Source organism: Enhydra lutris, unplaced genomic scaffold, assembly GCF_002288905.1.
Source record: "Enhydra lutris kenyoni isolate GAN:26980312 unplaced genomic scaffold, ASM228890v2 scaffoldscaffold45, whole genome shotgun sequence".
Lineage (NCBI taxonomy): Eukaryota > Metazoa > Chordata > Mammalia > Carnivora > Mustelidae > Enhydra > Enhydra lutris.
In genome coordinates, this window is record NW_019154129.1 from 11,801,877 (window position 1) to 12,075,747 (window position 273,871).

The 273,871-nt window shown below is 51.3% G+C and overlaps 11 protein-coding genes across 51 annotated transcripts; 6 read left to right on the plus strand and 5 right to left on the minus strand.

Moving 5' to 3' along the window:
• Nucleotides 1–523: 523 nt before the first annotated feature.
• Nucleotides 524–36,965, minus strand: LOC111156185 (SEC14 like lipid binding 5). The gene is made up of 16 exons (XM_022516905.1): nucleotides 36,943–36,965; nucleotides 36,631–36,745; nucleotides 22,737–22,886; nucleotides 22,274–22,405; nucleotides 20,031–20,159; nucleotides 19,191–19,383; nucleotides 15,852–15,964; nucleotides 13,619–13,808; nucleotides 10,925–11,013; nucleotides 10,763–10,833; nucleotides 9,114–9,285; nucleotides 5,505–5,639; nucleotides 4,354–4,488; nucleotides 3,590–3,817; nucleotides 2,514–2,692; nucleotides 524–632 (listed from the first exon to the last, which is right to left on the minus strand). The coding sequence occupies exons 1-16, from the start codon at nucleotides 36,963–36,965 to the stop codon at nucleotides 524–526; spliced, it is 2,163 nt and encodes a 720-aa protein (XP_022372613.1).
• A 17,020-nt stretch (nucleotides 36,966–53,985) lies between these two features.
• On the plus strand, nucleotides 53,986–98,897 carry LOC111156065 (periplakin). The gene is made up of 23 exons (XM_022516652.1): nucleotides 53,986–54,087; nucleotides 75,848–75,947; nucleotides 80,444–80,598; nucleotides 81,338–81,458; nucleotides 81,999–82,124; nucleotides 82,218–82,259; nucleotides 84,001–84,162; nucleotides 84,257–84,364; nucleotides 85,313–85,408; nucleotides 86,624–86,746; nucleotides 86,848–86,994; nucleotides 87,543–87,694; nucleotides 88,604–88,701; nucleotides 88,896–89,053; nucleotides 89,740–89,918; nucleotides 90,001–90,139; nucleotides 90,827–91,020; nucleotides 92,251–92,401; nucleotides 93,215–93,298; nucleotides 93,885–94,001; nucleotides 94,442–94,534; nucleotides 95,369–98,621; nucleotides 98,667–98,897. Exons 1-22 carry the CDS (start codon nucleotides 54,026–54,028, stop codon nucleotides 98,030–98,032), a joined length of 5,271 nt encoding a protein of 1,756 aa, XP_022372360.1. The 5' UTR covers nucleotides 53,986–54,025; the 3' UTR covers nucleotides 98,033–98,621; nucleotides 98,667–98,897.
• Nucleotides 98,898–99,059: 162 nt separating this feature from the next.
• On the minus strand, nucleotides 99,060–138,718 carry LOC111156017 (ubinuclein 1). 8 transcript variants are annotated; one of them, XM_022516552.1, is made up of 18 exons: nucleotides 138,320–138,714; nucleotides 133,251–133,538; nucleotides 129,569–129,655; nucleotides 128,905–129,000; nucleotides 128,409–128,543; nucleotides 127,599–127,702; nucleotides 126,447–126,885; nucleotides 119,998–120,068; nucleotides 118,580–118,709; nucleotides 118,285–118,403; nucleotides 117,921–118,049; nucleotides 117,589–117,735; nucleotides 107,610–107,660; nucleotides 107,472–107,514; nucleotides 104,894–106,210; nucleotides 103,487–103,730; nucleotides 103,107–103,196; nucleotides 99,060–101,276 (listed from the first exon to the last, which is right to left on the minus strand). In XM_022516552.1, the coding sequence occupies exons 2-18, from the start codon at nucleotides 133,497–133,499 to the stop codon at nucleotides 101,227–101,229; spliced, it is 3,501 nt and encodes a 1,166-aa protein (XP_022372260.1). In that variant the 5' UTR covers nucleotides 133,500–133,538; nucleotides 138,320–138,714; the 3' UTR covers nucleotides 99,060–101,226. The 8 variants fall into 8 exon arrangements, with proteins under 8 accessions (XP_022372260.1, XP_022372264.1, XP_022372267.1 ...); XM_022516556.1 differs by having other exon boundaries at nucleotides 104,993–106,210; nucleotides 138,320–138,712; XM_022516559.1 differs by having other exon boundaries at nucleotides 133,251–133,459; nucleotides 138,320–138,352.
• A 500-nt stretch (nucleotides 138,719–139,218) lies between these two features.
• Nucleotides 139,219–174,135, plus strand: LOC111156011 (glyoxylate reductase 1 homolog). Of its 4 annotated transcripts, none has more exons than XR_002641175.1 (17): nucleotides 139,219–139,269; nucleotides 140,297–140,333; nucleotides 141,613–141,692; nucleotides 151,128–151,266; nucleotides 151,811–152,053; nucleotides 152,407–152,439; nucleotides 156,832–156,918; nucleotides 157,971–158,027; nucleotides 158,972–159,022; nucleotides 159,115–159,188; nucleotides 161,526–161,625; nucleotides 165,746–165,856; nucleotides 166,491–166,592; nucleotides 167,223–167,589; nucleotides 167,704–167,883; nucleotides 168,209–168,333; nucleotides 171,924–174,135. XR_002641175.1 is itself a non-coding variant. In XM_022516539.1 (17 exons), exons 1-17 carry the CDS (start codon nucleotides 139,232–139,234, stop codon nucleotides 171,996–171,998), a joined length of 1,695 nt encoding a protein of 564 aa, XP_022372247.1. In that variant the 5' UTR covers nucleotides 139,219–139,231; the 3' UTR covers nucleotides 171,999–172,375. The 4 variants fall into 4 exon arrangements, 3 of the variants coding, with proteins under 3 accessions (XP_022372247.1, XP_022372248.1, XP_022372249.1); XM_022516539.1 differs by having other exon boundaries at nucleotides 167,223–167,385; nucleotides 171,924–172,375; XM_022516540.1 differs by having other exon boundaries at nucleotides 165,764–165,856; nucleotides 167,223–167,385; nucleotides 171,924–172,375.
• A 483-nt stretch (nucleotides 174,136–174,618) lies between these two features.
• LOC111156249 (rogdi homolog) lies at nucleotides 174,619–180,765 on the plus strand. The gene is made up of 11 exons (XM_022517006.1): nucleotides 174,619–174,727; nucleotides 174,844–174,915; nucleotides 175,655–175,743; nucleotides 175,987–176,041; nucleotides 176,735–176,815; nucleotides 177,629–177,724; nucleotides 178,943–179,041; nucleotides 179,390–179,503; nucleotides 179,588–179,637; nucleotides 179,746–179,872; nucleotides 180,187–180,765. Exons 1-11 carry the CDS (start codon nucleotides 174,683–174,685, stop codon nucleotides 180,226–180,228), a joined length of 870 nt encoding a protein of 289 aa, XP_022372714.1. The 5' UTR covers nucleotides 174,619–174,682; the 3' UTR covers nucleotides 180,229–180,765.
• A 66-nt stretch (nucleotides 180,766–180,831) lies between these two features.
• Nucleotides 180,832–186,117, minus strand: LOC111156250 (small integral membrane protein 22). 2 transcript variants are annotated; one of them, XM_022517008.1, is made up of 4 exons: nucleotides 185,926–186,117; nucleotides 181,551–181,709; nucleotides 181,377–181,462; nucleotides 180,832–181,214 (listed from the first exon to the last, which is right to left on the minus strand). In XM_022517008.1, exons 2-4 carry the CDS (start codon nucleotides 181,681–181,683, stop codon nucleotides 181,173–181,175), a joined length of 261 nt encoding a protein of 86 aa, XP_022372716.1. In that variant the 5' UTR covers nucleotides 181,684–181,709; nucleotides 185,926–186,117; the 3' UTR covers nucleotides 180,832–181,172. The 2 variants fall into 2 exon arrangements, with proteins under 2 accessions (XP_022372716.1, XP_022372715.1); XM_022517007.1 differs by having other exon boundaries at nucleotides 181,362–181,462.
• Nucleotides 186,118–188,077: 1,960 nt separating this feature from the next.
• On the plus strand, nucleotides 188,078–197,921 carry LOC111156174 (septin 12). Of its 2 annotated transcripts, XM_022516881.1 has the most exons (9): nucleotides 188,078–188,243; nucleotides 190,883–191,008; nucleotides 191,090–191,171; nucleotides 192,758–192,895; nucleotides 193,041–193,158; nucleotides 193,247–193,342; nucleotides 196,426–196,522; nucleotides 197,412–197,463; nucleotides 197,554–197,921. In XM_022516881.1, the coding sequence occupies exons 1-9, from the start codon at nucleotides 188,081–188,083 to the stop codon at nucleotides 197,759–197,761; spliced, it is 1,080 nt and encodes a 359-aa protein (XP_022372589.1). In that variant the 5' UTR covers nucleotides 188,078–188,080; the 3' UTR covers nucleotides 197,762–197,921. The 2 variants fall into 2 exon arrangements, with proteins under 2 accessions (XP_022372589.1, XP_022372588.1); XM_022516880.1 differs by lacking the exon at nucleotides 192,758–192,895 and having other exon boundaries at nucleotides 188,081–188,243.
• Nucleotides 197,922–208,077: 10,156 nt separating this feature from the next.
• Nucleotides 208,078–218,215, plus strand: LOC111156145 (zinc finger protein 500). Of its 7 annotated transcripts, XM_022516826.1 has the most exons (7): nucleotides 208,078–208,181; nucleotides 209,493–209,622; nucleotides 210,435–210,928; nucleotides 212,538–212,721; nucleotides 212,941–213,008; nucleotides 214,439–214,550; nucleotides 216,310–218,215. In XM_022516826.1, the coding sequence occupies exons 3-7, from the start codon at nucleotides 210,527–210,529 to the stop codon at nucleotides 216,990–216,992; spliced, it is 1,449 nt and encodes a 482-aa protein (XP_022372534.1). In that variant the 5' UTR covers nucleotides 208,078–208,181; nucleotides 209,493–209,622; nucleotides 210,435–210,526; the 3' UTR covers nucleotides 216,993–218,215. The 7 variants fall into 7 exon arrangements, with proteins under 7 accessions (XP_022372534.1, XP_022372535.1, XP_022372538.1 ...); XM_022516827.1 differs by lacking the exon at nucleotides 208,078–208,181 and having other exon boundaries at nucleotides 209,423–209,622; XM_022516830.1 differs by lacking the exons at nucleotides 208,078–208,181; nucleotides 209,493–209,622 and adding an exon at nucleotides 209,624–209,674.
• A 1,585-nt stretch (nucleotides 218,216–219,800) lies between these two features.
• On the minus strand, nucleotides 219,801–229,404 carry LOC111156144 (chromosome unknown C16orf71 homolog). Its single transcript, XM_022516823.1, has 8 exons — nucleotides 229,104–229,404; nucleotides 228,583–228,711; nucleotides 226,207–226,704; nucleotides 224,150–224,264; nucleotides 222,714–222,837; nucleotides 221,511–221,639; nucleotides 221,090–221,197; nucleotides 219,801–220,331 (listed from the first exon to the last, which is right to left on the minus strand). Exons 1-8 carry the CDS (start codon nucleotides 229,224–229,226, stop codon nucleotides 220,049–220,051), a joined length of 1,509 nt encoding a protein of 502 aa, XP_022372531.1. The 5' UTR covers nucleotides 229,227–229,404; the 3' UTR covers nucleotides 219,801–220,048.
• A 2,466-nt stretch (nucleotides 229,405–231,870) lies between these two features.
• LOC111156138 (ankyrin repeat and sterile alpha motif domain containing 3) lies at nucleotides 231,871–269,005 on the plus strand. Of its 16 annotated transcripts, none has more exons than XM_022516809.1 (16): nucleotides 231,871–232,089; nucleotides 235,077–235,326; nucleotides 237,651–237,849; nucleotides 238,052–238,173; nucleotides 239,356–239,437; nucleotides 256,249–256,384; nucleotides 260,798–260,956; nucleotides 262,729–262,866; nucleotides 263,162–263,271; nucleotides 263,540–263,716; nucleotides 265,892–266,016; nucleotides 266,522–266,663; nucleotides 267,103–267,275; nucleotides 267,632–267,720; nucleotides 268,191–268,274; nucleotides 268,483–269,005. In XM_022516809.1, the coding sequence occupies exons 2-16, from the start codon at nucleotides 235,157–235,159 to the stop codon at nucleotides 268,560–268,562; spliced, it is 1,986 nt and encodes a 661-aa protein (XP_022372517.1). In that variant the 5' UTR covers nucleotides 231,871–232,089; nucleotides 235,077–235,156; the 3' UTR covers nucleotides 268,563–269,005. The 16 variants fall into 16 exon arrangements, with proteins under 16 accessions (XP_022372517.1, XP_022372516.1, XP_022372511.1 ...); XM_022516807.1 differs by lacking the exon at nucleotides 231,871–232,089 and adding an exon at nucleotides 232,101–232,316; XM_022516803.1 differs by lacking the exons at nucleotides 268,191–268,274; nucleotides 268,483–269,005 and adding an exon at nucleotides 232,192–232,316 and having other exon boundaries at nucleotides 232,024–232,089; nucleotides 267,632–267,937.
• On the minus strand, nucleotides 263,855–271,904 carry LOC111156161 (nudix hydrolase 16 like 1). 8 transcript variants are annotated; one of them, XR_002641185.1, is made up of 6 exons: nucleotides 271,722–271,893; nucleotides 271,381–271,641; nucleotides 270,445–270,667; nucleotides 269,412–269,586; nucleotides 265,934–265,996; nucleotides 263,855–264,132 (listed from the first exon to the last, which is right to left on the minus strand). XR_002641185.1 is itself a non-coding variant. In XM_022516857.1 (4 exons), exons 1-3 carry the CDS (start codon nucleotides 271,869–271,871, stop codon nucleotides 270,446–270,448), a joined length of 633 nt encoding a protein of 210 aa, XP_022372565.1. In that variant the 5' UTR covers nucleotides 271,872–271,893; the 3' UTR covers nucleotides 269,293–269,581; nucleotide 270,445. The 8 variants fall into 8 exon arrangements, 4 of the variants coding, with proteins under 4 accessions (XP_022372565.1, XP_022372564.1, XP_022372566.1 ...); XR_002641183.1 differs by lacking the exon at nucleotides 263,855–264,132 and adding an exon at nucleotides 264,169–264,359; XR_002641182.1 differs by lacking the exon at nucleotides 263,855–264,132 and adding an exon at nucleotides 264,169–264,728.
• Nucleotides 271,905–273,871: the final 1,967 nt, after the last annotated feature.

A 273,871-nucleotide genomic window follows, 5' to 3' on the forward strand; every position in this document is an offset into this window, starting at 1 on the left:
GACCCTGTCGGCCAATCAGTGTTCTCTGGTACCCTGGCAACTGTGATTGGTTCAGGGACCAGTGTGGGACCCAGGCAGGCTGATTAGACTCCATTCTGGGAGCTTGGATGGAACTTTGGGAGACAGAGGTTCTCATCTGCAGCTGAGCTGGGGGAAGGGAGGGACCCTAGTGGTAGTGGGATCCCCTGCATGGGGAGGGCACCTGAGAAGGCAGCTGCCCCCAGGGAAAGCAGAGCCAGGGATGGAAAGGGGATGCTGAGCCCGATGATATCCCTGAGCTCCCGGACCAGGCAGACCCAAAGGTGGCCCAGCCACTCCCTGGCTTTTCCTGACGTGAAGCCCAAAGAAGATCATTCCGTCCTTGCATCCTTGAGAATGCGTGAGCTGGATCATTGCCATTGGCTCCAGATGCCCCAGCTTAGTCAGTGTCCAGACCCAGGGCTGCAGCCCACATGGTCCCAGACCCCATGGACACTTACAGACCTGGGAGGCAAGCAGGCTGCCCCACAGGGCTCAGTCCCAACTATCTGGAGACCAGGGGGCTGCTGTGGGACTGGCCAGATGAGGAGGAAGTGGTGGCGCTGAGCTGGGAGAAACCGCTGGTGCAGGATTCCAGGCTGGACATGGAGCCCCTGGGGAGGAAGGGCATCGCACACACATTACCTTCTGGTGGAGACACAGGCTTGGGGGCCCCGCACAGCAGTGGAAAAGCTGGTGATGCTGCAAATGAGGCCCCAGGGCCCTTTCCACGAGGCTGGTAACCACCCCAGGCACAGAGGGCAAGTGCGGAGGGAAAAGCAAGTGAAGCTGTGATGAGAAACAAGGCTCCGCCCATTTTCCTGCCCCACCCCCAAAGATCCCCACCTGCCGCACACCATTCAGGAGCTTCCATGAGCTGGGGATCTAGCATGGCCCAGAAGGTGCCCCACGGCCTGGGCAGTCCCCAGCCCTATCTCTAGCCTAGGCCAGGCCCCTCATCCCATGCTCTCACAAAACGCTGTGCTGAGACCTCCGGCACCTCCCAGCTGTGTGACCTTGGACAAGGACCCAGGCTGGAACATCGGCATGGCATCCACTGCTGGTTCATAGTTACATGCAGGTGTGATCGTGTGGCCTCCTGCTCCATGACGGCAGCCTCTGTGTGTCTGGTCCCCCAGGGCCCAGCCCAACGCCTGCCTACTGAGGACGGCCAGGAGCTAGCCCTTGACCTGGTTCTCTGTGAGCTGTTGAAGGTCAGGGCTGCAAGCGTCCCCAACACGGACCAGACCAGGCAGGCTGGCAAGCAGCATCTGGCCCGCCCTTTAGCTGCCACCTGCCCTCCTGGAGGCGGCAGCCCCTGGATGCTCGTGTCTACGGGGTCTGTCCCCTGCACTGGCTGGTGCCCAGTGCCCAAAACAAGCTGCTTCCCAAAGAGGAAATCACCAGCCCTGCCATGCTGTGGGGCTCTCTGTGGAGTGAAGACACTGGCCCAGTATCTCTCACACTGGGCTGCACGTGTCCTTAGGGCACTTGGACCTGCACCTGGCATGTAGATACAGATGCACACCCTCCTGGAGCCTCGATTTGACCCCACGGTAAAGAATGTAAAGCATTAATTTTAGAAGGAAACTAACAGAGGGACTCGGTGGTTCAGTCAGTGGATCTGACTCTGGATCTCAGCTCAGGTCTGGATCTCAGGGTCATGAGTTTGAGTCTCTTGTTGGCCTCCACGCTGGGTGTGGAGCCTACTTTTAAAAAAAAGAAAAAAAAAGTAGGAAACTAACAGAGCTATGTCATGAAGCAGGAAGCAAAATGACATTTGTTTTTAAAAGATAAACTGTAAAGCCGTGAAGAAACTGCCAGCTCCATCTCGTCACCCTCTGCTTCATTTCTGCCATCAAGTGCTTTCTGTATGCCTCAGGGAAGGGCAGGCTTCCACCAACCACTTCTTCCTGATGACAACTCCGGATGCGGGGGGTTTCAGCGGCCCCCGTTTAACTGGTGGGGAGGCTGAGGCTCAGACAGCTTAAGTGACTTGCTTGAGGTCACACAGCAACCAGGAAGCGCTGGAGGTCTTAGCCACCACTCTCTCGGAAAGCAACACTTGGGGAGAGGTGTCTGTGAGACACTATTCTAGAATGTTCTAGAACAATCCAGACCCTGTGTTATGGGTTTCTAGGAGTGAGAGGAGGTCCAAAGAGGAGGGCTTTGAGCTCCCCTCCCCCCTGCCATCGATCTGGTATATTGGGGTTCTGTCCAGAGTTTCATTGGAAGGGGACGTTCTGCAGCTGGAGCAGGATTTAGACATAGCGTTGGACCCAACTGCTCACACAGGTGCTGAACCACTGGCGAATTTTAACAATACCCATGCTGAGGCCCCGCCCCTGGATAAGCTCAAAGGCACGTGGGAGAAATGAATCCAATGTCACCCAGCCCAGAAGGAAGGAGCCTCAGAAGCGCTATGGGCCTGGCCTGGAGGAGAGCGGGGTGGGGGGGGGGCTTCCTGCCCAGGATCCCCGTCCAGCCCCTCCTACCTGAAGTCCTCAGACGCCAGCACCTCGTAGTAGTAGAGAAGTTTGCACTTGGGGCCGGGGCTGTGCAGGGCCGTCAGGACATCCTCCACCCCCGGGAGGCTGCAAGCCGCATTCCCAGGGGGGCTGTGCATTTGCCACTGGAGCAAATAGATACCAGGCCACCGGGTCACATGGGAGCCCTGAAACACAGCAGCCCTCCCTGAGGCTCTGGTCCACGTGGGGGCGGACGGGAGCCCCTTGCCGAACCAATCCAGGGCCTCCTGACGTATCCTTGACTCCTCCGCCGTTACCCCCCTATCTGTGGGGGCTGAGAGCCTCCCTCTTATCGGGTGGGAGTGGAGGCCGGCGGGGGTGGAGCTGCGGTTGTAGGAGAACAGGTGCAGGTGGTTAAACACCTGGATTTTGTTGGGCTTTTGTTCTGCTGCCCCAGGAGGGATCTGGGCAGGGAGCTGGCAGGTTGGTTAAGGTTAGTGGAGGGCCCGGATGGCGAGAATGGAGGTGTTAGTTGTTGTAACTTCAGGGGTTATAGAGGGGCTATATAGGGTGCTAGGGGTGCTGGTGTGTGAGGTGCAGGACAGCCTGCTGCACAGGGACCCTGTGTGAGACCTGCCGTGCTCACTGGAGCCTGTTTGTGCAAGGTGGGTGGAGCGGGGCTGGTGGTCGAAGACTTGCCAACACTGGCCTCCAGCAGCATGTGAGTAGCGGCGGGGCGGGGTGGTTCATGTTCCAAGACACATCTGAGTTCTGTTGCCAGTGTTAGGGCATCTCTAATGCTCTAGGTTCTGAAACTAACACATCAGAAATCACTGGGAGAGGGTAGGGGATGCCGAGTCCGGGCCTCATGCCCAGAGGTTCTGAGTTAGGCCCCTGACATGGGGCCTGGTGGTCTGAGGTTTTGACAAGAGTCCCGGGGGATTCTGAGAATGGGGCCCTGGGGTCCCCAAAGTCCTCAATCTGCCCAGTTCTTTCTCCCTCACTGTCCTACAGGGTCGCTGAGGTCGAGGGCCAGAACCCCAGCACACAGTGAACACTCAATCCTGTACGATGAATGAATAAATGAACAAAGGAGCTCAAACCTGGATGCTCTCCCCTTCCCGGCAGACAAGAGGGGCTTCGACACGGCTGTAATCCACACCTAGGACCCAGCCTTTGTCCATCAGCTGCCCGCCGACCCTGGCCCCCGGCTCCTGGCGGCCAGGCTGGGGCATCTGCTTGCTGTGGTACAGGCTGAAGACCACGTCCCCTCTCAGGATGTCAAAGTCCCAGGTGATGACTGATTCCCCCTCCAGAATCTCCACCGCGACCTGCATGGAGGGTAGGGGCAGAGTCTGGAGTCCCGTCTGGAATCCCACCAGGAGTGGGGAGCTGGGATGGGGAGGTCAGCTGTAGGAAGTGCTGTGGGCTGCCCACCTGGGTCTCCAGTCCCCACTGTGACTGTGAGGAGGATGGGCTGCTGAAGCCCCCAGCTTCCACTGTCTAAGAACTGCTCTGGGGAGATGCACCTGTCTCTGTCTTGAAACGGCTAGGAGGTCCCACCCTGTTGCGGGGTGGGTAATCCACAGCCGAGTCTGACAGAGTACAAAAGGCCTGTCCATCTGTCGTGCTCTGCACAGCCCAGTGTTCCCCTCGGGTCAGGCTGGGCGAGACTCGGCGCACCACCCCTGTGCTTACATCCGTCCCCACGCCCACCCTGCCCCACCTCTCCTTACAGGTTTCTGCTGAGAACTCATCCTGAACACATCGCTGGCACAAGAACCCTGGCCTCAGGCTCTGCTTCAGGGGACCCTGGCCTAAGACAACACCCCAGCCCAGCGTGTCCTCCCAGGCCAGGTCCCAGCACCTCATGGGGGGCCCCTCGGAGCACGCTGGCCGACTGGTAGGTCTCTCTCCACTGCCGCAGCTGGTCCGTGTGCTCCTGCTCCTCCTCCGTCAGATAGAGGGACTTGGGGACCAGCCCTCCTTCAGGGACATTACACTGGGGGACAAAGACAAAGGTGGCAGTCCTGGCTGACTCAAAGAAGGGTGCTCTGTGACCCCTGAAATTGCACTTGTCACAGTGACCCTTTAGTGAATAGGGAACCGGGCTTCCATGACCTCATTGACTCTCCAGGAACCACAATGCAGTAGGAGCTATTATTCTTCCCATTCACAGAGGAGGAAAATGGAAGCTCAGAGAGGGCAGGCCACTTGCCCAAGATCACACAGCAGAATGTGGCTGAGCCTGGGCACAAACCCATGTTTATCAATCCCCCCGCTGGGCTCATGTCTCTTATTACCATGCTGGACTTACAGGCCCATTTGCTAAACATAAGTCATGCATACGTATCTCAACAAGTGGAAAAAATGGGCAAGCTTGGCAGAATTCCTAGGAAATGCCTTTTTTAAACTCAAAAATCAGGTAAACTTGGAGTCTGGTATTCTGTTAGAGAAGGAAGAGGGGCTTGCCTTCCCATAGCCAGATGAGATAAGACTGTCCTGACCCAGGGTCACCCCTTTCTGTGACACCTCACCCCCAGGGGGAGGCAGTAGAAGGGGTCTGTGGCTGCCTCCCCTTCAAGCAGTTGGCCGATCTTCCCACTCCGTGGAGCTGTGGGTTGGGAATAAATCCCTTTGGGTACACCAGCTCCGGGGTCCAGACCACTGGGCTGGGAGTCCCCTGTCCCGGCAGCAGAGGGCGCAAAGTCAGCAGGTAAACTGGGCTGCGTAGCAACATACTGAATGGGGAATACCAAGATAAACCCTTGATGGCCTGGTCTCTGCACTTCCAGAAACTTCCATCTGGATCACTATGTTGATCCACAAGGTAAGGTCCCTCCTTGGGAGAAGACTCACCTCTCTTGGGGGCAGCTTTGGAAAACAAGGCCTGCCACCACGAAGAGAAAGTGTGACCTCTCCAGGTGTCAGCACCCACACACACAAGGGCGGGGCCCCACTGCAGCCTCTGCGCGGACCTCTGCAGCCCCACCCCAGGGCCTGCGGCCACACACTCACCACACATTCTCCCCCGAGGAAGTCGGGGATCACTTCTTTATCCAGGTAGTCCACAAGGCCTCCGGGGCCCTGGTAATTGCTGCCGCTGTAGATGAGAAACTTCTGCCTGGTGTTTTCATTGATGAAGGGGCTGATCTGAAGTGGGGGAGAGGAGACAAGATGGAACGGGGTGTTTGTTTGTTATGTGGAGATGTAACACATCACAAAGAATTAACCACTTTATTTTACTGGTTTTTTAAGTTTTAATTTATTTAAGCAATACACCCAGTGTCGGACTTGAACTCGTGACCCTGAGATCAAGCATCACATGCTCTTCGGTTCTTTTTTTTTTTTTAAGATGTTATTTATTTATTTGAGACAGAGAGAGCAAGAGTACACGTGCACGATCCAGGGGCAGGGCAGAGGGAGAAGGAGAAGCAGACTCCCCAGTGAGCACGGAGTCCGACACCCGGCTCGATCTCAGGACCCCGAGATCATGACCCAGGCCAAAGTCAGACGCTCAACAACTAAGCCACCCAGGAGCTCCAACGTCACACGCTCTTCTGTCTGAGCCAGCCAGGTACCCCAGAATTAACCATTTTAAAGCGAACAGTTCAATTGCTTTTAGTTTGTTCACTATGTTGTAGAACTACCACTTTCCTGCAATTCCAAGACTTCTCATCAACCCAAAAGGAAACCCCATTCCTTTTACACATTCAGACACATCAGCAGTCCCTCGCCATGCCCCTTGCCCAGCCCCTGGCAACCACTGATCTGCTTTCTCTCTCTATGGATTTGCATGTTCTGGACCCTTCGTAGAAATGGAAGCACACGACACGTGGCTTTTCGTGTCTGGCTTCTCTCACTCAGCGTCATGGTTCCCTAGTTCATCCACATTGGAGCCCAGGTCCCTCCTCATTTCTTTTTATGGCTGAGTAATACCGCACTATATAGATGATGCTGTTTCGTTGACCCCAGATGGAAAGAATTTCAATACTGAACTCAGTCGGTTGTTTCTCAAAGCACCCCCCACCCAGTGCTGGTGTGGTACGTGACGAGATCTGTAGTTGAGGCAGGAAGGAAGGACTTGATACTGTCGGGGCACAGGCCAATTCAGCAAGGAATGCCACAGGTGGAAGATGGACAGGGAACTGGGAATGCCACCTGTGTGCTCACTGTCCTTCAGCCTCCATCCTGGGAAGCGGTCCCCTGCGGGCCTCGACAACTTGGCTCCATGCCATTGACTTTCCGTCTTTTGTGGCCATTGGGCGGGGGTGGGGGGCAGTGGCAGAAGATGGGGATTGGGAACAGAGAAAGAGGCCAGGGTACTTCTTCCCCCACTCCCGCCCACCTCAGTGCCCCGGACACCCCCACCCCCACTCCATTCCAGCTCTCATGGGGTTCAGTAACATTGTCATCCCCTCTGCTTGTCCCTCCGTCCCCAGGGGTGGTCAGGGCTCACTGCAGGGGCTAGCTCATGGGGCCTCTCCATCCTGCCCATACCTCTGCCAGGAGTTCTTTCATGTTACGTCCCCACTAAGCCATTGGGGTGAATCCCACTTCTGGCCAGCACCCTAAATGGCTCCCACCATCACCCAGTATCCAAACAGCAAGGGAACATCATTTTCACAAAGATCAGTATATTTCAAGATAAAAAGCTTTACGAGCAGGTCCTGCCCGTCCCTCCCACAGCTCCTGCTCCCTGGCCCAGCCCCAGTAGAGCCTTGAAGTAGCCACAGGAGCCAGAGAATGTTCTGCCCCAGAAGTCTGCTCACATCCCCTCCTGTTGACAATCCTCCATGGCTCCCTAGTGCCCCAGGACAAAGCCCACCTTCACCACAGCCTGGACTTGGCAGGCACTGGTCTCTGAGCATTTCCCCAGCCTCTGCCAGGGCCACCAGCCCTTTTTCTTTTTGCTCCAACCACTCCAGACTGGGTTTTCAGGTTCTCAAAAGCATCAAACACAATCCTGCCTCCAGGCCTTGGCCCATGCTATGTGGGTTGCCTGGCCTGTCCTTCCTCCCCACCCTTCCCTGCATGACTCTTGCTCCTTCTGAGGGTCTCAGCCACAAGTCACCTCCTCTGAGGGACCTTCCTCAGTTCTCCAATCTAAATTACTTCTCTGCATCACCCACTGCCTGACTTAGCCTCTCCAAGAACCCTGCCATCCTCACGCACAGGGTTCTTGGAGAGGCTAAGTCCCAGGTTCCCTGTGACAAGTCCCTTGTCACAGGGAACCATGAAGCGTTGGCTTGTGCGGGGTTATCTGCTTTATCTCTCCCCACCCAGTGACAGTGGTGGGGAGACACAGAGGCTGGCTTGTTTATTCCAAATCCCCAAGGCCTGGAAGGTGTCTGGCACATAGTAGGTGCTTAGTGAAGCACTGAATCCACTTAACTCTCAAATGTCTGTCTGATTGAACCTCAATTTGTAGTAGAGGTTCTCTGGTTTTCTGGGACGCTGAATCCTTGGAGGGGGCCTGTGGACCAGCAGCAAGACCCCAGTGGTTTCCAAGTGCCAGTGACAACCTGCTCATGGTGGTGAGATGGAATCAGGGCATTGTGTCTAGCCAATTTTTAATGGAATGGAATAGAAGAGTGAAGAGGGTAAAACCATCACTTGCAGATCTGTTTCGTGTGTGTGTGTGTGTTGGGCTATAACATAATGTATATTTCTTATTGTGGGTCTTGGATAAAATGTTTTAAAATCCCTACAGCAGGGGCGCCTGGGTGGCTCACTGGGTTAAGCCTCTGCCTTTGGCTCAGGTCATGATCTCAGGGTCCTGGGATCGAGCCCCGCATCGGGCTCTCTGCTCAAGCGGGGAGCCTGCTTCCTCCTCTCTCTCTCTCTCTCTGCCTGCCTCTCTGCCTACTTGTGATCCCTGTCAAATAAATAAATAAAGTCTTAAAAAAAAAAATCCCTACAGCAATAAATAAATAAAATATTTTTTAAATAAAATAAAATACGGACAGCACAGAATCCCAACACTCCTTGGAGCCGACTCACAGGAACCCCAGGGATGCTGTACTGTCGAGTGCGACTCCAGTGTTCACAAGCAGGACAACAGATACATAAATCCTGGTCCACCCATACGGCAGAGTCGTATTCAGACATAAAAAGGACTGAAGGACTGATCCGAGCTACAGCACGCATGAATGGGGGATCAGCACGCTCAGTGAGACGCTCAGTGAGACGCTCAGTGAGACGCTCAGTGAGACGCTCAGTGAGAGTAATCAGATGCAAAAGACCTCGTATTGTATGATCCCACTTACGGGACAGACCGCGAACAGGCAAATCCATGGAGACAGAAAGCAGCCTGACAGCTGCTGGGAGCTGGGGAGTGGGGAGCGGTGGGGCTGCTGATGGCTACAGGGCTTCCTTCTGGTGTGCTGATAATGTTCTGGTGGGATGGTTGCACAACTCTGTGAATCTACTAAAAACCACCGAATTCAGCACTTGGAAAGGGTGAACCTTATGGTTCATGAGTTCTACCTCAATAAAGCACAGGGCATCATGTCTTTGAGCCCAAACTTAGGAGAAATGACACGGAACAAGCAGGCAAAGGGAACCCCCCCCCCCATCTCGGCCATCTCTGCCTGGCAGGGGCCTGGCCCGGGCGCCTGCTCTCACCAGCGTCCAGAGCACCGGGAAGACGCGAGGGGCTCGCACGATGAGCAGCCGGCCCAGGGTCTCAGGGTAATTGTCCTCCACCACCTCAATCATCCGCAGCAGGGCCTTGACCCCCGGCCGCCACAGGTGACGCATGTTGAGACCCTCCAGGTCCACCAGGCAGGTCCAGGAGCTGCGACAGAGACGGGCCACTCACTCCAGCTTGCTCTGCCACCTCCCAGGGCTCTGACACCCTCAGGGAGTCTCGGGGGCTGGCAGACAGGAAGGGATGGAGAGACTCAGGAAGGCAGGGCTGGGAGTGGAGGGGCAGGACAGTCTCATGGAGGCTACCACCCCCGACCCTCAGCTGGGGAGGCCATGGGATGAGTTCAGTGCCTGGCCTCTGAGGCTAGACACCTGAATTCCAGTGTCCCCTCCGCCCCCGAGAGCTGTGTGACACGGGCAACTTCCTCATCAAGACAGTGGCAGTGACACTAAGGGTCCCCATCTGGAGCAGTTGTTAGGATTAAGTGAGATAGTATGTGTAAAGCGCTCTGCAGGGACGGGCCATAGCAGCACTTGATAAAAGCCAGTTACTGCTATCAATTGTTGAAAAGGTGCTGACTGCTAAGAACACACACTCCAGAGCCAGATGGCCTGGATTCAGATGCCAGCTCTGCCACCTGCTGTGTGGCCTTGGCCAGGTTCCTTGACCTCTCTGTGCCTCCATTTCACTGGTACTAATTCATTAGGGAAATGACTGTTTTACCACAGCAGCTAGTCCCCAGGAGCCTCTCCATCCTGCCTTTGTTCCCTTCATCCAGCCCACACCACTGCAAGGAGTCCCTCATGACATCCTGTCATCTGAGCCATCTCAGATGAATTCCACTTCTGAGCAGGACCCTGATTGACCGATTTCTCACCCCAACCAATGTATGTCTCCTTAGGAAATCTCCAGACAACAAAGGAACTTAATTTTCCCAAAGATCGGGCTACGTTAGGATAAAAAGCCGCAACAGCAAGAGCAGCCTGCCGCTCCCCACGCCCCGGGCTGTAAGAAGGACAAGGTGAATCAAGTACTATGGAGAACACATGCTGAAGAGCCAGTGTTACCCCTCGACAGTCATTGTTTTTAATGATACGTAAAGAAACCCTGGGACTCGTGATATGACTCCCACATTACAGATGCGCAAGCTATTGTTCAGAAAGGTTCAGTGCCACTGTAAGTACTCAGTTGGGGGAAGTCAGAGAGGGACGGTGGTTCCTGGATGTGCCGTGACACCTGCAAGTCCCCCTGCCTGGGAGACAGAGTCAAGGTGGCACTTGGTGGGGGAGCAGAGCTGGCCTCACAAAGCAAGATCGAGGGGGTGATGGGGCACAGGGCATCATGTCTTTGAGCCCAAAGCAGACGGGAACAGGTTCCAATCTCGGCTCTGCCACTTACCCATTTCGCAACAACCTTGGATGAGCATCGCCCCTCTGAGTCTCAGTTTCCCCCTCCACAAAGAGCAGGGACAGTAACAGTCCCTGCCTCACAGGATCGTTGTGAGAATGAAGAGAGGACATTTCTGTGAAGTACCCAGCATGCTTCCTGGCCCAGCGTCTACGCCCCATGAACCTTGGCTGTTTTTACTATTTCGGGGGAACTGGCTCCTGGCTGGGGTTCTTGCCTGATGGGACGGCCAAACTGCTTTGTGTTCCCTTCACATCTCTTCTGTCCCTCCTCATTGACAGAAAGAACCTGGAAAGTAGAGAACGGGCTGGCAAACGTTCTGGTGGCTGTTCCGCCCGCGGGCAGCCCTGGGATCCGGAAAGTGGGGACCCCGACTCACGTGTTTCAGCAGCGTCTCCTCCCCCACAGCCTTCATCAAGCCTTTGGTGTCCATGTGGCCCAGGCGCAGGATGTAGAGGGGGCGGCCATCTTTGTAGGCGAGGGAGGCCGAGCAAAGAGAAGGGACATTATTTCAGGGCTGGTAGGGAGAGGGCAAGACCCAAACTTCTCCTTGGAGGAGGCGATGCCAGGCTGTGGCTCAGCCTGGCCCCTCCTGTCCCTTTATTCGCGGATGTTCTGCCTGCTCCCAAGAGGGGCTGACACCAGTTATGGCCAGAGAGGCAAAGTGTCCAAGGGTCAAAGAGATTTGCATCACACAGGAAACCGGGTGAGGGGCACGGGATACCTTTCTGTACGACCTCAGCAACTTTTCTGCAAACCTCTCCTAAAATTAACCGTTTACTTTACAGCTTTTTAAAAAAGAAGAGATGAACCGTGTTAGGAAGGAATATGGAGAGAGGGGATAGTGTTGGCTCTCAGCTTTCTGTCAACCAAAGCGAATAGGAAAAATAAGGAAGTGTGTACGAATACAGTCGATTCTTGTTGTTCATGGTAGTGATGTTTCTTTCCTAAAGTCACCTTGAACACTGAGTTAGGGAACAATGAAGCATCGCTTTGAGGAATAATATGGGGTAAGGTCCCTGCGAGCCTTGAGACATTACATTTTTGTTAACTGATCGATACATAACCTTGTCCTGAATTTATTGAATTCAGGAGCTCTAGCCTCAGAGGCCATGCTCATTAAGGACACCTTATTGGGTATAAATTGTTGATTCATCCACATTGTGAGCTCATGGCCAGAGGCACAACACTCAAGCCTTAAGAAGCTTTTCTAGGGGCACCTGGGTGGCTCAGTGGGTTAAAGCCTCTGCCTACAGCTCAGGTCATGATCCCAGAGTCCTGGGATCGAGCCCCGCCTCGGGCTCTCTGCTCAGCAGGGAGCCTGCTTCCCTTCCTCTCTATCTGCCTGCCTCTCTGCCTACTTGTGATCTCTCGCTCTCTGTCAAATAAATAAATAAAATCTTCAGGAAAAAAAAAAGAAGAAGAAGCTTACCTAACACACACATTTTCTCTGTGAGGCATATCACAGCCTTCTTGTGCTCGGGAACACTGGCCAGCACTTTCGCACTTTGCCTTTAAACAGCAAAAATCACACACACACACACAAGGCACAAAATTGCCAAAAGAAAAATAAAGCTAGTACGAAGTGGACTTTAAAAAGGACTCTTGTTAACAGTATGAGAGCTGAAACAAAAAGGCAGAAGGACATCCTGGGGACACTTAGGTCAGACAGCTGATTTTTTGCCACTCTGAGCATGGTCCTAATTGACCACAGAAGCACCCGAGTATTGATTTGGGGGTTACAAATAAATTTGCGTGAGTAGGCAAATTCGCCAATATGGAATCCATGAATAATAAGGAACGACTGTGTATTAAAATAAAGTGCTCCAACCGGTTCTCCAGGAGAATCAAGCACTCACCCTAATCAATATATGTGAATTTTTACTTAAAAGGCATTGAAAAGAATAATGGGCACAGGCATCAAGGGCAGCTTGGTGAGAAACTGAGGGAGGTTATTTGTAGTGGTTGAACAGTGTCCCCCCAAAATTCACGGGCACCCAGAACCTCTGAATGCGACCTTATTTGGAAATAGACTGCGGATGAAATTAGAGAAGGACCTCCAGAGGAAATCCTGCTAGATCAGTGTGGCCCCTAAATCCAGTGACCTGGGGTCTTTCTAAGAGGAGGAGAGGAGGGGCACCTGGGTGGCTCAGTGGGTTAAAGCCTCTGCCTTTAATCCCAGGGTCCTGGGATTGAGCCCCGCATCAGGCTTTCTGCTTGGCAAGGAGCCTGCTTCCCCTTCTCTCTCTGCCTGCCTCTCTGCCTACTTGTGATCTCTGTCTGTCAAATAAATAAATAAATAAATCTTTAAAAAAAAAAAAAAAAGAGGAGGCGAGGACACAGAGAGACAGCCAGAGGGCAGCCATGTGAAGACAGGCAGAGACTGGGGTGACATGACCACAAGCCAAGGAACGCTGGGAGCCCCCAGGAGCGGGAGGAGGCAGGGAGACACTCTCCCCTACAGACACTGCAGGGAGCATGGCCCTGCTCACACCTTGAGTTTGGGCTTCTGCCTCCAGAACTATGAGAACATACATCTCTATGGCCTTAAGCCACCCGGCGTGGGGTAATTTGCTTCGGCAGCCCCGGCACTCATGCAAACTCATGCAGTCATCACGTGTGGGGTCCCAAAGATCAAAAGCAAGGGGCGGGGCACCTGGGTGGCTCGGTGGGTTAAAGCCTCTGCCTTCGGCTCAGGTCATGATCCCAGGGTCCAGGAATCGAGCCCCACATTGGGCTCTCCGTTCAGCGGGGAGCCTGCTTCCTCCTCTCTCTCTGCCTGCCTCTCTGCCTACATGTGATCTCTGTCTGTCAAATAAATAAATCTTAAAAAAAAAAAAAAAAAAAGCAAGTGTGGGTTAAGGCTGCCCCTGAGTGAGAAATAGTGCTTTGAGCCCAAAATGCCCGGCCCTACTTTCCCCATGGCTGGGTGAACCCCAAGGTGAATCTCCAGATACCCAGAAGAGTCAAAAGGAAAAATAATAAGAGGCCAACCTGAAACGCGACCTTCAAAGCACCTTTGGCAGTGACCAAAGTGTACGACGCTCTGCATTATGGAGGTAAAGGGACTCACCTATGTCCTGGTAGTGCCAGCCCCCTGCGTAGAATTCCTCCAGGAGGGCAGGCGGTTGCCACGTCTGGAGGAGGAGATCCACCTGGTGCTGCTTTCTCCAGCTCAAGGACTGGCAAAGCATCTCCCGGGCCTTGTCCAGGTGGAAGTCACGGGCCCGCAGGAACCGGAGGATATGCTCATCTTTGGGAATCTGAGAGAAGGAGAAAGGGCGTAGAACGGTATTCCCTAACCCACGGACAAAATTATGGAGAGCACGTCTCCTGTCTCCTCTGCAAAATACGTAGCTGGGAAGAGGATGATACACTTAACCATGACGCAGTCTAGGGGTGAGCTGTAGGGGAAAATCTGCGAGTTTCGGCTGCCTGACTTTCTTCCCTCCCCACATACCTCTTTTCTTTTGGGGAGCTGCTTTACTTCCCCACTCCCCAGCACCAATCCTGGTTTTAGCTGGTGTTGCCAATCAGCACGCCACTCCCAGGGCCTCAGGGGTGGCACAGCCCGATCACGGCACGTAGACAACTTAAATCAGAAGAATGGGTCGTGAACCCCTTTCTCTGCAGTGGCAAAAGGTGAGTCTACAAGCCACGGGCAGCCACAGCTCCAAGCTCAACGGGGAAGGAAGTCCAACGGGGATGAAACAGAAGCAAACAGATACAAGATAACAAGATACAGATACAAGATACAAGAGCTCAGCGGTCCCAACGGCATGTGAGCCCTGGTTCAGGACATCCCTGAGACAGGTTGCATGGCCCCCTGGGCGAGGCTGAGTGATGTCCCTTCAAAATTCATATCCACCCAAAACCTCAGAATGGGACGTTATTTGGGAACGAGTCTATACTGATATAATTAGCTAAAATGAGGTCGCACTGGCATAGGTAGGCCCCACTCCAGGAAGGGAGTTGGGACACAGACACAGGACACACAGGGGTAAGAAGTCCACAGGACGATGATGGAGGCAGAGATGGCAGCGGCGCGTCTAAAAGCTGAGGACCAGCAGCAGCCACCAGAAGCCAGGAGGGAGGAGGCATGGCCCAGATCCTCCCGCGGAGCCTTCAGAAGGAACCAACCCTGCCCACGCCTGGGTTTCAGACTTCTGGCCTCCAGAACTGTGAAAATACGTTTCTGTTGTTTCGAGCCCCTCAGTTTGTGGCATTTTCTTTCAGCAGCCCTAGAAAATTAATACAGCCTGCTCAACAGTTCTATGGGCCAATAAACACTCCTCTCCTTATTGTTTGCCTTGAATCAAGGTGCATTCCTATCACACAGAACCCAGAGTCTAACTGAGAGTCTAACTGAGAGGCCGAGGGGACAAGTGAAGACCCTGCCAGCTCTCCTTCCTTTCCTTGGGCAAATATCAACAGGCAAGAGAAAGCCAGCCCCAGGGAAATCTCCCCTTGCCTAAGTGTTCATCCCGAGCCAGATACAACTCTGGGCACTTAACATGCCTTGTCCCTCGTAGTTCAGTCCAGATGGCAACTGCCAGCATTATCCTGCTTTACAGATGAGAAAACGGGCAGATAGGTTAAAGCACAGCCCAACATGAAAGTAAACTCCCCTGTCTGCCCCTCTGTCTCCCTTGTCTGCCCTGCCCAGCCTGGGGAGGGGATAGGAAGGAAGGGCAAGCTGGATGTTCTTACTCAGCAGAGCTGAAGGTCAAGTCCGTGCTTGGGACCTACAAGCATGATGGACATTCATGGGATAGGGCTTAGAGTCTGGGGTCGCAGCTGGGGGAGAAGAAGTTATCTTCCAGTGAGGCCAGCACCCCGCAATGTATAAGACCTCCCCCCCCACCCCATAGAGAACTGTCCAGCCTCAAATGTCAACAGTGCAGAGGATGAGAAAGCCTGTGATCAGCGGTGCACACAGCATATGCGTTATAGATGAGACAATATGTGTTATATGCGTTATAGATGAGACAATACATAATAAAAAGGAGGCAAATAGGGGAGGTGGGTGGGGGGACGGGATAACTGGGGATGGGCATTTAAGGAGGGGGCCTGAAATAATGAGCCCTGGGTGTCGTAAGCAACTGATGAATCACTGAATTCTACCTCTGAAGCTAATAATAAAGTATACGTTAATTAAGTTGAATTTAAATTAGAAAAAAAGGAAGGTAAAATAGAAGTTCCCAGGATTGCTAATGACATCAGCCTGTTTACCCCACCCTTCTGCCACCAGGGCCTGAAGTAGCTACCATTGAACGGGCTCTGGTAGTCCCCAGCTCTGCACCCACCTTGCCTTTGTGGGTCTCCTGCAACCAGTGCCGAAGCTGGATCAGGCAGCTCTCCTGCACGGGTGTGAGATGGCCCAGGTACCTTTGAATATAGTCTGCATCCAGCTTGTCCCCTGCGGGAGAAGATGGGGGAGTTCAGGACCAGAGGGCAATCTTCTCCACATTGTCTACTCTTTCTGGAACCCTCATCTCACTGGCCACCTCAGATCAGAAGCGTCGGGTACAGTGGCCCTTTCACCAAAGAACAGCCACGGGGGTTCCACACCCTCTGGTCTTGCCGACCCATTTCCAAGATGGTTATGAAAACTCATGGTGGGGCCGGCCTGGATCTCACTGTGGCAGGTGATGTGTCCTTTGACCCTTGGAAATCCAGGTAATTCCCACACACACCCCCCCCCCGGAGCTGTTCTGCTCTCTGAAGATTATTAACAACATGTGCTCATTGTTTCCAGACATGCGTCATCTCAGGGAGCTCTCCCAGCACCCCTGTGAGGCAGGGGCACTACTGTCCCCACTTCATGGAAGACAAAACTGAGGTCAGGAGAGGTTAAGTAGCAACAAAAGCATGCAGTGCCCCATCATAAAAGAGATGGTCCGTAGGTACAGTTCCTTTTGCCTTCCCACCTCCCGGCCCCCTTGTGGGTTTGAGGCTTTTCATAGACAGAGCCCTGACCCCGAAATACAGCCCAGGAGTTGCACAGATCATTCCCAGTGTTCAGTCCTGTCCAGTTGCGTGATTGGGCTGTTTGGGGTCAGCATGTTCAGGCATTTAGAGGCTGGGCTCCAACCTGAGGTCCCGGTACCCACTCCTAACTGCCGGGGCGGCAGATGCCGGCACGGACATTAGCATGCGAGCATCTCAGCAGCAGGTAGGCGGTCCACAAGATCAGCCCCCACGGGCACAGCCCGTTCTCTGTATGCGCAAGAAGAAAATAAGTGGGATGTGTGCACAAGCAGCAGTAGGACCCAATGGTTCCCTCTAACATAAAAACAGTCCAGGCTGGAGGTCAAAAGGCATCTGGGTAAACAGAAGCAGGAGAGATGCTGGTGGTGTAGGGGTGGGGGAGCCTCAGAGAGGCTGGAGATGAGAAAGGGGCTTGGAGAGGATGAGGGAGAAAGCACAAGGGAGGCAGGAGATACCAGCATCCTTCCGGCCTCTGGGCAGCTGTGAAGGCCCCTTTCTCCTGAGCACAAAGGCCCAGTGATTCAGGGCCGGGCGGAAGGGGCTTGACTCTGCCTCTCGCCAGCCATCCCAAACACCAGCCCTGCTGCTGGACAGCACAGACGGACAAGGGAGGAAAAGCCTGGTGCAAAATGAGGAGGGCACAGGGCATGACCACCAGACAATGTGCACAAGAAGGGGCAGAAGTTTTAATTTTTTAAATATTTTAGAAGTGCACGTACCCCAGTAGCCAGCTAGTACATATACAATTGGTACAGAGTAAATGTTTGTTGAGTGAATGAATTTTGTTCTCCCTAAACACTGCCCCAGATGTATTATTGGTTACATGGCACATGTCAAAGGAAGCCAAGCCCTACACTTCAGTGGCCCCCAAGGAAAGACCGAATCTTCGTAAGCACAAATGCGTATGGTTAAAACTGAATTCATGGAGTATATGTAGTTTTGAGTCCTAGGGATTTTTTTTTTTAATTTTAACATTATATTGTGAACATTTCCCATGTCAACAAAAGTTTTAAAATATGACAAAGGGCTAATAGCCTTCAGTACAAAGAGCTCTTACAAAGCAGTAAGAAATCAATGGGAAATAGGAATCAAGGAATCAATAGGAAAATAAAAAAGTACAAGAACAGAGATTCACAAAAAAACAATATGGAGTCACTAAAAACAAGAAAATAATATTTGGCCCCACTCGTCTACCATTGGTCACTGTTTGCTTTCAGTTCATATTTTTTAAAGATTGTATTTATTTATTAGAGAGAGAGTACACGAGCGGGGAGGGGTGGAGACTCAGAGGGAAAAACAGAAGGAGAGGCAGAGGGAGAAGCAGAGGGAGAGGAAAAAGCAGACTCCCTCACTGAGCAGGGAGCCCAACTTAGGTCTCGAACCCAGGACCCCGATCATGACCCGAGTGGAAGGCAGACGCTTAACCAACAGAGCCACCCAGGCACAGTCTCGTGGGGAACTGGAGTGAGGTCAGGAATAGACACAGCTATGCCCTTTTGGGGAGAACATTGATTAGTACAATGTCTTTGTAAGCCTAATTGGTAAATCAGCCAAAATTTTGTCTGCATATAACCTTTGACCCAACAATTCAACTTAAAAAAAATTTTATGCTATGGGATGCCTGGGGGGCTCAGTCGTTAAGCATCTGCCTTCGGCTCAGGTCATGATGCCAGGATCCTGGGATGGGGTCCCACATTGGGTTCCCTACTCAGCAGGGAGCCTACTTCTCCCTCTGTCTGCTGCTCCCCCTGCTTGTACTCTCATTCTCTCTCTCTCTCTCTCTCTCTCTGGAAATTAAAAAAAAAAAAAGTATGCTACCTATATGCTTACATAAATATAAAAACAACCTTAAGTAGAAAGATATATTATTTATATTTTTAAGTGGAAAAAAATTAAAAACCAGAAAACTAAATATCCATTAATAGAAGATAAGCTAAATTAACTAAAAATAATCAATAATCAATACGTGTTTATTAATAAGTTAAGTTATGGTAGGGCCCAAATACACCGTAAAATACTGCAAGGTGCTGAGACAGAAACAATGATCCAGAAAACTGTTCAAGCAACATCAGGAATTGAAAATAAGCAAAACATCCAGTAGAATGTATAACATGCTCTCACTCATTCAACATATAAGTTATACACGTCTGCTTGCCTGTGTATGCATGTGTGTGTACGTATTATGTACGTATAAATGCCTAGATAGTTTCAGGAATTATAAGCACAAAACTATTATGGCCTCGAGGGAGAAGAAAGGAGTCTTACTTCCTAATTTACATCTTCCAAGAAATTTGAGGTTTTTTCCCTACCATCATCATGCCTTACTCATATAATTAAAAATAGTAAAAGACAACAACAACAACAACAAAAGGAGAAAAGGGCAGCCCTGAGGCACCAGATCAGGTCAATTCCTGATTTAGAAATAAACCAGTTCTGGCTCTTGGGCCGGAAGGGAGAGAGGGTGAAGCTTCGGGAAAGGGAGGAAGCTGACTCATTCCAGGTCCCAGACCCGTTCCCAAGGGGACGCGCAGCAGTTCTCCTCCCACGGAGTGAGCAAACCCTAAGCAGGTTTCCGGGGACCGGGTGGCTGGCAGGGGGGAAGGGGTGGCCAAAGGCAGAGACCTGGCCAGCTGGCATCCGCCGCAGGGACCTACCCTCGGTAAGAACCGTCTCAGGAGCAGGGCCTGGGGTGCTGCTGGGCCTGTCAGCCTGCAGGGAGCCAGCATCCCTCGGGCCAGCCTGAGAGCGGGCGTCCTCCTCTCTGACGGGGGCAGGCGTCCAGCGGGGAATGTGAGAGGTGCCCTGGGAGATGAGCTCGTTCAGGTAATGCTCAATCACCTCCTTCCCCTGGAAGCCAGAGAGATCAGAGGCACATGAGCACCAGGGCAGGTGAGCCCGTCAGCCTGTCACGCCCACCTGGCTGCCGTCCCGACCCTGACGTGTGGCTATCGAGCAGTTGCAATGTGGCCAGTCCGAACAGAGACGTGCCACGAGTGTCAAATACAAACTGGAAATCCAAGAGTTAGTGTGGTACAAAAAAACATAAGAGAGTTCATTAATAAGTTTTCTCTGGATAATACGTTGGATAAAATATACTGTTAAAATGAATTTCATCTGTTTCATTACCCGTCTCCTCAGGGACGGGTCTGAGATCTTTACGCAGCAATCAACTGGGGCAAAGCACCAGAGAAAGCCCTTCCTCTGTCCCGAGTTCACTGCACAAGCCCCAAACATCACGGAGCTTCAGGATAATGATTATGGTGTCTCCATTCCCGGCCGGGTGGTTTCCACTCATTATCTTGTGTGTTATGGGCATTATTAGGATACCCATTCTATGGATGAGAAGACTGAAGCCAAGGAAAGTTAAGGATCCATCTTGCCCGATGTCACTTGGGTTGTCACTTGGGTGGCAGAGCGGGTTTTGAACCAGGATGGCTGGCTCTGAGGTCTGTGTACCTTCCTCCTTGTGACTGACCCAGGAGCCCGCCTCTTACCCTCTTGACGTTGGCTGTGTATTGCTTCATGGCGATCTTCTCCAGGGCACTTTCGAAGCCAAAGAAGGACCGGATATCAAGCGAGGCAGACTGCTCAAAGCAAGTCCACTCTTCATTCTCAGGGTGGACCTGAAAGCCAGGCAGGGGTGATGATAAGGTCCCAGAGTGGGGATACCACGCCCCCCCACACTCTTGGTGTTGTGGGCCCAGCCAGAGCATATAGCGACAGCACCTGGGGGGGTGGAGCTCCTAGGGCAGGGGGAGGGGCAGCAGCCTCGCTCAGAGAACAATGCAAAGTGGTAAAGAACAAAGAGCCTTCTCATGAGGGGACAGGAGAAAGTGGGTCTGGTATGTGCGTGCCTCTCCCTTAAAAATTGTTACAGAATGATATCTTTAAATGAGTAATATATTTAATATTTAAATATATATAAGCAAGTTAAACATAATTAGTATATATTTTAGGTATATATTTTAAAGTATGTGTTATATATATATGTATTATTTAAAAAATATATATATATATATATGCAAACTTTGTTGACACAGCGACTGTGCAGGCCCAGGCTTAGTACTTCTCAGACTTCCGTGGGCAGAAACACGAGCGGGGAGTCTGCTAAACATGCAGCTGTCTGGGCTGAATGGGTCCAGGGCATGGCCTGGAAACCTGCATTTCCCAAGCAGCCTCGGTGATGCTGATTCAGCTGTGGGCCGAACTCACTCTGAGAAAGAGTGCACTAAAAACGATTCATTAAAAACTGCCACCCGCACTTTCCTATAGGTAAGCATCTGAACATCCTGGGCCCAGTTTCCAGGGGGTCCCAAGAGGATTTGAAAATATGGAAGGAAAAAGCAATGGGCATTTCCTGGATACCTGCTGTCTACAAGGCACCAACGCCAAGTGCTGGGGACCAGACTGATGAACAAGGCAGTGCCCTGCTACGGAGGAGGCTCCCCCTGAAACACCTCTAATGCACTATAGTTACGATGTCGGACTTATCATCATGAAAACCACCATTTGGAATCTAGCAGAGGCTAAGGGGGCTTCACCTACAAAATCTCATTTGTTCCTGCCAGCACCAGATGAGGTAGGTTCCCCTGGCAGAAACCTCCGAGGCAGCCTAGGGAGGGGAACCAACTTGCCCAACATCACTCAGCAAGAAAGTGGCAGAGCTGGGCTGCATCCCAGCAAATGCCTCCAGACTCCTCCCTCCCTCCACCCTCTGGAGGTCCCTATCCCCAGACTTTACTCATCCACTCCAGGCTCTTCGCATATGCTGTTCCTGCCCCAGAACTCTGTTCCCAGTCCTCTCATCTGTCAGCTCTCAGCTTCCTCCTCAGAGAGGCCTAAGGGACACTGGTACGTAAGAGAGTACCTGTCCCCTTCCCTTCCCTCATCCTGCCTGCTGGATCCCTTCTTAGCACTTGTGACAACGTTGTAAGTATATGTTGACTTTTTTCCCTTATCTGTCTCCCACTGGAATGGGAGTTTTCGTGAGCCCAGCAGTCAAGCGGACTAGTCCACCACCAGGTGCCCTGGCGCATAGTAGGCACCCAGTCAGTGTGTACTGAAGAATAATACGAACGACCCTTAATTATATTACAAGATAACACACCTACGGGGCTTGGTATGTGCCAGGCACTCTTCCAAGGGGTTTGGATAATTCACTTCCTTTAATCCTCAATACAACCCATGCGGTAGGTGCATTAACCCCACTTAAAAACAGATGGAGAAACTGTAAATGAGGGTGCATTTCTTGGAGGGAGGAAAGGAGAGAGAGAAGAGGAAGGGGGGTTGGCACCTGGGTGCCTCAGTGGATTAAAGCCTCTGCCTTGGCTGGGGTCAAGATCTCGTGGGTCCTGGGCTCTCTGCTCAGCGGGGAGCCTGCTTCCCACCTCTCTCTCTCTGCCTGCCTCTCTGCCTACTTGTGATCTCTCTCTCTGTCAACTAAATAAATAAAATCTTTAAAAAAAAAAAAAAAAAGAGGAAGGGGGAGGCAGGTTGCCAGGTTTCGCCAGCAAAATACAGGATGCCACATTTGAATTTCAGATAAACAATGAATAATATTTTGTTGAGTGTCCCAAGCAATACTTGCCACTACTTAAACAAACAACAAAGTATCAGCTGTGCATCTGAATTGCAGATGGAAACCTGGTGTCCTACGACTTGTAAAGGACAAGGCCCCTGCGCAGAGGAGGGGGCGTGCTGAGCTGGTGCAAGGGGGAGGGGCGGGACACAGGCTCACTGTGTAGCTGCAGTTCTCATTGACCACGACGCGGCTGGCGAAGGTTTCGTTGTGGGCTTCGATGAGCAGGGTCCTCTCCCTCCAGTTCAACACGTTTCTCTGCACGAAGACCACGTGCTCAACGCCAGCAATCTGCAAGGGAAGGGCAATGGTGGCGCCTGCAGGACATGGAGATTTGCGGAGACCTGGCCTCGCCCCACCAGCTGGCCCTCCACCCCCAGACCCTGAGACCCCGGGTGCCTACCCACCCTAGTTCCCAGCCCATCAATCAGCCCCTAGGCCTTGGTCCTTCCCAGACTAGACCTCAACCCAGACCCTCCTGCCCCCAATCCCAGGACTCCCCATACTGGCACCTACACTCCCACAAACTCTGTCCACCACCTGAACCCGCCCCCAGGTCCCCCACCCCAGAACTCTCCTCTGCGCCCCTCCCTCAGCCCCTGGGACCCTCCTCCCCACTCACCTTCCGCAGCAGCCGTGGGGCCTCCACGCGCAGCCGGCAGCTCCGCTCCACCACGTGGACCGCCCCATCCGGGCTGCGGGACTCGCGCAGGACCTCGCTGCCCAGGAAGACGGGGATCTGCGGGCAGGTGGGGAAGCGCTTCTCATAGGCCTGGAGGCAGAGCGGGAGTGAGGGCCAAGGGGGCTGGTGGCCCCAGAGGGGCCCACAGCACGGCTGCTGAGGCCTGGAGCTCAACCCTCCTCCCTCAGGCTGGGCTGATGTCTCATTTACTGGAGCAGAAACGCCGGACGCCTGGGGGGGTTCAGTCCTTAAGCAGCGTCTGCCTTTCCTTTCAGCTCAGGTCATGATCCCAGAGTCCTGGGATAGGCCCCATATGGGGCTCCCTGCTCAGCGAGAAGCCTGCTTCTCCCTCTCCCACTCCCCCTGCTTGTGTTCTCTCTTTGTCGCTGTCTCTCTCTGTCGCATAAATAAAATCTTAAAAAAAAAAAAAAAAAAAAAAGATAACACGGGCGCCTGGGTGGCTCAGTGGGTTAAAGCCTTTGCCTTCGGCTCAGGTCATGATCCCAGGGTTCTGGAATCGAGCCCCGGCTTCCGATGCTCTGCTAGGCAGGGAGCCTGCTTCCACCTCTCTCTCTGCCTGCCTCTCTGCCTACTTGTGATCTCTGTCAAATAGATAAATAAAATCTTAAAAAAAAAAAAAAAAAAACCTGCTTACCTGGCAAATGAGCTTATTTTTTAAAAATAAATAAATAACAATTTTAAAAAGAAAAAAAAAAACCCAGAAACTTGAATTCCTGGCCTAAGAGCAGTGACCCCTGCTGTTTGACCAACAAGACATCATTTTAATACCTGTTTCAGAGACTAACACACAAGTGCACAAACAATGATTTAACAAATCACTCCTTGGCTCTGCATTTGAGATTTCATCCTCAGAAGGAAGCGTGGGTTGCCTGGGGCGTTTTAAAAGAAGGCATCTTTCAGGAAAAAAAAAAAAAAAAAAAAAAACACTTGATAGAATCCAACACCTCTTCACGACAAAAGCACTGAACAAACGAAGACTAGCAGGGAAATTCCCCAACCTGATAAATCATACCCATTGCTAAAAGACGGAATACGTCCCCCTCTGAGATGAGGAGCAAGACAAGGATGTCCCCTCTGGCAAAGTCTGCTCAACATTGTCCTGGAGGTTCCAGCCCTGGCAGTTTGGGAAGTAAAAGAAATAAAAGGCATCCAGACTGGAGGACGGGAGTCTGTGCCCAGTTCCGGAAATGCCAGGGCAAGAGCCACAGTGGGGTAAGCCAGCATCCATGGCTGACTGTATCCAAGTGGGGTCGGCTCCAGGCGCCTGTCACAGCCCACTTGCCAGGCAATCGGGATCAAAGCAGCTCCAAAAATAGTGCTGGCATCTGAGGACAGCACCTCCTCCCCCATCCCTCAGGGCTCCTCCCAGCTCCGAAGTGCAGAGCGGGGGAGGGGCAAGAAGAAATGGAACGGTGCCCGGTGCCCTTGATGTCACCCCAGGCCCCACAAGGCCAGCCCAGTGTGTCTTCCTGCCATATGTTGAGCCTGGTTGCCTTGTACAGACAGAACAGACACGGCAGGGTTGGAATAAGGAGCCCTTGTTCCCCAGCGGAGAGTGCACCGCGAGCTGGCATTTGCCCACTGAGGACAGAACTGCACCACAGAGTGGGCCGATCCCGTGGTGGTGGCCAGCCAAGGGGGTGTGAGGCCCAGCTCCACCTCCTCCCAACAGAGGCAAGTGCTTTCCTCCTCTAAGCCTCTTTCACCATCTAGAAAATGGGTACATACCAAGTTTGCCTCCCAGAGTATGAAACCAGGTTGGCTACTTAATGCAGAGCCTGGCTCATTTAAAGCAACCAGAATTTTCATTCTCCAGGCAACAAGGCTCAAACGACAACAGAACACGGGTTTGCAAGAACCGCAGACAGTTCCCTACCAGCCATATCTGAGTAATCCCTTCTCACTAAATGCTGGAGGGAGCCAGAGGGGCCGGCTTGGGCTCACCTCCGTGATAGGAGGAGGGATGCTGACATTTTCTGAAAGTATGTGGAGGGAAAGGGATGCATGTTTCAGAATCAACAGGCTCAGTTCATGTCTCTGCTACTTTCTCAATGAGTGGCCTTGTGAGTCTCTGTTTCCTCATCTGTGAAATGGGGTGGCATCCCCATTTGACAAATGAAAGAATTGAAATGCAGAGAGGCTAAGTAACTTACCCAAGGTCACACAGTGAAAACTGTAAACCTGGATTTGAATCCCAGCGTGGCACAGTCCCCATTCCCTCAGGAAGGCTTTGTTCTTCTGGGTAGCTGGGAAACAGCCAGGCATTAAACCCAGGGCCAAGCAGTGACGATTTCCCCCTTCTCTACCCTCAGTCCTTCAGCCTCTACTCACCCATGGCCACACTGCCCCCGAGTTTCTGCACTCCCTCGAATTATTCTACAGTCTCTCCTGCTTCCCAGATGAAATGACATACTCAGAGCAGGCCTAGATGCCCAGAACATGTCCCACACTCCACACTGTGGCCCACCAGGCCCCAGGCAATCTCTGCCACCAGCCACCTTCACTCTGCTCCAGCCACGCCAGCCTTGCTGTTTCTAGAACACATTTTTATGGGTTTAGTTGTGTGCCAATCCCTGTCTCCCCCAACACCAACAGAATTCATGTGTCAAACCTAGTTTCTCTGAATGTGACCTTATCTGGAAATAGATCCTTGTAAATGAAATTAGTTAAGAAGAGGTCATACTGGGGTGCCTGGGTGGCTCAGTGGGTTAAAGCCTCTGCGTTCGGCTCAGGTCATGATCCCAGGGTCCTGGGATCAAGCCCCGAATCCAGGCTCTCTGCTCAGCAGGGAGCCTGCTTCCTCCTCTCTCTGCCTGCCTCCCTGCCTGCTTATGATCTCTGTCAAATAAATAAATAAAATCTTAAAAAAAAAAAAAAAAAAGAAGAGGTCATACTTGGGAAGGGTGAGGCTGGGAAGACCCCTAATCCAATACAGCTGTTGTGTCCTTATATAAAGGGGAAATTTGGTCACAGTCATACAGGAAAAACACTATGTGATGATGAAGGCACAGGTCTGGGTGATTCCTCTACAAGCCAAGAAATGGCAAAGATCACCAGCAACACCAGAAGCTAGTAGAAAGGCATGGAATAGATTCTCCCTCAAGCCCTCAGAAGGGACTGATCCTGCCAAAACCTTGATTTCAGCCTTCTAGGCTTGAGACTGTGAGGTACAAATTTCTGTTTAAGCCACCCAGTTTGTTGTACTTTTAAATGTCAGCCCCAGGACACTAATGCACGTATCATCTGTTCCCACCACAGGACTTTTGCACGAGCTGTTCTCTTTCCCTGGGTCACTAATCAGTTTACTTGACAGTGAAGGAGGAAGGAGGAAGGAGGCCTGAGTAACTGGGGCTTCAAGAGGGTTAACAGACTTGTGTCAGGGGCTAAGGAGATGCTCTGGCTTCAGGAATTCATCTGTGCTGGTCCCTCTCCTGTGACATCTTCCCCCCACCTTCTCCCCTATAAGGCTGCCTCTTTCCCTATTCTGTCCTTTTAGCCTATTCATTTCCTTGATACCATTTATCACACCCTTTAGCCATATCCTAGCTCGCATGTGGTGTGCCAGAGGCCTGGGCTACGTGCTTTTCCACAGCCCTAACCTCATGCATGTCTGTCTCAGTTCTTGGCACACAGTAGGACTAATAAATGTCCACAAGCAAAGAAAAAAATAATTTAAACTTGTCGATGACCCAAAAAGCCCCAAGAAAGGTGTCCCAGGAGGGCAATGACAGGCCATGGAGCCTGAGAATCCAACCGGGACTGACTTCCTGTTGTAACAAACCCCTAATTAGAAGAGCTCCATCTGGAGCCTCCAGATAACTGTGGAGGGTGGAGGGTGGAGGGCTGCTCAGCAGCAGAGGCTGCTTGGGCCCAGCTTTCCCTGACCCTGAAAGCGAAGGTGCTACCTTTCTCAAGTAGCAATGATGGGGCAAGGCCAGGCATTAGGGCGGGGAGCAGTCAGAGCTAGGTCCCAGCTGGAAGGCAGAGGTCCCTAAATAAAGAGTCCCTCCCAGTGCTGTACCTCCTGCTGGAGAGTCCCCAAGTTGTGAGGCCCAGGGTCAGGCACTGTTGCTACTGACATTTATGGGATGCCAACTGCATCGTTTCTTTGGACAGTGCTCCAAGAGGGAAACTAGTATTTCCCCATTTTACAGATAAGCAAGTTGAGGCTCTGGAAGGCATCACACAGTCAGTAAGTTGTGGGGCTGGAGCACAGGCCCTTCTGACCCAGACCCCAGCCCTGAACCACCCTGTCCCACCTGTGAGCGGACTTTGGCTATATCCCAAGCGTCAAGAGTTTGGAAATGCTGAGTCCTGCTGGCCTAAAACCTGTGAGTCAGGGGCATCTTTGCCTTTGGCAAATCGCAGGGTCTTACAGGACGGAGCAGTCCACAGGATCCTCCCCATGGGCTCCTGTCCCCACAAATCACGCCTGAGCTTCCCTGTGCTGAACAAGCTCATGGTCTGCTCCCCCCCAACCACCCCCGCCCCCAAGGAACACAAGGTAGCAGAAGGATTCGGTTACAGCCCTTCTGCCAGGTGGCTAGAGAGGGACACCCAAGCCTCCTCACTCAGAAAGGAAGCTGGTCCCAGGCCCAGATCCCGCCCATGCAGGGCTGCAGCTGGGGTAGGCAGAGACCAGTGGAAACTTCCGTTGACTGCCTCCCATGGGCCTCCATCCTGTAAAAATCCACAGTGACACACTTAGCATGTGGAGATGGGCAGCTGGACACCTAGCCAGACCGGCCTACCCTCAGCTGGGTAACCTTGAACACAGGCATGTCCCCTAGTCTCCCTTCATCTGTAAAGTGGAGTGATTCACTCCCAGTGAGCACCTGGTTGTACCCTTTTCCTTCATCTGTGCGTCACAGCTGCTGACAAGAAGTCATCGGCCCCTGGCAGTGAGTTTATCCCCCTCCCACCAAATCTCTGGGGCTTGTCAAAACGGCACAGCCAACACTCAGTGGGCATTTACGTGGTGAATGAGTGAACGACAGCATTCCATACCCATTAAGGGCACGGACTCTGGGGCTTGGGTCCAAATCTCTGCTCTGCTTTTTACCAGCTGTGTGGCCTTGAACGAGTCATGGAACTCTCCGTTCCTTAATGTACTCATTGTTAAAAGGAGAATAAGGAAAGTGGCTACCTTGCTGAGTTGTGGGATGTGTGCGGGGGTGGAATCAAGGAGTCCGTTTTTGTAAAGTGCTGAGAACAGTGCCTGGCACATGGTTCGTGCTACATAAGCATTTGTTAAATAAATTTAAATTTTAAAAAAGAGTGAGATTCTATAAAGTACAGAAAAGCTATTTCTGCTAATCACTTGACAGCTGCCACCTCCTCCCCCCATCCCTCCTTCCTTCCTGCCCTTCCTCATGCAAATTCAAAAAAAGCTGGAAGCTTCTTACCCCAAACCTTCCACCAAAAGTGTGGAAAGAAGATCCAAACTGCACTGACTCTGGCCCAGTACTTTGCCTTCCCTTTCCACGCTGCAGGCTGGATTCGGGGCACTGAGCACTGTGTGACATCACACAAGGCACACACCTCCCATCACACTCCTCAGGAGCCTTCTTCAATGACCCCCACCTGCCTCCTGCAAGCCTGGGAGGGCCCAGGACGGACGAGGATCAATCCTCTCAGCTCCCCCAACTTTTTGTAAAACCAAGATAGAATTCTCATACCATAAAATGCACCCTTTTTTTTTTTTTTTTTATTTTATTTATTTATTTGAGAGAGAGACAGTGAGAGAGAGCATGAGCGAGAAGGTCAGAGGGAGAAGCAGACTCCCCATGGAGCTGGGAGCCCGATGCGGGACTCGATCCCGGGACTCCGGGATCATGACCTGAGCCGAAGGCAGTCGTCCAACCAACTGAACCACCCAGGCATCCCAAAATGCACCCTTTTTAAAAAGATTTTATTTATTTATGCGAGTGAGAGAGCGAGAGGGCACAAGCAGGGGGAGCAGCAGAGGGAGAAGCAGGCTTCCCTGCTAAACAGGGAGCCTGATGCGGACTTGATCCCAGGGTTGTGGAATCATAATCTGAGCCAAAGGCATATGCCTAACCGATTGAGCCACCCAGGTGCCCCTAAAATGCACCGTTTTAAAGTGTTCAATTCAGTGGGTTTTAGTACAAAGTTGTGCATCCATCAACACCACCTAATTGCAGAACATGTCAACACCTTGAAAAGAAATTCCCTACCCATTACAGTCAACCCCTAGTGCCCCCACCCCAGCCCCAGGCAACCACTAACCCACTGTCAATCTCTGCATATTTGCCTTTTCTGGACATTCTACGGGAGTGGAATAATCATAGTATGTGGCCGTTTGCGTCTGGTTTCTTTCGGCATCATGTTTTTCAAGGTTCATCCACATCGTGGCAGGTGTCAGTGCCTCATTCCTTTTCGTGGTTGAAGCATATTCTACTGTCTGGACCCCCCCACCCCAACTTTGGACAAGTTGCATAGCTAGAGCTTGGGGGATGAGACATCAGTCAGTGACGACTGGTGACGGCAGCAGTGTCACCCCAGCTGATGAAGGGTAGGAGGCCTGGTAGAACCAGGCCAACACACCACTGGAGCCTCTTGACTGCTGTATACAATCTATAAGAACAGGTATGCCCAAAGGGTCCTGTAGCTGGACAACCTGCTGCTATTTTGGTCAAAGCCAGCTCAGAAGACACAAAAGATGGGGACAAAGGGGCAGAAGGATCCCGCAGCCAGGGCACCGGGACATGGCGAAGGGGCAAGGTTTGGGTGTGGGGGGCTGGGCAGAAGCAAAGCACGGGGTTTAGACGCTGCCTCTGCCATTTGCCAGCGGGGTGACCTTGACTTAACCTCTCTGAGACACAGTTCCCTCAAAAAAAAAAAAAAAGAGAGAGAGAGACACACACACACACACAGACACAGAGAAGATAATGAGAATGATAGTGATACCTCCTTCATAAGGACTACAGTAAAGATTAAACGCAGATAATACGGTTAAGGTCCCGAGCACAGTGCCAGACATGATGCTGTAGACTTTTTTAAATGGACGACAGGAAACCGACAGGGACTTGAACAGATATTTGTACAGAATCAGGCACAGTAACCAAACGGTAGAAACAACCCAAGTGTCCTCGGACAGATGCATGGATAAACGAAAGGTGGCCCATCCATATGGTGGAATATGACTCAGCCATATAAAGGAAGGCAGCACGGACACCTGCTAGAACATAGCTGAGCCTCAAAAACGTCACCCTCAGTGAAAGAACCCCGATGCGAAAGGACACATACTCCACGGTTCCACTTGTATGAGGTCCCTGGAATAGTCAGATTCGCTGGCAGAGAGTAGAAGGGTGGACGCCAGGGGCTGGGAGGAGCAGGAGGGATGGGGAGCTGGTGTTTCATGGGGGCAGAATGTCAGTTTGGGAAGACGAAAGAGTTCTGGGGATGGATGGTGGTAAGGGCTGCACCGCACTGAGAATGTGCCTCATGCTGAATGGAACTGTATGCCTAAAAATGGTTAAAATGGGAAGTTTCGCATTATGAATATTTTACCATAATTTTTAGGGGGGAGAAGAGTAAGCCATCTCCTGGGCGGTTTATAGCCCTGCCGGGAATGTTGACTGTTATTTGGAGTAGAATACCATGTCTGTGTGTTTGTTTTCAGTCAACATCTCTGTCTCTATGTCTGTTTCCTTCACCACTGGATTCCCCAGTGCCCTGGTACAACACCTGGGATGCTCCAGACGCCCGGCCAATATTTGCTGCAGGAAGAAAGGAAGGAAGGAAGGAAGGAAGGAAGGAAGGAAGGAAGGAAGGAAGGAAAGGAGGCTGGGAGGGAAGGAGGAGCAGGTGTTGGGGAAAGAAAGCAGGAAGTTGGAACCATTGACATAGATCTACCTGAAGGACAGGTAGAGCAGTAGAGGACCCCCATCTCCCCGTGGGCGGGATCTGTCTGCACCTGCCAGGGCGCTGGGGCAGGCCCAGTGGGTAAACTGTGCCCGTGTGTGGCTGTTTACCCTCCGCCTGCACGGAGCTGAATCTTTGCAGGTGCCCACCGCACAGGTGAATAAATGCCTGAGTAGCTCCCGTCTGCGGTCATGAAAGCCATGCAACCGCCGCTCTTGGCCAGTAAATCAGCCCCAGACGAGGTGCCAGGGAACACTTCTGCCTGCTTTTCAATTTCCTGGGGTGGAGGCTGGAGCATGGGGGGCTGTTAGTGGAGCATAGGTATTATTTGTTCCTATTCTATCCCTTCTTTGCACGAATCGGATTTGGATGTCCCTCTGCCCCGGCCACCAGGACTGTGTCTCTGCCTCCAGAGGTGACACCATCAGAATGCCTGGCCTCTCCAGCACTGGGCGGGGGAGGCGGGGACACACACAGCCGGGCACCCCACCCGGCAACTGCACAAAAAATCTGCTGTGGATTCTCACCCACGCATGGGGAGCAGGGTGGAGGAAACTTTCCTCCTCTGAATACACTCTGTGCCCACAAACTTCCAGGATCAGCTGGTGCCCTTGATAGTTCAGGGAAGGGCCTGAGAGGCAGAGAGGCCGGCCCAGAGCGTCTTGACATTTAGCGGTGGTATGTCAGGATCTCGATGGGAGGGAAACACTATTTTAGATTTTTCAAGTGTGTCAGGAATGTGCCCAGCCTCTGTCACCTCTGCTTGGTTCTCCTGGCCGCTGGGATGGAAAACCCCCTCCAATCCACTTAAACCCTAAATCTGATCATGTCACTCATGCTTAAAGCCTTCCAAAGCTCCCAAGGTCCTTGAACAGACAAACTGACCCTGGCGATCACTTTCTAACTCACACTGGGACCCAAAGGAGCCACATTTATTTCTTCAGAGAGAACGTCTCCTTCTCTGCACACCGTGGACCCTCCTGCTCTTGGCAAGGCTCAGCCTGAAGGACCTAAAAGACCTTTAGCTGGTGATTAATGGGCCCTTCCCCATGTTCCTATAACACTCGATGTATTCCCTATTAGGAATCATTCTACATAGCATTGCCTGGTTCCTCTCTCTGTCTCTCTCCCTTTCTCTTTCAGAAACACACACACACACACACAGAGACCCCACTGCAAGCTCCATGAGGGCAGGAAGGGATGGTGTCAGAGAACCAGAACAAGATAGACAAAGTCCCCACCTTCCTGAAGCTTACTTTAATGAGAAAGGCCCCTATAAACAAGCAAGGAAGCAAATGAACAGAATCATGATGCGTTTCATAACGTGCTAGGAATCTGCTCTGTTGTAGCCCTTATACCTAGCATGCTGCAGCACACAGTGAAACGCAATAAATATTTGTAGGATGCACATACGAGCACGTGTGTGAATTAATATCTGCATAAACTAATGAGTGAGGACCTAAAATTTGCTGAAGAAATCGTGAGATCACTTTGCTGGGCACTGGATCGCTTCTGTTCTCCCAGACCAAAGCAGAACGTGTCAGGTCCCTGTAAGCAATCCAGGGCGGAACATGTCGCTTCCCTTAATCTGTTAGCAACAGGATCAGATGATGGGCTCCAGGGAACTAATTTAAACTCATTTAAATAAGGTCCCTACTGCTTTATTAAAACTAGGTCCGTAACAACGGGTCCAACTGCAACTGCCCTGGCCTGAGCTGCCAGGATTTACCTCTCGATGTTGCTCCTGATTAATAATCCATTTGCCAAATTACAAGCTGTTTATCAAGACAAAAGGCCAGGTTTTTAAATATTTTAACACTTCATTGCTGACGAAAGCTCTCACCTCCGTAACCCTTCCTCTGTGTGAAAAGCCTATTGCTAAGGAAATTCTACTCCAAGCCATCTTCCTTCTTTAGATTTGCAGAATCTGAGATGAGCTGAAGTCACGGGGCCTTGGAGCCCTACTGGGATCCCGGGGCAGTGCCGGGACAAGAGGCAGCCCGGTTATTCCTGGAGCTGCTGTGACCGCTGGCACACAGGTGTTTACGGAACATCAGCACCAGCATCTGGAATGTGTGGCTGTAGCACAGGCTTTGTCTTGGACCTCAGGCCTCTAGATATCTGTTGTCCTAAGCCACCCATGAACGTTCCCACCTCTGAGCGGGCCTCAAGAGCTGGCCACAGAGAGGGTTTGGTAGGTAACCACTGCCAGGTTGTCAGCATCAGCTGCCCCCTCCAGCAGGCCAGGATCTGTGGGTTCCTGGTGTGCTCCCCTTTGTGGGGTCCTGATAGGGAAGCAGTCCTGGTGGTAACGATCCTTGCCAGACCACTCACTGGGTCAGATGATACCCCAGTGAGTTGAGATCCTCAGCTCTGAGAAATGGCAGAGTTCAAGATTGAGAATACAAATTTGGGGGGCATATGAGTGGCTCAGTTGTTAAGCATCTGCCTTCACCTCAGGTCATCTCAGGCTCCTGGGATGAGCCCCACATTGGGCTCTCTGCTCAGCAAGGAGCCTGCTTCCCACTCCCCACCCCCCCCCCCCCCGCCTCTCTGCCTACTTGTGATCTCTGTCTGTCAAATAAATGAATAAAATCTTAAAAAAAAAAAAAACACCTAAATAATATTTCACCAGCATGAACAATATGCCTGGCCGTGTCTGGGCACCCTGGTCCCTTCATTTAAGCCTCACTTTCACTCTTGATGGAGCAGGAGGCTTTATAATCCTCCATTTTCCAGCTGAGAAACTGGATCAGGGACCCAGCTGATAGATCAGGGCTTTTCACCACCATCCATCTGGGAGGAGAGCCCGGATAACCCGGAATCCATTCACAGCAGGCTGTAGGCTGACCAGAGAGAGGCCTTCGATGCTCAAGGGACCACCGTCTGAAGTCCGAAACATGGCCTTTGTGTTCTATGCACAAAGATCCCCCCCCCACCTTCTGGGACCCTACAAACAAAGGAGCCAAAGACCCTCTCCAACCTTGGATTCACAGCTACCTCCATTGTCTTGATGATTTTCCTCTGTTTACCAAGATAATAGGAGTTCATTGTTTTGAACCAAATAACACAGAATACAATCAGGAAAGAAGAAAGTAAAGGTCCTTGGAATCCCACCCTTCAAAAACAGAATTCACATCAAGGAATTTAGCCCAAGGAGAGAGACACCCATTCCCTGGATTCAATTTTTGAAATTTAAAGAGGAAAAAAAATTGCTTTCTTGTCATTTTTTAAGCTCTGTCTAGAACGGTTAGCTCAGTGCTATTTCATAACCAATTCCTTGAGCCCAGTTTTAGTCGTTTGTGTTTGTTGCTGGTGGACTTCTGAAGCAAGGAATGCTTCAGTTCTCAAGTCAGTTTTGTTAAACAGGAAAACTAGAGGCCAGCTCATCTGGTCACTCGGATACACTGAGAAGAGCTGAGTCCATCTGACGCTTCCCTGGCATCTGACCCAAACTGAGGCCAAGTGTTTAGCTGAGAAACAAAGACGGACATTAAGTGCAGAAAAACCCTTTTGTGCCCACACAGCATGCAAGTTATGTTGAGTTATGCAGCTATCTTGGGGACAATGATGTTTTGTAAACATTCGGCAAAGCGGCTTTACAGAGGTTTGGGGCCCTTTCACCAACTAGGATTGTATGGAAGATGAGGAAACGTGGGCAAGTTGAGAAAGACAAATAAATTAATGCAGATACAGATAACAAGTATCTGAAAACCTTTCTTTCCTACTGTCCCCACAAGCCTCTGTGCACAAACACCCAGAAACTGTTAACAGCTAGGGGAGTAAAGGGAGTCCTGCCTTGTTTATGAAACAGGAAGCTTACAAAATATGCTTAAGCTACTCCAGTAAAATCAAAGTGAATACTGTACTAGTCTTATTAATACCTACTTACGTGAGACTTTAGCCAGCACATTTTATTTTAAAGTGCAATAATTGTAAATATTTTGAGAATCCTAAATATGCTGAATTAAATTTAGATTTGTTAAGCTCTGGCAATAATAAAACAGTATTAGTTCTCCATGTGGTAGTTATGTTCTCAGTTTCATGGTAGAGAACCACAGGTCCCTGGACTGTTCCAGAAGGGTGGGGACAGCGGCTCTCTTATTTTAATGAATGAATGAATGAGTCCTAGGGCCTTAGAATATGTGAGCTGCCTGGAGCCTTAGACGGAGGACAAGTACTTATATTCAGCTGCCATCTACTGTCTGTTTGGTATGGACCAAGCTCCATGTGGGGCACCTGCCTCCCACCCCCCATTTCCCCTATGTTATAATATATAACATACATATTTATAACCTATATATTATAAAACTTTGAGTCCTCATGATAATCCTGTGAACTGCATATAATCATCCCCATTTCACAAACGAAGAAACCAAGGCTCAGAGAAATTCAGTGCCTTTTTAACAGCACACAGCCAGAGCACAGCAGACCTGTAGCAAGGACCCAGTGCTGCTGACTCTTGATCATCCCCTGGTGTCCCACCCTCATCACCAATGAGGGAAAGTCACACAGCCACACGCAGCAGCAACCGTAACAGTAACAGCATTTGGTCTGTGCCAGACCTTGCATCGGGAGCTTTACATATATCGACTAATTTAATCCACGGCACAAAGCCCGGATTTGGAAACCACACACTCCTCATCTAGAGATGGGGAATGGAGGCTCAGAGAAGTTAAGTAACTTGCCTACGGTCACCCAGCTGGTCAACACCAGCCCTGCCCCAGCCTCTTGCGCTGGAATCCTTTGCACATAACAGCACAACATCTATGAATGACTCCAGATGCTCTAAACTCCATTATGTGATTATAAACACATATAGAGGTAGATCTGGCAGGACACATGCCCACAGAGGTACCAATTGATATGAAAGCCCTTGAATCAAATGTTGAAGTTAAGGCAGCCAGGCTGGGATGGGGAGGACGCAGATGGATGCCAGTATATCTTGCACTTTCAATACAATCATTTATAACACCGTGTGGTGCACTAGCTGGGACACCCACGTTTAATGAGTGCCAACTGTGTGCCAGGCAGTGGGCCAGAGGCATCACACATTTCTCATTCATTCCTGACACAATCCCATAGCATTGCCCCCTTTTCACCAAGGAGTGGGACTTCTGAGAGGCAGAGGGAGGGTCCCAAGAAGGAAAGCTACATCGGCCTGTTTACAGCACCTGCACCGGCCAAGAGCCTGGGAGCCAATGCCAGTCCCTCCACTGACTGGCTGCCTGACTTACATAGATTCAGTCTGAAGCCACCCTGAAAATGACGGTCCTTGCTACACACTCGCACCCTCTCAGATTCCTTGAGGGAAAGGAAAAGAGGTGTGCTAGCAGAAGGAGGACTCTGGTGGGGGTGTTGTGGTAAAAGTCATGACTCTGGAGTACTCCCTGCTTGGGTCTGAGCCCTGGCTTTACTTCTTCTCAGCCACAGAAGTTGGGGCCCCCTTCGCCAGTCCAAACCTTCAGTTTAGTGAAGGTAAAATGGAACTAATGAGATAATGGACGTAAAGACTTGGCTCTGTAAACCCTCAGTGAATGGCTGCTACCATTGTCATCATTCGTATATTTACTATTACTATTATTATTATTAGCATTACACAAAATGACAGCAGTGGCTCGTGCCACAATATCCTTGTTTTCCATCAGAGGACCTTGAGATGAGAGAATAGGTCTGCTTCATTGAGGAGAAAAAGGAAGATCTTGTGATTTGGTCAGTGGCCAAGGATTCCAGGGGCTGTGGTGAAAGCCGGGATGGCCAGATAGAGGGGTCACTAGTGAGAAGCTCTACCCACAAGGGCAGAGGAGCAGCTCAATAATTCCTTCTCATTTGGGGGCTTGAGGGGCTGCCTCTCATTCCTGCATAACTGACCTCCTGTGTCCCTCTAACCATCACACAAGGGGCTGGAGAATCAAGGGTCACTCACCGCCATGACCAGCTCAAATGGGTACTTGTAGATGCGGACAGGAGACTGGTACTTCTGCACCATGTTCTTGCAGGAGCGCCAACAGAAGCCACCCAGGTAGGAGTGAGCACAGGGCCTGGGTGACAGGTGACTGGTAAGGTAGCAGCTCCCTCCACCTGAAGCAAGAACCCCGCCCACCGCTTCCCCAAGCAAGGGGCAAGCCCAGGCCCCTCAGGCTCTCCCCACACATTTCTCCAGCCCTCAAAGTGAGGAGGTTGATGTGATCACCAGATTACCCTGATCCAGGCCCCAGACCCCTGCCCTGTCCATTACCCACTGCTCCAGATCACACTCATCCCTCGAAGACGAATCAGTACCCAAACTTTCCTCCATCCCCACCCCTTCGCACTGAGGCTTTCAGCAGCACCCCTCACTGCCACACACATGGAAACACACGTTTGCAACTCTTATATTCCCACAATTCATCACCCACCCACGCACCCCACAGCTCGCCACAGACGTCCCGACCCTATAGATCTCCAAGTATCATTGGATATGCCCTCCCATTTTCCTCCAAGATACCCTGACATACCCACAGTCTTCACTAAATTTCACATGCACCGTCTCTGTCTCACACGCACGGGCATACACATGCACGACCCACCTCCCACACGGGACTGTTCTTGCACACACATTCAACTTCACACGCACACTCAGCTCCCTGGACCTCACACCTACTGAATACTCCACGCATGCACAAAATTCCCCTGGTGCACAGAAACGTCCACACACTCTCACATACACCGGTATGCACATGCACGCACACACGTATGCACTCGCGGGCCCCCACAGCCCCGCTCACCCTCGCTCTCGGAGTCTCCAGGGACGTAGCCCAGGAGGCAGTAAGGAGCTGAGTCCGCCGGGGCTCCCAGCAGACGCCTGGCCCGGAGCGCAGCGTCTGGGGCGAGGCTTGACCGCGACCGCCCAGCCTGGAGCGTTCTGCCTTGCGCTTCCTGGGGCCCGGCCAGCCAGGGAGGGGCCTGTACGCGGGAGTGAGACCTGCCTGGAGGGAGTGCTCCAGGACCTGGGACAGCGGAGAATCCGGCCTGGCCCCGCCCCTGGTCTGGCCCCACCCCCCTAGTCACGCCCCAGTCTTAGCCCCGCCCTTCCCTTGTTTTTCCTCTGTTTGACCACGCCCCAGCCCGGCCCTTTCTCCAGATTGGCCACACCTCCAGCAGGCCCCACCCCTATACTGGTCCCTCCCCTAAGACTCCCAGCCTCAAAAACGGCCCAGCCCCGGGAAGACCTCGCCCAAGGCTCCACCCCGAGTCTAGCTCTGCCCCCACGCGGACCTTTGCCCCGCCCAGCCCCTCCCCTCTCCGTAAGGTTTACTTTCCTGCGCTGATTACCAGGGTCGCCTAGTCTCTGAGCCCCGCCCCTCCCATGGGCTACTACTTGAGCTCTACAGGCTCTGCCCCAAGCCGCGCCCAAGCATCTTTCATCACTCCGCGTAGGTTTACAGAGCACCTATTAACGTCAAGTCCTTCCAGGTGCTAGAGAGTCATTAAGTGAACAAAAAACAATGATCCGGAGTGCCTGGGTGGCTCAGTGGGTTGGACCTCTACCTTTGGCTTAGGTTATGATCCCAGCATCCTGGAATCGAGCCCCGCATCGGGAGCAGGGAGCCTGCTTCCTCCTCTCTCTCTCTCTGCCTGCCTCTCTGCCTACTTGTGATCTCTCTCTTTGTGTCAAATAAGTAAATAAAATCTAAAACACACACACACAAATCCTTGCCCTCCTGAAGCTTACATTCCCGGAGGACCAGACATTAAATAAATAAGGCATATATATAGTATGTGAGAGGATGAAATGTACCAAGGAGAAAAAAGTAAGCAGGGAAAGCGTTCAAAAAGTGAACGAAGTGAAGGTACAATTTAAAACAAAGCGCCCCCCCCCCCCCCCCCCCCCCCATCTATTCGGCCTGGAAGAGCCAACAGGCTGGCTCTGGGCAACATTGTCATCCTGAAATGTATTCATTCAATGGACATTTACTGAGCACCTACCATGTGCCAGCACTGGGTGACTTCACCCATTCACAAAGGGGAATCAGACAGACGCGCATGCCCTCGCGTGGCGCACAGTCCTGGACAGGGAAAGCAATACATAGCCTTACAAATACATAGGCCTTTGCATCCTACGATAACCAGCCCTTGTTCGTTTCCTTTCTAGCATGTTTTACGCTCTGTAATCATTCATTCCTTCATTTTATTTATTTGTACGTTATTGACTGTCCCAGGAGACTGTGAGCTCCCTGAAGCAGAGACCATATCTGCCTTATTCATTTGCCCCCAGGTCCCCAGGACCTTACTGGGTACGGGGCACACAGTAGGTGCTCAGCGCATTCTTTCAATTACAGTTACCAAGAACAGAAATGGAGCGCAAGGTCGCCATCTCTGCCACAAGGTGGCAGCAAACGACAGTCCACGACTCCAGGGTCCGCGCACCAAGGGAAATTGTTGCGGGAGATGGTCCAGGGATGTTTCCTCTGGACCCGGGGGCTCAGCAAGGAAACTGGCCTGCTTAACCCTAGGTGTCACTGCGGCAGCGTTGTGAGCACTAACACTTAGCTGCTGTTCCAGCACGGAGGGGGTTCAATAGGCATTAAGTAACCACAGAGCAGAATGTTTACCCGTAGAAAGATGGGGAGGAACAGTCTGTCCCAAACTCTCCAGCTCCTGACTCCTTTTAGCAGAGTGCATGCTAAAATGCAGATTCCCGGGCACCGCTCAGAGGAGGCTAGGAATCTGGCTGTTTAACAACTTCCCCAAGTGATTCTTCTAAGTGGACAGGTCTGGTGGTGCGGGCTGGCAGATCGAGGGGGTCCTTCCAAGCGCTTGAGGATCCTGGAGTGCTCGGACTAAACATCGGTCCTGAGGGGGAGGCGGTGCGCTCATAAGCGGGGGAGGTCTGCTCGCCAGAGCCCCTTCCCGATGTGGGCGTGCTTCCACTTCAACTCACTTCCTTCGGTTCTGGCAGAATCTTGGCTACCCACCCACACACGTGTCTCCTTTGCCACGGAAGGTGACAGCTTGGGGGAGCAGGAGCGGGCGTGGGAGATGCAGGGAGCGGGCCAGGAAGAGTCCCAGGAGCAGAGGAGAGACCCTGAGACTGCGGGGGAGGTCTCGGGTTTCCTCGCTACCCTCAGCGCCTCCCCCCGCCCCCAACCGGTGAGGATGGGACTCTGGGCGGGGGGGCGGGGAGTATGGGGGAGGGGGCGACAGCCAGGCGGGTTCGGAAAGCTCAAAGTGGAAAATACGGCTTAAAGTGAAGTAAGAACCTAACTCCCTCCTCCTCCAGCTCGAGGGAAACGAATTAATAATAGCACTGCGTAGCACGTGTTACCTATTATGAGCCCCGTTCTGTTACTAATTATTCTACCATCTATCGAGCGTTTATTTGGCCGATGCTGTTCCAGGCACCGTTCTAGGGCATTACAAACATTTAATCCTCCAAAACAACCTCTGCAGTGGTGAGAATGTTTCGGAACTCCCTAGAGGTGGTGGTTGTCCAACATCGTGAATGCATTCAATGCCGCTGAATTGTACACATCAAAATGGTTAATGTTAGAACGGCTGGTGGTTCTCTTACATGATTATCATTTAAAGATTTTTTAGAAAGAACTTTTTAAGATCAAACTATTTTGATCTTCATTTTTTAAAAAAAAATTAAAGATTTTATTTATTTGGGGCATCTGGGTGGCTCAGTGGGTTAAGCCTCTGCCTTCGGCTCAGGTCAGTATCTCGGGGTCCTGGGATGGAGCCGCATTGGGCTCTCTGCTCAGCGGGGAGCCTGCTTCCCTCTCTCTCTGCCTGCTTCTCTGCCTTCTTGTGATCTCTGTCAAATAAATAAATAAAATCTTTTTTTTTTAGATTTTATTTATTTATGACAGAGATAGATCACAAGTAGGCAGAGAGGCTGGCAGAGAGAGAGGAGGAAGCAGGCTCCCCGCTGAGCAGAGAGCCTCCTGCTGGGCTCAATCCTAGGACCCTGAGATCATGACTGGAGCTGAAGGCAGAGGCTTAACCCACTGAGCCACCCAGGCCCCCCTTGATCTTCATTTTAAAGATAAGGAAACTATGGCACAGATAGATTGAGTAACTTGCCCAAGGCCACACAGCTACTAAGGAACTCAAACTGAGGACTCTAGTTCTCCAGTGCCTTCTTCTGCCTGGGACTGTAGCTGAATGATCCAGATGATATGATTTTCCAGCCTGGACTATAAAGCATCTTGTTCTGGGCTAAGGAGGTTCTAGAAGGATGGGCTGATTCCATGGGATCTCTTGGGGGGTGAAAGGTCAGTCCCAGGGTAGGACCTTCTGCCTCTATCTGCTGCTTCTTACTTGCCCTGCGGGAATGACCAAGCCAAAGTTGCCTTGTGGTGAGGTCATTTTTGAAGACTCCAGGAACCACCCCGCATCTCTGACTATCTCCTCCACCGAAGGGACCCTGCTGTAGGAAATAGAACAATTAAGAATCCATTTATTTGAGGGACGCCTGGGTGGCTCAGTTGGTTAAGCAGCTGCCTTCGGCTCAGGTCATGATCCCAGTGTCCTGGGATCGAGTCCCACATCGGGCTCCTTGCTTGGCGGGGAGCCTACTTCTCCCTCTGCCTCTGCCTGCCATTCTGTCTGCCTGTGCTTGCTCTCTCTCCCTCTCTCTCTGACAAATAAATAAAAAATCTTTAAAAAAAAAAAAAAAAAAAAAAAAGAATCCATTTATTTGAGTAAAAATACTGGGCCCAAATGCAGATATCCTCAGAATGAGCTGTCCTGCAAGAAAATGTCCTCAGTTGGATAGCTCAGTGTGACACCAAAAACGGATGGGGTGAGGAGGGGCACCCTTGGGGGGACACAAGTGGCCCTTGATGTGGGCCCTGGAATACATGAGCGCCCCAAGACAGTACTGAAGCTGGAGAGGATTGGACGTTTTTTTAAATTGTGGTTAATATACTTAAAGGTTATGCTCCTAACCATTTTTAAGTGTACAGTTCAATGGTTTTTAGTACATTCACAAAGTTATGCAACTATCCGTCACTATCTAGTCCCAGAACATTTTTTTTTTTAGGATTTTATTTATTTATCAGAGAGAGAGAGAGTGCACAGGCAGCCGGAGCAGGAGACAGAGGGAGAAGGCGTCTGATGTAGGACTCGATCCCAGGACCCTGGGATCATGACCTGAGCTGAAGGCAGACACTTAACTGACTGAGCCACCCAGGCGTCCCAGTCCCAGAACATTTTCATCACCGGGAAAGGAAACCTGCATCCATCAGGCGGTCCCTCGTCCTTTCTTCCTCCCCGGCCCCTAACAACCCCCAATCTGCTTTCAACACCATATCTCATCTGTCCCAGGGCTGCCTCTAAGTACCTATCCCTTCTCAGAGTGGAGCTTAGAAACCTCCTGGAGTTGGGAATCTCGAGGGGCATAAGGGTCCTTGGCAGGGTGGCTGTGTACAGGTGTGTAGGTTGTAACATGCACAACTCTATGCAGGGGTCCCTGTCCCTAGACGGCTTTGGTGGAACAGGAAGCTGAGCCTGGAGGGACCCGATCCAAGAGGCTGCACAGCCGGTACTGCACGCCCAGACCCCCCGTCCACCCCCAGTTCTAGTTAATTCCACATAAGCTTTGGGACTCCAGCAGGAGCTGCAGGTGGGGTCAAGGTCCAAAGGTGAGTAAAAGGCTGTCCAAGTCCCAGGAGGTCTCAGTGAGGAGGGAAGAGAGAGGGAGCAAAGGTAGGGTGCACCCGGAGTCAGTATGGCGCCTGGGAGGGGGCTGGGTGGCAGCGAGGTGAGGCGTGGGTGCTGGAGTCAGGTCAGCCTGGGCATGAATTCTGGCCCTGCCACCTTGTAGTGTCCCTGCAGTGTATATGGCCACAGTGTTCCCTCCTTTAAAGTGGGGATAACGTGGACATTGCCCGGCCTTTAAAAAGAAGAGGATTCTGCCGCATGCGGCAACATGGATGAATTTTTTTTTTTTAAGATTTTATTTATTTATTTATTTGTCAGGGAGAGAGAGAGAGCATGCACACACAAGTAGGCAGAGTGGCAGAGAGAGAAGCAGGTTCCTTTCTGAGCAAGGAGCCCAATGCAGGACTCGATCCCAGGACCCTAGGATCATGACCTGACCCAAAGACAGTGGCTTAACCGACTGAGCCACCCAGGCGTCCCATCACGGATGAATCTTGAAGACATTGTGCTCAGTGAAAGAAGCCAGTCACAAAAGGACAAATGGTGTTTGATTCCCATTATATGAAGGACCTAGAGTGGTCAAATTCAGAGAGACAGAAAGTGGAAGGGTGGGTGAGGGGGTAGGGGAAAATGGGGAGTTAATGTTTAATGGGGACAGAGTTTCAGTTTTGCAAAATAAGAAAGAAGGTTGAGGGGACTGGATGGTGGTGATGATTGCCCAACATCGTGAATGGGCTTGATTCTACTGAACTGTGCGCTTAAAAATAGTTAAAGTGGCAAGTCTTTTTTTTTTTTTTAAAGATTTTATTTATTTATTTGACAGATAGAGATCACAAGTAGATGGAGAGGCAGGCAGAGAGAGAGAGGAGGAAGCAGGCTCCCTGCTGATCAGAGAGGCCGATGTGGGGGACACTGGGAACATGACCTGAGCTGAAGGCAGAGGCTTTAACCCACTGAGCCACCCAGGCGCCCCTAAAGTGGCAAGTCTTTTTTCCACGTTTTTATTTTAATTCCAGTTAGTAAAGTGGAAGTCTCGTATTAAGTATATCTGACCATAATAATTCAAGAAATCAGGTTGGGAAAAATTTTTAATGATGTAGTGGTAAATAGTGTCAGCTAGGAGAGAAGGACCATTTTCCAGGGGACTTCTGGAACAGGGTGGCATTTGAGATGGTGCAGTGGAGGAAAGTGATAACTCTCCCTTATTAAGACATAATTCTCGCATTATACAGTACACCCACATATAGCGTACGAGCCAGTGTATTCTCAAAATGGTGCAACCACTGCCACCAATTTTTTTTTTAAGATTTTATTTATTTATTTTAGAGAGAGAGAGACAGTGAGAGAGAGCATGAGCAAGGAGAAGGTCAGAGGGAGAAGCAGACTCCCCATGGAGCTGGGAGCCGGATGAGGGACTCGATCCCTAGACTCTGGGATCATGACCTGAGCCGAAGACAGTCGTCCAACCAACTGAGCCACCCAGGCGTCCCCACCAATTTTTTTAAATATTTTATTTATTTATTTGAAAGACAGAGATCACAAGCAGGCAGAGGGAGAGGAAGGGAAGCAGGCTCCCCGCCGAGCAGAGAGCCCGATATGCGGCTCGGATCACAGGACCCTGGGATCATGACCTGAGCCGAAGGCAGAGGCTTTAACCCACTGAGCCACCCAGGCGCCCCGACTGCTACCAATTTTTAGGACCTTTTCATCACCCCAAAAAGAAGCCCCATAACCTTAACAGCCCCTCCCCTCCCTGTGTATCCCCCCAACCCCTGGCAACCACTGATTTGCTTTCTGTCTCTATGGATTTTCCTATTCTGGACATTTCTTGTCGATGAAATTATGTGCAACATGACCTTTCGTGACTGGCTTCTCTTACTGAGCATCGTGTCTCCGAGGTTCTTCCATGTTCCCCCAGCCCCTACTCCCCTGCTTTTACCCATGACCTTCCTCAGGCCCCAAGTTACCTTGACGGCACACAGAGCCCCCCGTTGAGGCAGGGAAGAAGGAACCTTGCGTATTAATTTCCCACTGCAACTCTAGTGTCATAAAAAAAAAAAAACCTCACAAATTAATTATCTGACAATTCTGGAGATCAGAAATGTGAAATCAGTCTCATTGGGCTAAAGTCAGAATGTCAGCAGGGTTTACTGCTTCTGGAACCTCTGAAGGGAGAATCCATTTCCGTGCCTTTTCCAGCTCCTAGAAGCTGCTGCATTCCTTGGCTCGTGACCCTTGCCTGCATCGTCAGATCTCATCTCTTCATCTCTAGCTGTGCTGGTCACTGCGAGGCCTTCTTTTCTCAATGTGTGTCCATGTTGCAAATCGCCTTCTGCCTTTCTCTTATAAGGACACCTGTCACTGGATACAGGGCCCACCCTAAGTCCAGGACAATATCGTCTTGAGATTCTTAACTTAATTGCATCTGCAAAGAATCTTTTTCCAAATCAGGTCACATTCCTAGATTGCTGGGGGGTTAGGACTTGGACTTATCTTTTCTGGGAGGGCCACCATTAGCCCACTGCAGGGCCCACCTGTGGTTGTACCTTGGGTTGGTTTGCCTCCTGCTGGAGCATTTTCCCTCTTGCTCCTGCTTCTCTGGCCTGAGATCCCTGTAAAAGCAAAGTCCCTGCACCCGAGCTCTTGGGGGGACAAGGACCAGGACAGCTATGGCCTCTGACTCCTCTGGGTTGGAAGGAGGATGCTATTGCCTTTCAGCAAATCAGTTGTGACCCCACCCCCCATCCTAGGCTCCTCTAGAACAGTGCTGGTGGGAGCATGGATGGGCAGAGGGAAAGGTAGGGTCTGAGAGAGGTTAGACCATGGTGCTGGAGCTGGGCACTACAGTGTTAAGGGGTCAGCCTAGGTCATGATTCTGCTCGCCACGCTGGAGTCAGACCAAGATGCTAGGCAGGTAGGAGATTGGCCACAGGCATCAAAACCTACGCTTGGCCTCATTAACTGGGCAGACCCCAAGGGAACCCCCGAACACACCCAGTTCAATCTCTGAGGCCCCAGCTGCCCCTGCCTGGGGGATGGGCCAGGGTCCTGGGCTGTCTACTTCTCCTCTGTGCCTGGGGCCAGTCCAAGTCTCTGGAGCCACTAGAAGTGATAATCCCCAACCACATGCAGCTGTTTCAATTTAAATTAATCACATGGATATGAATATATATTTATATAAATAATAATAAATATGACCAATAAAATTTAAAATTCACTTGCACTAGCCTCATTTCAAGTGCTCAACACATCTCAGGAAGTGCCATTGGACAGGGCTTCTCCAGAGCTGCCCCTAGACCAGCAGAAGCTGGGCCCTTTCCGGAGAACAGGAAGGGCGGACTGAACGGGGGCGAAAGAGGGGGTGTTTGTCCAGAGCCAACTGCTGTTGACTCATCATTTCCGGGGCCTGGGCCCAGGCGAGGGATTAAGCCTGAGCCAGTGACCAGAGAATGGCCTGGGAGGGCAGCGTATGGGGGCTTGGCCATCCAGGTCCCTGGCAGGAATGTTTGACCTCAGCAGAGAGAGTGGGCAAAAGGCCCAGGCAGACTCAGACCTAGGCAAACAGGAGGGAGACAGGGGGCGGGGAGCAGTTCTAATTTACACCACAAATGGCAAAAATGCAGTGACCCGTGCAGTGCGGGGTCACTTCTTTTTTTCACTTAATACGGAGCGCTGTCTTCCTTGTGAGGCCTACACGCCCACCCCCTATGTGTCCATGGCCGTGGCCGTGGCCCATATCGGTCTCAGCACTCATCAGCTACGTCTCCCTGCCCCCCCTTGCTGGGAATTAGGTTATTTTATCTCTTTAAAACGTGTTGTCGGGGCTCCTGGGTGGCTCAGTGGGTTAAGCCTCTACCTTCGGCTCAGGTCATGATCCCAGGGTCCTGGGATCGAGCCCCTCATCGGGCTGCCTGCTTCCCCCTCTCTCTGCCTGTTGCTCTGCCTACTTGTGGTCTCTCTCTCTGTCAAATAAATAAATAAAATATTTTTTAAAAAGTAATAAAACATGTTGTCTGTCTGCTTTTCTGTCTCTCGCTTCTCAGGCTGTGAATACATGGGTCGTATGTTGTTAGCTGCTGTATACCCAGGGCTGGGCATACAGTAGGTGCCCAATAAATAGATGGGTGGATGTGTGGGAGGCCCTGGGGAGGCAAGAAGATCCTCCCCTGAGGGGGTAGGGGGGAGTTGATTCCTGTGGGAATATCAGTGATGCTTGGGAGGATGATGAGGGAACTAGGGTCGTTCCCTTGCCTTTCTCCCCTCCCTTGCCAGGGCACCAACCACCCTCAGAACCTCGGGTCTGACTGCTTTCCTCACAGTGTCTCTGGGCCCCTGCTCCACGACTTTGTCTGCCTGGGGTGCTCCATCGCTGGGGACCCAGGACAGGTGCCATCATCTACCCACAGATGGCATTAAGCTCACCGTCCCTGACCCCCACCCCTCCCAGCAAGCTACATGAAAGCAGGGACCCGTGTCTGTCGTGCTCAACCTTGTATCCCGAGAGCCTAAAACAGGCCTTGTCACATAGTAGGTTGTCAATAAATATTTGATGAATGAATGAACAAACACCTTCTCTTCACCATGGTTCCAACTCAGGACCTACTGATCTTTGGTCAGTCCTCCTCTGTGACCTTCCCTGAGACCGCTACCTTGCATTGACCCTCCTGTTCATTCATTCAGCAGTGACACTGAGCACCTACTTTGTGCCAGGCAGCCTGCTGAATGGGGACAGACACATGGGGGGACAAGGATGCTAGCCCAGACTGTTGTTGGGTTTTTAAAATTTTTTTATTTTAAAAATTTATTGATTTATTTTAGAGAGTGAGAGAGTGCAAGTGGGGGTAGGGGCGGAGGGAGAAAGAGGGGGGAAGCAGATTCCCTGCTGAGTGGAGAGCCCGATGCTGGGCTTGATCCCAGGACCCTGAGATCATGACCTGAGCTGGGATCAAGAGTCAGATGCTGAACCATCAGAGCCACCCAGGTGCCCCAAATTGCAGGGTTTATTTATTATTATTATTTTTAAAGATTTTATTTATTTAACAGAGAGAGACCGGGAGAGAGCGGGAACACAGCAGGGGGAGTGGGAGAGGGAGAAGCAGGTTTCCCGCTGAGCAGAGCGGAGAGCCCGATGTGGGGCTCGATCCCAGGACCCCAGGATCATGACCTGAGCCACAGGCAGATACTTAACGAATGAGCCACCCAGGCACCCCAAATTGCAGGGTTTGAATCCTGAGTCCTCTCCTGACCACCTTGAGCAGACACTTCCTGTCTTGGGGCCTTGGTTTCCACATCTGAAAAGTGGGGAGAGGAGGAGGGCTAGTTCATCTCCTTTGTTGCAGTCCTGGTTTCACTGTTGAGTGCTGATGTCAAAACTCATTGGATGGTACACTTTTTTTTTCCCCAAGATTTTATTTGTTTGAGAAAGAGAGACAGAGATAGAGAGAGCACAAGTCGGGAGGAGAGGGGGAAGCAGGCCTCCCGATGCAGGGCTCGATCCCAGGACCCTGGGATCATGACCTGGGCTGAAGGCAGACGCTTAATGACTGATTGAGCCACCCAGGCGCCCCTGGATGGTACACTTGAAATATGCATCCTTTGTGGTATGCCTGTCACACCTCAATCAAGCTGGAATCCATAGGCCAAGCACTTAGCACAGGGCCTAGCACATAGTAAATGCTCAGCAGGGTTGTGACTGCTAGTCTTCACTACATGTCTTACTTCACCGAATCCTTTCAAGCCCCTGGAGCACAGGTGTTAGAGTTTTCCCATTCTGCAGGTGGAGAAGCTGAGGTTCAGAGAAGGAAAGACCTTTCTCCAGGGTCACACAGCTAGGAAACAGAGGAGCTAGGATTTGATATCTTTTTTTTTTTTTTAAAGATTTTATTTATTTATTTGACAGAGAGAGATCACAAATAGGCAGAGAGGCAGGTAGAGAGAGAGGGGGAAGCAGGCTCCCTGCTGAGCAGAGAGCCCGATGCGGGACTCGATCCCCGGACCCTGAGATCATGACCTGAGCCGAAGGCAGCGGCTTAACCCACAGAGCCACCCAGGCGCCCCCAGTATTTGATATCTTAACTCATTGGCTCTTCCCCAGTTTTTAGATGGGGAAACTGAGGTTCAGAGGGTTTAAGCCCCTTGCCTGTCACACAGCTGGGTACACAGCAGAATCAGGATTCAAACCCAGATTGACTTCAAGCTAAAACCTAATTTGATTCTGCCCCTTGTTGCCTAGCTTGCCCATCACGTAGGCCTCCAGGCTCTGGAGGGAATGGGGTTTTGACCTTCTGACCTGGGCCATCCCCAGGGGCTGCCACACCCTGGACAGTGGCCCCAGAAATGCAGCCTTACCGGTCTGGCCAGTGTGAGCCCTGGCAGGGCCCCACAAGGCGGGGTGGGAGGAAGAAAGGTTGGGCGTTTAGGGGAGGGTAGGAGTTTTGGGGTAGGGATGGGCAGCCTGTCCTGTGGGGATCCCAAGCCTGGCAGAGCCTGTCTGGTCCCACCCAGCTCTGCTCTCTGCCTGACAGCATGACCTCCTCACTGGGAGGCCCTTCTGGCCTGGCTGAGAGGCCCAGACAAGGGCTTAAAATGAGGTGTCCAGAGAGAGGGAGCAGGTTGTACTGGAAAGCAATCCAGGGTTCATGATGAGGCCTGGATCAGCCAGATGGACTGATGGGCTAGTAGGGCTGGGTCAGAGTGGGAGAGGCAGGGTCTGAGAGTCCCAGTGCAGAGCTGAGGGTTAACCCCTCCGTCCGGGGTAAGGGCCAGGGCTGCGGGGGGTGGGGGGCACCAGGGCTTCAGAGTCGCTGCTATTCTATTCAACCACTGTCAGGAGCTGTTTCAGTATTTTGACAACACACAGCCATTCTAGATTCACACCTGCATCCAGAGGGAGCTGGCAAGAGGGTCCTCTGAGCAGCAGCTCTCTGGGAGGGCAGCAGGATGGGGCAGCCCGCCCGGTGTGGGGGGGGCCCTGTGGGTAGGGCCCCGAGGCACATTCTCAGGGGATGATTCAGCGGCTGAGTAGGGTGACTCACCATGGACCCTTTCCTCCCTCTGCTGCCAGGGTCCAGCCTCCCCTCTGGCCCCAGGGGTGTTGTGGGGAGCTCACCAGGCCCCCAGCCCAGGACCGAGTGTGAGTCAGCCCAGCTGGGCTGGAGAGCCAACATGATTTTTCCATCCCTTGCATTGTTCTGCAAGAAAAGTAAATACATGTTACAAAATGCAGGGTGAAGCTGGGCCAGTCCCCTCCTGTCCCCTTGAAGAGTGGGGGGGGAGGGCTTTCCGTGCCAGGTGCTTGGGGCACCCCATGCCACACTGACTCTTCCCCATTTTACAGATGGGGAAACCAAGACCCCAGTGGGTGAAGCCACCCCACTCCTGCAAGGGTACACAGGTTGGGGGCGTGGCTGAGCCAGGATTCAAACCCAGGTGGGCTTGAAAGGGGGCTCTTTCCAGGTGGGAGCAGGTACTGCATCTGTCTGTTCGCAGCTGTGTTTTTCCGGGGGGCCCAGAATGTGCTTCTTAGGACGGCTTCAGCGACCAGAGTGTAGGTGTTTGTTAACATGCAGATTCCTAGGCCCTTCTAGACCCATCCAACCAGGGGACTCTAGAATCTGCATTTTTAAATGCTCCTCAGGTGGGGTGTGGGGTCACACAGTTGGAGACAGGAGATGGCTGTCCACAGGACGATGGGAGGAGAAGGCGGTGTGGTTAGGGACGGGCTGCTGGTCCCACACACCCCTGTCTCTGGGGCTGGGAGAATGCTGCCCTTCTTGTTTGAAACTGGTTCACAGGAACACCCCAAGCCAGTAAGGGAGTGAGCACCTATCCAACCTTTCCAACCGCTGGGGAAACGACAGCAAACAACGAGGGTGTGCGTGACCCTTCGGAAGGCGGTGGCCTCCTGGGAGTCAGCAGCCAGGCCCCGCTGCAGAGAGGGGCCAGGGTTCAGGGACTGAGGATGGTCTGGTTGCCAGGGAACTGGAGGCCCCTGCAGGTGCCACCTCCTGGGTTTAACCATCAGGCAAACCCCAGGAAAGCAAACACCCTCCCCCGAGCCCCCACCCCCAGCCGACCGGGGAATGAGTCACTTGGCATAAGAGGGCTCCGCGGAACCAAACAAATCCCATCTGCCCAGAGGAGGATGCACGGGGCCAGAACACAGCTCCCACCCCATCCGGCCTGCCCACAGACGAGTGTCATGCACACGTGTGTATACACACAGAGCCTCACCGGCTCCGAGTCCAGATTTCAGAGAACAGAGCAGGGAGGGATGGCGAAGCACGGCCCAGATTCCTCCCTGAATCTGCTAATTCTCCCCAGCTGAGTCAGCGGGAGGCTTGGAGGGTGGAGGTGGGTGGGGGTCCGAGCTCCGTGCTGGAGCAAGCTGACCCAGGAACCAGCTCCGCTGGGCACCAGGCCTCTCAGGGCCTCAGTGCCCTTCCCTGGAACATGAGATGAGAGTGCTTGGCCCCATGTGGGGAGAGCTGGCTGCTTCACCCAGCGGGGGTCCTTGGAGAGAACCAATCAGCTGAGGCAGGTTGGGCACATGCCATGTTGCCTGGCACGGAGGCGTCCTCCATAAACGAGAAATGACGTAAATCTCGTCAGTGTCATGACTTGTTACCGGCAGCTGAGCTTCAAGCAGGCTAACCGGGAGGTCCCTAGCCCGGTTTCCTTCCAAAGCCAACATCACCTTCCTTTTTTTTTTTTTTTTTTTTCCTTTTAATTTATCTGTTTCAGAGAGAGAGCAGGGAGAGGGGCAGAGGGACAGGGAAAGAGAATTCCAAGCAGACTCTGTACTGAACTTGGAGCCTGGCATGGGGCTCTACCCCAAGACCCATGAGATCACAACCAGAACCCTCAACTGACTGAGCCGCCCAGACACCCCTGACCATCACCTTTCTAAGAGGTGTGGGGAAAGAAGATTTGGAAATTGGGACAAGTCCGGAGTTTTGACACGGTTTGGAGCTCCTGTGACTGCTTGTACCCCTCAGCCCTACAAGCACCCAGCCCCCAGCTGCACATGTAACCCCCTCCCATTTGTGGAGCCATCACTAAATGCAGGGGGCGTGCCACACACATGGGGGGCTCGCCCTCTGTGGTCGATGCTATTGTTGTGTGCCTATTTCACAGATGAGGACAACTGAGGCTGAGAGTGGCAAGATGACTTGCCCACGTCCACACCGAGGAAAGGGCCCAAGCGAGGACTCCACCCCAGGTCTCCCAGGCTGCTCCTTCCCATCTTTGGAGCCCTGATGAGGCTCTTCCCAGACTCATCCAGCATAACTCAAAGAGCTATATCTTTGTCTCAGTTCTTAGACTATCAGCAGCTTGAGAGGAGAGCAGTTTCCTGCTTCAGCACAGGTTCTTCTAGTCCCCAAGTTTTATGTGTTTCATAATCTTTACCTACCAATACTTCCCAGTTCGGTAAGAAAGTCCAACGAGGAAGACGGTTATCACCATCAAGTGTGATGGGTGCAGATAGAGGGGCATGCAGCCAGAATGGGGCAGGGAGGCACTGGGAAGAGGGAATGCCCCACTTGGGTCATTTTTTTAAAGATTTTTATTTATTTATTTGACAGGCAGAGATCACAAGTAGGCAGAGCAGCAGGCAGAGAGAGAGGGGGAAGCAGGCTCCCTGATGAGCAGAGAGCCCAATGCGGGCTCAATCCAAGGACCCTGGGATCATGACCTGAGCTGAAGACAAAGGCTTTAACCCACCTAGCCACCCAGGGCCCCTCCCTTTTCTTATCATTGTAGCGGAACCAGGCAGCCAAAGCTGGGAGAGTGTTAGTATCTGCAGGATGAGTGAATGAAGGAACCCCCTGAAAGCAATAGGCCTTCCCCAAGAAAAATGCACATATGAACACACATTTTGAAAGAAGCTATAAGGATTCACAGACCCCCCCCCCCCCAAAGCCCACCCTCAGATGCCTCATTAAGAATAAGATTTTCCTGGAGTCTCTATAACACTTTGAAACTGAAGTCCTTTGGTGGCAGGGGCAAGAGATGGTCTAAATGTTCCCGTGTGTCTCAGATGCTCCGGGGTCCAAGGGTAGTAAAAGCCTTTGGGAATCAACTTCCACAGCAATGTCCTTATTTTATTTTATTTAATTTAAAGATTTTATTTATTTATTTGAGAAAGAGAGACAGAGAGAGAGGGAACACAAGCAGGGAGAGTGGGAGAGGAAGAAGCAGGCTTCACGCTGAGCAGGGAGTCTGATGCTGGGCTCATCCCAGGACCCCAGGATCCCAGGACCCCAGGATCCCAGGATCATGACCAGAGCTGAAAGCAGAGGCTTAACAACTGAGCCACCCAGGTGCCCCAGCAATGTCCTTATTTTATAAATAAGAACATGTGGGGAAGGGACTGGCCTGAGGACTAGGGATGCGGGGGAGGGTTGGGGGATTCCTGCCTCCCTCCCCTGCAGACCTCATTGTTCCTCCTTTCCTGCTGGGCCCAGCCCTCACCCCCACCCCCCTCTAAAATGGCCCTGAACCTTCCCAGCTGTCTGGGCCCCATTTGGGCTCACTGCCAGACTCGGTTTACTGTCCGTTCAGCTCAGTCCTCTTGACTGGAACACACTTAAAGCGGGTGGACAGTGGGCCACAGTCTAACCCAGGCACCCCGCGGCACACGATGTAACCTGAGCACATGCTGGCTATTTTGAACCAGAATCCAGCGGCTTTTATGACCAGCCATGAAGTATTTCTGTCATGCCAGGGCCCGGAGTCATTAGTTTCAAAGGATTTTTTGTCTACCCTAGATGGCCATGCTTTCTGTACATTTGGGCCAGACGCTGTGCTAAGTACTTCGTGTGGATTCTCAACAGTAGATCTTCAAAAGGACTCTCCTCCTAACCCTTGGGGCTATGGGAAGTTGTTATCGCTGTTTGACAAATAAGGAAACTGAGGCTGGGAGCAGGAAGACGTCTTGTCGGGTGTCAGCTGACAATTCGTGGTTGAGGTCGGGGATCTGAATCAGTCAGGTGCGCTCCACAACCTCTTTTCTCAATTGCCATCGGCACTACAACCACCTGAGTGTAACTGACCAGCTAGCCAAGGCACAGAGACCCATCTAGTCTCTGCCACACCTGTATGGGGGGAACCACCTGGGTGTGAGCCACGGGGACGCGAGCGTTGCGCGCGAGGGGCCGCGGAGAGCCAGGTGAGGGCCCTCAGCCAGGGGGCGCGCCAGGCCCGGGGGAGGGGTGGTGAATGTGAGGCTGGGTGTGCCCGGGAAAGTGGCCTGTGGGCGCCCGCCCACCTGCCAGTTACTAAAGAGCAGGGGCCGGGGAGGGTGGCGGTGTCCCGACAGGTCCCCGTGTCCCACCCCCAGGCCAGGCTGGACGCTCCACTAGGTCGGACCAGGCCGAGGGCGCGCGCCCAAGGGGCCTGGAAGCCCCGCCCGCCCGGTGGCCCCTCCTCCGGGAAGGTAAGCACCACCTTCTCCCGGAGCGGCTGGGAGAGCCGGAGGCCGACGGTCGCCCCGCCCCCCGTGAGTAGTGACCGCTCGCCGCCGTCGCCGCGCCGCACTAGGGGTTTCTGCGCCGCCGCTCGCTCACCTGCGTCCCCTGCCCGCCCCTCGGTGCGCGCCGGGCCCGCCCGCCTCCCAGTGCCAGCCCGGCGCCGCGACCCGCCGCCCCCGCCCGCGCACCCCGAGCGCCACTATGAACTCGCTCTTCAGGAAGAGAAACAAAGGCAAATACAGCCCCACGGTGCAGACTCGGAGGTGAGTAGACGCCGCACGCCGCGCCCGGGACGGCGGCGGGAAACCCGCGCGCTGAGGGGTGTCCTAGGCGGGGAAGCACAGCCCCGAGCGTGGGGGGAGCGACCTGGCCGGGAGAGCGGCAGAGCGCCCCCGAAAGCGTGGCCCAGGGGGCGGGGAGCTGAGCCGGGAGTGCGCGCCAGGCGGGAACGCGCCTCCGAGGGACACCCTTGAGCTGGCGAGCGCTGCCAGGGTGGGAATGGGGTGCGCGCTGGGGGCGACCGAGGGGAAACATGATGCTTGGCACCGGAGATTGTAGGAGCCCAGGGAGCATTAACTTGGTCACCTAGAGGGTGGAGAGCTGAGCTGGAAGTACAGGGGACTTCAGTGTCCCAGGGTCGCCCTTGCGCTGGGGGTTCTCCTGAGACGGGACGCACCGCAGGGGTGGACGGTGGTGTGTCGGGAGGACGCTAAAGCCAAGGCGGGGGCGCCGCAGGGGACTCAGGAAGTTTCGTGTAGCTCACGGGGGAAGGGAAATTGAGCTGGGCTGGGGAGGGGGGCGCTCGCCAGCGCTTCTTGGAGAGCGCGCAGGTGCTCCTGGCTTGGTGGGGTTAGAGGTGGGGGTGGTGTGCGGCGGGAAGGTGGTCTGTGTGCCGCCTGCGGCAGCTGTTCCCGGTACCTGCCACCCTGCCCTCCAGAGCGTCACCTAGAAAAACCCGTGGGTGTGTATGGGGTCGGTGGGTTGTGGGGGAACGGGCTGAGGCGTCCCTTTACCTATGCCGGGGTTTGCGTGGCGGCTGGGCGTCATCCGAGCCTCCTTTTCGCTGCCTGACTTCCCAGGGGTGTGCCCCACCCCCCAGCCCAGAAACTGGCGGCGTCTCTGAGCCTCAGGTTCCCAGGGCGGCCTGGGAAGGGAATGACATGTCTTGATGTGTTTGCGTTGAGACGGCAGCCCACGTCCGTTTTGATAAGCCTAATGTATTCATTTAATAACCGGTTTAGGGAAGCCTCTTGGAGATGCTGAGATTGATGGAAGGGGTGGGACTTCGACGCTTGCAAATATGAGTTGGGGGGCTCCTGGCTAGGACGGTGCACTTTACCAAGCTCTATTCAGGTGGGAGACTCCGCGAATTGCACTGCTCACCAGCCTGGCAGTGTCCACCCTATCATGCCCTCACGCCACCACGATCCTCACTCCCGTCCAGGCCAGGCCAGGCCCAGAAGGTGGGAAGGCTCCGGCCAGGGCTCCCACGGTACTCTTGCTGTCCAGCCCAGGCAGACCCTTCAGGCAGGTGCAGGCAGGCCTGGGCACTCCATTTCTGTGAGTTCCAGGTTTTTCAGGAACTGCACCCCCTGTGATTTCAGGGCCCCCCCTTCTCTGCTTTGGACTCTTTCAAGCTCAGAGGTATTTATTTTCCCCTCCAAAGCCTCCCCCCTCTCCAGCCTCCCCAGGCTTTCACAACCCCAGAGGTTGGGCAGGGCCCTCTATGCTGTTCCTCTGTGGCTGAGTCCAGCTGGCTCTCAGACCTAGCTGGGGTCCCGTCCAGTCCCTGGGCTGTTCCCTGGAGCATTGCACAATCGCATACTCTGTGCCAGCCATGGGGGACTGCTCTGTTCTCTCCCCACCAAGGCTCGGGCTCCTCCAGCCCTTCACACATGCACACACCCACACACCGGGAGATGGGCCAGGCCTCACCCTGCCCTCTGCCTTCCCCATCCCTCCAGACCCTAATCCCTTCAGCTGTCTGTCTGGTCCCCCAATAGAAGGTTGGACCTAACAAGGTTATGATGAAATTGTACAAGCTGGAAGGGTCTTGGCTTTCTCAACAGAGGATAGGAAGGAAGGAATTCCCATCCTTTATAGCTTCATGGACTGCAAGGGCCTGGGGCAGCAAGGACTCAGGGTCCTACCCCTCTGTTGTCCCCTCTTTCCTCCCTGTATACTTCTGGCCCAAGGCAGCCATCCTCTGCCCTTGGCTGACAGCCCTGGATCTCAGATCTCAGATTTGAGGTTCTTTCTCCAGGAAGCCTTCCTGATTCTCTCCCTGAGGATGGGATGAGAGACTCTTCCTTTGGGCTCTGTGGCCTGGCACAGACAGCCCTGAGTAGGGACCGGGAGCTTCCCTCCCTGATCTCACCAGACCAGTGCATCCCTCTGTCCCTTCCCCTCAGTGGGGACAAGTTCATGGACTGGGTTGTGGGCTGGGGAACAGCCTTTTGCTCTGTTCTCTCAACAAGAATCTTCTGAGTGTCACTTGGTGCCTAGCACTGTCTTGGAGCTCCAAGATGTGGTCACTTGTGACGGGGTCCCTGACCCTCAATCTTTCACCCTGGGGGGGTCTCCTTTATGTGAGGGAGGGTGGGGTTGACAGCAAGATCCAGCATGGCGAGGTGGGTGGGAGCTCCGACCCCGAGAGCAGAAGGCCTCCCTTCTGATCCCGGCTTTGCCACAGGTGCTACAGACAAGTCGGGAAACCGCCCTGAGCCTCACCTTCCTCACCCACAAAGCTGGGATGGTGCGAATACGTGTCTCCAGCATGAGGTCCTGGGAGGGGGGCAAATGTGACGACACACAAAATGCCCCTAGCACACAGGAAGTACCCAGACAGAGGGTCAGTATCACCCCCTTCAGTGCAGGGGACCCAGGATCCGGAAGCAAGGGAACCACAGAAGAGCCCTCTTGGAGAAAACTGCCTCTCCCTGTTTGTCCGCCTTCTAGCATCTGAAACTGGGGAGGGCTGGGACAGTGAACCCCGCTGCTCCTGTCACCCTGGTTCCTAATAACAGGTGTGGGAGCTGATGTTCACACCTAAGCTAATGACAGGGTCAGGCCTGATAGTGCAGGTCACCGAGGATGAGCACAGCCATCCAGCCCAGCAGGGAAGGTCTGGAGGGGACCTAACCCTGAAAAGCAGCTGAGAGTGCAGCCACTAGCAGCTGCCCCTTCCTGGTTAGGCAACCCAGGGCGAGCTGCTTGGCCTTTGAGCCGGCGTTTCCTCCCCTGTAGAATGGGTATAAGCATAGTTGTGGGATGATATTGATGGCATGAAGATTAAATGAAATAACACAGGGAAAGAGATGAGAGTTCTAGGAGGCCTCAATCTATGGCAGCTGTGATGATTATAACTACTGAACAAATGCAGATAAGACACCTACTACGTGCCTGGGGTTGAACTGGATGCTGATGGATAGGCTGTGCACTGCACAACTCCAGGGCTGCCGTTCGGGGAGGGGGGGCGGTGGAGGAGACATTGACAATCTCCTTATACTTGATGGAGTTATGCTTAATTACTAGTGTGGTTACAGGACTATGTCTTTGTGGTGGGACTTAGAGCTGGATAGATGAGGTCTCTAGCGCATCGACTCTGGTGTGCCTGACTGGTCTGAAGTCAGAGCTGTCAGGGCGGAGACCTAGGAGATCAGGCAGGATTTCCTGGGGAGGTGTCCAACCTGTCATGGGGAGGAGTGGACTGGTTAAAATCCAGCTTGGGAGTTAGACTGAATTCTGCCTCCATTTGATTTTGGCAAAGAAATTTGGCCTCACAGAGCCTCAGCTTCCTGATCTGTAAAATGGGACTCATTTTGCCCCTCTGCCTAGACATGGGTCCCAGTAAGCCCCCAGCAGCCTGGCCTCACCTCTCAAACTAACCTGAGTTGCATCCTGCAAGAATTAACCTGTCTTAACAGGGAGCACCCTGTGTGGGAGGGGGGGCCCAAGGCTTTAAGGGCTGGTGAAAGGGGTGCCTACCCTCCTGGAAGCTGGCTGGGGTACCCTGAGCCTCTTGGTGTTTGAGAGTACAAAGTCTGATGTCAGTCAGGTGTGAGTTCAAGTCCTCCCTTTGCCCCTCCTGACTGTGTGACCTTGGGCAGGTCACTTAACATCTCTGAGTCTTAGATTCTTCATCTGCAAAATGGGAGTGATGATAGCACGCCCCCGCTGGTAAGGTTGCTAGGGGCCCAGCCCCAGACCCGGCTCACAGTGAGTGCGCAGTCAACTCCAGCACCAGTCAGCACACACTCTAAGGGTAAGGCTAGTGTTAAGCCCAGAGCTGACCAGGCAGTTGTCTTTTTTTCCCAGGTGGGGCAGGAGATCCGCTGACTCTCATCCATTCACCTCACCATTCATGGTGCCCCCCACCTCCAGTAGATCCATGGAGACACACCTGTACACCCTGATTAGTGACAGCTGGAAAGCCTGAACGATTTGGGGAGGGTTCTGTCAGCAAAGCCCACCTCCAGCCACTGGGGTGGTTTGTACTGGAGGATCCCACCATTTCTCAAGCACCTTCTGTGCACCCAGCACAGCTGTGGGTGTTACAGCGTTTCATTCTGACACCGTGCCAGCCAGTCTGGTGCTGGTGTCTCATTTCACACTGAGGCCAAGAGTAAAGGCACTCACCTCCCTGCTCGTAGCTCACAGGTGGCCGATGCTGGGGGCCCAGGAGCCTCTGGGAAGGGAAACTAGGTCTTCCCACCCACACCTGGGTCTGGTGGCAGCTCTCTCCAGGGACTGCCCCAGGGCAGATGGTGGAGTCACTGGCTTTTGTATTCCCTGACTCCGCCCCAGCAACCCTGTCTGCTTCCCCTCTCTCTGGCTTTGCCCTCACTTGCCCAGTGCTCCTGTTGGCAGAGGGAAGGAGACCTGATCAATTAGATTCAGAACAGAACGGCACTGAACCTTTGGAATGGCTGCTACTGGTGGCATTTTGAGCATTGTCAGCGGCAATCATCTGGGGTTGGGAAGTTTTGCGGGGAGAGGCTTAGCTCAATTTACACCATTCAGGCAATACCCCAAGGAGGGTGAGGGGCACCCAAAGGGCCTGGGCACTAGGGAGAAGCTGCCTTTAAGAGCATTTCCAAGGCTCCTTGTTAAGGGAGGAGGCCCTGGGCTTCCCGGCTCCCTCCTACTCCAGGCAGGGACGCCTGCCCCTCTCCCAGCCTGCCCCAGCCTGTCTCTGGAGAGGGAAGGGGGAAATGGCCTCTGGTCTTTGTTCTCTGTGCTCTTGGTGGCCCTTCTGTGTTTCAGCCTCCTGAGCCTGGGCAGGGAGGCCCCTGGTCCCCCAGGCAGGAGGTCGCTCTCTGCAGGGGCCAGCCCTGCATTGTCCTCAGTTCTGCCTTGCTTATCCTCGCCTAGCCAGCAGCGCAGGCCCTCTTGCCGGCATACGTCCAGTAGCCTCTTTACAGTTCCTGCTTCTACCCCGACACCTTAGTCCCTTCTCCCCATGGCTTCCGGGGAGCTCTTTGCAAGATGCAGATCTGATCCTGTCCCCTGCTGCTTAACCCTTGCCCCTGGATTCCCTTTGCTCTCAGGCCCTGGTTGCGGTAGCCCTGCACACACGAATCCGTGCCCCTCACCCTGTCCTTTCCACACCACATCCAACCACATGGCCTTTGCCCACACCTTTCCTCTTGCCTGGAATGCCCTTCCCATCCCTCTTAGCCCATTTCTCTTCCTCTTTCTTGGTTGGTTTCTGTTCCTTAAGCCCTCCCTAACCTCTTGTCTTGCCCATCTCCTTGATCCTTATCTCAGCAGCCATTTAACTCTGGTCCTTTGGCCAGAGGGAGGTGGATATCTCCCCTCCCCACCCAAGAGACTGGCTGGTGGAGCACGTGTGCTGAATGAATGAATGAATGAATGAACGAATGAACGAGGGTGAGCCATGAAGGACTGCTAAGATGCTCTCCCTCCTTGAACCCCTCACAGGGCACACACTGGTGCGTGCACACACACGCACGCACACACACACACACACATACGCGCGCACACACGCACACTGACCAGGAAGGTGGGGGTGGGACAGAATGTGAGGGCCTGAACAGAGAGTGCCGTTGACCCCTGTCCTCATCCAGCCACCTTCTGTGTGCTCAGTAAGCAGGCGGCAACAATGCAGGGTGGTAAATGCTGGGACAGTGGAGGCAGAGAGGCCCCGAGCCAGCCCAAGGGCTTCTGGGGGACGAGCAGGAGGTGGGTGGATGGAGAGAGCCTGGAGCGGGATGAGGCGGGGTAGGAATCTCCAGGTGTATCAGCCTGAAAAGTCATCAGTGAACAAAGCTAACGAAGGAGACAGAGTACATTTATGTACGTTTGAAAAAACATTCATACAAAGCAATTTGATGGTTTTTTGTTTTTTTTTGTTTTTTTTTTTTTTGCAATATGATGTTTCTGGATGCAGACAGAGGTACGTAGTGGAAAGCATGAAACGGGCTTAGGAGGAAACCAGTAGCTCCAAAATCACCCTCCCCAAGAGGAGGCGGCCGAAGGGGTAATACACGATAACATCGTATTTCTTTGTAAACAAAATCCAAAGCAAGTACGGCAGCGTGGGAACATCAGATGAGTCTTGGTGGTAGGGTTCTTTTCTGTGCTTTTGTGTGTGTTTTAGCTAGATTATCAGTTTTCAGGTCTTTAAAGTGAGGAGTGGGATGGGCAAGGAGAGCTGGCAGCAGGAACAGCATGGGCTGGAGCCTGGAAGGGAGCCTGGAGTCCTGTGTCTCAGAGTCTGGTCATTAGTGGGAGAAGGGGTCATGGGGAGAAGGGGAGGTAAGCCCAGGGGGCAGGTCCTGAGGCCAGAGGAGCAAGACTGGAAGGCAAGCAGGATGGTTCTGGATCGGGAGACACAGATGGAAAGTGTCAGGAAGGCGGCAGGGGGTACTGGGAAAGCTATGAACATACAGGAGGCTCAGGGTTGAGTCCTGGCTTGGAGTGGCTGCCCTAAATGATGATATGTGGTGTTTCTCGTCCCCGATGGCTCTGTTTCAGGTGAGGCTCAGAGTTTAGTAGCCTGCCCAGCGACCCTGAGCTGCTCTAACACAGGCATTCTGAGCTGGGAGCAGGCAAGCTGGCCACCAGAGTGTCCCAGCTGGCTGCCTGGGCGAAGGGTTTGTCAGGCCTTGTAAGGTAGCTGCCCGCCCAGCCACTCCCTGACTGGCAGCTCCGTCTGTGGCCCGCTGACCCCGGAACGCTGCAAGGAAACGACTGCGTGCGGAACTCCTCGCTGCCCCAGTGGCCTGGGCTCGGGTCTCAGACTCCTAGCTTTTCTGGTTTTCATTTCTCCGTCCTGGGTGTGGTGACGTTGTGGATCCAACTGAAGGTTGAGGAAGGATTCTAAGTCTGTGCCAAGAACTGAGAGGTCTCGGTCCTGCTGCCACACACGATTAAGGAGCTTCACTCTTACCAAGTATAAAATGGGCAGCCAAGCTCCACTGTTCCTGAGGGGGAGGCCGGGGCCCATGGGCAGGGACAGAGGGCATGGTGGGTGGAGTAGAAGGAACCTGAGTTTGGGAGTTGCAGACCCGCCCTTCAGGCCCTGCTGTGCTGCTGGCCACATTCCTACCCCTCTCTGGGCTTGACGAAGGTCGGGACTTCGAATGCTGTGCAGTCACTCCCATACCCCCCAAGAATGGTGCCAACCACACGTAGCACTCAGTAGACAGTGGCAGAAGGTCTCTCTTGACTCTGTGGGTTGGAGGAGCGTAAGCTTGTGGAGAACACTGGAGACAGTGGGCGTACAACATCAGGGATATAGTAGGTGCTTAATAAATGGAGCCTGGTACTCCTGGTCTTGAACCTGGAATGACGTCCTAACTTGCAAGGGCACTGAGATTGGCTTGAGCCCCGTTTAAACCTTGCAGAAATCTTCAAGATTAGCCCTGATGTTACCCAAGGCAAACCTCTGCATGTGGGTAACAGGAGCCCAAGAGCACACGCCTGACACGGGCCTAGGGGTTGGGTGGCTTCGCTGGGAGGAAACAGATTAGGCCGGGAAACGGATCTGCAGTTACTACACCAGCAATCTTCTCTGTTTAGGACGTACTTCCCCAGGATTAATAGCTGGGTGTGGAGGATTTTACTGTCTAATTACCATGGAAGTTTCTAGTAAGGAGAGTATCAGTCAATTGACCAATCAATCTGGTATTTACTGCATGTTTCCGGTGTACTGCTTTCTTACAAGACTTCCTTCCTGTAGAGATCTTGGGATTCTTCCTCAGTCCACTCCCCCTAAACCTGTGACACATTACTCTGGTTCATTTCTGGGTTCTCAGCCTTGGTGGTAAGTTAGACTCATATGGGGAGTTTAAAAGCATCGTCCAGGCCCTTTCATAGGCCGAGTAAGCCAGAAAATCTCTGGGGTGGGGCCCACACCTCCATCTTTGGATGTGTAGCCAGGGGTGCGAACCCCACATTTACACTGATAACTTTGATCCGTCTCGTCTGTGAGGTACACACACCTACCTTGCTTTCCCATTGCTGTGGCAGCTGCCCCATCCGTTGTGCTGTATTCCTTTATTCTCAGCTGTCCTGTATCATTCTGTTTCAGGTATGTGTCTTGTAAAATGGCACAGAGCTGGCTTTTGTTTCGTTTTTGTATTCTCACCTGAGAGTCTTATCTTTTTTTTTTTTTTAAGATTTTATTTATTTATTCGACAGAGATCACAAGTAGACAGAGGCAGGCACAGAGAGAGGAGGAAGCAGGCTCCCCGCTGAGCAGAGAGTCCAATGTGGGGCTCGATCCCAGGACCCTGAGATCATGACCTGAGCTGAAGGCAGAGGCTTTAACCAACTGAGCCACGCAGGCGCCCCAAGAGTCTTATCTTTTAACAGGAGAGTTTGACTCATTCACGTTTATTGTAATAACTGATGTGTTTGCATCTACCTCTGACATGTTAGTTTGTATTTCTTATTTATCATGCTTTCTCTTCTGTTTCCTTTTGGCTCTTTTCCTTCATTTAATTGGGTCAAGCTGTATTTTTCACAATTAAGTTAGGATATAAAGCCTGAATGAGACAGAGTGGATGAAAATACCCTGACCCAGGCATTCTGAATCTTTGCAATTATAGTCACTGGGGTGTTTTTCTTCATCCTACTTATTAGGTTATAAACCTTTGGACTGTGTGCCTGGTTGGATGTCTGCCTTTGGTTGAGGACATGATCCTGGGGTCCTGGGATCAAGTCCTGTGTTGGGCCCCCTGCTCAGTGGGGAGTCTGCTTCTCCCTCTCTCTGCCTGCTGCTCCGTCTGCTTGTGCTTGAGCCACCCACCCTCTGTCAAATAAATAAATGAATCTTTTTTTTTTTTTAAGATTTTAATTATTTATTTGACAGAATAAGAGAGCACAAGCAGGGGGAACAGCAGAGGGAGCAGCAGAGGGAGAGGGAGAAGCAGACTCCCCACTGATCAAGGAGCCTGTTGTGGGGCCCGATGCCAGGACCCTGAGATCCTGCTTAGCATCAGCCTAACTGACTGAGCCACCCAAGAGCCCAATAAATATAATCTTAAAATAATGAACCTTTGGATTTACCTATCTTTGGGCGGGCAGTTTGGTGCCCTTAATTCCAGGTCTTGCTTAGGTTTGAAGGTCAATAAATAAGTGTTGAATTGAGCGGACGTCTGATAGCATGTTAACAACTCCTGTCTTGGGTTGGTAATGGAGAAGGGCCTGTTCCCAGGGCCTGTAAGGGGGATGGAGAGATGATGAGTTGGGGGGTGGGGCTGAAAGGTTATTCAGGAGTGATTGACTACCTAGAAGACGGCTGGGGTGACAGCAGTCATCCATCTGGATGCTTACTAGTCCAGTGGCTACCTGACTTCAGAACATTCCAGGGCTCCCAACTGCACCCAGCAGAGCATGGTACCTGTGTGTAGAAGGCCAGAGCCCTTAAACCACAGCCCCACGCCCTTTCCCAGGCCCCCACAGCTGCCCCAGCCAAGGGGCCCCTCCTCCCGAGTCCCAGTCTGTTCCCTGGGAGCAATCATAGTGCCAACCTGGAGGGGTTGTTGTGAGGATCCAAGTGGAAACATGTGTCAGGCCCTGGAGCAGGGGACAGCCTGGAGAGGTGTTCCCTCCGTGCTGATTCCTTCTCCCAGAAGGCCTGCTCAGAGGGACAGATTGGGAGCCCCTCACGGTGGCATCTTAGGAGGATGTCTGAGTCAGTTGCCACCACTATTACTCAACCGCTGGGATTAATTGTACCGAGGCAGATGCCAACAAGATGTAAATCACTAGGCCTCCCCTGAGTGGGAAACGCCTTGCTGCTTCATCCTGTCTCCCCAGTGTCTCCCTGTCATTTTGTGGATGAGTATTGATGTCACCCGTGTTCTGAGAAGGTGTTTCTGGAGCCTGTTCTAATCCTGGCACCACCACTTCCCAGCTGTGTGACCTTGGGTGGGGGGTGTTCTCATCCCCTCTAAGCCACAGTTGTCTTCATCTGGAAAATGGGGGTTAGGAATTGTGGCCATGCTTTCAGAAGTCTGCTCAGTTCAGTACCTATTTATTGAGCCCCAAAGCTGTGCAAGGCCTGGAATTAAGGGCCACAAAGGGCCCTCTAAAGGATGAGTGGGTCCTGGGGTGCCTGGGTGACTCAGTTGGTTGAGTATTGCATTCTTGGTTTTAGCTCAGGTCATGATCTCGTGGTCCCGAGATCAGTGAGATCACGCCCAGCTCTGGGCTCTGTGTTCAACGCAGAGTCTGCTTTCAGATTCTTTCTCCCTCTCCCTCTCCCTCTCCCACTTGGGCTCTCTCCATCTCTAGAATAAATAGGTAAATCTTTAAAAGAGAAAAAGGTAGGGGGTGCCTGGGTGGCTCAGTGGGTTAAAGCCTCTGCCTTCGGCTCAGGTCATGATCCCAGGGTCCTGGGATCAAGCCCCACATCAGGCTCTTTGCTCTGCAGGGAGCCTGCTTCCCCCTCTCTCTCTCTGTCTGCCTCTCTGCCTACTTGTGATCTCTGTCTGTCAAATAAATAAATAATAAAATCTTTTAAAAAAAGGAAAAAGAAAAAGGTGACTACATCCTTATTGTCCGAAAGTGTATAGTCTAATAAAGGCAGGATTAAGAAAAGTGCCCAATGGGGGCACCTGGCTGGCTCAGTTGGTGTCGTGTGATCTTGATCTCGGGGTTGTGAGTTCGAGCCCCACATTGGGTGCAGAGATTACTTAAGATTAAAATCTTTAGAAAGAGAGAAGTGTCCAATGACTGTAAGAGTGGCTTTCTCCCCGGACTGTAAGATTTCAGTGGATCTGGTTGTGAAGGAGCTGAGGAGGGAGATAGGTACCTTGCAGGTGCCCTCAGTGTTTAGCACTCATTTCCTGAGTGCCTACCGTGTGTGCCTTTGTGTCAGGGATGGACAGATGTCTGGGAGGGACAAAAGGAAATGGGGGCCGAGGGATACCCAGCACCAGAGGTATACCTCCCAGCAGGTCTGGATGTCCCCAGAGAGCGCTCCTGCCCTGGCTGGCCCTGGAGGCAGGACCCAGAAGAGGATGACCCTGGCCAGCAGGCAGCCAGGTCCCTGCTCTGGGCTCTGGGAAGGGTGAGGCTGGTTCTGGGGAAAGGTGCGACTCTTATGCATTCCAGACATTCCAAAACTGATGGCTCCTGACCACCCTTCCCCTGCTCCGGTGCACACCCACTGAAACAGAATTAACCCTCAAAGGGAAGGATGGATAGACGTGATCAAGGGGAACACGGGGACTGACTCAGGCCTGGAAGCCTAGGTGGTCCTGGCCAAGGAGGAAGAGCATTTCCCGCTAGACAGATGCCTTGTGCCACCAATTTCTGTCTCCATACACAGAGAAAGTTGAGTTGTGATTGATGGGGGACAGAGCCGTTCTAGGCAGGCAGGGACAGCTAGGGACAGGGTCGTATGGCAGGGCTGCAGCACCCCTTGGGGGGTGTGATTTCATCCCCAGAGTGGCAGGTCCTGAAAGAGGCCAGGGCAGGAGAGAAGCTGTTCCCCCAGCCTGAAGGGCGAGATGGCAGGGAATGAGCCAAATGCCGGTGGGTCTGCCCTGGGGCCTGTGGGCAAGGATGTTGTAGCTCTGGGGGCCTGGGAAAGGGCGTGGGGTTGTGGTTTAGGGGCTCTGGCCCTCTACACGCAGGTACCATGCTCTGCTGGGTGTGCAGCTGGGAGCCCTGGAATGTTTTGAAGTCAGGTAGCCGGGAATCTGTAGACCAGACCTGGCCTTGGGGCAGGTGTCCCAGCAGCCTGTGTAGATCTGGTGAGAGAGTGGCAGAGAGCAAAAGGGATGACCATTTACTGAGTGTCCCTAGGTGCCGGGCTCTGAGCAGGACCACTAGATCCTCTGAGAGCACCCATCACCTTGACTATGGCAGAACCAATGGGCTTGTAGCAAAGTAGCCAGAAGCCACAGAATCACCTGAACTCTGCCCTCCTGCTTGGGAACCACCAGCCACATGAGGTGTGTTTAGAATAAGGCCAGATGTGCTGCAATTTAAAACTGCATGGCATGGGGCGTCTGGGTGGCTCCGTGGGTTAAAGCCTCTGCTTTTGGCTCGGATCGTGATCTCAGGGTCCTGGGATTGAGCCCCTGCATCGGGCTCTCTGCTCAGCAGGGAGCCTGCTTCCCTTCCTCTCTCTCTGCCTGCCTCTCTGCCTACTTGTGATCTCTGTCACATAAATAAATAAATAAAATCTTAAAAAAAAACAAACAAACTGCGTGGCAGCCTTCAGAAGATGTAATATGAAAATGGTATGTAAAATAACGCATTAATAATGTTTCATCGACTACCTGTCAAAGTAATTTCTTAGATACATTAACTAAATAACATATCATATAAAAATTAAGTTCACCTGTTTCTTTTGACTTTTTTTCATGTGGCTGCTGGAGAAATTTAAACCACAAATGTGGCTTGCAGCCTGTTTCTACGGGACAGCAGTGGCCTTGAATGCAAAGCCACATAGTACAAACCCCCACTTGGGGATGCTCCCGACCTATGAAATGTGTCTTTCCGTTCGCTGCTCCACAAGTAGACACCATAACCCTATAAACGGATGAGGAGATTCAGGTAGGTGGGAGCACTAGCACATCTGCTTACGCCGGTCACCTGTGCGGCTCATTGCACTGTTGCTGGGGTGAGCGATGTGTTGGGCGCAATCCTGAGCCTCCGCCATGGGACTGCCACATGCAGAGTGCTTTGCAAGGATTATCTCCTTGAATTGTCTCAATTCTCTGGGGTTGGACAGATTCTTATCACCATTACACAGACAAGAAAATAGGCGGAGAGAGGCTAAGGCTAAGCCTGCCCGGGTCAGAGCAACACCAGACCCTACGTTCTTTTGCTGCGCCAGGATGACTCAGTTTCCCTCCCTGCAGGCAGGATAGAGAGGAAAAATGGGCCAACTGGTTTAGCATGACTTGGGCACGGAGAGCTGAAGGCAGCAAGGGTGGCTCTCGCTGCTAGCTGGAGGGTTGGCCATTCGTGGTGTCCTTGGAGAGCCTGGGTCTCTCCTGGAGGTAGGAGGCTGGGAAGCAGGTCCTTCCGGTGGCTGCTGAGCTTGGGAAGGAGTTAGACTGAGTGGGTCAGTTGGGCATGCAGTCAATAAACCAAGTCTTAGCCAGGGTGGTCCTGGAGGTGATCTACAGAGACCCCCATTACCAAAGTCCCAGCTGGTGCAAAGGCCCTGAGGCAGAAAAGGCTGGGTACAGGGGTTAGGTCTGGGCGTCCTCTGGGCCTTGGGGAGGAGTTTGAACTCTATTCTCAGAGCATTTGAGATGCCTGATGCCCTGGCAAGTTGGAGTCCAGACGGTGGTAAGATCAGGCTGCGTTGTGGGCAAGTTGGAGTCCAGACGGTGGTAAGATCAGGCTGCGTTGTGGACATGTGCTGAAGCTGGCTGGAGGCGGTAAGAGACTGGGTACAGGGAGGCAGTTGGGGGTGGCTCTTGCACTGGTCGAGGTGAGAAGTAGCAACCTTGATCAGGTTGAGACCACAGGGCAAAGGGAGGATGGAGGCACAAGAGATCTGTTCCTGGGTGGAACTGAGGAAGGGAAAGGGAGGGATCTGGGATGGTTCTGGGTTTCTGCTTGAACAACCAGGTAGACGGGCCCTCCCTGCTCTCCCATTCTGCGGTTTCCCTCCTACAGATGGGGGAGATTCTTAGAACAGCAGAAACGCTGCTGTGGAAACACACCATACCTTTCAAATCCCAAACCTCTTTCTAAGCCCAAACCCAAGACCAGGTCTGGGATCCGAATCCTCCCAGCAGCCTTACTACCCATGTATGTACACCAGCCTCTCCCTGCAGGGATTGGAGGAGATATTTCCAAATATTGATGTTACTTGCAAATTTCCCATGCCTGGGCGAGGCGACATCACAGGGACGAGCCAGAGCATGTCTTGGCTTGTGTGAGAATCAGTGTGAATGGTGTGCTGGCCCCGGGTCTTTTTTTTTTTTTTTAAGCTCCCTGGTGCCAGTGGGTTCTGCCTTCAGGCTTTTCTTTAAAAGGAGCCCAGATCCCTGGACAGTGACCCCAAGTGGAGGCAGAGAGCCTGGGCTCACCCATACAGCAACTCTCTCTCTCATGTAAACCCCTGGCCGAGCACTGCGGCAGGCATACTGCCATGAGCCCCACTAACATATGGGGAAACTGAGGCTCAGAGAGGCTAAGTAATTCACAGCTTTGTAAGGACTGAGTCAGGATTCAAATGCAGGCCAGCTGCCATGTGTCCGGGTGCTTAACCATCAGGCCATACTGCCCCTCCAGCCAGGGAAAAGGGCAGGGAGCACCTTCCCGAAATTAAAGCAAGAAGAGGTAGGCAGCAGGATGGGGGTGGTTAGGGTCCCCTGAGATGCCTGTGTTCTTTTCCTGCTCATATACTCCGTCCCTGGCGTCTAGATGACCTGGTCACTAGATGACCAGGACGGTACCCCTGCTGGCCCGCACACCACCTCCCCAGGCTGCTGCTGACCTCCTGGGCTTGGGTGGCCTCCTGCAGAGCAGGTTGGACTGTGGTTATTGAGTTTCTAACTCCCGGTGACAGAACGGGGGTACCTGACGCCGTTTCAAGCTGTCAGGCTCTCTCCCCGCTGTTCCAGGGCTCTGAGTGGAGCCTGGGACACAAAGAGACACCTGTTCTAGGCTGGCACCTGCAGGCTCAGACCCAAAAGGCCCTTGTTTGTCCCTCAGTGTGTCCTCAAGCCCAGCCCAGGGCTCTGGGGAGATGCCAGGCAGCCCCCTGGCCGGCTTGCCCCCCGTGTTTCCCTCCTTGTGCCAGGAGTCTCACGTACAGACCAGGCCATGTACATGGGGCTCCTTGGCATACCTTGGACAGGACCCTGGCCCTGCTGGGCCCATTCCAGACCCCAGACTCCTCAGCCCAGGAGGAGAAAATGAGGGCTGATTCTCTGGAGAAACGGGCCCAAGTCTGCCTAGGACCCCCCAACCTGGCTTGTGCTCCCCACACAGCAGCTCCTGGGCAGGGCCGGGCCAGGCTGGGCTGGACTGAGGGGACTGTCGTGGGGACAGCTGAATCCTGAGTCCTACCAGCTTCTACCAGGTGGTGTCTTGGGTCATAGCCCCATCTCCTCCCTGCCTGCCAACAGGTGGGTGTCCTAGACGTCATTCCCATCACCAAGATGTCCTGTAGGGGTTTGCTGGAAAACCCAGAAATCTGGAAGGAAACTTTAAAAACTGAACTATAAACTTGTTTCTAACTCCCTGGTTTTCCCCTCTTGTCCTTTTTCTGGTCCAGGACACCACGTCACAGTCAGCGGTCCTATCTTCTTAGGCTCCTCCAGGCTGATGGTTTCTCAGTCTTGTCTTTCGTGACCTTGACACTTTTGAGGGGAGCTGGTCAGGTGTGCTATAGACTGTCCCTCGGTTTGGGCTTGTCTGCTGGCCTCTAGCCGTGAGGTGGAGTCATACACTGAGAAGGGTTCCTTGGAAGCAGCCTCGTGTCCTCCTTGGTCCCCGGGGTCAGGTGTTCTGCTGTGCTGATATGCCTTCCCCTGGGGAAGTGAGCTTTCTGTCTTCTCCACTGTGAGTTCACTGATTTTCAGAAGAAACCTCTTCTACAGGACTAGGCGTGACTGGCAAGAAGGGGTCCCCAGGCAGAGCCCAGTCCATGGCTCAGGGAGCCACATATGGGCTCAGGTACATGGCGAATGGCACCACCTGCGGGGGAGTACAAGGGCAGTGGGAACGTGTTGTATGAATGAGCCGCCATCCTCACCGTTTGTGAGGCCTCTCCGGTGTGCTGGGTAGTTCGAGGTCCTTCACCGAACAGTACGTGTTGAACGTCTCCTACGTGCCCCGCACTGGTTCAGCCCCAGTTGAAACCAGGGAGATTCCACTTGTGAAGCTACATGATCTCTAATCTGCTTTTGGGCCTCCTGAGGCTGCCCTGAACCTCCAGCTCTGTCCTTGAACCTCAGAGTGGTCTTTGAAACCCATTCAGGTGTTTCCAGTAGTGCTCCTGACCTGTCCCCCACCCACCTCACTTGACTAGGTGGGATGGACTATCCCCACTTTACTGATGGTAAAACAGAGGTTCAGAAGCATAAAGTAGCTCCTCCAAGCTTCCCCCAATGGCTGGTGTAGTCAGGATTTGAACCCTGTCTGACTCCAGGCACCAGCGGCCTCCTGTATGATCTCAGGTTGGTGCCTTTGCTTCTGAGGGCCTCGATTTGCTCATCTATGTAATGAGCAGGTGGGGCTGGATGACTTCCAAACCACCTTCTAGTACCAAAGGCCACTTGCCCTGAGAACCTGTGTTCGTGTTAAACTTCTGAGTAAGTAGAAGGAGGCCGGGTGTGTCCCTCTCCCAGCATGTCACTCAGACGTGCCTCCCCTCTCTGGGGTGCGGGCACCTCGGTTTTCCTGGCTCTGCCGGTGATTGTCATTTCCGTGGGTGGGACAGGACTGGACGGGGGTGGTGGTGAAGGGCTGTATCTTGGTCTTCATCAGTCGGGCTGATGCCCTGTCTGGCTGTCCCCGTGGGTCTTATTAGTGAGATGAAAAGCTGGACTGGCCAGGCAAGTTCCCAGTCCTTTTGGGATCTCCGTCCCCTCCCTGCACGTTCCTGACCTGCCCACGTTCCTGCATTCCTACACTCCTGGCCAGAGCGCAGGACCCTGTGGGGCCTCTCGTTCCTGATGCCAAACCCAAAAGGCAAAATTACTAAGACTGTGCCTCAGAGGCCTGGATTAGATCCCCAGCTCTCCTTGTCTCCTGGTAGTGGGACTCGGCCCAAGTTCTTCTATCAATGCCTTAGTTTCCCCATCTGCAAAATTGGAGAACAGTGCAGCTTCAGCAGTGGTGGGATCGAAGGAGCTCATCTGTGTGTGACTTGCTCAGCACTGGTGGGCACAGAGTCAACTTTCTGTGTGTTAACTGGCGTCTTCTAGGCAGCTGGCCATAGCCTGGAGCTGGTCTAGCCTCCATGGAAAACAGGAGAGAAGGCAGGAAGAAGGCTAAAAGGGGTGAGGGAAGAAGAAACGAGCCCCTATCACTTGCCAAACAATGGCACTTGCCAATTTTTTTAGTATCAGATTTAATGAGATGTAAGTCACAGAGCATACCATTCACTCATTTAAAGTATACAATTAGGGGCACCTGGGTGGCTCAGTGGGTTAAAGTATACAATTAAATGGTTTTTAGTATATTTATGGAATTACCCAACTAACACAATCAATTTTTTAAAGATGATTTATTTATTTATTTGACAGACAGAGATCACAAGTAGGCAGAGGGGCAGGCACAGAGAGAGAGATGAGGAAGCAGGCTTCCTGCTGAGCAGAGAGCCCGATGCTGGCTTGATCCCAGGACCCTGGGACCATGACCCGAGCCAAAGGCAGAGGCTTAACCCACGGAGCTACCAGGGCACCCCTATCACAATCAATTTTAGAACATTTTCATCGCCCCCCCCCAAAAGACCCCATACCCTTCAGTGCTCACTTACCAGCCCCACACCCGGCCCCGGCCATGACTAATCTGCTTTCTGCTTCAATGGACTGGCCTGGTCTAGATAGTTGATGTAAATGGAATCCTACCGTGGGTGACCCGTTGCGTCTGGTTGCTTTCACTTGGTGTAATGGTTTTGCGGTTCACCCATGCTCTAGCAGATATCTGTGCTTTGTTCCTTTCTTCGCTGAGTGGTATTCTGTTGTACAGATATTCCACATTTATCCATTCATTGGTTGATAACCACTTGTGTTGTTTCCACTTTCTGGCTATTGTAAATAGGGCTGTTATGAACATTCGTGTTTTGTTCAAGTTTTTGTGTGGGCCTATGTTTTCATTTCTCATGGGTAGGTACTTAGGAGTGGAAGTACTGGGTCATGTGGCAACTTTATGTTTAACTTTTTTTATTTTTTTAAGGAAAGGCTTTTTGTTTTGTTTTGTTTTTAAAGATTTTATTTATTAGGGGCGCCTGGGTGGCTCAGTGGGTTAAAGCCTCTGCCTTCGGTTCAGGTCATGATCTCAGGGTCCTGGGATCGAGCCCCGCATTGGGCTCTCTGCTCACTGGGGAGCCTGATTCCCCCTTTCTGCCTGCCTCTCTGCCTACTTGCGATTCCTCTCTCTCTCAAATAAATAAATCTTAAAAAAGATTTTATTTACTTGACAGAGATCACAAGTAGGCAGAGAGGCAGGCAGAGAGAGAGAGAGAGGAGGAAGCCGCTCCCTGCCGAGCAGAGAGCCCGATGCGGGGCTTGATCCCAGGACTCTGGGATCATGACCTGAGCCAAAGGCAGAGGCTTTAACCCACTGAGCCACCCAGGCACCCCATTTATGTTTAACTTTTGAGAAACTTCCAGACTGCTTTCCAAAGCAGCTGCACCGTTTTACAGTTCCCACCCTCTAGTGAATGAGGATTCTGATTTCTCCAAATCCTTGTCACCAAATCGTTGTGATATGTCTTTCTGATCATCACCATCCTGGTGGGTGAGAAGTGGTATCCCATTGTGTTCTAGGGTACTTGGCAGTCCATGCCTCGGATGTCCTGGGAGCCCTGCAGGATTGTCACAGGAGGTTGTTAATAGCATGGACTTGGGGGCCTACCTGGGTTGGAATTCTGGCTCGAACACTTAATTATTGTGTAACTTTAGGAAAGTTACTGAAACTCTCTGGTCCTCCATTTGCACATCTGTAAAGTGGGGAACAATAATATCATGACCCCCTGGGCCAACACCTACCTCACAGGATTGTAATGAAGATTAAGAAGTGAGTGGAGAGCCTGGCATGTGGAAAGTAAATACAAGCTCATACTATTCTGGTGATGGTGGTGGTTGCCGTATGTGTGCTTGTGATTTTCCCAGCACTCCTGTGAGTAGCTGTGAGCCCCGTAATTGATAAAATGGCCTCTGGAACAAGACTGCCTGAGCAGAGTTCAGGGTGTATATTGCTGGACAAGCACCTTGACATCTCTGAGCCTTGGTTTCCTATAAAGTCCCTGTAAAGGGGCACACAGCCCTCCCCTGGGGCTTAGGGTGAGGATGTTCTTGGGGAAGTGCCTGTGAACATGTCTGATGTCTGGCGAAGCATGCGTGGAAAGTATCAAATTATCACGATCCCTTGGTGGGCATCCCCTGTAGACGAACGGAGAAATGGAGGTACCTCGAAGGTAAGGTGCTTGCCTGAGATGGTCCAAGCAGCACATGACCCCCCTGGATTGGAGCCCATGCCTGTCTGGCCAGACGCTCCCACGGAGCCCTCCTTTATCCTCTGCCAGGAACACCATGTTCCTGAGCCTGCTTATTCCACTCCCCCTCCTTTGTCCCCTTTCTGGTGCTAGGATTTGGCTGGAATAATGGGCCAGCCCAGGTTGGGGTCCAGAAGGCACTTTGCTCACATTTCGCAGCCAGGGAAGGGGCTGGTTTGGGAGCTGGTCCCATGTCCTGAGGTGGGGCTGCACGGAGCCAGCGACCCCCACCGAATCCACACGGGGGGTTCCTGATGATGCTTGAGCAGTTGTGGGTTAAATATTTGGTTTAAGATGCGCCACATCTGAGTGCCGCAGGCCAGGCTGAGGGTCGGTGGTTTGGTGGAGGGGAGGGGCCTGGAAGGACTCGTGTTCCCCATGTGGTCTGACCAGCCGGGGGGTGGGGGGTGAGGGCTGTGGGCTCAGTCCATGCCCTGGCAGCCCAGCCTTTACCCTTCCTTGCTCTGATCCCCCACACAGAGTCCCTTCTGAGCCCTTCCTTCCTCTCCACTGAATACCAGCTTTCGGTACTGCTGGACTGCTCAGAGCCTTTCCAGGCTCATGGACTTCTCAAGGGTCCAGGTTTTCCTAGCTGCCTTGACTCACAAAGCCTGCGTTCTGGGAGTGACTTACAGGATTGGGGTTCCTGGGACCCACTTTGGGAAGGGTTGCCTCCCTGATTGACTTGGCAGAGGGTGCCACCTGGGTCTCGTTTCTCCCTCCCTCCCACCCCTGGGCCCTGGCTCCTCTGCACCCAGGCCTGGCACAGAGCGGGCTCTCAGTCAGGGTTTGAGGCACGGTGGACAGACTCATAGGTTCTGTTGGCTGTGCCCGATTCTGCCCCCAAGACACCCCCCTCTCCCCACTTACCAGCAGTACCAGCAAGTGTTGGACCTCAAACTCCACAGGGGATCAGGGTCCCCTGGAGAACCCATAATAACCAGAGCAGTAATAATACAGCTTCCCAGGCCCAGCTCTGGAGATCCAGATCCAGAGGGCCCAGGTTGGTTCCCGGGAATCTGAATGTTTCGTGCCCCAGGACGTGGGTCCCAAGTCTCGATCTGAAGAATTCCACTGTGAAAAGGTGGTGGCCGCCCTCTGCCTGAGGGTCCAGAGCCCTGCCCTGCCCCCCACAATGGACATGCCCAGGACCCTCCTTTTTTGTGGCCTCTTCTCATTGAAGCCTTCAAACTCTTCCCCATTCTTCAGAACCTAGCCGCCCCCCACCTCCTCCAGGAAATGTTCAGTGACCAGTCCCGTCCCCACCTGGCCAGCCAGGAGGCTCCTCTGGGCATCCCGAGCTCCCTCATGCCTATCTCAGTCGTGTGACTATTTCTGTAAATGCTGATTTCCTCCCATCTGGGGGGTGACCTGTCAGAGGTTGAGGCTTTCTCTGTGCACGGTGCTGGGCCTGGCCTATAGTGGGTGCTTCATGAGTGCAGGTAGAATGAAATCTCTGGGTGCTTGGCTGCTTGGGCTCTACTGTGGAGTCAGTGCTTAAAGGTTTTCAGTGGAGATTGGGGAATTAGGTGCTAATTTTTTTTTTTTTTTTTTTAAGATTTTATAGGGGCACCTGGGTGGCTCAGTGGGTTAAGCCTCTGCCTTCAGCTCAGGTCGTAGTCTCAGGATCCTGGAATCGAGCCCCGTATTGGGCTCTCTGCTCAGCAGGGAGCCTGCTTCCCTTCCCCTCTCTCTGCCTGCCTCTCTGCCTACTTGTGATCCGTGTCTGTCAAATAAATAAATAAAATCTTAAAAAAAAAAAAAGATTTTATATATTTACCTGAAAGAGAGAGAGAGCACAGAAGGGGAGCGTAGAGAGTGGCAGAGGGAGAAGCAGACGTCCTGCTGAGCAAGGAGCCTGATGTGGGGGTCGATTCTGGGACCACAGGATCATGACCTGAGCCGAAGGCAGTCAATTGACTGAGCCCCCCAGGCGCCCCTTAGGTGCTAATCTTGACCATTACTGGCTGGCTGGGTGACGCTGGCCAAGTTCCATTCCCCCTCTGGTGTTGAAAGCAACAACAGAAGCAGGGTCCGACACCCACCAGTATAACCTTGTGCATCTATTAACACCCACTGAATGAATTACAGGCTTTAAGGGGGTGAATTTCATAGCATGTGAATTATATCTCAATAAAAAATATGGGGAAAAAAAAAACATAGGAAAGGTGTTTTGCCATGTAAAAATAGAAACTCGCCCCAAGCTGCCTTGTTTCTGTGGCTTTGGTGATGTCGGCCTGGAATTGGGGGGGCAGGAGACGGGGTGGGCAGCCAGGCTCCCGCTGAGGCTGGTGGGGACACGGCCCCCCCCTGCTGGCCCCAGCCCACCTCCTGTCTTCCATCCCCAGCATCTCTAACAAGGAGCTGTCAGAGCTGATCGAGCAGCTACAGAAGAATGCCGACCAGGTGGAGAAGAACATCGTGGACACGGAGGCCAAGATGCAGAGCGTGAGTGGCACCCCCCGCCCCCGCCGTGCTGTCAGCCCCGTTTGGGACCAGGGTCTTGCCCGACCCAATGGTTCTTACTGGGGAGGGGGTGCATTCTGCCCCACCCCGGGAACCTGTGGCCACATTTGGAGTTATTTTTAGCTGTCACAGCTGGGGTAGTGGGGTGGACGGGCGTCTAGTGGGTGGAGGCCAGGGATGCTCATAAACACCGTTGAGGGCATAGGATGACCCCCTCCCCCGAGTGATCCAGCCTCAAAGGTCAGTAGTGCTGAGATGGAGAAACCTCATTATTGCTGTGAGTATCAGCCCCCCACTCAGGGGGCTAAGTTCCTGCAGCTTGTGGACCTTGTCTGGAGGGGAGCTATGGTCTCAGGAACCAAGTCCTGCTAGCATCCCAGCTTTGCCCCTTACTGTGTGACCTGAGGCAAGTCGCCGTACCTCTCTGTGTGTGTGTGATTGCCTCCGACAGGGTAAAAGCGATCATCCCCTTCCCCTCTGCTGCTGTAAAGATTCAGTGAGGTTATGCAGGTGTATCACGGGGCTCAGTATGATCATCGATACCTTCATTCTTCTTGTATGTCCCCTGCCCTTCCTCAGAAGCATGCGATCCTCCTTTCACGGAGAAGAGGGAGAAAGTAGCGAGGCAGATTGTTTTCCCTCTCTGTGTCTCTCTTTCCTCTTCTGTGACGTGGGTAACAGCCACTAGGAGCCACGAGCTCTCCTGAGCAATCTGTAGCAGGCGGGATGCCTGGGAGCTTCCAGGACGACCATCCCTTTGAACCCTCCACCAGCCCAGTGCAGTTGAGCTTATAACTATTTTGTAGATGGGGACACTGAGGTTCAGAGACAACGAGGTGACTCATCTGTGACAGAGCTAGCCCCAGAGGTATCCCAGAGGTGGGGTTGCCAGATTTAGCAAATAAAAATACAGGATGTACTTTAAATTTGACTTTCGGAACACAGGTGATTTTTTTTCATAGACGTATATCCCATGTAATGTTTGGGATATACTTATACTATAAAGTTATCCATTGTTTATCTGAAATGTGGATGATCTGTATTTCATCCGCCTTCTTACCCAGGAGGTGACCAAGAGGCAGGTCCAGAGGCATGGGGGACAGAAGGTGAACAGGTCATGAGCGAGCTCAAGGCCTGGCCCAGCTGTGGCTGCAGCCACCCCCCGCCCCCCGCCACCATGCTCAGGTCTGCTGGTCCAGGACCAGTCCACAGGCAGCCACATGGATGGAATAGGCCGGGGATGGCAGAGTCAGGAGCGAGGAATGGCAATGTGGGAACGAGCAGGAAAGGTGAGGAGCGTGCTCTCTGCTCCCTGCCAGGGGCCCTCCCCTGGCTCCTTTCCTGCCCTTCTGCCAGCTTCTACCTGCCTCAGAGCCTCGCCAGCCCCGCAGCTCGCCCCTCAGGCCGCAGCCTTGTCCCAGCTCCTTTGCTGAATTTCCACTCCCCTCCTCTTGTGGCGCCTGCTATTTTCTTTCCTAAATGAAAACAGCTTTTTGGGTGTGTCCATTTTCGTCCTAATAGAAGTAATATGGGTTTGTTACAAATCTTTCAGGACTGATAAACAAAATATAAAAAGCAAATTGAAATCCTGTATAATTCCAGCACCAGAGAGATGCAGCCGCTGTTAACCTTTATTAACCTTTTGGTGTATCTGTTTGACCTTTTCCTGTGTGCATGTGTGTGTGAGAGAGAGAGAGAGGGAGAGTGAGAGAGCGAATAGGGTCTCAAGCTCTCATTTTTATTTGCTCAGAGTAATGACTCACGGTAACAAGGCTGTTCTTGGGGGATAATTTTGAACTGTTTTTTAACTTCAGATGAGCAAACCTGAAAATAGAAGCCGTGCTTGGACGACCATATGGACCAATCTTTTGCTTTCTTTTTTTTTCCTTCTATCGTTTCACTTCTCAGAAGATGTCACTATTCATTTTATTACCCCAAAGTTCTTCTCAATGTTCCTGTTTTCTTAAATTGAAGTGAGATTCACAGAACGTAGGATGAACCACTTAAAGGGTGCAAGTCAGGGGCCTGTAGGCCGTTCACAGGGCTGGGCACCCACCACCTCCTCCTAGTTCCAAGACATTTCCCTTCCCCCAAAGGGAACCCGTACCCAGCAGCAGCCCCTCCCCATCCCCCTTCCCCGCAGCCCCCAGAAACCCTCATCTGCTTCTTTCCGTGCTTATGAATTTGCTTGTGCACATTCATACTCGGTTTCATATAAACCGAATTGTACCATATATGGCCGTTTGTCTATTCAAAAATTTCTTTTAAAGATTTTTAAATTTATTTATTGACACAGAGAGAGAGAGATCACTAGTAGGCAGCGAGGCAGGCAGAGAGAGGAAGGAAAGCAGGCTCCCTGCTGAGCAGAGAGCCCGACGTGGGGCTCGATCCCAGGACCCTGAGATCATGACCTGAGCCGAAGGCAGAGGCTTAACCCACTGAGCCACCCAGGCGCCCCCTCTTCAAATTTTTAAACATGCAGAAAAGTTGCAAGAACTGCACAGAAATCATCCGCATCCCTCCCCCCCAGACTCTGCCGGTCCCCGCTGCTGGATTTGCTTTATTACTCATCTGCCCCCTCAGCATGCCTGTGATTTATAAGCTCCGTCAGTCCCTATGATTTTTTTAACTCGTAAAAACCTTTTACTGGAGGTGTGCATTCCATAAGGTCTATAGAAAGCGTCCACGTTTTAAGGGCCTCTGCGTCCACAGGGACCCAGGTAACCATGCTCAGGTCAGGATAGAGAACACTTCCCGGAAAGCTGCTCGTGACCTTGCCAATCCGTATCCCCCAGAGGTAACCACGACGCTGACCCCTCTGTCCATCGATCCGTTTTGCCTGACTGTGACCCCTTGAACACGGCATCTCTCAGCTCGATGTTCTCTCTCTCTCCTCTCGGCTAGCACGTTTCAAGCGGGCTTGCATTCCCACACAGCTCTAGCATGAATGAGGTAATGATTAATTTACTTCCCCGTTTGCAGAATTAATCTTTGACACTGTAAGTGCCCAGGAGAGCTGCCGGTCAGCTGGAAGGGATGGAGGGGAGACTGTCCCACTCGAGCCAAGAACCACGATGTTTCTCTCCGCACGAGGCCGGAGAGATGGTCCAGGCCCCGCTGGGCGTCACCTCCGAGCCCCCTGACGCGTGGGGCCCCACTTGCCCCTCAGCCTTCCTGGGGTTGGGAGGCTTTTTCTTCTTCCTTTTCTTCTTCTCAGGAGACGTCTGCTCTTTCCTCTGGGCCAGGAAGCACACCCCTTCGTTCACTTCTTTTGGCTTTTGTAACAGGTTTATTGAGGTGTGTTTTACGTATCAGGAGAAGCTCCCACTTCAAGTGTATAATGCAGTGATTTTTAGTAACTTCACCGAGTGGCACAGCCGTTTCCATAAATGGGTTTGTGAACATTTTCATCCCCTAGTAAGAATCCTTGTGCTCACTTACTGTTCCTAGTCCCGCCCCCCCCCCCCCCCCCCCAGCCGCTGGCAACCACGCATCTACTTCCTGTCTCCACAGATTTGGGCAAAGTGGAACCCTACACTTGGGGTCACTTGGACGCCTCTTCCTTATTCCCATGGCAGAGGTGGGCATGTTGAGACCCTACAGGGGAGGACACTGGCTCCTCAAGGCCCCCTGTGTTATCACCATGGTCTGTGTTCAGCCCAATCACCAGCCTATCCTCGCCTCCCCCGTGGGCCTGGGGTCTCCAGGGCCCCGCACGGCGTGTGGCTGGGCTGCAGGAATGCTGACCAAGTGAGCTAACAGGCTGTGTTTAGACACCTGCTATCCTGACTGCCAGGTCCTTGTTCTTCCCTAAACAAGCAGAGACCCTGGACTCATCAGCGACACCTCCCAAAAATCCGCCTGCTCTGTTGACTCACACCATTTCTGCAGATGCCGCCCCAGATCCGCTGTGGTCAGCTCCCACCCAGCCCCGGCGCGACGGCTGACTGCCTTCCCAGCTATTATCTCGTCCTCTCAGAGCCCTGAGGCATTGCCCTTAAGGACGGATGGGGTCTTGTTGCCTTGCACCTCTTACATTTCCTTCCACAGCCTGCCTTCCTGCCTCAGGGCCTTTGCACAGGCTGTTCCCTCTGCCTAGAACACTCTTTTCTTTCATCCTTAGTTCTTAGCTCGTGTCACTGCCTCCAAAGGGGCTCACTGACCACGGGATCTAAAGCAGTTCCCTGCTGTTCCACCTCTGGTGTGTTTCCTTGGTAAACACCAACTTGTATGAACTTGGAATCACCTTTGTGAGGTTTATCTGTTTATCTGACTGGACTGGGCAGGGTCAGGCCTCTTCATTGGAAGCTGTGTCCCAGAGCCTCCACACTAAGTGCTTGGGCTGCTTGTCAAGAGGCAGAAGAGAGGCTAGGTGGGACCGGGAACCCCTTGCTGGCCCTCTCCTCCCACCCCTCCCACCCCCACAGTGCTCACTGAGTCCCCATCTGCAGCCCCCTTTTCTGTCTTGACTCTCACAGGACCTGGCCCGGCTGCAGGAGGGCCGACAGCCTGAGCACCGGGACGTGACCCTGCAGAAGGTGTCAGACTCAGAGAAGCTTCTGTATGTGCTGGAGGCGGACGCGGCCATCGCCAAGCACATGAAGCATCCGCAGGGAGACATGATTGCCGAGGAGTAAGTCCCCTCTGCTCCAGGATCCTGGGACAGGGCAGGAGGGCTGTAGACCGCTCAGCATTCCGGAGCCCAACTCAAGGTTTACTGAGGGCTAGCTAGATGGTAGGCACATGCCAAATGCTTTTTGTTATCTTCATGATGACCCATTTTGTAGTCTGGGAAACTGAGGCTTAGCCCTGACATCCCCTGTTCTGGTCACTGTGTGACCATAGGTCCCTGACCGTCATGCTGTCTGACCTCCAAGCCCTTGAGCACGCTCTCCCACTCCCTGATGTCCAGCCAGTTTCCTGTGCTCATGGCTCTGCCTTCAGCTCAGATGTGGATAAATCAGCCCCCCAAAACCAGACCAGCCTGGTTCTCGCTCCCCACCCTGGCAGGGGCAAGGGTCTCAAGGTGTCTCATGACTCCTTGCGTCGTTCCTGTCATGGCCCACTACCCCTGTGGTTCCTGCTCCATGGTGGGCTCTGGAGAGCAGTGGACCTGGCCTCTTTCTTCCAGAACCTTTTATGGTTCTGGACACAGAGTAGGCCCCGGGGAAACATTGATAGGGGAAGGAAGGGTGAGGGAGGATGATAGTGATGGTCTGGAATCCAAGGCCCTGGTCCCTGTCCTTCCAGGCACCTGAGCAGAAAGCCCCAGGCCAGTGTTTGGGGTGGGAGGCCCCTCCTGGGGGAAGGGGCGTGGGTAGTGGGCCTGCCAACCGACCCCACTAAGCAGGTTGGCCACTCTCCCCGCCCAGCATCCGTCAGCTGAAGGAGCGCGTGACCAGCCTCCGTGGGAAACACAAGCAGATCTACAACCTGGTGGTGAAGGAGGTCGACCCGCAGGTCAACTGGGCGGCACTGGTGGATGAGAAGCTGGTACGGCCCCGGCTTCAGCCGTGTGCAGGGAGGACCCCGCCATTTCATGGGTACCACGGTCCTGCCTCGTGGAGGGTCATGTCCCTGACGTTTCTCAGTGGCTGCGTCAGTAAGGACGGCGAGGCTCAGAGAGGTGTAGCACCCAGCCCAGTGTCACCCAGCAGACGTGGTGGAGACTGGGACCCTCCTGGGATTGCTCTCCAAGACTGGCTGTTGGGGTCCCGGGCAGGTTAGGAAGAGCAGCCGGATTTCTGGCCAGCTGCTGGAGCCAGCAGTCGTCTCTTAGTAATGTGACCTGGGCAAGTGACTCCCCTGACCAGGGGCTTCCATTTCTCCATCTGTGAAATGGAAATGACAACTGTTGGGGGCTCTGAGGTTACAATGAGATGACATATGTAGGTGCGGCGGTAAAGGTGACCGGCACTCCCCACATCTCTCACAGGGCCCCTGGGCTCCCTCCTTGGCCGTTGGGGTGGGTGGGCTGCATGTCCCAGGGCCTCACCTACTGTTTGCGGGCCGCCTCCTCGCCCACCCTCACAGGACAAACTGAGCAGCCAGAGCTTTGGGACGGACCTGCCGCTGGTGGACCACCAGGTGGAACAGCACAATATCTTCCACAATGAGGTCAAGGCCATCGGGCCCCATCTGGCCAAGGATGGGGGCAAGGTACGTGTGGTTGTGTTGGGGGCCTGGCCCCGGGAGGAGAGGGGCTCACACCTGCAGCCCCGCCTTGACCCCTGCCCCTGGCTCTGTCCACAGGAGCAGAACAGCGAACTCCAGGCCAAGTACCAGAAACTGCTGGTGAGAAGCCCCGCTGGGGAATGGGACAGGAGGGGGTGGGAAGCCAGGGGTGGGGGCATGGGAAGTGTGTGCGGTGAACGTTTCAACGAGAATGAAAGTGGTTGAGTGGGAAGATTGTACCCCGGGCCCCCACTCAAGAGGTGTCCTAGTTTGCTCTTTGCTTGTGGAAAGCCCTAATAGGTCCCCCGGATACAGCCTGTCCTGCGGTCCGCTTCTTGCTTCTATACTAAGCACCGTGTGTGTGCCAGGTACAATGCCATGTGTTTTATAAGCAAACGTATTCTAGTTGCCTTTTCAAAGCCTTTAAGGAATGCGTTCTTGTTTTTTTTTTTTAAAGATTTTATTTATTTATTTGACAGACAGAGATCACAAGTAGGCAGAGAGGCAGGCAGAGAGAGAAGAGGAAGCAGGCTCCCCGCCGAGCAGAGAGCCCGATGCGGGGCTCGATCCCAGGACCCTGAGATCATGACCTGAGCTGAAGGCAGAGGCTTTAACCCACTGAGCCACCCAGGCGCCCCGAGAACGCGTTCTTTTTACAAGTGCGCAGTGATGCCTAAATGCTTCATTACCGCAGCTGGTTAACACTGCTAGGGTGAGAGGACACCCAGGCTCGGGGCCAGATGCCTCCATCGCTTGCTGCTGTGGAGAGCTTGAGTGAGCTCCGGAGCCTCTCAGACCCTCAGTTTCCTGATCTGTATGACAGACTTCCTTCGAGTCCTTGTCTGCTAGGATCGCTGACGCAGCAGATGTGCCCACAGCACAGTCCCGGCAGGGGACACATGCAGGAGGTCCCCCCTACTCATGAGCTCCTGTTCCTGTTTGCAGAGCAGAGGCGGACATCCGTGCTCCCTCCTGCTCCTCCCTGCCCCGCGCCCAGCACCTCTCCTGGGTAACTAATGCGGTAGCACTTTGCTTCTGTGCTCCTAGCTTCTGTATGGGCATCAGGATAAAGACAAAAGGGGAAGCTGTGGCTGCCCACATTTATTGAGCACCAGCTGTTTGACAGTCTTTTTTTTTTTTTTAAGGATTTTTTAAAAAAGATTTTATTTATTTGACATAGATCACAAGTAGGCAGAGAGGCAGGCAGAGAGAGAGAAGGGGGGAAGCAGGCTCCCTGCTGAGCAAAGAGCCCAATTCAGGACTCGATCCCAGGACCCTGGGATCATGACCTGAGCCAAAGGCAGAGGCTTAACCCACTGAGCCACCCAGGCACCTTTTTTAAAGGATTTTATTTATTTATCTGACACAGAGAGACAGAGTACAATCAGAGGGAGAAGCAGGCTCCCCACTGTGTAGGGAGTCCGATATGGGGCTCTGTGGGGCTTGATCCCAGCACCCGGGATCATGACCTGAACCAAAGGCAGACACTCAGCCCACTGAGCCACCCAGGTGCCCCTGTTTGACAGTCTTTGTACCCTGTGAGATCAGTGCTGTTGTCATCCCCATTGTGCGCGTGAGGAAACGCGAGTCTCCCCAGGAGAGTCTGTTCCCTGCCGGTTTGGTCCTTCTGGCTCACTGCTCCGTGCCCAGAGTCTGGAGCGGAGCCCGGCACTTAGTACCTATGCCATAGACGGTTGCTGAGCGAGTGAATGCGCTTCGGAGGGTCAGGTGACTTGACCAAGGTGGTCCATCAGGGACGTGTGGAGCTGGGCTTGTCCACACACCGGCCAGAGACAGCCTGAGGGGAAGGGTTGAGGGAGGCTTCAGCCCTGTCCTTGCCCTCCCTGCCGGCCCCCTGCAGGCGGCATCGCAGGCTCGCCAGCAGCACCTGAGCACGCTGCAGGATTACATGCAGCGCTGCACCAACGAGCTGTACTGGCTGGACCAGCAGGCCAAGGGCCGCATGCAGTATGACTGGAGTGACCGCAACCTCGACTACCCCAGCCGCCGGCGCCAGTATGAGGTGGGCCTTGGGGCCTGGGGTGTCGGGGCGGGGCTGGCGGGGAGCACAGGGCCATCAGCTGGGCGCTGAGCCCCCTCCCCTGTCCCCGCTGCAGAATTTCATCAACCGGAACCTGGAGGCCAAAGAGGAGAGAATTAACAAGCTGCACGGCGAGGGTGACCAGCTGCTGGCCGCTGAGCACCCCGGGAGGAACTCCATTGAGGTGCGTGTGCCCTGGGCGGGGGGGATGCCTCCTCCGGGGTGGCCTCAGGCCAGCCTCTGCTGTGAGCCACCTGGACCCAGGCAGCCCCCAAGATGGGGGTCCTGCATCCTTGTCTATCTGTCTCTCCATTTCACTGTCTTTCCTTCCTCTGTCTGATCCTATCTCCTCTCATTATCTCATCCCTTGGCCCCTGGACTTCTGAAAGCCATACGGTACCTGTAATAGTTTCCTAGGGCTGCCGTGACCAGTGACTGCAAACTCGGTGGCTTTAAACACCAGAAACTAACTCTCAGTCTGAAGGCCAGAGGTTTGAAATCAAGATGTTGACAGGCTTGTTTCCTCTGTATGTTCTAGGACAGAATCCTTCCTTGCCTCCTGGCTTCTAGAGGTCGCCCACAGTCTGTGGCATTCCTTGGCCTGGCGCTGCATCACTTGTATCTCTGCCTCTGTCTTCAGATAACCTTCTCCCCTATGCGTCTCTGTATGTCATCTCCTTTTCTTATAAGGGTATCAGTCATTGGACCTTAGGGCCCACGCTAAATCTAGTATGATTTCCTCTTGAGATCCTTAATTATATCTGCAAGGATCCTGTTTCCAAATAAAGTCACATTCTGAGTTCTGGGTGGACATGAATTTGGGGAAGGGAGGGATGCCTTTGTGTGAATTTTTAAAAAACACCCCTTTGGGGAGATGGAGCCCCTGCTTGTCCCTTGTGCAGTGCACAACCCAAATACCTGTACACGGCAATCCTGCTTGGCTCCTCAACATGTCCCTTTTCTCCTTCCCATGCCTGGAAAGAGGCTGGCTGCCTCTGAGGGGGCCACTTTCAGGAAGATGCCAGGTGCCCCCTCCCCCATCATTCTCTGCTCCAGAATCTTGCCATTCCTCCTTGGGCATCCCACACACCTGCCAAGCAGTGACCTGTTCCCTGCCCCCTTCTCTTGGCAGGCACACATGGAGGCCGTGCACGCAGACTGGAAGGAGTATCTGAACCTGCTCATCTGTGAGGAGAGTCACCTGAAGTACATGGAAGACTACCACCAGGTACCCGTCAACCCGAGAATCACTGACGGAAACCCCTCAGGGCCTCCTCCAAGGGCCTCACAGGGCTGCCGTCCCAAGCCTCCCCGTGCCCATGCTTTTGATGGCATACATGGCTGTGCCCCTGAGCTTGCCAGGCCCTTGTCTGTCTTCCTTGGAGGCCAGGGTTGGAGAATCTGATTTCACGGGTCAGTGTGGGGCCCAGGAAGGAGTGTGGGGTTTTCATTTTGGTAAAACATATAGAATAGGATATTTACCATTTTAGCCATTTTTATGAGCATGATGCACTGTCATTCATTACATTCACAGTGTTGTGCAGTCTTAACCTTGGGAAGGTTTACAGAACTTTTCCATCATCCCGAACAAGAACTCTGTACGCATGAAACAATTACTCCCTACTCTCTCCCTCCTCCTACCCCCAACCCCTGGTAACCTCTAACCTATCTTTCTGTCTCTATGAATTTTCCTACTCTACATTTTATGAAGGGGGACTCACAGGTTATGTGGCTTTTGGTGTCTGGCTGCTTTCACTTGACCCTGATGTTTTCGAGGCATGGCATGAATCATTCCCTTTTGTGGCCGAATCCTAGTCCATTGTATAGACAGACCACATTGTGTTTATCCATTCTTCATTGGTGGATACTAGCTGGTTTCCACAGGAATGTGTATTTTTAACAAGGGCTGGTCACCTGATCTTTAGGACTGGGGACTCGAACTCAGGTGACACTCGTGTAACTGCTGGTTCAGTGTCTGACCCCGCTGGTCTATGAGCTTCCCAGGGGCCTCAGGGTCCCATTCACTGTTACAGCCCAGGAGAGAGCTGAGGGATTCCAGAGTTGATGGACTAAAGAACGGCCAAGAGAACTTTCGAGAATGAAATGGGAGGCTGTGTTCTGTGTATCAAGACTTTGAAAAGTGTGGCATGAAGTCAGGGTGTCCCTAGCTCAAAGAGGGGAATGAAATAGGAAAGAAAGCTTTAACAGTACATATGTATGAACACTTAAAATGTCCTAAAGGTTGCCTCTTGTGGATTGGCGGGAAGGCACCTGGCCTAAGAGGCCCCCAGAAGCCAGCCAGGGGGGGTTGGGGTGTGAGCCTGTGGATTCAGAGTGACTGGGGTTGCCCAGCCCTGGCCGGGGGTGGGCTTGAAGCCGGAGCCAGGATCGGCCGTGTCCTAGTGGTTTCCTGTCCGTGATAGGACCATCTGGTCTCCCCTAGTTCCACAAAGACGTGAAGGATGCCCAGGACCTGTTGCACAAGGTGGACTCGGACCTGAACCAGAAGTACAACCCCGACTTCAAGGACCAGTACCAGATTGAGTTGCTGCTGCGGGAGCTGGATGTGAGTGATGGGCCCAGCCAGGGCCTCTCCGCACCCCTCCCTGCAGCTCCCACCTGGGGAAGTGGGTGGTCTCACCTGGGCCCTCCCCCTGCTGCATTCAGGACCAGGAGAAGGCTCTGGACAAGTACGAGCATGTGGTGCGGGGCCTGCAGAAGCGAGGCCAGCAGGTTGTGCCCCTCAAGTACCGCCGGGAGACCCCGCTCAAGCCCATCCCCGTGGAGGCGCTCTGTGACTTTGAGGGTGACCAGGTGAGTTGCCACCCAGGTGCCCTGAGTGCCACAGACAGGCTGGGCCCAGATCTGCCCCTTTCAGGACATTGAAGAGTCTTAGGAGTGACAAAGCTGGATGTAGGGCCTCACACAATGTTTTTAGGGAACCTCTGTCCATCCCTGCATTGGGGGTCACTCTCTGCTGCCCCCCCACCGCAGTGTCCCACCAGCTGCCGTGACCTTCTGTTCTACCAGCTGAGTCCTGTGTCCTGCCTAAACCAGTCACTGTGGCTCCAGATGCCATTCGCATTGGCCAGGCCTGAGTCACATGCTCACCCTGAGCAGTCAGGGGCTGGTGAGGGCCGGGGTAGCCCCTCAAAGGGAAATCCAAGTGGGTGTTGAGACATCAGATCCCACACGTCTGCTAGCAGCTGGACCCTCCCTACACTCTATAGCGAAATGTCTTGGGGAGGGTCAGCGAGAGGGGCTAATAAGGCTTGGGAGGCTGGGGTGTGATGGCGATTGGGCTCCTGGTCACTGGCCAGGGCAGGTCTCTCCGTGCCCTCTGACCAGCCTGCCCCTGCCAGGGCCTGATCTCACGGGGCTACAGCTACACCCTGCAGAGCAACAATGGGGAGAGCTGGGACCTCACGGACAGCGCAGGGAATAAGCTGACTGCCCCCGCCGTCTGCTTCGTGATCCCCCCGACTGACCCCGAGGCCCTGGCTCTGGCGGACAGGTACGGGGCGAAGGACGGAGCCGGCAAGGGCTGGCCCCACCCACTGGGCCCCTTGGGCCCTATTCACAGCCCTGGGCATCCTGACCCAGCTTCAGGAGGCAACTGACACCCCATACCTGCACCCCCTTGGGGGCTCAAGTGGGACAGGACCAGACCCCACTGGCAGGATGACTTGCCAAATGTCAGTATCAGGCTGCAGGCACAGTCAGCACTTGTTCTTCAAGTGCTTCTGGGTCTTTGCATAGGCTCTTCCCTCTGCTTGGACACCTACCTCTGGGCCTTTGCATATGCCGTTCCCTCTGGATGCTTACTCCAGGCCTGGTTGGCTCAGGCCTCTTGAATTAAGGTAGCTCCATGGTCACCTCTCCTGTGACGCCTCCCCTGACTGTCCACTCACCCTCCACCCTGGCTCAAGCACCTTCTCCCGCTGCATGTAACTGCTGCTTATTAGAATGCTGTGCGTGTCAGTCACATGGCCAGGAGGGGCTCCTTTGAGATGTACTGTCTCCAGGGCCTTGTTGATTCAGTACCTGGTGCAAAGTAAGTACCCAGCAACTCCTTTGTTCAGTGAGTGATTCAAGGAATGCCGTCATGTATTCATTCAGCAAGTGTTTATTGAGCACCTGCTGTGTACTGCTACCTCAGGAGTAACATCTTGGTGGGAAAGACAAAGGAACAAAGAATTTTAGGTAGTAAAACTGGTTATGAAGAAGAGAAGGGCGCCCGGGCCTACCTGAACCCAGAAGTAAAGAAAGAATCCAGTATAGCAAACTTTCCACGTGTACCAGGTTTTAACTTCTCAAAGCATTTTGATGAGCCTGGTGACACCCCCTGGGCCATTTGGCCAGCTGCGGTCTGGGGCCCCATGGGTGCGCCGACCTGGACCCCAGCCAGTTTTTGCGCTCACAGCTTGGACAGCCAGTACCGGAGCGTGCGGCAGAAGGCAGCCAGGAGCAGGAGCGCACTCCAGCAGCGGCATGAGGTGCTCAAGGCAGAGAATCCTGGAGGTGGGTGCTGGGGCCACGGTCCAGGGCTCTGGGTGGACAGGGAGGAGGAAATGGACACCAGGTCTGTGCTGCAGATGGGATGGCAGGAGACAGGCAGGACAGGGGTGGGGGAGGCTGGGCTAGGTCCTCTCCCTGTGCCTCATGGCCCCCCTCTGGCTCCCCACTGCCACCTGACTCTGATTTCCTTCTGGCAGATGCCTCTGATCTTCAGGGGCGGCATCTGCTGGCTGGCTTGGACAAGGTGGCCAGAGAGCTAGACCGGCAGGAGAAGGCTATCACAGCAATCCTCCGGCCGCCGCTGGAGCAGGGCCGGGCTGTGCAGGACAGCGCCGAACGGGCCAAGGACCTTAAGGTACCACCAGGCTGGTCTCCTCATGGGGGTCTTGGTGCTGGACAGGGACCACCTGTCCCGTGTAACTAGAAGTCCTGAGTGATGGCAGTGAGGGGTGCTGTTCTAGGCTGATGACCGAGGAGGTGCCTGAGCCCCAGAACCCCTAAGACAGCCCCAGGAGAAAGGGCAAGCGAGGCTCTTGCTGCCTCCACATGGCTTGTCACCTGCCGGCTCATGGCAGTACGGATGACCCCAGTAACCCGCCAAGTGGGAGGCTACCATGCATGGTGACCGCAGCTTCAAAATGAGAGCTGCTCTTCCAGCCCGGGCCTCAGTGTGTTTAGAAGCATTCAAGGCCAGAGGAGGACAAGCACAGGGGCAGGTCGTGGCCAAGCCCTGTCACATCCCTTCCTGAGCTAGTAGGAGTTACAGTCACCTGTGAATGGGGAGAGGAAAGGTACCCACCTCATGGGGTGGCCCCCAAAGACGGAGCTCATTCACATCATGTCCACGGAAGAGCAGTTGCTCGATAATTACCTGTTAATTTCCATCACTCCACCGTGCCAGAATTCCGGGGGACGCTCATTGGGGGCTGGCTCCCCAGGGAGGGCCCAGGCTTCCCCAGCAGCTTCCTCTGTCCCGTGAAGCCCCTAGAGGGTAGGAGGCTGCCGGACCGTGGCCAACTCCAGGGGCTTTGGTCCCCACAGAACATCACCAACGAGCTTCGGCGGATCGAGCCCGAGAAGGCGCGCAGCATAGCCGAGTGCGAGGAATTCGTGCAGGCCCTCCCGGGCAGCGGCACCGCCCCTTTGCTGAAGACCCGGGTGGAGGACACCAACCGCAAATATGAGCGCCTAGTGCAGCTGCTGGACTTGGCCCAGGAGAAGTGGGTGGCAGACGGGCAGTGGGAGGTCAGGTGGGGTTATGGGGCCAGGCGGGCACCCCTCACTCCTGACCCGTGTCCCCAGAGTGGATGTGGCCAACCGCCTGGAGAAGAGCCTGCAGCAGGGCTGGGAGGTGCTGGCCACCTACGAGAAGCAGCTGACCCAGGACGACACAGTACCTGAGAGTGGCCGCGCCCTGGACAGCAAGAGGCAGGAGCTGGCGGTAAGTCTGGGGACCCGGGGTCTCGCGAGCCTTTCTCCCCACATGCTCCCAGATCCCCTGCCTCCAAACAGATGGGGACGGAGGCCCTGAGTACGGGGACAGCGAGTCTGCAGGTTCTGAAAGGCTACAGGGTGCCAGGTCCGAAGTTGCAAATGGAGGCCCATGGCATGCGTCCCAGCTGCTCGTGGGGCTTGTGGAAATCAGGAGCCTGGATTTAAAAGTATCCACGTCAACCGCCCAGATTTCCAGTGTCCCCGGACGAGCAGATCTGGCCCCTGGGCTGCTCGGCGTGTCTGTCTGCCTGTCGCCCGTGGGCACTCCAGCCCTCGGGAGGCCCCTTGTTCACACACCCGTTCTCCTGCGGGGATCCTCTCCTCAGGCCCGAGGCCTCGCAACTGGAGGGAGAGCAGCCGGTCATGCGGGTCCCGCTGCGACGTCGCAGGGCACACACAGCCGGATGCAGGGTTTTTAGAGGTCAGGTTTTCCGGATTGTGTTGTGACGAAACCCAGCATTACACAAACCACCACCAAGTTTAAGGAGAAATGCAGAGGCAAAGCCCCAGTCCCTTCCCACACCCAGACTTACCTATCTGCCAAGGCAGACGGCCCCCAGCAGTCGGGGCAGCACTGCCCTGGCCCTGGGAGCTCCGGCCACAGCACCCGCCATCTGCCTCTCTGCCCCGGCAGACCCTGGCCTCCGAGCTGCAGGCCCAGAAGGCCCTCCTCGCTGAGGTGGAGCGGAACCTGCAGGCGGCCAAGCAGTGCTCCAGCTCCCTGGTCAGCCGCTTCCAGGAGCACTGCCCGGACCTGGAGCGTCAGGAGGCAGAGGTGCACAAGCTGGGCCAGCGATCAGACAACCTCCGCCAGCAAGCTGAGCTCAGGTGAGGAGCCGTGGGCAGGCCGCGGCCCCCACTTAGCTGGTCTGCACCAAGGCTGCTGAAGGCTGCTTGTTTTCTAGAGTTTCTTTTTGAGAAAATCAATAATACATGTACAAACTAAAAAACTCAAGGCGATTACAACAACCAGCCCCTGTTCAAGGGAAGCATGGCTACCACTTTGTGTCCCCTTCCAAGACCGCTGAGGAGCTGGGGCAGGTCTGGAACACGGATGACAACACACACCGCGTCCTGCTTTTTCCTCTCTGCTTTGTTGGGGTCAGGCGCCAGTAAGCGGGGTCTCCTCCTCTCCTCTCCCGAAGAGCTAGTACAGAACTGATCCTGCTTACTTAAATGCTTGGTAGAATTCACCAGTGGAGCCATGCAGGCCTGTGAGTCATTTGTTAGCAGTGTGTGAGATTTTTCACAAATTCAGCCTTGTTACTAGGTAACAAGGGGTCATCTCATCCTTGGAGCAGGTCCGAGAGCTTGTGTCTTTCAAGGAATCTGTCCATCTCCTCAATTGGGTGAATCGACGAACATAAAATTGTCCCTAATAACATTATTCTTTCATTGCTTCCAGGACCTGAGGGGATGTCCCCTCCCTCATTCCCGATGTTTTACCTTTTCTCTTTTATTTACGTATTCTTTTTCCTTCCTGACCTTCCTGACCATGGGGAGGCTCATCAATTCACTGACCATTTTAAGGAACTAGCTTTGGTTTCAGTCCTTTTCTCTCCTGTTTGGTCTCCTCTTCCAGTGGCATCTGTTCTTAACCATTTCCTGCTGGTATTAGCTTTAATTTATTTTTTCTCCATTGTTGAGCGCTTCCTCCTTTTCCAATAAAAGCACTGAAAATTGCGTATTTCCCTATAAGCATGGCTTTTGCTGCGTCCCACAAATGTTAATGTTTTTATTTATAGTAAGTTCAGGTTTCCTAGTGTCTCCTGGGGTTTCTCCTTAGACTTGTGGGTTACTGAGGTCCTATAATACCCCATGGGCGTCTCTGCTGGTCAGTAAGCCTGGACCTACCTGTCCTTGACAGAGGCCGCAGTGTATTCCAAGTTAACGTTCCGTAATTTCATTAACCACCCTCTTTTTGGGGAGTGTCTAGGTTTTGTTGGATTATACTTGATCCCTCCTGCTTGTAAACAATGAGTGGAGAGAACTTCTTTGAGAAAGTATAGGCAGCACCCGCTGACGGTGGCAGAGGCCTGACGGGCTTTGTCTCAATAGGGCCCAGAGCCTGCAGAGCGCCAAGGCCGCGTATGAGGACTACCGCAGCAGCTGCGACCACGTGCTCCAGTTCTTGTCCCACATCCCCAGCTATGAGCCCCAGGAGACCGACAGCCTCAGCCAGATGGAGACCAAGCTGAAGAATCAGAAGGTAGGGCAGCTGCCTCTGTGTTCATAGGCCTGTGGTGGCACGGGGTGCTCGGAAGGGACCCAGGCAGTGGCTGCCGCCTGCCCCAATAGGAGGAGGGCAAAGGCCTGGCAGAGCTGTGTCTTCAAGGGACCTTGGCCCTGCCTGGCCCCAGAACCTAACTATGAGAATGAGAGCAGTCTCACTCCTTCCTCGGTGCCCAGCACGGGGCCTGGCCCGGCGTGGACCGTCCGAGCAGGGTGGCTGAGCAAACGGTCATAGTTCCGTAAGGGGAGCACTTGTGGTGAAAGGTCCCGTCCGTGTCCAGAGTTCAGAGTGCTGGTTCCTTGGAAGGCAGCAATCTTGGACTCAGGGACAAGGGACATGGGACCCCAACAGCCTAGATTCAAAGCCACGTTCTACTCCTAAGAGCTGTGTCCCCATGGGCAAGTCACTGAACCTCCCTGTGCCTTGGTGTCCTCCTCCACTGGAGAGGGTGATGGTGCTTCCCTCACAGGGTGGCTGGAAGATTAAATGAGATAATCCAAGCAAGGTAGGAGAACAGTGCCTGACGTTTCCAAGCACTCAATAAACACTGGTTTCCGGGCAAACACCATTCTCCTCCTGGCCCTTCTTCATAGGGCTGGAGAACTGCCTTCTGTGACAAACAGCTGTCCACAAGGAAGCCATTCATTACACTTTGTGCTACAGAGGAAGAGTGTCAGATTTAAGGAATCCAGCTCCTCTGTCAAGCTGGGTTGTTTTTTTTTTTTTGGTTTTTTTTTGTTTGTTTGTTTGTTTTCCAATTTAATGTTTAAAGTCTCTGTTGTTTTACAGAACCTGCTAGATGAGATAGCAAGAAGGGAGGAGGAAGTCCACACAGTCTGTGCGCACTCCCAGCAGTACCAGCAAGCTGTCAAGGTGAGCCTCTTCCCACCATGTGCACTGCACAGGGACGCCCCGGGCCGGGCCCGGCGGGCCTCCTGTCAACTGGCACGACCTTGGGTATCAGACACCACCAGAAAAGGGATTTCTACTACTCAGAGCAGTACACAGGGAGAATTTATCCTCAAGGGAAAAATTACCAAACAACAACAATGGAAGATCAACAAAATCACTCTAACGGCATTATTTACAAAAGCAAAAGAGAAACTAGAAATCCCCAAAATGGCGGACAGCAGAGAAGCAGCCAGGTACGTTCTCCTTCCCCCACTTGCTGGATTAGAGTCATCACACTGACAGGGGAGGAGGATCAGGAGGTGCTGCAGCAGAGCACCGCGCGCGGGACGGAGGGACTGCTGGGGGGGTCGCGAGGGGCAAGTGCGGGCACTTTTGGTTGTGTCCTAGGTTGTTCAGGGACACAGCTTGGTGCTGCTGGTGGATCGATGGTTCTCACGACCTCCGGGCCAGTGGTGCAGCTGTGCAGCCCTCTGCCGGCCGCTGCAAGGGGCACAACGGTTCGGACTCCGCTGCCCTTGCCCCCCTGCCCCATCTCTCTCTCACCCAGGACTACGAGTTAGAAGCAGAGAAGCTAAGGTCCCTTCTTGATCTGGAGAATGGAAGAAGCAGCCATGTGAGCAAGAGAGCCAGGCTCCAGTCCCCTGCTGCCAAAGTGAGGGAAGAGGTGAGCTCTGCGGGCTGCCGGCGCCTCGGAGACGGACACCCAATAGGGAGACGGGCCTGAGAAGCCCTCCTGGGAGCTAACGTGCTCAGTAAGAAAAGATAATGAGCTTGTTCTCGGGCTGGAACGCTGATCTACCTGGAAAGGCTGCTGGAGGCATCTGGGCCAGAGCCGTGCATTTGGGAGGCTCCCACTTTACCCCTCCTAAGTACACACGGACAGAGGGCTGATACTCCTTCTACACACGAGAACATTAGGGCACAGAGGCGGGGACTTAGGCTTCTCCCTCTAAATCCAGTTTTTCTACCAGCTCAGACTACAGTCCAGCTCCAGGTAGCAAGAGGCCAGAAGCCACCCACTGTCCCCAAATTTCAGACTTTGCAAACACTGTTCAGCTCACTCTGGCTTAGTCTGTTGACTCCTGTTTGCTGACTCTCCTGTAGGAAGCGGCTCTTGCTGCCAAGTTCACAGAAGTTAATGCCATCAACAGACAGAGGCTGCAGAATCTGGAGTTTGCTCTGAGTCTCCTGAGACAGGTAATGGATCTTCTTAGATGTTTTTTTCTTTTAAGATTTCATTTTAGGGCAAGAAAGAGAAAGGAGAAGGGCAGAGGAGAGGGGGAGAGAGAATCCCAAGCAGACTCCTCACACAGCTCGAAGCCCAATCCCACAACCCCGAGAACACCACCTACGCCGAAATTAAAAGTCGGCTGTTCATCCCACTAAGCCACCTAGGCGCCCCTCTTAGTAAGACATTTTGCTCAACACTATGCCAGCAGGTGAGAAGGCTCATTCTGTTTCCAAGAAACCGTCTGTGAGCTGGTGGCAGTGTCCCTTGCTAACATGGCTGGATAGCACGAGGCCAAGTACTGGCCCCGGCCAATGCTTCTGCTGACATGAATGCGACAAGCGTGCCATCCACCAAACATGTGCTGAGTGCCCAGGAGCAGGTCGCTTATTTTCAGAAGCCCGCGTCTGTCCGGCCACACAGTGGAAAATGAAGTAGCACCACTGTGGAATTCGCTGTCCCTACTAAGTGCAGAACAGGCGACAGCCATCGGTGTGGGACAGATGTACGTCTCCAAGACGCCCCACAGCCTCTGGGAACACAAGTGGAGGCAGGTAGCAGGCTGTAGTTTCACTTCATGCTCTTTGGCTGAAAAATACTTTATCACTTTAAAAAAACCACTTGTTTTTACCATTTTCAAAAGTAACCCTAGAACTCCAGTGACCTCAGCACCGAGGGAGCCTTGGGGGTCACGGGACCACCAGTCTGACCTGTACATCATAGGTGACCGAGGTGCGCTCTAACCAGGCCGGAACGGGCCGGGCAGAGTGTCCGGCTGTAACCACGCACTGTCTTCTCCTCAGCAGCCGGAGGTGGGTGCGAGCCATGAGAGCCTGCAAGGGAGCGCACCGGGCTCCACAGCGGACGAGACGTGGAAGGTTCAAAAGGAGCTGGATGAGGAGATCGAGCGGCGGCAGCAGCTGGAGAAGGAGGTCAAGAGTGCTCAGGAAGAAATCCAGACTCTGAAGCAGCGGAGCCCCCAGGAAGCGGTGGTGAAGAAGGAAGTGCTGAAGAAGGTGCCAGACCCTGCCCTGGAGGAGAGCCTTCAGCAGATGCAGCGGAGCCTGGGCGAGGAGCAGCACAAGAACCAGCAGCTGCAGGAGGAGCTGGAGGCGCTGCGGCGGCGGCTGCGCGCGCTGGAGCAGGAGACGGGGGACGGGGGGCAGGAGTACGTGGTCAAGGAGGTGCTGCGCATCGAGCCAGACAGAGCCCAGGCGGACGAGGTCCTGAAGCTGAGGGAGGAGCTGGAGGAGCTGCGGCGGCAGAAAGGCACCCGGGAAGCAGAGGTGGCCCTCCTGCAGCAGCGCGTCGCGGCCCTGGCGGAGGAGAAGAACCGGGCACAGGAGAAGGTCACCGAGAAGGAGGTGGTGAAGCTGCAGAGTGACCCCCAGCTGGAGGCGGAGTACCAGCAGCTGCGGGAGGCCCAGCGGCGGGAGGGCAAGCTCCGGGAGGAGCGCGAGGAGGAACTGGCCTTCCTCCAGGACAAGCTCAAGAGGCTGGAGAAGGAGCGGGCCATGGCGGAGGGCAAGATCACCGTGAAGGAGGTGCTCAAGGTGGAAAAGGATGTGGCAACCGAGAGGGAGGTCAGCGACCTCAAACGCCAGTATGAGGATGAGGAGGCCAAGGCTCGCGCCAACCAGAGGGAGAAGACAGAGCTGCTCCGCAAGATTTGGGCCTTGGAGGAGGAAAACGCCCGAGTGCTGGTGCAGGAGAAGGTGCGGGAAATCGTCCGGCCAGACCCCGAGGCAGAGCGGGAAGTGGCCGACCTCCGCCTGGAGCTCGTGGAGCAGGAGCGCAAGTACCGGGCGGCCGAGGAACAGCTGAAGAGCTACCAGAGCGAGCTGGAGGCGCTCCGGAGGCGGGGCCCCCAGGTAGAGGTCAAGGAGGTGACGAAGGAAGTCATCAAGTACAAGACCGACCCTGAGATGGAGAAGGAGCTTCAGAGGCTCCGGGAGGAGATTGTGGACAAGACCAGACTCATTGAAAGGTGTGATTTGGAAATCTACCAGCTGAAGCAAGAGATCCAGTCCCTGAAGGACACCAAACCCCAGGTGCAGACCAAGGAGGTGGTCCAGGAGATCCTCCAGTTCCAGGAAGACCCCCAGACCAAAGAGGAAGTGCAGTCCTTGCGTGCCAGGCTCTCAGAGGAACAGAAGAAACAGGTGGATCTGGAAAGGGAGAGGGCCTCCCAGGAGGAGAAGGTCAGGCAGAAGCAGGAGGAGCTGTCCCAGGTGAGGGAGAAGGTGGTCCAGCAGGAGGTGGTCAGGTACGAGGAGGAGCCCAGCCTGCGCGCGGAGGTGAACGCCTTCACCGAGAGCATCGACGTGGAGCTGCGCCAGATCGACAACCTCCGCGGGGAGCTGCGGCGGCTGCAGCGCAGGCGCGCGGAGCTCGAACGGCAGCTGGAGGAGCTGGAACGCGAGAGGCAGGCGCGCAGGGAGGCCGAGCTGGAGGTGCAGCGCCTGAAGCAGCGGCTGGCCGACCTGGAGAAGGAGGAGGGGGAGGCCCGGGAGAAGGTGACCCTCAAGCAGAAGGTGGTGCTGCAGCAGGACCCCCAGCAGGCCAGAGAACACTCTCTGCTCCAGGTCCAGCTGGAGGAAGAGCGGCACCGGCGGCAGGTCCTGGAGAGTGAGCTGGAGACCCTGAAGAAGAAGCTAGTGAACCTGGAGCAGATGGAGGTCAAGGAGAAGGTGGTCTTCTCCGAAAGCATCCAGGTGGACAAGGGCGACACGGAGCAAGAGATCCGGAAGCTCAAGAGCAGCCTGGAGGAGGAGAGCCGGAGCAAGAGGGACCTGGACGCGGAGGTGAGCCGGCTGGAAGCCAAGCTGTCGGAGCTGGAGTTCTACAACTCCAAGTCCTCCAAGGAGCTGGACTTCCTGAGGGAAGAGAACCACAGGCTGCAGCTGGAGCGGCAAAGCCTGCAGCTTGAGACCCGGCGGCTCCAGTCAGAAATTGAAATGGCGTCAACAGAAACACGAGACCTGAGAAACATGACGACGGCGGACTCTGGGACGAACCTGGACTCCAGACTGTGGTCCCTGGAGAGAGAACTGGACGACCTCAAGAGGCTCTCCAAAGACAAAGACCTCGAGATCGATGAGCTGCAGAAGCGCCTGGGCTCCGTGGCCGTCAAGAGGGAGCAGAGGGAGAACCACCTGCGGCGCTCCATTGTGGTCATCGACCCCGACACAGGCCGGGAGCTGTCCCCGGAGGAAGCCCACCGGGCCGGTCTCATTGACTGGAACATGTTTGTCAAACTCCGGAGCCAGGAGTGTGACTGGGAGGAAATATCAGTGAAGGGTCCTACCGGAGAGTCCTCCGTGATCCACGACAGGAAGTCTGGCAGGAAGTTCTCCATCGAAGAGGCCCTGCAGAAAGGAAGGCTGACCCCAGCTCAGTACGACCGCTACGTCAACAAGGATATGTCCATCCAGGAGCTGGCTGTCCTGGTGTCTGGGCAGAAGTAGGCACAGCCTGGCCCTTCGTCTTCTCAGAAGCCTACCCTATGCCACCGCGTCTTCTCCCTGGCCCTGTGCAGGCTGCTGACCTGTGCAGAGCTGAGCATGTCCCTCAAGCCCTCGCTGTCACTCAACCTGGGGGAGGGACCACTTCATCCTCTGATGATCAGACAACCACAATGCCCCTCTTCTGTCCCTTTTCCTACACACTTCCATCAGTAGTCTCCTCGTGTGACATCTGGAAGCAATCCGAAAAACTACTAAAGCACATGACACATGACGACTGCGACAGACAAGCCCACTCCCGAGGACCGGCTTTCACACCCCAGGTAGGGGGACTCTCGGGCAAAAAGGCCTCCCTCCCTGACACCTTTCCCTACATCAAAGGACTGGGCCCCTCTGGGGGGCTGACCTGCATTCGAATGCCCACTCTGGGTTCTGGCTGACAGCAGACTTTCTGTCAGAGGCCTCCTGGTGAGAGATCCAGGTTCTAAGCCAGAAAAGCTGCAAAGCAGCCAGAACAGCGCCTGGCCTTCAGCACTCGAGTGAAGGTAAACTGTCAGCCAGACTGTCCGAGGAAAATGTACCATCAGATAAGGTGTTGTGGTTCTGAAATTAAAGTATTTTCATAAAGAACTGCAAGGTGTTGTGGTTCTGAAATTAAAGTATTTTCATAAAGAACTGCGTTGCTGTTAGCCTTAGTTTCAGTGCCTTACAAGTCTTCTTACTAGCTCACTGGTATTTAGGTATACTAACTATACACTTGATTTTTCACCAAAAGAATTTTAGGTTCTCTGTTATCTCATGTATTATGTAAGAAAATGGGACTAAGGAACTCTATTTATAGTGCAAAAATAAAAACCTGGTGGCTTCATTCTAACTCCATAGTGTGTCTTCTTCTTTTGCACGTGAGGCTTATTATTTCCCTTGCTCACTCTTGGCTTTTGGCCAAAATGGATATTCCACATCTACCAGCTCCTAGGGGAAGGAGAATTAGTTGCAAAAAAGGTAAAGAGAATGAGAAACAATGTTCTGGAAACCTTGAAACAATTTATTGAGTTGCTTTATACAAGATTAACAATTTCCACACCAACCCCCACACCAACAAAGTCGCGCCGCACAAAAGCCACAGCCCCTCTCACACCTCAGGAGCAGCTGGCCGCACCGAGGGCAGCCCCGCAGCCCCCGGCCCCGGAGCCCGCTCTGCCTGCCGGTCTGCCCGGCCATGGCTGTGAAAGTCATTCACTCTTTCATTACCACAAATAAAGCATAAACAAGAAAAAGAAATCTCATAAACTCCCCATCAAAGAAACGTTTCCCTGAGGCAAGAGGCATCACTAGATTCCTAAAAATGAGGGTACTCTGCTCCAGCTGCACACTCAATGGTACACGGGGAGAAGGGAGTGCTGCAGGGAAGGGACCTCGGGTGTTCCGGGTGGAGAAGCCTGGAGAGTTCCCACTGCTCAGTGTTCACGGGCGGCCTCTGCGCGGCTGAGCTCAGCAATACAAATCTCTTCTTTGGCTCTTTTGCTACTACCTAAGACTATTCTGTAAACAAACTGGAAACCCAAGTTGCAAAAAATAGATATAATGAAGGGAAGGAATCCACTCTAGCCCGATGTAAAACACATGTTGGTTCTTACGTTATTTAAAAAAAAAAGGGGGGGGGGAGGAAAAAAAAAAAACAAACAGCAGAGGCCTAGCCGGACAGCTGACAGAGGTGTTGCTCCGCTGGCAACCAGGCAAACCTCTGCATGAACTGGGAGTTACTGAGCACTGTACCCTGGAAGGCAGGAACCAAGAGAGCAGCCTGTGTCTCCACACAGGTGCACATTCTGAGGAGGCGGAGAACTCTCCATATCTGCGATCACTTAGCCGAAGCAGTCAGTTCAGACACCCTTGTGGCACATACTTCACAGGACAGGCAAGTGCCCTCACCATCCTTGTGAAGCAGCCACGGGCTGAGTGCGCTCCGGGGTCGCGGTCCTAGTCTGTCTCTGACGCACTCGCCAAGCTCATGGGCGCGCCACCCTTAGGTCAACACACAGCCCTGCTGCCGGAAGCGCTCTGGGACGGCGAGGCCTGTTTCTACATGGCAGATGCTTCACAAAGGTCTGTTCCTGCAGCTCTGCCTGAGAACGGTTTCTAAATAAAACAAACTGGAATGTCTTGAGACTTGGAACCCCTCATATCCTTGGCCCTCCAAGAGCTAAAGGGCTTTGGGGCTCTGCAGTCCACCTGTATGAACTTTGAAAAAACAAAATGGGGGCCCTGGCTGTATTGGGACCTGGGATTTGGGGGCCCAGATGACCTTCAAGTCAGGACGGCACAGATTATGATGTGCAACTGTAAAAAACTCAAACTGGCTATGTCTTAAATACAGACATATCTTTTAAAAAAGTCTTCATCTGAGATCCACTCAGAGGGCTGAATGGACGTGTGTCTAATTCTGCTCCACCAAAAAGGCACTGGAATTATGTCTTACTATAATACGACATGCGAAAAGCAGTCCCATTCTATCCAATGCGTTAATGGTAATGACGAAATCTGGACCAAAATAAGTGTCTTTAAAAATCCTGTCACAACTGTTGAATCTACAAAGGTCTTTTCTCTGAAAGAGCTTCATTGTCATGTTCAGCAGAGAAGCTGGCCCCCACCATGATGAGCACACGTTAGATGTTCTGAGTATTTTTCTAAAAAAACAAGGTAAGTCTCCCAGCTGCGTATCAGCCTGGGTTTTTGTCCTGTTGAGCACACAGCCTGAGGATGGGATGGACACCATGACCATTCAGGGATCCTGCTGTAGCCAGGAGTCCCGGACCCCTAGGGCACCAGGAGCTACTCTGACCAAATGCCAGGGGTCAGGCGGATTTAAAGCGTGTGTGCCAACTGCTCCGCCCTGACACCAGAGCATCGTACATGACCCAGCGCGCACCCTAGCCCAGAGCTGCCCCTCCAACGATTGTCCACGACAGAGCCACAGAGCCCACAGCACCAGGCCAGTCAGTGCCTCCGGAGAAGCCCAGGGCTGCTCCCCTAACAGAAGGCACATCACGGTGCCAAGAGACGCTCCACTTAGCACTCACACCTTCTCCAGAAGAAAACCAATCGGCAGAACGAGCATAGTGATTATCCAGTTTCTGAGACCTACTTGTTCAGCTTCCGCCCAGACATAAGTGAGCTGGGCCTCTCCTCTGAAGAGGTCATAATTTCCGTGGTACACCGGGCCCCTTTCCATGAAGCTGAGAAGCGTCTGGAAAAGAGTAAGCAAAAAACACAAGTCTTTCAGGATCTCTGATTCCCTTAAAAGGGCGGAAAGAACAAAACCTCAAGGAGCTCACTCAAATAGCAAAAGCCCCCGAATGCTGTTGTGTTCTAAGGCTCCAATGAGCCCAAAATCCCGCGGCAGAGATGGAGGGCACAGCCACTTGCAGCGGCTCGCGGTGTGCACGGCACCCTGAGCTCTGTGACAGAGCCGCTTGCATTCCCCGCCGCCGCCGCCACCCCCTGGCGCGCGGGACTCCGCCCAAGCAGCAGGGAGCGCTCTCAGCAGCAAAGCCCTCGGGCCCTACAAAGACAAGTTCCAAGGCGCTAGCATTCTGAGTCTGCGGGAAAGAAAGCAAAGCACACAGCTGAAATAAGCCGGCAGCTTTTCATTTGCAACCACTCGGTAGAATCCTCCAACATGAAGAAGGGCTAAAGGAGACAGAGATAGTCTAAGTGCTTTCCTTTGACTGTTGAAAATACCACAGGCCAACAGTCATGTTTCCAATGGCTCTTCGATTATTTTGTTTGTTTGGAAGTGTGACATGCCTGAAATCAAGCAGAGGCAGTGCCATCTTTCAAACCACACACTCTCACCCAGGTGGCTCTGTGGACCCCCCCCCCCCCCACGTTATCCTCTTAGCTACTACTACAGCAGCCACCAGTTTGCAGAGTTAAGTTCACTGAGCTACAGCTTCTCTGGAGGAAAATGGAGTCACTGTTCATACAGGCTTAGCACCTTGGTTCCTTCCTCTAAAGCAGCAAAATTTTCATCTTGACAATTGTCAATCCATTCTTATGCCCAGACAGCCTCTGGCGCTCGCCAGGAATGCATCAGCCTCGGGACCCAGGGGCCAGAGACCCACAGCAAATCTGGAGACAGACACAGACTTGGGAGGTGTCGGCCACAGGCATGTCTAGCCAGGCAAGCCCCCTGTCTCACTCCCAGCCCGGCACCTGTGCACCAGGGCTACGCAGACTCAGCTTCCTGAAGAATGGGTGTGCCGTGACTGACGCGGCCTCCCTGGTCCTCTCTGGAACAGGTCTAGAGTAGTAAGAAGAGCAGTAGGCCAGAACCAAGATCCCGGGAGGCTTCCCACCAGCATCCCATTAGGTGTCTTTAAGAATCATGCTCCAGCACAGGGCAAGGCCCATCACTTACTGTGAAGGTGCCAGCCGGGCATCTGTGCTGCCGCCTTGCGGCAATACCTACCCCTTTCTGAAATCTGCCCGTCTACAGAGATGAGAAGCAGGAGAAGAAAAAGAATGCTGTCCCGGGTCCTGCTGTGTTCCCTAACGTCTACCTTCACACTGAACTTAACTGGAAGATCCTCCTCTCTGGCACATATGGTAGCATCACAGGTTAGGGTTCCTCCTAAGACCGAGCCCCTGTCGCCTTGCTGCTGTTGGGCCTCCCTTTCACTTAAAGCTTAGCTGACAGCACACGAAAGGTGCAGCAGTTTAAATGTAAAGGCCTTTCTGTGCCCCAATTAGCCCCTGGATATTAGCACTGATGTGAGTACCAACTTTAGCTAAGGGAATTCCCCTGCATCGAACACAGGACATTACAACCTCCCCTGTGATCACAGCGGGTAAGGGGGACCCAGTAGCAGTTTGAAGTGCAGAACGAGAGGAAATCTCAAAGTGGAAGCCTAAGTCAGTGAGTACCCAAAGAGCCACAGCCTTGAAGGACAAACCAGGACAACACAGTAACAACAAGCTGAAGACACTGAACTCCCTGGCAGCGGACAAGGCATCTAATGGGTGGGGAGCACAATGGCGTATGGGGTGCATGGCACTCTGATCACCTGGCAATTACCTGGCAGACTCTGCGGGATGTGGGTAGACACGGCAGCGTGTGGGAGAGGCGCTGCACGGGGTGGGCTGGAGTGCAAGCCAGCCAGGAGACCTGAGAGAAAACGGGAGGGGAGAAAAGAACAAAACACACACATTGAAGACAGGAACAGAAAAGCTGCTTCGGTGGTTGAGAGCCCAGACAACCTAACTGGACCAGTTCTGGGTGAGAACACCAAGGGGAGGGGGTGCTCAGCATGTTTCCCAGGAACGCTGCCCGTGGTCGCACACCAGACAAACACAGGAACCCAGCACATGACAACAGAACTCGTCAGTTCTTCATGGCACAGGCACTGGGGAACCTTCTGTCCCTCCAGCGTGAGGAGAGAGGAAAGCAGCACTTACTATGGTTGAGGCCGTGGTGGAATGTCCCAGGGGCAGGACCCGTGACGATGGCATCCTTGGAAACCCCTGCTTTGGCAGAGGACTCGGCGCTGAAGGAGAGCACATGGAGGGGAAACTGGGAGATGATCCCCAGGGAGCTGGAGTTCACGGCTCCGGGCAGTTTCGGGCTGCCAGGCTTGTAGGATGCAGACAGCAGATTTAAGGGCGAGGAGCCGGCCAGCAGCACAGCCCCACTCGTTCCTTTCTGGGGAGGAAACACGGCATGGTCAGAATAGCGGCTCTATCCACAGCTCACGCACAGACCAAGGCTGGTAACGGACATGCAGGGCGGGGACCCACTCATAGACCACCCCTTATGAAGGTGCCTTGTGCTCTGCCGCCCCAGAGGAAAGGAAGAAGACAGTCTCTGAACTGGTGTGGAATGGCTCCTAGGACAGCGTTCACTTGAAAAGCTGGTATGAAATATGCCTCCTTTGTGCAAGGAAGAAAGGGTATCTTCTGTAGACATCAACAGACGTAAGCATATACAAACACCGGTGTGTCCACACTTATATACATAAAACATACACATATATTGGGGCGCCTGGGTGGCTCAGTGGGTTAAAGCCTCTGCCTTCGGCTCAGGTCATGATCCCAGGGTCCTGGGATTGAGTCCCACTTCGGGCTCTCTGCTCAGGAGGGAGCCTGCTTCCCCCCCACCCCGCCCGCCCCTCTCTCTGCCTGCCTCTCTGCCTACTTGTGATCTCTGTCAAATAAATAAAATCTTTAAAAAAACAAAAAACGAAAAACCCCATACACATATATATTTTTATGTATTGATCTTTGTTTTTAGAAAGAAACAGAAAAAACACGGACCTAAGAAATATAGTCACCTTGCAGGGGAGGTAGGACAAGACAGAGGCAGTTAACAACTTGCCTCAAACCTATGGTTTTGTTTTTAAACCACATAACCTTTTTATATATTGGAAAAATGAAAATGTTCTCTCCCATGTCCCCACCCTGCATCCAAACTTCTTGTAATTACCCACAGGCAACCCTCATTAACCACTGCACTCTGTCAAATTGCCTTTGTCTGACCTGCAGAGTCCTTTAAAATCCAACCAAAAGAATCACTTTTCCTGGGGCTTGAACATCTCCACAAAGCTGATGATCTGAGAGGTGACAGCATTTTCATTTAGTTGTTTGGAGAGATGGACAAGTAGGAGGCCATGAAAAATGAAAGGAATTATATGGCTTGTTCTATACTACCCACGATCATAGCATCCCTGCAAACCAGTCCTTTCCCTCTGCTCATCCTCAGGAGAAGTTTCAGGCTCTCCTGGGATTCCTACACCAGAAAAAGAAAAGGAAAGACCTGAAAACAGGAAGCCCAGTCCTCCTTCCAATCTTCGGGCTCACTGTTCCTACCTGACCTTCAGTGTCAGATCTCACTCTCCGAGCAGGGCAAGGCAAGCGGCCCTGTCCACAAGACCCACGAGGGGCGGGCTGCTGTGCCAGGACACTCACTGGCAAGGAGGTAGACGATGTCACGCTGCTAACCGCGCTGGATTTTAGGGAAGAAGTCAGTAGCTTTGCCACTCCCTGGGTCCCACCACTGGAGTCTCCATTTGGACCACCTGGAGGGGCCACCAGGGTCAGCTTCTGGGAAACAGGTGGTTTTTTCACTGCAGAGCCTGGGACAGGTCTGCTGGCAGACTGTCCTGTAGAGGGAGGCTGTACACCGGGTAGCAGGTTCCCGGAAGTAGAACTCTGGACTGGTGTTCCTCCAGAGGAAGAGCTGCCGGAAGAAACCCCATGTTTAGAGACAGAGCTGGCAAAGGGACTATTCTTGTAAGATGGCCCTGAAGAGCCGGCTGAGTGCTGTTTTGCTGGATGGCTCAGGGCGGTAGAGGACGAGGCTGGGGTCTTATGAGAGTTGCTGCTGGAGGCTGGTGTGCCTCCTGAAGAGGATGGCGTGGAGGGATGGAAGTTCTGGCCTTTGGTTGCTGTCTTCACAAGCTGGAGGAGGGAACGATGGCACTGCGGGGATGAAGGCTTTGGGCCCTGAAGCTTAGTGACGAAAGGAGCTGGAGGGGTGAAGCTCTTCTGCTGTTGAGTGCCTGCATGAAAAACTTTGACCTGGGGGCCAGGCACAGGAGGTGCCGCTTGGGGTGCGTGAGACGTCCGCGGCAAGCCGTGGTGCTTTGCTTTGGACTGGTGCACTTCTGACAGGCCCTTGCTGAGCGTGGCCTGACAGGACAGCTCTTTGTAGCCAGAGCTCTCTGTTTTTTTCTCCTGAGAGGACTGCCCCAGTGCCAAAGCCTGTTCAGCCAGAAAATTGAGGGGAGACTGCAGAGAACTAGAGGCTGGAGGGGCCGCAGGGCCGGGCTTCGGAAAGTTCCTCTTCTCTTCTGAACACATAACGCCCAGCATCTTCTCTGCGGGTGCTTTTGAGGACGCCGGCAGCGGGAACTCAGAGCTCCCACCTGCTCTGCTGCTCAGCCCGGCCAGTTCCTTAGACACCACCTCCAAGGAGGAGGCCGAATTACGGACCAAGTCTCCATCCAATGAGTCCTCCAGGTTGATAGGAGCGGGATTAGCAAGACTGCCGGACGCCTGGGCTGGGTGCTCCCTGTTTGCAGCCCCACTGCTCAGGCCTCCCGCATGTTCTGAAGGCAAAGCCAAGGGGCCGCCCATCTGGCCTGGTGGGATGGAAACCTTTTTATCAGGCTTGGTAGATGATTCCTAAAGGAAAGGAGAAATCCTGATGTTTAGAAATGTCCAAAGGTGCCAACACTGGTCCTGTGGTGAGAACACAAATGTGAGATCACCACAAGGCCAAAAGAACCAGACTTTCCTGTACAATCACAAAACAAGACAGGAAGAGAACGGCTGCCATGCCTGCTTGGACTTAAAAGAGCTTATCTCCTTCACCCCCTCTGGCTTCTGGCTGGCGGGCTGGGGCCGGGCTTACCCAGCATGCCTTCTTGCTAGGTACCCATCCACCCACAGAGAAACTCTTCTCTGTTTCTGAAAAAGTGTAAGACTCGAGCAAGGAGATGTTCCCCTACTGGCCTCACAGTGTCTCAGGGTACTCCCAGCTGCCATCAGAAAATGATGCATGGCACGAGAACTGCCTTAGCTTTCTTTTCCTCCTTGGTCTTCTCCAGCATGTCTCCTCAGCTGGGTGCAAAGGAAAAGTCCCGTCATGGGAGTGGGAACAGGGTCTATCTCATCACTCCCACACCCCAGGTGCTTCCAATTTTAGTTTATGTGCTGCTGAAGCGAGCACTCACATCCCAGGTGCTTAATGCAGTTCGTCTGAGACCCTGTAGGACCTCAACAGATACTGTAGAATACAGAATTTACACAGCTCATTCTCATGGACTATTTACGTACGGTTAAGGGCACTGTAAAGCCTCATGAGCTGTTAAAATTTTTGGTAAAACAGCAATTTTTACTACATTGAAAGGCTTCTGTGATGCCCAAGATAGTTTTCAGTTCCATCTCCTGTCAGGCAAACACAACAAAGCACCTGTCCCTTCCGGTGCAGCTCCAGGTGAACCCGCACCTGGCGAGCCAACCCGCACCTGGCGAGCCAACCCGCACCTGGCGAGCAGTGTTCTTCCACGGAAAGAGTATCACCACACTGTCAGACCTTCACATCAGCAGGGACTCTTCACTCCTCAGAGGGCTGATCGGCAGACCTCATTTAAATCTGACCACCGCCACCGCCGCCACCACCACCCCAGGAACGGATCAGGTGAGTACTGTGTCCTAGAACTAAGGCTGGAAGGTACTAAGTGGCCCAGCTCAGGTCTGTGCCCTGCCAACCTCAGGCCCCCGCAGTGGGCCAGGATGCCTCTTAGACCGTCTCAAGAGTGCCATCCAGAAGGACTGTCCCCCAGTCCAGCAAAGTGCAATCAGCTGCTCTAGTCACCTCAGAGGTTTCATACGCATGGCTGGAGAGGAAGGAGACCAGCACGTGATCTGAGTGCCGACTCACCTTCATCTTGATTTTAGAAGAGGCCATTACTTTCTTCTTGGCCCTGTTCAAAGGAATGAACACAGAAAAGGTTTAGAAATCCACAGAGGAGGTCAAAGTAACAATCACCCTGAGAAGAGAAAATACTGAGACACTCACAGGATTGATGTCAAGTGCCCGTGGCCTCGTCTGCTCTCCTTAAACAGAGTCCTGAAACAGAGAACACTAGGCAGTCTGTGCAAACCTCCTGAAGGCAAGCACTCTGCTTCTAGAGCTTTCCTGCCATCCCTGGTACTCAATGGCTGTTAGACCTTAAATGTCAGTGACCTGGTGAGTCTAATTCCTAGTGAGAGAATCTAAACTGGCTGCACTGGCCACTCAGAAGCAAAGAGTCTAGGAGTGACCCCCAAAAGCTATGGCTCTGCCCCAAAATTTCTCATAGTGATTTTGCCCCCAAAGGCGGGAGTGTTTTCCTTATTGCTAATTCTCATCCCTTCCAAGAGTTAAATGTGGTGTAACCATAGCATGTCTTTTTCCACAGAAACAACAGAATTTTGTGTCCCTCTCTGCACAGTTTCAGATGTTCAATCTAAAGAAAAGAGCAAATACACCTAAAGAAGGAGCAGAGACGAAGAAAGGCTCCATGATTTGGATTCTGGGAAGATGGTGGAGTAGGAAGCAGCAGGAATTGTCTACCCATCTGGACAAGTGCACTAAAAGAATCTAAAACAACTATTTTGGGGGTGTCTGGTGGCTCAGTTGGTTGAGTGTCCCACTCTTGATTTTGGTTCAGACTCAAAGCAGAGTCTGCTTGAGATTCTCTCTCCCCCTCTCCCCCTCACACGCTTGAGCTTTCTCTTTCTCTCTCTAATAAAAAAGTAAATCGTGGGACGCCTGGGTGGCTCAGTTGGTTGAGCAGCTGCCTTCGGCTCAGGTCATGATCCCAGCGTCCTGGGATTGAGTCCCACATTGGGCTCCTTGCTCATCAGGGAGCCTGCTTCTTCCTCTGCCTCTGCCTGCCATTCTGTCTGCCTGTGCTTGCTCTCTCTCCCTCTCTCTCTCTAATAAATAAATAAAAATCTTTAAAAAAAAAAAAAAAAAAGTAAATCGTAAAACTGAATAACTACTTTGGAATTCTAGACTGTGCTGAAGGCTTACAACTTACAGGGGAAGGCCTGGAGGGTAAACTGCCATCAGTTTCAGCTCTTAGCACAGTTGCTGCCTTCTGTCCCCAGCCCCATGGCTGAGAGCCATACATGTGTCCCCAAAGCAGCTTACAAGAAGTCGGGTGGGCAAAAATGCACTGTGCTCCAAGTAGCAGGAATCTCTGCTCTGACTGTTGCTTTTCATCACAGAGATGCAGACAAAGAGGTGGGCAGCCACTGCTGTCCACCCTCCTACCTTCCACACCACCCCCTGTGGCAAATCCCTGCCCCTCTGGATGAGGTGACTTCCAGGGGATTTGAAAAACTGGTGCCCTTTCCCCCTCCTTCATTGTTCACTTTCCCACTTTCACAAGACGGATATTAAAAAACACAACATTCAAAACAACTGCATATATGGGGAAAAATGAGAAAGCGACTACACAAGCTCAAGGAAATGGCTGAGACAAGACCTGGGAAGAAAACATAAAGTAAATATAAAGTTTACACTGCAAGCTGCTCCCAGGACCAGAGACAGCCCAAAAACAAAAACAATACATAGAATGGGGGTCATAATTAATCATACTGTATTGGGTGTTTGAAAGTTTTTGAGTTAGTCTTCATTTTTCTTTTAAGATTTATTTGAGGGGTGCCTGGGTGGCTCAGTGGGTTAAAGCCTCCGCCTTCGGCTGAAGTCATGATCCCAGGATCCTGGGATCGAGCCCCACATCGGGCTCTCTGCTTAGCAGGGAGCCTGCTTCCCCCGCTCTCTCTGCCTGCCCCTCTGCCTACTTGTGATCTCTGTCAAATACATAAATAAAAATAAAATCGTAAAAAAAAAAAAAAAGATTTTACTTATTTGAGAGACAGAGAGAAATCATGAGCATCAGGGGGAGAAAGAGAAGCAGACTCCCTGTTAAGCAAGGAGCCTGATGCAGGACTCGATCCCAGGACCTTGGGATCATGACCAGAACTGAAGGCAGACACTTAACCAACTGAGCCACCCAGGTGTCCTTTTTCATAAAGTAGGCTCCAACATGGGGCTTGAACTCATGACCCTGAGATCAAGACCTGAACTGAGATCTAGAGTCAGACACTTAACCAACTGAGACACCAAGGCACCCCTAAGAGAGTTAATCTTAAAAGTTCTCGTCAGGGCACATGGGTGGCCTGTGCCACCCAAAACAGGAAAGAATTGACCCTTCAAGGGGGAAAAATAAAACAACCCAGAAACTCTCCCTGAAAAAGACCTAATGGCCAATACACTAGACAAAGACTTTAAAACAATGATCTTGGGGTGCCTGGGTGGCTCAGTGGGTTAAGCCGCTGCCTTCGGCTCAGGTCATAATCTCAGGGTCCTGGGATCGAGTCCCGCGTCGGGCTCTCTGCTCAGCAGGGAGCCTGCTTCCCTCTCTCTCTCTCTCTCTCTCTGCCTGCCTCTCCATCTACTTGTGATCTCTCTCTGTCAAATAAATAAATAAAATCTTTAAAAAAAAATAAAAAAATAAAACAATGATCTTACAGATGCTCAAAGAACTACAGGAAGATGTGGAGAAAGTAAAAAAAGAGTATGTGAACAAAACGGAACTAGCAATAAAGAGACGGAAAACCTATAAAGAAATTAAGAAGAAATTCTAGAGCTCTAAACTACAATAACTGAAATGAAAACTTCCCTGGAGATGTTCAAACACAGATGTGAACAAACAGAGAATAGTGGAAATCAGCAAGTCTAAGGAACAGAGAGAAAAAAGACTGAAGAAAAGCGAATACAGTGGAGGAACGTGTGGGACCCCACCTGCTGTAGGAGTCCCAGAAGGAGAAGAGAGGGGAGAAAGGGCAGGGACAACAGTGGAAGAAGCACCAGCTAAAACCCCCCCAATGCAAAAGATGAATATAAACATCCGAAATGCTCAATGAACTCCAAGATGTACCTCACACAGACAAACACTCTGATCAGACTTTTAAAACACAAAGACAGAATCTTGGAAAGCCCCAAGAGAGAAGTAAACCATCACATAAAATTATCAACAGATTTCTCATTAGAAATGTTGGAGGCCAAAAGATAGTGGGCTAATATGTTCAAAGTGCTAAAAGAAAAGGTCCAACAAGAATCCTATATCCAGCAAAACCTTCCTTCAAAAGTGGGAGATACATGAAGATATTCCCAGATGGACAAGGGCTGAAGGACATCACGACCACTGGACTGCCCTGCAGAAAATGCTCAAGGGCACCCTGTGGGGTCACATAAAAGGATACCAGACAGTATTTCAAAGCCATGTGAAGAAATAAGGATCGCAAAAAGTAAATACGAGGGCAATTATGAAAGCCAGTTCTCCCAGGGTGCCTGGGTAGCTCAGTTGGTTAAGTGACTGACTTGGTTTCAGCTCAGGTTGTGATCTCAGGGTCATGAGATCAAACCCAGCATCAGGCTCCACACTCAGTGCAGAATCTCCTTGAGATTCTCTCTCGCCCTCTCTCTCCCTCTGCCCCTCCCCTTGCACAGGTGCATGCTTGTTCTCTCTCTCAAATAAAAAATTTGAGCTCTCGGGAGCCTGGGTGGCTCTGTGGGTTAAGCCTCTGCCTTCAGCTCAGGTCGTGATCTCAGGGTCCTGGGATCGAGCCCCACATCGGGCTCTCTGCTCAGCGGGGAGCCTGCTTCTCCCCCATTTCTCTCTGCCTGCCTCTCTGCCTACTTGGGATCTCTGTCAAATAAATAAAATCTAAAAAAAAAAAATTTGAGCTCTCAAATCTTTAAAAAAAAAAAAAAAAGCTAGTGTTCTAACAATGGTCTGTAACTGAACTTTTCATTTTCTACATGATTTAAGAGACTAAAGAAAAAAATAGCAATTAGTATTAAAGACTTTAGTTTGTAACTCCAAATCTTGTTTTCTACAATAATTTAAGACACCAATGCATTTTAAAAAATATTTAGCTTGGGGTGCCTGGGTGGCTCAGTGGGTTAATGCCTCTGCCTTTAGCTCAGGTCATGGTCTCAGGGTCCTGGGATCGAGCCCTGCATCGGGCTCTCTGCTCAGCAGGGAGCCTCCTTCCCTTCCCCTCTCTCTCTGACTACTTGTGATCTGTCTGTTAAATAAATAAATAAAATCTTAAAAAAATAATTAGCTTAGGTTTTGGGGCACACAATGTCTAAGAATGTAATTTTGTGACATCAGCAACTAAAGTGGCGACAGAACTGTAAGGGAGCAGCACTTTTATACGTCACTGAACTTACAGAAGCAAGCGCTTCCTTATCAGTAATAACTTCAAATATGAATGAATTAAACTTTCCAATCAAAACAAACACTGGCAGAATGGATTACATGATCCAACTCAATGTGGTCTATAAGGAGCTCACTTGAGACCCAAAGACAAACAGGTTGAAGGCAAAAGGACAGAAGATATTCCACACAAATAATAACCACAGAGAGCAGGGGAGGCTATGCTGATATCAGACAAAACAGACATTGAATCAAGAAAGATTACAAAACAAAGAAGGACATTATGTATTAATAAAAAACTTCAAAACAGCAAGAAGATATAATAATTATAACCATTCCTGCACCGGAAGCAAAAACTGACAGAAGTGAAGAGAGAAATGGACAATTCCACAATAGGGGATGGAGACTTCAGTACCCCACTCTCAATAGTGGATAGATCACCAGAGAGAAGACAAGTAAGACAGCAGAAAACTTAACACAGTAAACCAACTAGATCTAACAAGAGTGCACAGAACAGTCTACCCAGCAACAGAACTGCTTCCTTCTGAAGTACATATAGGACATTTCCCAGGACATACTCTATGTTAGGTCACATATGAAGTCTCTAGAGATTTAAAAAGAGAGAGGCGCCTGGGTGGCTCAGTTGGTTAAGCGTCTGCATCTGGCTCAGGTCATGGTCCTGGAGTCCTGGGATCCTGTCCTCCATCAGGTTCCCTGCTCAGCAGGGAGTCTACTTGTCCCTCTCCCTCTACAACCCTCTTCACTGCTCGTGTGCTCTCTCTCAAATAAACAAATAAATTCTTAACAAAAGAGAAAATTTTACAAAGATAAGTATCATACAAAGTATCTTCTCTGACCACAAGAGGATATAGTTAAAAATCGGTAACATGATGAAAACTGAAAAATTCACCAAACTGTGGAAATTAACCAATATATTTTTTAAACAATCATGGATTAAAGAAAAAAAATTACAAAGGAAACTAGAAAATACTTAAAGATGAATGAAAAGAAAAACACAATATACCAACACTTATGGTGCAAAGGATGCTGAGACCCCAGGGTACTTAAAGTTATAAACATTTACATTTAAAAATAAATCTCACATCAACAACCTAACTCTACAATTTAAGGAACAAGAAAAGATTAAATTAAACCTAAAACAAGCAGAAAGAAGAAAATACAGACGAGAGTATAGGTAAGTAAAACAGAAAATCAATAGAGAAAAATCAGTAAGAGCAAAAGCTGGTTCTTTGAAAACATCAACACAATTGGCAAACCCTTCCTTAGCTAGACCCACTAAGAAATGTTTAAGAGGATGGGCGCCTGGGTGGCTCAGTGGATTAAGCCTCCACCTTCGGCTCAGGTCATGATCTCAGGTTCCTGGGATCAAGCCCCACATCGGGCTCTCTGCTCAGCAGGGAGCCTGCTTTCCTTCCTCTCTCTGCCTGCCTCTCTGCCTACTTGTGATCTTTTTCCCTGTCAAATAAATAAATAAATCTTAAAAAAAAAAAAAAAAAAAAAAAGCAATGTTCAAGAGGATATCAAATTACCAAAATCAGGAAAGAAAGCGGGGATATCACTACTGACTCTACAATAAAAATGTATTCTCATAGAGTACGACAAACAACAGCACACCAACAAAGTGGATTACTTAGTTGAAACGGATAAATTCTTTTTTTTTTTTTAATGTTTTAAAGATTTTATTTACTTATTTGACAGAGAGAGACCCAGCGAACAAGAGGGAACACAAGCAGGGAGAGCGAGAGAGGGAGAAGCAGGCTTCCCACTGAGCAGGGAGCCCGATGAGAGGCTCAATCCCAGGACCCTGGGATCATGACCTGAGCCAAAGGCAGACGCCCAACAGCAGAGCCACCCAGAGGCCCTGAAATGGTAGGTTTTGTGTCTGTAGAAATTTGTCCAAGACTTCTTGTATTTCTCAAAGGAATACAGAACCTGACTAGACTTATCACTAGTGAGGGGACCCATCCAGTTATCAAAAATCTCCTGACAGGGATGCCTGGGTGGCTCAGTGGGTTAAGCTTCTGCCTCCGGTTCAGGTCATGATCTCAGGGTCCTGGGATCGAGTCCCGCACCGGGCTCTCCGCTCGGCAGGGAGCCTGCTTCCCTCTCTCTCTCTGCATCCAGCTCTTGGCTCAGCAGGGAGCCTGCTTCCCCCCCCCTCTCTCTGCCTGCCTCTCTGCCTACTTGTGATCCCTCTCTCTTTGTCAAATAAATAAATAAAATCTTAAAAAAAATCTCCTGACAAAGGCCTGGACCTGATACCTTCATGGGTGGATTAAACCAAGTATGTAAAGAACTACTACCAATACTTCTCAAACTTTTCCAAAAAACTGAAGAGGAAATACTTTCAAATTCATTCTATAAAGCTGCCATTACCCTGATACCAAAGCCAGGCAAAGACACACAAGAAAATTACAGACCAATATCCTGTATTAACACCAATGCAAAACTCCCAACAAACTACTAGCAAACAGGGTTCAGAAGCATATTAAAAACATTATACGTGTACTCGCTTCGGCAGCACATATACTAAAAACATTACACATCACAACCAAGTGAGTTTTTTTTTTTTTTTTTTTTTTAATTTTGTTTACTTGAGAGAGAGAGAGAGAGAAAGAGAGAGAGAAATCAAGAGCAGGGGGGAGAGGTAGAGTGAGAAGCGGACTCCTTGCTGAGCAAGGAGCCCAATGGAGGATCCCAGGACCCTGGGATCATGACCTGAGCCAAAGGCAGAAGCTTAACTGACTGAGCCACATGGGCACCCAAGACCAAGTGAAATTTATGCCTGGAATACAAGGGTGATTCAACATATGAAAACTGACCAATGCAATATGCCACACCAACGGAATGAAGGAAAAAAACCTCACACAATCATTTCAGTTGATGTAGAAAAGGCAAAGGACAAAATTCCACACCCTCTCATGATAAAAAACTCAATAAGCTAGGAACAGGAATACCTCCACAGAGTTAAAGCCAAATGTGAAACCCCCCATAATGGTGAAAGGCTAAAAGCATTTCCTCTAAGATCAGGAACAAGGTAAGAATGCTGGCTTTCACCACTTCTATTCAACATAGTACTATGAGTTCTAACCATAGCAGTTAGACAAGAAAGAGAAACAAAAGGCATCCAAATTGGAAAGGAGAAGTAAGGTGAGCCCTGTTTGCAGATAGGATTTCTTTTTTTTTTTCAGATAGGATTTTTTATTTAGAAGACTCTAAAGATTCCAAAAAATTTTAGAATGAATTCTGCAAAGTAGCAAGATACAAAAGCAACACACAAAAATCAGTTGTATTTCTGTACATTAAAAAAATGAACAATCTAAAAGGAAATTACAGAAATAATTCTATTCACAACAGCATCAAAAGAAAAAAACAAAACAGAAAAACTTAGGAATTAACCTCACCAAAGGATGTAAGAGACTTGTACAGAGAAAATGACAAAATATTACTGAAAGAAGTTAAAGATATAAATGGAAACACATCCCATCGTGGACTAGACAACTTATTATTATTGAATTGTAATCTCAGGACTACCCAAGCCGTCTACAGATGCAATGCAATCCCTAGCAAAATCCTAATGCGTTATTCGCAGAAATAGAAAAACGCATCCCAAAATTCAATATGGATTTTCAAGGGACCCTGAATAGCCAAAATAATCTTAAAAAAGAATAAAGCTGGGGTGCCTGGGTAGCTTGGTTGGTTAAGCGCCTGCCTTCAACTCAGGTCATGATCCCAGGGTCCCGGGATGGAGTCCCACATCGGGCTCCCGGCTCCGCAGGGAGTCTGCTGCTCCCTCTGAAGTTCTACCCTCTCAGGCTCTCTCTTACTTGCTCTCTCAAATAAACAAACAAAATCTTAAAAAAAAAGAAGAAGAAGAAGAAGAAGAAGAAGAATAAAGCTGGAGAATCACACTTCCTGATTTAAACATACTACCAAGCCACAGTAATCCAAACAGTGCGTTACTGGTATAAAGGCAGACACAAATACCATTGGAAAAGGACAGAGAGCCCAGAAATAAAACCCTCACGTATGTGGTCAAATGATTTTTGACAAAGATGCGAAGACCAATGAAGGAAGGACAGTCTTATCAACAGATGGTGCTGGGAAAACTGGATGCAACATCCAAAAAAAATGAAGTTGGACCCTTAACACCATATACAAAAATTAGCTCAGCTTCATGACATTGGATCTGACGATTAGAACTTAGATAGGACACCAAAGGTACAGACAACAAAAAGTAGACAAATTGGACTTCATTAAATTTAGAAATTTTGTGCACCAAAAGATATTATCCACTGAGTAAAAAGGCAACTCACAAAATGGGAGAAAACATTTGGAAATCACATCTGTCAAGGGTGTCAGAGATTAATATCCAGAATACAGTAAGAACTCCTCCGAAACTCAACAATACAACAAATAACCCAATTAAAAAATGGGTGTAAGACTGTTTTTTTTTTTTTGGTGTAGGACTTTATATAAATTCATTAGTACATGAAAAGTTGCTCAACAACACTGATCACTAGGAAAATTCAAATCAAATCTATAGGGAGATACCACCTCAGGTATCAGTGGCTACCGTCAAAAACCCAGAAAACGGCGAGTATTGGCGAGGATGTGGACAAAATGGAACCCTTGTGCAGTGTTGGTAGAAATGCGAAATGACAGAGCCACATGGAAAACACTGATGGTTCCTCAAGAAATTAAACACACAATTATCATACGATCCAGCAATCCCACTTCCAGGCATACACACAAAACTGAAAGCAGGGTGTCGAAGAGGTATTTGCATAGCCACGTCCATAACAGCATGATTCACAACAGCTAAAACATGGAAGCAACCAAAGTATCAACAAATGCACAGATAAGTAAAATGTGGTCTATACATATGATGGAGTATTATTCTGACTTCAAAAGGAAGCAATTCTGTAATGTGTAATACAAACAAATCCTTGAGGATACTATCCTAAGTGAAAAAAGCCAGTTACACAAAGACAAATTCTATATGATTCCACAGCTGTGATGTACTCCAAGGAGTCAAAATCATAGACAGAAAGTAGAACAGTGGTCACAGAATCGGGCAGGGGTGGGGAGATGTGAAGTTATTGTTTAATGGGTATAGAGTTTCAGTTTTATAAGATGACAAGAGTTATGGAAATGGATGGTGATAGCTGCACAACAATGTAAATGTATTTAATCCACTGAACCATGCACCTGAAAATGGTTAGGACAGTAAATTTTATGTAAGGTGTATTTTCCCACAGTGGGCGGAGCACTAGCTCCAGCCACCTTTCCTGCCCGCGGATGGCAACTGTGGTCCATTCACCTGAGAAGCTACATAACTCCAATAAGCAGTCAGCCCTGCTACTCACAAATGAGACTTCTGTTCAGAACGGGACGAGGTTTCCAATTTGAATCTACCTCTCAACTTCTACGAGGAGCCATTACCTCAAAACACGTAATTGCAGACTGAGGTGAGAAGAGCACGCCCCATCTCAGAGCTGAAGCGGGACAAAGAACGACAAAGACAAAACCCCACAGGTAACTTCCCTCTTCAAGGGAAGAGTAAGAGTCACGCACAGCAACCCGCACACCCTCCGGCTACTCAAGCGAGATGGGGATTGAGTCAGCCAGAGGGTGATTCCCCGAGGGCAGGGACCATGTTGGCCTGGCACGACAGAAGCACTCCAGTATCTCTTTACTGCAAGAACGCTCCACCGCATCACCACACTGACCGCGCTGGCTGCTCGTGGCCCTCACCTGGCCTGCATCCAGCCTTTGGGCCACAAAGGTTTGACCTCAGCATCCAGAAAGGCCTTCACATAGTCCTCCCAAGACTGGGTCTTGTTGTTCCTCTCCAGATCGTAGCTCTCCAGTTTTATCTTCACCACGTGACAGAGCAGCTCCCTGAGAGGTAGACAGAAGTCAAAAACTTCAAACTACCCCAAATGCTTCTTTCAAGGTTTCAATCATGTGCTTTCAGCAGCCCTGATTAAAGTAAATGATTCTAACCTTCATTAGAAACACAGGAACATGCTCAGACACTGGCCCCACAAACCCTCCAATGAGGCAAGGTCCCAGTTTGGGCACACCTGATTTCATCATTCCACTGGAACTTCTTCCGGGGTCCCATTATCCTCCTGCCCCCCTTTTCCTCATCTTCTTCCTCATCAGAGCACATCCGCTCCCTCTGCTCCTTGTCCTTCTCCTCTTCCAGCATCCTATAGTGTAAATAGGACCAATGGGACCCTAAGGTCACTGCCATGGAAGAACTACTTCCTCCCAGTCCCACCACCTCCCTCCTGCCCACACCCTGCCCCAGGCTTCCAAGAGAAGGTGAAAATGCTGCGGAAGAGCCAAGCGTCTCATTCACAAATGTAATCATGGGGGAGAAAAGAAAGAAAGAAAGAGAGGAGGCAAGAGGATGATGTCATGTGAGTGCCATGAGACACTTACTTAGCGACCTTGGCTTGTGTGTGTGCCTGGCATTCATCCTGGTACTTGGCCATCTGCTCTGGCATTGCCCTTCCAATGGCTTCCTTAAGCTTCTGGAGAGGCTCCTTCAGACGCCCTCCCTGAAGAGAGGAGGACACTTTGTAAGACTGGTTTACACATCACTTCTTATACTGAGGATACACTACTGGAATAATTGCACGAAGGCAGGACAACAGCAGATGTGGCATCTGTGAAGACTCAGTCACCCTCTCTGCTGGGCCCTGAAGCCAAGGGACTCCACTCCACAGTTACCCACCTGTTCATAGAGGTGAAGTTTCCGAGCACGTTTGACCAGGGTGTCCTTGCTGCAGGGCAGGAATGAAGCAAGGTAGGCATACACCCCAGAACGGATTTGGCTACTCAGCTCCCGAGTTTGCACCTCTATGCTGAAGAACAGAACAGAGTCATCAAGAGCCCACAGCTCACTGGAGCTCCTTGCATCATGAGGTCACCCTACTGCAGAGAGGGGGAGCCAACAACAGATCAAACCTTATGCTCTCGGTCACAAAATATAACTGAGTGACCAGTGCAACAGATCCCCAGGAGTCACCAAATCAGAAGTCCCACACCTGATGAACTTGGCTAGGTACAGAGGGCCAAGGCCCTCAGGTCAAAGACAAGACCAACTCAAAGGTAGTCAGGAAAACAGAACCCGAGAGAACAAGCTCTGAAGTACTAAATTTCACAAACAAAAAGAACACAAGAGCTTTCAAAATGAAAGTGATTGGGTTACTTGCTGTAGACAGGAAATACTTTCCAACAGTGTTTCCTTTTTTCCCCAGTTTTATCCCTAATAAGGAGGTCAGGAAAATCCTCACCCCTCCAGTGTCCCCATCTAAATAAGCAGAAAAAATATCTGTCTTCAATCCCTTGAGCTCTTTGTACTGGGCGCACCCCAGCAGGCTACTGTTGACATAGACCGCTCATGTGTGCTGACCCTCAGGTGCTCCCTATCGTCCAGGCATCCTGACCCAGGAGGCCAATCCCCATCCTGGTCATTTGCTAGAACATTCCCAAGCCTTAACAACTGTTCTTACATGTGCAAAATCCTCAGTTGTTGAGCAACAAGCTTCCTCTGCTAAATGATGCAGCGCAGAGAGAGAAGCCAGCAGAGCTGGAAGGCCGGATACCAAGAACTCGGTTTGGATTTCTATGTGCAGGGTTTTTTGTTTTTTTTTTTTTTTGCTTTTTAATATAATTCATACATGCGCAACATCTCAGGGGCTCAGGTACCTGGGAGAAGTGCCGAGGGATGATATTTACATAACCAGGCCTTGGGAGAAAAGAGAGCGAGAGGAGAATGATCCTAGGAGAGCAGGCTCCTGTGGCTACACCAAGTTATCTCTTATTTTTCTGGATTCTCAAAGACAGGCAAAGCAACACTTCTTCTCTCTCTCACCTCATACTTGCCAGGAAATCCTCTTGCAACTAGCCATGAATATTAAACAAGTGTTCTAATAATACCTGTTGCCTAAGGTCAGTAGGGTCTATCATTTCTTGGAGATAAATATTTGGTGCACCCAACCCCCTTTTAAAAAAAGAATAAACAATAAAAACCATTTTTTCCCTCTCATAAGTGGTCATCGTTCATGTAGTTCGATCAGTGCTCACCTCCCCTAGCCTGCTCAAGCCAGGCATGGTAAGAGCAGGTGCCCGGAAACAAAAGATACTCACTCTAAGAGGGTGCCGTTAACATCTTGGGTGAAGAACTTCTGTCTGCTCTCTCCTTCAGCAGCTCTGGCAGCCTGGTTCACAGCAGACAGTAACATCCATTAGTGCACTTTCGCCACACGACCACACATGCCCGCAGGCACAAGACCAGTCAGTCCCTACAGAACACCTATCAGTTTGATAAAATCCTCACTACTCAGTCCTAATCCCACCTTAAGTTCACCTATGACGGCTATATGCTCCACAATTGGTATATCCAGCTTTTTCAAATCCTTTTCTCAAAAGCATCTATGCAAAAGCATCTATGGATTGTCCATTCTTCCCAGGACTTGAAAAGACAGCCACATAAAAGAACATCTACAGAGCCAAAGCAATCATGATGCACTGGATTCAACCAGCCAGTTAAGTCCTGTGACTGGCAGTATGTCACCTCAACTGTGAGCTGCTATTTCCATACGTCTACAGTATAAAAACAATTAAGAACCTCCACAAAACCGCCAAATCCAAAGACCTTTATTCCCCTCACCCCTAAATAATAATAAAGTGCTACTTTAGCATTTGAGGACATTGTAATTCTTGGTAAATTCACAATCTAGTTACAGTGTATCACAAACTCTATTACCCAGGCCATCTGAACTACTAACACCCCTTCCTACCTACTGACACAAGTAGCAGAGCGGGCTACTATACAGTCTTTTGCTTCCCATGAGAACACAGTTAGCACCCTGGATGGCAGCCAGGACAGGCAGTCAGGGCACTGAGGGCAGAAGTCAGGAAAGCAATCCCGGCAGAAGTCCGAGCCACAGGTTCTCATACTCAGCTGCATATTGGAATTACCTGGTGGCTCTCCCCACCCTGGACCAACCACATCAGAATCTCTGGGGATGAGGCCCAGGCATCTGCTTCTTTAGAAGGAGCCCCGTAACTCTAATATGCAGAGGGGATTGAGAACTGCTGATCTAACCCAAGAGTTGCTGGTCCAAAGGCTTTAGGCAAAAATAAGGTATCTAAAATCAGGATTGATATAGAATAATGATCACAAACAAGGGCAATAAGAGGATTGTCTAAAACAATCCTGATCAACCCCTCCAGGCACTGAGAACCAACCTCCACCTTCCCATCACCCCATTTGCCTTCCCTCACAGTATCCTCTGTGTCTCCTTCCTACCTCTGCTCCCTCTCTGTCTTCTCCGCTAAAACTCCTTAAATAGAGATGGAGCCCAAAGGTCTACCTAGAACTACCTTCTCCTAATATCTTCTTCTCCTTCACAGCTTTGAAGTAACACAATGCATGCAGATCTCTCAAATCTAAATCTCTAGCCCGACGCCCTTTCTTCTAAGCTCTGGATTAGAATTTCCAATGACTTCTGGGAATCAATGATCCTCTGGTATGGACACTCCCCCAAAACCAAACCCACTAGCTTCTGCTCCTCCTTCTGTGTTTCCCACTTCTAATAACGACACTGCATCCTCCTGAAATCCTTCCACTCCCCTCTTTAAAACCCTCAGGTAGCTCTCTCCAAACCCAGCATCAAATCCAAACTCCTTTATGTGGCATTTATGACTTTCCAGGACCTGGCCCCAGCCAGCCACTCCAGCGGGTTCCCATTCCATCCAACTTAACAACTCCTTGTCCATCCTCAGCTCTATGCCCTGGCTCCCTATAAGACCATCTCACCACTGGCCCTGGCCAAGCCTGTTGCCTCCAGTCCGATTCGTATGTATCTTAAGGTGCTTCTGTCTTACCTCCTCAAAGCTGGCTGTTCACCTGACCATCTGCTTGGCCACCCAAACATCACAGAGCTTACCTCATTCTGCTCTGTCCTACAGCCAGGTGTTCACACGTCTACTGGTCCACTTACAGAACAAGCTCATGGAGAACATGAATGAATCTTACTTGTCAATATATTTCCCACAGCTGCCTATCACATAACAGAGTTTAGTAAATGTTGCCTGAGTGAATGTATGAAGGAAAAACAGGGATTATTGAAAGAATGCAACCAGAGGAATGCAACCAGAGGAACCAGAGGAACCAGAGGAGACGCAAAACTCAAGCTTCTGCAGACCCTGGAGGGAGGGAGGGAAGTACAAAGGCCCAGAATGAAGGGGGGTGAAATGGCTGGATGGAAATGAAATAAAGGGTGTGACTTTTAATCCATTCATTCACCTGCCAATTTCTTAGAGTCTCAGAAGGATTCAGAATTCTCGGCACTTCTAATACACTGAGAGTATGATTTTAGTTTGAGAGAAAATAAAACTGGGTCATTCTCTTACTTAAGCTTACACAATGCTAGCTACAAGATCCAGAAGCACTTCCATATTAACTCAATCTAATTACTCTAACATGTATTTCAAATGCCCCACTGTGTGTAAGACCTATCAGCAAGCCTGGGTTTCCATTCGAATTTTATTTTTAGATATCAGCCAGTTCCTCCAATGTGTCAGAGGCTTTCTGGCGATATACTTCTTAAGAAGATTTTTTTCTGATGCCTTTTGAATTGTGTAGACAATGATCTCTGAGGGTCTGGTTTTATCCAGAGATAATTAGTCACGTGCTATATTTTTATTTTTTTAAAGTATTTTGAGAGACAGAGAAGGAAAGAGACAGAGAGCACGTGAGTAGGGAGGGAGAAGGGCAGATGCAGAGGAAAAGAAGCAGACTCCCAGCTGAGCGTGGAGCCTGATGCGGGGCTCAATCTCACAACCCTGAGATCATGACCTGAGCCAAAACCAAGAGTCGGACACGACCGACTAGCCACGCAGGTGCCCCTCAAGTGTTCTATTTTTAAATAAATCTAATTAAAAGAACAGATTTTTATCTGACACTCTTCCGGAAATAAGTGAGGCTCCTCAACCCTAAGAAGAGACACCCTTGCTTATGGAGTTGTACATGTTGATCAATCCTCAATTAGGAAATGAAGTTAAACCAAACAGCCCAATCATGCTGATTTATAATAATTCCAATAGCCCTTTAATGAGCTGTTTTAATTAGAAGAAAAGCCACTTGCAGCCTCTTAGCACCTAAATCAGAACCTTATATACTGTACCTGTTTTTGCTGGTATGATTTTCTTTTTAGAAAAGATCAAACAGGTTAGTCGTTTTGTTTTGTTTTTTCTACCTTTTTCTCCTTGGATCCAGGTCTCCCTGGATTTGTGATGTAGGAGTTCTAAGTCTATAGGAGGGTAAGCTGTGAGCAGGTAGATTAGAGGGGTAGGCGACATGGAGTTTCTGTTTCTTTTCTTTCCTCAGTGTTGTTCCCATTTTATGCTTGAGTCAACAGACCTGGGTCATCTGTATGGACCAGGCTGACTAGCCACCAAACTACATCAAGACAAGTACCCTGGGGGGGGAGTGGGAGGGGGAGGGGGACACAACACACCCGACCTTTCCAACAACCAAGACAAAAGGCACAATCAAAGCATATTAAGTGCAGACAGGGTAAGGCCATCAAATCAAATCACTGGATTTCTTGGGGCCCATAAAAATGTACAATACAAGGGAACAGGAAATGAAAAACAGGCTAACATAAGAAAACAGTGACCACTGCTTGGACATCCACCAGGGCAGCCTTCTTAGGGTTCCTCTTTAACATATTTAAGTTTTCAAATAGATTTTGTTCAACGTTTTAGGCATCATGTCTAGTTAGAAGGTAAATCTAATTCTCGCTTCCCACAGCAAAGAGTAATTCCTAAGGAACGGATACGTACCAGATTAGAATCGGTTTATGAGACTGTGATAGATGGCAAAGAGGACCGCAGAACCCTTCCCTCCCAGTACATGCATTCTGCCGCAGGGAGGTGGCCTCTAATTTCCCAACCCTCCAACCTGGTTTGCTCCTGCGACTTGCTTTACCAACAGAGTGGGAGAAGGGATGCAAACACACAACTTCTATGGCTAGATCTTACAGGCCTTGCAGCTTCCACCTTCATTCTCTTGAAATGTTGCCCTGAAACTGCCACACCCTGGAGAAACCCAGGATGAAAGATCAGAGGAGGGAAAGGCCAGATGCTCTGGTCATCTTGGCCATCCCAGCCGTCCCAGCACCTGGCCGACTTGCCAGCTGAATGTAGCCACAAGAGTAAGCCAGGCAGGGCCAGAAGACGAACTGCCTGGTCACCCAGAGTCAGGAGAAACGAACTATTCTTTGAAGCCCTAAGATCTGGGCAGTTTTCTAGACAACAGTAGAAACTGATGTATTTATTACCCAGGGCAAAAATTTTAAATGTAAACAATCTTATAAAAATAAAAGAGTATAAAAGATAGTAAGGGGAGTGAAAAATAAAGTGAGAAACACATAACACTACTAATGTTACAGTTATGTACATCAAGTTTAATTTAAATTTTAAAAACGCAATGTCCAGTTCAAGATTGAGGACAGGGCTCCTTATTAAGGATCCAAATATCCATGGGTGGCTTGTGGACTTGTATGCAGTTTTTGTGTACATAGGCTTTTTTCTACTGGGAAGAAAACTTTTCCCAGCTCAGTGAGATCTGGGTTTAGAGCACTTGTGCACACATGCAGGAGGCTCCAAGTACCCAAGCAAAGGCCCTGGTGGGAACGGAGCACCTGAGCATCTTTGGAATGGCATTAAGTAACTTTCTAAAAATAAGCCTTCTTTTCCATGCAACCATCAGAAGTGATGAGGGCTTTACAATAATATTTATTAAGTGAAGAAAGCAGGAAACAATTATTCACAACTATAAGTACAACTGCATAAAAACATACACAGAAGCTAGAAAGGAATAAGCAAATTGAAAATAGTTTTCAGATTGGCAGAATGATGGATAATCCCCACTTTCTACCCCATTTCCCGAAGTTTCTTAACACTGTTATAGTAGAAGGGCCAGGTGATGACTAAAGTATCAATTTCACATATGAACACTGTATTTTCATTTCAGTATGTCAGTTTGTCCTGGTCACCACCTTCCCACCAAAACCCAAGCCTACCTTATCTACGGGATCCAGAACCCTGTTCTCCATTGTCCCAAGAGATAACCTGGCAATCGCTGAGGAAGGACAGCTTGCTCAGGGTCCATCCAGTGGACTCCAGAAAGCGAGGCTTTCTTGAATCACAACCCAATGCTGTTGCATGTTAAGCCATTCTGTTTCCATTGCACTGGTCCATCTTTCCCAAGAAATTGAAATAATGAGTCTAAGTTATCAGACTAGAACACTACCTACGGTGGGGGTAGGGACAAATCCAAGAATGGTTTTGACTTTTCTCTCAAGAAATGACTGGCTACTGCCACATGTATCTCACTCAACTTGCTTAACAAGACTTTCAGAAGCTACAAAACAATTTGATTACAAACTGGAGGATTGAGAAGAACATTTTTAAACAAATTCTGAGAGCAAACACAGAACAGTATGCTCAAACATGCCAAGTTCAGATTCAACTACTTCCAACTTAATGTCCTATTAAGATATACTCTGAATCCCTGACATGGCACAATTCATTTAAGTCATCACATTCAAACAGAATACTGCACATAGGCTAACGAGGAAGAACAAGAAATCCAAGTAAGACATTTGCTTTACTTTGTATGTTGTGCTTAAGTATTTTTTTGGAAACAAGAAAATCATTTGTAGCACTGGTTAACATTTACCCTTCCCTAAAACACAAGAGAGATTACGTATGACAGTGATTCTGAAATCCTGTGAGAATCACTGGCTTAAGACTTAAGCTACAGACTATGAATGCCGCAGGAGTTGCATTATGAGTCATGATGCCCAAGGTCAAACGTTTTTTTAATTAAAAGTCATCGTAACTAATGACCTATGCTTGGTTTACGGTTAGTAATACATTACCGAATTGACAATTCTTAGCACTCTAGAAATCCATTCCCAATTGCCATTGGCTGCTATAGCCCAAAGACTATCACTGTTTTCAGTGGTTCACGGACATTACTAAGGTTCAGCTCCTTTTCATCTATCACGTGAACCTTAGGCATTCCTGTAATCACTACCTAATGGTGATGACAGGCAAGCTCAAGGAGCAACTGAAACCCAGTGGCAACTAAGCACATACTCTCTGTGGGTAACATTCATCTGCAAGCTTTTGTGAATTTTGAAAACATTCATGAGATTACTAAAATGACCGATCTGTGCCTCAGCCGCCTGCTGCCAGCATCAGTGTCAGTCTATGCACCAAAGGAAAGATATTTGCAGGGAAGGAACTGATAGGCAGGAAATGGAAAGACAGAAATTCCCCCCAGAAGAAAGTAGATTTTCCAGCTCTGGAAGAACCACAAAAGGCCTAAAAGTGATGTCTGACAGGCAGAGCTTTCGTGGTTTCCTCACTTGGGAGGAGAAGAGAGCTTGGAAAAGCTTACACCAAAACTGCTAATTCACTAAGGGTTGCTCTGGGCAGGGAGCTTCATGTGGTGCAGAACCAGCGTCAATCTGCCCAAACCGCTTCCAGGAAAGCCCGGCCACTCTGTGTCACCATACCTGAGCCAGCTCCTTAACGCGCTTCTCCAGGGGTGCAGGCAGGCCTTCAGGGAGGGAAGAGGGCTGCCTGAATTCCTGGTCCAGTCCCACCCCAAGGGAATCGCTCTCATCATCCATATCACGGAAAGGGCTTCCTTCTGGAGACTCACTGAGCAGCTGCTCCAAGTCCAAATCAGTCAGCGAGTCCATGGCAGTGGCTGCCTGGAGCAAGTCGTTGTCAGAAGTGGAGCCAAAGAGCGAGAGCAAGGGGTCGGAGGCGCCCTCCAATTCCCGTAGGCCCTGAGCTTCCGCCGACGAGACCGCTACGGGCTTATGGTCTTCGTCCCTCTTTCTCTGAGCCTCTTTCTCCTTCTGAAATTTCTTTAGCATCTCTTTAACACTCAAAGCCCCAGAATATTTCTTTTTCTTCTTCTCCTTACTGGCATTGAGGGCTGTGAAGCTGCAAGCACGGAGGAAACTGGTTACGAGAGCTGCAGTACACCTCTAAAGGGAAATGCATGAGAGACCGCCCCTGCTCCCAGCACAACGGTCTCCAGGAACCTCAGTCACAAGGCCACCCTGTTACTCCTCCTCCCTCCTCTTGGCATATGAAGCTCCTTCTTGCTGGGACCAAAGCTTGAGATTTAATACAGGTTAGCAAAACAGTGTCACAGAATGCTAAATATCCGATGTGTTTTTAAAAACCACTGCCAGGCTGAAATAAAAGGTTGCGGAAAAGGGGTGTGGGGCAAGAAAAGTATTTAGCGGGAAAAAGCAGGAGCAGCAGAGAGCAGCAGCAACTTGAAGGGCAGCTGGGGTGAGACCAAGTGAGGCGAAGAAAGCAGGACCACAGAAGACAAAGGAAATGGCAGAGACGGAAGGAGAACTGGGGCAGAGGAGGGGAGCCCAAGAGAACAAGAAACATCAGCAGTCACACAGTGACAGACATAGCCGCCAACACTGACAGAGGGACAGAGAGAGCTCCAGTGTCTGACACACAGAGATGTGAGAGCACCAGCTGCCCAGAAGGGCACTGCGGGAGGCGTGAGAGGGAAAGGAAGGCCAGGCCCTGCTGCCTCTTCTGAAGCTGTGAGGAGGAGGGCGCGTCAGCTCCCAGGTGTCCTGCCCTAACAGGTCAGATTTTATCCTAGCAAAGAAGCTGCTGCCTCTCACCCGGCTTTGGAAAACTTGGACTTTTTCGATTTCTTCTCCTTGTCATAAGTGTCATCTTTTTTCTTCTTCTTTATCTTCTCACCACCTTCCTTCAACTTCCGCTTCTGAGAATTAAAGACAAGGCACAGTTACACGGCTCCCTAACTCAGGGAGCAAGTGCACTACACAGCACTGGCCTTGCTCCGCCCAGGGCACATCCTGAGAGCTGTCTTATTGCCATCTTGAGCAACAGCTTTCAGATCGGTCCCTGGACCACAGACCTGCAACAGGTCAACACAGCGTTCCCACTGACAGTGTCTCCTGGAAGCACCCAGGGCCGAGGCAAGAGGCCATTCTGTAGCCCGAAACTTTTCTAGTTCAAGTTAGCTGTATATGGGCCCTCTTATTTGAAACACACAGGCAGTGGTGGGCAGATTTCAAAATAAACTTATCTTAAGGCTAACTTATTTTTGGTGGGGTGACAGCCCTGGGAACTGAAGTCCTCTACATGTCCACAGAAGAGACACAGCAAGGCTGGTGCAAACTCCCCTCACTCCACACCCTTCACTGCCTTAAGTCCCCGCCCTGAGACCACCTCGAGAAACAAATCCCTGCTGAGCCTACTCGGACACAGGCATGGACACCTCCAGGTTCACAGCACCTTGCCACAGTACAGGTGTGAGAAGTGACCTGTCAGTCTCGGCACAGCTCATGCCTTTCCACCAAGCTCCTGAGCCATCCTACACCAGCATTTTGGCAAGTCACCTACTGATCTTATGAAGTCATACAAGGAAAGCACTTCTGAAATCCAAAAGCAAGTATCATTCTAACCTTTGGAGATTTCTTCTTCTTTTCTTTAATGAAGTCATCCTCAGACTCGGATGCTTGTCTAAACTGCAGGGTTCCCGAGTTAATGTAAAATCCTCCATACTTTGTAGTCAAAGAAGCCGGAACAAGCTCATCATACTGAAGGGGGGAAACAAACAGTCAGCTCCAAGTTTTGGTACTCTAGTCCAAACGTACAGAGTGGGACTTGGTAGAGCAGATATGACTGTGTTCTTCGGTGACTTTTCAGACAAGACCTGCTTCTGGTCAACCACGGATGTCCAAGCTCAAAGGTGTTTGGACAAATCTGGTCAACATTTTCAGTGAGGGAAACATGGCCTGATCAAGCGTGTCACTTCCTCGCTCTCTCTCTCTCTCTCACCAGGGCGGTCTTTTCTTCACCCTGAGAGCATGCCCAGACCAACCCAACCTCCACCTCCAGGCCATCATCAGCAGAAGCCAGGGTGTGGTGACTCCAGGGGCATTTTCAGTAAGGACTTACCGCCTCAGAATTATCAATGAAGGAGTCAGATTCGTCGTAACCATATCCCATGTCAATCAGGTCCTGTATCCTATCTTTTCTACGTTTCTTTCCACCCTAAAATTTAAAATAGGTTATGTGTTTTATCCACGTGTAACTGTAGTAAAAACACATAGCATGAGGCCCACCCTCTTAACAAGAAATGTTTACGTCTAAGGCCACACACTTTCTCTGATATGCAGAATTAACAGTTGCCCTGAATTCCATCAACTAGTGACTAAGGTTGTAAAATCAGTGAAGCAGTCACACACACACACACACCCCTACACCCACTCCAAACCCCATTCCCTTGAAGATCTTCTAAAAAAACAGATTTGTATCTGCATAAAATGACCTAAAACAGAAGAAGGAACTAAATGGCTTTTATGCTTTGTATCAAAACATTTATTCTAAGCATAAACTCTAGGAATAAAAGGCCCTTCTTGCTCATTCATCCATTTAGCTTCACACACCAGTGCCTGCCACATGCATTTTCTGTACCTTAATGCATTTATCTAATAATTGCATTTTGTTCTCTCCAACCTCTGTACTTGTTTAGATGATAATCCACTAAAGGAACATAAAAATGTCTGGAAACCTCTCCCACTCAACGAGGTTGTTTTGTTGCCCAAGAGAGGAATCTTACATATTTTTCTTCAAATTTCCGGGCAAGGGCCTCCACTTTATGCCTTTCCTTTTCTTCATCATTGAAAGGATCTGAGAGATCTTTCTTCTGTAAAGAGACCATTCCACAAAAATAAGAGTCACAAAAAAATTCCCACAATCCTATTCATAATACCTGCACTGACTACTCGATACCCATGAACTGCATAATGAAAACAGCTTTTTCAAAAAAGACAAGATAAAACACATGCTACTCTCCCAACAGTGTTTACCTTAGTTACTAAAGGAAATAAAGTTTCCATTCACATAATTCAACAAAACTTAACTAAATGCCTACAACTGCCCACCAAAGCCCTATGTCCTAGAGGGCTCCAAATATGGCAAAGGGCATTTAGTTAGGGATGCTCAACCTGTATAGAACTGTTTCAATAGAGTTGGTTTCCTTTGTTTTTGGGTGTTTTTTTTTTTTTTTTGAAGATTGTATTTATTTATATGAGAGAATGAGAGAGAAAGAGAGAGAGCATGAGAGGGGAGAAGATCAGAGGGAGAAGTAGACTCCCTGCTGAGCAGGGAGCCCAATGTGGGACTCGATCTTGGGACTCCAGGATCATGACCTCACCCGAAGGCAGTTGCTTAATGAACTGAGCCACCCAGGCGCCCCCAGTTGGTTTCCTTTGTAACCCTAAAAACTATTCCACGCATTTAAAAACTCTAAGAAGGTCCATAGGCTTCACTGACTTCCAAAGCAGTCAATGGCTCAAAAAGGTTAAGAACCCACTGAAAGTAGTACAAGTCCTGGAGAGCTATTCTGCTGTATTTCTTAGTAGAGTGGTATGAACCTGCACTTCCCTCACTGCTATCAATAGTCAAAACAAAACAAAAAATAGTCATAACCAGGTTCATAGCATTCCTTTTGCCTAGAAGCTTATCTTGATGGATCAATAATCTTATCTTTCCTCCCAATGTCAGTACCCACTCCCAATATTTTCATATGGTTTTCCAGTTTTATTTCTACTCCATGAACGTAGTTTTCCATTTTTCTCATCAAGTAAATTTTCCAGAGTTGGACTTTAAGTTTCTTTGGCAAGGAACCTTAATTTTAATAAAAGACTCCTAAATGGAATTTAAGTAGACAAAAATCACTAAAGACTGGATGCCCGTCTTAAGACCCTCCCATCCCTGCCCACTGGAATCCCATCCACTCATGAGGACCAGTTAAATGAGATATTGTGGAACGTACATATAAGTGCCACAAGTGAGTGTTCTTTAAAACATACACTCATCTGTACCTTATGTTTTCTATAATGATCACACATAACTCAAGCACTTTAAGTAATTTAAAGAACTTCCACCAATCTATAGAAATACTGGATACAATGCATACTCTCTCATGTCTTGCAACCAGTAGTTGTCCAAAAAGGACTACTTTTGCGCGCATGAAGGTCCACCTCTGTCCACGCACAGCATCCAGAATGTAAGCTCTCTGCTGTCCAAGCCCTGCAGGGTTTGTTTTTACATGAGACTTAGCAACCGCCACATTGTAACTCCCGTTACCTGTGTTGGCTTAATTCTAAAGTACCTACAAGACTGAAAGCTCCTTTGAGGCTGGGATAGTGGCTTCTCCACCTTTATATAGTCCTCAGCATCTTGCCCAGTGCCTTTATAAGAAATATATGCTGGGGCACCTGGGTGGCTCAGTTGTTGAGTGTCTGCGTTCAGCTCAGGTCATGATCCCAGGGTTCTGGGACTGAGCCCTGCATCGGCCTCCCTGCTCGGTGGGAAGCCTGTTTCCTCCCTCTCCCACTCCCCCTGCTTGTGTTCCTTCTCTTGCTGGGTCTCTCTCTGTCAAATAAATAAAATCTTTTAAAAAATAAATAAATAAATAAATATATATGTGCGTGGGTGGTTCATTGGGTTAAGGCCTCTGCCTTCAGCTTGGGTCATGATCCCAGGGTCCTGGGATTGAGCCCCGCATCGGGCTCTCTCCTCAGCGGGGAGAGTGCTTCCTCCTCTCTGCCTGCCTCTCCGTCTACTAGTGATCTCTGTCAAATAAATAAATAAAATCTTAAAAAAAAAATATATATATATACACACACACACACACACATACACACACACACTAACTGAATTAATACATGAATCCATCAGATTACATAATACTTTGAAAACCACAGAGTAGACACAAAGATTCAGGAGTTCTGAATCTGAGGGCCAGGAATGAATCCCCTTAAACTGAATCCAAAGCTCTCTGTGTATGCTCCATACATTTTTCTGCTATGGAGAACGTCTGGATCCCTCAAAAAGGTGGAATCAGAGTACTAGAGTTCTAATTTCAGTTAAACTCATAAATAAAGACCTCAACCAATCCCTGCTACTGTCTCTTCCTCTCAAGGAAGATGATCCCATTCCGACCTTGGAAAAAAAAATCATGAATGGATTTGAAATTATTTTTTTCTCATTCTGCCCAAAAGCCCTCAAATAACAGGTTGACCCTTCACAGAAACTTATTGGCTTCCATTCAGTTAATCAGATCTTAATCAGGGAAACACATTTTAACCTGAGCAAAGAAAACAGATAATCCTCCTAACCAAAGGCACTCACCCCCAACAACACAACAGTGAATTAAAAATGAAGGAGCACGGGCCACTGAGTTATGCTGCCAAAAATTGTACCTACATGATCTCATTCTACCCTCAAGCACCCTGTACCAGGCTGATCCTCATTTTACTAAGAGCCACTCTAGCAACCAAAATACTCCAAATCAGAGCAGTGGGCCTGTGTAGTATTTTGGAAGAGCAGGAAGAGGATTTCTGGTGTCTTGGAAAATATTGTATTTTATAATCCAGGCACAGGATACATGGGTGTATTGAGCTTGTGAAAATGCATCAACCTGTTAATTTATCATATATGCATTTTTCTTATGTATTTAATTCAGCAAATGGTATTCTTTAAAATTTTATAATGTTAATTATCAAAACATCAGTAATAGCTGAAGGTGGTGATGGGTACATGCGGGCTTTTACACTACTCTCTTCCTCTGAGCATGTTTGAGAAGTTCCATACTGAACAAAACAAATCTGCCGGGAAAATAAATAGGTCATTAAAAAAAAATTTAAGAAATCAAACTGATTCTCAAAAGACCTAAAGGCTACGACCCAATTCTGACAAACAAAATATATTAAAAAAAAAAAAAAAAAAAACACAAAAACAGGTCTCCATCCATCCAGGCAAAGAAACTATCCAGAATCTCACTGTTCAGAAGAGATGAGCAGTCAGGGTCTTTTCTCGTCTGCCCCTTACACTAACCAGAGTGAGATTCCATTGGAAAAGAAAAATGTCCAGCACCAAATTCCAGGGCTGGAACAGCCAGGGACTGCTCACGTTTACACATAACACGTATAACCTTGGCGTGAAAAGCTTCATTGTTTATTATTAGCCATAATTCATATTAGCCTTGGATGCACAGTGTTCTCTCTAGCATACATCAGGAGAATGGTTCTAGAAAGAATTCTATCCTTTCCTGCCCGTGGCAAAACCAGCACACCTTGTGACTGCTTTGGACTAACTACCATGATCTTGGGATAGCCAGAGCCTTTCTAGTCTTGCTTCCACCCTTCAGAAGCCCCTTTTGCACAGGATGTGCCATGCACTGTATCCGCAGACAGAGTCTGAAAGTCTCAGAGTCTGAGGCTGCTCGGGTGTACCTTGTCTGCAGGTTGAAGGCCTTTCACCTTCCCTCGTATGTTCTTCACCAGCTCCGGGTAGAAGAACTCTGGACAGCGCTTGTGGTCCGGCTCGAAGAGGGTGAGTGTAATCCGAACAGCTGCCGCAGCCGGCTCAGAGTCCTGATGCTGTTCTGTTCCCCCAGCCTCCTCTTTCCGGGATTTCTTCAAAAATGCAGGATTCAGAGAACCTGGGAGAGAGGTGAACTGGACCCTGTGGGGCTCCGACATGGCTACCAACAAGTCTTAGCGGGTGTCACTGCATGGCTTCTGTTAACATTAAAAGAAGGGCCAGGTCAAACCAAGATGATAAAAATGGTGATTTTTCCTGTTCAACTACTCAGATTCAAGCTTAAAAGAATTTCTTTGTCAAGAAGAATCCTTTGTTAAGTTGATCTTTATTACCACTCACTGCTTCTTTGTTCTTCAATACTATTCATCTTAAATATACCATTTTTAAATGTAAATGTAAATCACCCCAAATCCTATCATTGAGAGATAGTGTTCAGCATACTTCTTTCTAGTCTTTTTTTCTATGCCTAGTCAATAGTTCTTTGATGTTAGAGAATCCATTCTGATAGGGCCTTAAAGAATCCTCAAAACTGCAAACACCACTAGAGAGTAGTATTTTTCGTTCAATTTATCCGACACTTTTTTTTTCTGGTTGAGAATAATCTCTTTCTTAAGATCTCTATATTTTCATCACCAGCACTGCACTTACATTTAGGGCCTATCTTTACAATGAGAAAGTTTTCAGCAGATCACAGAAGGTACGGCCTCTTCTGGGTAAGTAAAAAACCAGTGTCGGGGCGCCTGGGTGGCTCAGTGGGCTAAAGCCTCTGCCTTTGGCTCGGGTCATGATCCCAGAGTCCTGGGATCGAGCCCCACGTAGAGGGCTCTCTGCTCAGCGGGGAGCCTGCTTCCTCCTCTCTCTCTCTCTCTGCCTGCCTCTCTGCCTACTTGTGATCTCTGTCAAATAAATAAACAAAAATCTTTAAAAAAAAAAAAAAAAAAAAAAACAGTGTCTCAAGAGGACTGGGGCTCGGCTCATTTCCTAACACACCTGCCTCTCCACCCAAAACTTGGCCTCAGCAAAATGAAAAATTATCACATGCCAAAGACCTTCAAAGTTGCTTGGAAATGGTCAAAATAGATAGTAAAGCTCAGAATACCAAGGGTTTACGGAATATAAATATCCAAACACACACACACACACCCACACACACACAATTTTTGTGTGGTGCTTCAGGTATCATCTATACTATATACGTCCTGCTTTTTTTTTTTTTTTATACGTCCTGCTTTTTAAAACACACTCGAGTGTGAACTTTCTACAATGCCACTAAATAAAAATATTTACTGCAGCCCTGTTTATACAAGAAAAATGATTTTAAAAAACCACCTCAATATCCAGCATTAAGGAAATGGTTGAAAAAAAAAATCACAGCTTTTTATGAAACAAGATGGGACTGGGAGGGAGACAAATCATAAGAGGCTCTCAATCTCACAAAGCAAACTGAGGGTTGCCAGAAGGGCGTGGGGGCAGGGAGAGGGTGGCTAAGTGATGGACATTGGGGAGGGTATGTGCTATGGTGAGTGCTGTGAAATGTGTAAGCCTGATAAATCACAGACCTGTACCCCTAGGGCAAATAATACATTATATGTTAATAAAAATAATTTTTAAAAATCATAGCTTTTTACAATTCTTATAAATCTATAAATTTTGATATATACAATGCCTGTCATACCACTTACAACTACATTTTTCTGCTTTGTTACTGTTTAATTTAGATTAAAGTGAGGTATAAAGGAAATTTTAACTTAGTTTTCACATTGTACTCTAACTTGGCTTCTTCCCAGCCTCAATCCCTAACCTTTCTTTTCCCTGCTGATTTGGCTTTTGTTATATAGTAATGCATTAGACATCTTAAGATCTGTTACTAAAATGTAACCTGTTAATCTAGTATATGTAGACATTGTTTAACCAAACTATACTGTTTCGAAAAATTTCTATGGTGTATTTTAATACCTTTAATCAAAAATTCATCCTTATTATTCTTTTAAAAATAGTTATTCCAGCCTATTTATTATTTCAGGTCAACTTTAGAATTATTTTGACAAATTCCAAAAAAAAGCTCACTGTATTTTGACAGTAATGAATGATTAGTAGAAACTAATCCAAGAAGATTTACACGTCACATATATCCCCATGTAAGAATGTTTACTATATACGTAATGTTCATTTTTTCTACTATGACCAAAAATTCTGATTGCTAAGATCAGGGAGTAAAATATCTAAAAATGAAGAGTTAGAATAATCCTAAGTAGGTAGCAAAGTAATTAGCAGCAAAATAGATTAGTAGTGCAAAAAACCATCACGCGCTAAAATGTTGGGGAAAAATTCCCCTAAAAAAACCTTTCAGGGGCCCCAGGACATTCATGATGCCCTGAGTTGTGAAAATAAATCACAGCTGAAAGCTGATGCTTAAAGGTCCCCCACTGACACAAGCAGGCAAGGTCTCACTATAAGAAGGGAACATGCAAGTTAACAGATGCAATATAGGACGTTCACCCTGGAAGGGGCAACCAGGTTCCTGTCCTTGTCCAGACAGTAATTTTTTTTTTTTTAGATTTCATTTATTTATGACAGAGAACAAGCACAGGGGAGCTGGAGAGGGAGAAGCAGGCTCCCCGTTGAGCAGGGAGCCCAATATGGGGAAATGGGGCTCAATCCCAGGATGCTGGGATCATGACCTGAGCCCAAGGCAGACACTTTAACAACTGAGCCACCCAGATGCCCGTAAGCAGTACTTTTTAAAAAGTACCCTTAGCATGGTCCTAATGTTAGACATTGCATGTTTTACCTGGATGGTAAAACTGCTTCTCTCAGTTGTATGACTTTACAAATAAGACCAGAGAATAAAGTAAATCAAACCTATAACATATTAACACTTAGTAATTAGATTTTGGATTAAATTTTATAATCACCATAAGTGCTTGCTACGTGTTACGAAGTTATTTGAAACATTTAAGAAAATCACACATAATAATGATTGACTTATTAGACTTACAATTTTAATTTGAAATGGTTAATGCAAGTATCAAAGTGTTCATTTAAACCTAATTCTACATCTGTCGGAAGAGAAGACATTACAAGAGTTATGTCTTTGGAAAGATTTTACCATTAGGCTTATAAATTCACCATTTCAGAAGTCTGAAGCATTTCAAAGAAGCAGCATATAAAACTTTAAACGTAGGGGTGCCTGAGTGGCTTGGTTGGTTAAGCATTGGGCTTTTATCTTAGCTCAGGTCTTGATCTCAGAGCCATGAGTTCAAGTCTGGCTTTGGGTTCCACGCTGAGGCATGGACCTGCTAAAAAAACAAAAACTTTAAATGCAGTTTAAAACTTTTAAGGGTAGTTAACATTTGCAAAAAAAATTCATTGTTTAGTGGAAAGTAATCTTTTGAACTGGTACCTTAATTGAAGCTTTGTCAGGAGTCAAATATTTTTATTTTTATATAACTACTCTTAGATTTATAAGTAAAGTAAGATGGGGGGGGCACCTGGGTGGCTCAGCTGGTTCAGTGTCCAACACTTGGTTTGGGCTCAGGTCATGATCTCGGGTTGTGAGATCAAGCCCCATATCCCGCTCAGCATGGAGTCTGCTTGGGATTCTTTCCCCTTTTTTCTCCCTCCACCTCTCCCCATTCCCTTTTCCTCCCTCTCAAAATAAATAAAAATCTTTAAAAGAAAAAAGATTTGGGAGTGAAACTTAAAAGGCTTAAGAAAAACTAAATATTTAAATACTCAATTTTAACAAATTGAACATCACTCTAAACAAAAGCACAGTACTGTACACACAAAAACATCACTCCCAAAAAACCTCATCCAAGAAACACTAGCCTTCTTCTGCATCTTGGTTTATTCCCAGGAATCACACTTTTTTTTCATCATACATCCTCTTTTTTTTTTTTTTTTGACAGGGGCAGGGAGAGAGGGAACACAAGCCAGGGGAATGGGAGAGGGAGAAGCAGGCTTCCTAAGAAGCGGCGAGTGGGACTCTGGGCTTGATCCCAGGAACCTGGGACCAGGTCCTGAGCCAAAGGCAGACGCTTAATGACTGAGCCATACAGGTGCCCCAAATGTTGTATTTTCAAACTGATTATCAGTGAAACAGAAAAACCTAATTTTGTATGATGACTTTGTAATTAGTCTCCTTACTTATTTAATGGCTTTCCCTTCCCCCCTCCACAATAGGCTGCCCTGTCATTTCTGGAAATGAGAATTTTTTCTTCTTTCTGAAATGTCTCTATTTTTGTTTCATGTCTTATTGCATTGGCTAGAACTTCCAAAATAGCATTAAACATATATTCTTTGCCATGTTCTGACTCTCATGGGAATGCCTCTAGGCCCAATGTGATGTTGATTTAAAATTCGTATATTTTAATCAAACCATTAAAATATCCTTCAATTGCTCGAAAACTAAAGAGTTTTAAAATTAAGAACGTGTTGAATTTTATGAAATCATTTCCTGGAAATCTTAAATGTGTTTTCAATAACTGGTTTGCCCTTAAGACAATATGAAACAGTAAATGACAGCTCCTGAAACTAACTGCCGGTACTTAAGGGAAACTGAACTCCAAGAAAAACGAAGCTTCCGACAAGCCAACTCACTAAACAAACAAACAAAACACTCTTACAACCAAAGTCTCTCTATAACAGAAACACCTACTGGAGATGCGTGAGGATCCACCACCTTTTTCCAAGCAAGAGGGCGACTCAAGAAAAACTCTAAGTCGACACGTAAACTATGTGGGGTCTCCAAGAGGGATTGGGACCTTTTCAAAAACTGTTATTCTCCACCCGGGTGCTTGGGCCCTGTGCTGAACTGCTGGTGAACAGTTCCCCATTCAACGCCTTGGTTTTCACGTACTGAAACTACGCGAGCATCTGCCTTCCTGTGGTGACAACAGCCAGCTCCCAACTTCTCTAAAAGTGTCAAACTACAACGAGAGGTACGTGAGAGCCCGGTCCCGACAAAGACACGCACCTTTGTCCCCGGCGCGACGCAGGCTACGGCCCCTAGGGCCGCACTCGTCCCCCCGCGGCCGTCCTCATGCCGGCCCGGGCGCCCGGGCTGCGGCGCTGCTAGCGGCCGGCCCCCGAGCCATGCTTCCCGGCGGGCGGCCAACCCGCGCCGCGGCCCATGGCCGGGTCCCCACGCGCCCGGGGGAGCCTCGCCGGCCGTGCCGCCGCCCCGGCCCCGGAGGAAGCGGAGAGACGCCGGCTCCACGTCGGTCGAGCAGCTCGAGACCTCGGGCGGGCTGCAACTGGCGCCCCGGGAGAACTTGAGGCGGCGAACGCGGGCTCCGAGCCGCTCCCCGGACGCCGGCCGTTAGAAAGCGCGCACCGAAAGACCCGTCCGCCCCCCGGGCGAGGCCACGCAGAGCCCGCCGGGCGCGGGCGCCGGGCGCGGGCCCCGGGCGCGGGCGGAGACAGGCTTCCAGGCCGCGCCGAGGTCCGTCAGGGCAGCTCCCGGTGTGGCGACACGGCCGGCCCCCGCGCGGGACTAACGGCCGTAACGGAAGCGCCGACCGGAGGGGGCTGGAGGCCAGAGCCCAGGGGCGGGGCGGGCCGCTAGGGCTGGCTCCGTCGCGAACTCGAACGGCCGCACCGTCGCCGCCACCTCCGCCGCCTCAGACCGCGGGCGCTCCGTTGTCACGAGCCGGAGGGAGGGGGAAGGAGCCGGGAGACTCCGGACTCCGGCGCGCCGAGACCGCGGCGCCCGGGTCACGTGCAGCTCCGCTGGCCAATGAACCCCTGAGGGCGCGGTGACGTCAGGGCAGCGGCGTGGCCGATGACAGCCGGCCCTCGTCACGTGGCCGGGCGCACTCCAATGGGCGGCGCCGGGGCGACCTGATGTTCCCGGCGGCCCGTGCGTCGGCGGTGGTTGGGTGGTAAGATGGCGGCTGTGAGTCTGCGGCTCGGCGATTTGGTGTGGTGAGTCCGGGCGGCCAGGGCTAAGCGAGGTGCGCCGGGGAGCTCCCCCACTGTGCGCGGGGTTTGCGGACAGCCCCGGAGCTTCCTTTCTATGCGCTCCAGGCTGCGGAGAGAGGGCGAGATGAGGGGCCAGCGCTGGGAGCTACGCCGGGCGGAAGGGGCAGCCCGGCCCCGGGGGACTGAGGCCGAGAGTGGCCGCGGCGGGCTGGGCTCTGAACCCCAGGGCCGCCTAGGGGAGGGCTTCGCTCCGCACCTGCACGCCGGCGGCCACCGTGAAGGGAGTCTCTGGCGCCGCACAGCTCCCGCGGACGCCGGGTCCTTGGGGTCTTGCTGAGGCTCCTCAGACAGCGGGAAAGTCGGGGAGCCGGCGGGACCATCTCGCCTGGGCAAGCCCGTCAAAACTCGCGTTGAAATGGAAACGACCTGTGCGGGCTACTTGGCTGGGGGTGTCGAAACCGGACTGCTGGCGCTGCCCCGTGAAGAAATGGAAGGGGGACTTCTCCTTTACAGCTGAAGGCTTGGCAGTAAGCAGTGCCTTCTTGGGTGCCTCTTGTGGTCTGCTTCTGTGTCCCAGACAACCGCCCGAACCAAGACTGACTGTCGCCGCTTCCCTGGAGCGACGTAGCTCACTTTTCGACCCAGAGGAAGGTTTCCATTAGCATTTGTCAAAGCCGGGCTCGCGAATTAAACCAGACTTTGTAAGGGGAAGTCTGTGTTTCCAGAGCAAACTACCCTCCAACCCCCGTCACGGGGAGGCTCTATACAAGTGACTCTTGGTTTCGTTGTTCTGTCTTCCCTGTCACCCAAAGAATGCACATACTTTATGCACTTCTGTATTTCATTTCTGAAGAGTTTGGGCCTCTTGGGCCCAGCTGTGGAAGCCAAATTAAGACCTCCTGTTTGCCAGTTTTTGTTCTGGCACTTGAGGGTGCAGGTGGAGAGTTAGGAAACTAAATTTGACGTTGAGTGGGTTGAAGGAGATGGACTGGCTTTTCCAGGGCAAATGCTGACTGTGTGTTTTCTCTAGGGGGAAACTCGGCCGGTATCCTCCTTGGCCAGGAAAGGTGAGTGTCTTGCTACTATTGGAAGATATGTGAAGTGGGTTTGAGGAGCTGGAGACTGTAAGATTCATTCCCCTCAGTTTCTGGCATTTAGTGAAACTGGACCTATTTAAATAACACTCAGAGGGGTGCCTGGATGGCCCAGTTGTTAGGCATCCGCCTTCAGCTCGGGTCATGATCCCTGGATCCTGGGATTGAGCCCCGCATCAGGCTCCCTGCTCCCCGGAAAGCCTGCTTCTCCCTCTGCCACTGCCCCTGCTTGTGTTCCCTCTCTCGCTGTCTCTCTTTCTGTCAAATAAATGAATAAAACCTTCCAAAAAATAAATAACTCAAAAGAGTTTTTCTCTCTCTACTGTTGGTTTAGAAAAGGCAATATAATATAAACAAGATCTTGTAATCTGCAGTAAATGCTTATCTCTTGAATCAGAGGTGGTTTTGGTGAAGTTTTTTAATCCTGGAAATCAATTCTAATTTGAATTTAGCTTTACACTTAAATGTAACAAAAGGAGAAGAAAATAAATTCCCCAGGAAGAGAGGAGTCTAAATGTAGGTTAGTGAAAAGTCAAAGTATTTTTGTCCCAACTAAGTTTAAATCTTCTTTCCATGTTACCATATGTGCTGCTCCAGTGCATCTTTGCAGAAGTTGGCATTCCAGATTTTGCATGAGGCGATCCGTCATAGCTTTCCAAATGTTCTCTTTTTATATTCTTGCAAGGAGCCCAGGAAATGTCTTTAGACTGTTTCTTTGCAATATGGCATTTTCATTGCCTCAGTTGTTCTCATTGTCATTATTACCTGCCTCAACTCTCCTTGCACAGTGGTTTTTTTTTTTACTTGAAGCATAATTAACAAAACATAATAGTCGTTTTGGGGTGGACAACATATTGATTCAGTAATTCTATACATTATCCACTGCTTACAGTGATAAACATAGACACCACCTAACATTTTTACTTTACTGATGTATTTTTAGAACTGTTCTTTACATTTCTTCAGTGATGACAGGGTCACGTGGTTGGGGGGGTTGATGTTGATCTTAGTTTTAACTGCTTTTAAAACAGTGCCAATTCCAGCAGAAGGGATATTCTACCTACTGAACAGTGCTACATGGTAGATGTAGGGAACGTAAAGAATATTTGCACATTTCTACACATCTCAGTAGAAAAGTGCCAGACTTAGATATGTACTACCTGGGTTCTCTTTAAACATATTCCTTTTGTTTCCTTTTTTTTAACCAACTTAGAAGTATGGAAAAACCTTTTCTCCCCCTTTTACTCCCCAGATTGTTAATCCACCCAAAGACTTGAAGAAACCACGTGGAAAGAAATGCTTCTTTGTGAAGTTTTTTGGAACAGAAGATCAGTGAGTAGTGTTCATCAAGAGTTTCGCTTTCCCTTTCTTTGGGCGTTGTCCTGTATCTGAGCTGCTTGTGAGAATATTCTAGGGACCCTAGGTCATTTTTACTGTAGTCTGTCAGAATGGCGTATTGTTTTGTCTTTATACGTAAATAAAAGGTGCTGTTCTTAGCTCCTAGAAATTGTCTTGGGGCCTATAACAATTTCAGTCGAGTGAAAAATAGAATTCACTATCTTCTGAGTATGATAATCACAATAAAATTATCTCTGACATCTCTTTATCGACTCCCATAGGTAGTTCTTCTTATAAGGGCTATGTTTGTTTCTCTTTTAATGGCTGTTTATCATTGTGCTTCATGAGTGAGGTTTACAGTGAAATCAGGACCATTCATTTGAGATTCTTTGATAGGTCATTTGGTCACAGTGAAGAAGAGAATGTGTATTTACCTGAGTTTCAGGTGATTTGTTCAGCTTTCTTGTTATTACTTGGATTTGATTACCTGGGTGTAGCTAGATGGTTTAAGTAGTTGCATTTCTACTTACCACTTTTAGAGAAAAATGTGGTTTTGGGTTTGAAAATGTGAGTTTTCTGAGGAGTCTAATAGCCGTGGTTAAAATATATGTTATGATATTCTATAGCAAGATCTCTTATAAAGTGTTCTTCACTCATTCAGGAGTGTACATACCGGAGTGCTCAGCCGGGGTTAGAGGGTTTTCTGTTTTGTTTTGTTCTTTAAAGATTTTATTTATTGTTTTTTTTGCAGAGAGCCTGCACAAGAGAGCATAAGCAGGGGAGAGGCAGAGGGAGAGGGAGAAACAGGCTCCCCGCTAAGCAGGGAGCCTGACGTGGGGCTCCATCCCAGAACCCTGAGATCATGACCTGAGCTGAACGAGATGCTTAATGGACTGAGCTACTCAGGCACCCCTTGGGTTAGAGTTTATTTTGTTTTATTTTATTTTTAAAAGATTTTATTTATTTGACAGAGAAAGATCACAAATAGGCAGAGAGGCAGGCGGGGGTAGGGTGGGAAGTAGGATCCCTGCTGAGCAGAGAACCCGACTCGGGGCTTGATCCCAGGACCCTGAGATCGTGACCTGAGCCGAAGGCAGAGGCTTAACCCACTGAGCCACCCAGGCGCCCCTGCGTTAGAGTTTGAATGGAGTGTTTATCTTCACCGTGTAGATACACCAGTATACCCAGTTCTCTGTCACAGAACAATTTACCACCTTTTGATGACAGTATTCAAGGGAGTCACTGGCCCAGAGCTTTGAGAGCCAGAGACACTCTGGAAGCCAGAAGGTTCTGGTAACGCCATTGACTTTATAAGAAACATTGCCCCAGTGTATAAAACAAGTGCTAATTGTACAGCCACACCAAATTGTTGACACCAAAAGGAACTTGTAGAGAAAAGCAAATGTTGTGGGCCTTGCCTTTTAGGAATTCAGGTGACAAGACATAAACATTACAGATGGGAGTAAGTGCAGAGTGAATGATACAGGTGACTATTAAAGGGTTCTAGAACAAGGAGAGATCATGGAGAAGAGGCAGATCAAAGAAGGGTGATGGAAGAGATGGAGTTAGAATTCACCTCTGGAGGACAGATAGAATTCCAGCAGGCAGGACGAAGAAGGGCAGTGCAGGCAGTGTGAATGCTGTGAGCACCTGGGCGTTAAGTTGGATGCATGGTTAGAAAGAGGCTCCCCGCCCCCCGGGTTAAAGAACTGTGCTCAAGAATAACAGGCAATGTGGTTGACCCAGCTTGGTTAGCTAAGTGGAGATGTACATGTCTAAGACAAAGGTGGAAACTCATGGGAAATGGGGGCTTGGTCAGATTACAGGAAGCCTGAAAGCCATTGTGATCTTATAATGTAAAAAGCTGCAGGTCAGAAGAGAGAACGGATACCTGTGTGTTAAAAAAAAAAAAATACTATAGGTGAGACGGAAAAATGGAGTTGAGTGCATTTTAGCACTTCACGAGGCACACGAGTGAAGCCAAGGAAAGGGACGCACTTAACTCAGAAATAACCTAGTGGGGGCGCCTGGGTGGCTCAGTGGTTTAATCTGCTTCCTTCAGCTCAGGTCATGATCTCAGGGTCCTGGGATCGAGTCCCACATCGGGCTCTCTGCTCAGCAGGGAGCCTGCTTCTCTCCCTCTCTCTGCCTGCCTCTCTGTCTACTTGTGATCTCTCTCTGTCAAATAAATAAATAAAATCTTTAAAAAAAAAAAGAAAGAAAAAAATAACCTAGTGATGTTAGAAGTGGTGGTGCTGATGTGACTTCTAACTAAAGTTCTTTGAGGGGATTCATAAGCAGGTGGATTTAGGGCAGCTGTTAGGTATAATATCTTTAAGCTTGTTAAGCTCGCTTGGTAGAATTCCACATAAAAAGTTATTAAAAAGTAAGTTGTCACAGGACCAATACATTTTTTGGTGGCTAGGCAGTTGACAATGAAAGGAAACAAGGGGTGAGGATCTCCAGGCACGTCTCTGAAGGAAGAAGGGTCCTTCGTGATGAGTGATCAGCAGACATTATTTACTATCTTTAAATGATCTGAAGGTGAAGTGTCCAGGGGGTTACTTTGAGGAAAGAGCTCTGGATTTGATGCTGGCGTCCTGTGCATTCAGATGCCATCGCACCTGCCCTACAATTTGGGCAAGTTATTTTTACCTTTCTAACCCTTGTGTCCTTGCCCACAATGTGGGACGATGCTCTCTACCTTGTAGTTATGCAGAAGTAGTGCCATTTGTTTGTAGTGTGTTGTGGTATACGACGGGTTCAGTAAACTTCAGGTTAACATATAAATACAGTACGAGAGAGAGTAAGTTGGTAAGAAGCAAGTGGCTTTAAGGGAAACTTGAGAGGTAGAGAAAGGATTTGTGTTTGAAAAGAAAGACATTTGAGAGTTGGAAGTTCCTAAGGACTTCAGCGAGGTCTGGTTTGTGGGGGTTGTTTTTGTTTTTGTTTTAAGACTTTGTTTATTTGAGGGGCACCTGGGTGGCTCAGTGGGTTAAGCCACTGCCTTCTGCTCAGGTCATGATCTCAGGGTCTTGGGATCAAGCCCCGCATCGGGCTCTCTGCTCAGCGGGGAGCCTGCTTCCCCCTCTCTCTCTGCCTGCCTCTCTGCCTACTTGTGATCATTCTCTCTCTCTGTCAAATAGATAAAAATCTTAAAAAAAAAAAAAAAGATTTTATTTATCTGAGAGAGAGAGAAATAGGGACAGAAAGCCCAAGCGGAGAGAAGAGGGAGAAGCAGGCTCCCCACTGAGTGGGAAGCTGGACTCGGGGCTCAATCCCAGGATGCTGGGATCATGACGTGAGCCAAAGGCAGAGGCTTAACTGACTGAGCCACCCAGGCGCCCCCACATCTCTTGTGACTGAAAAGGCTTCAAACACCAAACAGTAAATTGTTCTACCTTTTTTTTTTTTTAATTGTTACATCTTTATGTAAAAACTGTGCTGTGCCTTGCCAGGAGTGCTATGTGCAGTTGAGTCCATACTCCCAAAGGGATCTGATGGTACTAGATAATATCAGAAAAGGGAACCAAGTCAGATCAAAGAGTAGGATTCTTTAATGTGAAAAAGAGCACAATCAGAATTGATGAAATGATGAATGACCCCAAGGAGGTAAACATTGACCTGCTCATAAATCATCAGACGCTTCGATAGCAGCACTGTGAGCAGAACAAATGCTGTGGTGACTATGTTTAGGGCGTGCATAAGAAGCACTGTAGGAAACGGACATTTGAGAAGTGCTTTAGACGGGAAGTACAAGTGGGTTTTTAGAGATAGAGAACTCCTTTGTGAAGGGCAGGGCCATAGGTGGTTCCAGAAGAAACGGGGCTCTACCTCCCTTTGAAGTTTGATGTCAGGGAGAGGAATATGATGCTTCCCGCACTGGATAGGGCCTGACCCCATGGGGCTGCTCCTGAATTCCTGAGCAATATAGGATTCAGTCAGACATGTATCTTTTCAAAACTCTACACTCTGTATGGGGGAAAATATTTATAGATATGATTTTTTTAATATTAGCAAGGATCTTTATTAAAGAGTGTAAAGAGTAGCTCCTTAAGATAACAATTTTAGTGGCTCAGTTGGTTAAGGCCAGGTCATGACCCCAGGTTTCTGGGCTCGAGCTCCATGGCGGGCTCCCTGCTTGGCACAGAGCCTGCTCCCTGCTTTCCCCGGCTTGTACTGTGTGTGTGTGTGTGTGTGTGTGTGTCTGTCTCTAGTAAGTAAATAAAATCTTGTTTTTTAAAAAAAGATAAATATTTCAATCTTCTAGAAAACTAGTTTTTCTCTCCCCCTTCCTCTGTCAAAACTTCTGACAAATTGCGTTGATGTCCTATTAGGAAGAGAGAGGACCAGACCTTCCTAACCAGCGACCCCTGGAAGGGGAAGGACTTAGTAAGATGGCTGGATTCAGCTCTCCGAGCCTGGATGGCCAGTAGAGGGGTTACTCATGGTCGTTTTCTATTTCACAGAGATACAGAGGGAAAAATAACTTTAGCATAACTTTGACAACAACTCTACCAGGTGACCACACCCGCAGATGAAGTCTCAGGCACGTGAGAGCCCATCTCGGACAGGGATTTGCCCATCAGAATAGAAACAGCCTGGAGTTTAAAATTTTCAGTAGTGGCCATGGAATGGCAGAATGGGGGAAGCTCATATAGTCTGTGGGTGTTCAAAAATGCCCAGAAACAAACAGTTCAAGAGAAGGCTACTGGCAAAAGAGGATAGATCCCAAATGACCACCGGAGAGTTTGTGTAGCGCCTTCACACCTGACCCTACAACAGTCCTTTAGGGAAATAGATAGCATATTTGTTCTGGTTCTCACTTTTTAACAGATTAGTACACTGAGAGGCAGGAGATTTGTGGAGTTCAGTGATGGAATTTCCAGGATCCCAATCTAAGAAACTTTTTCCATCAAGGCAAATAGAAGGTACGACTCTTGGAGAAGAACCTACTGCTTGTAATTACAAGCAGATTGGAGTCATCTGAGCACCCCTCTTTCTTTTCGCCTGGGAGCTGACGGCCCCGCTTTGCCTACATGCGACACTGTGCAATAGTTGGAGAATGGAGCCAAATGGATGGCAAGTGCGCTGCTGTTTGTACTGAGCCAGCAGTGTCCTCTGCCAGGACTGGACGGTGCCTGTCCTAGAGAGCACGGAGTAGGTTCTCCTGTCCCAGCACCAGCATCGGTCCTACAGGTGACTCCTCTCATGGCTGAGACAGTGGACTCCAGGAACAGGTGTCATGCACCAGCATTAAAGAATCCGGCACAAAGGAAGTGGCTGGCCATATTGGCATAGACAGCACAGCTGGGAAGCGCCTTATCCAGCATTCAAGAATGTTTTCAAGTTTTGAAAACAGAATCTTCTTAATCTATCTTATCTGCAAGTCTTTGTTGATGTCTGTATGATCATCAGTGCTTGAAACTAATTGGCAAACTCTTATTTTCTTTGTGACTTTTTGTTGTGTTTTGTTTTGTATTTTGATTTGTGAGTTTTGGGGTGTCTTGATTTCTGAATAGCTTAGACTTGGACCTGTAACAACTTAGTAATCCTCAGTCTCCTTAAGTGGTTTTGAAGCTGGGCAAGCATACAAATCATTTGCTTAGTACTACTCATAAAATCTAGATGGAGAAGCAGCCCATGTCTTCTGTCCCCATCTTTGTTCTCACCTTTGGACTATGCTGACACGTGTGTGTTCTCCCTCCCACCCCCACCCAGGTCTTTCTGTCATGCAAAGTCTGAGTCACATACCTGAGAGTTTTGGAGATAATTCGTAGACCCACGTTTAATTTGTAGACCACATGTTTAATACGATGTGTACATGATATGATTTTAACTTAAGGGAAAAGCAGGTCGGAACTATGGAAGTTTTTGAAAACATGAGGTGTTTGAATTCATTTTGAGCAGAGCGTGTAATGTGAGAGGGCTTATAGTAGAAATGAGAAGAATTTATAGGAGGTGTATCAGAATACCAGGGTAAGTTTGCTGCTCCTGGCTGTGTTACAGGCGCAGTTACTGCAACCAGCCAGTAGCTACCCACCTGAAGAAGTCCTGGGGGCAGCCCCCTGGGCAGAGCAGCCCATGTTCTACAGCAGAGGCCTTTATTGTTGATTTGATGTTTCTTAAAGATAATACATGTTTATGCCCCCCACCCCCCGCCTGCCTGCCCAAATCCAGCTATAAACTGTGAAACTTCCATTCATCCCTGACCCTCAGCCACCCAGTTACCAGCCCTTGGGCATCCAGTTATACTGGATTCTTATGGCATGTCCCACCAAAGACACTACGCAAAATCAAGAAGTTACATCCTCCTTTTTCCTTGTTTTTACACGAGTAATAGCATACTGTACACACGGTTCTGCATTTTGATTTCTTCCACTTAAGCAGACATCTTAAGGGACCTTCCTTAAGGGTTCTTTGTGATGACCTCACTGATTGCTACTACAGTGGGATTTACTTCCTTGTGCATAAAAGCAAAGGTTCGTACTTTACACACCACTTGACTAAGCTTGATTTTTCTGACTCCCAGCCCCACAGCAAATTACGCAGAAAAGGTCCAGCACCATCTAGGCATCAGGAGGATGATAAGAAGGAAATCATAAGTCACAGCTCATATCACATAAAGAAACAGAAGTCACCTAAAAAAAAATAAACAAACAGGGGCACCCGGGTGGCTCAGTTAAGCATCCCAACTCTTGATCGCGGCTCAGGTCTCAATCTCAGGGTCATAATAAAACAGAAACAGAAATGTACAGACAACAGCAACATACAGAAAAGGCCAGCAAAGCCTTATAACATTCCAGCGTTCCAGCCCTCTGAACTTGCCTGGAAGGCATCATTTACTCAGTGATTATTTATTGAGCACCAGTTGCATGCCAGGCCCAGGTGACGGACATCAGTGTACTAGAGAATGGTGCATTATTGAAACTCTGGCTGAAAAGCATACTCTTTGAGGAGACAGAGTTCTGCAATACAGACTTCAGAGAAAAAACTCTATTTCAATTTGGCTTGCTTTCAAGAGGTAATCCTCCTAGAGCCCTGCTGGGCTGGCCTTTTCCTTACAGTTTTTCTGATGGGGCACATTGCTTCAACAATCTTAACCAGATTAATATTTCTTGCATTTATCCTCTTGATATGTACACTGTCCCTTCTTTTAGCAAACCATCTTCACTTTTCAAAAAATGGTCAGAGAGGAAAATTTCATTTGAGAATTCAAATGCCAGTCTGGGGATGAATGGAATTTTGACTGTACCATTCTTGGGGCAGAAATCAGTAATCCACTTAAAATGCTTCAGTGGAAACACACGCATGGATTATTGGTGCTTCCTCTATGGATGTCCCTACCTCTCCACTTCCCCTGAATCAGAGGTTCATGTGGGGAGAGGGAGGCAGGGATTAGAATGCCTGGAGTGTATTGTCCCATCTCGGGTGGCTCTATAAACCGCCCCCCCCCATTGATCTTACACCAAAACTTGTGTGGGTCCCAGCTTCTAACCTGCTGCTCAGAGAACAAAGAGGCAAGTCCAGAGCACGTGGCTCTGTAAGCTTCATCGCTAGTACTTTTGTCGTCTTGGTAGGACAGCTTAACCTGCTTTTCAGGGTGTGTCTGGCTTTGCATCTGCTCTGGTGGTCTGTCCTTAGAAACACTAAGTGGGAAGAGAAGCAGGATGGTCCCAGTCAGTGGTGTACCTGCCAGGCCAGGTAAGGTCAAGATAGAATTCCATTTTTCCTCCCGGTAGAATAGATCAATTGAATCTATCATGTCAAGTTTCAGGCTTTTAGATGAGTTAGTTACTGGAAGGTACCTGCTCACCTCACCTGGTTGGAGCTTTATGCAGTGAGGCCGCATCTCATCGTTCTGTTCTCTGTGGTTTTGTTTCGCCGTAGGGAACCTGCTTAGTCCTGGTGTTCTGTCACATTTGCAGGCTGATAGTCCCACGGCTATTATGTTTGTACAAATCCATCGTCACAATTATTCATATAACATGCAAAGCATAGGTGGCCATTGGTGGCTTGGTCGCACTATTTTTATGTAAAGATTAGCACTTTTTTTTTTTTTTTTTTTTTAAATAGGCTCCATGCCCAGTGTGGAGCCCAGTGTGTGGGGCTTGAACTCACCGCCTTGAAATCAAGACCTGAGTTGAGATCAAGAGTTGGACGCTTAACTGACTGAGTAACCCAGGCGCCCCACATTTTTACTATTAATGGTGAATATTCTCCAGCTTTGTCTAAAGGAGAGGACCTTAAGTTAGTTAGGTCCCTAACCTGACCCCTTTTTTCAGAAGGTTATGCTCTGAAACCTGAGTATTGCGTAGTAAAAATGTACATAAGTTAACTGTTACCTCACCAAGCCTATAAAATCCTCTCCTTTGTACTGGGATACTAAATGTCATTTAGGAAAATCACAGGAAGTCAGCAGGGGCAGATTTGTTCAGGTTAGTATGGTAAGCCAGATATTTCAGAAGTGATAACTGGGGCGCCTGGGTGGCTCTGGGTTAAAGCCTCTGCCTTTGGCTCAGGTCATGGTCTCAGGGTCCTGGGATCAAGCCCTGCATCAGGCTCTCTGCTCAGCAGGGAGCCTGCTTCCTCCTCTCTCTCTGCCTGCCTCTCTGCCTACTTGTGATCTCTCTCTGTCAAATAAATAAATAAAATCTTAAAAAAAAAAAAGTGACAACTGATGGCGTGTCTACTTGTGTGTGTGTAGGAATTAAAATTTAAAACATCATAAGGTATGTTCTACTTTTAATCACAAGCAGAATCTTGTTTCTAAAGACCTCCTGTTACGACTGCTGCCCTAATTCCAAATCGTGTCACGTTTTGTGTGGTTTAGTAGCCATGGACAGGATCATTTATGAACAAATATCTGTAAGGGCAGCGGATTTCAGATGCTGCATTTCTTGAGCCATGGGCGCATCCCTGATTCCCAGTTGATTGACAGGTTGTCATTCAGGTTTGGGCATTGTCTGGGCAGTGATGTTGCTGTGATTGATTGATAAGGTTGATATCAATCAATTGATATCAATCAATTGATATTGATAAGGTTGATAATGCTTCCTGATGCCCTGGGTCCATGAGGGGCTCCCATGATGAGAATGGAAGAACATCTCCAGGCTTCCCCTGCCCTGCACAAGTGGCAAGTGATGTGTGGTTTAGTGTGGAAGGCTGGTGGACGGGAGTGGACAGAAAGAGCATGCAGCTTGAGAAGGGTATTCTGGTTTTGGTGGTGGTGGTGATTGTGCTGGACTTGTGTAAGGAAAACACCCCAAGAGTTTGGGGAGGTTGGTAACATGTTTTGAAAACACAGCAGGCATGTTTCGAAGTCCAGTGAAACCAAACATACATCTGCATTCTGTTGCGATGAGGTGTTTAATAATTTCGGGCCTGGGCAGTGTGGATCATACCCTTTCTATGTGTGTTTTCTGCTAGTGCCTGGATCAAAGTGGAACAGCTAAAGCCATACCATGCACACAAGGAGGAAATGATAAAGATTAACAAGGGGAAACGATTCCAGCAGGCTGTGGATGCTGTCGAAGAGTTCCTCCGGAGAGCCAAAGGGAAAGACCAGGTGAGAGACTGATCCTTGCTTTATTCCAACATCTGACTGGTTATTTTGGTGTAGTAACTAACAGATTAAATACGGCCCAAACCCAAACCCTATTCTTACGAAATGCCATTGGAAAGAATACTACTTCCAATCTAGGGTATCCGCGTTTTGCCTATCAGCTTGAAACTCCATGAATGCAGCAAACTTCTCTGAAATGGATTGCTGTTCTTAGGCAAGTCTCTTGGACTCAGGAGAAGTATCTCAGCTTTTGAGTACCACACAGGCATTTCTCCCTTTTACATCCTAGAGATTAGGAGTATAGCTTCTTGGGTATATCCACTGCCTGGGTGTAAATCCCACTTCTTAGCTTTGGGACTATAGGCAAGTGATTTGACTTTATCTGCTTCCCCAAACATCAGTGGGAGTGATAGCAGAACCTATTTCGTAGGGTTGTTGTGTGGATAGCACATGTAAAACGCTTCTCCTAGGGTGTGGCTTGTGTAAATGGCGGTGATGGCAGCAGTGGCTGCTGTGGTGGCTATCATTGTTATTATTAAACTTTCAGACGTCGTCCCACAATTCTGCTGATGACAAGAATCGGCGTAATTCCAGTGAGGAGAGAAGTAGGCCAAACTCAGGTGATGAGAAGCGGAAGCTTAGCCTGTCTGAAGGGAAGGTGAAGAAGAACATGGGAGAAGGAAAGAAGAGGGTGTCTTCAGGCTCATCAGAGAGAGGCTCCAAGTCCCCTCTGAAAAGAGCCCAAGAGCAGAGTCCCCGGAAACGGGGTCGGCCCCCAAAGGATGAGAAGGTTTGTTTTACCTCTGCAGCTTCTGGGATTAGTGACTTCCTTTTGTATATGAAAGAGCTGAGCCCTACAGTGTGCCTCAGCTCACTGAGTGGACATAGAAACCTGTGCTAAGCACTGCCCTAAAGAATCCTGCAGACCAGGGGAGGGACACAGCCTGGGTGCACAGGCGTGAAATAGGCTGTAAAGGATCTTGCATTCAGCTAGATGGTCATGGCCGGAGAAGAGTCCACCTGAGCCAGCATGTGAGGGCTGGCACTGGAAGGGGCTTAAGAAGAAAGAGGGGGAAAGCATTCCAGAGACAGAGGGCCCAGCCTGCGTGGGGCTTGATGTTGGCATGGATGTTCTCATTATAGGTGGAGGACGAGGAGGAGAGCAGAGAGCTAAAAGTGAGTAGTCACTGGGTTGTAGAGGGCCTCGAGGTCTACTACTAAAGCAGTATTTACGGTCACAGAGTCAATAGGGGGCCACGAGTGTGTTGAAGCTGGGTGGCAGGGTGGTGGTGTGCTCGAAGCCGTGTGTTAGCATTGGTGGAGGGCAGAGAAGACAGGCTAGAGCCAGTCCGAAAGCTAAACCTAGGTTACGCTTACATGAGGAGCTATCCTGATAGCAAATACTAAAAGGAACTGCCTGAGAGGCACTTCAGAGGAAGGGTTCATAAGATTTAGCAACTGGTTCCAGGGGAAAGGGGGAGGGAGATGATTTCAGGTTTTTGTTTGGGAAATGGTAACACCATTCTTAAGAGCAAGAGTCTGGAGTAGAGTTGGCATACGGAGCAGAAGGACTGGTACTATTTTGACTGTGATGAATTTGAGGTGATGCCAGTGCCTAATGCCAGACTATTAGGGAGCCTTGAACTAATGTCAGGATGGAATGTAGATGTGGGAGGCAGATAGGTAGAAAGTATGTTGGAGACATACAAAGTATATCTGAGGCCCAGTGGCCCTCTACTTTCAGAGAAAGTAAGGAGGGAGCAGTCAAAGGCGGGAGTCTGCTTTGCAGGGGAAACACCCATAGATCAGAGTTGGAAGGGTTTGGAAGAGCCATCACCGTGAAATAAAGGGGAAATAACGTACCTTTCACCTTCCTGAAAAGATACGGGCCAAGTCTTAAAAGCCAAAGGAAGAGAATTTGAGATGGAGGGGATAGTCTGTCAAAACACAGGGAAGGATTGTTAGAGCACAATCAAGGGGACGGGAGCCTGATGGCTGGCAGAAACAGTTGGGTGATAAGGCCGTGATGAAACGCTAGACCGCATCAGATCGTGGCCTGCAAATTCAGACACCAGCGAGACCAGACAGGAAGCAGCAAGACCGGACTCTGCAGCAGGCGGAGAGGCTTGCTGGGGGCCCGCAGCCCTCACCTGCCTCCACGCTGAGAGCAGTAGGGGTGACAGCAGCTGGCGCTCTGGGGAGATCATGCTCTGTCCATGGGGTTCCAGCCAACTTGTGCCAGGTTGTCTGGTTTTTCCTCAAGAGAAGCTGAAAATACAGAGTTTTATGTGAAACACTCCAGTTTTAAATGTTACATGCTAATTCAAAATTTTAAAGTACTTTTAGGTCCAAGGAACATCTCTGGGCCCGATTGAGCCTGTGGGCTGCCACTGAGTGACCACTGTGTTAGAGAAGATCCTTCTCACTGTCAGATGACCCGAGACTGAGAGTAGACAGAGTGACTAGCGGTCGGGACAGCCCTGGCTGACACTGAGCACAGGGAACTGCAGCCAGAGGTGGAGAAGATGGAGAAAACGCCTAGCCGCGGTGCAGAAAGAACTCCTCAGGGGGTGTGATCAGATTTGGTCCAGTTGAACTGATTTCCTGGGGATCCAGAGGCATCTGAGCTGTCAGGTTTTATACTGTTCTCCAAATTCCTATTTTCTACCTTCTGAAGCCATGGATCTCACCAACTCCGTGCTGGCCCAGCAGAGAAACGACATCTTTTTGGAAAAAGGGAGGTGTCCAGGAGAGGTGAGGAGGAGGTCTGAGTCCGAACTGTGACTCCATAACTTTGTGCAACTGTGTGACCTTGGCCGGCTACCTTTGCCTTGGTTTCGTTTCCTCGTCTGATCACTGGAAATAGTAGTGATACCTGTCTCTCTTGTTTGTTGTGATAATTAAACGAGTAACGAGCAGAGCACCAAGAACAGTGAGCCACGAACTATGCGTCTGATGAATGGCTTTACATGTGTCAGTGTCTGGCGGTAGCCCGTTGTGCAGCGAGAGCGTAGTGGTTTTAGTGTAACCCGAGGCCACCACTGGACTCTCTGCAGGGACTCTTCTCACGGGCTCCCAGAGAAAAGCAGTTTGCCCTTGAGTCTGAATTATTAATTAGGGGGTAGTAACATTTCTGCTGCTGTTCTTGGAGCGAGGTCCTCAGCCGAGACGTCTACTTGCTATTTACCCTCAGCACAGCCCTTTGTGCAGTCTCCTTGCTTGGCCCGGCCTCTAGTGAAGGATTTGTTAGCTGGAAAGGAAGGAGCGTAGCTAGTGGTGCAGGGCAGGCACAGCCATTTCGGTTCAGACAGTTGGTTTTAATTAAGCACCTTCAGACATGTAGGGAATCTGGGCTTGGAATTTTGGTGCATCTTCTGCTCTCTGTGCTCTAAAAAGAGTGTGTGTTGCTACGGTAATTGTCAATTGGCTGTCAGGCTTCTTTCTGAAACAGCAGTAGCCTAGGCTGATACCTGGGCAAAGCCCCAGATGATCGCCATTTGGAGCCGTAATCCCCTGTCCCTTGAGGATCAGTGGGAAAGGCTGACCTTTTGACGGAGAAGTGTCAGTTCCATGCAAACAGGGAAAGGCTGGGTTCGTGCGACTCCAGTGTGAGAGGTGTGCTTTCATCCTCTCTCAGGGGCTCTCGTCTCCAAGTCCTGCGCAGGAAAGAAGAACTGCAGCTCTAGTCGGCACGCCGCACCCTGGCAGCCCGCAGCCGCCAGGGCTCTGTCTCTCCCCAGGTCCCGGAGTGCTGCAGAGGCTGATGGTTTGGGAGCTGAAGCCTTCTGCTGCTGCCAGATGGAAAGCCAGTGCTCTCCACCCCACTCTCCTTCTGTCCTGAGACCTGAAGCAGGTCACTAGAGCTGTGCTGCCCCTAGCCACAGGGGACAGATACAGAATATGTCCATCGTGGCAGGACGTTCTTTGGGGCAGTACTGCATTAGGCCCCCTTTTCCCCCAGAGATCTTTATTCAGCACCTGTGGATGGAGCCACTCCACCAGAAGCCAGATGTCTAGTGATTCAGCCGCATGATACTTTGACAAGGCCCCTCCCATGTTCACTTCTTCAGTAAATAATGAAACATCTCGTCAGTGCCAGGCATGGCTCCCACCATGGGATACAGAGTGAACAAAATTGGCAAAGGTCTTGCTTTCATAGAACTCACTGATAATAACATCAGTATCATGTTCTAATGGGGGAAGATACAGAGGGGTCAGGGAAAGCACCCCGATAAGGTGACATATTTGTGGAGACCTCAAGTGAGCATGTGAGCCAAGTAGATCACTGTTGGAAGAGCGTTCCCAGTAGTGCGAAGGCACTGAGGCAGGCGTATGCCTGGTGTGTTTGGGGAATGGCTGGAGGGCCAAGGGTTAGTGCTAGTGAGTTGGAGAGTGGTGAGGGGGAAGAAAATATAATAGGACATGAATTCGGAGAGTAGGATGGAGTGAAGGTTGTAGAACTTGTAGTGCCCCATAGGCCATGATATTCTAGCCTTTAGCCTGACTATGAGACAGGAAGCCAGTTGTAGGCAGAGAAGTGGTAGCTGCTGTGTACAGTCTAGACTGCAGTGTTCCAGAACAGAAGCGGGGGGATCCCTTTTGCTACAGCCCAAGTGACAGGTGATGGCAGCCTAGCTTGAATGTTAGCAGTGGGGTGGCAAAAGGGGTTCCCAGATCAGCAGTCGTAAAACCATAATCATTGCCAGCAGGAAAGAGGAGGGTGGAATCAAGATGAACCGCAAAGATCTCAGCCTGGTCGAATGCAGCTACTTTTCTAAGACTGCGAAGACAATGGAAGAAGCCATTTGGGCAGGGAAATCCAGGGTTCAGAGTGGGGCATGTCAAGATTCCCATGAGATACCAAGTAGAAATGTCAGAAGGGACACTGTGGCTGGAAGATCCCACTTGCGGAAAGGGGGTGTGAGGTAAACTTGGTGGAGGGGACAAGAGCACAGCAGGTGTAAGGCTGAAGCAGCTCGCTGTTCAGGATGGGTATGGGCCAGGCCCTTGGTGAGGAGGTGCGCCCCGTTCTACTGGGTCCTGCCCTGGCATCAGCCTGGAGAGCAAGTGGGGCTCTTGGTTCCCAGCTGCTCTGAGTTGGAAGTCTAGCTTTGTCACTTAGTAGCTAAAACACTGGGCACATTTCTTCATTGGCACCATGTGGCTTTCTTAGTGTTTTTTGAGGTCTTCTCTGAAGAGGGTACTGTTCTCTTAATGTTCGTTATTGGCCATAAGGACACTTCACTGTGATTTGCTGACAACACTGCACACCACAGTTGGGCTTTCCAGAGATACCTGTCCTTGTGAAACTTGGGCACAAGAAGACAATTTGTTATTTCAAGAACAGAGAAGAAACCCTTGTTCCCTGTTAATGAAAACTTGCCTGGTTTCCCCCCGATGGGCAGTCAGAACCATGCCTGGGGACTGAGACTGGAGTTGGGGTTCTTTTAATGTGGAATGTGACTGAAGGAAGCGGAGCAGTAAAGAGGTGCTCCCCGATTTGGCGCAGGAAGACCTCTCCTACTGAGGTGGCCTCAGTGTCTTGACCATCTGCCTTTCCTTCTGTAGGATCTCACCATCCCTGAGTCTAGTACCGTGAAGGGGGTGATGGCTGGACCGATGGCCGCGTTTAAATGGCAGCCGACTGTGAGCGAGGTAACAAGCTCTCCCGCAGGCCAGGATAAGCCCAGCCTCCAAGCTGGTTTCCTGGCCTGTGTGAGGCGCTTTTCCTTTCCCCATTTTTTAAATTGCAAAACAGTACTGAGGTGTACGAGGGGGAAAATTGCACGTCTCCACCCTCAGGGGTGCTCAAGTTCAATGTAACTTCTTCTAGACCTTTTGGTAGACGCCCCACTCACCCATCATTTATAGGATTATATACCCACATGGGGTTTCTACTCTTGGGAATAGGGTTGGTTTTCACAAATGTGGGATTGGCCCACACATTTTTTTCACTTAATGCTTTATACACACCTTTCACTATTCACATATACAACTCTGCTGTTCAGTAGCCCCTTGTAGTGGATGCCCCAGTCCCCTGTTAAGCCTAACTGTGAAAGCCTTCATTGTCCTCCATTTCTGTTTATATTCGTCCTCCATGAGACGAGACATTCAAGGGTCTGACACCAGATACAGTAGGTAAAACCCTAAGATCAGGAGTCATGAGAATTGATTTGGCCTCCCCTGCTCAATTATCCAGGACTGGTAAATGCTGCATTTTAAAAACACCAATATTCAGGACCCCTGGGTGGCTCAGTTGGTTAAGCATCTGCCTTCCGCTCAGGTCATGATCTGGAGTCCCGGTATCGAGTCCCACATCAGGCTTCCAGCTCCATGGGGAGTCTGCTTCTCCCTCTGACCTTCTCCCTCTCATGCTCTCTCTCACTCACTCTCTCTCAAATAAATGAATAAAATCTTTAAAAAAATACCGGTATTCCTCTTAACTATTTTCCTACACTGTTACTGGAATAATTTTTAGGCCAACCTGACAGAATTCTGTCTTCTCTTCCACTTGTAGCCAGTTTCCCTGTAGGTAGAGCAGGGATCAATCATAAAAGGCTTAGACCAACAACGGGAAAGCGCTTCCAGGCAGAGTCAAGACTGGCTGCCAGGGGTGTTTAGCCAGAGGAGAGTCAGTTACCAGGCAGCAGGCAAGGTGACCTCTGGTGGAAGTTAAGTTGTTTTATTCAATCATTTTCTGGTTTCAGCCTGTGAAAGATGCAGACCCTCATTTCCATCATTTCCTGCTCAGCCAAACTGAGAAGGTGAGTTGGTCTTTGACATTCTTGATCCTTGGTCAGGGGCTGGCCTGAGGGGAGAAGGTGGCTCCATGGACCTCACCCCACTGGTCTGTAAAGTGAGGCTCTGCTTCTACCGCTGCGCGGAGCAGCAAAATAAGAAGTCACATGGAGGCCCACTTGTGAATCAGGTGTTGTTACGTTTTAAAGTAACCCCCCCCCCCAAAGAAGCATTTAAGACTCAGCAGCTGTGGGTGCGTCTGCCTTTGGCTTGGGTCATGATCCCAGGGTCCTGGGATAGAGTCCTACATGGGGCTCCTGCTCCTCGGGGAGCCTGCTTCTCCCTCTCGCACTCCCCTTGCTTGTGTTTCCTCTCTCGCTGTGTCTCTCTCTGTCAAAAAAAATAAAATCTTAAAAAAATAAAAGAAAAAAAGACTCAGCAGCTGTGTGATTGAGACATTTGTGGTTGCCTTTGGAGTCTGGGGCAGAAGCCAGACCCTGTGAGCTTCAGCACTCATGAGGTAGCCCGTGCTGTTTGGTGGATGCAGTCTCGGGCTTGCTGTGCAGGCAGCCTCTCTGAACCGTCAGCTTGTGGAGGCAAGGCTTCTCAGTATCTGCAAGGCCGTGAGTTAGGCTGAACCTTGATATAGGACCTGATAGGCTATGGCTTTGGAGTTGGACAGATCTGGGTTGCGAGCCCAGTTGCACTGACTACCTTTGTAATTTTGAGTGTATGACTTTCTGATCCTTAATGTCATCATCGGCAAAAGAAACTTGCAGAGTTGCCTAGATATTTGAGTGAGATAGTGTGTATTCCATTTCTGATGTGTCCTTTGGAGTTCAGTAAAGTTGAACAGCAAATAGGTTTTCAGTGTTAACACCACACTTTAGGCCTAATCTCTTAGGGAAATTATAATGAAGACCAGTTAAGTGTTCAGTTTAATACATGGTCTTTTTTCCTCCTTTATTAGCCAGCTGTCTGTTACCAGGCAATCACAAAGAAGTTGAAAATATGTGAAGAGGTACGTAGGTTCCACGCCTCCCTATTTTTCTCTTCCACTGGGGCCTTTGCCGTGGGCAGACTGACCTGATGAGTTGTGCTTCCTTTCCCTAGGAAACTGGGTCCACCTCCATCCAGGCAGCAGACAGCACGGCCGTGAATGGCAGCATCACACCCACAGACAAAAAGTAGGACCTTTGATGAAAAGGCTTCTTGTGGTTCTAGTTCTATTAGGGAATAGGGGATAACCCCAAGGGGCTTCCTTAAGGGTTGTATCCCAGCCATTGCTGGGATTGAATGGAGAGAGAGAGGGAAAGGCGTAATTTTTAATGAGTTGCCTGGGAGTAATTTGACCTGCAGGCGACCAAGGTCCTATAAGTACATGGTGGGGTTGCCTTCATAGCACACTGGTGAGTCTTGGAGCTGGAGGAACACTCAGTTTGGTGGTTCTCAGACTTTCCCCTAACTCAGAATCAGCTGGAAGGCCACATGTCAAGCATCCACTGCTTGGCCCTATCCCACCCCACCCCCAGGGTTTCTCAGTCAGTAGTTCTAGGGTAGATGCGGAGGGTTGGTATCTTGGACACCTTCCAGGGTGTGCTGCTGCTGCCAGTCAAAAGACCACATTTTGAGAACCACTGGCTTAGTAGAACAGTGATGAAGACCCTGAAACTGGCTGTGGTGGGGGCGGGTGGCTGGTGAGAGGTGAATCACCATCATCTCGCCTTCCCCAGCTCTCCCTGCTGTTGCCACTGGGTCCTTCCGCATACCTGCCAGCAGCTCTCTGGGGTGAGCCTGGACTGTGGTCCGCACGTCCCTGCCTTTCCTCTGGCGGTATTTGCAGTCGTGTGTATAAAAGTGCTAAGATGGGGCACCCTCCTGAGTGCCAGGTCTGAATTCTCCATGCGTATCTCCTGTACAGTTCTTTCTCAGAGTGAAAACAGTACACCTTTTACTTTATTCGTAATTTTTTGTGCTGATGAAATCCCTGATTCTACCGGTTATTTTGGGTGAACAGCCCTGGGTAGAGTGGAAAAAGCAAAGGCATGCTCTATGCTAATGAAAGGGGAGATGGATGTCACCTACTGACTTAAGGAGGACTGTATAGTCTTAAAAAGAAAAAAAAAAAAAGTGAGGCTGAGGCCAGAGTCCAGTGCTTTCACCTAAGACCTTTGTTGCCCCATTAGTCAAACCATTTTTGGACGTGAATGTGAAGCTTACTAAAAAGCGAAGCAACTGTGTGGTGTACTAGGCGTACTGGAACACCAGGAAAAGAGAATTAGTCTGCCATGACGTCGAGTCATAGGGCAAGCTTCCCCTACCCAGACAAATGTGCGCGACAGAAGATCTCCGGGACTTGAGCCTTGGCTGCAGACTCAGTGGGCAAGGGTGCCATGTGGTGAGGAAGGTGGTGGGCTCTCTCCATCCTTGGAGTCAGGCTAGGACAGAGAGCACGTGGGAGTTCATATTCCACCGGGGATGGGGGGAGACCGTTTCAGTACAAGAGCCAGTTTGCAGGGGTAGCGGCGAACGTGAGCCCCGGAGACCAAGAATACTAAAAGGGCAACTCAGGAGAAGGCGGACAGGCTGCAGAGAGGGTCTGGAGCTGAGAGAAACCCAACTGAAACCACAGCACCACGTAATAAGGAATGAAGGAAGAGGCATTGGTTAGCTCTATCCCATGCAAGGAGTGAAGCGCAGGAGCGAGAAAGAGACCTCTGGGCAACATAAAATCCGTAAGCGCGCATAGAAATAGCAGTGGTAGCTAACAGCCCCTAAGTACTCAGCGTTGCGGGAGGAAGCAGGCTGCAGGAAGCGAAGTTTAAGCAGAACTTGCCGTCCGCCTGCGCTCAGTCCCCCAGGACGAGCATGGGCTGCATTAGAGGGGCCGGGTGGGGAGCCGCGGACGGGCCAGCGCAGAGCAGTCCCAGACAGGTTCGGGAGAAGGCAGGCATAGGGAGAATGCACGTTCTGGAGAAGATTGGCTCCAGGCTTTGAAAAGGGTCAGTGCCCGTCTCTGCTAACAGCAGGAACACCACAAAGGTAGTGTCGGGTGTCGAGCTGGGGAGGGAGGTGAAGACTGCGATCCCGATCCCTGCAGTTGAGAAGTTGGCTGGCTCTGATCACGTTGCTTCAGTTCCTTGTCACAGATTCTGATGTGCTTTAAAATGACATCCGAAAGCCTGGCGTTCAGGGCGGCTGACCAGGAAGCCGCTGCAAGAGTTGAAGGCAAATGCCTGCTTTCTCGCTGTGCGGGAATCATGGGCTCAGACGCTCTAGCAGAGCAGTAAGGGAACAAGTTGGAAGACTTGCCCTAAACCATATGAGGCACACTTCTTTCTGTGGCAGGCAAGGATTTAGAGAAGCCCGTCTAGATTGAGGGACACTCTGAAACAACGGCATGAGGAGAAAAGACCCAACGTGCACACATTGCTGCTGGCTCTGCAGAGGCGCTGTGGGCCGCTGAGTGAGCTTTCTGGTGCGTGAGGCCCCACCCTGAGCCCGTCCGTGTCTCTCTCTTTCAGGATAGGATTTTTGGGCCTTGGCCTCATGGGAAGTGGCATCGTCTCCAACTTGCTAAAGATGGGTCACACAGTGACTGTCTGGAACCGGACTGCAGAAAAAGTAAGTATTCATGGGGGTGCTTGTCAGGCGGGGTAGGATAACACCTTGACCCTTGGAGTTGGAGTGGCTTAAGGATAGGGATCTTCCTGTTGTCTCCGCTCAGCGTTCTGCACAGGTGGAGTGGGAGAAACCAAGCTCTTAGTTCAGGCAGATAAAGCTGTAGGTATATGAGCTTAAGAGGTTTGTTTTTTTTGTGTTTTGTTGTTTTTGTTTTTTTGTTTTTAGTTTCAAATTTTTATTTAAATTATTGCTAGTTGGGGCTCCTGGGTGGCTCAGTGGGTTAAGCCTCTGCCTCCGGTTCAGGTCATGATCTCAGGGTCCTGGGATTGAGCTCCACATTGGGCTCTCGGCTCAGCAGGGAGCCTGCTTCCCCCTCTCTCTCTGCCTGCCTCTCTGCCTACTTGTGATGTCTGTCAAATAAATAAATAAAATCTTAAAATAAAATAAATTCTTGTTGATTAACATGCGTGGTAGAAATTGGTTTCAGGCATAGAATTTAGTGATTCGTCACTTGGAACATCATCCAGTGTTACATACTGTGTATATGTCCTCACAGGTGTCCTCCTTGATAACCCATCACCCATTTAGCCCATCCCCTACCCACTGCCTTCCATCAGCTCTTTGTTTGTTCTCTATAGTTAAGAATCTTTAAGCTTTGGGGCCCCTGGGTGGCTCAGATGGTTAAGTGTCTGCCTGCAGCTCAGGTCATGATCCCAGGATCCTGGGATTGAGCCCCACCTTGGGCTCCCTGCTCACCAGAGTCTGCTTTCCCCTCTGCCTCTCTCCCCTGCTTATGCTCTCTCTCTCAAATGAATAAATAAAATCTTTAAAAAAAAAAAAAAGGAATCTTTAAGCTTTGGATGTTATTATAAAAAGTAAACATTTAAAAACCCTCGGATATAAAATGAAGTGAAAATTCTCCCTTTCCTGCCATTACCTGAGGTAGCTCAGGTCAGATGTTTGTATCCTTTTTTGCACATGAAAATATACACGCGTGTGTGTATTGGTAGCTCACTGATAGTGAGTGCATAGAGATAGATCTGCTTCTTCCTTTTTAATGGCTGCACTGTGTTCTCTTACTGGGATTGTATTAACAGCACCGTACAGTCGAACATTCTGCAGTGCTGGAAACGTCCATGCCTGTACTGTACAGCATGATAGCCACTAGCCACTGTGGCTCATCAGCACTTGAAACATGGCTAGTATGGTGGAAGAATTGAATTTTTAATTTATTTCACTTAAACGTAAATAGCCCTCCATGGCAAGTGCCCACCAAAGTGGACAGGACAGGTTTAGAAGTTCTTAACCTAAAGTGGTGGTCCACCACTTCAAGGGTCTGTGCATTCCCTGAAATGGAATTCCAAGTGCAAATGTGCACCTTTTGTAAGGGAGAGGGGCCATGGCTCCTCCCATCACGTTCCTATCCGAGAAAAGGTGAAGAACGGTAGTCGGAGTACCGAGAAACTAAAGCCCTGTAGTGACCAGGAGCACACGAAGAGAGAGCGAGGAAGGACCAGCCTGTTGGGGGGCAGGTGTGGCTGAGTATGTGTTTACATAGTGACTGAGCAAGCGCCCTCGTGGAGCTAGATGCAGCTGAAAGGTTGGTTGCTGAAGGAGGTGTCAGAGCTGATGGGTTTGAATGAAGAGAAATGTCTTGGCAAGGTAAAAAAAAATAATAATAATTCACTCTAATCAAACAAAGGCCTTTTCAAAAATAACAGGGAACTGGTTGGAGAGTCAAGAGGGTTGGGGAAAAGGCACTGAAAGCTGTGCTAAAAGGTTTGGGCTTCCCCTGCTGGGCATTGGGTACCTAAGGCAGAAGTCAGAGGGTTTCCCTTGTAAGTACATTCACTTTTGATAGAGGTGCCTCAGGTCACCCTGTATCTGGATTGAAAAACCTAAATATTATATAAACATGGCCGTTCTGTCTGAATTAATTTATGGGAAAGCAGGAGAGCAAAGCAGTTACGAACCTTGGTTTGGAATCAGACCTAAATCCAAGTCACAGCTGTCTCGCTCACCCTCCCCAGCAAGATTGGTTATCTTCCTAAGCCTCAGTCCTCATCTGTAAAATGATGGCTGCAAAAGATTAGGGGTGCCTGGGTGGGCATTCGGTTAAGCATCTGACTCTTGGTTTCAGCTCAGGTCATAATCTCAGGGTCCTGGGATTGACCCCCACGTTGAGCTCCATGCTCAGCATGGAGTCTGCATTTTGGCTCAGGTCATGAACTCAGGGTCATGAGATCGAGCCCCACGTCAGGCTCTCCACTTGGCATGGAGTTTGCTCAAGATTCTCTCTCCCCCTCTCCCTCTGCAGACCCCCGCCACTCACATTCACTCTCGCACTCTCTCTCTGAAGGGAAAAAAAAAAAGCCATGTAAATCTTCGACAATCCCTGTGTAATTTTTCTTTTAAAGGATCTTGATTAAAAATTGTTCCCTGGCATAGTAAATGGGAAACATATTTTCACTTTTTCAGAAAAGAGTAATGCGATTTCTCCTAAGCAAAGTTTAAAATGTAAAGCTGTATAGTAAAGGCTAAGATGCATGCGTAGCGTAATAAAGACACACACCCGTCAGCTAGACCGGACAGCTAGGACTTTGTCTGATAGAGGCAGCTCACTGCGATCAGTGAGATAGAAGAAAGGCCAGTCAGTAAGCTCTATTCAGAACAACCGGTTAGAAAGTTGAGGAAGTAATGATCTCACTTCATACCCACTACTAAAGTAAATTCCACGTAGATTGAGAGGGACAACTCAAAGTGCTTATAGCAAAGATGATAGAGAAAAGGTAATATATTGATTTTATTAAATATATTGATAACTTCAAAATAAAAACTACCTCACAAAAGAAACAGCAAACAAAGGTATTAAATTTAGAAGGTTCAGTAATGAATAGTGATCAAAATATATCAAAAAGTTGCTGTTGTGGGCTGGTTAAATCATCAAGTAGGACAAAATTTTTGTGTATTTGTGGATGCTTGTTTGTTGTTTTTATTTTTTTTTAATTTTTTAAAAAGATTTTATTTATTTATTTGGCAGAGACACACCAAAAGAGGGAACACGAGCAAGGGGAGTGGGAGAGGGAGAAGCAGGCTTCCCGCAAGTGGGGAGCCCAGTGCAGGACCCGATCCCAGAACCCCAACATCATGACCTGAGCTGAAGGCAGATGCTTAATGACTGAATCACCCAAGCACCCCTTGTTTGTTGTTTCTAAAGTTTGTACTGATAGTGGTTTGAGACCTTGCTGATGATCTTTATAAATTCACAGCTCCAACGGAAAGCCATTTGTCTACATTTATTAAGAACTTTAAAGCTGTTTGGAGCCTGTTCTATTCTGCTTTCCGAAACCTAAATTCAAAACATACAGGAAAGGTATTGTACGTGAAGATATTTGTTGGGGTCATTTATAATTAAAAGCAGGCTACATAACTAACTGCAGGAGAGCTATTAGGTACACTCAGGTCTATCTCAGTGGAATATTCTGCAGCCATCTATTATAAAAGACTACAGTATGTATAAATACATAGCACACACAGTATTGAGAGTTGGATACAAAATAGTAGGTTCACTTTATTCTAATTACCTTTTTAAATGCCTTAGAAAAGGAAATAACACTGAAATATTAATGATGTTTTGCTATGAGATATTCTGGGTAATTTTAATTCTCAAGGAAGAAAAGTTCATGCTTTTAGACTCCCAGAAACATCTTGGTAAGAGCAGCAGCTTCCCAGCCCCAGCCCTGCTTCCCCAGCACAATGTGGATAGCCTGGGACACTGCGCACGTTTTGCCACAGCCAAGATAGCCACAGAGGGCTGCAAACAGGTGGTGTTTGCATCCTGTTCTTCAAACAGGAAACCTTCAGCAGACACTTGTTTTATGCTTACTGTGAAGTAGAACATCATTCTAAGCACCAGGTATGCAAACACAAGACAGTCCTTAAGGAGCCCCATCCACTTCTCTTAGAAAGGCAGACCACCGCCTCTGGTGTCCCTGGCTCCTAGCCTCAGCCTTCTGCCTTGGGAGGCCAGCTCGGAGGACTGCGCAGCGTGTCTCTGGCCTAGCTGGTGTGTTTGTTGTGCACTGCCTGCAGCTCACATTAGGATCTGTGACTTTTGCAGTGTGATTTGTTCATCCAGGAGGGGGCCCGCCTAGGAAGAACCCCCGCTGAAGTCGTTTCAACTTGTGACATCACCTTTGCCTGCGTGTCCGATCCAAAGGCAGCCAAGGACGTAAGGATCCCCTCCCTCCCCTCAGTGTCTCAGGTGGTGGCCAGGAAAGCTGGCTGGCCTCCCTGCCTTCTCCCCTGCCCATGAGTGAGTGTCTGTAGCATGTGGGAGGGTTGTATTTCCCATCTGGGGCCATCCCCCATCGTGAAAGTTACCTGCATAAATTCAATACAGACATCCTTTAATTCAGAACAAAGAAAGAAAATAACTAGGGTCTCTGTGATCTATGCCGGCTGTCCTCATGTAGTCTTATTTTGTGTACCTGGCAAGATCCTATGTTTAGCTGTGACTGTATCTGCATGTTTTATAAGTTCAAGTACAGTAATCATCTTGTTAAATTGGTAACTAGTTTAATCCAAGTAAATCCAAAGAAGCCCAAAAAAATACTGAGGTTATTATTTAAATGGGAGATTTTTAGTGAGAAGGAACATGCGTGTATTGTTTTGAAGATAAACGGGAATAAAGTAGAGGTATTTTTCTCCCTCAGGCTTATTTACTTGCTACCCCCTTGCAGCCTTAATACCTCCTAATTAGGAAGTGAGCCAAAAAAGTAACAAGATTCTGACTTTAGGTCTGAGGGGCTCCTGGGCGTCTGGCTGGGAGCCTGGGCTATTGCTTTTCCTTTGTGTCCCCACAGCTGGTGCTGGGCCCCAGTGGTGTGCTGCAGGGGATCCGCCCCGGGAAGTGCTACGTGGACATGTCAACAGTGGATGCTGACACAGTCACCGAGCTGGCCCAGGTAGCGGCCTCGTTCATGCTGGCCCTCCAGCATCCTTGGCAGTTGGAGCCCAAGACTCAGGCTGATTGATTATGCCTGAGTGAGCAACTTGGTTACTCTAGAAACCAAGCCAGGAGAGGAGGAGAGGCTTGTAGCCTTGGAACTAGCCTGTCTTCACTTTCTGCTTTCCAAGCCACAGCTAATCCGAACAGCCGTGAGAGGAGAGGTGCTGCTGGGATGGGCATTAGGTCGTGTAGCCGCCAGCCCCACAATGGGAAGCAGTGCAGGCTTCCGGCAGGGCCTTTTTGGTTTAAGCGGTCGTCTACAGTTGTCCCCAACAGTATTCTCCCCGCCTGAGCTCCTGGGCCGAGTGAGAGGGCGGTGACTTCTGGCCCCTGTATGTTCTGAGAGGGGCTGAAGCAGGGAAGGGCAGTGTCTGGAGGAGGTGTGCTCAGCCAAGCCATCGGCATGGTCACGCTTGGTCATTGCAGGAAATTCGGAGTCAGTGGGAGTCTCTGGGGAGACCCCTCTTCTCTGTGTCTGCATGAAATTCAGACACCTGTTTGGGGGCTCAGTGTGGAGGGCCAGGTGTTTCCACTTGAAATACCAGTGAGAGGCAAGGCCTTCAGAAGCTGTGACTTTCCTTTCTAGGTGATTGTGTCCAGGGGGGGCCGCTTTCTGGAAGCCCCAGTCTCAGGGAATCAGCAGCTGTCTAATGATGGGATGTTGGTGATCTTAGCAGCCGGAGACAGGGGCTTGTATGAGGACTGCAGCAGCTGCTTCCAGGCAATGGGAAAGACCTCCTTCTTTCTAGGTAACACGCCTGCCCACCTGTCGGGCCACTGCAGGCCCGGAGGCTGGGTGGGCCACATCCCCTCTAGACTGCACTGATGACTGCGTCAATCCCGCACGGCCTCTCTGCCTGGGGCCCCCGTGGGAAGGTTTCCTTTGACTTGCACAGTCAGTGCCTGGAAGGAGGAAGAGCCCGAAGGGTCAGAGCCAGTTCTGTCAGGGGCAGGTGAATGGGGCCTCCCCTGGGTGTAGAGGTGGGTCCGAGCAGGGATGAGGGTGGGCAGAAAGTCCCTTCCCTCGGAATTCTTGGAAAGTGACCGTGATTCTCTGCCCTGGCCAGGTGAGGTTGGAAATGCTGCCAAGATGATGCTGATTGTGAACATGGTACAGGGAAGCTTCATGGCCACCATCGCTGAGGGGTTAACCCTGGCCCAAGTGACAGGCCAGTCCCAGCAGACACTCTTGGACATCCTCAATCAGGGACAGTTGGCCAGCATCTTCCTGGACCAGAAGTGCCAAAGTGAGTTGCCTTTGGCCTCTCTTCCTGCATTTTAGTTGTGATTGGAGTTGAGAAACTGAGTCAGGTTGCTGTCACAGAGCATTTTCTTCTTCAAGGGCTGACCAGTGTGAAAGAGGCACCCTCTCTGGTCAGTCCATGCCCTCCATGCCCTCTGTCAGAGGGATCCAGAGACATGGCAGATGGGATTTGGGGGTACTGGCTGGGGACTGGTTTCTTCATTGTCCAAGAGGGAAGAAATGCTAGATGTTGAGCCCTGGTGGTCCAGCAGATAGTTTCTTAATTTGGGTCCATTTAATTCTTCTGTTATGTGGCTTTCCCTCCTCAGATATCCTGCAAGGGAACTTTAAGCCCGATTTCTACCTGAAGTACATTCAGAAGGATCTCCGCTTAGCCATTGCCCTGGGGGATGCCGTCAACCATCCTACTCCTATGGCAGCTGCGGCCAATGAGGTAACTGCAAGAGGCCCGATCTGACAGCCTTCCCTTTGCTTTTAGGCTTCCTCCCCTCTCTTTGCTTTGTGTCTCTTTGTGTCTCACCTCTTGAATGGAAGCTCAGGTCACTGATTCTAGACAGGAGCATTTAAAAGCATACATTCCCTTCTGAGCCCTGCTTACTTGTAACCCTTGTGATTTCATTGACCCGCGGATTCCTTAAAAGTGCATCAGTCAGATAATTGGAGTTGTCCTGCGAATCTAACAGTTATTGATTACTGATGTATCTCTATTGTGGTTAAAAAACAGATCCTGTGTGATTTTTAACTCTAAATTTATTGAGACTTGTTTTGCGGCCCAGCAGATGGTCTGTCTTGGTGGGCGTACCAGAACAAGACTGTTCTCTACTTGTTGGGTGCTGTGTTCTGCCGATAATCAGTTAGGTCGAGGTTAGTTAGTGGTTTTTCAGATCATCTTTATTGGCCTTTTTCTCTGGTTCTTTTGGTTGCTGAAAGAGAGATATTAAAATCTCCATCTATGATTGTAGCATTGTCTATTTTTCCCTTTAATTCTGTTATCTTTGAAACTATTGTGTTTGGGTTTTTAGCCATTTGTGATGGTCGTGTCTTCTGATGAATTTGGCCTTTAATTATTATGGAATGTCCCTCCTGACCTTTGTCTTGAGGCCTATTGCCTGGTTTTACCATAGCTGCTGCTGTGTACATGCTATATCTTTTTTTCATTCATTGACTTTCAACTTGTGTCTTTATATTTAAATGGTATCCTCAGTGTAGAGCCTGTCCGTGGGGTCTGCATGTGTATGCATTCTGACAGTATCTGCCTGCTAACTGGAGTGGTTTGGTCATTAACATTTGTTTGAGTGACAACACAGCACCTACATATGCACTTCCTGAAAACAGTTGGGTTGGGGAGGGGGTTATTTATTTGTTTAAATAAGTTTAAGTAATCTGTATACCTGATGTGGGGCTCGAACTCATGACCCTGAGATCAGGAGTTGGGTGCTGTACCACCTGAGCCAGCCAGGGGCCCCAGAAAGAGTTGTTGAGAAGGTTGTCTTCCTCAGCCTGACAGAAGGGACGCCTTAAAAAAGCTGAGCAGTATTTCATTACTGTAGAGTTACAATCAAAACCGTATTTTGTATAAAACACAAAACACATAAATTGATTTATTTTAGAGGCTGTATCTTCTAGGAACTTTAAGAGGATACACATTCGATTCAAGTTAAATAGAAGTCTCAAGTGGCTTGTTCCAGTGGAGAAGTAAAGAAACACAGTTGTGCTTTTTGCAGACGTGGCCTTTCATAATGTGTAATCAGTCTCCTGTCCCTTCCTTGTCTGCCTGAGCATTTCAGGGAACTCACTTCACCTTTTTAGGTTGCAGTACAGTTTCAGGTTCCTCCTGTTTGTTTTGCCTTGGATTCTCTCTTAGCAGTGGACTTCTCTGTGTATTTTATAGAATTTTTTCGGTCGATTGTCTTTAACTAAAGTTACTTCGGAAGGGATCTGCGTGTGGCTTGTGTTGGCAGTGTGCTCCGTGATTTCTGACCTGCCTCTGCCGGGGCTCTACAGGACTCATTGGCTTGAAAACAGACATTTTGGTTAATTTCTCAGGGGAGCGTGGTGCTTTCTGGAGGGTGTGAATTTAGGTTCCTCACTGGAGCCCAGCGTTCAGGATCTTAAGGTTCACCCGTCCATTCACATGTAGTCTTTGTCTTAAAGTCTGTTGATGTGTGGTTGGATTTAGAGCTACCATTTGATTGCTCTTTGTCCTTTCTGACTTTTGTCTATCCCTCCTTTTTTATCGCCTTTTGGATTATATGACTGTTTTTAAAATTCCATTTTCTCTGTTGGCTCTTTAATAATGCCTTGTTTCTCTTTTATCTTTGGCCTAGAGATTGCAGTGTGCAAGGATGCGCAACACCCTTAACTTCATGGCCCACTTAGAGTTAATATTATACCTGTTCACATAAAATGTAGATCCATTTCCCTCACCTGCCCTCCCTCCTCCTTTAAGGCAAGGTTTCTTCACCTGGGCACTGTCGCCGTTTGGTTGTGGGAGCGGCCCTGTGCGTTTCAGGATATTCAGCAGCATCCCTGTCCTCTAAGCACTAGAAGCCCGTGGTGCCCTCTCAGTTGGGAAGAGGTCTGTAGGCACTACCATGTGTCCCGTGGGGCAAAATAACCCCAGGTTGAGATGCCCTGCTTTATTATTTTTTTAAGGTTTTATTTATTCATTTTGCGAGAGAGTGGGAGCAGGCACACACACGTGCATGAGTTGGGAGGGGCAAAGGGAAAGGGACAAGCAGACTTGACACCGAGTGTGGACCCTGACGTGGGGGCCTGATCCCACACCCCAGTGATCATGACCTGAGCTAAAATCAAGAGTCGGCCGCTCTGAGACACTAACTCAGGCACCCAGGCGCCCCAAGAGAACCCCTGCTTTGGGGAATAGATGTCCTGTGTGTTACATCTGCCTTTGTTCTAAACCTACCAGACAATGTTGGAATGTTTTAAGTGGTCGTATGTATTTTTTTTAATTAAAAGAAAAAATAATTTTATATTTCTCTAATTTACCATTTCCAGTGCTCTCCATTCTTTTCTGAAGATTTGAATTTCTCTCTGGTATTGTTCCCTTTCAACTGGAAGAACTTGCTTCAGCATTCCCTGTAATGCAGGTCTGCTGGCAACGATTTGTTTTCTTTTCTCTGAAACGGTCTTTATTTAGCCTTCATTTTGAGCTAACAGCTATACCTGAGCTATAATGGACACTCAATTATCGTGGCTTCAACTGGACTATGTTTTAAAAAAAAGACAAAGATGCAGCTATATGGGAGGAACCTTGTGGCCAACTGCATTTCCTCAGTGTGCCTGGACGCCACACTGCCCTGCTTGAATGGCTTTTTAATTCTCTTCATGCTCGTTCGTAGTACTCACCTAGTGGCTCTGGAGTGGCTGTCAGCGGCCAAGCACTGTTCTAGGCTCTGGGGACATGGTGAGGGGCCGCCCGTTCCCTTCCTTGTGGAGCTTAACGTTTTAATGGAAGGAGGCACAAGATAAGCAGACAGGTATTTAAACAAGAATTCTCTGAAGGTCAGAAGTACGAATAAAATAGTAAGATAAGGTGACAGGATAAAGTGGTACAGCCGCTGCTGTATATGCTATATAGACTGGTCAGGGAAGGCCTTGGAGCTGACTGGGAAGGAGCCAGCTTTGCCTAGGGAAAGCCATCCCATGCAGAGGGAAGGGCAAGGATAGCAGACCAGAGAATAACACAGGGAGACCCTAAAGGCAGGAAGAGACATGACTATAATTACTAACGATGCTCTGAGCACTTTACCTCCCTCGCTCCATTTAGTCCTCATGATAACCTTGTTATCTTCTCCGTGACATCAAGGAGTAGTAACGAAGACAGAGAGAAACTGAGGCACTTCGCTCAAGATCAGTGGAGGGTGGCCAGGAGTTGCACCCAGACAGCCTGGACTCCAGAGCCTGCCTGCCTGACCGCATCTAGAACTACCTCCACAAAGCAGATTGTGTCTTTAAGTCAGCTCTGTGGCCAGAGACTGAGCCCATCTCCTTTTTTTCCAGGTGTACAAAAGAGCCAAGGCCCTGGACCAGTCTGACAACGACATGTCTGCCGTGTACCGAGCCTACATACACTAAGCCCTCGATACCCCACCCCTGCTCCCCAGTCTTCCCTCTGACCCCTCCTCCTCACATGGGGTTGGGGTCCTGGGACTTAACTCTGGACCAGTCCACCTGTCTCCATCTCCTTTTATACAGACTTTGAGACTTGCCATCAGCACAGCACACAGCGTCACTCCTCCCCTGGAGGTCCTGGGGAGGGGAGGAGTGTCAGCAGGATTGGCCTTTGGGAAAGCTCTTGAGCTGGGCACTGGCCCCGGACTAGGTGGCTGTGTGTTCATACACACACACACACACACACACACACACAGAGAGAGAAATACACAATACAAACAACCCCTACATACCACACACTGGCTCTCGCCCCAGGATAGAACCTGCCCAGAAAGTGCTGCCTGGCTTTTTTTTTTTTTTTTTTTTTTTTTTTTCCTTCCTTCTGAGCTTGTCTTATCTCAGACCCTTTCCATTCAAGGAACTAGAATCAGCAGTAAGAACTGGAAGCCTTTCCACTGCTTCCTTCCCTCAGAGCAAAGAGGCTGTGGTTACATCCACATCCCCCTACCGGATCCTGCGTGTGAAAAAGAGGCTCTGGGGCAAGATGAGCCACACCGACTCCAAACAGGGTCCTCATGGGCCCTCCAACCTCAGGTGACCAGCTGATGAGGATTGTCATGTTTAAGCTACCAATGTGCAACCAACTCTCCATAAATGCCTTTGTGAACTGAAAAGAGATTGGCGAAGTTGAGCAGACGCAGGGCTCTGGCTCCCTGGGGAGAGCAGCAGATCGCCAGCACATTAGGTGAGCCTCACGGAAGCCTGCTCTCCTCGCCGCTCTTGAGCTCCTGTCCCAGAAGTCACCGTCACTGCAGAGCCCTGGGCTGGGATCAGACTTCCTTGCTTTGGTGTAGGGGGAGCTCACTCCTCACCAGGCTCTCTTAGTATTTGGATTTGCATTCCAGCCCTTGGGAAGGGGATCCTGAGGGCCACCAGGGAGGAGTGAAGAGGGAGGAGAGGGGTTCCTTCCTGTTTTCCGTTATGCTGCAGACTCCCACCTGGTTCTCAAGAGTCACTCTGACTGGGTCCCCTCACAGCAGTCTCACCCACTCCGGCCTACTCCTGTACATGTTCCCCACCTGCCCGCCTCTTCATTCTCTCTTCTTCATTTTCTTCCTGTGGAGACAGTGTTTTCTGTCCCTTCTTTGGCCCAGACCCAGCCTGACCAACGACAGCCATTTCTTAGGCTCAGCTCTTGAAACAGGAACGAGTGTCTTCACTTCAGCCAGAAGCATGGTCTTCGATGCTTCCAGGGCCCCAGGGTCTCTCGGGAGGGAAGAGAACTGGGTCTGACCCAATCTGAACTATCTGACCCTCAGAGGTGGACCTGAGACATCCTCAAGACCCTAACATTTCTCCTTGGATAGGGGACCAGAGGGGCTTGGAATGTGGCATAAAAACAAGGAGAAGTCACCTAAAGGATGTCAATGTTCTCTTCCTCTGCTTGGGTTGCATTTTCCAAAGTCACACTTTGCAGGTCAGCATTTCTAGTGAGTATACAGAATGAGACCACACGAGTGTGGACCCCTCCCCCTCAACCTTGGCCCTTTTCCGCTGATCAGAAACCAGGCAAGGGATCTCAGAAGACATAGGGGGAGGGCAGGGAAGATGCTGCGTGTTTTTGGCATAACTCCACTGGGATTTGGAATTCTTTTCTGTCTGAACACAAAGCCTGTTCTAGTCCTAGCCGGACACTTCGGGGAGGGTGGGGGTGGGGGTGGGGAGAATACTGTAATGAAACTGGTTAGTCAATGTTGTCTTAATATTGTTGACAATTCTGTAAAGTTTCTTTTTATGAGTATTTCGTTTAAGCTATTTCACCTTTGTTTTGAAGTCCTTCCCTTTTAGGAGAAAATGTGACACTTGTGAAAAAGCTTGTAAGAAAGCCCCTCTTCCATGACCCTTTTTTTTTCCTTTAAACCTCCTTTAAATGACAAATCTAGGTAATTAAGGTTGTGAATTTTTATTTTTGCTTTGTTTTTAATGAACATTTGTCTTTCAGAATAGGATTGTGTGATAATGTTTAAATGGCAAAAACATGATTTTGTGCAATTAACAAAAAGCTACTGCAAGCAAAATAAAACCTTTATTGGTAACACAACTGTGACTGATTACCTCAGCAGTGGCCACTACCTGCACCCAGACCCTCCCCGCCCAGCGGTGGAGGGGGGAGGGTCGGGAGCGCCGGGACAGCTCAGCTGGCGGGTTCTTCCCGGCCGGAGATGTTAGCGCGCGGAGGGCACGGCCGAGCAGGAACAGGCCGCCCTGCCTGCCAATCGCCGGACGCGGCGAGAACAAGCCGCCCGTTGGCCAATCAGTGAGCGCAAGCGGAACAGGGCGTCCTATCACTGCCGGGAGGGGAAGAGATAAGCGTCCGCCGCGCTCCAGGAGGAGCGGCGCCCAAGCGCGCTGCGCCCGCGGTAGGTGACCGCGGCGGCTTGGGAGAGCCGGCGCAGGCGGGTTCGCGCAGTCGCCAGTCTCGATTCGCAGCTCCCGCTCCGCCGGTCGGAGGCGGAGGCGGGGAGGGGGCCCGGGGAGCGGGGCGGACGCGCGCGCAGCCAATCGGCGGCGGGGGTGGACCAGCGCGCCGCGGGCGCACGGACGGCGGTTGGACCGAGCCTCGGGCGGACCGCGGACGGGTGGCGGCGATGGCGACCGCGATGGCAGCGACGGCGGCGGAGCGAGCGGTGCTGGTGAGGCGCGCGGACGGGGTGGGGTGGGGTGGGGTGGGGTGGGGTGGGGTGGGGTGGGGCGGGGCGGGGCGGGGGCCCGCGGGCCCGGGCGACTGACCGCCGGCCTGTCTCGGCAGGAGGAGGAGTTCCGCTGGCTGCTGCACGACGAGGTCCACGCCGTGCTCAGGCAGCTGCAGGACATCCTCAAGGTAAGGCTTCTGGCGGGCCGGCCCGGCTGCGGCTCCTTCCCGGGGCGCCGCGTCTGCCTCCCGAGCTCCTGCTGTGGACGCGACGCGCGTTGTGCAGACCAGGCCCTGCCCCAGTGGACTTGGCGTCCGGTGGAGGCATCATTATGTGATTGCCCACTTAATCACAAGCAGCCGTGTGAGCGTGGTGGGTGGCCCTGGAATGAGCCCCTCCGGCTAGGAGGGAGTCTAGGCGGTCAGGCTTGTGTTCAAGGAAGGCTTCCTTTGAAGCTGTGATCTCAAGGTCTCCAGCATCTTACTCAACCTCATGGGGCCTCCTTTTCGCAAGAACGAGATTGCAGTACTGGCGTCACAGGGCTGTTGTGAAGACAAGTCAACTCACAAAAATGTCCAGGCATTGCCTGCTATCGCCAGAATTTCGAGTTACCATGAGTACCGTCATTCCCTGACTCTGCTCCCCCACACTCGAGCATCTTAACCCAGCCTGGAGGTCATCTCTGTTCTATATCCCTGAGTTGGGCAGTCAGTAGGCGTCCAGGGAATGTGAAAGGAACAGCTATCCAGTCTGGTAGGACCTGAAACTCAGGTGGTGGGGGAAGGGCCAGAGAAATGGGAAGGTGCCCTGGAGGTTGGAAAACTAGCCTACTTTGTCCCTCCCCTAGCCAACCCAGGAATGGGGCTTCTGGAAGGAGAGGTGAGCTGGACTGCGTCAACTTTACTCCACTCTCCTTTACCTCTCCAGGAGGCCTCACTCCGCTTCACTCTGCCGTGCTCTGGTGCAGGCACCGAGGGGCCTGCCAAGCAAGAGAACTTCATTCTCGGCAGCTGTAGGTGAGCCAGGGCTGAGCAGAAACAGGAGGGACGGACTGCTTGTGTGGGGGACACCTGGGATACTCTCTAGGGGAGGCTGTACTGCCAAGGCCCTGCCATGCAGACTGATTTCAGCCCCAACATGCAGAGGGTGTGCTGTGGGGCAGCCTGGGCCATCCTGTGACAGCAGGGGCAACCTGCTGGGAGGGCGAGGTGGTGGGAAAGGGCAGCCGCAGGCACTGCTCTGACCCCCACATGTTGCAGCACAGACCAGGTGAAGGGCGTGCTGACTCTGCAAGGGGACGCGCTGAGCCAGGCGGTGAGTCCCCCAGCCCCTCTTCCCTTTCCCTGCTGCTGGAGGATCCAGTAGGGAAGAGTGTGGGGGCCTCTTGCTGAGCTTTGCCTTTACCCGTTGGCTTTGTGACCCTGGGTAGGATCCTTGACCTCTCTGGGCCTCAGTTTCTTCATTTGTAAAATAACAACCCACCCCACTAAACCTCCTCTGGAATTGGTGTGTGGCTTCAGTGAGAGGTGCAGGAAGGGGGATGCTTTGCACACGGCCTGGCCCTGAGTCTGGGCCCAGTGAAGCGTGGGCATTGGAGGGATTAGGCTGGCCCCAGTTCAAATCAGCCAACATCTGAGCTCAGCCTGTGCCAGGCACCAAGATGTGGGGGAAGGTTCCTCTCCTCCAGTAGTGGGTGTTCAGTCCATTGGCCTGTACCCATACTCCCTTTCTGCCCACAGTCACACCACCTCCTCCCAGCTAAGGCCACCTTCCCCTTTCTGTCTCTGTTCCCTTTCATTTCTTTGTGGTTCCTTTTCGGCTTGAGTTCCTGTCTCCTGACCTCCCTGTTCACACCCCAAATGCCAGGGAGGATGGGAGACTTTCTACCCTGTAGATTGGCTGGGGCCTGAGCTACCACACTCATGCCGTGTCTGCCCCCTGCTCAAGGGCTCAGAGTGGCCATAAGCAGGAGAGGGGTCCTCCTGCTTATACACTCTTGCCTGTCAGGACGTGAACCTGAAGATTCCCCGGAACAACCAGCTGCTGCACTTTGCCTTCCGAGAGGACAAGCAGTGGAAGCTGCAACAGGTAATCGGTCCCTTTTCCTGCCAGGGCTCAAGCCACAAGGGCAGGCAGGGGCAGGCCTGAGCGGCACTGAGGCCTCCTGGGGTAGCCGTGGGGGATTTAAGGCTGCGGCAAGCCTGGAAAGTTGTTTCCTAGCAGCAAAGCTGGGGCAGGCAGTGCCTGGGACTCCAGAGTCTAGCCTGGAGGGAGGTGGGAACCTGCTCTGTCTGTAGGCCTCTGGGCCCCAGTGGGAAACACAGGGAACTACTCTTCACAGAGCCTCCAGGAGCTTCCAATGGCTCCTGGGGACAAAGTCCACACTCCTCTGTGATTGGACCCTGCGCCTCCACCTCAGGGCCTTTGCCCATGCTCATCGCTCTGCCTGGAGCCCTCTCACTGCTTTATTCTTCACTGGGTGATGCTCAAGAGGCACTTCCCTGGGGCCTCCGTTGAAGTCCATCTAAAGAGGCTCCTCCTCCCCCCACCTGCAGAGTCACCCTTTTGTCCTTATGCAAGTCACTCAGTGTGTTGTCCTCTTGTGCCTTCGCTCTGCTATTATCTGTCCTCCTTTAGAAGGTGAGCTATATGATGGCAGGCCTCCCAGTCTGTGCCATATGCCCAACACCCAGGCAGGGCCTGGCTTTCAGTGGGCACAGAGGGGACAGCTGGCGGAGAGGGGTCAAGCAGCTGAGACCCACCCCAGCCCTCCCAGGAGGAGTCCCTCAGAGTGAGGCCCTGTCATCGGGGGCCCTGGACACTGTGGCTACTCTGAAGTTGGCATCTCTTCCTCCTGAGGCCCAGCCCACTGACCTTGCAGTGGGCTTTTTTTTTTTTCAGATCCAGGATGCCAGGAACCATGTAAGCCAGGCCATTTACCTCCTCGCCAACCGGGATGAAAGCTACCAGTTCAGGACAGGAGCAGAGGTCCTCAAGGTGAGCTGCCTGCAGGAGCAGGAGAAGCAGGATCCCTACTCCTGGTCCTGACCAGGCCGCCGGAGAGCTCTGCCCCCAGCAGCCGCAGGTGCAGCCAATGGTCGCTCCATCACCTCTTGATAGACATGTCCATGCAGTCAGTCAGATGACTCACAGCCTGGGCTCCAGGCAGACCTGGGCTCTGATCCCAGGGCTCCACTGAGCTGTGCAGCCCCGGGTCACTCTCTTAGCCATTCTGTGCCTCAACAGCCTCACCTACAAAAGGGTGCCGTGGTGTCATGACTGGCCGTTGTGATGATGCAGGCGAAGCAGCCCGTGGCGAATGCTCAGGAAGTAGTAGTCCTCCTAGACGGAGAGACACCCTTGTAATTCGCAAAGTGAATTCACATGGTGTGGACGGGTGGGCTGCACTGACACGCCTCAGATTCATGCTTTAGCTCTGTCCCTGACTTGGGTGATTCACTTACCCTCTTTGGACCTCTGGGTCCTTTAGGAAAACTTACAACTAGATGGACTGAGGTCCCTCCCAGAACTGTGACCACCCTGGGTGTAGGCGGTGCGGCCCCCAGGCCGCCACCCAAAATTTCCCTTTCCTAGAAGCCAGGTCACCCCCAGTCCCATTCCCATGACAATATCTGGAAGCAGTGGAAATTGGGGCTCTGAGGAGTTCTGGCCAGAGTTTTGGTCCTTGTCAAAGGAAAAGGATGAGTTCCAGATGGTTCCACCATTGACTAGCTATGTGACCTTACCACTTTGGAGCTTTACTTTTGAAAACGGGGCTGGTGCCCACCTTAAGACCTCAACTTACCCATCCTATCACCTCCTCCAGGAAGCCTCCCCTGGCTCCTTGCACCCAGCCTGGATTAAGGCCCCTTCCTCTAAGCTCCTTCACTACCTGCACCCCCATCCACAAAGACCTCATGACCCTGGGAGTAACTCCAGGGAGCTTCCGTCTTCCATTCCCCATTGGACCAGCACCCGGGACCCCATGCGGTAGAACCTCCTGCACAGATGGTCAGCAGTGCAGACGTCCCATCCCCCACCCGCAGCTGGAGCCCAAACATCCGCCCCTTGAACAAGCCCCACATTATGGGGGTTCAGGCCGTGAGAGTGGGACCACACAGGCAGGAGCTGGGCGCTACCATGACTTGGTCCTTCCCTGATGTGAGAGGGTGGGGGCTGCCCCCGCAGCAGCTGTGACCGGCCACCTCCCCGCAGCTGATGGACGCTGTGATGCTGCAGCTGACGAGAGCTCGCAACCGGCTCACCACGCCAGCCACCCTTACTCTGCCTGAGATCGCTGCCAGTGGCCTCACGGTCAGTGCCTTAGGCCAGCCCCTGCTCCGGGAGAGGGAATCCCCACCAAGGAGCCCAGCTTGCCCCTGGGAGGGACACAGGGGTGTGACGGGGTCCTGGAAACCCCAAACTGTTGTCAGTCGAAGGTCTAGGTCTGTGCAGTTTTCTGGGCCTCCGTCTTGCATCCCCCAAATACCCCGGGTCTGGGTCAGTGGTTCCCAAGCCTGGTGCAGGAAGCTCCCCGGGGCACCTGGGAAGAGTTTGGAAGCCCCAGTCCATGGGCTGGGGCATGGGGTCCCCCAGGCGGTCCTGGGGAAGCTGTGCCTGCCTGGCCCTCATGCCACCTGCTTGCCTGGTCCCTGTCCCCAGCGGATGTTTGCCCCAGCGCTGCCCTCCGACCTGCTCGTCAATGTCTACATCAACCTCAATAAGCTCTGCCTCACCGTGTACCAGCTGCACGCCCTGCAGCCCAATTCCACCAAGGTGAGGGGGACCCCACTCGCCCCCCCACCCCCAAGTGCCTTGCAGCCTCTCGGGCCTGACTGGGTCTGATGCTCTTCTGCTTAGAACTTCCGCCCCGCGGGAGGCGCCGTGCTCCACAGCCCCGGGGCCATGTTGTAAGTACGGTGCCCTGCAGCTCCCTGCCCGCCCCAACCTTCCACACCTTGGGGGCTGGGGGGCCGAGCTAATCAGGCCAGCCCCAGGGACCCTCCTTCTCCCCACAGCGAGTGGGGCTCCCAGCGCCTGGAGGTGAGCCACGTGCATAAGGTGGAGTGTGTGATCCCGTGGCTCAACGACGCCCTGGTCTTCTTCACTGTGTCCCTGCAGCTCTGCCAGCAGCTCAAGGATAAGGTGGGCTGTGGGGACTGTGGGGGCGGGGCGGCCCTTTCAGACAGATGGGGCCAGCAGATACTAGGCTACTAAGTCATTTCATTTTGGAGGGATTCCAGGGGCTCTTGTCACACCTCCAAAGCACCCCCAAATCTTCAGGTCCTCTGTACCTTCTGCACACACGAGCAGATGGGCCACGGTGTGGCTGAGCAGCAATACCCTCTTCCTGACACATTGCCCCCGAATGACCTTGAACCTGGGTCACAGGCTACAGTAGGGGCCAAGCCCCCTAACACCTCCACTCACCATGTCCCCCCACCTCTCTCCCTCCCTAGATCTCCGTGTTCTCCAGCTACTGGAGCTACAGGCCTTTCTGAGCAGAGCACCCAAGAGCCTGACCCCCAGGGGAATGGCCCCTGTCCCCCCTCACCCATCCCCCCCAGGAACGTTGGCCAGAGCCAGAACCAGGCGGCATGGGCTATTATTTATTTCTCTCTTTGCCCCATCCTGCCCATCACATTTGCACAGATGGAAATGAGCACTGGAAGCACGGAGAGACAGGGATGCTGGCTTGCTTTTTCTTTTACTGGGGGTGGTCAGGAAGGCAGAGCCCAGAGGTGGCCCACATTCCAAACCCTGCCCTCCCTTCACAGCGGGAACCTTTGGACTTGGGGTGGCGCCAGGCCCAGGGCTCTCCTCCTCCCTCCTCTTTCTGCCTTCTGACCTGCCCCAGGATGGTGACGGGCAGCCGTACTCTCCCCTCTGTTGGAGGGTGAGGAGTGGGCAAGGGCCCTAAGCTGGGAGTCAGGAGGGCAGACAGAACCATCCACCGCCTCGCTGTGGTGTCCTTGAATGTGTTTGCTCCGCATCCCTGACAAGGCCTCCAGGAAATAAAGATCATCTGACTACCTGGAGCGTCTTGTCTGTTTGTCTGTCTGAGTGAGGACCAAGCTGGGGATCCCTGATCATCAGCACCTGGGTGGAGTACCCAACGACGGAGCCCCTGGCCTCCTGTCCCACCTTTGAGGGGGTCCTCCAGGCTGCCAAGGGACTGAGTGGGCTGGGGACAAGTTTTCGGCCTCACGGTTCGGGCCACTGAGTTGGAGCCCAGCTTCCCCTGCTGTCAGCAGTTGCTGTGGGACCTGGAGTGACAGTCCAGCCCGCTGAAAGCCGTGGGGGAGCAGGTGGGCATCCGGAGAAAGCAGCGAGTGCCCACACTGCCCACCCCTTGAAGGGAAGCTCAGAACACACTCCGGACAACCAAGGCATCGGCACTGTGCCAGCAGGACACACGGGCAGGGGGGCTGGGGGGCTCGCTGCGTTAAGGTTCCAGGGCCAAGTTATCCACTCCCCTGCGGTGTTCCTGCAAGAGAGGCACGGGGGCTGGCCGGGCTTCCCTCATGTGTGCCGGCCGGCCCCTCTCCACAGGAGCCCCAGCACCCCCCTCTCCCCAGTGCAGTTCCAGGCTGCTGCCTCCGCTGGCGGGCCTCACCTGCCCGGTGGGCCTCACCTGCTCGGGGCTCACCTTCCGGGGTCTGGAGGCGCGGCGGCTGCAGCAGCTGTGGCAGCAGCAGTGGAGACAGACCAGCAGCAGCAGGAGCAACATGGTGCCTGGGGGCGGAACGGGTGTCCAGATACGGCCCTCGGCCAGGCCTAGGACAGGAGGCCAAGGGGGTCCAGAGGACAGGGCCGCACTCACCGAGGAAGATGAGGAAGATGATGAAGGCAGCAGTGTCCCAGTTAGACTGGAACAGCTCACCGCTCCTGAGTTTCCCCAGCACTTCCTGGGCTGTGGTCTCCAGCTCTTTCTCCAGGTCTTCTGCCAAGTCCATCTCCACTCGAGGCCTCTGGGTGCCACCTGCCCCGGCCCCCAAGGGCTGCCTCAGAACCCTGTTGTCTGGGACTGGGTGGCATCCAGGCCTCCCGCAGTCCAGCCCCTGCCCTGTGCCTGCCCCGTCCCACACCACCCCTCCACCCCTGCCCTGTCCCTTCCCACTCCCACCCGCCCCGGCAAACCCCCCCCCAGACCCCCACCAGCCTCGGAGCTCCCCCAGCCAGGCAGGTCCCAGGTCCTGAGAACACCAACTATTTCCTGCTTCCGGATCCTAGGTGCCTCCTGAGGCCCTGGCACCTTGGCAACCGGTCCCACCCTTCCCAGGGGGCGGCCAGACTCCAGAGGGCGGGGCCTGTGCCCTAGCAGCTGTGCTCACTGCCTCCCCACAGCAGCAGGTGCTGCAGGACCCACGGAGGGAGCCACGGGCCCCGAAACCCTCTTCCTTCTGGGATTTTTCATGTTTTCTCAGTAGACCAGACAAGCAGCCTGGAACACAGTGCGCCCTGGGCCGCTGTGGACTTCATGAGTAAAGACAGAGGGAGGGAAACGTGGTTTCCATTCCACATCCCTTTCCTGGGCAGGTGGCATTTGCCAGCATCGTACTAGGAGTCTTCTGTGTCCTTGTTTGCTGTATCCTCATCTTCAGGTCAATCCTTACGAGAAGATGCTTGTCCTCTCAAACAAGCTCTTTCCCCGGGACTTGGGGACCTGGGGGCCTGATGCTGACCACAAAGGCAGCTCTCACTCTCCTTCCTTCAGCACACATGGATCCAGGCCCACCAAGGGGCCAGGACTGCTCAGCACTTGAGGTCGGCCATGCCCCAGGTGGACACAGTTTCTGGGGCTTGTGGTCTAGCAGGGGACAACATCTCAGCTAGTGTCAGGCTCCGGACCAACCAGACCACCGGACACCCACTACCAGATGTGTCCTTGCAGCAATCCTGAACGGGCTATTCCCATTCTCCCCACACACAGGTAGGAAAGGCGCCACCTTGAGAAGTCTAGCAACCAGCTCAAGTCACACACCTGATGTACCCATTTCCTGTTGCCACTAGAACATATCACCCCTGCACTTAGGGGCTTCAAACAATCCAAATTTATTGCCTCACGGTTCTGGAGGTCAGAGTCTGAAACAACAGCGGGGCTGTGTTCCTTCTGAAGGCTCTAGAAGACAATCTGTTCCTTGCTTTTGCTAGCTCCTAGCGGGTAGTCTCTGCTTCCATCCTCATTTTCTCTGGCCCTGACCCTTCTGGCCTCCCTGTGACGAGGACCCCTGTGATGACATCGGCCCACAGGATGACCTCACGATCAGAATGACGTCTGCAAAGTCCCTTTTGCCGGGTAAGTTAACATATTTGCTCCGAGGTTCCAAGGATTAGGATGAAAACCTCTTTTGGGGGGGGGGGGGGGCATGATCCTGCCGGCCGTACCCAGAGTGAGCAGAGAAGCCAGACCTGGGACCCAGGCACTCAGACCCCAGAGCCCTTGACCGCCATATTCTAGGGTCTCCTGCCCTGGGTCCCTACAATCCCTCCATCCCATTCCGACGTCTCTGAGCCCTGTTGCAAGAGGCAGGGTCATTTTGAAGCAAGCAGAGTGTTATTGCCAAAGGAGAGGCAGGGCTGCGGCCACTGTGGAAAGCAGTCAGGTAGTGCCTCAAAAGGTCACGCGCTGGTGATAGCAAACGCCCAGCTATTCCGCTCCCAAGTATAGACCCAAGACAACTGCAAACAGGTTCTCAAAGACTTGGGCACAAATGTTCACAGCGGCACTCATCCCGAGAGCCAAAAGGTGGGAACAGCCCATGTGATCTGTCCATACTGGGCCCTTCCTCAGCCACACAGAAAAATGAAGTCCTAACACCTGCCACAAAATGGATGCCCCTCAAAGACATGCCACACAGTGAGAGAGGCCAGACTCAAAGGGCCACACAGAGTGGGGTTCTGTTTCCGGGAGACGTCCAGAACGGGCACATCCAAGGACTAGCGCTAGCCAGGGTCTGGGGAACTCGGGGGTGGGGTGGGGAAGGGAGGGAGTGTTTAGTGCTGATGGCATGTCCTTTAGGGTGATGAACATGTCCAGGAACAGGACAGGGGTGGTGGCATTATGACATTGTGAATGCACTCAATTCTGGTCTGCCACTTATCTGCTCGAAAGAAAGAACGGATAATGGTGGGGGAGGGGGGTGCCTGAGTGGCTCAGTCGGTCGAGCGTCTGACTTCTTGGTTTTGGTTCAAGGCATGATCTTGGGGTCCTGGGATTGAGCCCCAAGTTGGGCTCTGTGCTCAGCATGGAATCTCCTTGAAGATTCTCTCCCTGTGATCCTCCCCCACCCCACTGTCTCTCTCTAATACTTAAATAAATCTTTTTTTTTATTATTTTATTTATTTGACAGAGAGAGAGACAACGAGAGAGGGAAACAGGCAAGGGGAGTGGGAGAGGGAGAAGCAGGCTTCCCGCAGAGCAGGGAGCCCGATGCAGGGCTCAATCCCAGGACCCCAGGACCATGATCTGAGCCCAAGACAGACGTTTAAGGACTGAGACACCCAGGTACTCTGTAAATAAATCTTTTTAAAAAAGAACAGATAGGGGCGCCTGGGTGGCTCAGTGGGTTAAGCCTCTGCCTTTGGCTCAGGTCATGATCTCAGGGTCCTGGGATTGAGCCCCACATCAGGCTCTCTGCTCAGCAGGGATCCTCCCCCACTCCACCTGCTGCTCTGCCTACTTGTGATCTCTCCTCTCTCTGTCAATAAATAAATAAAATATTTTTTTAAAAAAGAACAGATAATGTTTAATTTTGTGTGAATTTTACCTATTTACTTATTTTTTTAAAAACGATTTTATTTATTTATTAACAGAGAGAGATCACAAGTAAGCAGAGAGAGAGAGGGAAGCAAGTCTCCCTGCCGAGCAGAGAGCCCAACTCGGGGCACAATCCCAGGACTCTGAATCATGACCTGAGCCAAAGGCAGAGGCTTAACCCACTGAGCCACCCAGATGCCCATACTTACTTATTTTTAAGTAGGCTCTACACCCAACATGGGGTTGAACTCACAGCCCGAGCCCAAGAGTTGCACACTTTATTGACTGAGCCAGCCAAGAGCCCCTTTACCTCAAATTTTTTTTTTAAGATTTTATTTATTTATTTAACAGAGAGGGAGACAGGGAGAGAAGGAACACAAGCAGGGAGAGTGGGAGAGGGAGACGCAGGCTTCCCGCTGAGTGCAGAGCCCGACGCAGGGCTCGATCCCAGGACCCCCGGATCATGACCTGAGCCAAAGGCAGATGCTTAACCGACCGAGCCACTGTTTACCTCCATTTTTTTTTAAGATTTTATTTATTTATTTGACAGACAGAGATCACAAGTAGGCAGAGAGGCAGGCAGAAAGAGGAGGAAGCAGGCTCCCCGCCGAGCAGAGAGAGCCGATGTGGGGCTCGATCCCAGGACCCTGGGATCATGACCTGAGCTGAAGGCAGAGGCTTTAACCCACTGAGGCATCCAGGCGCCCTACCTCAATTTTTAAAAAGAGGGAAGCACTGGGGCTTTTGGGTGGCTCATTTGGTTGATCATCTGACTCTTGATTTCAACTCAGGTCATAATCTCAGGGTTGTGAGATTGAGCCCCAAAGTGAGCTCCATGCCCTGCCTCGGGCTCTGTGCTTAGTATAGAATCTGCTTCAGATTCTCTCCCTCTGCCCCTGCTCCCTGGGGTCCGCAGCTGTGGCCCCTGTCCCCCCACCATTTGGCCGGGCTGGGTGGGCAAGAGGCCTTCTGTCCGCTCCTCTCCCCACTGACCCTTAGACTTCCCATCCAGACCCTTGTTTCTTGTTTTTCATTCCTATTATGAAAGTAAGACCTCCCCATGGTGGGGGTGGGGAGGTAAGACCTTTTCATTAAAGAAAATCTGGGACATTCTAAGCTGTTAAAAAGCAAAAAACCCCATGAGAGCCCCCAGACCCAAGCAGAGCAATGACAGGGGGGGGGTCATGTGGCAGGACATATTTCACATGGGTTAGACCCCCCAGACTTGGATCCTGCTCCCAGCCCTTACTGCCCACCGGTGTGTGACCTTGGGGCACAATCCCTGATCTTCTTTGCCTCAGTATCCTTTTCTGTAAAATGGGTGTATACTTAGCATCCCCCTTCTCGTCTTAAGATTGAACAGAATAATCTGCATTAACACTTCTTAGCCCACTGAGACGCTCTAGAAACACACACTAGATGGCCGTGTGGTACTCACCCAAATAGTGGGTGTGATTCCCCCCGAGTCTTCTGTTCTTCGTATACCTCTGGGCTCAGCGGCCAGGCTCACACTGCTCAGATCACTTTACCCTGGGCTTTTCGCAATCCGCATAGCCAAGGACACCTTGCAGGTGACTGCTGCTTTCCGCAAACCTGATCATCTCGCTTGCAGTGAGAGTGGCCACCCACTGAGCCTTGCTTCCCCAACACAAATTGTTCAGAACCCTGCTGCCACTCATGTGATTTTTTGGCAGGGGGAGGGGTGTTCTCTCCAGAGTGGCTTACTTCCTTAAGGGACATTTCCAGAGGCCAGATCTCCTCCTGCTCAGGGCCAGTCCAGCAGTCCCCAGTACTGTTCAGTTGTCCACACATAACATTCTCATTTGCTTTGAGGAGGAGGCCAGACTCCTGTATCCCTCCAGAGCTGGGGACTGATGGCTTGAGAGATTTCTCTGCTCCAGGCCAGGCTCTGCCCAGTCCTCCCACCACAGGCCCTGCCCAGCCTCAAGTTGTGAAGGTGAAGTTTGAGCCTCTGCCTTATAGATGTGTAGAAGGTGGGGGAGCAGAAGGGTCTGGGTACAGAGGGACAGAAGCTAGCTGGGGCTCAGGACAGTGAAGGTGAGTTGGACTGGGGCAGACTTGGTGAGTTCCCGTAGGCAGAGCAGGGTCAGCAGGCCGCTTCCTGCTTTTGTAAATACTTTTAAGGCCACACAGCCACACCCTTTGCCTGTCCGTGGCTGCTTTCCCGCTCAGACAACGGGGCTGAAGGGTACATGCCATAGAGATGTTATGACGCACAGGCTTTCAGAGAAGATGTTTGCCAGCACCACCGAGGACTGCTTACACGCCAGGAAACAGGTGGGAAAGAACTGAGCCAGGTGGATTTGGTATAAGAAGCATCTTATCAGGGACACTTTAGGGAGGGGTGAGGACTACGGCAAACTGAAGAGTTCATGGCCCAGCTACAGAGGGCAGCTCATCAGCTGTGGGCTGGGCCAGAATCACCAGGGCTTTCATTCTCGAAGACACACCGGAATTCTAGATGTTCCTGTGAACAAGAAAAGAGGCGTTAGAAGGTGAGAACATGGACTCAGATCCCACCCACCCTACCACTTCCTCACTAGGTGACCTTGAACACCTGGTTCAGACCCTCTCTGTAAACTGGAGGGAGTAACAGTGCCGGCTCCGGAGGGCCCCCAGAGCAACATATGCACAGACTAGGTTTGGGGCGACTGTTTCCTACATCAGTCTTTGGATTTTCAGTGCTAGCACCAGCAGTGGACAGACCGAAGAGGACACACAGATGTTCTGCTTTCTGGCTATGGATCACAGGTTGGCTTCTCCCAGCAGAGGGGTTAAGGGATATGAATTTGGAAGTCAGAGGGACCAGCTGAAGCCCGCTTAGCCCAGTTAGGTGACCTTGGGTGAGGGAACTGCCCAGAGGCCCTGGGCTCTGTCTATGTAACAGGAGGGGGGGGTCGCCGTAAGGATTTAGGGTAGTTTTCAGAAAGGACCTTGGAGGATCTTACCTGTCCCTGCCTTCAGCTCCCTGCTGTAGAGGAGCTCCCCACCCCCCACTCCCTTGAGGGGAAAGGGGTGGAGCTCAGATTCTTCAGTTAACTGTCACCCTGTCTCGTCTCCCTCACCACACTCACCAGGGTCTGCCAGGACAGAACAGCCCCCTGAAGCTCCCTCAGAGTCCCAAGGTCATCAGGTGCCACACAAAAGCTGCTTCTCCCTTTCTCTCTGTCCCCACGGGTCCAGACCCTGGGCTTTGTCAGGCTGGTCACATTCTGCAGGAGGTGGTGGGGAGTAGCCGAGCACGTATCCTGCCTGGACCATGGGTGGGGGCGGGAAGAAGCTGGGGGAGGGGGTTGGTGGGAGAGGAACAGATTCGTGGGCTTGTGCATCTCAGGAAAGGGTTCAGCCTCCCCTGAAAGGCAGCTCCTCCAGGAACCTCACCCCAAGGCCCTTGAGCCAGGCAGATGTGGAGGATGGGTAGATTACGGGGGTATCATGTGTGGGGGGTGCCTGGCAACAGAGCTCAGGAGCCAGAGTCCAGAAATGAGAATTCAGGGGTCCCCCTCTGGGGCCCCAGTGACCCCCTTCTTCCCACCCACCTGGATGACAGGCATTGCTGTGTCCTTGGCCCCATGGAACCCATGAGGCAGTCCCCCTCCCCCTGCTCATCGAGACCCTCCAGCCCCAGGACCCTACCCTGCGAGACGCTTGGCTACGTGGGCATTGATGCCGTGCTGGACCAACTGAAGATCAAGGCCATGAAGATGGGGTTTGAGTTCAACATCATGGTAGTGGGTGAGTGAGGGGCGGGGACTCACAGGACAGACCAATGAGTGCAACCTTATGGGCCCTGGGCACATCACTTCACCTCTCTGAGCATCAGTCTCCCTATCCGTAAAGGGCCTGATGATGGTCCCTCTTACCAGGTGTCATAGTTGAAGATCTAGAAACCCTGAGGCATTAAAAGACAAGAATTACGCAGAAAGCCCCAGTCAAACCCAAACCGAGCAATGAAAGAGGAGGCTGTGGCAGGAAGTGGTGAACACCTAGACCCAGATCCTGGTCCCAGCCCTTAACACCTACCAGTGGGTGACCTTGTGCACCATCCCTGACCCCTCTCTGCCCCCTTTCCTCATCCGGCTTAGCACAGGGCCTGGCGTTCAGGAGGTTCTCCGGAACTGCCTTTTTATATATGCAAAATTGATTTTGTAGGCCAAAACTACAATTTTAACAAAACAAACAAGCTACAACAGAACATAAAAGGTTGGAGCATGTAGCACCCATGAAGAGTACTATTCTAAAGCACTGCAGTCCAATAGAACTATAACATGAGCTATGTACCATCATTTTTTAAATTTCCAGTAGCTACCTTTAAAGAAGTGAACAGAAACAGGAGAAATCAATTATAACCACTTATTTTATGTAACCCAGACTATTCCAAAACGCTATCGTGACCTGACATGTAATTCACATAATAAATGATCCATGAGACATTTTGCATTCTTTTTGGCAAACCCAGGGCTGCAAAATCTGGTTTGTATTTGCTGCGGATCACACAGCTCAACTCTGTTTTGCCGTATTGCTGGCGGCAGAAGCCAAGTGTGACTCCCAGATAGGATAGCTCATCCCTAAGGACCACGTCCATTAGCTACACAAAGGTGTGTCCTTGTGAAGCAAGGTGCTCCCTCCTGCAAGGTGTGGTCCGCAGAGTTTGAGAAGCCCCCAGAGCAGGGAGAATGGACTGTCTACAACAACAGACAGTCTGGGTGTATCTCACCAAATAGCATCAAGCGAAAGGAGCCAGGCAGGAGAGCACACGCTAAGACAAGGGGAAGCAGAACCGCGCCCAGCTGTCGAAAGTCAGGGCAGTAAGCAGTTGTCCCTAGGGTCTTGGGGCTTATAGCTACTGAGATGGGGCGTGAGTGGGCTTGTGGGGAGCTGTGTGCTCCATCTCTACTTCCATGAGCTGTTCAATTTGTGAAATGTGTTAAACTACCCATCAGCTTGAATGGATAAACACAATGTGGTCTGTTCCTGTGATGGAACATTATTCAGCCATGGAAAGAACAAAGGCCCAACAGCTGGTATGACATGGATGAACCCTGAAAATGGGATATTTAGGGGAAGAAGCCAAACACAAAAGGACAAATAGTGCATGATTCCATTTGTAGGAAATGACCAGAATAGGTAAATTCACAGAGACAGCAGATTCGTGGTTGCCAAGGGTGACCATGGGGGAGAACAGGGAGGGACTGCTAATGACTGTGGGGTTTCTTGGGGAGCAATGCAAATGATTTGTTTTAGGGTTTTTTTGCAGATTTTTTTTGCAAGTGTTTGTTTATGTTAAAAAACAAACAAACAAAATTCAGGGATGCCTGGGTGGCATGGTTGGTCATGTGTCCAACTCTTGATCTCAGCTCAGGTCTTGATCTCAAGGTCATGAGTTCAAGCCCCACATTGGACTCCATGCTGGGCATGGAGCCTACTTCAACCTACTTCAAATATTTCTTTTTTTTTTTTTTTAAGATTTTATTTATTTATTTGACAGAGATCACAAGTAGGCAGAGAGGCAGGCAGAGAGAGCGAGAAAGAGGAGGAAGCAGGCTCCCTGCCAAGCAGAGAGCCTGATGCAGGGCTTGATCCCAGGACCCTGGGATCATGACCTGAGCCAAAGGCAGAGGCTTAACCCACTGAGCCACCCAGGCGCCCCAGAGCCTACTTCAAATAAAGAAAAATGTTTAAATTCAACCTAGTCAGTTGGAAGGTCTAACTGGCTTTATTACATGGTTCATGAGTAGGGCAGCATCCCATCCAACAAGTAGAGGGGAGCTCCACGGGGCTGTGCTGTAAGGCTTTGGGGCTGTTGTTGTGTCATTGTTGTTTTGGAAGGTTTTTATAAGAAATGCAGAGGGGGGCGGTGCAAGGAAAATTAGCAAAAGGAAAGGATTGTTCCAGGCAAGGCTGCTTTCCCTTAGGGGACAAGCCGGGGTCCCAGGTGGTTTACCTCCCTTTCCTTTGGGGGATGGAGAGCCCCATGTGACCAAACCTCATTGATGTTGGCCAGGAAATTCCTGACCTACGAGTTAACACCACATTTCCGGGGGGCGACTGGGTGGCTCAGTCGGTTAATCCCCACGACGCAGGTTATTTTTCACAGGAGCTAGACAGAGGTGATGGGTGCACAACACTGGGAATGTACTAAATACCACTGAATTATTCACTTTAAGTGACTAATGGTTCTTTTTTTTTTTTTTTATCGTATGAATTTTGCCTCAATAAGAAGGGGGGGTTAACATTGAGGGGGACCCTGACGATACTACCCACTCCTCTGTATGTTATGCTTACAAAACAGTTCGCTTTCTATAACCATTTAAGAGCCTGAGAAGCACTGCCTAAAACGTCCACCACCATTGCTGTCCCCCGGTTACCCCCAGGGCAGAGCGGGCTGGGCAAGTCCACAATGGTGAACACCCTCTTCAAGTCCAAGATATGGAAGTCCACCGCGCTGGACCTGGAGACGCCTATACCCCAGACGCTGAAGCTGCAGGCGGTGACACACAGTGAGTGGCCCCCCACCCTCCTCCCCACCCTGCTCCACTCTACCCCCGCCAGTCTTGCTCCACTCTGTTCTTCCCACACAGTCATCGAGGAGAAGGGCGTGAAGCTCAAGCTGACCGTGACCGACACTCCCGGCTTCGGGGACCAGATCAACAATGACAAGTGGTGAGTCCTCGGGAGTGGGGGCCAAGCCCTGGTGGTCTCTGCCCCTGCCCCTCTGGCCTCTGGGAAACAGCCCAGCCCTGAAGCAACCTAACCTGGCTGTGGCATTGTTGAGTCTCAGTTTGTTTGTCTGTATAATGGGTGTGTGCAACCATCCCTCCAAGACTGAAGGGAGTTAAGTACGGAAATGTCAGAGCTTGCTGGCTAGCATACAAAATAGTTGCTCAATCAGGGTTATGGTATAGCAGTGGTTAGAAGCCCACACCACCAGAACCGCCAGGTTAGACCACTTTCCAGCCATGTAACCTGGAACTGCTCGTGGAAGCTCTCCATGCCTCAGTTTCCTTCTTTGTCACTTGGGGATGTTGACACCCACCTTGCAGAGTGCTTCTAAGCTCTCGATGAGACCCCAACCCCGTGATAGTGGTTGGTCTCACACACACACACACACACACACACACACACACACACACACACTCAGTACTGGCTACATAATCTGGGGGACCCAGTGAGATGAAAATGTGGGGCTCCTTGTTCAAAAAAGTATGAAGAATCATAAAACCACCACTATACAACATTCATCCAAGTGCAGGCCCTCTGAAGCAGAGATGGTGAGACTGCTCCTTCTGTGCTCCCGAGAAGCCAGGCCTGCACAGGGTGCCTCGGAGAGCACATCCTGTGTGCCAGGTCTGTTCTAGACTCAGGGACACAGCAACGAACAAAAGAGATGAACATCTTCTTCAACCTGAAATTTACATTGTCGTGGAGCAGTGGCGCAGTGAGCACAGTAAATCAGTTATACATGGGGTGAGCCTCAGCTCTGTCATCCAGGCAGGACAGCTCTGAAAGTGGAAAGGGTCAGGAGCAGTCAGAGAATTGCAGTTTTAAGCAGAATGATCAAGCAAGGCCTCCCGGATAATGAAACACTTGGGTAGGCTGCCAGGAGATGCGAGAACGAGCCGTGTGCTAACGCGGGGGAGAGTGTTCAAGGTACAGTGGCACGTGCACAGGCCCTGTGGTGGGTTTGTTGCCAGAAGGCTGGTGTGGCTGGCGGTTTGTGAGAGGCAGGGAGAGGAGGAGGAGAGGGCAGGCAGGAAACTGCAGTGGGATGGCGTGGGGCTGCTAGTGCAACGTAAGGCGTTTGGCTTTCCTTGAGCCACTGCAGGGTGGACAGAAAAGGGATATGCTCCCACTCCTGTTCGTAAAAGGATCTTTTGGGGTTCTGTGTTGACAATAGCCCAACCAGGGCAGAAGGGACAAAGGGAGAGGACACAAGGAGATCCTTGTGGCAATGAACTGGGCTGTGACAATTTAGCTCTTTCAGTACCACACCCCTGCAAAGTGTAAGTGCTCGTATTGTCCCCATTTCAGGAGCAGAGAAGCTGAGGCCCCAGCTTGAGCATGGCAGGGGGCCTCTCTGATGATTCCAGGGAGTAGGAGGAGGGTACCTGGGTAACCAAGGGCCTTGGGTTGTACAGGACTGAAAGTCCTGCGACCTGGGCTGACCAGGGCCATTGGGCTTCCTAGCAGGGGAATGGGGTGGGGCTCCCAGGGGCGGGGCTCTGAGATTAGTCTGTCTGCGGTTCCAGCTGGGACCCCATCCTCGGCTACATCAACCAACAGTATGAGCAGTATCTGCAGGAGGAGATCCTCATCACCCGCCAGCGTCATATCCCCGACACCCGGGTGCACTGCTGCGTGTACTTCGTGCCACCCACGGGGCACTGGTGAGGTCGTTGGGCCTGCTGGGGGAGGGCCCCTGCCCAGGACGGAGAGGAGGAGGAGGAGGTGGAGGAAAAAGAGTCCCTGGCGTGGGCTGGGGGCTGCCACCCCCACTCATACTCATCACTGCCATCACCCCCACCGGAGCAGCCTGCGGCCCCTGGACATTGAGTTCCTACAGCGGCTGTCCCAGACTGTGAACGTGGTGCCCGTGATTGCCCGGGCTGACAGCCTGACCATTGAGGAGCGAGAGAGCTTCAGGCGCAGGGTGATCTGGGCATCCAGGGTGATGGGGTCGGTGGGGGCAAGGAGGAGGCAGAGTACACAGGATGAGATGAGGTTACCTGCGTCCCCAGATCCAGCACAACCTGAGGACCCACTGCATCGAGGTGTACCCGCAGAAATGCTTCGATGAGGACATCAACGACAGGATCCTCAACAGCAAGATCAGGGTAGGAGGCCCTGACAGGGTGGGCAGGCTGGCATGACCAAGACTGGGTGATTTTCTTTCCACTCATCCTTCCCATGTGCAGATTCATCTCTCTCTACAGCTTAGGGCTGGGCGGGGAGGCACATACTCCTAGCAGGTCTGAACGTCCATATATCCACAGACTCAAAAGGTGACCAAGAAATGGGTTATAGCAACCACCCACAGAACAGGAGAAAATGCTTGCAAATGATGTATGTGATAGGGACTTGTAAAGAACTCTTACAAATCAACAGTATAAGATAAATACCCACTTTAGAAATGGGCAAAAGTTTTTTGTTTTTTGTTTTTTTATGTAGGCTCCACACCCAGTGTGGAGCCCGATGCAGGGCTTGAACTCACAACCCTGAGATCAAGACCTGAGCTGAGATCAAGAGTTGGTTGCTTCACCGACTGAGCCACCCGGGCACCCCTAGGCAAAGGTTTTGAACGGACATTCCCCCAAAGAATTTGAACAGATGGCCGAGAGGCACACGAAGAGATGTCGGTTCGGTAACACCTGTCATAAGGGAAACGCAAATCAAAACCACAAGATACCACTTCACACCCACTAAGACGTCCGCGATCAAAAACGACAGGCAATCCCGAGTGCTGGTGAGGATGTGGACAAGTTGAACTTGCACATGCCGCTGGCGCTGGCGGGAAGGCCAAACGGAACATAATGTGGCAGTCCCTCCAAAGGTTAAACTCTAAGTTAGCAGAGTACTCAGCGGCAGTCCCACTCTGGAGAGAAAATGAAAACCTATGTTCACATAAAAACGTGTACACGGATGTTCCTGACGGAAACACTTGCCACAGGCCAAGAGTGGACATAATGCACGTGTCTTACTTATGAACGGAGAAGCACATGTGGTGTGTTCACACAATGGAATATTCTTCAGACTTAAAAGAAAACCTCGCACAACATGGATAGACCTGGAAAGCATGAAACTAACTGGAAGGAGCAAGACCACAAAAGGATAAACATGACGGGACTCCATTCCAAAATGTCCCAAACAGAGAAATCCCACAAAGACAGAAAGTAGGTTAGTGGTTGTTGCCAGGGGCTGGGGGTTGGGAGGGGAATGGGGAGTGACTGCTAATGGGAGTGGGGTTTCATTTCAGCGCGGTGCAAGTGCTCTGGAATTAGATGGTAGGGATGGGAGCACAGTCTTGTGAACTGTACCTGTAAAGACGCTGAAACTTTAAGAGGGTGAATTTTATGGTACAGGAATTCTATCTCAGTAAAGCTGTTCCAAAAAAGGAGCGGGGGGAGGGGGAGAGTAGCTAATATCTTCTTTTTCCCCAAATCAAGTGAATTAAGACTCCAAACCCCCACCTTGCTGTCCTTGCGGTGCATCTAATGTCTGTCTGTCTGGATCATTCAAAGGACCCTGGTAAGGCCTGGGATTCATCATCCATCATCCATCACCCTAGACTTGACTCCCTCCCCAGGGGACCCTATCTAGCCTGCAGGGCAGCGGCCCTACACAGTCTCAAGGCCAGTTGCCTTTGTACAGTAAACAACCCGCACATCTGCACATGGAGGCCCTCCTTCCCAGCTGGTACCCAGTGTCCCCATACATTCCAATGAACAGGAGTTCCTCTGAAACACTAAGAGAGCCTCGACCTCCACCACAATCTGGTTTCTGCCCCAAGGCCAGTGAAGGCAGCAGCCTGGCCACAGCTGGAATGGAACCGGAAGTACAAGGAGAACAAACCTGACATCTCAGTAAATCATCCAGACACCAAACATTCATTGAGGGTTTGCCACAGGTTGGCGCCTAATAAGTGTGCAACAGATAGCTTGCTGCTGTTAGCGTCCATATTGTTCCTCATTACAAATTAACTCTCGGAGAAATAAAAAAACAAAGCCCTGGACAGCACTTTGCAGTTTACGGATGCGAGTCTTCTCCACTTCCGACCACGAGCAAGTGAACAACTAGAATTTTCAGCAGGGCTCGGGAAACTTTTTTTTTTTTTTTTTTTTTAAGATTTTATTTATTTATTTGACAGAGATCACAAGTAGCAGAGAGGCAGGCAGAGCAAGAGCGGGAAGCAGGGTTCCTGCCGAGCAGAGAGCCCAATGTGGGGCTCCATCCCAGGACCCTGAGATCATGACCTGAGCCGAAGGCAGAGGCTTAACCCACTGAGCCACCCAGGCACCCCCAAACGTCTTTTTTTGTGTGTGTGAGGGGCCCAAGATCATGATAAAGGTATTAGACTCTGCGGGCCATGCCGTCCCTGCACAGCCCCCACCGTCTGCTATGGCAGCAGGAAAGTAGCCTGGACTGGAGTAGATGCCTGGATGGGCCGCGTGCCAACAGACTTTCCACGTGGAAAAACAGGTGTGGCTGAATCTGGGTCGCTCACTGTAGGTTGCCAAACCCTGGGTTACAAACCTGTGTCTTTTAACCCTCATGGTAACTGATGAAGATGGTCACAGCTCCTGTTTCCCGGGTAAGAGATGGGCCATCCACAAGATTATGTTATTACTGTGGCCTTGGGTAAACTTCCCAAACATTCACAAAGCCTGTGTATGTGCTGTTCCGACTCCCCCTTGACAGATGAGGAAACCGAGCCATTGATGAGATTTTGTACCTGGTGACTTTTTTTTTTTAAGATCTTATTTTTAAGTTATTTGTTCACCCAATGTGGGCCTTGAACTCCCCCAACCCCAAGATCCAGAGTCACAGACTCCACCGAGCCAGCCAGATGCCCCGTGTCTTTTTTTTTTTTTTTTTAAGATTTTATTTATTTCACAGAGAGAGGACAAGTAGGCAGAGAGGCAGGCAGAGAGTGAGAGAGATAGAGGAGGAAGCAGGCTCTCTGCTGAGCAGAGAGCCCGATGCGGGACTCGATCCCAGGACCCTGAGATCATGACCTGAGCCGAAGGCAGAGGCTTAACCCACTGAGCCACCCAGGCGCCCTGCCCCGTGTCTTTTGCCTGTAGATCTCTATGCTTCTTCTACCACTTTCTCTCTCTACAGAGGACAGTGTGCCTTTCCCACAGTGACTTCTCTCCCCACCTCCCAGGCAAGGCCAACCCTTCTGTTTAATCTCCTGCAGGACCGGATCCCCTTTGCTGTGGTCGGGGCTGACCGAGAGCACCTGGTGAATGGGAGGTGTGTCCTGGGCCGGAAGACCAAGTGGGGCATCGTTGAAGGTCAGTGTGGGGAACTTGCAGAGAATGTAGGTGAGGGGGACATCCTACTGCCTTTGGCACCTTCAGCCCCTATCCCAGGGCCCAGAGTGGGCAAGCCCACAGTCAGGAAACAGACAGACCTGGGATCAAGTCCCTCTTTGCAGCTGGGAGGCCTCGGGCAAGTTCCCCGACTCTCTGAGCCTCAGTTTCCTCACAGTAAAGTGGGCATGATGACAACATCAACGTCATAGCCAGTTGCTTTGGTGCGGTAGATGAACTGCACATCTGCACGTGGAAGGTGGTGGGACAGGCCAGGCCACTGCTTTGCACAATGGCCAGCACCCAGAAGATACCCTAGGCACTCACCAGAATTTACTGTGGGCCTACTGCGTGCCAGGCAGACTATATGTGGTTCCTGAGGGGATACAATGAAAGGAGGACTGGCAGGGTTCTTGTCCTCATAGAGCTGATGAGACGATGAGACAAAGTGGGGTGGGAGAGAGGGCTGCCTGAGGGAGCAGAGGGAGGCCTCCCTGGGGTGGAGAATGGGAAGTGAAGGAGGAGGAGCCAGGGCCTGAGCCTGCAATTTTCCAATATAATTACTAAAAGGATGTAATATACACTGTATATATGGTATATAATATAATGTAGTAATGTAGTAATTATTAAGGATACAATAACGGTTAGTGGATTCATTGATTCAACTCTTTTAGGAACCTCCAGTACCAGGCACTGGGGAACAAAGCAATGAATGAACGAATGAATGGGAGGTGGGATAAGACAGTGAGAAATGTGGGGGAAGGGTTGCAGTGGATAATGGGGGTACACAGCATAAAGCCGGCGCTTACTCAGTACGCACTGAGGGCAGAGCAGGCAGGGCAGGGCCAGCGCTCCATGTCCTGTCTTGCAGTGGAGAACCTGGCGCACTGTGAGTTTCCCCTCCTGAGAGATCTGCTCATCCGGTGAGGACCGGGAAGCCCGGCAGGGGGGCTGCGGGGACCCCAGGGGGAAGCTGTGGCAGGGCCTGGGCTGAACCACTGCCCATCTCCCAGCTCCCACCTCCAAGACCTAAAGGACGTCACCCACAACGTCCACTACGAGAACTACCGTGTCTGCAGACTGAATGAGAGCCACCAGCTGCCTCGTGGGCCTGGTTGGGTGAACCTGACCCCAACCCCTGGAGGGCCCCCGGCTACCCCCCAGACATCGAAGCTGCGCCAGCAGGCCCAGGATGACTCTGAAGATGACGAGGAGTGCTGAGCACCAGGGCGCCTGGGCCTCGGGGCTCCCAGTGTCCTCGGCAGCCCCCAACACACGCCCATATACTAGAGCATGTATTAAAGGTGGACATTGCTTTTTATGAAAAGCTGTGCTTGGAAAACAAAAGGCATCCTGTAGATGATTTCTTTGAGCTATCATCAGATAAAAGCATGGTTCTTCTTCTTCTTTTTTTTTTAAATAACGGTGTGAGACCCCAGGCCCTTTGGGGAGTCCTGAAGACCTGGGAGCATGTACCTTGGACCACAAGCCCCTTCGCCCCAGAACCAGAGCCAAGTTCCAAATCAGGCTCTGCCGTGGTCTGCCAACCCTCCTTCCCCGCACAGGGCCGGACCCTGCATCATAAATGCTTATATTTATGAAGAAGAAGTCCCCATATTCAGCTATCTTCCCCAAACTCCCCTTCCTGTCTTCCTCTTTGCCCTGCCCAGGCAGACCAGCATGAGGAGAAGACTGTTGTCTCAGCTCAAGCAGGGGGAGGAAATCCATTCTTCCTCTGCCTTTTTGCTCCTTTAGAGCCCTCAACAGGTTGGGTAATGCCCACCCACAGCGGGGAGGGGCAATCCTCTTTACTCAGTCTACCAAATCAAATGCCAGTCTCTTCTGGAGACACCCTCACAAATGCACCCAGAAATAAGATCTTGCCAGCTGTCTGGCCATCCTTTGGTCCGGGTAAGTAGACACTGAAAACTAACCATCCCATGAACTGGAAGTTGCCTCCTCCGCGATGCCCTCCATGACTTCCCCAGGCTGATTACTGGCTGCCTGCTCTGCATATATCACATGGTTTGTTTTCAGGTCGGTCTCCCTCTCAGGCTGGGAGGTCTGTAAGGACAGAACTATATCAGCTTCATCCTGGACATGACAGCTGGTTGGGACCCGGCTGTTAAGTGAACGAACCCTAGATGGCCTGCCTCATAGCTGTTCACCCCACCAATTCACAAATCTGCCAGCCAGGCTTAAGGAACTCCCCGGGGCCTGTGGGGACCCACACCATCCACACCAGCGTCCCAGAGACAGTGTGTTGCCACAGAGGGATTGAGCACATTCCTGAGGTCAACATAGCCCCAGGCAATACAGCGGGGATATCTACCAGCACAGGGACTCGGGCTCCGCAATTGTAACTAGAGATTGTATTAGACCTTATGTTTCTCAGGGTTCCTGGGTGGCTCAGTTGGTTAAGCATCTGCCTCTTAATTTCGGATCAAGTCGTGATCTCAGGGTCCTGGGATTGAGCCCAGATTGGGCTCCAGGCTCAGTGGGGAGTCTGCCTGAGGATTTTCTCCTTCTCCCTCTGTCCCTCCCCCACGTTGCAAATAAAAAAGAGAGAGGAAGGAAGGAAGAAAAGAGAAAGAAAACAAAAAAGAAGTAAAGACAACCACTGTACTATCTTGCCTAGTTTTTGTTTTAAAGATTTTATTAATTTATTTGAGAGAGAACACCAGAGGGGGAGAGGGGCAGAGAGAAAAGGAGGAGCAGACTCCCCACTGAGCAGGGAGCCCCATGCAGGACTCCATCCCAGGACCCCGGGATCATGACCTGAGCCAAAGGCAGACATTTAACTGACTGAGCCACCCAGGTGCCACTGAATGATCTTGGTCTTATGGGGAATCTAAAAGAGCTGGATTCATAGAAACGGAGTAGAGCAGTGATCACCTGGGGCTGGGATATGGGGGAGAGCAGGCGTAGGTAGGTCAGAGGCTACAAATTTGCAGTCATAAGACAGAAAAACTTCTCGAGATCTAATATACAGTATAGTGGTTAGAGTTAACATATGTTGTATACTTGAAAGTGGCCCAGAGAACAGATCTTAAATGTTCTCACCACACTCAAAAGAAGATATAACTGGGGCGCCTGTGTGGCTCAGTGGGTTAAAGCCTCTGCCTTCAGCTCGGGTCATGATCCCAGGGTCCTGGGATCGAGCCCCGCATCGGGCTCTCTGCTCAGCGGGGAGCCTGCTTCCTCCTCTCTCTCTCTGCCTGTCTCTCTGCCTACTTGTGGTCTCTGTCAAATAAATAAATAAAATCTTTAAAAAAAAAAAAAAAAAAGAAGATATAACTATGTGAGGTGACAAGATGTGCTAACCTTACTGTGGTGATCCTTTCACAATATAGATGTGTGTATCAAATCATTACAGTGTATACCTTAAACTTAACACAATGTTACTTGTCAACTATATCTCAAGCCTGAAGAAAAAAATTGAGGCAGAGCTACAAGCATCCATGTGTTAATTCTACCCATAGAACTTTAGGGTCCGCTATGTGCTACTACAGAGGCTAAGGGTTCAGCAGGGAACAAAACCAAGTCACTGCCCTCAGGAGCTTGCACCTAGGTGGGACAAGATCCTAATAAAATAAGTAAAATGTGGGCATAATGGATAGCTATGGGTGCACCAGCAGCAAGTAAGGCATTTAAGAGGTATTGGACAGTCTAGGGTTTATAATTGGAGGAAGGGGTCAGGAAGACCTCACTGGGAAGGAACCTTGAGTAATGATGTGAAGGAGTAAAGCAGTAAGCCACAGAGATAACTAGGGTCCTGGCATTCCACACAGAGGGAAAAGAAGCCACTGCTAGTGCAAAGGCCCTGGGACAGGAATATGTTAGATATGTTCAAGGAATACTTGTGTGATGATTTTGTCACTTTATGCCTCTTGTTACCAAATCGCAACTTCAGCTGCCTGTCCCTCCAAAGGCCAGTACTCAAAAGATGAATATTGTTTGGAAAGGAATAGGAGTTTTATTCAGGAGGTCAGCCACCTGCAGAGAAGTAGGACTCCTGTCCAAAAGCCAACTCCCTGGTTTCTGCCTAGCCAGGAGAGTTTTAAAGGGGGAGGGATCTTTAATCAGTGAGAGGATGCAGTGGTCTGTAACAGGTCCTGATTCCAAGTGGACTTAGTGGTGCCTCTTTACAGCTCTCAGTGCTGGAGGGTTGTGCAAGAGGTCTAACTGCTGTTCTATGACATGGGAGGCCTTTCTATTCTTCTAGAAAGGAATGTAAGATTTAAAGATACCCAAGGAAGGTTGGTAAATCAATAATATGGAATTAAGAAGACCTATGAAATGTCACTGTGCTAGGGCACCTGGGTGGTTCCCTCTGCCTTCGACTCAGGTCATGATCCCAGGGTCCTGGGATTAAGCCCCATCTCAGGCTCTCTGCTCCGTGGGGAGCCTGCTTCTCCCTCTGCCTGCTTATATTCTCTCTCTGTGTGTCAAACAAATAAATAAAATCTTTTTAAAAAATCACCATCCTAGTTATGAAGATCAAGGTAGATCTATCTCCAAGATACTCTCTTGGTAGAATTTGAGTTTCGCGAAAACAAGTGCCTGCTAACTAACCACTGTGATAACGCCTGCGGCTAGCAGATGGGAGGTCTCAATATGCTTTGGAAAATACGTATGAATGGTTTTGAACTTGATACAACCGTGAACGGCTAACGTCCCCATTCACAGATGTGGAAACTGAGGCTCATAGCCCACGAGGGGCTGGCCAGGCCTCAGTAACCTGGACGTGGCTGCCCTGAGGATGAAACCACCCTCTGATGCCCTCGCAGAGCCGTCTCCCGTGCTGAACCCCAAGGCAGAGCGGCATCCCACAGCACCCCAGGAGCGCCCAAGTAACAGAATTTCCAAGCGCGGCGCGGGGCACTCTGGGAAGTGTAGTCCGGTCCGGTCCGGTCTCCGTCTCCGGCGACTTCCGCTTCCGGCGGTCACGGACTTGCGCGAGGCTTGGGGAAAGACTCGAGAGAACTGCTGCAGCCGCGGTAGGTATGGATGGCGTCTTCTTAGCTGATGTTCTAATGTGTGTGGCGCGTCGTCGCAGCCACCAGGCAGAAGCGGAAATGGATCTCAGGACCCTTCCTGGCCTTTCTGGGCGCGCCCCAGATGGGGAAACGGGGCATAGCGTGTTAGCCAAAGAGGACGAGAGTCCAGTGTAGCTACCGAGTCAGGCGTTAGGATGCCTGGGTTATTATTCCGGGCCAGAGTGCTTTAGCCTGGTGCTTCGGGGCTGGGGTTCTGGAATCAGAGACGTGGCTTCCAGTCCCGTTTCTGGCGCTTCCTGGCTGTGTGACCTCCTCGGAGCTTCAGGGGGTTTTACTTGTAGAGATCACACTACCCGTATTATTACCAAAATAAGAACAGAGGGAGAGCAAATGTGTATCGCCAGGTGCTCCGGAATTGGAGGCTAATATTATTATTTCAGAAAGAAGGGGCGCCTGGGTGGCTCAGTGGATTAAAGCCTCTGCCTTCAGCTCAGGTCATGATTCCAGGTTCCTGGGATCCAGCCCCACATCCGGCTCTCTGCTCAGTGGCGAGCCTGCTTCCCCCTATCACTCTGCCTGCCTCTGTCAAATAAATAAATAAAATCTTAAAAAAAAAAAAAAAAAAGAAGAAGAAGCAGCAGCAGCAGGCAGGGCGCCTGGGTGGGTGAGTGGAGCAGGCAGGGCGCCTGGGTGGGTGAGTGGGTTAAGCATCAGCCTTCTGCCCAGGTCATGATCCCAGATTCCCTAGGAAGCAGCTCTCCATCGAGTTCCCTGCTCAGCGTGGTGTCTGCTTGTTCCTCTGCTCCCCACCGTGTTCCTGCTCTCTCTCTCAGATAAAATCTGAAGAAGAAGGAGGAGGAGGGGAAGGGGGGACGGGGAAGGAAGGAAGGAGGCAGTACGAGGTTGGGGCTATGCATTGACCTGGAAGGTCTCTAACTCCTAGGTAGACGGTGGGCGGACAGCACTTGGCATCTCTTGCTGTCTTACCTTGAACAACTTCTCCTTTTAGAACTGAGAACCCCAAAGGGCACTTTCTGCTTCTGGAGAGCGCCTTTCTGTCTGTGAGAGAGTCCTTTTACCCTAAAGGTGGTGGCAAAGATTCCTTAACCAAACTCTACTTAGGCTCCTCTGAACTCTTCTCAGCAGGGCCTTGACTTTGGGACTTCTGTGTTCATTTCTGCTTTACCCAATTTTAGCAAGAATCCACTTGAGTCAGTTCAGCCAGGACCCCCACCCTTGATATCTGATTGGTTTCCTCACCCTCCAGCATCCCCCAGGTGATGTCTGATCATGCTGGCCTGCCTTCAGCAAGAATCCTAGTAGGTTGGTTTAGCCACAGTCCCCCTGATGTTTCCTCTTATTTTCATCCTCCCCCACCTTGGCTATGAAATGCTGCCTTCCTCGCTGTGTTTGGGAGTCAAGCCCAGTGTCTCTCCCTCACTACACACCCCCTTGTGGTGATCCCTGCACCTATCTCTGGTCCTGGATAAAGCCTTCTGTACCATTGTTTGCCAAGTGGCATGAATAACTTCCCTGGACAGTGGTTGAGAAAGAAGTGTATTTCTGTGTGTGTGTGTGTGTGTGTGTGTGTGTCGCCATCTCTCTCTCGCAGGCTGGCTCTCTGCATGGTTGCCTTCAGCCCTCAGTATGGCTGAAAAGATTTTTGAGGGAAGCGGGGCATTTTACCTCTCTTTCTCTTCCCTTCGCTTTGGTCTCCTGCCCTTTTGGAGAAAACCATTGAAGAAAGTATTGAAGCTAAGGAGATTCTGGCTTCTGTTAGTGAGGGGGATGAACCACCAAGTGAACTACTGGTCTTTTTTTTTTTTCTTTTCAAGATTGATTGATTTTTAGAGAGCAAGAGTGGGGGAGGGGCAGAGGGACAGAATCTCAAGTGGACCCCAGCATGGAGCCTGATGTGGGGCTTGATCCAAAATCCAGAGCCACCCAGGAGCCCATGAACTAATGGTCTTTTTATATAAATATTCTCCACTTAAACAACACCGTTCCTCTCTCCAATCATCCTGCTTCATGTTTCTTTTTTTTTTTTAAGCTTTTTTTATTTATTTGAGAGAGAGAGACAGAGTAAGAGAGAGCATGAGAGTGGGGAAGCAGACTCCCCATGGAGTCTGGGAGTCCGATGCGGGACTCGATTCCAGGACTCTGGGATCGTGACCTGAGCTCAAGGCAGTCGCCCAACCAACTGAGCCACCCAGGCGCCCTACATGTTTCTTTATAACAGCGTCACTGCCTGTGTCATTCCCTTTGTTTGTGTGTGCCAGACACAGCCCAGAAACCTGTTGATGTGTTTTGTTTATCTCACACAGGTCTTAAAACCAGTTCGAGTCTACATTCAAAATTAGGAGTTTTCCCCTGAACATCTAGATATCAGACTTCTTCAGTTAGACGGACTGGCAGCACGGGGCCTGTGTCCCCGGCCACTTCCCACATCCCTGACACTGGCTTCCAGCAGGAGCTGCCATTGTCCTGGCACTGCTCTGTCTCTTGTAGTGGGGATAGAATCTCCACATTCATGTCACTCTCCTACCTGGCAGTGCCAAAGACCAAGATGGACGCGTGTTTTAAGAAAAACGGGGGAGAGCAAGTGTCTTTGTGCATAGCATGAATATCCCAGAATGTTGGGTGTGCCAACTGTCTGTGTTAAAAGTCCTGTCTTGCTTCCTTTCTTGACCCTGGTCTGGAGTGGGTGGTGGTCTGAAGACCGAGGAGAATCATCAGTCATTCCAAGGACTGGCAGTTTGGGGGGGTCTGGTTGTATTATCTGGACTGAATGTCTTGTTTGAAGCCCTAACCTTCAGTGTAACTATATTTGGAGAGAGGATTTGTAAGCGGTAATTAGGTTAAATGAGATGATAACAGGTGGGGCCCTAACCTGATAGGACTGTGACCTTAGTAAGGGGGATCATTCTCTGTTGTGTGAGGATACAGTGAGAAGGTAACAGTCCGCAGGCTGGAAGAGAGCTCTCATCAGGGACTGAATCCACCGACACCTTGATCTTGGACTTCTAGCTTTCAGAACTGTAAGAAATCATTGTGTGTGGTCTAAGGCTCCCGATCTCCGTGGCATGCTGCTATGGCAGCCTGAGCAGACAAAGACACGGTGTTTCCCAAGAGGAGCATGTGAATCTTCACCCCCATTCTGAGTGATGCCTGGGCTGCCTACAAACCGGAGAGTTCAGCAGATGTCATCCAGTTGAGTAAGGATTTCCAAGCATGCCTGGTGGTCCTTGAACCCCCCTTCTTCCTCCACACTCCAGCCTCCTTATCCTGGAGGTAGCTCTCCCTCAGAGGAATGGTCACGCTTTGCAAGGCTGTTCTTAAAATGTTAGCTTCTCATTTGACCTGCCGGCTGCAGGGATAAGACATGAAGTTTCAAGTGCTGGGTGGCTGAGGGTGTAAACGATGGCTATCTTCGGCCTCCCTGTTAACTGATGTATCCTCTCATCTGTCTCCAATTTAATAATGGAACCAAAACACAAGCAGTCTCCAAGGAGAGATTTCCCAGGCATTCACAGCAAGCATTCTTGTCCCTCCTGCTTTGTGTTAATGAAAATAGTAACAATACTGTTTACTGATTCCTTCTAGATTTCACCCTAGAGTGGAGTGTTTGAATGTATTAGATCATTGAATCCTAGTAAGTATCCTCTGGGGCACAGGTACTGTTTATCTCCATCTGTACCGCCATCATCACATTTATGAATGAAGTTTGTGTAAGGCTGAGCTGCAGATGTCAACGTCTGAAAAACAAATTCTTCCCACTCATTTATTCAGTCATCCAGCAACTATTTACTGAGCACCTCTGTGAACCAAGCAGATCTGCCCACTGTGTTTTGAAATCCAGTGGGTATTATGGCCCCAAGTGGCCCCCTCAGGACAACCTTGAGGCAGGACCAGAGTCTTCCGAGGAGTCATTTGGATATTTATTCCAAGGCAGGCCTCTGATTACCTGGCTGGTGTTCAGGAGAACCTTAGGGGAGTGTTTGGGGCCACAGACTCAGGAGTGGACCTGCCTGAGTTTGACTTGGCTTTTCCCCTTTCCTAGCTGTGTGGCCTTTAGCAGGGCTATGCCCTCTCTGAGCCTCAGTTTACTCATCTAGAATTTGGGTCATAATGATACCTATACAAGAGAGTCCTTGTGAAGATTTAAGTAGCACAGTAAAGAATTCCCATGGACTAAGGAAGTGCTTAAAAAACCTTAGCTTTGGGACCCTTGCATAGCTCCGTTAGCTGAGCGTCTGCCTTTGGCTCAGGTTGTGATCCCAGGGTCCTGGGATGAAGTCCTGCATTAGCCGGAAGCCTGCTTCTCCCTTTGCCTGCTGCTCCCCCACCCCCCTGCTCGTGCTTTCTCTCTCTCTCTCTGACAAATAAATAAATAAAATCTTTTTTTTAAAAACCACATTAGCTTTTATTATTGCCTCATGGAAGCCTTAGAAAAAGTGTATGGGTGCCTAGGTGGCTCAGTTGGTTAAGCAGCTGGCTCTTGGTTTCGGCTCAGATCATGATCTTGGGGTCCTGGGATCAAGCCCTGAGTTGGGCTCCACATTCGGGGGTGGGAGTCTGCTTCAGGATTTTCTCTGAAAAAAAAAAAAAAAAATTTTTTTAAGTGTAATAAAACACCCATTCTGTATTAGTTTTGAGCCATGCCAGCTCTCCGATGACTCTTTTATTTTATTTTATTTTTTAAATATTTTATTTATTTATTTAACAGACAGAGATCACAGGCAGGCAGAGAGGCAGGCAGAGAGAGGAAGGGAAGCAGGCTCCCTGCTGAGCAGAGAGCCCGATGTGGGGCTCGATCCCAGGACCCTGGGATCATGACCTGAGCCGAAGGCAGAGGCTTTAACCCGCTGAGCCACCTAGGCGCCCCCGATGACTCTTTTAGATAATTTAGTCAAATTAAACTATTTGATTTGTATATTGAGTTTTTAGTTCTCAGTCATTTGGACATTGAGAAATTGCTACCAAAGATGAGAACTTGGAGGGCTTGACTGTACACCCTGTTTTCCTTCTGGTTAATAAGAGCAAGTGTGAGCTGAGCCGATGTCTTGGATGTGATGACAGACCTATGTCTTCACTCTGACAAGATCTTCCCCTCCGTCTTCAGAGAATGGTACGTATGTGCTGCAAACTTCTGTGAGTATGAGGCTCCCATTTTAACTTGAACTGTTTTGTAGACCCCATAAACACTGTGAAAACAAGCTACAGCTACAAGAATAAATAGTGATCTGTGTGCTTAACTATAAATACTTTTCATTCAGACCGTGAACAATGCTTAGGGCCTTAGTGGACCCAGTGACCTCTTACGGGAACTCCACGGTGCCACATACCCAAGACCCACACCCTGAGACCCGCATACATCTCCTTGGGGCTGCAAGTCATGACGCTAGAGCCGATGCTTAAGGAGCACTGGTTATGCACTGGACATTGTCACAGGTGCTGTACAATCAGTCTCACCTAGTCTTGTCCCTCAGCTCTCTGAAGCTGGAGCTATGGCAGTCCCCATTTCACAGGTTAGGAAGGTAAGGCGTACCTAGTTAATAAGTAGTGGGACCAGGATTTGAAGCACAGGTTAGGGGTGTTTTCTGTGGATGCCCAAATTCATCCTGACTTACATTTGTTAGGGACTGCATGTTTGTGTCTCCCCCAAAATAGAACTAAAACCGAAATCTGAGGGGCACCTGGGCATCCGAGGGGCACCTGGGCGGCTCAGTTGGTTAATGTCTGCCTTCAGGTCAGGCCATGATCCCAGGGTCCTGGGATCCAGCCTCACGTCAAGCTCTCTGCTTAGTGGGGAGCCTGGTTCTCCCTCTGTCCCTCACCCTGCTCGTGCTCTCCCTCCCTCTCTCTGTCAAATAAAATCTTTTATTTTTTATTTTTTAAAGATTTTATTTATTTATTTGGCAGAGATCACAAGTAGGCAGAGAGGCAGGCAGAGAGAGGGGGAAGCAGGCTCCCCTCTGAGCAGAGAGCCCAACTTGGGGCTCGATCCCAGAACCCTGAGACCATGACCTGAGCTGAAGGCAGAGGCGTAACCCACTGAGCCAGCCAGGCGCCCCTCAAATAAATAAAATCTTAAGAAGAAAAAAAAAGATTGAAATCCTAAACAAACACACGCAAAATCTGGAGCAAAGCAGAAACTTGTCCTTTAAACCTCTGTTGGTTGTAGTCACTGAAAATTGCCCAGACAGGAGGAGGGCCAGGGCTATGTCAGCCAGGCCTTGGTCACTACATTGACTTGCTAACTTCTGGATATATGGCACTGAGGAGAAGATGCCTGGTCCCCACAGCTAACCAGGAGGCAGTTAGAAAGGGGAAGGCGTGGCATAGCTTTGAAAATGCTGGCATCCCCACACCTCTCCGCTACTTTACACACAAGCCAGCACACTCTGCAATCCGATCAGGGTCGTGTAGTCCTATAGAACCTGCTGGTTTTCCCTCAGATTCCCTCAGATTCCACCAGCCTCTTCTGTGTTCCTCCTTTTCCCTCTCCCGCTTTATCTGTTCTTCTTCCTGCCCTGCTGCATCCTTCCTCTGATTTGTTCGAAGGTCCCCCGTGCACATTCTCCTCCCAAAGCAAATGGAGCGCAGGCCTCTTGTGTTGGACCTAAGGACCACTTCCCTGAGTAAGTGTACACTTTGGTGTTCGTTTATTCTAACATTCTTGACTTCCTGGTCAGCTACCCCATGCTGAAGGAGAAACTGAGGCATATACGGTCCTGCCTTTCTTCAGGCCCCAGCACAAGGCTGTGGAGGCCTGGGACAGTCCTGAAATCTGCCCTTAAAGATGCCTCCCACTCAGGGAGGGGCAGTGAAATTAGTCACGGGCAGCCCAGTGTCTTGTTCTGCTCCGTGTGCCCAAGATAAAAACTGGATATTGGATGTAGTAGGAAAAATGAAACATGAGAGAGAATGGCAAGTAGGATGGGAAGAAATGCTAGTGGGAAGATGGGGTAAGGTGCTAGGTCTGGGGATGCCACAGCTGAAGGACTCGGGAATCTCCTGGTCCTTATGTTAGTGACGATTTGTGGAGCACTTATGATGTGCTAAGCAGCTAACCCTCTCCATGACCTTTACCTGCTTAAATTCCAGGGGCTTAGTCTCTCCCAGGCTGCACAGCAACACCAAGGACCGTCTGTCTAGTTCACCTTCTGTTCATGGTGCCTGCTTGGTACAAAGCAGAGCCCAATAAATATTTATTGATTAAATTAACAAATAAATAAACAATTGGTAGCCAACATGCCCCAAGCAGGTAACTTTCTGGGTCTTCATTAACTAGTCTCTAAAATTAAGAGGTGGACTAGAACAGATGCCCGGGCTCTAACCTCATTCCAGCTCTCCACTTACTGAGTATGTATGGACCTTAGGCAGGTCGTTGAACCTCTGTCTCTTTTCCTCATCTATAAAATATTGCTAACAGTACCTACCTCCCACTGTTGTTTGTTTTTTAAGATTTTATTTATTTATTTGACAGAGAGTGAGAGAGCACAAGTAGGGGGAGGGGAAGAAGCAAGCTCCCCACTGAGCCGGGAACGGATGCAGGGATCCCAGGACCCTGAGATCATGACCCCAGCCAAAGGCAGCTGTTGGACCCAGACACCCAGGCACCAACCCTGCCCGCCCCCACCCTCCCCGCCCCATCTCGCTCCCTGGCCACGGTTGTTAGAAAGATGAATTGTTAATAATTGGAAAGTACTTAAAACAGAGCCTGGTACATACAAAGTACCATGTAAGTAGAAATGTAAATTAACAAGTCCCCGCCCGCAGTGTACTTTTCTCAGGCCAGGGGAGGACGGATGGAAAGGATGCAGGGAGAATTGCCCAGAACCTGCGGCGCCTCGAAAACCCTGCCCCGCTCACTGAAGGTGCAAGGACTACTTTACCCATAATGCCTCCCGTGGGCCCGCCCACGCGGTCTCATTCTCACCCGCTTACAGCTGGTCGGCCACAGTTCAAGGACTACGTTGCCCACAATGCCCGCCGTGGACCCGCCTATCCAGACTCAGTCCCACACTCGACAGCCGGCTCGGCCAGTAGCGCGGGGACTACATTACCCACAATGCGCCGGTGAGCCCGCCCACAGCGTGCTGAATCTGCGGCTCACGAGGACCCGTCTCAGGTGTTCGTTGTGCGGGTTTGTTTGTCTCGTCTGTGGGCAGCTTGCCTGCTGCGCCCCCTGCTCCCGCGGTACACTCTCGGCCGGGCCTGCCTCGCTGCCGGTGAGTGCGGGTGCAGGGCGCGGGGTCCCGGCTTGAGCTTCCATCCCGGGCCCACGTCAGAGCCCGGGTTTGTGCTCGGCCTGGGCTACTGCTCACCCTCCACCTGAGGACGAAACCGGGGAAAGCAGCCCGGCCGGGGACTCCCAGCACTCCCAGGACCCTGGAGTTGGAGAGGCCGAGGTGACCATCCAGTCGGGGGTACCCGGCGGGCCTATGGGGCTTGCAGGGCCCGAAATCGGGGGTCAGGTCGTGACAGAATCCGCGTCCTCGCAGTCAGAGGGCGCCCTGGTTCTCACCATGTTTCCAAAGGGACCCCAGCCCAGGTGGGCCAGCCGTGGTAATAAAAACCGCGTTTCTCTAAGTCTGATCCTATTCTAGGCAATGCGCGAAACCCCTTCCAAAAATCCTTTAGTCTTAGCAGCCTCTGTGTAGGGATACCATTTTCTCCGCTTTTTGAATGCGGCATCGAGGCTCGGAGGGTTTGAGTAACTTGCCTGGGAATTAGCAGGGGGGAGCCGCAAGAACGCTTTCACTTACAAATTAAAGCCGTTTTCTTTTGCCGGTGAGCGTGAGTTGGCTCTGGGGCAAGCACAGGGGCTTATGGGTAGATGCTTATCTAGCCCTAACCCGCACCCAGATGATTTTATTGTTTCTGTACAGAGTCCTGCAAACCTCTTATCCAGTGTGCCTGAGGTTCCGGGAAGCACAAATTTGAGCCCTGAGGCAAAAGAAAGCAAGACCCGCCCCAGACAATGGCAACCACACCTGGTCTCCAGCCTCCACCGCCCCTGGACCAAGATGAGATCTTGATTGTGAAGGTGGAGGAGGATTTCTGCTGGGAAGAGGAGCCCTCCCTGGAGCCAGAAGACCCCAGCCCTGAGACCTTCCGCCAGCTCTTCCGGCTCTTTTGTTACCAGGAGGTGGCGGGGCCACGGGAGGCCCTGAGCCGCCTCTGGGAGCTCTGCTGCCGCTGGCTACGGCCAGAGCTGCGCACCAAGGAGCAGATTCTGGAGCTGCTGGTGCTGGAGCAGTTCCTGATGGTGCTGCCAGGGGAGATCCAGGCCCGGGTGCGGGAGCAGCAGCCAGAGAGTGGTGAGGAGGCCGTGGTCCTCGTGGAAGGGCTGCAGCGGGAGCCCAGGAAACAGAGGCAGCGGGTGAGGTGGGGGGCAATTTGGCCCTGAGGTGAGGAAACGGGGCCCCAAGACCTCAGGGCCCTGCCCCTGAGGTCTGCATTTGGAAATTCCTTGGGCTCTGGAGCCACGGTCTGCCTGGGTCCCTGGGTGGGGGGGGCGGGGACTGGGCTGCCTGTACCTGTGAATTGAAGAACACAACTGCGAAGTGTTTCTCAGCCTTGGCTGATGGGTGTAAATCCGTTGACTAAGCACAGGTAGCCCACTAGATGTGTGGTTTGGTTCATCAGTATCATCCCGGTGGAGGTCAGACACAGCTTTTGACGGGAGGGAGGTTATAGATGTTCCCAGGCAGGGTGCTGGGGGTTGAAGAGATCCCAGAATGAGGAGGAAGAAAAAACAGGGGCTGGTGGATGCCCTGGTTAGAGCCCCCACATGTCCCCAGGTTCTCTGGAGCTGTGCCATCCCAGGCAGTGGCTACTGGCCACATGTGGTTTTTTTTTTTAATTACAACTAAATATGTCATTGTAGTTCCTAGGTCACACCAGGCACATTTCAAGGGCTCAGTTGTCACGCATGGCCAGTGGCCCCTGTACTGGATACTAGACAATGAAGATGTACGACACTTTGTCGTCATGCAAAGTTCTGTGGATGCACCACTCTAGGGCACACTCCCAGCTTCTAAGAAAATCTGAGGAGTGGGAAGTCTTACAGATTTCTCTTGCTTCGATTAGATTAGTTTTTCTAGATTAAATATTTGGCAAATGTGGACAGGTGACCTTTCTTCTTGTGGTGGTACCATTGGCCATACACTGCTTTTCTATTTGCCCAGCAGCATAGACACATCCCTCCCCAAACTTGACCATAGTGTGAGTTGATTGCAGTAGGCAGATCCTGCTGTCGTGGCCAGCAGGAATTCAGGAGCCCTTCCCAGCCCCTCCAGCCTTGGTGTTGGGGTTCTTAGCATGGCTTCCCTCTGGCTCCGTGCACCCCATAACCTCTGGGGACTGTCTCTTCTTAGAAGTGTGCAATGTTGAGCCTGACACAGGGGTCCCTGGAAGTGGTTTCACAGTTCCCCCGAGATGTCTCTTGTCCCAAGTACTCTTGCAGAGCTCAGTAAACTCCAAGTTCATCCTCTTTACCTTCTCTGGAATTGGGAAATAGATGGTTTCAGAGCGCCGGCAGGTGAATTCAAAAAATGTAGCACATGAAATAGTGCGAACTTCTGAAATGAGACCTGATTCGGGGTCCTCCTGGCCCAGGTCATTTGGGAGCAGCAAGGAAGGAAGGATAAGAGTACGACGATGACACGGTGCAGTGTGATGGGGAGAGACTGGGGAGACTCATCCAGGGACAGAGCAGGTCTCACTTTGTCCCACTTGGGAGCTTGACCTATTCGCAGCTCAACATTCCTTCTTCTAGCGTGTCTGGAGGGAGGACTGTGTGGCATGTGGTGGGCCATGGGGGTAGACAGGGAGAGGAAGCCCTGGGTGGGGGTGGGGGGGTGAGGCACAGTTGGGCAGAGCCTGGGAACAGGAGGATGGCCAGGGGTGCCTGAGACAGTGGTTGGGGACCTCATGGGTTTTCTCCCAACTTTGTGGGAGCTGGTGGACAGATCTCTGTCTGCATGCAGAGCCTGGAGGTGCTCCCTGATGATGTAGCGCCCCACGGGGCAGGAGAAAAGTCCTTGAAACACCAAGTGGAGGCCAGGCCGGAGGAGCTGTCTCCGGAGGAAGGGTCTGGATGCTCCAGCCAGCAGCCCCCATCCCAGCGGAGCCGCAGACCAAAGAGGGGCCCCCAGCTCTGGCCAAAGAGGGGTGAGTAGCCATCCCTCTAGATGAAAGAAGCCCTGCAGGGGAAGGAGGCAGAGGGAAGGGGGCATCACAGGAGGCTGGGCCTCTGTCCATGTGGGAAGGACAAGTTCCTCCCTTGGGAGCTGAGCAAAGGTGGGGAGTAGTTGCACCTGTCTGGGCCTTCGCTACTGTGTGCACTGGTGGGCTGTGTGGCCCTCTCTGGCAACTCTGCTCTTTCCCCAGGCCCAGCAGCCTCCCAACATCAGGAGACAGCAGCTTCGGCCACGTGCTTCGTTTCGTCTTGGTCCCAGGTGAGTGCACGTTCCCAGTTTGCATCTTTCCTGTGTGTACCCTGCCCTTGTCACGGGGACACTTCTCTCCCGTGCCAGGTCCAACTCGCAGAGGCACTCCCTCGTGGAATGACCCCTTTACCCCGACTTACTTCCCGAGGTCTTTTCTTGGATCCCGTTGAGTATTAGTTGTGCCCCAGAGGATTCTGGGGCTTAGTGGTGAGCTGGGGCAGTCGTTTCCAACCCAGCCAGGCGCTAGATTCTTGGGACTTTGGGTTAAAAATATAAATTCCTTCCCCAGCCCTGGCCTGGAATTGAAATCTCCTTTGCTTGTTTATTTTTTTAAAAAATTTATTTATTTATTTATTTGACAGAAGGAGAGAGATCACAAGTAGGCAGAGAGGCAGGCAGAGAGAGGAGGGGAAGCAGGCTCCCCGATGCGGGGCTCAATCCCAGGACCCTGGGATCACGACCTGAGCCGAAGGCAGAGGCTTTAGCCCACTGAGCCACCCACGCGCCCCTGCTTGTTTGTTTAAATAACAGCTTTATTGAGGGGCGCCTGGGAGGCTCAGTTGGTTAAGCACCTGACTCTTGATTTGGGCTCAGGTCATGATCTCAGGGTTGGGAGATCAAACCCCATACAGACTCTGCCCTCAGTGGGGAGTCTGCGGGAGACTCTCTCCACCTCTGCTCCTCCACCTGCTCGTGCTACTCTTGCTCTTTCTAAAATAAATAAAGAAATCTTTAAAAAAAAAATACAGCCTTACCGAGGTGTAATTCACACACACCCGGCTCAGCTGCTGGGACTGCATGGCATTTAGCGTATTTATAGAGTTATGCAGCCGTCGTCTCAGTTCTCAAAACACTTGCCTCCCCAGCATACCCCATACCCATTAGTAGCAGCCCCCATCCCCCCTTCCCCGGCCCCTGGCAACCTGCTTTCTGTCTATACAGATTTGCCTCTTCTAGACCTTGTTTGCTTGGGTTTTAATCTGCTCCTTGAGTCAGTTTGGTGCTAGATTTGGAACGATTGACCTAGAGGCTTCCTGAAGTTCCCAAGACACCCCACTCGGGTCCCAGGGCTGGTTGAGCTGAGGCAGGGCATGCCTAACTCATGCCCCTGGGGAACCTGGGCCCCAGTGGCTGCACGCACAGGGGAACCAGCTGCTCCAGACGGTGAATCTGTCTGCATTGTCTCTGGCCCAGCAGCAGAGGGACAGAGTGCGGCGGTGATGGTGTCCTCCCAGGGAGCAGGATTCAGCCGTTCTGTGAGCAGAACCTGAGGAGGAGGGGTGGACAATAGCCTATGGAGAGGGAAGGTATTAGAGAGAGGAAGTTGGGGGAGACAAGCAGGACCTGCCATTGTGATACAGGTGGAGGGGGTGTGCGAGCCCACCAGGCTGGCCCACATTACGGAGCCTCAGTGTGGGACTGAGTGGTTTGCATTCCAGCAGGTGCCAGTGACCTTGGAGGACATGGCAGCGTACCTGTCCCAGGAGGAGTGGGAGAGCCCAGACCCAGCTCAGCGGGATTGTAGCTGGGACACACTGCCGGAACACAGGGGTAACGTGCGGAGAGGCCCCGGCCACTGCTTATCGGTGGTGTGTCTGACGTGGGCCGGTCTCAGGGAGGGGGGCTCCTTCCCCAGGCTGGCCGTGGCCGGCTCGGCATTTCTCAACAATTGTGTTTGGGCCTCGGGGATGCCAGGCCCGGCATCTCCCTGCTCCGATTTCCCATGTCTCCCCATCGCTTACAAAAGCCAGTTCAACAGTTATCAGGCCGCAGTGGCCCGAGGACTCAGTGGGGAGCGTGCTGAAACAGGAACGCACCCCGTGCCCGGGTGGGTTCCATGGGCCAGGGCCACTCCCTGGCGCGTCCGCTCAGCAAGCAGCCGGGTGCGGCCTGCCAGGCCAGGGTTGCTAGTGACCCGGCAGGGGCCTGGCAGTGGGGAGAGTACGGCTGCTCACCTCGCCCCAGGCAGGTGCCACAGCAGTCCTGGGTTCCTTGTTCTTTTGTGCCTTCACCCACGTGGTTGGTCCAGTTTCGCGTCCGCCTCTGTGCTGCCCACAGCCCTGTGGGTCGAGCTGCTCCCGGCAAGGCCTTGACCATCCACAGCCTCTCCTGACCACCTCCACCCTCAGCTCCCCGCACAGCACCGCGGCTCTCCCTGCTCCGCTCTCTTGACATTCCAGATAGCCGTTCACTCCCCGCAACACGTTCAGCTCAAGGAACTGAGCTGCCTCTGGGTATCAGTTGGGTTTCTTCAGAGAAACAGAACCAATTGTGTGTGTGTATGTGTGTAAGTTAAGACATTTGTTTTAAGGAATTGGCTCATAGGATGGTGACTTCTGGCAAGCGTAAAATCATAGGACAGGCTTGCAGACTGGAAATTCGAGTGAGAATTGATGTTGCAGTCCTGAGTCTGAGATCTGCAGGGCCGCCAACTGACTAGAAACCTGGGTAGGATTTCTGTATTGCAGTCTTGAGGTAGAATTCCTTCTCTGGGGGAGGTACCTGGCTGGCTTAGTCGGTTAAGTGTCCACCTTGATGTCAGCTCAGGTCATGATCTCCAGGCCTGCAAGGGGCTCCATGCTGGGCAAGAGGTTTGCTTAGGATTCTCTCTCTCCCTCTGCCCCTCTCTGAGAAGCCTCAGGTTCTGCTCCTAAGACCTTCTACTGATGAGTTGAGGCCCACCTACAGTATGGAGAGTGATCTGTTTTTCAGTCAGCTGATTATAGCTGTTAATGCAGATCTACAGATAACATTGTGATAGGTTATTTAGTCTGGTTGTGGTTTGTTTGGTTAAACACCAAAACATTGTTGACATTGAGGCTGTAGAAGTCTCTGTTATGATGCCATCTTGTGAGCTATAGGATGTTCACCAGCGTCCCTGGCCTCCACCCACTAGCGGCAAGTGTGACAACCAAAAATGCCTTCAGACACTGCCCAGTGCCCTCTGAGGGCCGCCACTGCCCCCAGAGGAGAACCCTTGGCCTAAAGGTTGTGTGCCCAGACTCTAGAGCCCACCCTGTAACTTACTAGCTGAGTGACTTTGGGTGAGTTCCTCAACATCCCCGTGCCTCGGTTTCCCCATCTTAAGATGGGGGCAGTAACAGCACCCACCTCACTGGCGTTGTGCGGGTTTAATGGGCTGCTGGCCATGGTTCATTATCTCCACTCGGGGTCTGACACTCCCCTGCTAAGTGCTCTGAGCCTTGCTCTCATGTTCCTCGGATGGGACAGCCGCCCAGCCTCTGCTCTCTTATTAGACGCATCCCCTCTCCCCGTGAGGGCCTCAGGGACTGTGCTTTCTCTGTCCCAGGGCTTGGGCTGCAACTTGATGGAGAGGACGCCAGGGAGGACGTGTCGATGAGAAGGGAGAGGGACCGAGAGCCGGCCGGGGGCATGACCAGACCTGAGCAGCCTCTGGAAAGAGCAGGACCCCGACGAGTCGAAAAGCCGTACACGTGCCCCGAGTGTGGCAAAGGCTTTAGCAAAACGTCCCACTTGACCAAGCACCAGCGCACGCACACCGGGGAGCGGCCCTACAAGTGTCAGGTGTGCGGGAAGGGCTTCAGTGACCGCTCCAACTTCAGCACGCACCAGAGGGTCCACACGGGCGAGAAGCCGTACGCGTGCGCCGAGTGTGGGAAGCGCTTCAGCCAGAGCTCCAGCCTGGTCATCCACCGCAGGACGCACACCGGGGAGCGGCCTTACGCCTGTGCCGAGTGCGGGAAGCGCTTCAGCAACAGCTCCCACTTCAGCGCGCACCGGAGGACACACGCAGGCGAGAAGCCCTTCGTGTGCCCAGCCTGTGGCAGGGGCTTCCGCCGGGGCACAGACCTCCACAAACACCAGCGGACCCACAGCGAAGAGCAGCACCCGCCGGGCCCGCAGAGCCCCGCAGCGAGGCTCCAGGAGGCCCCCGGGCTGAAGCCCGGCTGCCACTCACTGAGCTACCCGCCTCAGGGGTCCCGGTCAGAATTTCACGGTCAGAGTTCATGAAGCTGCTGGAGTTACTGTCTTGGAACCAGAACCCTAACCTGAAGGCATTTCGGACACACCCCGTGTGCCCCTACTGGGGGCCCAGCTGATGACAGTGGGACATTTCAGGTGCCCGGACTGAGGGAAGAATCCGGGCACTGAGTGTGGCAGTGACGGCTGGACACGGAGCAGGTGGACCTGGGCCGTGGGGCCACTGTCCGGATGAGCACAGCCTGGTGTCTCAGCACCCCAGGGATGGATTCTCACCGTTCAGGGGGCCGGAAGTCCAATTCAAGGTGTAGGCAGGGCTGCTGCTTTCCGGACGCCCTGATGGGAGACACCATCCCACGCCTCTCTTCTGGCTTCTGATGTTGCCGGCGTCCCCAGTGTTCTCGCCTTATGGCTCCATCGCTCCCGTCTCTGCCTCTTCTCTGCTCTGGTGTCCTCTTCTAAGGGCACAGTCATTCGATTTAGGGCCCCCGGTCCAGAATGACCTCATCTTAATTACATCTGCAAAGACCCTGTTTCCAAATAAGGGCACATTCTGAGGTTGTGGGTGGACATGAAGCTGGGGACACTTTGTCGGCCCACTTTGGGGAAGCCTCAGTGGCTCCAATTTCTTGCAGTGTTAACAAACCCTAGCCTTTACTGGCCTCTCACCTTCCCCTCCAGCCTTGCCACACTCAGTGTGTAGGCCGTGGGGGCTTTTCCGTGTCCCTGTGTTATCAGCGGGACCGTGGAGGGGAGTTGGGGGTCACCTTCGTAGATCCACAGCTGTTCTAAAGGATAAATGCCTGGTGTGGGAACACTTCCCTGATACCCCATCTTTCAGCCTCTGCAGCCTGTGAGGAAGCCTGTGGATTTGACCTGTCTTCCCATCTGTCCCCACGGCAGGAGTCCATGGTTGTCTTTGTTCCAGCCCCAAGTGGCCAGGACAGAGGCAGCCTTGGCTGACCCACTGGGTCTTTCTGAGGCAGACAGGCAGCTGACGCTCCCGTAGAGGGTCCTTGTTCTGTTTCATTGTCACTGGAGTTGGGGCAACTGCTGAAACCCCTTGGTTCTGGAACATTCCATGCAGGGAGTGTGGCAGTTTCCCATGGTGGGGTTGCCTTGGGCCTTGTCTTGTGCTCCATTCTGTTTGTTACCCAATCACTGTAGGTATTTTCCATCTTTCAGTGTAACCCAGGTTCCAGGATGCGTGATTTGTTCTTGGTTCCTTTAATAAACAAAGTCGGTCCCTCTGGCCTCGTGTGCTCTGCCCTGTGTGTTCTCCAGAGAAGGGACCACTCAGTTGAAGCACGGTTTTACCTTCTAGGCCTCCTTCCAGGGCTCTTGAGCGTGCCTGGCGTTGCTGACCACCCTCCTTCCCTATGTGGCCGTCTGTAGGCTCACTTCTGTTGTGTCCAGGCTGGCGCTGAGGCGGCTGCCCGCCTGCTTCCTGACCTGGGACCCGGGCCCATTAGTGCCTGTTCCAGAATATTCTCTCACACAGTCCTAGGACATAGGACTTTTGTGACTTTCCTTTTATAGATGGGAAACTGAGGTCCCGAGTGCTTCTACCACCTTGTCCAGGTGGCAGAACTGGCTATAGACTCAGAGCTGAACTCCTACCACATCATCTTCTTGGCTTGCCTTAATGGTCATTCACCCAGTTGAACTTGGAACAAGCGTTTATCTTCTTACTTTGTGAAACATGCTTAATGAACTTCCTGGCATTAAAGGGGGTAGAGATGGGGAAAATAGGTTTAAAGGAAAAAAAGCTGGCCATTGCTCTTGACAGGTGGAGGTGGTCCCGTTCAGTCTGCCTTGCCCAGCAGCCGGGCCCCGACTGCAGTGCGGGTGCCGTGGAGCAGAGCGGGAGGGACTTTCGCAGATGGGCGAGACCCAGGAGCCCAGGTGACACAGCCTGGTCACCTTCCCTGCTAATAGGCCCACCCAGGGCCTCCCGTGGCGTTGGTGGAAGTTGTCTCTCCCCTGGCCCCTCACTGGTGCAGGTGGGGGCTGGTGTGGGGGCCCCCTTGGCCATATCAAGGGGGTCTGTGGTTCTCACTGTGGCTGGCTGAGCCTTCCTTGCCTGGTACAGGGCTTGATGGAAAGAGACCCTTACCTATCCTCAGCGCATGCCAGCATGTGGTGACCTCAACCGAATGCTGGAACACGTGCCCAATCCCAAGGACCCTGCCAAGCCGCTGAACCCGTGTCACGGGGACTTGAGATGACTGCTCTTCCCCTGGGGCAGGTGGGGCGAAACGGGCAGAGACTGTGAGAAGCGGAACCTCAGATACAAGTTGACGAGAGAACAGAGGTAGCCCCAGGTCAGGGCTTCAGCCTGTTGGGGACGGCAGGGCTGAGACAATATGAAAGGACTGAAAATGGGGGGCGGTGGGGAATAGTGCTTGCAAAGTAACAGAAGGAATGTCATCCACACGGCGGGGCGCTGCCCTGTTCCATGGGGACCATTTGGGTGTCAGGACACTCGGTACTTTCTGGGAAGGTCAGCTCCACCCATAGTTTGGAAGGACCCTAAAACAGTTGTGTGCCTTTGTATCGTGGTGAAAGGGAAAAAAACCTTCAGTCTTCACCGCTTTATCAAAGAATCCACTTGGTGCTTGAGAGAGAGCCTGTGGTGTGTTCATTTAGGCACATAGAGTAGCAAGCAGCCAGGGACCCAGAAGATCAGGCTCGATTCTCTTGCAAGACCCTTTCAACCCAGAAATTCTCTAAATATGTTTTACTTAAGTTTTAATTTTAGGAAGAGCTTGCTTGATGCCAATAACAGATGCGCACCAAAGAGGGGTACAGACACAGGAGAGAAAAAATTGGACAGTCTCACTGTCGGCACAGACTGTGGGGTCTGCTTCCCAGGCGCCGTCAGAGGCACTGTCGTCATGCGCTCTGTATGGTTGTGTTCTGGTGTCTTTGCTCTAAGTGCATGGAATGCCCCGCAGCCCAAGGGTCCCCGTGCGGCAGAAGCAGCACCTTGTCACGGAAACAAGGGAGAGCCAGGGGCCAGGGCATGTGGATGGAGAGTGGAATCATCCCATCCAGCTCCTCCTCCCTTCGGTTCCTGGAGGCAGCTATGGTTGGCTCAGGGGAGGCACCAGGGCCTCCCTGGCTGTCCCTGGCCCAAGAGCATCCCCTAGCGCCCTGGGACCTCCCCCTGGGCATCTGGCTGGGGTGTTCTGGGGCTCAGCCCAAGCTGGTACATGTTGCTTCCTCCTAGTTGCGGAGCTGGCTGGATCTTCAGGGACCTGAGCCTTCTGGCCACTGGGACCCCCAGTGGCAGGCCAATTGGGCTGAGCCGTCTCCTTCCGAAATGCCCTGAGCTGCTGGAGAAGCTGACTCTTTCCAGTGCAGTCCCTGTGACACAAGAGATGATCAGTCAACACCAGACCTCCCCACAGGAAGGGGCCAGAGTGCTTCCAGAATTGTGTTTCCTGGTTCTCAAGACGGTAAGTGAGAGATTTTGGCCTCTCAGCCTGTGCTGAGTCACAGGGCATGTCAGCTGTTCAAGGCTTCTGGGAGCTCACCTGTATGACACTTCTCAGCTCAGATTTTTTTTCTTTTTTCCTCTATGCCTAGACATGTACTTGAGGGGGAAAGTGGCCTTGGACTCTGACATTCCCAGAGGATAGGATCCACAGGCTTTGCAATTCCAAAAACGAGATATAGCATATAAGTCTGAGTGGCCCCAGGACCCCTGTGCGAGGCCTCTGTCCGGTGGGAAGCGGGCCATCTCCAAATGGGACACTGCACTTCCTCTTCTCATTTCTAGCCAAAAACCATCACTTCATTCCATCCCAACAACTTCACTTCAGTGCTATCAGGAGTAGGGTGTAAATTGATTTGTGAAGCTATTTTTCAGAAGGAAAGCACTACTCTCTTCTCAGGAGTGAACTAAGGTATTCTTGGTGATGCTGGGAGGACAGCAGTCTAGGCTGGGCCCCAAGTGAGCTCCCACGGCCACCACCTAGACCCCTCTCCCCAGACCCACACATACTGTCCCTGTGGGTACAAGACAGAGCTGAAAGCACAAATGTTCAGTGTGTGAGGCTGAGGGCTTGCGTGGAAAGCAGAGATGGGACGTCCCCAGGTGATGGGAGCCCCTTGGTGGTTACCGTAGCTGCCGGGGGAAAGGACTCTCCTGCTCGGGGGGGCCCTGCTGGTCTCCAAGAGCCACTGTCTCCTCTTCCTCCTCCTCGCTGTCAAAGGAGCTGGGGCTGGGGCTGGAGCTGGAGAAGAGGAAAATGGGCTTCATGGGATGTGCCCCAGGCCACCCAGGCCTCCCTGTTGATGCAGGGCCACTGGGATTTCCTGCCAAGTAGTGGAGGGACACCCCCCAGGGCGATGTACCAAAGCTCAGATTCTGTTTGCTCAGAGCTCCACCTGGGTTCTTGCCTCCTTGTAGGGAGAGTCTGCGGATGGGACCAAGCTGGAGGGTTGGCCAGGCTCAGCTCCTGGCGGAAAGCACTTCTCCGCTGAGTGGTGCTCTGGGACTGCCCACACCAGCGTGACTCCCACCGTCACCGCTCCCAGTACCTTTCCACCGACCCAGGGTCTGATGGCTCCGAGGGCCGCAGATCGATGAAGATGGTGGGAGGCTCTGCTGGGCTCCTTAGCTGCCTGCTCTGGGCCAGGCCCAGCTCAGCCTGGATGCCTGGAGCAGATCTGGGATGAGAGAGTAGGGCTTTTTGTCACTCGGTGATGACAGTGTGGCCTGAGCTAGGCCCTGTAAGCGCACCTGCTCTTTTGCTCTTCAGAACAGCCCTCAAGATTGGGCTGACACTGTCCCACGGGACGGTCCGTGGTACTGGAAATGTTCCATTTCTGTGCTTCCCAGCGTGGTGGCCACTTGCTACAAATAGCTACTTAAATTTGCTTGTAAACTAGTTAAAATTAAATTTAAAAATAAATTTTAAAAATTCATTTCCTCAGTTGCACCAGGCACATTTCAAGGGTTCAGTAGCTGCGTGTGGCCAGAGGCTACCAGTTGGACAGCACAGGTCTAGATGCTTTTTTTTTTTTTTAAACTTATGTATTTGAAAGAGACAGAGTATAAGCAGGGCTGGGGGGAACAGTGGGAGAGGGAGAAGGGACGCACACTCCCCTTGGAGTGCAGAATCCGAAGTCATGACCTGAGCCAAAACCAAGAGTTGGTCACTCAAACCACTGAACCACCACCCGCCCCTAGATATTTCTATTGGTCACTGGGTTGCCAGGAACGGGAGGCCACTCCAACTAGCTTGGATGAAAAGGAGAATTCATTGGCTCTCAGATTCCTATAAAAGAGTGGGCAGTAGGTTTTAAGGGATCCCAGCGCCCTGTGCCCACCTCTGCCCTCCCATTCCCACCCAGAGACAGGGAGATTCTCACAGAAAGGCTTTGATCGGCCTGGCTCACGTTAGACTCCAGGGCTGGCCTAATTAACAGCAGCCAGAGGGGCAGGGTCCTACTCTGGGGGAGCCATGTGGATGCTGAAGGGAGGGTTCCCAGGGCGTGTGCAAGAGCAGGTGCTTTGGGCCTTGAGTCCCAGCTCTGCCACGTATGGCCTGGGTAGGTCAACCTCTGAGCCTCAGTTTCCCCATCTGTAGAATGGAGATAATGGCAGCACCTACCTGATCAGATTCTTGAGAGGAAATGAGAACTGTGCCTCAGTGCCGCACCCAGGGTAGACCTGATACATGCTGCAAGGGCATGGCCAGTTCCAGAGAGAGGACAGGCTGTGGCTGGCAGAAGTCTCACCTGCTCCTGGCCTCGTGCTGCGTGGTGTCCTGGGGTATGTCGGCAGAAGGGGCTTGGGACTGGGCGGCACACAGAAGGGTGAGCTGTTCCATGAGCCCGTCCTGGCACTTCGGCCGGGTGTGGTCTGATGGGAGAGTGGGGAGGCTGCTGAGGGGGACACCCATGCTTTGACTTACAGCAGCCTGAGCCTTAGGACCCCTTGGACTCCCTCGTGTGGGTCTACTGTGCACCCCCTCTGCCACCCACAGCCCTCTATGAGGACCCCACGTCCCCAGCTCTGCAGGACCAGGGGAGCGATCTGCGCACAGGCCCCGTGCAGTAGGAGTGACAAGGAATGGTTTCCCTCACTTCCTCACCCCCCAGTCCCACTCGTCAGAGGGAACCATAATTAGCAGTTCTGTGTGTTCACTTTTTTAAAAAAAATCGCAACAGAATTATCCTCTATAGATTTTTTTCACAGAAGAGATTATGTCATTCTGTGTTAACATAAATTCTCGTCACTGAGTTTTAGCGCGTTCTGTGGTGTCCGAGCTTGATTCCTGCTGGATACTGAATATGGGTCATTCCCAGGTTTTCCCGATCATAAACAGTGCTGTAACGAACATCCTCGAACACACATCCTTGCCCACTGGGGTGTGTGTGGAGGATAGACGCTAGCAGTGGAGTAAGGGGGTCAAAGCCTTCTGTGGTTTTAATGAGAGTGGCTTCTGCCACACTGTCCTCCCTAAAGTGTCTATCGGTTACAGCACAGGCCAGCCCCTGCCTGACAGGGGGCAGGGTTTCTCCACATCCTGCGCTAAGGCTTTAAATCACTGACAAAACCACGTTGAAACAGCACTAGGGGCTGTCAGCCACAGAGGAGGTTTGCTCTGGAAGCGGAGGCTGGAACCCCCACCCGTCCTCGCTCCTGCCTCAGACCAGCCTCCACTCATGTGTGACCCAGGACGGCTGGAGAGGGGAGGAGGAGCTCTCCTTTTATTTACAGAACTGCCCAGAGCAAGGGCACACATGCAGTGGCAGTCATCACATCCCTGGCTTGCTTTGTCACTGGGGAGGTGAGTGGAGGCAGGGTGTGCGTAGCCGCTGGCTGAAGGAGGACAAACCCCAGATCTCTTTGCTTCCAGAAAGAGAGGAAGGCCCAAGGAGGTGGGCAAGAGGGAAAGGTGTGAGTCAAGGGTACGGACCAGCGTGAAGGTCCCTCTATCCTATCCCCAGACCCTCACCCACTCCCGACACCCAGTAGGGGGTTATATATATAATGAGTGAGTGAATGAGTGGATGGAAGTTTCCACGGACTGGCACCTGTTGTTTGGGACTATGGGGCCTGAGCAGCAGAGAGGACATGGTGGGCTGCAGGGCTGACCCTATTTTACTGAGAGGGCCTGGAAGGAGCTGCTTGTGGGCATGCATTTGGGCCTTGGCATTCAAGGTCAGACCTCGGCCCAGGCGGTCAGCTACCCTCCACGTGGCTCTAGGTGCGCGATCTCCCCTGTCGCCTTCTTCCCCTGCCAGACTCTGAAGGATGTGATCCAAATCCCACTCTTCAAGTTCCTGAAATAATTAAAGCAGTGATTACGAGGCAGCACAGGGTCCTGGTGGCAGGAGTGCCCGATTCCACAGCTGCTGTGACCAACGGAGGCCATCGTGGGTCGTTGCGGGTGAGGAATCCCCAGGGTGTAGGTGCCCGTCCACGTGGACACTCTGTCACCCGCACCGCCTGCCATCTCCTTCCTACGGCTTTTTTGAGCAATACTTTTGTTTTTGGTACAAAGACTGTTTGGCCCGGAAACCCAGTGTCGTCTTAAGCTCCTTAGGTTTATATAGGTTTAATGATGGGAGGTTTAAACATTTTGCTCTTTAAGATTGTTCTGGGCTGGGGCACCTGGGTGGCTCAGTGGGTTAAAGCCTCTGCCTTCAGCTCAGGTCATGATCCCAGGGTCCTGGGATCGAGCCCCGCATCGGGCTCTCTGCTCCGCAGGGGGCCTGCTTCCTCTTCTCTCTCTGCCTGCCTCTCTGCCTACTTGTGATCTCTGTCAAATAAATAAATAAAATCTTAAAAAAAAAAAAAAAAGATTGTTCTGGGCTGGTGCTGTCACAGGAGGACTGGGAAGACAGCGCTGGGGGAACCTGGCTGTGATGAGAGGAGGGAGGAAGTGAAGTAGGAATTGGTGTTTCTCGTGGACCCTCTCGCAGCGCTAGAGGTGTGTGAAAACCGGTGTTTCGGGGCAAGCAGAAAGGAAAGAATGGCTTATTTCAACAGCAGTTGATGAGAAAGGAATTGGTAAAAATGACCTTCATGTACAACCTTCATGTATAAGCTGAGGCCAGTTTTCTCTAAGTTGTTAAGAAAATTAATCAAAATTTGCAAATAAGGCAAAAAAAAAAAAATCGCACAATGTTTAAATGTCATGCTAGAGCTTCCCTGACGAGCCCACCTCCTGGAGGCGGGGGTAATTTGGTTTCCACAGGCGACCATGTTATGACTTTGTAAACATGAGAAGCAGGTGCAGTGGTTTTCTGTCCCGTAGAGATGGTAACCCTGTAGGTAACGGACAGCTTTGCTGCTTGTCGGATGCTGACCAATTTTGTACTTCATGTGCCATTTTATCTCAGCATCCCTTTCTTTCTCCCCAGAATTTTACAAAATCCTGCTTTCTCATAATCTCTCTGAACCGGCTTTGTCATCCTGCTGGTTCCCTCATTAATAAGCTAAATACGCACACTATCTGTATGAAAATGAAGCCTTGACCATTTGGGCAATTATGTTTTAACAAAGTTTGTTCTGTATCTCATATGTGGTTGTCTGTCTTTATAAACATGCTTTGGATTAGTCTCCCTTCCTCCCTCCCTCCCACTCCCTTTTTCTTTTTTTTTTTTTTTCTTTTCTTTCCCTCCCTCTCTCCCTCCTTCCCTCCCTTCCTCTCCTCTCCTCTCCTTCAGTCTTCTTGCTGTTCCTTGTTCTTGTTACCTCTACTGAGGATGGTCCATCTGCCACGACCACACACCCACTGAGACAGGCATGACCGCCCGCTGAAGGACCTGGGACCATGGACCTAGGGGCCTGTAGTTATTGCTGTAGACTAAATGTCTGTGTCCCTCCAAAACTCACAGGTTGAACTCCTAACCCCCAGTGTGATGGTGTTTTACAGGTGGGGTTGCTGGGAGGTGACTAGTAGGTCCTGAAAGTGGAGGTCTTATAAAAGAGGGCCAGAGAGTTTCCTCGCCTCTTCCACAAGGACCCGGCCAGAAGATGCCATCTGTGAACCTGGAAACAGGCTCTCACAGACATCAGATTTACCAGCGCTGTGGTCTTGGACTCCCCAGTCTCTGGAACTGTGAGAAATTAATTTCTGGGGTTTAAGCCCCGCTCCCCAGGTCTATGAGAGTTTATCACAGCAGCCCAGACTAGGGCAGGTGTTGTGGGCCAGGCCTCAGGTTGACACCGTGCAAGGGACCTCCCCTCAAAGGAAGCGCGAGCTAGGGGGTTCCCTACCTTGAGGGAAAGCACCAGAGGTCCTTCCCGGGGCCCCTCTGGGGGCGTTTCTGGTCTCAGACCTGCCGTTGCCTCCTCCACTGGACTCCGGTCACTGCAGGCTGGGCCGCGGGCATCCCAGGTAACTTTATGGAGTATGTTCTTCTCAATCATCTTTCTCCTCTCCCTTCGGGGGGCTCTGTGGTCTTTGGAGTCTGTGCTCCAACCAGCTGGTGAGGCAGCACCTGGGGCTTCTGTTTTCAGGTCATCTTCCCAGGGGGAGAAGGTGGCTTTTCCGTGTGGCCCCCAGGGGGAACCCTGGGTACTGAAGGACAAAGACCCACGGTCGCCTTCCTCCCACGTGGGGGTGTCCGCAGGCACCCGACGAAGGGAACTGGTCTCACCAGAGCTCTCTACAGGCCTGTCAGGATCCCCGCCTTGCACAGAGGCAGAACCCTTTGTCTTTGCGCCCCCCTTACTCCAGCGTCCTGCAGTGAGTTCCACAGACACCACACCTGCCTGCAGAGAAAACAGGTAGGTGTCCTTAGTATCCTCAGAGACGAGCTTCAGGGAATTTGTATGTGGGTGGTAAAATATGTGTGTAACATGAATTTGCTATTTTAGTCATTTTAAAATATTCAGTGGCATTAAGTATATTCATAATGTGCAGCTGTCAGCACTGTCTATTTCCAAAGCTTTTTCATCACCCCAAAGGGACTGTGCCTCCCTGTCCCCCAGCCCCTGGTAACCTCCAGTCTACCTTCTGTCTCCGTGGATTAGCCTATTCTAGATACAGCATCTAAGTGGAATCCTACAACTTTGGTCCTTTTGTGTTCCCGCTTAGCTTATGTTTCCAAGGTCCACTGAGGTGGTAGCCTGTGTCAGGACTTGGTTCCGTGAATGTTCCATTGTGTGGACACACCACGTTTGGTTTGTCCATTTGGTTTGTTGATGGACACAGGTTGTTTCCACCTTTCGGCCGCATAGCCGTTAAGGGGTGGACAAGAAGAAAGCCAGGCCCTTCGACTCCAGAGCAAGCCCATGGCTTCTGCCCCCATGAGCCAGTGCAGACTTTCCCGTCACAAACTGAAAAAAATTCTCCAGGAGCGTCACCGAGGTAATTAGAGGAATGAAGACAACATGAGATAAAGTCCTGTGGCCATCGCTGCACCCGTACTAACCAGAAGGGCTTGGCAGCCCTGGGAGTTTCTCCTGTTTGGGATTATACTTCCAGGCATGGCTGAGTGAGTGGGGGACGTCTGTCACGATGGCGGGTAGGAGATGTGCCCTGCCTGGTTCTGTAGGATGACCCTGTGTCAGGGCTTGCACTGAGAGGGACAGACTGCCGGCACAGAACCACTCTGCCCACGCCCGTATGGAGAGACTTGACCAGACTCCAGAGCGGCCTCCAGGAGCACAGGGCTAGGATGACCCCCCCCACACCCCCTGAGAAAGCTCCATTCTGCAGGGAGAACTTAGTGTTTGTTCCAACCACACCTGACCTCCCTTTCTTAGAGCATTTACCAAAAGCGGTTATTTTTGTGAGTCTGTGTCTCTTATAACCCAGAAACATCTGTCACGGGCCCTTCAGGAGGACCTGGCCTCTGTCTCCCTTCTCCGTGGGACTGCCGACTCCCCTACGTGCCGGCAGACACACCTCCTGACCTGGTCACACCCACACTGACCGGCTCTCTGTGGCCCTGACCCTAGTGGGCCCTGTTCTTCCCTCCCTGCTTCTCCCTTTAAAACCCCAGCCCCTTCTGCACAGACCAGACGGAGCTCAGCTCTTTCCCGTGCTGTCAGCAGTTACTGAATAAAGTCTGCTCTCCCGCTTCGAGGGAAGTCTAGCTGTGTTGGCCTTAGGCAGCTTCCCCCATTCCCCTGGTTAATGAGTGACCACTAGTCATAATAGTTCAAATGGAGCTAAGCCAGTCTCTTGGAGCTTTTAACAGGAGCTGAACAGGCCTGACCGGTTGGGGACTTGCCCAGTGATGAAACCGTATTGATGACTTCTCTTTATAAAGGGAGCAATTAATTTTAAGCACCAAGCCATTAGTTTTTGGTAGAGTTTTCGGTCTCTGGGAAATGGAAAGACAAGAAAATGGAAATTTTGCTCTGATGGTTGGTGATGACTAACTACGATACTTAGTTACAGAGTGTGCTGTGGTGTTTCCTAATTGTTTCTTGCGTTCATCTGGCCTCTCCAGCTAGGGGCACCTTCTTACCTCTGAATCCCCACTGTCACCATTATTCAGTCAACACATGTTTGGGGAGTGCTGGAGTTTTAACTTCTTTGAGCTCCACTGCTGTTAGGGTCTAGTGGACACCCACACTCATACCCCATTCTGCCCGCAGGGGCCCAGCGTCCTGGATCCCTGGAGCCTGCTTCCTACAGACCTCAGAAGGCCCATCGGCTATAGCAAGCCAGGCCCTGGCAGGGTCTTCAGCCAGCTCCTCTGACAAGTCTGGAATCAGGGCAGTTTGATCTCGCTGGAAGATGAACAGCTCTTCCGGCCCGCAGTCTGACTGTGGACAAATGAGAGGACTTTTGGGTTACAGGGCAGTGGGCAGAGCCGGGGGTGGGGGGCTTCAGGCTCGAGCTGCCCTTGCCCTGCTGCTCTTGTTCTTGAAAAGGCAAAGTTGGCTCCACAAATGTTTGTTCAATGAATGTATGTTACCATTTCAGTGCATCCTGATAAGCTCGTGGGGGAATTCTCCAGTCATGGTTTGGGGTCACTGAAATGGCCTGGGAGGATTCTGAGTATCAATAAATGCATTCAGAGAATAAAAACCACCAAGATTATGACAAACACAGAAACTGAAAAGCTCCAGAGCTGTCTGTGGGGCAGCAGCATGTTTGCCCTGGGAAGGAAGGGCAGTCGGGGCCTAGAAAGAACAGGAAGAAGGCACTTGCTTACCAAAGAGGAATCTGAATCCAGTGATGGGAGCTGCTCCCTGACGGCCTTGAGGATGGCATCCCAGGGCTCTGTCTGGGAGGCCCAGAGAGATGAGGACTCCTCATCTTTGTCTGGGGATGCCATGGGGGCCCAGGCTCTGGGGTGCTTCTCAGCATGCCATCATCCAAGCAGCCCTGCAGGGGACACGGGGTGAAGTGCGAGGGTCCCGGGGCCAAGGGTCAGGAGTTCAGGGTGGGGTAGGGATAGAGGGCTGCCTTTTCAAAGCACCTACTACACCGTGGGGGATGAACACAGACTCCCAGACCTCACACTTGGTTTCCCTTCTGGTTCCGCAGGTTCCTGCTCCTGTCAGTCCCTGTGCCCGCACTCTGTGTGTGGTGCAGGTGGGGCCCAGAAGCAGCTGACCCCCGAGCAACACGGCTTTGATCTGCACCGGTCCACTTGTATGCAGATTATTTTCCTATAAACACAGTGTAGTACTGTAAGTGCATTTTCTCACGATTTTCTTAACTTTTTCTTTTCTCTAGCTTACTTTATATGGGAATACAACATATAAAACATTTACAAAATATATGTCAATCAACTATGTTACCAGTTAGGCTTTCAATCAACAGTAGGCTATTAGTAGCTAAGTTTTGGGGGAGTCACAAGTTGTATGTGGAGGGGTGCCTGGCTTGCTCAGTTGGTAGAGCACATGACACTTGATCTCGGGGTTGTAAGTTCCAGATCCACATTGGGTAGAAATTACTCAAAAATAAAATCTTTTTTTTTTTTTTTTTTGGTGGGGGATCCTGTGTGGCTCAGTCGGTTAACTGTCTGCCTTTGGCTCTCAGGTCATGATCCCAGTGTCCTGGGATCAAGCCCCACATCGGGCTCTCTACTTGGCGGTGGTGGTGGGGGGGTGCTTCTCCCTCTGCCCAATCTTTTTTTAAAGATTTTATTCATTTGTCAGAAAGATAGCAAGAACAGGGGAGGAAGGGACAGAGGGAGAGGGAGAAACAGGCTCCCAGCTGACCAGGAAGCCCAGTGGAGAACTTGATCCCAGGACCCTGGGATCATGACCGGAGCCAAAGGCAGATGCTTAACAGACTGAGCCCCTTAAAAACAAAATCTTAAAAAAAGGTCTATGTGGATTTTTGACTGTGTGGGGGGTGGGCACTCCTAACCCCTGTGTTGTTCAAGGGTCAACTGTATATAGATATATATAAAGATACATAGTAACCTAACCTATGTAAAGATACATAATAACCATAATAACCTATACATAGGTAGGTATATGTATATGATAGAGAGTATCTGTGTGTATGACAGACTGTAAACTGTATCCCACATAACATAGATACTATTATTATCTGCCTTTTACAGATTCAGAGAAGTTATATTGTCAGTAAATGGCAAAAATAGAATTCACATCAGAGTTAGAGGGGATTTCAAGCGCACTACACTTTACTGCCCCCTTACACAGGACTAGGCATTTTGGAGTCCTCAGGAGGTATTTTTGGGTTCACTACTCAGATTAACCTCCTCTACCCAAGCATTTAACCAGTATCCTCCCCCTTTTGTATCCCAGAGTCTAACAGGAGAAAGCCTGGTCCCTCAGGGGTCACGGTGGCTTTAGGAATGTGGGATGATGGTACTTCAGAGCCAGTGTCTGGACGTCCCTTGCGGAACCAGAGGCCACTGTGCGTAGGTGACGGGAAGAGAGCACACGGGCCCTAGCCCCGTCTAGCTAATATCCCATTAGGGTAGCAGCAGGAGATGTGATGCTTCTGTGGTTAGGGAAGCAGGGGCAGGAGTTCGTGCACCCTGAACTGCTAACAGCAGGGTGGAGACGCAACTCATATACACATCAGCGGATGCTTTTTTGGAAACGGGGCTCTGTAGGGCCGATTGTAGGACAGCAGAATCACCGAGGTGAAGGCGGCTACCAGAGACTAGGTTCTTCTAGGTAGGCTCTACCGGATGCAGGAACAGCGTACACAGTGGCTCAGAGGAGCGGAGATTGCCCAACAAGTTGGGGGAAGAAGGAATCCGTTGCTGGAATTCGCGGTGAAAACGGACCAGATCGCGCAGGGTCCTGAACGCCCAGGTGAGGACTTTGGCTCATTCAGCGGACTGGGGTTAATGCCTAAAGGTAAGCCAAAGAGCCGCTCCAGTCTCCTCCGAATCCTGGCGCGTCGTCCATGTCCGTTTCTTGGCTGCAGCCCGTTAGTCCCGCCCCCGGCCCGTCCTGCCCGGAGGCGCCCCGTTGTTATGACAACCAGACGCCAACGGCCTCCCGGGTCAGGCCTTTAAATATCTAAAGCTGGGAAAGAGGAAAACACATCGCCGACCTTCCCACCCATCCCTACTCCCCGTTTCCCGCCGTCCTGTCCAAATCCCGACCTGTACCTTCGCAACTGCGGCAGGCCCGAGGCCACTCACCTCAGGCCTCCGCCTCCCCTCTCTGCGCGGTCCTGACAGGGCGATAAACAGTCTGCACTGAGTTCCTCCGGTCGCGCTCGCCCCCTCGGGCCGCGGCGCAACTGTTGAGGCTGTCACGGCCTTCGGAATCCCTCCAACCCCTTCTCCGGAATCTTAGATGACTGGGCTGCCACCGCACTATCCCCCCTGTTCCTCTTTCGGGACTTGGCGCGTCCTGCCTCTCTTGAAGCAGGATTGGTTCTCCCGGCCAGGGAAGGGGAGGGGCAGGGCGACCTCCCCCTGTTCATTGGCTGCCATGGACGTCACCCAGCGAGCCGGGCGAGCTGACCGGAAGGTTCGGATGCGGGAGGGACGAATTGCACTGCGGGCCCGGGAGCTGCCCGGGAGTCCCGCGACCGTCCCGGCGTGCTCCGCGCCTCCCGCAACTACTTCCGGGGCGGGAGCGGGGCGGTGGAGTCAGGGCGGTGTGGCGGCGGTCAGCGCGGAGGGTACCCGGGCGTGCCTGGTGGTGAGCGGACCGGCCGGAGGGCGTGCGGCGGCTGCTGCCCGGGGCCCAGCGCAGGTAGGCTGCTTGGCGGCCGGGCCCCCAGTGTGGTGCCGGCACCTGCAAACCCGCCTGCGGGGCCCGCCGCGCGAGTTTCTGACTGCGTTACCCCTAATGCAGCCGCGCGGCGGGGACTACGGAGCCACGTGCCGTCTAGAGTTACCCGGAGGAGGCGTCAAGGGACGTCAGTGCAGTCGGGGCTCGGGGTGCTCCCGAACGACCCTCCCAAGGGCCTGAGAACCAGGGTGGGTACCCCGGTCCCCGCGAGGGGCACACGCGCCGGGACGAGACTTCTTCCCTGTAGGCGTGGAGGCCTACCACCAGCGTCATTATTTTTTAGTTAGGGTTTTTGGTCGCTGAGCAAGAACACGCATATTTGGATGAGCATACTCGTTTTATTCATAACAAATACCCCATCATTGTAGAGTTTGTGGCATGTGGGGGGGGTGATAAAGGCAGTAGTGGTAGATTTGTGTGCCCTTGGCATCTGAGTTCTCCCTCTCTAGGCCCCTTGAGCCGGGCTGGGTGTGATCGCCACCCTGCAGGGTGTCAGCTGTGTGAGCCTCCCTCCAGTGATGGGAGAGACCACGTGGGCTCCACTCCAGAGAAGGCATTTGGAGTAGAAGAGACACACCTGTTGGAGGCTTGAGGGTTGTATTGAAAGGCCCTGAACGGGCACTCAGCTTTTTTGTGTTCTTACCCGGTATCTTTTGGCCACGACTGTTCAGGTTGAGGTTTCTCACCTGCAAAGTGAGAAAACTGGTTGAGCTCAAGCTCTGCGGGTGTGAGGAGGTGGTGGTGGTACCAGAAAGCAGGGCTTTGCTCTGAACTCCGATACCTGCAGCCCCCCTCACATGTGCACATAGTCTGGCCAAATTGGTGGCCTGTTGCTGGCTTGGGTGTCTCAGCTTGTTACCTGGAGCTTAGACGCATTCCTCAGTAGAGGCTGAGGTCGTACAGGCACCTGTGAATTGCTGGGGCACCTTTAGGCCGTCTGAATGGACCCAACCTTTGTTTTCTCCCTTTTCTATACTTGTTTCCTTGTTCTCTCCCACCCATTGTATAGTAGGAGACAGACGTTACTCTTGAACCTCAAGGTTCTAATAGGAAGTATTGATTTGGTTTGGATTTCCAGGATAAGGGACTGTCATAATCACAGACTTTTCATCCTGGTGCTGTTGCATCTCTGGGAAAGTTCCCTCACCCCACCGATTTACCAGTCCATGATCCCCCCCTTCCATCCCCACCCATCATCTTTCCCACTTTCAAGGAATTCATAGTTGGATTCCTACTCAGTTAACGTTTGCTGAACACCAGTCACATCCTAGTTTCTGTGCTGGGACTTTCAAGATTTGTTTAAAAATTTTTTTTCTTGCAGGTTTTATTTATTTGAGAGAAAGTGTGTGAGAGAAAGGGATCACTAGCGGGGGTGGGGTGGGGAGGGGGAATATAGAGGGAGATGCAGACTCCGCACCAAGCAGAGAGCCCGATGTCGGGCTCGATCCCAGGACTCTGGGATCATGACCTGAGCTGAATCGACTGAGCCTCCCAGGTGCCATATTTGTTTAAAAAAATTTTTTTTAAGATTATATTTATCTATTTGACAGAGAGACAGCGAGAAAGGGAACATAAGCCAGGAGAGAAGGAGAGGGAGAAGCAGGCTTCCTGCCAAGCAGGGAGCCCGATGTGGGGCTCGATCCCAGAACCCTGGGATCATGACCAGAGCTGAAGGCAGACGCTTAACCACTGAGCCACCCAGGTGCCCTTGTTTAAAATTTTTATACAGTAAACTCATTCATTTGGTGTTTGGGTCTGTGAGTTTTGATTAATGTATAGAGTCAACATACCCACCAATCAAGATACAGAACAGATACATTACCCCCAAATTCCCTCTTGCTCTCCCTTCATGGTTCCCCTATTCCTAATCCCTAGTACCACTGATCTTTCCTCCAGCCCTTCAGTTTTGTTTTTTCTAAAATGTCATATGAGTGGAATCATACAGTAGGTAGCCTTTGAGTCTGGCTTCTGTTGGCACAGTTGTGTTTGAGATCCATTCATATATTGTGCATATCAACTGTTCCTTCTGCTTATTACTAGCATTCCATCATATGCTCTTCTACCATTTATTTGTCCATTCTTCCATGTGTTTACACAGCAGCCCTTTGAGCTATGTCCCCATTAGACAACAAGGAACTGGGGACTGGAGGAGTTAAGTAGCAGAGCTAAATTCTATTCTAACTCCAAGTCCAGGGCTCTTTGTCACCACACCCAAGGTGTGATTTGGTCCAGTGACTCAATTAGCATTTCTTGACTGCCCATCCAAGAGGTTGTCAGGCTTTCTGAGTTGCTGGAGAGTTCCCTTTGCAGAACTGGGGCCTGAGGGTTGATGAACGGAAGTATTCACCGCAGCGTGTGACTCACCGTATATGCTCTTCTTCTTCTGTCTCGTGACAAGCTCACCAGTATTAGCAGGATGGAGCTGCCCAAACCCATGAAGTATGTATGTATGTATGTATGTATTTATTAAAGATTTTATTTATTTGACAGAGAGAGATCACAAGTAGGCAGAGAGGCAGGCAGAGAGAGAGAGGAAGAGAAGCAGGCTCCCTGCCGAGCAGAGAGCCCTATGCGGGACTCGATCCCAGGACCCTGAGATCATGACCTGAGCCGAAGGCAGAGGCTTTAACCCACTGAGCCATCCAGGCGCCCCCCATGAAGTATTTAATGAAAATTTTCTTTTTTTCTTTTTTTTTAAGAATTTATTTACTTATTTGACAGAGCACAAACAGGGGGAATGGCAGAGGAAGAGGGAGAAGCAGGCCCCCCCACTGAGCAAGGAGCCTGAGCAGGGCTCCATTCCAGGACCCTGGGATCATGACCCGAACCAAAGGCTGACACCCAACCGACTGAGCCACCCCGGGCGCCCTAATGAAACTTATCTAAGTCTGTCCCAGGAGTTGATTGCATTGAGTCCGCTAGAGTAGTGCCATATCTGCTCTCTGCAGGTAGGAGTGAGACCATCCTGTTTCAGTCGCTGGAACAACCAGAAAGGAAAGACCTGACCCCTGGATCTCCCTCTGTAGTGATGTCGGAGCTCAGCGACGAAGCCAGTGAGCCGGAGCTCCTGAACCGCAGCTTGTCCATGTGGCACGGGCTGGGGGCTCAGGTCAGCCGGGAGGAGCTGGCCGTCCCCTTGGATCTTCACACAGCTGCTTCCATAGGCCAGTACGAAGTGGTGAAGGAATGTGTGCAGCGGTAAGCGATCTCGGGAAATGTTTCTTCTACCTAGATTTTGAGTTGTGTCTCTGTGGCTTCAGATCCCAGGCAGAGCTGTCAGTAAGTTCATGGGGCCCCCACAGTCGTAGATGTTCCGTGCACACTGATCAATCCCTGCGCCTGTCAGTAATGATTCATGCTGGACACTAATAACGAAGTCAGTTTGTATTCCTCGGAAGAAAGAGAGGGTTTAAACTGCGTAGGCTTAGGAGACATTTCAGGTTTTCTTTAGAGTCATTTTATGTTTTTTATGAATTGCAGAAATGTTCAAGCAAAACAAAAAGAAAGTTAGAAAATGATGCCCTGTGGCCTTTTTGCCCCAGAAGGTTTATTTTTATGTCTTTTGCCTTCCTGTCCCTTCAAGCTTTTGCCATAGAGAAGGACAAGGTGGGGGTTTATCTTCCTCTCTGGGGATTGCCCCCTGCAATCTTACACAAATGTTAATGTGGTTTTTGAAGAAGGATTCATCTCCTCCCCTCCACCCCCCTTACCTATCTGCCTCCTTGTTGCAGTTTTTCATTGACAACTTGGAGAAACAACCTGTGTCCGTACCCTTATGTGCCTTTTTCAGTTCCTGGGGAGCCAAAGCAAAGCCTCGTGTAAGCCCCAGGTTTGGTTCCCAAGTCATAGCCATCACTTACAGTCAATCGAGTACAAGTGCAGGCCTGTGGTAAGGGACGGTCTGTTGTACTCCTGTATCAGGTGGCCTTATGAATGTGCATCTGGGTACACAGGCAGCACGTTCCTTCATAGGGTCGCTGAGATCCCAGTTACAACGGCTTCTTTGGCATTCTTGGGCTTTTAAGCCTTTGGGTGTGCTGTTTAAGTGCACAGTCCTGAATGGCTCCACAGGGGAGAGGGGAAGTGTTTGTGCTCTGATTGGGAATGTGGCCCTACCTGACACCAAAGCCGCCCACGGTAAGCATAGACCAGGAGCGTGAAGGCAGAGGAGGCCTCCCAGGGAGGATTGAGCACGACTAGACATGTCAGAGCCTCAGAGATGCTCTGCCAAGGGCAAGTTCTTCTCCACGTGGAGCTGAGCGCTCCCTCCGTGAATGGCGCGTGGCCAGGATGAACTGATCTCTGTGTGCTCTCCCAGCCAGTGGCCGCCACTGCATTCCCAGGACCAGGACTTTCTGGAATGGCTGCCTGGGTATCCCAGAGACTTTAGAAAATGCTAGGGAATGGAAAATAATTTTCTGCTGTGGCTTCCTGTGTGCGTACCTCTGAGAGGCATAGACTGTGGATCGATTGTCCGTTGTCACCACTGGAGGCAGGGATTGTGTGAGAGGAGAGGCCATGGGGCGTGAACTCTTTTTTTTTTTTTTTTTTTCTTTTTTGCCTATTTATTTGACAGAGATCACAGGTAGGCAGAGAGGCAGGCAGAGGTGGGGGAAACAGGCTCCCTGCTGAGCAGAGAGCCCGATGCGGGGCTCCATCCCAGCACCCTGGGATCACGACCTGAGCCGAAGGCAGAGGCTTTAACCCACTGAGCCACCCAGCCGCCCCGGGGTGTGAACTCTTCAGGCTGTCCTGGAAGTGGATGTGATTTCCATCCCCCAGCCCCACACCCTGGGCTGGGAAGCCCATGGTTTTTTTCCTATGGCAAATGCTTTTCCAGAATTTTGATGGAAATCAATGAGAAAGATAGGATTCTCTGGTCAGTGATTTTTAAAGAATGTTTCTATAGGATGGGGTGACAAGCAAGAAATTGTCCATTCTCTGAGTCCCTTCCCCTTTCCCTGTCCACCCAGCCCCGCACTAGCAGATTCTGGTCTGTTGGTAGAAGGCAGTGAAGGCTCCAGGTCATAGTTCCTTGATTCTGGCACTCCTGACAGTCCAGCCAGATCATTCTCCACTGGGGACCCGTGCACGTAGGGTAACCAGTTAGCCACGTCCCTGGCCTCCATCCCATAGATGCCAGTAGCTTTTCCTTCCCCAGTTGTGACAACCAGTAATGTCTTCAGACTTTGCCATTTGTCAAAAATTACCCCTAGTTGAGCACCATCTGTGTAGCTGGGGGTAGGACAGAAGAGTTGCTGGCCTTGGGTGGGGCGGGGGGCAATGAGATCGTGCAGTTGGAGGAGGAGGATGGCTCTGAGGACTTGGCAGAGGCGGCTGTACAGCGAACCGAACGGTTTCCCCACCTGCCTCCCCTCCCTCGTGGTGTCCGGGGTGGCCGGTGACCTCTGCTTCCTGGCTGCAGTTCCCGCTCTTTGTCTTGGCCTGGCCTTGCTGCCGGCTTTGGCAGACCTCACGTGTGAGATGGCTGGACGTGGCTGGCATCTCTTGCGTTTGTTTAGGAGAGAGTTAGATTTGAATAAGAAGAATGGTGGTGGCTGGACCCCGCTGATGTATGCCTCCTACATCGGACACGATACCATCGTGCACCTGCTGCTCGAGGCGGGGGTGAACGTGAACGTGCCGACCCCAGAAGGGCAGACTCCGCTGATGCTGGCTTCCAGCTGTGGCAACGAGAGCATCGCCTACTTTCTCCTCCAGGTGAGCGCTGAGGGGACTCAGGCCCAGAAAGAAACGCATGGGGCGTCTGGCCGCTCTGGCGGAGACGTGAGCCGCTGCAGACCATGGCGAACGTGTGCTTGCTCTCGTAGCCACTTGGATTCTTGCACTGCGACGGCCTGGAGCACGCCCGCCCCACACAGAGGAGCTGAGGCTGTAACGAGCATTCTGTGTTCTCTTGAAGCAAGGTGCCGAGCTGGAAATGAAGGACATTCAAGGCTGGACTGCCCTCTTCCACTGCACCAGCGCTGGGCACCAGCAAATGGTCAAGTTCCTTTTGGACAGTGGAGCGAATGCCAACGTGAGGTGATTACCAGGTCTTTAGTGGTCGCTCTAGCTCTGAGGAGGGCAGCTGGGGAGACAGCCACGGGCCGGAGTGCAGGGTAGCCCCTTCCTTGGGCAGAGGGGACAGGCCTGCCCAGGTGTGGGAAGCTTGTGGGTAGTCCCAGCTTCTTCCTGCCTCTGTCAGGGGACACTGGGTGCAGCACTTTCAGTGCCCTGAGCCTCATTTTCTTTATCTGAGAACTGGGGACAGCAATACCTATGTCACGGAGGAATTGTTCGAGGAATTACGTGTTTGTCATACACTAGGGGCCTGGTGGCCTAGTGAATGGCACTTGATTGACACTGATTGCTAATTCCTTTTTCCTTCTTGTCTTTTGTCTATATCCGGTGAGCCGATGCTTGAAAGCAACGTTCATTTTTATAAGGTGGAAGTGGTGTTGTCTAAAGCAGTCATGACCGTTATCCCCTTTCAACACAGCACGTACCAACCCAGCTTCTAGTGGGCACGGTGCACGCCCCAGCTGCAGTCGCCCCCTGTAAGACGCACCAGAGTTTCACATGCCACTGAGAAAGAAACGCCACTGATTAAAATGCCACTTGCCTACTGAATTTAAGATAAATTCTGACCTCAGAGATGTTAAAATGTGAAAATGCTGTGTTTTGGAATGGGTTTTAGCTTGGTTCCTGTCTTCTAGACCAGCGTGAGAGAAGCAAGGGTCAGGAGGCATCTGTAGACAGCGCTGGGCGAATCGGAACCAAGCACAAAAATAAGCATCAGATCCTAGGCAAAGTAAGGACAAAGTAGATGACTCGCCCTGGAGAATGCTGAGCTCAAAAGATCGGATCTGGTTAGGTGGACGGGTGATGCCGGCTTTCTGTGTGCAGTGAAAGGCAAGCGCTGCTTTTCGCTTGTAATTAAAACGGAGATTTAAGAGATGGCCAGCGGAAGCAGCTTAGAGGGAGTGAAGAGCGGGAGACAGATTGTGTTGAGGAAGAAAGACTAGAGCTGGTGGTAGAAACAAAGATTTATGAGGCTCAGGTGTCGATAGGAACTTTTCTTATGTCTCCCTGTTCGTTCTGGGGGGAGGGAGACCTCGACGCTTAGGGACGGGTGATGGGCCAGCTTGGGCTTGTCTGCGGCAGGAAAGCTTCTGCCTGGCTGAACTCTCCGCTAATCGTCTGGCCACGGCCTCTGTCTTGCAGGGAGCCAGTGTATGGATTTACTCCTTTGATGGAAGCAGCTGCCGCTGGCCACGAGATAATTGTGCAGTATTTTCTCCATCATGTAAGTGACCCTGTTTATTAGCTTACAGTTGAGTTACAGCAGGTGAGGAGTCCTGTTCCTAAAGTGTGAGCTGTAACAATTTTCTGCTGCACAGAAGTAGCTGTTCTTTGTTTATTCAGTACATTTTTATTGTGTCTACTGATGCCAAGTGTTGAGCAGTGCTCGGGGGTACAGTGGTGAGTGAAAAACATACCTATTCCTTAATAATTTTGAAAATGCTAATTTTTGAGAAGTATGGAAAATATATTTTAGAAAACAGATAACGCTTATCATCCCATCACTTAAAAACATCATGAAGGTGTAAGAATGCTAAGATCTTCCTTTTCAACCACCCATGGTTCCTCCCCAAGATGCCCACTTGGTTTGGTAAAGAGACAGCCGGGGACTTCTCCGCTTAGGAAGGCCTGTTTCTGGACAGGTGTGTACACATTGCTTTTTGTTCTGAACAGAGTGGAATTCCACTCTGTGTTGATAGCTTTAGACAATTGCTGAATATGCCATAGGCATTTTTTCCTTATATCGCATGTATAATCTGAGCCATCATTAATTTAGTTCCTTATTCGTCGAAATTTAAGTTTCTGACATTTTACAGTTACGAACAGTGCTCCAGGAACTGTCTCCGGACGGGCAGCTTCAGCCTAGATGCAGGTCCGCCGCGTTTCCGTAGGAGAGATTGCTGGTGTTCGCACGAGACGTTTATTAGGTCCTAATAGACAATTTAAACATGGGCAAAGGATATGAATAGACATTTCTCCAAAAATGATTTATAGATGGCCGGTAAGCACATGAACAAACGCTTGACATCATTAGTCATCTGGGAAGTGCAGATCAAAAGTGCAGGGGCGTCTGTCGTATAAGAAGACAGTAACAAGAGTCGAGGAATATGTGGGGACGTTGGAACCTCACACTCGGCTGGTGGGAGGGTGAAATGACGCGGCCTCTCTGGAGGACAGTCTGGCAGGGCCTCACACAGTTTTAAACACAAAGCTACTGTCTAACCCCGCCGTTCTCCTAGGTATAAACCCAAAGGAACTGAAAACAGGTCCACACAAAAACTTACACACAAATGTCCATAGCAGTGTTATTCGTGGTAGCCAAAAGGTGGAGGCCCACGTGTCCGTCAGCTGGCAGATGGAGAAGTGAAGCGGTTGCTCCACACGCGGGAGTGTCAGGCAGCTGGAGACAGGAGTGAAGTTCTGACCCCCACAATATGGATGAGCCTTGAAAATGTTACCCTCAGTGGGAGGATGCAGACACCCACGACCACGTAGTGTATGGTTCGTTGTTTTTGTTTTTAAAAGATTTTATTTATTCATTTGTCAGAGATCACAAGTAGGCAGAGAGGCAGGCAGAGAGAGAGGAGGAAGCAGGCTCCCTGCTGAGCAGAGAGCCTGATGTGGGGCTCAGTCCCAGGACCCTGGGATCACGACCCTAGCTGAAGGCAGAGGCTTAACCCACTGAGCCACCCAGGCGCCCCTTGTTTTGTTTTTTAAAAGATTTTGTTCGTCAGAGAGCACACAAGCAGAGGGAGGGGCAGAGGGAGAAGCAGGCTTCCGGCTAAGCAGGGAGCCTGATGTAGGGCTCGATCCCAGCACTCTGGGATCATGATCTGAGCCAAAGGCAGAGTCTTCACCGACTGAGTCACCTAGGCATCCCATGTATGATTTTTTTTTTTTTTTTTTAAGATTTTATTTATTTGACAGAGAAAGAGTAGGCAGAGAGGCAGGCAGAGAGAGAGAGGAGGAAGTAGGCTCTCTGCTGGGCAGATAGCCTGACACGGGGCTCGATCCCAGGATCCTGGGATCATGACCTGAGCCTAAGGCAGAGGCTTTAACCCACTGAGCCACCCAGGCGCCCCCCATGTATGATTCTTTTTATATGAAGTATCCTGACTAAGCAATTTGTAGAGCTAGAAAGCAGAGTAATGCTGATCTAGTAATGCCGGCAGTAGAGGGTGGGAGGGGAAGGGATGGTGAGAGATGGAAGCATTGGGGAGAGGGTGGCGGTGAAGGGGTACAGGATTTCTTCTTAGAGTGAGGAGAATGTTCTGAAATTCATTGTGGTGATGGTTGCATGCCAGTGAATTATCTACTGTGAGTGGGTGAATTGCATGGTATGTGAGTTTTATCCTAATAAAGTCATTAAGGGGCGCCTGGGTGGCTCAGTGGCTTAAACCCTCTGCCTTCGGCTCGGGTCATGAGCTCAGGGTCCTGGGATGGAGCCCCACATCGGGCTCTCTGCTCAGCAGGGAGCCTGCTTCCTCCTCTCTCTCTCTCTGCCTCCCTCTCTGCCTACTTGTGATCTCTGTCTGCCAAATAAATAAATAAAATCTTAAAAAAAAAGTCATTAAAAAGTGCAGCAGGGTTGAAATACGAAATCCTAGCAAGTTCCCACTGCAGAGGTTGTCTCTTTGGCCTCCCCTCCAGTAATGTGTGCAGGTGCCCACTTTTTCATGTCTTCACCAAGCCCTGGAAGTTGCTCATCTTACGTTTTTGCCAGTGTGGTGGGAGAAAAGTGACATCTATTTTGTTTTATACCTATCAGTGAGGTTGAACATTTAAAAATGCATTTATTGGCCATTTGTATTTATGATTTGTCTCTTTTTTGGGGTTCCACTTTGTTGGATAGTTTAGCAAAATAAAATGTCAACATGCTATCTCTCTTTAAAAGAAGAATCCAAATGCCCCCCAAGGGCGCCTGAGTGGCTCAGTCAGTGAATTGTCTGACTCGTGGATTTTGCTCTGGTCACGATCTCAGGGTCGTGGGGTCGAGCCCGGCGTCAGGCGGAGCAGGGAGCTTGAGGTTCTCTCTCCCCCCTCCCTCTCCCCTTCCCCCCATCCTGCGCTCACATAGACTTCAGAAAAAAGGAAAAAGAAGGACTTGGGAACGGTACCCTCATGTGGTAAAACTAGACATGAGACTGAGGGGGTACAGGAGCCTGCCCGCCCCCTTTGCCTTGCTCTCCCGGTCTCCCCGCCATGGCTGCCCCTCAGCTCGCTCGCTCTTCCTTGCTCTCTTTCTTCCTTTCTCTCTCTTTCTTCCCCTCCCTCCCTCCTTCGCTCCCTCCATTCATTTACTTATTTATTTATTTCCCTTCCTTCTCTCTCTCTCTCTCGGAGATCGTTCTGTGTTTGTGTATCGTAATCTCTCTTCTCTCTCTTTTCTTCATGGCGGCGCAACACTTCCTTGGAGGGACGAATCAGAGGTTGTTTGACAGTGGGCCGTAGATAGAAGTAAGTCGTTGCCAGCCACTGGCTGTCACATTCAGTGTGGAGACTTCCTGCACACACATCTCTGCACACGCGTGTGACCACATCTGTCCAGTTCAGTACCCAAGGTAGAATTTTCCATGGAATGTAAGTATGGTCTTAACACAGGATTGCCCACTTGCCATCTGAAGAGCAAATTGTACCAACTTATACTCCTTCCACAGCAGCCAGAATTATGAATTTTAAATTTGAAGTACTTTGAACTTACAGAAAAGTACAGATGATAATACTAATTCCACACACGTGACCCCAAAGTGACCGCTAAACAGATGTTGATCTGCAGCTTTCCTGCTCCTGGTTTTCTGCTTTCGCCATACAGCATGTCTTTAAGGAGGGCACAGGTTGTTCGGTGGTTCGATGTAAAGATTTATGTAGTTAACGTGTCGGACCGTGTGCGTCCTTCAGCAGCATGCTGGCATGTGGGGGCCCGGTTCACTCATTTTTTTTTTTTTTTTTTTTTTAAGATTTTACTTATTTATTTGACAGAGATCACAAGTAGGCAGAGAGGCAGGCAGAGAGAGGGGGAGGGAAGCAGGCTCCCTGCCAAGCAGAGAGCCCGATGCGGGTCTTGATCCCAGGACTCTGAGATCATGACCTGAGCCGAGGGCAGAGGCTAAACACACTGAGCCACCCAGGCGCCTCCCGGTGCACTCATTTTGAGAGCTCTGTGTGTATTGGACGTCTGAGTGTTTGACCTTCATCCGTTCCCCTTTTAGTGGACATTTCAGTTGTGTCTACTTTGCTGCTCCTGACAGGGCTGCAGTTCCCATTTCATACCTGTCTTCTCAAGCATGTGGGAAGGGATTTCAAAGAAATCAGGATGTATTCCTCAAATTAGACGTTTCGGTGTGTAGGCTGAGTGAGTCTGCACTAGAGAGTAGTAACTGACTTTCCTCCACGGTCAGCCTGATTTATGTCCTGATAGTGTTTCGGAGTTCTTGTCTCCCACACCCGCAGGAACACGTGGTACCTGGTATCACATGAGCTGTCTCCTGTTGATTTTTGCCTCTCTCCGATGTCGGTGAGGTTCAGCATCTTTTTTTCTTCTTTTTTAAATTAACGTGTAATGTATTATTTGCCCCAGGGATACAGGTCTGTGAATCATCAGGCTCACACATTTCACAGCACTCACCATAGCACATACCCTCCCCAGTGTCCATCACCCAGCCGCCCTCTCCCTCCCGCCTTCCCCCCAGCAGCCCTCAGATTGTTTTGTGAGATTAAGAATCTCTTGGGGTTTGTCTCCCTCCTGATCCCATCTTGTCTCATTTTTTCCCTCCCTATACCCCACGACCCCCAACTGCCTCTCAATTTCCTCATGTCAGCGAGATCATTTGATAATTGTCTTTCTCTGATTGACTTATTTCACTTAACATAATACCCTCTTGTTCCATCCACGTTGTTGCAAATGGCAAGATTTTGTGTGTTTTTTTTTTTTTTTTTTTTGATGGCTGCATAGTCTTCTGTTTTGTATATATATACCACATCTTCTCTATCCATTCATCTGTTGATGGACATCTAGGTTTTCTCCATAGTTTGGCTGTTGTGGCCATTGCTGCTATAAACATTCAGATGCACGTGCCCCTTCGGGTCACTACGTTTGTATCTTTAGGGTAAATACCCAGTAGTGCGATTGCTGGGTCGTAGGGTAGCTCTATTTTCAACTTTTTGAGGAACCTCCATGCTGTTTTCCAGAGTGGTTGTACCCACTTGCATTCCCACCAACAGTGTACGAGGGTTCCCCTTTCTCCACATCCTCACCAACACCTGTCCTTTCCTGACCGGTTAATTTTAGCTATTCTGACTGGTGTGCGGTGGCATCTCACTGTGGTTTTGATTTGTATTTCCCTGATGCTGAGTGATGTGGAGCACTTTATCACGTGTCTCTTGGCCATCTGGATGTCTTCTTTCTTTGCTGAAATGTCTGTTCATATTTTTGGCCATTTCTTTTTTTTTTTTTTTTTTTTTTTTTTACTTATTTGACAGAGAGCAGAAGCAGGCAGAGAGACAGGCAGAGAGAGAGGGGGAAGCATGCTCCCTGCTGAGCAGAGAGCCCCATGTGGGGCTCGATCCCAGGACCCTGAGATCATGACCTGAGCCAAAGGCAGAGGCTTAACCCATTGAGCCACCCAGGTGCCCCTTTTGGCCATTTCTTGATTGGATTATTCTTTGGGTGTTGAGTTCTTTATAGATTTTGGATACTAGCCCTTTATCTGATATGTCATTTGTGAATGTCTTCTCCCATTCTGTCAGTTGTCTTTTGGTTTTGTTGACTGTTTCCTTTGCTGTGCAAAAGCTTTTGATCTTGATGAAGTCCCAGTAGTTCATTATTGCCCTTGCTTCCCTTGCCTTTGGTGATGTTTCCAGGAGGAAGTTGCTGTGGCTGAGGTCAAAGAGGTTGCTGCCTGTGTCCTCCTCAAGGATTTGAATGGATTCCTGTCTCACATTGAGGTTTTTCATCCATTTTGAGTCTATTTTTGTGCGTGGTGTAAGGAAATGGTCCAGTTTCATTCTTCTGGAGGTGGCTGTCCAATTTTCCCAGCACCATTTGTTGAAGAGACTGTCTTTTTTCCATTGGACATTCTTTCCTGCTTTGTTGAAGACTGGTGGACCATAGAGTTGAGGGTCCATTTCTGGGTTCTCAGTTCTGTTCCATTGATCTATGTGTCTGTTTTTGTGCCAGTACCATCCTGTCTTGATGATTATGGCTTTGTAATAGAGCTTGTGGTCTGGAATTGTGATGCCACCATTCCTCTGGCTGTTCAGCGTCTTTTCTGGTTCCATATAAATTTCAGGGTTACGTGTTCCTTTTCTTTGAAAAACAAAAAAATAGATCTGTTTTTTTTTATTTTAAAGATTTTATTTATTTATTTGACAGAGAGAGAGATCACAAGTAGGCAGAGAGAGAGGAAGGGAAGCAGGCTCCCTGCTGAGCAGAGAGCCTGATGCGGGGCTCGATCCCAGGACCCTTGTATCATGACTAGAGCCAAAAGCAGAGGCTTAACCCACTGAGCCACCCAGGAGCCCCCAAATTGATGGTATTTTGATAGGGATTGCATTAAATGTAGATTGCTTTAGGTAGCATAGACATTTTCACAATATTTTACCTTCCAATCCATGAGCATGGAATATTTTTCCATTTCTTTGTGTCTTCCTCAATTTCTTTCATGAGTACTTTATAGTTTTCTGAGTAGAGATTCTTTGCCTCTTTGGTTAGGTTTATTCCTAGGTATCTTACAATTTTGGGTGCAATTTTAAATGGAATCGACTCCTTAATTTCTCTTTGTTCTTTCTTGCTATTGGTATATAGAAATGCACCTGGGTTTCTGTGCATGGATTTTATATCTGGACACTTTACTGAATTCCTGTATGAGTTCTAGCAGTTTTGGGGTGGAGTCTTTTGGGTTTTCCACATAAAGTATCAAATCATCTGCAAAGAGTGAGAGTTTGACTTCTTTGCCAATTAGGATGCCTTTAATTTCTTTTTGTTGTCTGATTGCCGAGGCTGGGACTTCTAGTACAGTGTTGAACAGCAGTGGTGATAGTGGATATCCCTGCCGTGTTCCTGACCCTAAGGGAAAAGCTCTCAGTTTTTCCCCATTGAGAATGATATTCACGGTGGGTTTTGCATAGATGGCTTTGATGATATTGAGGTTTGTATCCTCTATGCCTACACTGTGAAGAGTTGTTTTTTTTGTTTTTTTTTTTTTATTTTTTATAAACATATAATATATTTTTATCCCCAGGGGTACAGGTCTGTGAATCGCCAGTATACACACTTCACAGCACTCATCATAGCACATACCCTCCCCAGTGTCCATAATCCCACCCCCCAAGTTTTGATCAAGAAAGGATGCTGTACTTTGTCAAATGCTTTCTCAGCACCTATTGAGAGTATCATATGGTTCTTGTTCTTTATTAATGTGTATCACACTTTGATTGATTTGCGGGTGTTGAATCAACCTTGCAGCCCAGGAATAAATCCCATTTAGTTGTGGTGAATAATCCTTTTAATGTACTGTTGGATCCTATTGGCTATTATTTTGGTGAGGATTTTTGTATCCATGTTCACGGAGGATATTGGTCTGTAATTCTCCTTTTTGATGGGTTGTCTGGTTTTGGAATCAAGGTAATGCTGGCCTCATAAAGTGAGTTTGGAAGTTTTCCTTCCATTTCTATATCTTGGAACAGTTTCAGGAGAACAGGTATTAATTCTTCTTTCAGTGTTTGGTAGAATTCCCCTGGGAAGCCGTCTGGCCCTGGGGTCTTGTTTGTTGGGAGATTTTTGATGACTGCTTCAATCTCCTTCCTGGTTACGGGTCTGTTCAGGTTTTCTATTCCTTCCTGGTTCAGTTTTGGTAGTTTATATGTCTCTAGGAATGCATCTATTTCTTCCAGATTGTCAAATTTGCTGGTGTATAGTCGCTCATAATATGTACTTATAATTGCTTGTATTTCTTTGGCGTTGGTTGTGATCTCTCTTTCATTCATGATTTTATTAGTGTCCTTTCTCATTTCTTTTGGATAAGTCTGGCCAGGGGTTTCTCAATCTTACTCTCTCAAAGAACCAGCTTCTAGTTTTGTTGATTTGTTCTACTGTTCTTTTGGTTTCTATTTCTTAGATTTCTGCTCTGATCTTTATCATTACTCTTCTCCTGCTGGGGTTAGGCTTTCTTTGCTGTTCTTTCTCCAGCTCCTTAGGTGTAGGGTTAGGTTGTGTACTTGACACCTTTCTTATTTCTTGAGAAAGGCTTGTGTTGCTATTTAGTTTCCTCTCAGGACCGCCTTTGCTGTGTCCCAAAGATTTTGAACAGTTGTGTTTTCATTTTCATTTGTTTCCATGAATTTTTTCCAATTCTTCTTTAATTTCCTGGTTGACCCATTCATTCTTTAGTAGGATGCTCTTTAGCCTCCATGTATTCAAGTTCTTTCCAACTTTCCTCTTGTGATTGAGTTCTAGCTTCAGAGCATTGTGGTCTGAAAATAAGCAGAGAATGATCCCAGTCTTTTGGTACTGGTTGAGACCTGATTTGTGTCCCAGGATGTGATCTCTTCTGGAGAATGTTCCATGTGCACTAGAGAAGAATGTGTATTCTGTTGCTTTGGGATGAAATGTTCTGAATGTATCTGTGATGTCTTTCTGGTCCAGTGTGTCATTTAAGTCCTTTATTTCCTTGTTGATGTTTTGCTTAGATGATCTGTCCATTTCAATAAGGGGGGTGTTAAAGTCATCTACTATTACTGTATTATTGTTGATGTGTTTCTTTGATTTTATTATTAATTGGTTTATATATTTGACTGCTCCCATATTAGGGACATAGATCTTTAAAATTGACATAGATCTTCTTGTCGGACAGACCCTTAAGTATGATACAGTGTCCTTCCTCATTTCTTGTTATGGTCTTTAGCTTAAAATCTAATTTATCTGATATAGGGATTGCTATCCCAGCTTTCTTTTGATGTCCGTTAGCATGGTAATTTGTTTTCCACCCCCTCACTTTAAATCTGGAGGTATCTTTCGGTCTAAAATGAGTTTCTCATAGACAGCATATCGATGGGTCTTGTTTTTTTAATCCATTCTGATACCCTGTGTCTTTTGATTGGAGCATTTAGCCCATTTACATTCAGGGTAACTTGAAAGATATGAATTCAATGCCATTGTATGGCCTGTAAGGTGACTGTACTGTATATACATATATATATATATATATTTATATTTTTTTTTTTTTTAAGATTATATTTATTCATTTGACAGAGATCACAAGTAGGCAGAGAGGCAGGCAGAGGGAGAGGGGGAATCAGGCTTCCCGCCGAGCAGGTAGCCTGACGCTGGGCCCGATCCCAGGAGCCTGGGACCACAACCTGAGCCGAAGGCAGACGCCCAACCGACTGAGCCACCCAGGCGCCCCAACTGTTGCTGTATATTGTCTCTGTTCCTTTCTGGTCTGTTACTTTTAGGCTCTCTCTTTGCTTAGAGGACCCCTTTCAATATTTCCGGGAGGGCTGGTTTGGTGTTTGCAAATTCCTTTAATTTTTATTTGTCCTGGAAGCTTTTTATCTCTCCTTCTATTTTCATTGATAGCCTAGCTGGATATAGTATTCCTGGCTGCATAGTTTTCTCATTTAGTGCTCTGAATATATCATGACAGTCCTTTCTGGCTTTCCAGATCTCTGTGGATAGGTTTGCAGCCAGTCTAATATTTCTACTGTTGTGTGTTACAGACCTTTTGTCCTGAGCTGCTTTCAGGATTTTCTCTTTGTCACTGAGAATTGTAAGGTTTACTATTAGATGATGGGGTGTAGACCTCTTTTTATGGGTTTTGAGGAGGGGGTCTCTGTGCCTCTTGGATTTTTTTTCTGTACTTAATGGTTATAATATTTATTTACTTATTAACATCTTATTTTTATTTTATTATTTTCAGTGTTCCAAGATTCGTTGTTTATGCACCATACCCAGTGCTCCATGCAGTGTTTCCTCCTTAATACCCATCACCAGGCTCACCCATCTCCTCACCCTCCTCCCTTCCAAAACCCTCAGTTTGTTTCTCAGAGTCCATGGTCTCTCATGTTTCATCTCCCCCTCCCAATTTCCCCCAGTTCACTTTTCCTTTTCTTCTCCTAATGTCCTCCAAATTATTCCTTATGCTCCACAAATAAGTGAAACCATATGATAATTGACTTTCTGTGCTTGACTTATTTCACTCAGCATCATCTCCAGTTCTGTCCATGTTGATTAAAAAAAGTTGAGTATTCAGTGCCTCCTGGATTTTGGTGCTTGGTCCCTTTGCCAAATTAGGGAAATTCTCTGCTATAATTTGCTCCAGTATACCTTCTGCACCACCCCCCTTTTCTTCTTCTTCTGGGGGATCCCAATTACTCTGATACTGTTTCGTCTTATCTCTCGAATTCTCCCCTCGTGGTCCAGTAGTTGTTTGTCTCTGTGTTGCTCAGCTTCTTTATTCTCCATTATTTGGTCTTCCATGTCACCAATTCTCTCTTCTGCCTCATTTATCCTAGCAGTAAGAGCCTCCATTCTTGATTGTATCCCATTAATAGCTTTTTGATTTCAGCTTAGTTAGATTTTAGTTCTTTTATTTCTCTAGAAAGGGATTCTCGGGACACCTAGGTGGCTCAGTCAGTTAAGCGTCTGCCTTCGGCTCAGGTCATGATCCCAGGTTCCTGGGATCAAGTCCTGCATCAGTCTCCTTGCTCAGCAGGGAGCCTGCTTCTCCCTCTGGTTGCCTCTCCCTCTGCCTGCTGGCCCCCTGCTTGTGCTCTCTCTCTCTTACAGATAAGTAAATTAAAAAAAAAAAAAAAAAGAATGGGATTCTCTAATACCTTCCATGCTTTTTTCAAGCCCAGCTAGCACCTTGATAATCGTCATTCTGAACTCTAGTTCTGACATGTTATTATTTTTTTAAAGATTTTATTTATTTATTTGACAGAGATCACATGTAAGCAGAGAGGCAGGCAGAGAGAGGAGGAAGCAGGCTCCCTGCTGAGCAGAGAGCCCGATGCAGGACTCGCGCATGACCTGAGCTGAAGGCAGAGGCTTTAACCCACTGAGCCACCCAGGCACCCTAGTTCTGACCTATTACTAATGTCCGTATTGATTAGGTCCCTTGCTGTTGGTACTGCCTTTTTTTTTTTTTTTTTTTGTGGCGAGTTTTTCTGCCTTTGTCATTTTATCCAGATAAGAATGGATGAATGAGGGGCACCTGAGTGGCTTAGTTGTAAAGTGCCTACCTTCGGGTCAGGTCATGATCCCAGGGTCCTGGGAACGAATCCCACATTAGGCTCCCTGCTCAGCGTGGAGCCTGCTTCTCCCGCTGTCCCTCCCTCTGCTTGTGTTCTCTCTCTCTGTCAAATGAATGAATAAAATCCTAAAAAAAAAAATAGATGAATGAGAGAACAAAATGCTAAAAGGGTAGCAATGACCCCAGAAAAATATACACTAACCAAATCAGAAGAGACCCAAAACCAAGGGAGAAGGGGTGGGTGTGTGTGTGTGTGTGTGTATGTATGTATGTATGTGTGTGTGTGTGTGTGTGTGTGTGTGTATAAATGACTGATGAATGGAAGACAGCCACAGACTTGATTTTGGGTATATTTTGATTTGTTAGAAGAAACTACCTCCCAAAATTTTAAAGAAAGAAAATCTTATATATATAGATACAAAACTAAAGGTAAACATGAAGGGATGGAATATGACAGTAAAGATGAAAATTTAAAAAGATTCTAAAAATGGAATTGATAAGTTGAGTGAAAAGAGAAAAAAAAAGGAAAGAATATGATCAGGCTGGAGACTAGAGCAAAGCCATGTGCTGCATTTAGAGTATATTTCTATTAAACTGTATCCCAAATTTTTAAGGAAAAAAAACCTGTATGTATACAGAAAATAAAGTTAAATACAATGAAGGGATAAAATATGACTTTAATAAAAAAAGATTTTTAAAAAGGTATTGATAAGATAAAATGGTTTTTAAAAAGTTAAAATAGGAGAGGAAAAATTTTTTAAAAAGATTAAGAAAAAATAAAATTTTAAAAATTTAACCTTGAAAGACTAAAGGATCGTCTATGGCCATACCACCCTGAACGTGCCCAATCTTGTCTGATCTCGGAAGCTAAGCAGGGTCGGGCCTGGTTAGTACTTGGAGGGGAAAGACTAAAGGATCATTGAAAGAAAGCCGTGAAGTTTGTGTGTTGCTTTCCCCTATCTCTGGAGTTCCGTAGTTCTCACTGATCAGTGAACTTGGTCTTGGCCGGATGGTCTTGCTAATCTTCTGGGAGAGGGGCCATTGGAGTGATTCTCAAATGTCTTTGCCCGAGGCGGAATTGCACCGCTCTTGCCAGCTACCAGGCTAAGTAATCTGCTGGGTTCGCTCTCGGGAGCTTTTGTTCCCTGAGCGCTTTCCGTAGAGCTCTGGAGGCCAGGAATGAAGATGGCGGCTTCCCTGTCTCCTGCCTGGAGGAGCCGAAAGCTCAGGCCCCCACTGTTCAGTGGGCCCTCAGAGAAAAGCCGTCAACCCCTCCCGTCTCCCTGGTCTCCAGCTGCGCTCCAAGCTCACCCGGCCTGTGACTGAGCGTTTCTGTCTCTGGCGCACGGCCCGTTCAGGATTTACTCTCCAAACGACTTCCATAATTATCACGTGGCCGCGCTCGCCTCAGTCATCATGTGGTATCTTACAGCTGGAAGTTTGTGGGTTGTTTTTTTTTTTTTTTTAAGATTTATTTATTTAGTTATTTGACAGAGACAGAGATCACAAGTAGGCAGAGAAGCAGGCAGAGAGAGGGGGGGAAGCAGGCTTCCCGCCGAGCAGAGAGCCCGATGCGGGGCTCGATCCCAGGACCCCGGGATCATGACCTGAGCTGAAGGCAGAGGCTTTTACCCACTGAGCCACGCAGGCGCCTCAAATTTGTGCCTTTTGACTGCTTTCATTTTCCCCTTCCAGACCCCTCTAAAAGTGACCTTTGAAGGCTGAAGGGTTTTTTTGTTTTAAGATTTTATTTATTTGACAGGCAGAGATCACAAGCAGGCAGAGAGGCAGGCAAAGAGAGAGGAGGAAGCAGGCTCCCCGCTGAGCAGAGAGCCCGATGCAGGGCTCGATCCCAGAACCCTGGGATCCTGACCTGAGCCGAAAGCAGAGGCTTAACCCACTGAGCCACCCAGGCGCCCCAGGCTAAAGGTTTCAGAGCTGATTTCTAACCAGAGCTCTTCAAAATGGGGGATTATAGAAAGTAGAACTCAGTTAAGGTCTTGTAAAGATGCAGTTTTTTTCCTACTAGAGCACATGTGATAATCACCTTCTATACTAGCCTCAGCCAAAACTGTCAGTTGATCACAGGTTTCCAAATAGGGGGAAAGCGCGCCTAAGTAAATGTTTATTATACAGTGATCTGTATCTGCTATAAAAGAATCAGAAAGTACAATGAAGCCACAAGAAAGCCCGAAGTACTTCTAATCCCATCACCCAGAGATAGCACAGTTAACACCTTGTCGGGTATCCGCCTGGGTTTTTAAAGGATATTTTAAGTCCTAGTGGAGTCCCATTATACAGAATGTTTTGTGTGCTGCTTTTTTTCCTCTTAACAATGTCCCGTGCACCCCGTTCACATTAGTAAACGCCCTTGGCTGGACCTGTCCCATAGTAGGGGGTCGCGTTCCACTCTATAGATGTGGTCCGTCCTATTTCACTAATTCCTGATTTTTTTTTTTAAAGATTTTATTTATTTACTTGACAGAGATCACAAGTAGGCAGAGAGACAGGCAGAGAGGAGGAAGCAGGCTCCCCGCTGAGCAGAGAGCCTGGCGCAGGGCTCAGTCCGAGGACCCTGAGATCATGACCTGAGCCGAAGGCAGAGGCTTAACCCACTGAGCCACCCAGGCGCCCCCTAATTCCTGATTTTATGCTTTTCCTGATTCTCACCGTACTAAACGCTGGTGGGAAAATCCTAACTGTTAGTGTATGTAGTGTTTACACTAGGTTAAATCCCTAGGAGTGGAATTGCTGGGTCAGTGGGTGTGTGCACGGTCAGGGTTTGCCGGTTTGCCCTCCAGAGCACTGAGCTCCGGTGGTCCCGCCCTCAGACCCCACACTGCCTGGTTGAAGCTTCTAAAATGTTGTTTATTGTCTTTTCCACTTTCAAAGTAAGTGTGCTCGTTGTGAATTTAGAGAATACAGAAGATTAGGAAGATGGGGGGAAATCCCCCATCCTACTGCTTAGAAATAATAGTTTGGGCACGCTTTCTTCTAGTGTTGGACACACTTTTGTTTGTCTTGTTTTGCTGCTGTTGTAAGATCCGTACTGTTTTGTATCATGGTCTTTTTTTCGCATCTTTTATTTTTAAAATACTTTTTCCAGTTTTCCTGAGATACAATCGATATTTAACATTGTATAATTTTAAGGTGCACAGCATGATTTGAATTCAGTATACATTGTGAAATGAGTACCATAGTAAGTTTACTGAACATCCGTCACCTCTCATACTTACAAATTTTTTCCTTTGTAAACAGTGATTTAATAACTTCCTTGTGCCTTTCCATGAACCTATGAAAGTGTATCAACTAGTAAGCTCTGAGAAATATTTAAAATATAAAACCTCTCTTAAACCCTCAGTAATAGCAGTATTATAAGGAAATCCTCCTATAACTTACGAATGTGTACAGGCACACTTCACCTTCTCGTGCTTCACTTTATCGCATTCACAGATGCTGCGTTTTTTTACAGATGGAAGGTTTGTGGAGACCTTGTGTTGAACAAGTCTGTGGGTGCCGTTTTCCCAACACCTTTCGCTCACTTCGTGTTTCTGTGTCACATTTTGGTAATTGTTGCAATAGCTCAAACTTTCTATTATCTTTTTTTTTTTTAAAGATTTTATTTATTTATTTGAGAAGGAGCAGAGAGAGCACCTGAGTTGAGGGGAGGGGCAGAGGAAGAGGAAGATGCAGAAGCAGGCTCCCTGCTGAGCAGAGAGCCCAACCCAGCTCAATCCCTGGGATCCCGGGACCATGACCTGAGCCAAGGCAGGCCCTTAATCCACTGAGCCACCCAGGGCCCCTATTGTCATATTTGTTATGGTGGCTGTGATCAGTGATCATGACTTACTGAGAAGTCAGATGATAGCATTTTTTAGCAGTAAAGTTTATCTTCAAGTAAGCGCTATGTTGAAACGGGGCTTGAACTCGTGACCCTGAGTTCATGCTCTGCTGAATGAGCTACCCAGGCGCCCCCATAGAGTATTTTATTTCTTTAAGATATACTCATTGTTTTTTCAGATGTAATGCTGTGGCACACTTAATAAACCACAGTATAGTGTAATGTAACTTACACGCACTGGGAGACCCAACAACTTCATTTGCCTGTGTTACTGTTGCGGGGGTCCGGGGCTCAACCTGCAGTATCCCAGGCCTGTCCAGGGCATGTTGTTTTCATGATTTAAAAACACATGTGAAGGGGCACCTGGGTGGCTCAGTGGGTTAAGGCCTCTGCCTTCAGCTCAGGTCATGATTCTAGGGTCCTGGGATCGAGCCCCGCATGGGGCTCTCTGCTCGGTGGGGAGCCTGCTTCCCTTCCTCTCTCTCTGCCTGCCTCTCTATTTGTGATCTCTGTCAAATAAATAAAATCTTTAAAAAAAGACAAAAACCCCACACATGTGAAAGTAATATAACCTACAGGCTTAAAAAAAAAAGCCAAACAATAAAATTTAGAGGATAATTAATCCAAAAATTTAGAAATAAGCATTAAAAAAACCTCTAAGTTTTCTTGCACTGTCTCCTCTTGCCCCCCAGCGCTAACAGCTATGATTAGGTTTCTGCATAAATGGAATCCTGCAAATAAATAATTCAGCAGAATCCTGCTACATAAATCGATACATCTGCCTCTGCAGTGTGTTTTTAAATGTGAGCAAAACAGCACAGACGTATTTCCACGGTCGTCGGAGAAGCTGGCCTCAGTCTCCGACCCAGTGCTTGATCGTATCGGTCCGCCTTAAGTAGCCATTCACGCATTAGTGGGTGCAGGAGTTTCCTGTGGCTGCTTTTAACAATTTACCATGAAGCTGGTGGACTTAAAACACTCAAATTTATTTTCCCACAATTCTGGACGCCAGAAGACCAGAACCAAGGCACCAGCAGGGCCACACTCCCTCCAGAGGCTTTGGGAGGAATATGTGCATTTGGCTTCCGCTGTTTCTTGGCTCGTAGACGCATCACTCCAGTCTCTGCCTCTGTCTTTTCATTCCGTTTCTCCCCATATGTCCACATCATCTGCTGTTCCTCAAAAGACACTTTATACCTTATGTGTCATAAAGACATATGGTCCTTTCAGAACCTGGGTTATACCAGTTACTTGTAAGCACCAGCATTTATGGCAATGACATGGTGGCCTCACCCCCAGTTACACGGTCTCCGGGTTCTCTACCGAACACCTGTGTCACTGAAGCAGTCTCTGTTTTTTGGGGATATTTCCTCAGGAGAGAACCACAGAAGTGGAATTACTGTGCGGAAGAGAAGTACAGTTTCGGGCTTTGGATAAAAATGATGGGACTTTTCTTAGAAGGGTGCTGCTCTCGCTGTGGTCAGGATGTTGAAAGGTTGCTTCTCTCGAGCATCTGCTGTCCCGGCTTTCTCTCGTGCAGAGACGTGAGGCGGGCGGGCCTGCCCAAGTGCGAAGGGTGAAGGCTGGGCTGTGGCCCCAGCGGTCTGCCGTGCGCCCTTCCCTGCCTGGAGCCCGGGACTGCCTCACCCTCAAGGATCTGCCTGCGGGGCAGGGGGGTGGAGAGCTGCGCAGCCACCGGATGGCTGGATTGCCACCACCAGGCCCCCCTCCAGCGGCCCCCACCTCGTCCTAAAGGACAGTGAGGGCCTCACAGGCCTTCCCCTTTCTGGCGCAGACGGGGGGTTGCCGAGGGCCTGGGTGCCGACCTTTCCTGCGGTGAGCAGCCCGGGCACGTCTTAGCTGGGGTCCGGAGCCCGCACCTGGGGAAGGAGAGTGCTTTGCAAGGGAAGGTCCTGGGTCCTGAACCTCTGTGAACTTTCACAGGGAGTGAGAGTGGACACAAGAGACCACAGCGGGGCCACAGCCCGGATGCTGGCCAAGCAGTGCGGACACATGAAGATCGTGGGGCTGATAGACGCTCACTCGCCTGCTCTGCCCAAGAATGTCTATCGGAGCCCAGGTACGTGCTGCGGCGCCGCCGGGTCCCCTGCCAACCCCCACCCGCCCCTGAGATTTGGCCCCTGCAGCCTTGCCAAGAGACGCCTGCCTCCCCCGTGACTCCGCTGTGCCGTGGAGGCTGAGGCGTGCTGGTCTGATCGGAGACAGGCCCGTTAGCGCGGAGTGGCAGCGGCCAGGCCAAAGGTGCCCAGCTCGCCAGTGGCGCCCCGGGAGACGCGGACCGGCAGCCCCCAGCCGGGGTGCCTCACACCTGCCGTTCCTTGACTTTGCTTGTGGTGCTCATTACCACACGGGATATTTTAACTTTATATAGTCAGATTCATCCGTCTTTCTTGCTTTTAGATTTGGGCCAGTCACAGAAGATCTTTCTGTTTCCTGGTTGTCCAAGAATTTGCTCGTTTTTTTCTGGTTCTTACCTGGTTTCGTTTTTGACGTTTAGCTCTCTGACCCTGTGTACCTTCTTGTCATGTGTGGCGCGAGTGTGGTGTTCTGATGGCTTCCCCGTTGTCCTGGCTTCGTCGCACTGTGTAACAGTCCCATCTCTGACCTCGTGATCTGAGAGGCTTTGTCATGGACTCTGAGTTTCTGTCTGTGCCCAGGTCTGCTTCTGGGCTTGCTCTCCTGTTCTCGGGGTCTGTCCACACACCAGACCCACACGGCTGACTCCCTGCGGCTTTTTGTAGAACGTTGGACTGTCTCTGGCCGGCCAGTCCCCCTGCAGCTTTCCCTTTCCAGTGTTCCCTAGTATATCGCTCGTGTATTTCTGTGTCAACTTGAACATCAACTTGTCTAGCTGCTTCGGAAGAGCGTGTTGTTGGGACTGTGGCAGATCTGCAAATCAGTGACCCGTTTTACGATTCTGAGCCATCCTCTGTAATGCAAGGATGTCCTTAGTTCAGGTGTACTTTTGTGTCTATAGGAGGGTTAAAAATTTTCCTCCTAGACATTGTGTGTGTAACTTTTTTTCTTCCTAAGTGTCTTTCTTTGTTGGTCTTGTAAATGGGGTTTCACTGCCTTCATATGCTCCGCCTGCCTATTTGTGAGGATGAAGGCTGTTGGCGTCAGCATGCCAGTTCCATATTCTGTTCTGCTGAATTCTGTCATTGCTTGAATTGATTTTCCAGGCTTTTCCAGGTTTGCTACCATACAGTCTGCCCACAGAGATAGATTCACTGCTTCTTTCTGATTTGTGAACCTCTGATTTCTTTGATTTATTGCATGGGCCAGGATTCTCGTAAGTGGTTGATTGTGTGGGGACAGTGGGAATTCACCTGGTCCTGACCTTAGCGGAAATGCCACCGTAGGTGAGATGCTGGCTTGGGAGGGTAAGGTGTGCATGTATTCTCTCGTGTTAAGAAAGTATCTGACGTTTTCTGTATTCCTGACTGTTTTTTACAGGAATAAGTGTAGAATTTTGTCAAAGGCTTTTTCAGCATCTATGAAGAAGATTGTTAATATCCTCTTTAGATCTCCTAATAGAGTATATTAGTGAATTTCCTAATAATGAACCAAGTTTACATCGTTCGTTTAAATCCCATGTGGTATATCATTTTCTTAATGTGATGTTGGATTGTTTGCCAGTATTTTACTTAGTTTTTCTGTCTGGCTATTCAGTTATAAATGATACTGGTTTGTGATTCTGTTTTATCGGGTGTAGGCATCGGTGTACCTCATACAGAGAATTTGAGTTTTCCTTCCTTTTTTGTGCCCTGGAACAATTTATGCAGCATAGGTGCTCTGTATTAAAGGTTTGGCAGGATTCTCCTGTGAAACCATCTGGATCTGTTCTTTCTTTGTGTTAAGTTTTTCTGTTTCTTCTATAGAAATTGGTCCGCTTAAGCCTTCTCATTTCCCAGGGGCCAGGTTTGGTAAACTGCATTTTCCTAGGAAATCCCTTCCTCTGGGATTTCAAACTTCAGCTCACATAGAGGTCTACAAAACCGTTTCTGTCTCCTAAAAAGTTCCAGTAATTATTTTCCTGTGTCATTTCTGTTTTTTACCTGCCTCCTGACTCAATCCTCTCTCCTCTTTCTTGTTCAGTCTTTAGTGGTTTTCTCACTTTCCTGCAGTACTGCTTTTCCATGCAAATAAAATATTTTTAAAAAAGAGATTTATTTATTTGACAGAGAGACAGCAAGGAGGTAACACAAGTAGGAGGAATGGGAGAGCAGGCTCCCGCTGAGCAGGATGCGGGATGTAGGGTTGATCCCAGGACCCTGGGATCATGACCTGAGCCAAAGGCAGAGGCTTAACGACTGAGCCACCCAGGAGCCCCGACACTCAAATCTGTTCTGCTTTGGGCACCTCATGACCAAGTCTTCATTTTATTTTATTTAAAGATTTTATTTATTTATTTGACAGACAGAAATATCACAAGTAGGCAGAGAGGCAGGCAGAGAGAGACGGGGAAGCAGGCTCCCCGCCAAGCAGAGAGCCCAGTGCGGGGCTCGATCCCAGGACCCTGAGATCATGAGGCAGAGGACGAAGGCAGAGGCTTAAACCGCTGAGCCACCCAGGCACCCCGTGGGTCTTCATTTTAAAAATCTGACCTTTCTTTTGCTTTGTTTTGTTTTTTTAAATATTCTATTTTTAAGTCCTCTCTGAGCCCAACACAGGGCTTGAACTCACAACCCCGAGGTCAGGAGTCGCCCACTCCACTGACTGAGCCAGCCAGGTGCCCAGTTGGCCTTTGTTTTCTTCCTCTTTCCTGAGTTCCATTTCCCTTTCTCACTGTCATGAGTGCGTGCCTGTCTCTTTTTGTTCTCCGTTCTGGATTTCTGAATCAGGACGCTTTTTTCACTCTTCCGTGCTTAAGATGTGCCCATGTGGAGTATCACGCTCGCTCTCTTCTCCCTCTTCCGTGGTGGTGGTTCGCAGGGAGGTGCGTCTTCACTCACTGCAGTGTTTGGTCCTCGGTTCCTGTGTCCTCCCTGGAGATGGCTAGAGGGGGACATGGTGAGGCCAAGCCTTATGTGTCTGTCCTTGATATGGTTTTGTCTTGCCCGATCCTGGAGGTCCCCCACTTGCTTCTCCTGTTCACGCTCTGTTTCCACGAGGGGTCTTCCGGGAGTGGGGCTGTCCTGCTCCATGTCCCATGTGCATTTTTAAGTTGCTGCTCTGGGGTTGTGCTTCCCTCTGCTGGGATGCTTTTTCTGTCACAGAATAGACTTTTTCTGGGGGCAACACTGGCACGTCTTATCCCTCGTCTCACTTCAAGTGTGGCTTTATTCTAGACCTGCCTGCTCTTCTCGGAGACTGGATGTGTGTGAGCAAGAAGTCTCTCTGCGAGAAGAGAACGAACGTGTCACGTCTCCACGGGAGCAAGGAACAGGCGCCGGGGGTGCGCTCTGTCATCCCACTTCTGTGGACGGGGTGGGATTCGTGTGGCTGTGTCTGTTGTCCTTGCTCACTTGTCAGGTTCGAGAGGATGTGCTGGGAGGTTCAGATTCATGGAGCCGCCTTTGCCTTAGTTATCCCTTTTCCCTCGTCCTTTTACTCTTGACGAGTCCGCCGTCTTCTGCCTGGGCGGGAGCACAGTTTCCTCCCGGCGGCGTAGATCCTGGAGCACATGGGAGCGAGCTGGGTGGGGAAGAGAGGGTCACTGGCCTGGCGTCACTGGCCACGTTTGGAACCTGCCTCAGTAACGCCCTCACTCGCCAGGTGGTCACTGACCTGGGCTGTCACGCCAGGGCGCTGCTTCCTGCCTTGGGATCACTGGTGGTGGGCGCCAGCTCACGGGGGGCAGTGGATGAAGGGCTCCTTCGGCGTCTGAGCCCCAGTGTACCCGCCCGAGAGTGAGGGCTCACCAGATGCGAGCCTTACACAAATCTGGTCGTGAGTGCTCCCTTCCAGGTGTGATGAAATAAAACTGTGAAAAGCTCTAAGATGGTAGGGACTGTGAGCGTGCCCAGCCCTTCTGCTGTGACGGGCGGCATGCGGGGTGCTTTCCCGGCCCCGGCGCGCGGCCGGCACGTGCACCCAGTTTCCCAGGACGTGCAGGGGGAGAACGTACAGTTGTTAGGAAATTATGACTGATATCCTCTATGTCGATGACCAGACGGATCTTATTTATCATCTCGGATCAAAATTTAATTCTGGTTTTAAATGTACATACTTGTTATAAAAAAATCTGGAATCCAGAGAGCGGAGTCAGAATTAAGACTGCCCCATCGTGACAGACTTTGTCAGTTGAGACTCCTGCTCCGCGAGCTTGCTTCTTCCCCCATCTCCCCGCGGCCCTCTGAACGGTGGACTGGCCCACTGTGGTACTGCTTTCGAGTGGTGTCCTGGGAAACACAGTTTTTTCTTCTTAACGTGAGAAAGCCAATTATGATTTTATTCCCATGTACTATGAAGATTACTAAATTAGTCCATCACTGAACAAAATGTCCCCATTCTGGTGTTTGACCTGCAGACAAATTTGAAGACCTAAGCTCTTCGGATGAATCCTGCCCCGTTCCGCAGAGACAGAGGCCCTGTCGGAAGAAGGGCCTCAGCATCCATGAGGGGCCTCGAGCCTTGGCCAGGATCACAGCCATTGGACTCGGGGGCAAGATGCAGCAGCCTTGCCGTGGTGAGTGCTCCACCTCCTGCTCCCACCTCCTGCTGGCTCCTCCTGTGGCTCCTCGGCGGTGCCTCCTGAGATGCCGGCCTGAGGAGACCGAGCAGTTCTCGGCCCTCGGAATGTGGGCCCTGGGGGCTGCGGCTCACAGATCAGAACTGATTACAGGGATAGAAAGACATAGGTCACTGGCTAGCTTCTGGGTTCATCCTTTGATCTTCCTTTCCAGGGGTTACGTTACAAAATAGAACTTTCTCTCCAGCAGTGGAAATACAGTGAAGCCGGGGTTTCCTTTATCAGCTAGTGCAGAGAAAACGTTGAAGCCCGGACTCCGTGCCCTTCACCAGCTGGAGGTGGCTGTGTTTCGGGGCAGGCGGTTTCTCCCCGTGCTAGACTGGAGCGGTTTTGGGCGGTACACTCAGTGCGCTAGTAGTGCATTTTCTCTCCTGTCGGCAGCGCCTCGTGGGGAGCGCAGTGCTCTTGGGGGCGCAGGCTGTGGCCTGACCAAGTGATCAGTGTTAGGTAAGAGTTACATCTTATTTGATGTCTGTCACCCAGCAGTGGCCGGGTCAGTCCTGCTGGTCTAGCAGGCTGGGTGGATGGGCCCATCTCGTGAGCGAGTGCCCCCGGAGCTTAGAAACTGACTTTCCCAGTCACAGGAGACCTTGCTTTGGTCAAGAATACACAAGACTCCATTGCCTCCCATGACCTTTAGCGCTGGGTTGAGAGCTCCAGGCCTACCTTTTCCCATCAGCCACAGAGGGGTGGGCTGACTGGGCCACTGGAGAAGCTGCCCCCAGCCGTGGTCAGGCCGCTGCAGGGTGACCCCCTGCCTCTTCCTCTGTGGAGCACGCTTGTGAGCCCATAGCTCCGGGGTATTTGGCTGGGTGCTTCTGTAGCGCGGAGTCCATGCTGTCGGCCCACCTGAGGTATGGCGGGGACGCGGGAAGGTCGGGTCCTACCCAGGGTGGGGGATGGTTATAACCTGTGTTGCTGTACAACAGGTGCTTTTGAAAATGGGATTCGTCGGAGTTACCAAATAATCTGGCCGAAGCCCATTTATACGCACCTTTTTATGCACCCACAGAGGCAGAAAAACATTTACCTAAGAATGATGCTCATTGTTCCTTAGTTGTGCCATTTCCTTACACCTTGTGATATTTAAATTCTCTGTATGTGCCTGTATCCTCTTTGCCAGTGATCAGGAAACATTCTCGTGCAGGCAGATGCGTCCAGAGGTCATGTAAACTTGGTGTTACTTCTGTTCGTCTTCAGCCGGGGGCCTCCCGCCTCCCTGCTCAGCCAGATCTCTTTGGCTGGGGCTGACTCAGCCGACAAGCCGCACCCCTAGATGTCTGTGTTGAAAAGTCGCAGGGGGCGTGAAGGCCGGTGTGTGTGAGGTTTCGTTCCCAGCTGTGAGGAGTACTTAGTGTCTGGTTTGCCTTCGGCTCAGGAACCTGTAAGCACAGCTCACCGTGTCCTGCTCTGTCCACTTGGAAAGGCAGCACAGGGGGTGATGGAGGGGGCGCCAGGTCGGACTGGGCCCGACGGCGTGTCCTTGCCCTTGCCCGGACAGACTGGTCCGCATGCCCCTCAGTCTTTCCTCACCTGCAGAGCATGCCGCGGGGTGCCAACAGAGGAACGGCCATTTAGACGGAACTTTCCGCTTGCCTGAATCCCGGGCCTTCCCTCCTGCTGAAACTCCTCTGCGGAGGCTGAATTTGTTAGGAGGAAGTCGTCTCTTTTGCGCTCATGTGGGTTTACCCGCCCCATTCTGTCCACAGAGCAGGTGCCTCTGCCGGGCTACGTCACCTTCAACAGCAGCGACGAGAACCCGCTGGCAGTGGGAGGCCTCTGCTACAGGGACGTCACCTCCCCGATCAATGACCGCGACGTGGAGAGTAGCAGCAGTGGCAGCCGGGGTGAGTGTTGCCCGGCCCCCCCAGCGGGGACACAGACTGTGGCGGGTCCAGCCAGTAGAGAGCAGGGGTGAAGGATCCCGCAGGGGTGGGCCGGCTGCCCTACATGGGTGCTTGCATTTATCAGCGAACGGAACGGGCAAAACTCCTGTGCACGTGTTGGGGCTGGAGGGCTTGAGCCGGGCCTCGGAGAACAGGGAGCTATTGGAGGAGCTGATGGGAGGCGGGGGTGCAGGGCCCTGGGGAGTCATTGCGGGGGAGACCTGTGGTCAGCTGCCCTCGTCTTCCCTGTTGTCAGAAGAGCGCGCCCTCTGTGCCAGCCTGGGGGCCGGGGGGCGCAGCAGCAGCAGCGAGGGCCTGACCAGAGCCCCCGGAGTCAGCAGCGAGGCGTCGCTGGAGAGCAACGAGGTGAAGCTTTTCTTTATCTCCCACCTCCCTCCCCTTTCTTGGTGTCGTGGGGGCTGCCCCCTTGGAGAGGGCAAGGCTGGTGACAAGGACCTCGTGCCAGGCAGACACACAGTGTCCTGGGCCACCCTCTGTGAGCCCCGCCCGCCCCGCAGGTCACCAAGGAAGCCTCTCGGTGGCTGGTGGGTGTGGGGGGCAGAGGGCAGGGTGGCCGCAGCTGCGTTAGCTGTGAGCCCCGTAGTGTTCACTTTAAGCACACTTCTCGCCACAGGATTCGGATCATGCCTGTCAGAGTTCGGTTCGCAAGCAAACTAAAAGCTACATGAAGACCAAGAATCGTTACAGCAACAGCGCCAGCCAGTGGCCTGCCGGCACCGGCACTCCCGGGGCAGCCTCTTCCCCAGGATCCATGCCCCAGACGGAGAGGTGCCCCCATTCAGGACCTCAGGTAAGGGCCACGGGGACACCGGCAGGTAGACGTCAGGTGCTCCGTGAGGCCCGCGTGAGAGCGGAGCAAGCCGATGGCCCCCCGGATCGTCTGTGGAGCTCGTCAGGAGGAGACGGCTCCTGAGGGCTCCGGGTGCTGGCTGCAGGGTTTCTGTTCCATCCCTCTCCATAGGAAAACTCTCCCCTTGCTTTCATACTTGACTTAGCCCCCCTGAGGCTGGGGAGGAGAAAAACAGGACCAGCTGTACAGAGGTGCGCGCAGAAGTCAGGGTGCGTACGAAGCAGGCATGAAGTGGCACTTAAGGAATACCGCCATCTCTGCCTTCCTCGTCGTGGGTCCCTCTGGCCGACCAGCTTCTTAGGGTTCTGGGTACGGCACAGCAGCTCACCTCCCTGTTTGCCACGTTCTCCTGCCCTCTGTGGGCATAAGTGGTACAAAGATGAGAGAGAGAGTACATTTTCACCATTTATTAAGGTCACAGCTCTGCTGGTCACTGGAAGCCGCAGTTTTGCCGGCTTCTCTGTGTGGCCCCTCCAGGGAGCTCTCTCCAGGGCCTTGTTTCTGGGCTCGGTGAACAGCGACATCTTTCAATTCCTTAAATACATGTTGATGGGAGAGGGGTGGTGGTGGTGAGATCTTAAGGCTGTTTGAGAAAGTAGGTTAAGGAAAATGGCAGAGTAACAACCTTTGAAAGTTGGCTCCTCCATCAAAGGCAATAAACCGGCAGAAGTAGTCAGAATAACTTTTTTCAAAACTCTGAATCACCCAAAAGCTTGGAGCAACTTGGAAATGTGGATTCAGGAGAAGCGGCTGACGTGCCTGCGCCCCACGCTCCCTCCGCAGGGCCAGGGTCACTGTGACGGCCATGCCAGGGGCTCCCCAGGGTCTCTTTCTGAAAGAGTCAGCATTGCCGGCTGCGTGGGACGACTCCCTAGCTTACAGAACTGCGTCTGACTTCACGGACACCTTGTCTACCCGGTGCAACAGAAGCCCTCTCCTCGCAGAAAGTGTGCTGAAAATAATTATAGGCACGTGTTTTAACTTTGCAGCTGCCTGAGGTGCTGGATAATAGTTGGGGCAAAGAAGATTAATCACAAAGCTGAAAAGGAAAGGTAGGGAATGAGATGTCCACAGGAGCTTTGTAGAGCTCTGACAGAGTCCTAGGGATCTGGGAGGCCACAAACATGCTCAGGGATGTGCTCCGTGTATGGCCAGGAAAGATGTGAGAAGGCATGTGAATCTGATGGCTGGAAGGGAAGGCTAGGGGAAGATTGTCGTCTGCCCGGCCGGGTGTTGAAGCTGTGTTCCAAGCCTACAGAGCTACGCGGCAAAGGGGGGAGACTGATTCGTCTCTGGTGTTTAAGGAAATCTGTCCAGTCCTTAGCTGACCACTACGCTAGCCAAGGAGAGACTTCTGTGGCCACATGAGAGAAGGAGCACAGACTTTACAGAAAAGGCACTAAACAACATCTGCACCAAGCAGCAGCAACAGACTGTGGAGAGGGAGGAGAATTCTGTCTCCAGAGCCTCCACAGGAAGACAGCCAGTGCAGGGAGGGGGGCTGTGTGAGCCCTAAGTGGGTTGAACTCCGATCCATAGCTAGACCGTAGGTAATGAAACTGTCCAGAAACAAAAGAATTTTGAAGGGAACAAGAGAGAAGTGAGTCTCTTACACAAAAGGAACTCTCCTAAGATTACCCACTAATTTCCCATCAGAAACCAGGGGACCTAGAAGACATCTGATGACCTAGTCAAAGTAATAAGAAAAAACAAAACACAAAAACAAAAAACTCCAGCAGAAATGCTATATCCAAGCAAAAACTATCCTTCACAAGCGAAGGAGAAATTAAGACAGTCGCACAGTCGCAGGGAAACAGACTAAGAGTTTGTTGCTCCTGGACCCGCCCTCCAAGCAACACTAAGGCTGTCCAGGCTGAGGCGGTCCGCACAGCCTACTCTGCCTGGTGGCACGGGGCGGTGGGGGGGGGGGGGGGTGGAGCTCCTGGCGAGGCAGCACCATCCCACTGGGGAACTTGGGGGACTGACGGACTTACACCCATGTCAGGAAGGCATGCTTGCCAGGAAGGGCTCTGAGCTGCAGCAGTGCCTTAGTAGGCCCTCAAGTCTCGGGGCCCCACCCGTCCTCTGACCCACCCTGGCTCCTTTGCCCCCCAGGACCTCGCCACGCTGCTGGAGCAGATCGGGTGTCGGAAGTACCTGCAGGTGTTCGAGGAGCAGGACGTGGACCTCCGCATCTTCCTGACCCTCACGGAGAGCGACCTGAAGGAAATCGGCATCACGTGAGTGCAGAGGGGCCCTTCGTGGCCGCGGGCCCCTCGTTTCCCCCAGCCCGAAGGGGCTAGCTTAGCTCCCAACGTCCCCGCGTTGGGGTGGAACGAGCCACCCTGTCTGGAAGTCTGCTCGCTTCTGCAGCCGGCCGGCCTCTCCGGCCCCCAGGCTGGCCCGCTGGCGCTGCTGTGGTAAGGGCATCCGGACTTCTGCTGTCCACTTCTGAGAGCTTCCCAAGTTGGTGGGAGACCACGCACGGCCTGGCCCCAGCTGGCCGGAGCTCCCTGTTGAGTGAAAGCAGCAGCAGGCGGGGGAGGAAGCAGGCGGGGGAGGCCAGCCCCAACCGGGGTCACTTCGGAGAACCCTTTGTTTCTGTCATCTGTCCCAGGATCCTGGGGGCCACTCTCCCCCTTCAAAGGTGGGACCTTTCCTAGGGGACCGTCTTGGTGGAAGGACAGTCCATGGCACCCCTGTGCGCACCGCAGACCTGTACACCTCTCTCCTTCACCCCTACAGCTTGTTTGGGCCGAAGAGGAAGATGACCTCTGCCATCGCCCGCTGGCACAGCAGCGCCCGTCCCCCCAGCGATGCCCTGGAGCTGGCCTATGCCGACCGGCTCGAAGCGGAGATGCAGGAGCTCGCCATCCAGCTGCACAAAGTAGGTGGTGAGCAGGGGAGGGGCCGAGCAGACACACCTGCAGAGAAGGACGCAGAGTGGAGAGCTAGCAGTGGGGACGCTTACCCAGGGTCAGCAGAGAGCAGCAGCCGGACAGGCAGCGGGACAGTGAGAGCAGAAAGCATTACCGCTTCTGTGCTTAAGAGGAGACCCAGAGCCCGGAGCTCAGAGGGACACAGAAGATAAAGGGGGAGGGCAGAGGACGAGCAGCCGGCGGGGACGCCACAGCCCTTGAGGGAAGGGACCCAAAGCAGAGGAGGCTCCATCTGGAGACAGGCATCCCCTTCCTCCAGCCCAGGAGAGCGGGAGTTGAGCACCAGTGGAGACGGCAGAAAGAGAACCGGGGTTGGAGGGACCCAGCCCTGGCCTCGAATCCCCCTGGCTCACTTACCCACCCCGTGTCCTGCCTCTCCCACCGCAGCGCTGTGAGGAGGTGGAGGCCATGCGGGGCCAGGTGTCGCAGGAGCAGGAGCTGCGCGCCGTGGTGGAGAGCTGCCTCCTGGAGCAGGACGGTGCCCGGAAGGACGTGCACGCCCAGCTGCAGGAGACCTGGGCCCTTGCCCGGGACGCCGCGCTCGTCTTGGAGCAGCTGCGGTGAGTGGGTATCTGAGCGGTCCCCAGGCCCAGGCCGAACCCTGAGTCACCAATGCCTGCAGATTCTTCAACCAAGGGCTTGACTTTAGGGTCTCTTGGGATCACTCACTGGCCGCCTCCGTGTTCTGGCTTTGCCCTTCTGCAGGGCAGACCCGGCAGCACTCAGGGCCCCGAGAGCCTGCACGCAGTGTGCAGCTCCTCCTCCGCCTGTGTCTCGGGCCTTGGGAGCCTGCCACAAAGGCAGAGCCCCACCTGACAGGGAGATTGGGGGTGGGGGTGTCTGCCACTCCTTGGGGCCAGGCGAGGCACTACTGCCAGGCCTCTTCCTCACCAGCGCCTGGTCTTGTGTCCGACAGAGCCTGCCAAGCGGAGCTGTCGGCCAGAGTGAAGCAGGACGTGTCCGCCCGAGGGTCCGCCCTGGGCAGAGCCCTCCTCCCCAGAGCTGGTAAGAACAGTGTCCGGCCCCGGGTCACAGACGCTGCCCTGGGCCCCGGGTCAACCGCCTGTTCCAGCAGTGACCCCGCTCACTGCTGCCCGCCTCCATACCATCCCAGACTCCGGAGTGAGGGCACCCTTTCTCTCCGATTTCCTCCCCCTGGTGGGAGGCAAAGCCCTTGGGCTCTGGCTGGCTGTGTTATCCAGGATCCCAGGTGACTTCTGCAGCCTACAGCTGGGGCTACCCCAGGACAAAACCTCACTGTAGGCCAGGGACCCTCACGCTTTCATTCCTGGGGCAGGGCCTGGACTGACCATTAGTGCTTTGAAGAAACAGCGGGAGAATACATTTTGGTGTAACAAGGTGGTCATGCAGGAACCGACAGCTGAGTGGGTCCCCTGGTCGCAGCAGCTCAGGACAGAAGCAAGACCTGCGGTGACCACACCGACCCTAGGCCTACCTGGCTCTCTGTTCCACAGATTCCAGCGGCTGGCAGGCCTCGCTGCAGACTCTGAGCCTCCCTGAGCTGTCAGGAGCACTGGAGGATCGAGTCCAGGAAATGGGTGAGTCTCTGGGAAGGCAGCCAGTGGCCTCACCCACACCAGGGGCCAAAAGTGGGTGAATAGGGAGAGCCCTGCCTGGTCAGCTCCAACCCCTGGGTCAGCCCTGCCCTAGCCTACTATTCCTCACGGTCACGCAGTCCTAGGCACCCCCCCCCACACCTCTTCTTCTCACACTTGCAAAGCAGTAACTAACTGCTCCCATCCTCAGGGCGAGTGCTATGCTCAGTGACCCAGAGCTTGGAGAAGCTGCAAGTGCTGAACGGGAAGGAGAACTGGCGGGAGCCTTAGCTGGGAGGGACGGTGAGTGTCCGTCTGGCCAGGCCCCGGGCTGCGAGAGCAGGGCGCACTGGGCAGCGGTGAGCTCCCCCTTCAGTCTTCCCTTTCCCTTCTCAGAATCTGACGTTGGGTGACTGATCCACCCTGAAGCTGTGTGCCTGGAAGACAGGAGTGCGGACAGCAAGCGGCTGTGGCGGGCCGGGCCCCAGCAGGCCGGAGGATCAAGCCTCCCGAGCAGCCAGCAGAAGCAGCACAGGGCTGGGGCCGGTGCGAGGAGTGAGGCCCCCACAGAAGCAGGACGAGGGCCTGTAGGCCAGAACGTGGGGGTGAGGCCCAGAGCGGGCAGGGCCACGGTGGGAGAGAGCGGATCCCCATACACCACAGGTGCCCCATGGAGAGGACTAGGCACCTGGACAGCGTATGTCATTTGCTGGAAAATAAAATGTAAGCTCTGATGCTGAGGGGTTCCGTCCTGGTCACGCCACACACACTACTGGCCGACAGACTGAGGCCAGGGGCAAGCCAGGCGGAGACCCCCGACTTCAGTAACCCCCTGGGACCCAAGCCCCCTCTGTCAGGACAGAGACCACCATGTGCAGAGCAGGGCGGACCAGCTGAACCCCTCCTGCTCTGGCAGTGCCCTGTAGCCCTCTGTCGGCTGCCCTTGCTCCCAGCCCCGAGTCCACAAAAGCGATCTGAAGAGTGACGCACACTCCCAAGCCCCAAGGAAGTAAGAGAGGAACAAGGTACAGGTATTTTATTTACAGAATGAAGTGCCTTTGCCCCCACGTGCTGGCCACTTCATCGAGGCTCTAAGGCGGAACAGGCGCTCAGGCTGGGCCGGAGCACAGCTTTCCTTACCAGGCCGAGCAGGTGCTGTGGAAACTTTGTTAGCTTCACGGAGGGGTCCTTCCGGACATCGGGCCATAGGAGACTGCCAGTGGTGACCTTCGTGTCTGTGGTGGCTCTGCGGTTGTCCTTCTGCACACCTGGCCAGTGCTTCCATACCATGTCCTGGAGCTGCCTGCAGCCTGTGCTGGGAATGGAGAAAGGGAGGCTTGCAAAGCAGAGAGCAGTGAGCTCAGATGCAGCCAGAAGCCCCGGACCAGGCGCAGGGCCTGTAGAGGCCTGAAGGCAGCAGTCCCACAGCAGCCGCAAAGAAAGTGGATGGCACCTCCACCTGAGACAGGAGGCCCGTGTCAGCTCCACGCTGAATGGAGCCCAGCACTCTTGTGCCTGGCTCCCAGCATTAAGTCCCTGGGTAGTGGAAGAAGGGACCCTCCCATGCACCCAGCCTCAGGCCTGTGGCCAAGACCACAGAACACACACAGCAGCCTAAAACAGCCTTTCCTGTCCCTTCTCTCTCAACAGGTCCAGCTCCAGCTGGGCCTCATGGCCCCAGCTTACCTTGGGGACCAAGCCCCAGTGGGGTAAAGAGCTTTCAAGCCTCACTCCCAGTTCACACACCACAGAAAAAATTAACCAAGTAAAAAGCTAACCATCACCAAAATTAACAGTCCAGCATTCTGAGCTGAGCCAGCTGTTCCCTCAGCCCTGGGGTTGGCTGGTGACCAGACTCAAAGCATGCTCCACAAGAATACACCGACTTCTTGACGGTCTCTGTGTGTCTACGTACCCATCTGGATAAATGGGTGACACCTCCACCAATCTCTCACGTGGAGAGTCTAAGCCTTGGGTGGGGTAGGAGAAAACGTCCTAAGCCTGGAAAGCCAGGCCACCTACAGACCAGGGTGGGCTCCCAGGAACCTGGCTGCCATCCAGCAGCCGCTCCAGGCAGTGGAGAGGAGTTGTGAACACACAGGAGGAGGCCTTCTCCTAGGAGTTCAGGGCACAGAAGGAGGGGAGGGCAAGAGACGTGTGGCATAAACTCAACCTCAGGAGGAAGATGGGAGGAGCTTCTCCAAGGCTTTCTTTTGCTTCTCAGTGGCAGCTGCCAAAGCCTCAGCCAGCTTCTCTTCCGGCATCATGTTGAGCACCTTGAGCGCAAAGAGCAGCTGATACTTGGCGGTGCTGGTAAAGGCGTTGCTCAGGAAGTTGGGAAAGCCACCGACTCGGTCCTTTTGGGTGTAAAGTGGGACTCGCACAAGCCCCAGCACCTGCAGAGAGGAGATCAGAGTGAAACCAGGCCCCCCCCCCCACCAATGGTGCAGCCCTAGCAGGAGGAGCCTGTGAGCTGCTAGGCCAGGGGAAGGCAGCCAGGTTGCGAAGGCTGTAATGGGGGACCCAAGCAGGGTCTGGTGAGGCGGAAGCCAGCGGTATGCGGTATCTTTGGAGCAGTGCAGCTCCTCCACTCCCCAGGCAACTTTCAAAGCTGACCCCATGCACCCCTGACCACTCTCTACACTCTTAAGGCCCAGCTCCCATCTGCTGGCAGGAAGGCCCCCAGTTCATACCCCATGCTCCCCCTTCCCAAACATCCCAAGTATAACTCCCACCTCCTCCAGACTATAAAATCCATAGCCCGTAGGAGCCTTCATCACCCAACCCGAGATCCCAGCCCATGAACCAGCCCTAGTTTCCCACCTCCCCTGAAGGCACCACCACCCCGCCCCCACCGATCCCACTCCCCGCTCCCAGGATTGGCAATGGCAGGCAGCAAGGCAGATGGAACACAGCCCCGAGGGAACCCCATTCCCGGAGCTCCCACCCCTGCCCCCCAGGCCCCTCTACCCTCCCCAATGCTGGAAACAGCGACACCCCACCCAGCCCGGCCAGAGGACCCTCAGGGGGACGTGTTACCCATCGGTGCCTTCCACGGGGCCAGAGCCAAACCCCGGGGCGGGGGGCGGGGCCCGGGCGGCGGCCCCACCTCCAGGCCGTGATCGCGCGAATGCACCGCGCTGATTTCCACGGCGTGCAGCTGCTCCAGGGTCAGCTGCCGTGCGTACAGGTGCGCCACGACGCGGTGCGGGCCCTCGGTCAGGTGAGAGCTCAGGTAGTCGGCCTCTGTGAGGCGCAGGCAGCCCAGGCCCAGGCCCAGCACCCGGTTCAAACCGTCCTCCAGAGACCAAAAGCGCCGGTCCACGAAGCCCCCGGGAAAACCCAGCAGCCCGTCGAAGCGCATCTGCATCTGCAAGGGAGTGCCGGGTCACGGGCGCGGGGTGCGAGCGGCGCGCCGTCCCCCGCCCGCCCACCCACCCGCGTCCTCACCAGCACCGAGAAGCGCATAGGGATGCGGCCGAAGAGCTGCCCGGGGTTGGCGGCGTACAGCATGGCGTGGCACGAGTGGCTCCAGCCCGGCCCAAGGCGCATAGCCTCCACCCGGCTGATCTGCTTCAGCTCCGGGACCGCCGCCGACATCTTGACACTGCCCCGCCTCGGCCGCGGCGCCGTTCCTTAAGTGCATGCGCGGGCCCGCCCCCGCCGGGCGCCACCAATCCGCAGGAAGCCCCGCCCCTGGACCCGCCCCTCCACCAATTGCCGACGCCCATCGGGGCCGAGCCCTTCCCGGCGCTCCGACGCGTCGTTGAGGCGCGGAAGGGGCGTGTGCAAAGAGAGGGGCTGCGCGCGCCCCCGCCCACGGCCCTCAACACTCAAGACGCCCAGGAGGCACCGCGCCCGCGGAGCTCTCCCGAGATGAGCTGGGCCTCGGGGGCCCTCGGGCTGGCGCTGCTTGCGGTCTGGGGCTCCGACTGCCTTCCATGAGTCCCATGTCCCATGCCTTTCCCCAGCGCCTCCCTGGGAGCGCCGCCCCGCAGGCTTCACACTAGCAGCCCCCAGCCCCCGCGATGGTGCCTCCACCAGGAGGGCTCCGGGCTCCGCGTGGAGCCCGGCGACCTGAAGGCATGACCCTTCCCTGCTCGCGTGCCAGCCAAGCACTCCCCTCCAAGGTCACTGCCGATCTGCCAGACCCCAAAGAGCAAAGAAAACACGGAACGACTGAGCTCCAGCTACCCCCACAGTCCGCGACCACGCACAGTCCGAGACCCAGCCTGCTGGGGTTCGGAAGTACCTTAAATCTGAGCCTAGCATCCCCTATCCTCCCCGTCAGACACCATATGCCAGGCTCGGCGGGAGCAAATGGGGTCTCCCCCATTTTCCAAGGAGAAACTTGAGAGAGGAACAGGACTTGCCTTAAGAGCACTCAGCAGTTGGTGCTGGAGCCAGGATCCCACCCTAGATTTCCACCTTGTCTCCTCCCCAGTGTCCACAACAGAAAACCTCCCAACTTTCACAAAGGAGGAGAGCCTAAAGTACTTACCCTGGGTCTGCTGGAGAAGGAAGTCGCCGGGGCTCAAGAATACCAGCAGCAGCGTCCAAGAGAGCGCACTGGGGCTCCTCAGAATCCTGCAGCAGGGCCGTTCACTCCACTCCCAAACTCCATTCTCCCACTGCCAGCATGGATTTGCTGAGTGAAGGAACCACCACCTGCACTCACAGGACGGGCGCCCCAGTGAGAGCCTCAGAGAATCACATCCATCAAGCCAGGGCAAGTGCTGGGGCGGAGAAGGCTGCCCTGAGCAGGGCTGGGGGGGGGCAGGAGAGGAGAGCAGGGGCAGAGGGTCGGGCAAGGGGTTGGAAGGACCCACTAGACGCTCACTGACACAGTGAGTCCGTGCTGGTACTGTCAGAAATGGGAAACAAGGATCCAAAGAGGCAGGACCTCTCCCAGCCACGTCCTGGGGTCAGGATTCAGAAGGAGCAACCAGAGCCTGCAGGGAGAAGTCAGATTCCAGGGCAAGTAACCATGTCTGAAGAGATGACAGCAAGGGCGAGCGCCCATCCCAACACAACCACATTTCCAGGCCACAGGCGGCCGCTTCATGCACCAAACCGCGGGCTGGGGGACAGGGGCACAGAGGAAAGGTACCCCACACCCCAAAGCCCTGCCTGACACAAGATGTTAACGCAATTCCTGGTCCATTGGCAGAAGTGTGGATCCAGAGCTGCCCACGCAGGAATTCATCTGACATGGCGTGCCCTTCTCCCCACCCTGGGACCATGCCAGGCCCAAACACGACGGAGCCACTGGAGGGCTGAGGACAGCAGGCCTGCCTCAGGGCATGGGCGAACCAGCTGAGAACGCCGGTCTCCCCATTAAGCCCCTGAGTCACAGGGGACCTGAAGAGGCAGCACAGGGGCAGTGCTGCCTGGGAGCTCTGGGCACTCGAGCCTTTCCCTGCTGGGAGGCCGCTGGCTGGGCAGGGAGGCCGGCCACCAAACCTCGCCCTCTACTCCACTGCATATGAAAGCTGGAGAGAGTGACTTCCCTGTGTCAAAACCTCTGACCGTTCTCAGAATAAAACTGTCCTTCTGAGGTCCTGCGGCATCTGCACCCTGACACTCCTTAATCCTGACGC

Bases quoted from the DNA above. Each gene is read 5' to 3' on its own strand.
- LOC111156249 (XM_022517006.1), top strand. From the start codon at position 174,683: ATGGCGACCGCGATGGCAGCGACGGCGGCGGAGCGAGCGGTGCTG. The intron at 174,916-175,654 runs GTAAGGCTTCTG...TTACCTCTCCAG, and splicing joins AGCTGCAGGACATCCTCAAG to GAGGCCTCACTCCGCTTCAC. The intron at 179,873-180,186 runs GTGGGCTGTGGG...CTCCCTCCCTAG, and splicing joins GCCAGCAGCTCAAGGATAAG to ATCTCCGTGTTCTCCAGCTA.
- LOC111156161 (XM_022516855.1), bottom strand. From the start codon at position 271,871: ATGTCGGCGGCGGTCCCGGAGCTGAAGCAGATCAGCCGGGTGGAGGCT. The intron at 271,642-271,721 runs GTGAGGACGCGG...ACTCCCTTGCAG, and splicing joins CTATGCGCTTCTCGGTGCTG to ATGCAGATGCGCTTCGACGG. The intron at 270,668-271,310 runs GTAACACGTCCC...TCCTCTCTGCAG, and splicing joins CCCGTGGAAGGCACCGATGG to GTGCTGGGGCTTGTGCGAGT.
- LOC111156174 (XM_022516881.1), top strand. From the start codon at position 188,081: ATGGAACCCATGAGGCAGTCCCCCTCCCCCTGCTCATCGAGACCCTCC. The intron at 191,009-191,089 runs GTGAGTGGCCCC...CTTCCCACACAG, and splicing joins GCTGCAGGCGGTGACACACA to TCATCGAGGAGAAGGGCGTG. The intron at 196,523-197,411 runs GTCAGTGTGGGG...CCTGTCTTGCAG, and splicing joins CAAGTGGGGCATCGTTGAAG to TGGAGAACCTGGCGCACTGT.
- LOC111156065 (XM_022516652.1), top strand. From the start codon at position 54,026: ATGAACTCGCTCTTCAGGAAGAGAAACAAAGGCAAATACAGCCCCACG. The intron at 81,459-81,998 runs GTACGGCCCCGG...CCACCCTCACAG, and splicing joins CACTGGTGGATGAGAAGCTG to GACAAACTGAGCAGCCAGAG. The intron at 82,125-82,217 runs GTACGTGTGGTT...CTCTGTCCACAG, and splicing joins TGGCCAAGGATGGGGGCAAG to GAGCAGAACAGCGAACTCCA.
- LOC111156017 (XM_022516552.1), bottom strand. From the start codon at position 133,499: ATGTCGGAGCCCCACAGGGTCCAGTTCACCTCTCTCCCAGGTTCTCTG. The intron at 127,703-128,408 runs GTTAGAATGATA...TTTAATTCTCAG, and splicing joins AGAAGAAGAAATCTCCAAAG to AAGCGGAAGTTGAAGGAAGG. The intron at 107,515-107,609 runs GTGAGTGTCTCA...TCCTTTGAACAG, and splicing joins GGGCACTTGACATCAATCCT to GGCCAAGAAGAAAGTAATGG.
- LOC111156011 (XM_022516539.1), top strand. From the start codon at position 139,232: ATGGCGGCTGTGAGTCTGCGGCTCGGCGATTTGGTGTG. The intron at 166,593-167,222 runs GTAGCGGCCTCG...TTTCCTTTCTAG, and splicing joins CAGTCACCGAGCTGGCCCAG to GTGATTGTGTCCAGGGGGGG. The intron at 168,334-171,923 runs GTAACTGCAAGA...CTTTTTTTCCAG, and splicing joins TGGCAGCTGCGGCCAATGAG to GTGTACAAAAGAGCCAAGGC.
- LOC111156250 (XM_022517007.1), bottom strand. From the start codon at position 181,683: ATGGACTTGGCAGAAGACCTGGAGAAAGAGCTGGAGACCACAGCCCAG. The intron at 181,463-181,550 runs GTGAGTGCGGCC...TTCCGCCCCCAG, and splicing joins CATCTTCCTCATCTTCCTCG to GCACCATGTTGCTCCTGCTG. The intron at 181,215-181,361 runs GTGAGGCCCACC...CCTCTCTTGCAG, and splicing joins GGAAGGTGAGCCCCGAGCAG to GAACACCGCAGGGGAGTGGA.
- LOC111156145 (XM_022516826.1), top strand. From the start codon at position 210,527: ATGGCAACCACACCTGGTCTCCAGCCTCCACCGCCCCTGGACCAAGAT. The intron at 210,929-212,537 runs GTGAGGTGGGGG...GTCTGCATGCAG, and splicing joins CCAGGAAACAGAGGCAGCGG to AGCCTGGAGGTGCTCCCTGA. The intron at 212,722-212,940 runs GTGAGTAGCCAT...CTCTTTCCCCAG, and splicing joins CCAGCTCTGGCCAAAGAGGG to GCCCAGCAGCCTCCCAACAT.
- LOC111156185 (XM_022516905.1), bottom strand. From the start codon at position 36,965: ATGAGTGTGATCTGGAGCAGTGG. The intron at 15,965-19,190 runs GTAGGTCCCTGC...CTTCTCCCGCAG, and splicing joins TGAGACGGTTCTTACCGAGG to GGGACAAGCTGGATGCAGAC. The intron at 9,286-10,762 runs GCAAGAACCCCA...TCTCTGTCGCAG, and splicing joins CAGTTTGGCCGTCCCATCAG to CTCCTGGACCTGCCTGGTGG.
- LOC111156144 (XM_022516823.1), bottom strand. From the start codon at position 229,226: ATGGCATCCCCAGACAAAGATGAGGAGTCCTCATCTCTCTGGGCCTCC. The intron at 221,640-222,713 runs GTGAGACTTCTG...CTCTCATCCCAG, and splicing joins CAGCACGAGGCCAGGAGCAG to ATCTGCTCCAGGCATCCAGG. The intron at 221,198-221,510 runs GTACTGGGAGCG...CTCCAGCTCCAG, and splicing joins GACCCTGGGTCGGTGGAAAG to CCCCAGCCCCAGCTCCTTTG.
- LOC111156138 (XM_022516796.1), top strand. From the start codon at position 237,412: ATGAGATCGTGCAGTTGGAGGAGGAGGATGGCTCTGAGGACTTGGCAG. The intron at 239,438-256,248 runs GTAAGTGACCCT...GAACTTTCACAG, and splicing joins TGCAGTATTTTCTCCATCAT to GGAGTGAGAGTGGACACAAG. The intron at 267,276-267,631 runs GTGAGTGGGTAT...TGTGTCCGACAG, and splicing joins CTCGTCTTGGAGCAGCTGCG to AGCCTGCCAAGCGGAGCTGT.